This window comes from Labrus mixtus, chromosome 1 (genome assembly GCF_963584025.1).
Source record: "Labrus mixtus chromosome 1, fLabMix1.1, whole genome shotgun sequence".
Lineage (NCBI taxonomy): Eukaryota > Metazoa > Chordata > Actinopteri > Labriformes > Labridae > Labrus > Labrus mixtus.
In genome coordinates, this window is record NC_083612.1 from 8,384,736 (window position 1) to 8,645,750 (window position 261,015).

The 261,015-nt window shown below is 42.1% G+C and overlaps 11 protein-coding genes and 1 non-coding gene across 22 annotated transcripts; 7 read left to right on the plus strand and 5 right to left on the minus strand.

Annotated features, from left to right (window-relative positions):
- The first annotated feature begins 428 nt into the window (after positions 1-428).
- Positions 429-13,473, plus strand: gpatch1 (G patch domain containing 1). 3 transcript variants are annotated; one of them, XM_061051626.1, is made up of 20 exons: positions 429-525; positions 3,366-3,500; positions 3,941-4,026; positions 4,425-4,585; positions 4,673-4,770; positions 5,617-5,675; positions 5,959-6,213; positions 6,311-6,461; positions 7,282-7,361; positions 7,444-7,660; positions 7,953-8,294; positions 9,074-9,252; positions 9,740-9,867; positions 10,025-10,113; positions 10,902-11,101; positions 11,184-11,481; positions 12,457-12,534; positions 12,654-12,769; positions 12,857-12,990; positions 13,287-13,473. In XM_061051626.1, the coding sequence occupies exons 1-20, from the start codon at positions 456-458 to the stop codon at positions 13,318-13,320; spliced, it is 2,910 nt and encodes a 969-aa protein (XP_060907609.1). In that variant the 5' UTR covers positions 429-455; the 3' UTR covers positions 13,321-13,473. The 3 variants fall into 3 exon arrangements, with proteins under 3 accessions (XP_060907609.1, XP_060907779.1, XP_060907691.1); XM_061051796.1 differs by having other exon boundaries at positions 12,460-12,534; XM_061051708.1 differs by having other exon boundaries at positions 5,962-6,213.
- Positions 13,474-13,479: 6 nt separating this feature from the next.
- LOC132984868 (WD repeat-containing protein 88-like) lies at positions 13,480-19,454 on the plus strand. The gene is made up of 11 exons (XM_061051919.1): positions 13,480-13,860; positions 14,908-15,018; positions 15,257-15,345; positions 15,931-15,994; positions 16,365-16,503; positions 16,584-16,713; positions 17,659-17,843; positions 17,957-18,039; positions 18,140-18,208; positions 19,048-19,146; positions 19,268-19,454. The coding sequence occupies exons 1-11, from the start codon at positions 13,738-13,740 to the stop codon at positions 19,391-19,393; spliced, it is 1,218 nt and encodes a 405-aa protein (XP_060907902.1). The 5' UTR covers positions 13,480-13,737; the 3' UTR covers positions 19,394-19,454.
- Positions 19,455-19,502: 48 nt separating this feature from the next.
- wdr59 (WD repeat domain 59) lies at positions 19,503-35,940 on the minus strand. Of its 2 annotated transcripts, XM_061051437.1 has the most exons (27): positions 35,827-35,940; positions 34,165-34,214; positions 33,624-33,759; positions 33,424-33,509; positions 33,149-33,229; positions 32,994-33,031; positions 32,076-32,164; positions 31,864-31,980; positions 31,575-31,652; positions 31,019-31,175; positions 30,540-30,619; positions 30,310-30,436; positions 29,116-29,225; positions 28,805-28,969; positions 28,572-28,667; positions 27,815-27,919; positions 27,561-27,682; positions 27,267-27,420; positions 25,829-25,885; positions 24,067-24,200; positions 23,566-23,647; positions 23,231-23,343; positions 22,863-23,013; positions 21,994-22,075; positions 21,772-21,892; positions 21,545-21,687; positions 19,503-20,935 (listed from the first exon to the last, which is right to left on the minus strand). In XM_061051437.1, exons 1-27 carry the CDS (start codon positions 35,878-35,880, stop codon positions 20,700-20,702), a joined length of 2,964 nt encoding a protein of 987 aa, XP_060907420.1. In that variant the 5' UTR covers positions 35,881-35,940; the 3' UTR covers positions 19,503-20,699. The 2 variants fall into 2 exon arrangements, with proteins under 2 accessions (XP_060907420.1, XP_060907495.1); XM_061051512.1 differs by lacking the exon at positions 25,829-25,885.
- Positions 35,941-36,584: 644 nt separating this feature from the next.
- nob1 (NIN1 (RPN12) binding protein 1 homolog) lies at positions 36,585-42,387 on the plus strand. Its single transcript, XM_061052045.1, has 10 exons — positions 36,585-36,682; positions 37,477-37,609; positions 37,808-37,941; positions 38,443-38,514; positions 38,606-38,746; positions 39,840-40,004; positions 40,091-40,318; positions 41,330-41,427; positions 41,632-41,776; positions 41,920-42,387. The coding sequence occupies exons 1-10, from the start codon at positions 36,614-36,616 to the stop codon at positions 42,187-42,189; spliced, it is 1,455 nt and encodes a 484-aa protein (XP_060908028.1). The 5' UTR covers positions 36,585-36,613; the 3' UTR covers positions 42,190-42,387.
- Positions 42,388-43,230: 843 nt separating this feature from the next.
- On the minus strand, positions 43,231-50,691 carry cog8 (component of oligomeric golgi complex 8). Of its 2 annotated transcripts, none has more exons than XM_061052169.1 (5): positions 50,162-50,691; positions 47,714-47,921; positions 46,774-47,598; positions 45,799-45,967; positions 43,231-44,981 (listed from the first exon to the last, which is right to left on the minus strand). In XM_061052169.1, the coding sequence occupies exons 1-5, from the start codon at positions 50,488-50,490 to the stop codon at positions 44,656-44,658; spliced, it is 1,857 nt and encodes a 618-aa protein (XP_060908152.1). In that variant the 5' UTR covers positions 50,491-50,691; the 3' UTR covers positions 43,231-44,655. The 2 variants fall into 2 exon arrangements, with proteins under 2 accessions (XP_060908152.1, XP_060908238.1); XM_061052255.1 differs by lacking the exon at positions 50,162-50,691 and adding an exon at positions 48,616-49,126 and having other exon boundaries at positions 47,714-48,557.
- Positions 50,692-51,484: 793 nt separating this feature from the next.
- katnb1 (katanin p80 (WD repeat containing) subunit B 1) lies at positions 51,485-62,259 on the plus strand. Its single transcript, XM_061052928.1, has 19 exons — positions 51,485-51,626; positions 54,267-54,435; positions 54,699-54,829; positions 54,968-55,085; positions 55,273-55,373; positions 55,562-55,603; positions 55,801-55,884; positions 55,991-56,106; positions 56,754-56,976; positions 57,075-57,265; positions 57,875-58,023; positions 58,310-58,360; positions 58,881-58,945; positions 59,037-59,270; positions 59,356-59,505; positions 59,586-59,662; positions 60,160-60,234; positions 60,657-60,773; positions 60,989-62,259. The coding sequence occupies exons 2-19, from the start codon at positions 54,396-54,398 to the stop codon at positions 61,128-61,130; spliced, it is 2,106 nt and encodes a 701-aa protein (XP_060908911.1). The 5' UTR covers positions 51,485-51,626; positions 54,267-54,395; the 3' UTR covers positions 61,131-62,259.
- A 1,483-nt stretch (positions 62,260-63,742) lies between these two features.
- kifc3 (kinesin family member C3) lies at positions 63,743-117,610 on the minus strand. Of its 7 annotated transcripts, XM_061052593.1 has the most exons (25): positions 99,823-100,793; positions 96,079-96,129; positions 88,400-88,520; positions 82,984-83,126; positions 82,261-82,296; positions 81,842-81,992; positions 81,425-81,513; positions 80,830-80,895; positions 80,094-80,243; positions 79,243-79,524; positions 78,965-79,138; positions 78,495-78,581; positions 76,207-76,354; positions 75,997-76,127; positions 74,467-74,578; positions 74,023-74,204; positions 73,145-73,249; positions 72,906-73,036; positions 71,407-71,530; positions 70,847-70,976; positions 69,733-69,962; positions 69,458-69,610; positions 68,949-69,078; positions 67,609-67,655; positions 63,743-64,926 (listed from the first exon to the last, which is right to left on the minus strand). In XM_061052593.1, the coding sequence occupies exons 1-25, from the start codon at positions 100,093-100,095 to the stop codon at positions 64,918-64,920; spliced, it is 3,255 nt and encodes a 1,084-aa protein (XP_060908576.1). In that variant the 5' UTR covers positions 100,096-100,793; the 3' UTR covers positions 63,743-64,917. The 7 variants fall into 7 exon arrangements, with proteins under 7 accessions (XP_060908576.1, XP_060908898.1, XP_060908806.1 ...); XM_061052915.1 differs by lacking the exons at positions 96,079-96,129; positions 99,823-100,793 and adding an exon at positions 117,351-117,610; XM_061052823.1 differs by lacking the exon at positions 96,079-96,129 and having other exon boundaries at positions 99,823-100,791.
- Positions 117,611-123,242: 5,632 nt separating this feature from the next.
- Positions 123,243-151,424, minus strand: cngb1a (cyclic nucleotide gated channel subunit beta 1a). The gene is made up of 38 exons (XM_061052950.1): positions 151,293-151,424; positions 148,081-148,186; positions 147,364-147,400; positions 147,224-147,275; positions 146,594-146,699; positions 146,451-146,470; positions 146,067-146,081; positions 145,412-145,565; positions 144,942-144,966; positions 144,791-144,863; positions 144,489-144,601; positions 144,309-144,360; positions 143,665-143,694; positions 143,267-143,327; positions 143,140-143,167; positions 140,401-140,516; positions 138,197-138,294; positions 137,761-137,898; positions 137,620-137,661; positions 136,092-136,254; positions 135,833-135,872; positions 134,545-134,707; positions 134,346-134,447; positions 134,102-134,250; positions 132,772-133,023; positions 131,563-131,771; positions 131,431-131,481; positions 130,835-130,921; positions 130,645-130,709; positions 130,004-130,126; positions 129,721-129,862; positions 129,403-129,562; positions 127,917-128,014; positions 127,688-127,771; positions 127,421-127,539; positions 127,054-127,200; positions 125,124-125,313; positions 123,243-123,835 (listed from the first exon to the last, which is right to left on the minus strand). The coding sequence occupies exons 2-38, from the start codon at positions 148,183-148,185 to the stop codon at positions 123,632-123,634; spliced, it is 3,813 nt and encodes a 1,270-aa protein (XP_060908933.1). The 5' UTR covers position 148,186; positions 151,293-151,424; the 3' UTR covers positions 123,243-123,631.
- A 7,363-nt stretch (positions 151,425-158,787) lies between these two features.
- Positions 158,788-168,665, plus strand: LOC132987118 (annexin A2-A-like). Its single transcript, XM_061053994.1, has 13 exons — positions 158,788-158,932; positions 161,452-161,513; positions 162,210-162,303; positions 164,542-164,636; positions 164,769-164,882; positions 165,213-165,303; positions 165,968-166,047; positions 166,811-166,870; positions 166,993-167,086; positions 167,172-167,267; positions 167,919-167,977; positions 168,225-168,347; positions 168,433-168,665. Exons 2-13 carry the CDS (start codon positions 161,463-161,465, stop codon positions 168,490-168,492), a joined length of 1,017 nt encoding a protein of 338 aa, XP_060909977.1. The 5' UTR covers positions 158,788-158,932; positions 161,452-161,462; the 3' UTR covers positions 168,493-168,665.
- Positions 168,666-178,831: 10,166 nt separating this feature from the next.
- On the plus strand, positions 178,832-228,574 carry adamtsl5 (ADAMTS like 5). The gene is made up of 13 exons (XM_061053492.1): positions 178,832-179,519; positions 192,125-192,200; positions 199,083-199,252; positions 199,499-199,559; positions 200,521-200,626; positions 201,905-202,032; positions 213,155-213,278; positions 218,405-218,491; positions 220,101-220,264; positions 222,295-222,508; positions 224,973-225,104; positions 225,737-225,808; positions 225,906-228,574. Exons 1-13 carry the CDS (start codon positions 179,500-179,502, stop codon positions 226,238-226,240), a joined length of 1,689 nt encoding a protein of 562 aa, XP_060909475.1. The 5' UTR covers positions 178,832-179,499; the 3' UTR covers positions 226,241-228,574.
- Positions 228,575-233,267: 4,693 nt separating this feature from the next.
- serinc4 (serine incorporator 4) lies at positions 233,268-256,614 on the minus strand. The gene is made up of 11 exons (XM_061053614.1): positions 255,780-256,614; positions 247,130-247,297; positions 245,924-246,102; positions 244,420-244,499; positions 243,551-243,644; positions 240,802-241,013; positions 240,257-240,352; positions 235,936-236,062; positions 235,702-235,814; positions 234,919-235,072; positions 233,268-233,507 (listed from the first exon to the last, which is right to left on the minus strand). Exons 1-11 carry the CDS (start codon positions 255,906-255,908, stop codon positions 233,300-233,302), a joined length of 1,560 nt encoding a protein of 519 aa, XP_060909597.1. The 5' UTR covers positions 255,909-256,614; the 3' UTR covers positions 233,268-233,299.
- On the plus strand, positions 233,973-234,045 carry trnar-ccg (transfer RNA arginine (anticodon CCG)). Its single transcript has one exon. It is a non-coding gene; the product is annotated as a tRNA-Arg (tRNA).
- Positions 256,615-261,015: the final 4,401 nt, after the last annotated feature.

Genomic DNA, 261,015 nt, shown 5'->3' on the forward strand with positions numbered 1-261,015 from the left:
ACAACTAAGTTCATCAGGTAACTGAGAATGTCTAAAAACATACATAAAACCAGAATATAAACCCATTATCAGTCATCAGGGTCATCATTGGAATTCAGAAACTTGATGGCCTGAATAATACAATAATTTTATAACCTTTTGGATTTGGCTTTTGACAATCTGTTTCTCCTGCCTGAATGCAGAACCTCAAACCCACCAAAGTACAAATACTTTGAAATGAATCCTTTGGTATACGTGTAAATATAATATAATATTACAAACATATTTACGGTCTATGGTGTAAACCAGCAGTAAAATTTAACTACCTAAGAAAAGTACCAATAACTCACAGTGCAGCGTCACCGCCACAGGATGTCGCCTTTTCTCTTCCTGCTGTTCAATCCAACTAAAACAAAAACATTCGCTTTCCATTTCGACGTTTTATCTTCAGCGGCCACCGTAGTTAGAGTATCAACATGGCGTCCGACAGTGACAGCGACGAGGATTTTGTGACTTATGGGACTCCGTTGGAGCCCCTTGAAGAAGGTTAAGATCATTTTAAGCCCTCCTTTTTATCTGCCCCCTTTCCCTTTAACCACCCAGTTGTTTCTTGGGGTGAATAAAAACCAAAACGGTCGATTTAGGCTGCTTAGCTAACGAGCAGCTAGGTAGCTATCATCAACCCTCCAGCTTTTAAACCAGACTTCATTTAACATTTTGTGTTTTATATTTATTCTGCACAGCGACTGAGGAGAAGTCTTCGTATGTTTCTTTTTCAGAGCTGTAATGAAGCTTCACTTTGCACTTGATAATCCGGCTACAGAGAGATTCTCAAACCAGTTTATGATTTAATTCAAATTGTCTTTTTTTCTGCATCTAAATGTTTAAGTTAGATATTTATATTAGATGTTTGTGTCCACGCTGACATCCTGTACCTCAGGATCATGGGCGGTTCTAGGCAGGGGCCAACAGGGGTCAGTGCCCCTGTAACACTGAGCTTGGTCCCCCCCTGTGGCCCCCCCTCCAAAAGGAAGAGCCCCCCTAATAACACATACACAGTATTTGACTCACAGTCTATCATTAAATACTGTTACTGAAACAAATATAAATCATGGTATTTAATGATGGGCGCTATAATTTGGCATAATATATATTTATATATATATTTTAAAGCGATCATCTTTGTCTATTTTTCTCCTGGGTTTAATGTTCCCCTCTGACAGAACAACTGGCCCCAGTTTGACCCCCTCAGTGAAAGTGGTCTAGAACCGCCACTGCTCAGGATACTCTCCAATACGGCCTGATAAAATTAAAACATTATTATCTGATCCACCACAAACACCCTGAGACTACATAAAAAACAGTCTTTGCTGTAAACGAGAACGCAAATGATCAACATGGGTTTCCTAGTTTAACAGGTTATATAAGTGTATACTAAACCTGTAGGAGCTGAACAGGTTATATAAGTGTATACTAAACCTGTAGGAGCTGAACAGGTTATATAAGTGTATACTAATTAACCTGTAGGAGCTGAACAGGTTATTTAAGTGTATACTAAACCTGTAGGAGCTGAACAGGTTATTTAAGTGTATACTAAACCTGTAGGAGCTGAACAGGTTATTTAAGTGTATACTAATTAACCTGTAGGAGCTGAACAGGTTATGTAAGTGTATACTAAATCTGTAGGAGCTGAACATGTTATATAAGTGTATACTAAATCTGTAGGAGCTGAACATGTTATATAAGTGTATACTAAACATGTAGGAGCTGAACAGGTTATATAAGTGTATACTAAACCTGTAGGAGCTGAACAGGTTATATAAGTGTATACTAAACCTGTAGGAGCTGAACAGGTTATATAAGTGTATACTAAACCTGTAGGAGCTGAACAGGTTATATAAGTGTATACTAAACCTGTAGGAGCTGAACAGGTTATATAAGTGTATACTAAACATGTAGGAGCTGAACAGGTTATATAAGTGTATACTAAACCTGTAGGAGCTGAACAGGTTATATAAGTGTATACTAAACCTGTAGGAGCTGAACAGGTTATATAAGTGTATACTAAACCTGTAGGAGCTGAACAGGTTATATAAGTCTATACTAAACCTGTAGCTGAACAGGTTATATAAGTGTATACTAAACATGTAGGAGCTGAACAGGTTATATAAGTGTATACTAAACCTGTAGGAGCTGAACAGGTTATATAAGTGTATACTAAACCTGTAGGAGCTGAACAGGTTATATAAGTCTATACTAAACCTGTAGCTGAACAGGTTATATAAGTGTATACTAAACCTGTAGGAGCTGAACAGGTTATATAAGTGTATACTAAACCTGTAGGAGCTGAACAGGTTATATAAGTGTATACTAAACCTGTAGGAGCTGAACAGGTTATATAAGTGTATACTAAACCTGTAGGAGCTGAGCAGGTTATATAAGTGTATTCTAAACCTGTAGGAGTTGAACAGGTTATATAAGTGTATACTAAACCTGTAGGAGTTGAACAGGTTGTATAAGTGTATACTAAACCTGTAGGAGTTGAACAGGTTGTATAAGTGTATACTAAACCTGTAGGAGTTGAACAGGTTGTATAAGTGTATACTAAACCTGTAGGAGTTGAACAGGTTGTATAAGTGTATACTAAACCTGTAGGAGCTGAACAGGTTAATTTTTTTTGTCATGGAGTGTGATCCCTCACAGACTAAGGATTCATCACCATCTCCTCATGTTTACATTTATAAGAAGGTGGTAAGCTTACCAATACATATTCTTCAAATGCAGATCCTTTAACAAACTATTTTCTCATGTATGATTACTGTTTCTAATTTGTTCTGCAGTGAAAATGTGAAATAGTATGTGTAGGAGCCAATTTAGTGTGTGTGTTTATGTATTGTATTTCAATAGCTTTTGTTTATATGTTTATTTATTTACTCAATTTGGACACTAGGTAGGGATAATTGATCATTTGGGTTAATTGGTCAGGTGGTTGGTTGAGTGTTTATATGTCACAGGTGAACAGGAAACGAGGGCATAGGTGGTGGGAACATACGGTTCTTACTGTAACACAACATAAGGCAAGTAGGCTATTTAACATAACAAAAGAACGACAACAAACAGTATAATCTCGGAAATAACAACTCATCATATCATCATCACGGTTTGTCTCTGCTTCATATGTGACAATAAACTGGAACATCAGAAAGTACTTTAATTTTGGACATTTGTTTATTTTTTACGCGTCAAGAACTTTCCATACGCCTATGCAAGTGACTAAAGGCAAGATAAGAAATTTGGACATTAGATAGTCACTATAGTCACTACAGTATGTGTACTGAACATGTGGATCTTTATTTGTGTATTTCTTTCATTTGTGTTTGTTGTAGACGAGCCGCTGAAGAAACCCGTCCCACTGCACGAGCAGACGGTGAAGGATGAGAAGGGACGGTATCAGAGGTTCCACGGCGCGTTCACTGGAGGGTTCTCAGCCGGTTATTTTAACACAGTCGGCACTAAAGAAGGTCAGTACCGACAAATCATCACACGGTACCTGCTCACCTGCTCACCTATTCTGGCTGGATCAGTGGTGATCCAACGCTCTTATGTACTTTAAACAACTCCTGGAAAGGAGACACATTTTAGAGACTTGCCATTTAAAACTAACCTTTATTTTAGAGTCAGGTCAGAGGATAGAGTCGGAAACAGGGGAGAGAGAGAGTGGGGAATGACATGCAGGAACGGAGCCACAGGTCGGATTTGAACCCATGACTACAGCCTCTGTACATAACCATTAGGCTACCAGCGCCCCACTTTGTTTAGTGTTTTTATTGTAGATGTGTTTGTATCATCTAGCTTTGACTCAGAACCAGCCCAGCATTCAGCTCATACTGTTCTTCTTATATAAATTGTACAGACACCGACTTTCATCCTGTGATTGTTGTGTTGTTGTGTCCGTCTTCAGGCTGGGCCCCATCGACTTTTGTTTCCTCACGACAACAGAAAGCTGAGAAACAACATGTCCGACCAGAAGATTTCATGGATGATGAGGTAAAGTTGCCCCTATCAGAACAAAATTTCTTGAAACTTTTCATGTAGTGCATGTTTAAATTACTCTTTGCTTTATAAATTACATCGAAAACACTGAATGATGCTCTGTGTTTGTCAGAGTTCTACGTCTGTTTATCTGAGTTTTATGAAAGTTTTGAATATTTCGGCTGCTCCAGTTCTCTCGAAACTCAAATGAGTCTTGCCAATTCTTTAACATTTATTTTACCCCTGAGAGGCGGACTTTGTTTTCCAGCTAAAGTTTGAGTTTACATGATGTCATCAGAGCCTCTAAGGCCCCGTGTTGATTAGCTTCACTGATCTGCAGTAACGTTAATGTACTTTGTGAGTCTGTACTGTTCCTGAGTGTTGATGATTTTTTTTTTAAATGTGTGCATCAGGACTTCAGTGAGCACGGCATCGCTCCCCGAGAGATCACCACAAGTCAGGAGTTCTCATCCGGTCGCAAAGACGCCGTCAGAGAGAAGGCGCGAGCAGTCAACGCTCAGGCGGCGCTGATCCCCGGAGACACTCTGCTGGAGGAGCTAATCTCACCTGCCAGGTAACTGCAGACACCCCACACTGAATCGATCCAGAGTCCGAGCACCTCGCCGAGTCTCTTCTGAGGTGTCTTTGTTTTGCGTCTCAGGTTGTCCATCGGGGTGGAGCTGCTGAGGAAGATGGGCTGGAAGGAGGGTCAGGGTGTCGGGCCTCGTGTGAAGAGAAAAGCTCGCCGACAACAGACCAGTACGTCTTTGACTTCCCTTCACAGTTTGACTCCCTGCAGATTTATAAGGGGCTGTAAAATATATGTTGTGTTATCATCTTCCACTACCTCTGTGTTTATCTGTCATTTTAAATGAGTCTGAAAAGATTTTGCACCTTTAATTATAATTTAATCATGAGAATTTGTTGGTGTCTATAAAGGGCAATTTTAAAGCGAGGAGTTTTAGGCTTCCAGATTTCAGATTCTCGTTATTGTCCTACAAGGGGAAATGAGTGTTGCAGCAGGAGCAAACACAAGGCAGCAAATACAAAGGCGACATCACCAATCAAATCAGACTCGATGAAAGCTCAATTTAAAGTCAGACACATAGAGATGACACAATATAAAATCAGTTAGGAGCTTATACCAAAGTGGAAAAACTTCTCCCATGTAAAGTGCAATGTGGGGGTTGTGCAAATGTGCAATAATAGTGCAAATCTGTTATGAAGCAGACTTAATATAAAAACCTCTTTAATAAACCATAAGCAACAAGTTTGCATTTATATAGTCTTTTTTATGTCTGAATCCTTTGCTGTAAGGAATAATTACTATTAACACAAGTACAGAACATGTGTGTGCAAGATCAGCAAATTGATAAGAGCTCCCGTTTAATCCACAGGAGTCATCCAAGTTTAAAACCAAACTGAAAAGGGTTTGGAGCTAAAACTGTATTTTGAATTTCTGTAAAAACAAATGTCTTCAATTTGTTTCCCCTCTCTCTGTCAATTAATTGAAACACATTTTAAAATACATTGACAGAGATGCTTTCTTCTTGTATCACGAGTCCTGTAACTTTGCAACATTCGTTTTCTCTCTCCTCCTGACAGAAGGAAGTTCCAGAGTTCACGGCGTTGTGCTGCCCCCTGCAGGATCGGAGGACTCAGAGGTCAGTGGACCATCTTGTCACCAGTCGTTGGCTAAAATGATTTCAGGGCTTTTGGTGTAGCGAGATGAAAACTTGACCATCAACATATGGTTTCTGGTTCCAAGACTTCCTCCTCCATGTGCTGGTCATCATTTTGTCTGACTCAGATCTTTAGAGGGAAGTTGAGAGATGAGGAGAGACATTTTTTTTAAATAGTCAAAAACAATCATTCATGCAAACTTTGAAGACGTATGAAGCTTCTTCTTAAGATAAAGTCATGTTACTCTCTTTCTCTGCCCACCAGCAGGAGGAGGATGATGATGATGAAGAGTTTGCTCCAGAGAACGTCACCTTTGCACCAAAGGACGTGACTCCGGTGGACTTCAACCCTAAGGTGGGGGTTCAGGGTCTGGGGTACCGCGGTCTGGACCCGGGCCTGGCTCTGCTGGGCGGAGGAGCTGCCGAACACATCGACCTGTTCAGACCGCAGTCTGACACGAGGAGTCGGCTGTTTGGAGGAGCACAGCGGGGCTCGCGGAGAGGAGGTGTGGCCGGGCAGGTGGGCTTGAATCTGTTTTAAATCCAAGTTTTGATGAAAGAAGAAGAAAAGTTTCTGTTGTAATTTTCTGTTGCTGCTGGATTTCTTTAACCTGCAGGCGTTTGGAGTAGGGGCTCTGGAGGATGACGATGATGAAGAGGTTTACCACAGAGACTCCATGTCTCGATACGACACGGTGCTGGGAGGAGAGGAGCCTGGAGACGGCCTGTACGGCTGGACGGCTCCACAGCAGTACAAGAAGAAAGCAGGTAACAGAGCCTGGGGAAAGAGTTCTGGAAAGTCGATTTCAGAACAACAGCAGAACAAAAAACGTTCTGATTATTCAAACGACACAGTGGACCGTCGCTCCCAGCGCCTCTCCCTAAACAAACTAATAAAGAAAACTAATCTTGTAAACAAAGTAATGAAAACTGGACAGCGATCTTTAAGGTTAAGAACACTTGCTCAAATACCACAAAAAGTTTTAATTGATCACAACATTTCGATCAGAGGTATAAGAGGAAACACAGAAAAGAACAATGTGGAGCTGCAGAGGATGAAAAATGAGCTTACAGGAGACATTCTTCTTGAGGCAGTCTTGGCTTTATTTTTAGACAAAATATGTTTTTAATTTTTAAGGCATTTATCCTTAAAGTCTTCATGAAATGAGAAATTCATTGTCTTGGTTTTAATCCAGCGTGTTTAATGTTCATGTATCTGTCTTATATATATCAATAAAGCATGATCTGAGTATTTTTACATCAGAATAACTTTTATTTTCTCCTCATGTGAAACATCTCAAATGTCTCATTACTCATCCTGCACTCTGAAGCGTTTACTCATTTTCAACCAATTGTAAAGCTTTGTCTAAGCAAATGATCCAATAATATTCACCTCAACGTTATGTCCCGCCCTCTATCTTGTGATTGGTTTCGTTTCAGTCACACAAATGTCACAACACAGAAGCTTCATGCTGGACTTTAAATACAACTCAATGTTGTTGCTCTTTCAGGGGAAACTTCTTTTCATTCACCTTTTTAAAAATGTTCTGAAGAAGAGAATACTCACTTTGATTGTTTCTGTTCACAGAGAAAAGTAAAGATGCATCGTATCTCGGCAAAATCCTGGAGGGTTTCACTCTGGCCCAGAAATCAGTCAGGGACAAAACTGTGAGCGACTTCAAATATCTACTCATCCTCCTCTGACAAATTCACTGAACTGTGTTACTGACGTTATTCTCTCCGTCTGTAGATCTTCCCTCCCCCTGATCTGCCCCGAGACTATCGCCCTGTCCATCGTTTTCGACCGGCAGTCGACGTTAAGAGTCTGTCGGGGGTCAGTCCCGCTCTGGCCGAGGCTCTGAAGACCTCCAGGGGCCACATGGTCAAAGAGGAGCCTGAACAAGGAGGGCGTCACCAGCTGGACTCTGGCCAGAGGAGGGCGCTGCTGGGAGAAGACACACTGCAAGGTAGTGTCACAGTCAGCAAGTAAATGGATGATAAAAATATGGACAGACTTCAGTTTAAGAGTTGTAGAAGTTGATGTCGATAAGACCAAGACTAGAAAAACAACAATTTTCTCTACTTTGTTGGAAGAAGAAAAATATTTAGTTGTGCAGTAACTCTAACTTGATATGAAGTCTAGTGAGGCAGAAATACTGGGAGTCTATATCCTAAATAAATCTATACTGATGTTTGTATTTGTTTCAAAGAAGCCAAAATCAGATCAACTTTGTCCTCTTTATCCTAAATCTGGATCAGGTCCCAGTTCAGTCATGGAGCTGCTGAGGCCTGAAGACAGAGAGCGACTGAAAAACCTCCGCAACTCCTCCAACGTTCCCACCACCAAAGCAGCCCCGACCCCACTCTCCCAGGACGCCTTGAAGTCGGCAGTGACATTGGCGGGGTCACTGGCAGCGAGGGCAGCTGGCTCCGCCGACCGCGGTCGCGACCACGGTCACGACCACGGGCGGCAGCAGGAGGCTCTGGCAGCGTGGAGGGGAATCCCGACCACTTCACAGACCTTCAGACCGTTTGAGAAGAACCCCAGTAAACAGGCGCGCTATGAGATGTACCTGAACCGCCTGAAACAGGGAGACAAAGGTCAGAAACTGGGTCTCACATCCCACATTCTGCAGTCTGCAGTCTGCAGTCTGTTCTTCAGACAATTTCCTTCAGAGTTTAGACTTTCAAAAACAGGGGAAATAACTTTTACACTCTGTTATTGAGACATGCTACACACACATGCACAAACAGGATCCTGTGGACATGCACTCATGGAGATATGTCAGAGAGAGGGGCTGCTCATGAAAGAGCGCCCAAGCAGTTGGGGGTTCGGCGCCCTGCTCAAGGGTACCTTGGCAGTGCTCAGGAAGGGAACCGGTACCTCTCCAGCTACTAGATCAATTTAAAATTTTTGAACTAGTGACCCTCCGGTTTCCAACCCAAGTCCCTACAGACTCCTGCAGGCTGCTGCTGCATCAATATTTGGACCCTGTATTGATGTTGATATTGTTGATATTGATATTTAGATGTTGAAATCTTACTAGTTGAACATATACCTCACCAGGTTGCTCACAAAGGATTGTTTTTAAGCATAAACCTGTTAAAATGTATTTTATATAAAAACTATTAAAGCTACATCCACTGTTCCTTTGGCAGCTGAAAGATGAGACATCCATTTTTGCTTTATGAAGTCGTACGCTCCTCTATGATGTCATTGGATTACATTTGATGTAAAACAAAAACAAAACAAAAAACTGTATTTTTCTTTTAAGATGTTGAAAAGTTAGAAACACATTCTTAAACTCTGTCATTGACACACTTCATGTGAGACGCCACTGGATCCAGATTTAAACCCCTCCTCTGTCTGTGTTCTTAAGACGCCCTGGAGCAGAGTCTGGACTCGGGGGTGACAGAGTGGGAGCGAAGCCGGGAGAGGGATGAGTTTGTGCGGGCCTCCATCCTGTACAGACCCAGCTCGTCTTCGCTCTCCTCCCGCTTCACCCGGGCCAAAAAAGAGGAGGACGACAACAGCGTGGAGGTCAGCCGGGACGAGGAGGTAAGACAGGGATACTTTGAGTTTTTACACAAGGAGATATTTAAAGGGATGGTTCACCATTCGACTTCTCTTTTGTAAAGAAGTTGGTAGAATGGTCTAAATCATAAAAAAGCAGAGGTTGAGATATCCCTTCCCATAATGCACCTGAATAAAGTATTTAATTAGAGCCTATCTGCAGTTCAAACAGGTGCATGTAAAAATAAACAACACAGCACAAAAGAGGAAGCACAGAGGAAAATTAAACAGCGTTTCACAAGAACTTCAGAATGAACATGATTTCTGACATACTTCATTAGATTTCTTCAGGAGTTTCTCAGCTTGAAAGGTCAAGTTATGTTCAGAGTCTGAGTTTCTTATTTTGTGTGTGTGTGTGTGTGTGTGTGTGTGTGTGTGTGTGTGTGTGTGTGTGTGTGTGTGTGTGTGTGTGTGTGTGTGTGTGTGTGTGTGTGTGTGTGTGTGTGTGTGTGTGTGTGTGTGTGTGTGTCAGGGCGACGTGGACGACAAACAGGCTGCAGTAAACATGAAGATGTTTGGAAAACTGACCAGAGAGACGTTCGAGTGGTATCCTGACAAACTGCTCTGCAAGAGGTTCAACGTCCCCGACCCGTATCCTGGGTAAATCTCACAGACATCAGATATCAGACTCCTTTCAGTGAATGCTGTGATCAAACAGAAACTCTGATCCCGACTGGGAGACTTTTTTATGTTCATCTGAATGTATGAGACTTGTTAGAAGTCTGAAAGGAGTAACCGACTGTTGTTGGTCCCACAGGTGCGGTATTGTCGGTCTGCCAAAGGTGAAGAGAGACAAGTTTTCAGTCTTCAACTTTCTCACTGTGACCGAGAGCAGAGAGCCTCCGGGTAACTTTTTTCTAACTTCAAGGTTCACCAAATAATCTGTTTTGTAAATGTCCCTTTCTGACGTGATTTATGTTTTTAGACATTGGAGTTATGCTGCCTTCAGAAAGTTAATGACTCTGATGTCAATTGAAGAGACTCTGAGCTAACACATTAGTCAGGCAGCGCGTACACTTCAAAGATCCTCAAAATGACATTTCAGTACTCATAATTACCTGACTGACAAATGTCTGTCATATTTTAGCCTTTCATTGAAATGTGGCATAATTATTTCAGTCTGGTTGACATTCTGTCTGTACTCACATCGTCCTCTTCCTCCTCTCCTCCTCTTCCTCTTCCTCTTCCTCCTCCTCCCCTCTCCTCCTCTCCTCTCCTCTCCTCTTCCTCCTCCTCCCCTCTCCTCCTCCTCTCCTCTCCTCCCCCTCTCCTCTCCTCCTCTTCCTCTTCCTCCTCCTCTCTTCCTCTCCTCCTCCTCTCCTCTCCTCTCCTCTCCTCCCCCTCTCCTCTTCCTCTTCTCCTCTCCCCTCCTCTCCTCTCCTCTCCTCCCCCTCTCCTCCCCTCCTCTTCCTCTTCCTCCTCCTCTCCTCTCTTCCTCTCCTCTCCTCCTCCTCTCCTCTCCTCTCCTCCCCCTCTCCTCTTCCTCTTCTCCTCTCCTCTCCCCTCCTCTCCTCCTCTTCCTCTTCCTCCTCTCCTCTCCTCCTCTTCCTCTTCCTCCTCCTCCTCCTCCTCCTCCTCATCTCCTCTTCCTCCTCTCCTCTCCTCTCCTCTTCTCTCATCCTCCTTCTCCTCAGCTCCTCCAAAGCCTCCAGAGTCTGGGAAGAGATCTCGATGGGACGTCTCGGGCCAAAAAGCAGAAGAGAAGAAGGAGGAGGAGGACCCACTGAGTGAGCTCCTCAGTGCTGCACGAAACCAAACTGAGACCAAACCTGAAAACACCTCACCCGCCTCCACCAGCACCAACCATCAAACTCCAGACAGCAGAACAAAGGAGGTGAGTCCTGAACCTTGTGACCAAACTCACTGTGAAGCTGAAGGACATGTTGGAAATCTGAGCTTGTGTTCTCTTCCTGCAGACAAAGTCGGCCGATCAGGAGAAGGGGAACAAAGATGATCAAGAAGAAGAGGAGGTGGAAGACGAGGAGAGCAGGCCTCCCATGGATCTGTTCAAGGCTATCTTTGCCGGCTCCTCTGATGAGAAATCATCGTCTTCATCAGAGGGAGAGAGTGAGGAGGAGAAGGAGGAGGTAGGAGACACAAAGAAGGAAGAGGTCCAGGGGGAGCCACAGCTGATTAACCTCTTCAAAGTCCCCTCTTCCTCCTCCGTCACCTCCTCCACAACCACACCCAACACTACGTCTAGCCGGCACACAGGTAGGAACAGACAAACGATACAGAAACACATCTCAGTTAAGCTAAATTAAATCAGAGGTCTAAAAGATATGTTCAGGAGTTTTCAACCACAACCGAACCAACAGATGCAGGAGGAATCGTTCTGAATGTTTCAGGAACTCTCATATAATATGTTTGCATGTTATTGTCTCCTTAAGGTCTTAAAGGTCTTGATGTTTGGAAAGTGTTTAGTTGTAAAGGTTTTTTTTAGGTTGGGGTTTTGCTTGAATATGAACATAATCTGCTGTTTCATCTACACGCTCACTTATGTAAACCTCAAAAATTTAAAAATCCAGTGGTTCTATTTGATTTTCAAGTGGCAGATTTGGTCAAAGCTTCAGCATCATTCCTGCAACAAACTACCAGGCTGATGTTTTAAGGAAAACTGTCTGTTTTTTGGAAAGATATTAAATCATTCCCAAATGTTTAAGAACTGATCCAGTAGATTTCCTCTGCAGGCAGCTCTATAACAGGTTGTAATGGTTGCAGGATAATCCTCTGGAGCAGGTATTCTAACACTACAACATAACATTTTTTGTGGCTGCAGCATGGGTGAAGAGCCCAAGACAAATGTCTCACTTTTTGAGACAATAAAGTTAATCTTGAACCTTGAATCTGGAATTACAGAAAGGATCGCGAAAGAGAACACTTTTTATGTTACCTGTAAATTGGCCTGTTTGCATAAAAAAAACAGCCAAAACAAACTGTTTCTTCAAAGCCACTGGAATCCATTGAATCTCAGAATTTACCCTGAAAACCACAGGAGTTTCTGGTGTATTGCCTTTTAGTTTGTTGTTGTCTTTATGGGTCTGCTCCTTGACACGCTTGGAAAGCAAAAGCATTCAGACTGACTGGCTGTTGTCCTTTTTATTTCTGCTGCGTGATAGGCTGTTAGATTAATCCACATCAAATTCCATTTCCATTCTAACTTTTCTTGTTGTTTGTGTTTCTTTAAAGCAGTGGTTTCAACTCAGAACTCGACACAAGTAGAAGAGGAGTTTGGTCCGAAGCTGCCGCCTCCTTCAGCTGCTCTTTGTGAGTCCAGCGACATCTAAACATCCAAAGATATATATATATATATATATATTTATAATGAGAGTATAATGCAAAACTAACTATGTTGACTCAGCTGTGCCTGTTGTTCCCTTGTTCAGCCAGAGGAGGCGCCACCTCTATCCGCTCCCCAGCTGAGGAGGAGAAACCCAGCAAGAGGAGCAAAGACAAGAAACACAAGAACAAGAAGCAACACAAACACAAAAAGGAGAAAAAGGTAGAAAAACCAAACAAAAATAGAGTGACTCTTCCTCCTGACTGCTTGTTTTTTTTCTCTGCTGAATTTACCATCATTTATTTGCAGAAGAAACACAAGAAGCACAAACACAAAGGGAAGCAGCAAAAGAAGAGCAAGAAGGAGACGTCGGACAGCAGCTCAGAGGAGGACAGTGACGGTGGAGAACCAGAGCAGGTTTCCACAGAAGAGCTGCTCAAAAGGTAATAGAGTTTTCAAACATCGACGTTATATTAAAACTCATGAGAGAGGTGAAGTGTTTTTACCACTCATGCTGCTGCAGTTTGTGGGTTCCTTGAATAAACAGTAATTAATTGAATGCAGAGAAATAGTTCATAATGACTGTTGTCAGCTAACAAAGGATTAGTTTAGAGAAAGTTATCCGATTATAAATTCCCTGCCTCCAAAAACACAGCTCAACTGTTGTGTGTTTAAAATGAATACACCTCAGAGTGTCTACATGTCTTAATATCTCTTTGTGTGTGTCCTCTCGTTCCAGACTGAAAAGCATGAAGTCACATGAGACCTGGTGAACGAGCTGGAAGAGTGTCCTCCACGAGGACGACCAACATAAAGAAGAAACGCCTCAGAGTTCACCTCCGTCTTCCCTGCATTCAGCTCATTTGACACAACAGATTTTCTGTTGTTTTTTGTTTTAAATAATAAAATGATTTACTGTTAATTTTTTGTTTGTTTCTGTTGACTATTTTACTGATCTGTCGAGTTATATGTTATTTTTTACAGTCTATGTATTTGACTCGTTGGAGCATGTAGGAGGAACCATATTTCGTTTGTATCAGAGAACCATCCGATGACGCGTTTAGATTGTCTGTTGTCCCACATGACCCGAAGGCACCATAACGGGGTGTGTGTTGCTATGGTAACTGTCGCGACGGAGACCTGAAAAGTTTCTTCATCGGCTAACAAACTTTTTACTATTAATTTCTGAAATGACGACCAAGAAACTCGACCCTTTGTCAGTGGAGAAACCTACACATGGAGGAGAAGAGGCGGAGAAGCCTGAGGAGGAGAAAAGAGCCGCAGGTGGAGGAGAGTGGAGCCAGGAGTCCCAGGTAAATAAAGTCAGGAGTACGGTTAGCTCATAGGTTAGCTCGGTGGCTAAAGTTCACGGTCTGTCTTTAATATTCAAGTTCCTCTTAGAAAAAATACTGACACCAAAACTCTAAAAGTAGCTAATCCATTACAAGTATGCGTCCAAACATTTTAATTTAATTAAGACATCATGTAGCATCAGAAAAAATTGTCAAATTGTCAATTAACTACGAATAACAAACACACAACAGTCTGTTACATAAGTAATGTTGTCAAATTAATGCAGTGAAGGAAGAAGTACAACATTTCACACTGAAGTTTAATGCTTCAAATATGAAATTAAATACAGTTGCTACCATATAGAGCAGGGATGGGCAACAGCAAGGGCCACATTCATTTAATTCTCACTGCCAGAGGGCCAAATTGTAGAATACAAAAACGATTACAGTCAATTGTTTCTCCAATTAACTCAACATATACCAGTGATCAAATATTATTATGGACATACTTCTGGTTTTCATGATTTCATGACAGATTTAGTCATGTTTTTCTTCATGTTCCCAATTAATTGATATGTAAAAATTGACCTGAGGGCCACTTTGAGGGTTGATGGGGGCCGCATGTGGCCCCCGGGCTGCCAGTTGCCCACCCCTGATATAGACTGTTAATATTAGTGCTACATAAGCAAAAGTACTTTGAGAATTCCCTCACTACGGTGGCCCTGACATTTAATGATTGCAAAAACATTTTACTAAATGCAAAAATATTTATATATATATATTATGAAACATCAAAAACATCTAACTTACTGCAGAAAAGAAAACTACAGCAAATGATATTTCACCTGCAAATAACATTTCACCTGCAAAAATAAGTGTCAACTGCAATAAGATATTTAGCCCCTTCCTTTACTGGTACTTTTCAAGCTTTATGTATTTGTAATATTATTTTGACTATTCAAATAATTAAAAATCTGATCGGTGTTCACAATGCTAACACAAAGTGTTGCATTTTTATTCTGTAATATTCCCCCTCCTCTCCTTGTTGTTGTTTTCATGTGTGTGCAGGTTCCAGTAAAGATGTTACGAGGTCACAGCGACACTGTCACCGCAGCTCGACTCTGCTTCGACAACAGCCGCGTCCTGAGCTGCTCCTCAGACCGCAGTGCCATCCTCTGGGTAAACTACTCTTACTATGGATTCATACTTTGTCTCTGCAGTCCTCTAGTCTGAAAACGCTGTCTCAATCCTCTCTGGCTGTGTTAAGTAGGTGATTAAATAACAGCTCTTTAACACCTCAGTAGTTATCTGTTCTCCATGTGGATGAGTTCAGCAGATGTTGGTTGCAAAGTGATTATAAAATATTTTAATGACAGTAAGCTGTAGCATGTCCTGTTGACATCTTTGACCTGTGCAGGATGTTGAGAGCTGCAGACCTCTGAAGGTTTTCGATGGACTTCATGGTAGGACAATCTCTGAGTGCACTCTCATCCCAAACAGCAACAGGTGGGTCCTGTAAGACAAAAACAATAACCAAATCAATACAAAAAGTTCAATCTTGACACTCTACTGTACATAACATTTCTAAAGTAAACTCATTTTACTATCATTGATAGACATAACTAAATCCAACATGAGAAATTAAATCTTCAAGAGAACATATTATCCCCCTTGTCCATCTTTTCAAACAGTCTCCTGTGGTCTAAATGAAACATCTGTGCTGTGCTTTGGTCAAAATATAACATGAATCAAGCACCAGAGGAGGTTTGTGACCCTGTAAAAACCAGCTCTCTCAGAACACTCCATTTTGGTGTGTGTGTCTCTTTAAATGCAATGAGCCCCCCCTGAGTTTTCCCGGTAGACATCACTCCTCTGTAGCAAGAATAAAAATAACGGACCTGCGCAAAGTTTTGCTCTAGGCTGGGGGTGGAGTCCATGAGTGGAGATACCAGGGGAGGGGAGGGGAGGGGATTGTTTTCTGCCAATGATTGAATTGGCAGTTTGGAGGAGAAAGAATAATGATGTTGAAGATAATCAATTGTTGTGTTTGGTCAGACAGTAAAGTGACCGTACTGTGTGTGTGTCTGTCAGGATGGTTACAGTCTCCTGGGATAAAAAGATGGTGGTCACAGATCTGGAGACTGGGCAGACTCTGGTAACTCTTCTTCTTCCTCTTCTTCTTCTTTTGTATCGCACGCATCTTCCTTAAAGCTCCTGAGAGGATATTTTTGTGTTGACTTTGGCGCCCTCCTGTGGACAAACCGGTCCTTGTGTAAGCAGTTTTTTAACCATATCTCATCCTGCTCTTTTTTTAAGACTCAAGTAAAACACTCAAAAAGAACCTTTCAGAAGTGTCTTTTTTATCACTTCCCCTGACACATTTACCCCACCGCAGAAGTTTAAGATATTTAAAGTCCTCTTAAGTCCTCAGACATTTAAATTAACTCCTCACAGGAGCTTTAAGTAAAAGTATTTGTACCTTTGGGTAAATGTACTCTTCTACATGTGAACAATTTGATTTGCAGTGGAAGTGCAAACTAGGCGGTCTGCTGACCTCCTGCAGCTCTTCGTCTGACGGCCGGCTGCTCGTCTGTACAGCAGAGCCAAAGAGCAGCGTTTACATCATCGACTCAGAGGACGGAAAGACACTGCACCACATCAGCGGTGCGACACCACACAGCCTGGTAACACATTGTCTGGATTCTTAACACTGTTTTTAAGCTGCGTTTGTTTTGCTCTCGCAGATCATCACCGCTCTACCATCACACGGTGTCGGTTTGACCCTCAGAGCCAACGGGTGGCCACAGTGTCTGCAGACCGGGGCATCAAACTGTGGGACATGAAGACCCGGGGAACCACCGTTTCAATCAACAGGTGACCAACACTCCAGACTCAAAGAACCTCCACCAAACTCTTTTATCTTCTGTTATTACCGCCTGCTTCTGTTGGTCACAGTCAACATTAAAATTGAGTCAATCACTGCGATCTGGGTAACTTTAGCACACCAGAGGACCCCTGGAACCCACTGAACCCCAATGACACTGATAATTCTGTACAGACACCTGGTAAATCTTGATTTAAGAAATTAGCATATTCACTTTATCTCTGAGAGTTCAAACCAGCCCCACTCTCTTTTCTATTTGCTGAATGAGAAGCTCCAGCGAGCACCTTCTTAGCTTAGCTTAGTTTAGCTTAGCATTAAGGCTAGGGAAAGGGGAAAACAGAAAGCCCACCTCTGTCCAAAGTTTAAAATGCACCTTGAGCTGATTGTTCAATATGTTCATACTGTAGTTTGTTCTGTTACCAAACTGTTAAACTGTCTATTTGTTTATTTGGGGTGTTAGATGTGGCATCTTGTCGGTCAGGTAAAAAATCTTTCTTGAGGAAAATGTACCTGTTCAAGAAACTGTAACAAACTAAAGGTTATTACTATATTTCTCTAAATGTTGGAACTACTTAAAGCAGAAACAAACTCAGTGAAGTGCACAATGTAAACACAAGATGATAAAGGTTATTTTTACTCAGCAGGTCATACGGTCTTCATCATTGTTTTTATTGATGTAATTATCAATCAATCTTTATTTATAAAAACAAATATTATCTCGATACACTTTACAAACAGCAGGTCTAGACCGTTACTGACAGACGTGTGGGTATTTGGTGATCATGCTTGATGATCATAAGAATGAAGATAAGGAAGATGATGATGATTGAGTATCTGAGAAAAAGATTTAAAAAAAGCTAAATCATCATTTGATTGTTTTTCTCATTCTGTTTTCATGTGTTGATATTTTGTCTTTGTTTTCCCGTCTCTCTCAGTAACCACAACAACGTTGTTTCTGACTGCTGCTTCACCAACAACGGACACTTTCTGTGCACTGCATCATGGGATAAAAGCTTGAAGCTGTGGGACCTCCAAGCGGGAGGATTTCGCTCTCACGGCGGGACTCTGCTGCAGAGCGGCCACGAAGGCAGCGTGAGCTCCTGCAGCTTCTCTGTTGACGGTGAGCAGGGCAGCTGCTGTGACGTTTGGGTTGACTGTGTGAGCGGCTTTATTATTAACTCTTACATTTATAAACTGATCATCTCTGAACATGATGTACACGTTTATCCACAGCACGCCTGCTTGTGTCTGGCTCCTACGACCGGACTGTTGCACTCTGGGATATGTCCACCCTCTGCCAGACTCTCATTCTGAAGGTGTTTAAACACTATGAGCTGTACTCACTGTGTTTTTAATCTTTCTTAAATTGAAGGCTTCTTGTTTATTTTTGTATTGTGTTTGTTGCCTTCATCACAGGGCCATAGTGATTGGGTAACAGACGTGTCGGTCTCGGCTGACAGGAAGTTGGTGGCCTCTGCCTCCAAGGTACCTCATTTTTATAATCAAATATATATCATGTTAAAGTCAGCTACTCTGCTGTGATGATTCAACTGTTTTCATTTTAAGTTTAAAAACATTTTCAGTTGTTTCTGTGTTGGTTCTTCTCATGCTAACCTGTTCAACTTTCTGTAGGGTTTTCACATCCTCTTGTGGGGCTGACATTTAGCTATGGGATCTATTTAGGACCAGGAAATATCCCTTGTCCTGACATCTGTGCTCCTGAAAAGTGTCTCTGTAACATGTCAATCTGACAAGTTAGAGCATATTTGGGATGAACTTCCTCTCGGCTTTAGTCTCCGACATTGTTCGGTTTGTTCTCAGTTATGCTTATTTTGATAAACAGTGTTTCTGGCTCTGAAAGAGGGAGGAGGCCCAGAGAAACTTGGGGTTTGTTGAAGAAAACATGCTCCTGACCAGGTAAGGTTCACAGACTCAGTTACAATAGTAACTGACTTGGAGCTAAAGTTACCTCTCTCTCTGGAACAGGCTTGAGTTACCCTTCTTTCTCGGGTTTGAGTGACCTCTCTTTCTGAAACAGAAAACCCCACAGTTTCCTGGCTTATTCAAACCAGGTCTTCTCTGGATTTGTTGGACAGTTTTTCAATCAAGTCAATCTTTAAAGACTAATATATGTTTTCAGATCAAGTCTCTGCCTGGTTATGACATCACTTAGGTGTCATCACAGAGGCTTACATCTTTAAACATCTTTACCTGGAGTTAGCTTGTTTTGAAAGTTTCCTCTGTAGGCTCTACAGTCCTACGTGCCTCTACATGCAGCTTCTCAAAAACTCTGTTCCTCTGTCTGCCTTTTTTGTTCTCTGCAGGACAAAACTGTCAGATTGTGGAACTTAGAGAACATGGAGGAAATCCCAGAAGTCCTGGAGAAGATTGCAGCTGAGGGAACAGGAGTTCAAATCCTCAAAGTGAGAAAATATCTCAACATCATGTGTTTCTTTTGGTTCCACTTTTGTTTAATTGTATCAGATACTAAAACTCTAAGATTCATAAGACGCTCAGACTTTTACTTTAAGTACTTTTTTACAGTGTGCGCAGTGTGGAAAGCCGTTTCCTGTGTCCAGACTACAGACCTCAGATCTGTTGACACAGTGCGTCTTCTGCCGACTGAAATCCCCCTCCAGATATCGACCACAGCCTCCACCTCTCCTGTGACTCCTGCCAGGGAAGACGGTCGTCAGCCACAGAGCAGCAGCTGGTAGGGATGCAACATCTTGCCAAAGACGGTTGTAACAATTACGTCCATATAATACTGAAAAAGACATTTGAATTCAAACTTAATTTTATTTCTATTTTACATCAAGTACATTTGTTAACTTTTCACACATTCTTCATTCAGAGTTTCACATAAAAAAAAAAAACAGTCTAGATTGAGTCAGCATTGAGTCCTGTAAGGCCTCTGTGAATATGGAGGGACAGTGAACTAAGCACAGACTCACCTGATTTCATAACAAACACTGAATTAACTGACTGCACAGACACTGCCCTATCCCACGCTCCCCTGTGCTGGGCGATATGACCTGAGATTCACATCACTGTTTTTTTTTGCTTTTTGCAGTAACTGTATTATGTCGAGGTGTTACAGCATTAAAAAGGATTGTTCATATGAACACATTATTCAGGCACTAAACCCCCCCCCCTTCTCCCCCTCAAAGAAGCCTGTTGGGAAAGCTGGGAAAAAGGTGTTCAACAAGGTTTTCATTTCTTTGCTCATGCATGACATCAGCAGATTCTCTTGGTCAAGCTTCTCAAATGTGAGGATTGTTGGTTTTATCTGATTTGTATCGTGACCTGCTCCGTCTGACAGAAAGTCACTTTGGCAGTTTTTCCCTATCTTAGACACTCAATGATTAAACAATCAAAAAAGATGGATTATTTGTAAGTAAAATGATTGTTAGTGTTGGTTAAATTCGGTGTCAGATTTGAGCTGGAGTCCTTACAGACTGCTGGAAATTTTAACCTGAGCAGTGATGAAAATATGTCGACACCACTGACAGTTGAAACACACCACTGTTTACAGACCTGCTTATTGTTCAGTGATAACTACGTCCTGCCTGAGAGACACAGTTACACACCCTGCAGCCTTTACATTTAGGATGGTGCTAGATGAAAGGAAAAAGTCTCTACAACAGATTAAGTTCTTCATGAAGGCAGCATCACAACTATCTAGCCTTTGGGTTTTGGCATTTCTAGTGTCCTAGTTTAAATGCAGTCCAGAGGACAGAGTCTGGAGGTTTTAGCCTCAAGGGACCATGATTGTCCTTCAGTCCAAGCAGTGTTTTGTGTTGTGGGGCAAACTGTTGGAAGGACTCTGTTGTCCTGTCACCATCTGTCAGTGGAGCTGATCCTCTGCGACCACGAGGAGTCCGAGCTGTGCATCAGCCCCCTTAGATCTTGCTGATCAGACCCCTCCGTTCTCTGGAGATGCCTAGGTTTTATTCAGCATGGGGCCTACGCTGCATCAGAAGGTGCTCTGCAGCAGACAGTGGCAGCCGCAGCCAGCCGGACACTCGTCCTGTCGGCGGAACCAGTCCATCATGTGACTGGTGTGTCCTCCGTGACCACAGCTCAGGCAGAAGTTGGAGGAGCCGCGCACAGCCACGTGACAGATGGCGCACTGGAAAGTGAGACGCTTGCAGACGGCACACTGAGTTCCCCTGGCCTGACTGCGACAGTGACAGCAGTACACCCCAAACTCTGCAGACAGGCAGAGAGAAACAGGGTTAGCATTAGCAACACAGGTGTGTGTGTATTAGAACATTCATTGACACTCAGGTTGATCTGTTGGCTGATAGTTATCTTTAAGTGAACTAACTAAGACAGGCAGCGGAGCATTTCTTCAATGTGTGAAATGTTTTGGATGTTTTGGTGGCAGAAACAAACAAACACAGGGGGCTTGAGATACATCTAGGAGTATATGGTCTGCAGCTGCCTGGTTTAGTTACATGATTGTACAAAAACACAAAGATGCAAACATAGAGTCCAAGATAAAAAATAGAGGAATATCCCCTTTTCAGTTAAAGTATTAACTATTCTTTAAAGAAGATAGAGGGCGAGAGAGTGGGGATTACATGCACCAAACAAGGTCAGGATAGGGGGTCAAACCTGTGACCAGTGCAACTGTAGCCTGTACTTGGGGCGCCTGCTTTTAGCTGCTCTTTATAAAGTGTCTCGAGATAACATTTGTAATAAAGCTGGATAAAAAGAAGCTTCCTTATTGGCTAAAAACTCAGCTAAACAGACAGGTATGTATTAGAACATCCTGACATCAAACAGGAGGGAATGTTTGGAGATAAACGTACGTACCGATGCCTTTGTGAGGTTCAGGCGGGCAGGAGGCAAACTTGAGAACATCGGCTCTTTTCTCCCTCAGTCCCCAGCGGTACAGAATTTCACCGTAACATATCTTAAAGTCATCAAACTGCAGCATGTTGGCCGGGTCCAGCAGCCTGCAGGGGGGAGGGGGGTTGTGTTATAGAAACAGAAAGCATGTCACAACATCCTACCAACGGTCATCTGTCCTTCCACATCACCTCTTGTTCATATCGTGCTGCTCCCGCTCCCGTTCCCGTGGATCACTGTAACCCTGGTTACTATAGCGATAATCATCAGGGGAGGACTCACCCCAGGGGTTAGGGTGTTCAGGCTCTCTACCTGTTAACAACAAGAAAACAAATGCATGTATAAATCTATAGAAGGTAAAGAGAGTGATGTAGTACAGCAGCTGGCCTGTAGGCGGCGCTGTGGAGTCTCACCTGTGTTCCAGTTGGTGGTTGTGATGGAGTCAGAGGTGCTGGAGCATGAGCCCGAGGTGACAGAGCTGGATGTGAAGCTGGGCTGAAACATTAATACATCACTTTATTATGACATCACTTCCTGCAGCCTAAAGGCCCCTTAGCATGCCTTTATTAAAATATCACAACATTACTTTTCATTACACCTTAAACAGAATCAAGAGAACTGAAGGCAGCATGGATGCTTTGGTGAAACTGTATCTCAGATTTCTTCTTTTGTGATTGTGTATGTATAAATAACAAAATGATTACTTTTTTTAGACTTAAACTGTTCTATTATAATATTTGTCTAAATTTACTGACTACATATTTTCTACTTTTTATAGGTCCTGTTTATTTCTCTTGTCCTTTTGGTTCATTTGCTGCTTTGTTCTTGAAAAACTGACAACATGAGAATACAGACTTATAGCTGCATGTTAGAAAAATAGCTAAGCAAAGAAAAATAATTCATAGAAAGAGTGAATACATTTGAATTAGATTGACTTATTGAAGCTGGACTCTGAAATACACCAAGTGTACTGAAGTCAGAATGAACTCTGAACCAATCAGGCAACAAGCCAGAAAGTAATTTTATCAGAGCTGCACTTGACAATATGTTTCAATAATTAATATTTGAGTAGTCAGTTGATGGTCTAAATGTATACAAGATTCATGAGAAATCACAATTACCAAACATTAGATTGTAAAAAATCTTGTGTTGTTCGACCAACAGTTCATGACTACAGAATTAATACAAAAATGAAGCTGAGTACTTCCATTGGAATAATTGCTACTTAAGAAAGTTTGTGAAATGTGTATTTTTTTGGTATTTTGGGTGAGCAGGGACTTACATATCTTGAGTGGTGTGGGGGGAACATGGAGGAGCGTGATGGGTGGTGTCCGTACAGAGAGTAAGAGTCTGCAGGAGCAGCCTGAGCTCTGAACACGCTGCACAGCATGGCCAGAGTCTGAACGTCGCTCATCTGACTGTAGTGATCCAAACTGTCGGATGTTTCATCAAACACAAACATACGCAGCTTTTAGTCACACATGGACCCTCAGTTTGATCCTGTTCTCCCACATTGATTTTTCTGTCCAGACATTTCTATCCTGCCTCGGCTAACATCGTCCCTCCTTACACTATTCTCTTCTCTACAAAGCAAAACTTTAGAGCTTTGTTCCTGATAAAACTTTGACTGGAGGAAACAAATAAACTCACAGGGTCTCCAGCAGCTGGCGTCCAAACGGGTGTCTGGCCCAGGGGGTCTCTGTGTCGGGGTCTGAGTCTGGACTCAGATCCTGATTGGTTGCTGCAGATGCAAGAGCCCACACCTGCAAAATCACACACACAAACAAATATGACAGAGTTACTGGTTATCAGACACAGGACAACTGAGAAGACTCAGCCTGAGCATTTAGAAAAAAGTCATGTAAATATGTGTTCTTGCTATAGCTGCCATGGTTTGAGTGCATGCTGCTGTAAGAACTGTTTTCTTTAAGGAAAGGAAGGTAACTTCAAAAGAAAACATACATTTAATCAGCTACACTTTTTACCTTTGCTACGTCTCTGCGTCCAACTGTCAGCGCCGCTGCTGCATTCTTCTGACACGTTTCCTGGATGTCATTCATGTTCAGACTGAACGAGACAGAAAAAAACAGCAGTCATTAAACTGACTTCATTTAAATGCTGTACAAAAAAAGTATATACAACTGACTTTAGAGCACTATCCAAGAAAACAAAGTCTTAAGGTTAAATCACTAATGGATTGTTTTTTCTGCATTAGGAAGCAGCTGAATGTTCACACAGGGAACTAAAGATAGATTAATGATTCAGTATTTACCCTAATTCAGACTGCTAAAATGTCATTTTACAATATCTTTTCCCAGATTCCCCCTTTTTTGGGAAAAAAAAGTCCCCCTTATGCAATCAATTAACTTGCAACGTTTTTTGAGATCTAACAGTTTTTTGTGGAAACATTCTGCAAAGTTCAGAACCCTCCTTTGACCCTCCCATTCCAAGGTGAGGTTTTTATAAAGATAGTTTGGTGTTCTCACATGTAGCTCTCTCCCAGAGCCTTGTGGACGGGCAGCAGACAGGAGATCTCCTGGATGATGACCTTTCCTGCCAGTTTGATGGGACGGTTCCCGTAGTCTGTCCCCTCTCGCTTCGTCTTGAACCGCCGAGATTTCTGACAGACGGACAAACAGACAGACAGACAGACAGACACAGACGGGAGGAGGGGGGAGACGGCAAACCCAGAGGAGACAAAAAAAGCACCACTTAATTAAAAGTGGTCTCGATGACAAATTACTGTTAGAGACGGTTCACACTGCGAGACACTGACTGATGGTGGACGAGGCCTTAGAGCCGACTGTTTCTGCAACATGGGGCTGCTGTTACTGTCCCTTTAAGAGGGTCAGAGACTTCATGGAGTTATCAAATGTGTGTTGTGTATGTCTGTTAGTCAAAGAATAGGCATGTTTGGGATTTCTTTGACCGATCGAAGATTCTTCAGTGAGATATTTCAGACGCCCCTCTCCTATGAAGGGATACAGAGGCGCTCTCAGGACAGATACCTGAAGAGTTCTGGATCTCATACTAGTTGGGGTTCCAGAAAACCTCCACTTGACTCTGTGTCTCGCAGAGTGAACACACAGTTAGTGTACAGATTATTATGAACTAACTCATATGTAGCCTGAAAAGCCAAATTACGTCACAAATAGTTTAAATTAAGGGTAAAAACACAGACATGAGTTCTTCTGGTGATCACAGATCCTGTTGTTGTTATCGTTAAATGTTAGTGAACGTTAAAAGCTTTAGACTCAGTTAAAGAGCAGACAAGATGTCAAAAAGCGTGGTTATATGTTCTGAGTTTGAATTTTGCCTCCACTGGTCGACACTTTGTCGGCTTTAAGGTGCTATGCTAATCAGCTGTGCTAAATGCTGCGGCGCTAACAGCTTCAATGGTCGACTGGAGACGGGTGGGAAATGTACGGCTTTCTGCAAACACTCTGAGTTAATGGTACAACGGGACCTGTTTTGTTTCTTTATTCACAGTTGAAGAGAGAATACAGATTTTTGATTGATTGATTTATCTACAGAGCTGCAGTCAGGATGAAGTTAGCTCAGTGTAGCACTATTTAGAAGCGGCTGTGGCTCAGTGGTAGAGTCAGATGTCACCCAACTGGAAGGTCGGGGATTTGATCCCCAGCTCCTGAAGACACATGTCGGGCAAGAGACTGAACCCCAAGTTGCTGTTGTTGCTGCATCAGTTGGGTGTGAATGTGCATAAATGGGATTAATTAATACTGATGGACACTTTACATAGCAGCCTCTACCATCAGTGTGTGAATGTGTTGTGAGTAAATGTAAGGGTGAGCTGCGTGGGTAAAATGCGCGTCGAGTAGTCAGAAGACTTGAAAAGTGTTGTACAAGCTCAAGTCCATTTAGCATTTCCATTCATCATTATCACTAGAAGAGATGTGTTTTAAGGTTTGTTTAATCTAACACATACAGAGATGAGGAAATGTTTCCAGTTCCAGTTTGCTTCAATTGACTTCCTTGTTACCGTCTTTTGACTTGTTACCGTTGCTGACAGACTTGCATCAAAATTCAAATTTGGAACAAACAACGTTATTTCACTTTGTCAGTGGCTCAGCTGTAAGGACGTTAGCAGCGATGTGCAAAGAAAAGGTTAACATTTCATAATGGGAAACTGAGAAGAGACGGGGAACAACTGAGGAGCGAGAGAGAGAGAGAGAGAGAGAGGAAACGAAGGAGGTGATGGATGGTTTCATGAAGGACAGAGCTCAATACCGGCCAATCATGAAGGGTTTGGACAGACCAGCGACGGGAGGCAGAGATTGGGAGCTTCTGATTGGAGGAGAATAGGAAGAAGGCGTGGCCCACAGCAGCATAGGGGCAGGTGATTGGCCAGAGAAAATAAATAAAGGGAAAATAACGAAAACAAAACACATAGTAACCCATCAGGGAGACAGCCAGATAGAGAGAGAGGGGGGGGGGCTGACTTGGTTTGAAAAAAGTAACAAAAGTGAAGTCCTCAGATGTAAGCCTCTGCTGCAACCTCATTGGCTGCTGAAACAATACCCACAGGCTCAGTGTATTTGCAGAGACTGTGGTCAGTAACGAGGCAAAACCACCAAGTAGAATGCAAGCATGTTGAAGTCATAAGAGGTGTTTGTTCATTTGACCTGGACTCCTCCAGGTCAAATCAAACTTCATTCATGACAAAAATACAAGCCAAGGACAAGATTGACCCAAATTATCTCTGACTCAATATTCAGAACTGTTCAGGCCAAGTTCACATAAATACATTTGTGTTGTGCAACATGTCTTTAACCATACAAAGCCCCCACACTACTCTGGTATTTTAGAGCCAAAGACTTTGAGATATTTTAGAGAGACTTGTGACCCTTTTTCAGTTTGAAAACTCCCGGGGTCTTTGTTGTACATTCAGGCAGTAACCATCACACTATGAGTCAAGCTAGCATGCTAATATGGCAACGGTTTCCTTCCACATCCCATGAATTATGACTGATCTGGGGTCAGGTCTGTTTTGTGCTGATTCAACAGATTTGGCTTGAATAAACTTTCATAGAAACATCTCTTTATATGTAGAGAAGGGGTTAATAAGACTGTAGTGGCAATTTCTTCTTGTGTGTCATATAAAAATTGTCACTTGTGTCATAGGAGCCAACCTGTTCGTTCCTGATGCCTGTCCACTTAAATATACTCACAGATCCGTTGTTTCACTTGATTTCTTATTTTATTCGTAATTCCACTTGTTTCCAGAACAGATCCAAAACGAATATATCAAAACTCATAACAAAAGGTCACGATCAAAAAACATTTGCTGCGTGGCTCCTATACCTCCACCACAGTCCACAAACAAAACGATCTACTTTTTTGTCTCACCACCTGTGCATCGCACCCAAATTAATTAACTGGGCTCCACCCATAACACAAAATACCTGCCAAAATAAATCCATCATTCACCATAAAGATTTCCATGTCAAATCAAGTACTTCTCATAAAGTAATACTTATTTCTAACAACACAAAAAATATACTCTATTAACACAAACTTAAACCATACTTCTGAAACTACAGTTACCATGATTAAAATGGCCTCTACAAAGACAATGCTCACAAAAAAAACATCTTTAGTGCCCATTAATTTAGACAGACACACAACTTCAGCTGAGCATTTGTGTGTCATCGAGTGTGTGTCTTACCCGTTCTTTGTAGTAGAAGGAGGAGATGGAGACGGTGTCTTTGTCGGAGCGGGTCGGGCTGCCGCTGTACAAGCGCAGAGTGCTCTGAGACTCTGAACGCATCTTCATCGGAGTCAGCACTCCACTGTGATAGGCCGACAGAGCTGACAGGGACCTGAACACACAAACACACATCAACACACACACAGGCAATGTCAATTCATTATTTATCAAATAGGAAAGCTACAATGGCGTTTTCCCTCCCCCTTTTTTGTGACATCCATGTAAAAGGCAAACACCTGTGTGTGTTTTTACCTGGGAGTGGGTTCAGTGGGTGGGACAGAGCGGTGCATCGTGATTGGTCGGGTGAAGTAAACAAGGCAGCCGGTACCACAGAAACGAGCTCCAGAGGTCCGAGGGAACGGGATGTTTGCATCCTGGAAAGAAGAGGATTATTCTCTGAATGCACAGTTTGATTGAGATAAAACTTCTCTCCGGGGGGGGGGGGGGGGGTGGTCTGTTTTCTGTAAAACGTCCCAACGTGCAGCAGAGTCGATGTGTTTTGTTACCTGATAGGAGCCGTATGTGTTGGTGACTCGGGGGAACGCCTGCAGGGCCGGAGTGACGGGGTTGGACAGCACGAAGGGGCTGGAGGTCGGACCATCCTCCTGAGTCTGTGGGAGAAAATACACATCATGAGGACGGACCTGTAAGAGTAAACTTTGACCTCTGGTCCTACAGCAATGAAGTCAATGAAAGTAGCATTAAAAAATCATAAAAAAGAGAATTAGAATAAATGTTAGCATGAGGCCTGCTTGTTTCCTTAAAAGCTGGCAAACTTCATTACAGACACAGTATTAAATGTTGAACAAAACCAACAACAATCTTCCATTGTTCCATCTGTCCTGACGCACAAATCTGACAGTCAGCCTTTGACAGGGAAAGAGCTTTGTTTTGTATTATGTGTTTCAAGCCTTTGGAAATAGTTGGCCCAATAGGCATGCATCAGCGATATCAGCTGCATCACTCTTTGAATGATGAATTCAGACTACTGCCACCTGTTGTTGTTGAGAGTTACTCACTTGCACACAGGAGCAGAACAAACGTGCTAATTTCACTGGGTGATCATGGAGGAAACAATGGGTTATTTCCACACAGATTGTGCGACTTAATAAAAAAAAACAAAAGCTGCAGCAATAAAACAATTTCTTAAGAGTTGGGAAATATTGAAAAGTTTTGTTTGGTCTCTAACTTTGAAAAGGAGAAGAAGAGGCAGCAGCTGAGAAGTGGGAGAAGAAGATAGGGAGGGGAAAAGGAGTGACCCACCATGTCCGACTCCAGACAAGAAACCAGCTGTCGTACGCACGGCTCTAGACAGTTCTGGTTCCTTTTCACTTTCTGCAGGGATGTGTCAGTCAGAATCTGAATGCAAAGAAAAAACACCCCTTTATTTTGAGAAGATAAAAAGATCATGTATAGTTGTTCTTCAAAGTTTAAATTACAGGTAAAAACTAGATGAACTAAACAGGGTGTTGTGGTGCGTTCGGGAGCATCCGTACCTTCTGGATCTTTATCTTCATGACAGACGGGATGGTTGTTGGTGAGACAAACTGGAAGGTTGGCGCGGCGTTGTTGGGATACTGAGCAGGAAACTTCACAACCAGGTGAACCTGATGGCTGCCGAAGTGAGCTGACACCACACAGCTGCGGTTCACTGCGTCCATCTGCACAGAAAACATCTCAGTCTGATGTCGCCTCATTAAGAAAGATACACACACTGACTGCTGAATATTTAAATGAGGTCTCTTTATAATAAATCATTATATTATAGATACAAAGGTTAAATTGACAGTAAATGTCATATTCTCACCTCCACGTTGACGTTTCTGATCTGCAGGTTGACCAAAGAAAACTCCTGCTGCAGAGTCTGAGGGACACCTGAACCCCCCGCTGAGTCCTGACGACCTCCAGAGTCCGGATCTGAAAGATGACAGAGCAGGAAACAACAGGTGCAGCTTTAACCAGGAGGAGAAACATGATGGAAGGGATCCACCTGACAACGTTCATTTAATTGTTCAAACTGACAGTAATATGGTTGTCTATCTGTCGGAGAGTTGGTCTGCTTCCTGTTTAACACCAACGGTTAGATTGTGCTAGCACGCTGTAGCTTGCAGTGTAGGTATAGCAGGAAACATACACACTATGTCCTGCAGTGAGTGTTCACCTCTAGGAGCGTTGTGCCCAGGAGGAGAGGCCCAGATTGAATGTAGTGTTCAAAAGCTGCAGAAAACATTTCTACTGACTCCACCTTTAAGGTACCGTCATTACCCAATAAGGTTTAAGAAAAGACAGTGGCTTGGGTTAAAAAAATAGTTAATTGTGAACTAAACATAAAAAGGTCTCACATATTCCTGGGTGAAAAAGCCTTCAAGTACAAAGAGGTCAACATTTAGGCCAGGAATAATTCTGCATATCAGGACAGTAATGCAAGATGAGGGTTTGAACCCCTTGTAACACATTTTAAACAGTCAGAGAACTGTATGCTTGTAAGGTTCAAACTCAAAAACACACTGCATTCACGAGATGTTTAACAACGTGACATGAGGGTTATCCTGCCACATGGATGTAGAAAATGAAGTAAAAATCTTCATATTTATCATTTAGCTTGGGAACAAGTTGCAAAACATTGTTAACAAAGACTTTTGACCGCATCCTTTTCCTATGGTCTCTAAATTTAGTGCAGGCTAAATAAGTAGCCAGTATACTTTATTTTGAAAAGTGAACAGTTAGCTTCACTGGAAGTATTTAACGGTTTTCCTTTAACAGTAAGGAGGAGACACCGGTACAGCCAATTAGATTCAAGTTCTCATCAAGTGAAAACTTTCAATTCATGTTATAATAATAAAATGGAGTATTCTAGTTTTCCACAACCAACATTGGAGACTATCACCTCTCAGTTTGTCTTATTGTGTTTCTTTTATTATAAATAATCAACAGAAGATCTAAAAATAAAAGTTTGTAAAGTTTAATTTGTGACTGAACGTCTCGTTGACACTTTTCTCACCGTGCAGGTTTTCAGCGGCGAGGCCGACGCCGTGCTGGCTCTCCGGCTCCTGAGATGTCAGAGACTTCTCCGACTCGACGGTGAGCGACATCCCCTCCATCAGGTCGTCCACGTCACTGACACACAGCTACACAACGACAGCAACACACAGACATCAAGATCAGGCTGGACCAGAGGAAGGCGGACAAACAACAAGAGGCATCTCTCTCTCTCTGAGGTTTCACACTGACCTTCTGCAGCTGAGGATCCACCCTCCAGATCCTCAGAGTCTGGTCTCTGGACCAGGTGACCAGCTGGTAATCCTTTGAGCCTATAGAGTCCACAAACAACATGAAAACACAGTAAACAACAACAACAACACTTTACATGTGTTTACAAAATAATTAAAGTGATTATGTACAACGTTTGAGCTAGAGAGATCAGGAAACAGAATACATCATTACTAGTTACACTGAATATGTTTGTGTGATATAAATTGTGTGATAAGAGTCTCTGACAGTCAGTCTGAAACGTGGTCTTTGTGGATATTGTTAGAAATGACACCGTCAGCAAGTACAGACAAGTATGATGGGGATTCAAACCATTTGGACGATCGGACGACCACTTTTTTTTTTATTGTTTTCTGGGACTTTTAACTGAAGCTGCTTGAGGGGATTTAAAAGTTACTTGAAGAATAAGTGTGTGAACTTCTCAACGTGTCACTGGTCACCTTCTTTCTGCGGCCTCCACTGGAACTCCAGCACCACGTCATCGTGTCCGACAAAGGCGTGGACGGGATTGTTGAGGTCGAGCGTGCTCCAAAGTAACAGACTGTTCTCTCTCCTCAGCTGAGGAACCATCACTGTGACCAGACCGTTTGAGAACGGCTGACACACACACACACACACACACACACACACACACACACACACACACACACACACACACACACACACACACACACACACACACACACACACACACACACACACACACACACACACACACACACACACACACACACATCTGACATTAGAAGATAATCTGTGTGTCGGGTGTTCTTTTCATAATCAACTCAGGAAAATGAAAAATTATTTGTGTAATTTTTCAACGTTGTCGTATGTATATTAACCAAAAAAAGGGAAATAGCAAATCATGGTTAGTTTTTGTTACATGTATTTAATCCCAGTGAATATTCTTCTCTGTTCAGACATGCTCTTGTGTCAGTGTAAACTTTAAATTCCCTCTCAGGATAAATTAAGTTTAATAAGATCTTTGATACTCACCGTGTACCGGGCCTTCCACACCGGCACCTGGCAGGACAGGATGTTCAGATACTTCCTGGGCTGTCTGTAATCCCAGAACTAAACACACACACACACACTTTTTATTTAAGGATATTCCTAAGCGGAGGGTTTCAAGTGATATTCCTGTATTTTGTGTGATCAGTCGTAGTCAGACGACCTCTTTCCTTTTTCTCTTTGTGGATTCTGGTTGGATCTTTGACTCCCTGATTTAAACTGTTAGAATAATTCCACTATAACTGTTGTGTTTGAGGCTGCTTGTTTCGCTCACCCTCACTGAGTTGTCCTGGCTCGACGTGGCAAAGATGAACTCGTTTTCCGGATGCCAGTCGAGGCCGTGGATCTTTGACAGGTGAGCCGCCACGTACTCCACCGCCGTGTTTGGCTTCTGCTCAGAGAGAATCAGAGGGTACACTTGTACTCCGCTCAGAGACACAAACAGCTCACTGTGCATCTAAGGTACCACACATGGACTCTGCTTACTCTTTTATCCCAGATTCGAACGTCTCCATCATGACTGGACGCCAGCAGGTACTGGTTCTTCCTGTTCCACTTCACCTGAGACGCTCCGGCTGGAGACGAGAGACGAGATGTGTAAAGGGGTGAGGACGCTGGTTATTAGTTAAGTTGTTAAGTTAAGTTATTATTTACTATTTAGTTATGTTCATCCTGAAAAAACACAAGTCTTCATTTTATTTTTATAAAATTTCCTCAGGCAGACACATTTAACCAAAACCAAAAACACATTTACTATGAAGAAACAACACTTCATCGCGGTGCATTCAAGGACCCTCCAACTAACAAGCTCTGTTTGATGGACACTAAAGTAGGCATGCATGTTGCATTTCTTAGTGATTCTCTTTGGGTATACTTCCAAATAGACTCTTAAATTCAAGTCATTCATCTTGTGTGCATTAAGTTTTTTACTTTATAAATTATTATCAAATGGAGGAAACTCGGGTGCGCCAGCAGCCCATGTACGGAGGCTGAAGTCCTTTAAGCAGTGACCTGTGGCTCCTTTCCTGCATGTCTATTTCCACTCTCTCTCCCCCCCAATTTCCGACTCTATCCACTGACCTATCTCTACAATAAAGGCAGAAAAATACTTGAATGTAGGAAACTCTAAAAAACATACAGATACATGTTCTTTGATGGACTGACACAGAAGCACACAGACATGTGGTGAAGTTAAAATGATTGAAGTTTCCTGCATCATTTAAAACCCTTTATCCCAACGGCCACAAAGCACAACATCACTGTAAATCTGATTTTAAAACAAAGCTCAACAGTAACGGTTAAACTCTGAATTTAAGTCTCTTTAATTTGATTTTCATAGAAATAAAATGACACTCAGAGAAAGAAGATCAACCAACAAACGGAGAAACGCCTTTAAACACTCACCGACAGCAGACAGCGCCACTGTGGGTTTCCGAGTGTCTCTGTGGAGTCGAACACAGAAACACTGATGATGAGTTCAAATGTCAAACTGAACGACATCCCAAAGATTATTCAGAACGAGCTGCTGATGAGACTTAAAGATAACTGTCTCCTCTCACCTGGTGTCCCAGATGTAGATGTAAGTGTCCACTGAGCTGGTGACCAGGAACTCAGGTTCAAACCAGGACCAGTCCAGATCACTGGGGACAAAACCAGATCAAACACAGAGTCCTTGAACACATCACAGAGTCCGAGTCAATATCACAAGTCTTTAAATGCACCACATTCGGACCAGGAACACCTCACAGAGAGTCCAGGAACACCTCACAGAGAGTCCAGGAACACATCACAGAAAGTTCACATGAACACGTCCCGGCGGGTCGTCTGCTGTTACCTGATGACTCGGGTGTGAGCCTGCAGGGAGGTGTGAACTTCTCCACAGCCTTCCTTCCACGAGTACAGATCCACACGCTGGTTACTCTGCAGACGACACAAACTCTCAGTGACACAGGTGGGTTTGTTTATTTCCAGAGCAGATTTTCTTCATACATGTTTTTTCTTTAGAAATAAATATTAAATAAATAAAGAACTCACCGAGGCAGCGAAGATGTGAGACTCTGAGCGGTGAGGATTCCACTGGACCGTTCCCACGTCCCATTTACTCTGACGACCAATTTTCCTCGGAGGCTCGGACGGAGCCTCGAGGTTCACCATGTAGAGGAAACGTCTCCTGGAAAACATTTAAGGAAGAAAACAGTTTGTGATGTTTTACATCTTAGTCATCTGATGACGATTAGCTGACAGACTGACAGCCTGATGAAGAAGACCAACGAGACATAATGAATCAAACAACATCGTCTCTGCCACTTGATGCTCATGAACGTGGGCCTGCATAGTGTAAATATTCAGCCAGTGTGTGCAGCGTGTCTCAGTAACAGAGTGCAAATGTAATTTCCCCTCGTGGGAATCATAAAGGATATCATCATCTTCTTCTTCTTTAGAGAGCTCAAAATCTCCTACTTCAACTCAAAGAACTTCACTGTGGCCAAATGATTTTTGTTCTTAACTCAAATTAAAAACTGTATTTCTGTCCCGCTGTGAAGAACTGCGGTGAGTTCAGGGGATTTGAACTTACCCGGACAGCACGGCGTGTGAGCCCAGACAGTCCACTGACATGGCGGTGGCCTGAAAGGAGAAGGAGAAGGACAGGTTGATAATCTAACAGGTGACCGTATCTTTCTAGCTTTTTTTAAGAGTCTATAGTCTGACAAAAACTGGACTTTGTGATATCAGTAATACTAATAATAATAGTTTTAGGAGTTTGAAAGTGATTTATTAGAGAAACTGTTTTGAACATGATCATTTTGGGGCGCAGATGGTCTAGCGGCTAGGTCGTGCCCCATGTACGGAGGTTGTAGTCCTCCAGGCAAGCGACCCGAGTTCGAGTCCGACCTGTGGCTCTTCTTCCGCACGTCATTCCCCACTCTCACTCTACCCGGTTTCCTACTCTTTCCACTGTCCAATCAGATAAAGGCAAATAGCCCAAAAATAAATCTCTAAAAAAAAAGATAATTTTAAAGAGCATCTTTGCGATACAATACTACGAAACTTCAATTTAATTAATCCTCACTTAGCTCATACATACAATGAAAGGCACCAATGACTTCAGGAATAACCATTTAATTATTTTATTTTCAACCCACCAGAAAGGACAAACTATGTTCGACATAATAACATTTCAAGGATACTTTTACTGGGATTTGAATATTTCCTGTAAAAGTTTTTGTCTATGATTGAAAATATTTCCCTCTACTCTGTATGTGATGCCTCAAAGGATATACGCTGCCTCTATTTGATTATTACTCACTAGAAGTTTAACACTGCTTTGCAATTCAATAAAAAAATTGATAGAAATATGGACAATTTAAAACGATTTGACGGAAAGATATGTTGCAATACTCTTTTTAAACCAGCAGAGGGCGCCATCTTCTGGCTTCTCTCGTTCAAGGTCAGTAGCATGGATAAAGAAATATTTTAATCATCAGATCATTTAAATAATAGAATCTTATTTAACTATGAATCTAATTTCTTTGTTAAAATGTATAATTCATGATAAAATCGTATCGTAAACTAAGTATCTTGGCATGTATTGTGAATTGGGTGTTTCATTACGCTCGCTGTAGCTACATATTTACAACCCATAAAATAATCTAATTTTTTAAGCCTTATTTAACAGCAATATTTATAAGTACTCCAATTTTATGAACTTAACTAAGAATGAATTAAGAAACTAATTAAGAATTTAACTTTTTCAAAGACAAAAAAAAAGTGATTTATCAATTTGAAGAGCTAATCTACAGTAACTGTCCTGTTTTATAAATAGCCTTTATATTTTCCATATTTACACCTCTTTTAAAGTCATGTTTGTCTGACCAACAGTCAAAAACTGAAAACTTTTTAGTTTGTCAACAAAGAAAAGTTAAAGTCAACCAGATGATTGTTGGAGGTTTGAGCAATTTATTAACTTCTTTTGTCTGACTTAATGATTTTAAGACGCTGAATCTTTGTAGAAAATGTTACTGATGTGGGAATCCTTTATAAAGCAGCTGTAAACTCCATTTATTCAGCTTATCGCAGAAATTAAAGAAAGTCAATTGAAGATTTTTTGTGTTAAATTTGACTGTGTGTTTCTTTTCCTGTCGCTGTTTCCCTCCGTTCAACTTTTCCTGAAAGTTTTTATCCGTCCACCTGAGCTGACGGCCTCTCAGTTCACACCTGAGCTGTCTCACTGTCTCACCTGAGCATCCCGAAACTCAACCACCACATTCTCACTGCTCCAGCGGGCCGCCATCTTTGTCCGTCTCCTACCGTCAACAAAACATCACGTGACCCGAATGTGACGACGCTGCGTTCATGACTACTGAAACGGTGGGAGAACACAGAGATCCCCGAGGCTTCTGTATCAATCACTACTACAGCTACATTATGGTCCAAACTAAAATGCTTTCTTGGCATTTAGACATTTGTATTTATGTTTACTTTATGTCTTATCTCTGTATTTCTTTTGGATCTTATTTATCTATTTATTTTTTTAAATATATTTTCTCTGATTATAATTCTAATACGACTTTTAACTATAACTCTGCACTGTAAATATTTTAACTTCTGATTTAACTACCTTTTTTCCTATTTTATTTACATTTATTTTGATGAATTATTATAACAAATTCTAGGCATTGATTATTGTTTTTTAAAGGATTTTTAAGTTTTCTATTTTATGTTCCTCTTGTTGTGATGCGTTTAATGTCCTGTGTGCAGCACTATGAAATGCGATGTTGCTTAAATGTGTTATATAAATAAACTTGCTTTGCCTTTACAGAGTGAACACATTTCTATCTTTAATGTTTATCCCTTTTTTTGTTCAACATTAAACAAAATGCTCAAGGTCTGTAGCCAGTTAAAGGCATCTTATTTAATTGTTTTTAATGTGAAGTTTTCATATTTCCGACTACAAAAAAAGATGTCGCGAGACTTTTTACCCAGTCCTCTGATTGGTCGCTCCACATGTTGGTCTCCAATCCAACATGGCGCCTACCATAGTGGAGCATGTCGTCGCAGATGCAGGAGCGTTTATAAAGAAAGCCCCTCTCCAGGTGAGATTTTATTCTAGTTTGAAGGACGCACAGGCTTTCAGGAAAACCTAATAACAGACAGTCCTCGTGTTGCCTTCAGGGTCGTCCGTTAATCAGAGTATAGGGAGATTTCATCACACTCTCAGGCCCGTAGCTGCGCACATAGAAAACCAGCCCAGAGACGTGATGCGCAACTAAAACTGAAAATAGTCTTTTTATATTGAGACTAACAGAGCTGTCTTTTATATTATATTCCAAGTTTACATTTTAGTCAGTGATGGTACATTTTCTCTATTTACTCTGTCTGCGATGTGAAGTTTTACATTTTACACAATCAATTCTTTAAAATCAATATTGTTTTTATTTCTCTGTTTGGAGTCCTTTGATGAGTGTGACAATTATACTAACATCATTAATCAATTTTCTCATTTTCTTTTCCAGTTCTGTCCATTTTGTGCATTTTACGAAGGGATTTAAATAATAAATAATCTGACTGCATTGTGGGTCTTAAATTAAGAGAATACGACTAGATGACTCTACAGAGGAGAAGAGGGATGTAACCACACACTCAGCTCACATATGATACAGAATAGATACGATTTTCATCTTTTTTATGAGGACTTGAGGCTGTAGACAAATGAATTCCCTGACAGACTGGGACACCGATAGTTCACCTTTGAGGAGTCAATGAATGTCTTGATGGAGGAGCTTCATTCTTGAGCAGAATAGCAGTCTGAAAAGGAGCTATAGAGACAAACAAAAAGGTTCTTTACTGATCTTAACTTGGTCGTTCTGACACTTTGTTTGTGTTGCAGGATATCGGTAAGACCATCTACACACTGAAAGATGTGGTGGATGAGATCAGAGACAAACCCACCAGGAGGAGTCTGTCCTTCCTGCCGTACCAGCTGAACTTTAAAGAGCCACATCCTGAACACATCAGACTGGGTAAACTACACCTAACCTTAAATCCATCAGTCCGGTCGGGGTTTGATAGCATTCATAAGTGTTGAGTTATATTTCCACTTGATCACGTGACCTGCATCTTACCTGACATGTTGGCAGCTCGGTTCACGCATCAGTCGTGAGGTTTGTTGTGTCCAACGTGTGGATTTCCTCTGAAGAAACTTTTGTCTCTCGTCTCAGTGACCGAGTTCTCCAAGAAGACCGGAGATTACCCGAGTCTGTCAGCCACCGACATCAAAGTCCTGGCTCTGACCTACCAGCTGGAACTGGAGCACGTCGGCTCCCAGCACCTGAAGAAAGAGCCGGAGATCAAGGTAACCTGAGAAACACCGGATCACTACTTTTAAGTGTGTGACCCCCAAAGACTGGAGAATAAGCTTTACCTGCTGTTATCTCAAACAGCCAATCAAATCAATAAATCTACAACAAGAGGGAAGGGAGAGCAGCAGCAGTAACATGTTCTTTGAATAATTGTTTTTTTAGGAATTCAATTCAAATTTCAACTAAATTGAAAACTTTGACATTTTGATTCTTCAGGGTGAATACGTCCAATATAGATATTTGTTGTTGGTGTGTGTTTTTTTTTCTTCTTTTTGTTCATATTAAAGGTTAAAGGTTAAAGGTGTTTATCAAAGTACAATGTAAAGAGAAACAACTTAACCCTTTATCACCTAGGTGACAGTAAACACACTTCTTTAGCAAAGTGAACTGAGAGGCTAACGACAAGATGAACTTTCAAAACACTTTGACACATTATTCAGCTTGTTGACTGTCATGTCAGCACAGAGTAAGAGCTGAATGGTTTCTGATTTCAGGTGAATATTCAGAGCACACAGCGCCACCCAGAGACTCCAATCAATGTTGCAGGATTCCACTTCCCCTCCAAGGTAAAACACTTTCTGATAATATCTCCCCGGAGAGTAAAACACCAACAAGTGTCCAGATGTGCAGTGAGTCTTTAAACATCTTGATTTCCAGTCAAACAGTTTGAACGTCAAAGAGACTCCAAGAGAAACGAGAACAGAGAGGCCCAAACCTGCCGACGGCGACGAGTACAACGCCTTTCACTTCTGGAGAACGCCACTGCAGTCCATCGACAGCGAGCTGCTGGAGTTACTGGTGAGTCTTCACTCAGATCAAACAACCAGGAGCTTCACGTGTGGCTTCCGTCCCTGCAGTTTGTGCAGGAGAAAGTGTCCGAGGCAGAAATGGTTTTGTTGTAGTGCCGGAGAAGGTTTGTACATAAAGAAGCAGTTTGCACTCTGCGTACATGTGAGCAGAAATCCCTTTTCACATTTTCTTGTTCACAGAGATAGAAAGTCTCAGACATTCTTTTCAACAACATCAGCCTGACTGTTTATCATTGTTTGAAAATGTGCCTGATGAATATTAAAAAAGAAAACAGGAGGACACCCCCCCCCCTCCTCTAACTGATAATCCTAATGATTAAATGGCAGTGTTTCCTGAAGGTCAAATAAAAAAATAAAAATTTAAGATTTATTTTTGGGCTTTTTGTGCCTTTATTGTAGAGATAGGATAGTGGATAGAGTCGGAAATCAGGGAAAGAAGTCATTTAAGGATACCTTTCCGATAGAAAAGGACAGCTGTCATTAAAAGTAACACATGAACACCAAGATTCCTTCAAGTGTCGTCGTGTCGGCTTGTCCCCCCAACGCTGTAAACCTAGGGGAAACACTGAATGGCATTATCCAACAAGTTGTTGCCCTAGGAAATGTAATCTTTTTAGGGCAGAGTATTTGTTCCTTTAAACACTTAATAGTTTTTGACTTTTTGTTAATCTGTGACGTGCGTGTGTGTTGGGAGGTATTTTTCCTGTTTCTTGATCTTTTTCATCACATCTCAGAAAGTTTTCACTAATAACGATAATGATGGGCTAAAAGATAATGATGGGCTAAATCCTTTTCTGTTTACAATTTACAGGCAAAGCCATTATCAAGAAAGGAGATTAACATAAAATACAAAATTAAATTTAAAAAAAAGTTATTTGTCAAATGTTTATGGTATAACAGTGATGTCAATGTATAAATTAAATACGCAAATTAAAAAACAAAATAACAAGTTTTCTGCTGCACACACCACATTTACAAAATAAAACAGGATAAAGAAATGTGTGTGACACAACCTCCCTCATACCAGGTCTTTAAAGTTCATGACTTCCTGTTAATGTTCCTGTTTTCCGTGTATTTTTCAGGATAACGTCGATGCTTTGAATTCAAACAACATACAGAAACAGACTGAAACACAAACAGAACAACAAACAGACACACAGACGTCTTCTGACAGCGACACGTTCAACAGCTTCCACTTCTGGAGGGAGCCGCTGCAGTCCATCGAGGACAGTCTGCTGGACTTACTGGTGAGTTTAAAAAACAACTTTCAGACTCACTGACTGGTGTGTCGTTGTTTTGAGCCTGTGATGAAGTTTTTCTGTTTATTTGGCAGAAAGTGGACCGTGTGTCCACATCAGGGAGCGGGTCACTGCAGACAGACGTGCAGGAGGACCAATCAGACGACGAGGATGGAGATGAAGAGGAGGAGGAGGATGATGATGATGATGGAGGTGGTTGGATCACTCCCAGTAACATCAAACAGCTGAAGATGGAGTCTGGTGATTGGACGGCTCCTGCTGATGTCAAAGTCGGATGTCTGACCACCGACTTCGCCATGCAGGTAACAGAACACCTCTCAGGAAGTTCACCTGGACCTGATGGAGCACACGCACCCTGAAGACGACTTCTGGTCTCTTTAAACATGGGCCGTGTTTTTAGTTATTCTAGGATCTAAATGACGGAGAGGTACAAACAGCTTTGAAGTTCCTGCAGTAGGAAACCTCAGACAGCAAACAGGACAGAGGCAGTGGTGGATGCTACATAATCCTGTGGTGTACACCCACCTGATCAAAGTTTGACCAATCAGAGAATCAGGGAACTTTCAGTTGTTTTGAGTTTGGCGCCAACTGTGGACAAAGTCGTGCTTCTCATCTCTCTGATGATCTTGTCCTGTACATGTGTAGGTAGTGTTCTCCCACTGCTCTTTATCGACATTCAGATGCTCCACTCATTGTTAATATTTACTCTGGAAATTTAAAGAAAGGCCGTTTCTTCAGCGTGCTGTAAATCTACTCATCTGACACCTGTGAAAAAAAAGAACTTTATAGAAATCATCAATCTTTTCTCTTACCCGCTTCCATCACTGCTACCTCTGTTTGTTTGACCTGATAACTGCTCTCATATCTGGCAAACCGAGGGGCGTCCAAAACAGCCGTGTGGGGTCGCCTTAAAACCGTCTACCTTCTCTGGTCCAAACAAATCCAGAGCATTCAGGACCAGAATCTAAAGTTAGAAGGAGGACATACTGGCTGCTGCATTGTTGTCAGAGAAGCCAGCACTTCAACACAGCATGTTTCCTTAATGTCTGATCATATAGTACGGTCACTTAATCATTTAGTAGATATCTTACATATCGCTGAAACATGAAGTCTTTAAAATATAACGGTAACGGTATAATCTTAATTTTTGTGTTTTCTCAGTTTAAAGATGATGTCATAACCTTTAAAAATGCTGTGAAATAGATTCTAACTATCAGGGCGGATATCAGAATATGTGCTGATTATGTTTCTGTAAATCGGCACCTAAATGATCTATTGATTGATTTGAATGTTTTGGTTTATTGTCCTCGCAGAACGTTCTCATTCAGATCGGACTCCATGTTCTCTCGGTGAACGGGATGCTGATCAAACAGGCGAGGAACTACATCCTGAGGTGTCACGCCTGCTTCAAGTGAGTTACGTCAGTCTGTGAATACAAACACATCGAGCCCTGATATACTGCCCTCTACACAACCAAAGAACGCTAGCTTTGTACTTTCAGTGACGATCTGGAGATACAGATAGAGAGGGTTTTTTTTTTTGGTTTTTTTTAAAAGTGGTTCAATTAAATGAGTTTAATTAGCTGTTTTTAAAATTGAGTGTTTTGAACTTTCAGGACGTCGAGCAACATGACCAGAGTGTTCTGTCCTCACTGTGGAAACAAAACTCTGAAGAAGGTGGCGGTGACCATCAACGAGGACGGCAGCAAGCAGATGCACTTCTCCAAAAACCCCAAAGTGCTGAACTCAAAGGGACTGAGGGTGAGACACACACACACACACACACACACACACACACACACACACACACACACACACACAGGAAAGGTGGAGTGTAACTATGAGGGGATGTATTCACATGATTATTAGTGACCCCCCCCCCCCCCGTGTGTGTTTTGTTCCAGCACTCGCTGCCTCTGCCTCAGGGAGGGAAACACGGAAACAACCCCCAGCTGGTGGAGGATCAGCGTTTCCCCCAGCAGAGACTCTCACGCAAAGCTCGCCAGAAAACCGACGTCTTCAACCCGGACTACGTGGCTGGATCTTCGCCCTTCAGTGAGAACGACATCTACAGCCGATCCGCCAACCTGCACATCAAGGACGGCCAGTGTGGCGGGGGCCGGAGACGAGCCAACCCCAACGCCGTCCACAAGAAGTTTGTGAAGAAGAAGTGAAGGGGGACATCACGTCAGTGGACTTTTTTGGACATTAAATTAAACGACCATATAGCAGGAGTGTAGTGGTGGAGTCTTGGTCCTTCAAATACAAAACCAGCACCCCCCCCCCCCCCCCCGCCCCCCCTGCCCCCCCCCCAGCTGTCACGTTAATCTGACTCTTCAACGTAATGTATCACAATAAATTTTTAAACCTAATCTGCAGAATCAATGACTTAATTTTCTTCCACTTTGTTTGAATATAAAGATGCACATTTATGATTCTCTCACCATCCCTTCATTCAGATCCTCTAAAGAAATACATCATACTAATCACTCAGGCTGTTTTCTAAACCGCCTACTACACTTATTTGGATTTGGCCAAAATGCCAAATGCATCGAGATACTGCGAGATCGGCAGTATACCAAAAAACCTGGACGTCCGATTGATTCAGGAAAAATCTGCAGTATGTATTACGACTGTGCTCAAAAATTCAATGTGGTAATATGTCTTCATTTTCTCCTTGCTATAATACATGTATCGATGAGGATGTTACAGAATCGAGCCACTAGGCTACTGGAAGCCCAGGAGTGATTTATATCTTATTTAAAGCGATAACATTTCTGCACATTAGTGTCTCCCATGCTGAACAATGAAAAGGTGTTACACCTGTTCAGTCAGCCAGCATCGGGTGCAGACTCACTGTTGGAGGGTTTAATAACCCACGTTACCCTCAGAGGTTTTGGACGGCACTCAATGTTGTGAACCGTCCTCCAAATGAGCGTGCAAACGCAGTGGGGGTGTTTATGTAGGGAGAGGGTGAAATGGAGAGTGGTCTGAGAAAGGCACTTTGACTAGTTGGAAGTTGGAGGCTTGCAGTTTCCTCCTGCGCTAAATCCTTGCGCTAAGCTAGGCAGCAGCTCCTTCACAAAGTTTGTCCAAGCTTGAAGGATTCTCCCTGCAGAGATGAAACAAGTCTGTCACAGCCGTCGATTAATCCACAGCTGAAGTATTTACATCCTGTGTGTGTGTGTGCTGAACAAACAACTGACACTTCAGACTGAATCCTCCTTCAGACGTCAGTCTTTACTGCATTATATTTAATATTCAACATACATGTTAGGACTACAACTCCCAGCTGTATCCATGAAGGCACTTGAAAAGATAAGAATGAAAGATTGAGGAAAAATGTATACAGTTATACATTAAAAAGAAGTTTAGAGGTCAAAGATGCAAATTGTTTAGTTTGCTGTAAAGACTGTTTAATACCTTATCTTCATTCACCTGATACACCTGGATCATTTTACTGACGTCATATTTTCAACACAGGTCACTTACTTACACTGCAGTGTCTGTGCACACTGTAATTAATTACCGTAAAACTTCTTTTAATAGCCCGGGCGGCCTTTATTTGTGACAGGCATCAATACGAGACGGTAGGGATGGGACTCTGAGTGTCTCACGATTAAATTTGAGTACATAGTTCAGGATCTCCTCCAGTCATCTGTGAGACTGGCTGAATTTCTTGCTGCTCCATTTAACATTCTACTGAGTTAAAGAGCTAGCCTTAGCACTTAGCAGGGAGTGACTGATAAGCCAAAATAAAAATACATTTTTTGGAAGTTATGAATCTATTTAAAATCTCAGAAGAAAAGAATCTTGATTTTTACATAAATAGATATTTTTTCCCACCTCTACGAGACGGGTCTTTAATTATTTTTAATCAAAACTCGTGCACGGCAAAGATGGTAAAGACTATGAAATTGTAGATAAAAACCAGGAAGAATATTCAACGGTGTACAAAATTAGGATTTCAATAAACAAAATGAATATCACTGATGCGTTTTGCCTTTGTAAAGCAGCATGCAAACCTGCTTCACAGCCTCCATACGAGCACAATTCTGTCTCTCTTGGACAGATGCAGTAGTTCATCTTTATTTTCTGTACAACTATTTCAACACTAAATGCACAGGCACCTCAGAGACCCGCCTTTATTTGTCAAAACATACGTCAACACCAGGCTAGTAAAATGGACTGGGCCTTAAATTAGGATGTGCTTTTATTTGGAGTTTTACGGTATTTTACTGTAGTAAAGGACGTAAATACTTCCTCTGAGTAAACACAGGCTCATCTTTCCAAACAGCGTTGTGTTTTTATTACTTTGAGTTCTCGACTCTTTTCAGACAGAGGTTGAAATATGTGACAGTGAAACATCTGGTCATTGTTTCCTAATCGACTCAGGGCTGCTTTGGTTTGATCCATTTCATTCATTTTGAAGATTCAGTTAGAGAAAGTTTACCGTCATCCTGTACCTTGAAGCATAAAGTTTATTATTTAAATGTCGCCAAAATATATAATCCTGTCCCAAGAGCCCAAAATAATCCTTCAAACTTCTCATTCAGTTCCACAAAACCCCCCAAAAAAACAGCAGTGGAACCTGAAACTGCAGAAACAAGTCAATAAATCTCCACCAGCTCTTCATCCCATCACTCCAAAGAAAACTCCTCGTCCAGCATCGCCTCTTCATCTTGTTCCTCGGACTTCGTCTCTGTCAGTTCAGACTCTACAGATCCGCTCGGTGCTGGGTCGGGAGGTCCCGCCTCTACTCTGAGGTCAGGGTCCGTTACTGTGTCTGTTGGCTGGGTCTCAAACGACAGGCTGCCCAGTTCTGAGGAGATGTCGAACTCTGGCGCGGGTGCTGCATCCGGTAACGTTATCCTCTCAGGGAGCACAAAGTCCAGCGGCTCGAGGACGGCGGGGAGGTCGATGCAGCCCAGACCATCGTACTTGTGCAGCTGAGTCACAGGAACACCTGCAGGAGCAGCAAGGAACCAAATCAGAGATTGTTTCACCTCCAAGTACAAACCTAACAATTAGATATAAACAAAACATTTTGAAACTGCTCCAGGAGATCTGTTTTTGCTGACAAATGTGAAAGAGGCTTTTAATGGTCGCAATGTCATCGTTACAGCTGCCTGTGCCATACTGACTTTCCACTGACAGGCTCATATTGTACTTGTGAGTGTCGGACACGATTCTTACATTGATAAAGGTTTTTGTCCACACGTAAAATGTTTCTCTAAACCTAAAATAAATCAATAATCCGTGGCACACTGAAAATCACTTTAATGTATCTTTAGTGTGAGTGAACAACTATAGAAGCTATAGTTCATCGTTTGAGGCTGTGACCTGGAATAATGTTTGTTGTGATGATTGGTCATCACTCTGCCTGTCTGAAACTCAATGTGAAGTCAGAGACACTAATATTACACAATCTCTGAATCAATATGAGTAAGACGTGACGACGGCTGAGCTTAGTGAAGACACTTTAGAGGAGAAGGACTTCTGACCCTAAACAGCTGTTACTCATCTTTCTACAAAGCCAGGACGCTCCACTCACTAACAGGGTCATTTAACCTCGCACAACAAACAGCTGCCTCAACTGCTTAGTTTGTGCTACAGTGTGACTTTGTGTTTTTCCTCTTCTGATCTAAAAAATGTATATGTGACACACAATATAACATGAATACTCTAAATTGACCCCTCTCAACACGTGGGAGTCTACTGCTGCCTCGATTTTTAATGAATAGAAAAAGCAAAGAGAAAGAAGAAGAAGAAGTCGTCCTCACCCAGAATGAGAGCCAGCTGAGCCGGAGGAAACAGGACCTGCAGACAGCGGTTGAGGAACGGCAGCAGGTCTTCAGCGTACCCACAGCAGAACTGGACAAACAGCTCCTTCTCTCTGCTGCTGAAGGCCGACTCCTCCGCCCGGTGAAACACCAGAATGTTACGGGTCACCTAACGGGGGAACAAGACCAAAAGGAGTCAATACGCCTGCCGACACAGACTGAATCGTGTCGTTACTCGTGGATTTAACACGCTCACTCCTGGGCAGTCCGAGAAATCTACAGTTCTCTGAGCCTGCGTTCAAACAGACTGTGCACGGATTTACAGCATTTGAACTTCCCACCCTGAAGGAGACAGCCACATCACAATCAGAGTGGTAAATAAAAATCATGACTGGACCAGAGTCAAGAGATTTTTTCCTAATATTAAAATTAGATGTGTACTTGTTTAGTCTAGATACATTTAAAGGTCACATATTCTCTCCTCCTCTTCAACCAGTTTAAATAAGTCTCTGAGCTCCTCAAAACATGTGTGTGAAGTTTCTTGTTCTAAATCCACTCTGATCCTGTATTTGATCATGTCTATAAACCCCTCTATTTCAGCCCTGCTCAGAACAGGCTGTTTCTGCGTCTGTACCTTTAAATATGTAAATGAGCTGTGTCTGACCACGCCCCCTCTCTGGAAGGGCTTGGGTGTCTCGGTGCTTTCTCGCTCCATGTCCTATTGTTTACGGTGAGAAGGCAGACTCAGAGGGCAGAACAAACACCTAGCTGTGGGAGTGTCACCCACCTGGGGGAGGGGCTACTGCCCTTTGTGATGTCATGAAGAGAAAATGAGTGAATATTATATGTGACCTTTAATGTGCTTCAATAATTTGTTTTAAAAAGATATTTGTTTCTTAATTCCGATGTAGAAAAAATACTAATTTGGATTCAATTATTTGACAACTGATAGAAACCATTTGAACAGCGGCGTACCAGCTTGAGTGCGTCTTCGAGGCATTTGGTGACGTCCTGAGCCAGTCCCACGGGGCAGCAGAGCCGGAGGTCATTGAAGGCGGTCAGGATGTTGTTGAGGAAGCACGCCAGCGGCTGAAAGTCCAGCAGGGACATGGGAGGCTGCAGGGATCCGGGCTGGGTGCTGGGGGCCACAGGGGGGATTGTACCTCCCAGCACTGACGGCAGAGAGATGAGCGTGTACCGGTTCATGTCCTCCTGAAACTTCTCCACCGCCTCCTTCACGGCAACGCGAAACGTCTCCGCCGCCACCCGCTGGAACATGGGCGCCAGCTGCCCGCGGAAGTCCGCCCCCACCCTGCTGAAGGAGAGGCCAAAGTACATGCACTGACCCAGCAGGGAGTCCAAGCGGCCGCCCACACCTCGCTGCAGGTCCCTGTCTAGAGTATCCAGGAACTCAGCCACCTTCTGCACCACCCAGCCGTGAAAGATGGCCGCCTCGTTCACCGCCACCTGCCCACCTGCAGGGGGCAGCAGAGGGTCCTCATCGGAGAAGATGGCTCTGTACTGGGTGATGATGTCGAACAGATGGACTCTGCAGGCCTCGATGGTTTTGGTGATGTGGAAGTAGGGGTCGTCTTCGGGGATGGCGGCGAGGATGGAGTTCAGCCAGGTGCCGCGGGCCTGCAGGAACTTCACCCGCAGCTCCGCCTCCGTGAACACGTCCATCCTGCGCAGGTAGCCGATGACTCGCAGGCAGACGGGAAGCTGCGAGTTGCTGCGCAGCTGCTGCAGGAGCTGGTTGAGCATCAGCTGAGTGGACTGACGTACTTCACGTACAATACCCTGAAGGCACAGACGTAGAAGACGATTATTTGATTAAATCGACATGCAGTGGTTGGTTTTCAGGTGAAAAAGAAAAAAAAAGGTTAATAACATTTTCCGGTTGACCTGGACTCACCTGGATGACCGGCAGTGACGAGTGCTTCCTCTCCAGCCTCTTGACGTAAGCTGCCAGCTCCAGAGCTTCCTCGTAGTATCCGTTTCGGACGCAGGTATCCATGAGCTGAGGTATCTCCAGGATCTCCAGGATTTCTGTGTGACGGTTCAATGTGAGGCTGTTCATCCGTCGGCTGGCCCCGATCTCCTCCGCCTCCTTCATGAACCCCCTATGAACAAAAACACACACACATAATGAATGACAGCTTATCCAGTGACCTGATCAGGGATTTTAGTATTTAGAAGATGTCGGGGAACGTTTAGTCTCAAGTGTTTTAAAAAAAAGGCCACAATTGTCTCTCTGTTACATGTGGCCCTGTTCCTCTCCCTCTCTGGTTCTCTGGTCTCCCTCCTCCCTCTATACCTGCCCACTCAGGGAGGAGGAGGGGGATTTAGAGGAGCAGGGAGGAGAGACTTTGAGAAACACTTTGGTCAGCTTGTGGTGAGGAGCTTTGTTTCTCTATTTTCATCTTTTAGTGTATTTAAGTATTTGTTCCCCCTATGTATGTTTAGATTGCTTTGTTTTTTTGTTATTGCAGTTTGGTGCTGGAGATCATTGGTCGTCCTGTTTTCCGATCTTTTGTTTTTTCTTTGGTAGTTTTTAGAGGAGGTTCTGAGAGCGGAGGTCCATTACATCATTGGCTCAGCAACTTCCAATCTCTTGTTCTTTTTAGTACGGGTCTGCAGTCCCTTTTGCTTTCTTTGGTTTATTCTTTATCTTTTGAGTATTTTGGGGTGAAATGCATGTTCAGTAAAGCTCTGGATTTTATTTTCAAACTTGTGTGGCGTCCCTATATGTTTTCAGTCTTTGTGCAGTCTTCATATTTTGATCCTTGATTTAATTAATTTGGTTAGAGACGCCACAACAGCCTCCAACACTTTACATACTTCAATACAAAATCTATCATCATAATATGTTGCAAAATGTCATCAATGGACAGACAATCTTTTAGCATTGATACTGTCACAGTTATATTGCAAATTATACAACTCAAATATTGGAATACTTTATCATGATACTCAGGAAAACTAAAAGTTGTTATAATATGGTGTTGTTCTTCATGGACAATAAAGGTTTGTTTTGATTTTCAATGTCTGTAGGAGTTCAAATTAAGTTTTTGAGAGCTGATATAAATGAAACTCAGTCTACATGAGACTTTGGATATGGTCTCATGTCGATCCCAGGCTGCTGAATTCAACGGACAATGATAATCTGAATTCTGTGCTTCTTTGTGAATCAGAAAATATCACAGAAATCAAATGATCGTGATTTAATCCTCTATTCTGCCCTACAAAGGCAAAAGGCAGTAACTTCAATTGTTTCAAAAATTAGTTTGTCATTTTTGGAACATTACAGATGTGCTTTATTATGAGGACAAATATCTTGAGTCAATTGTGTTGTTTGTTGTTTTGAGAAAATAGTAGGTAGTATTTGCCTTAACTTCCAAAAGCCCTGGAGAAACCAAGGCAGAGTCCAGTAACTTCACTCATCAGGGTCTTTGTCTTTGAACTGCAGCATTCAGGAATACTCAAACTGAGTTAAGGTCTTCTGTCTTTGTTTTACTGCGGATCAAAGTGAAGTTACTGTTTCACTGCAGTGGAGTTAAGGTGTTATAACTTTGTTTTAATATCTGTCATCAAGCACTTCTGACACACACAGCAGCTTGACTAAAGTGTGATGTGGATTCCCTTGTTGTTGATGTGTTTGATGATGAAGAAATTCGCCGTTGAGACTGTCTTGCTTTCAAAAAGGATTATTTATTAACAAGAACAGCATCTCCAGGCTCGCCATGGTTCGACCTGGGAGAGACCCAGCCAAAAGTGATCTCCCCCGAACATACAATGAGAGTGCTGTTTATACAAAATGTCACAGGACACATGAGGACATCTGTTTCCTGTTCTTGGGTATCTCTCTGGACACAGGGGTCCCCTTGTTTACCTTCCACTGTGGGGGATCCTGTTTTAGATTTAGGTGTTTCCTGGCAACTCATAGAACAACACCTCAGATACAAATACTTTCCAGATGTGTGTTATAAAACTTAAAGTAGCAGTATAATATCTCTGTACTAGATATTTAAGACACTTTAAGTGTAGCAAATAAATAGTGTTGGTTGTGTTATTTTAACAATGCAACCAAGTGAAATACAGTAACAAATGGAAGTTACTGCCCTTTGCCTTGGCATGACCTCTTATTATTGTACAGGCAATGCAAAGGCAGAGTACCTTAACTTCCAAATAAGGGTCAAAGGTCATGTTTGACCTCAAGATTTTTATGTACATTAATAACCTCATTAAAAAGACAAAGAATTGCCACATTTCCAATATTCTGCCTGCAACTCATTTGGCTGGACAACAAAAAGACTGGAACCTGTGGGGTCTTGTGAACCCTCTCTCACTCAGCAGCACTCACCTGCATCTTTCCCCGAAGCTGGGCAGCTTGTCCAGCAGCCGGGACACGCTGCTCTCCACGCGGCCGAAGTCCCGGTAGATGTGCTCGGTGCAGTCGGCGGTCCGGATGAAGGTCTGGTAGTTGGAGAAGGCCAGCTCCCGGGTCTGCTGCAGGATCTGAGCCCGCTCCTCCGACAGCCTCTCCGGCTCCCGGCTCAGCTTCTCCACCCCAAAGGAGCTCAGCTCGGACAGGTAGGCGGTGAAGTCCGGGTTGTCCCTCCAGCTGTCCGGGAAGCTGTCCTTAAAGATCGACGCCAGGATACTCTCGTCCTCCACGTCTACCGCCGCCATGTTGGACCGCTGCGATTTAAAATGTAAACACTGCTTCTGCTGGCGATGTGTCAGCGGTATGCTCTCATTTAAAACATTAAAAATAAGATTGTTAATGCATAAGCTGCTTTAATAAAGTCAACCGGGTTCTCAAAACGAATTCAAGCTTGACAGTTTAGTGTTGACAACCACTTCTGGCATCTTCTTCTTCTCTCACACTTTGCGGATTTGAAGTGATGAATCATAAAGTTCATACCGCCACCTAGTGTGAGTTTGTAGAGTTTCAATTATCAATCTTCATAACAAATGTTATCTCAAGACACTTTACAAAAGAGCAGGTAAAAGACATTACTCTTATATGTTACTAAAGAGCAGATAAAAGACATTACTCTTAGTTATATGTTACTAAAGAGCAGATAAAAGACATTACTCCTAGTCAGGGATGGGCAACTTTGGTCACAGCAAGGGCCACATTCATTTAATTCTCACTGCCAGGGGGTCGATTATGTCTCAAATTTAACTTAGCTAAACTCTTTTACACAGTATTAAGATAAGATAAGATAAGATAATCCTTTATTTATCCCACAATGAGGAAATTTACAAAAAATATATTAAAGAGAAGACGCGAATTTTAAATATGATTAACATTTTAAATTTGTATAATTATTTATATTAAAACAATTAAAAGGATGTGTATTTGTAATTTTCCTATTTGTTGTTTTCTATTATTATTTTTGTATTTAATTAGGATAGTGAACATTAATCAACATATCAACAAATAGCATCCATGTAAATATGCCGGAATTGGATATATATATTAATAATATTATATATAATATATATATGTATAATATAATATAATTAATCATATAATATATCAGTCTATGGAATTAGCACAAAAGCTAAATTTCATCCGCAGTTATAAAGCAGGGACTAACAAAAATAAATAAAGTTGTTTTGAAAAAATAGTGGGTCGATGACGTCAGCGGAAGTCCGCGGTTTGTCACTCAGTTGCTAAGCTGCAGCTGAGAAGAGACCAGACTGTCAACAAGTTGTCATAATGAGCTGCTAAAACAGCTTAGCCGCCGACGGTTACACGTTTAAACTTTGACCCACCCCCCCCCCTCGTTCAGATGATTACCGGCGGACAGACCAAGGTAACCGGACAGCGACGTGTTTGTTGTTGTTTTGTTTTGTTTTGCACCGAAACCGCTCAGATTACAACTAGCATTAATTAGCTAACCCTCTACTTACGCTGCTAGCTCACGTTAGCTGTCGGCCCCAAACAAGAGGGCTGAAGAAATACTTTTAAGTGTCCAGGGAACCTTAATATTTATATATATGTTGATATCTTATTCAAAGTGAGCTGTCTTCAATGTCTTTTCAGTCACTTTAGTCTTTTAGTGTCTTCTCTTTAGCTCATCTTTAGTGTGTTTGTTTATCAGAGGAGGTTTGGTAAACTAGTTAAGATGTGTATTTTAATAAGATTACTAAACTTTAACTTAGCATTAACAAAGCTGAAGTTAGATACCTGATTATGGTGTTTCCCCCCCTGTGGTAGAGATGTGACCCGGGTGGGAGTTTTGATTGAACTGTTTCTTGATTTAAAGTTGTGACTGTATATAATGATAATAATAATAATAATAATAATACATAACATTTATAAGTGTTTTTCTAAACTCAAAGACACTTTACATGTGTTAGAAAAGACAGAAGGAACAGAACAGTAAGGACAAACTAACAGACATTACACACAAATCATAAAAACAACAACATATAAGATAAAGCTACAGATAAACACAATCATACATTAAAAGCTTGTTTGTCTTGATCAGTGATTTGAATGTAATAAGCATTTTATTTATACAACACCTTTAAAAACAGGTGATCACAAAGTGCTTTGACGGACAAAGAAATCTAACAAATTAAACAAACAGGCTATTATTGTTATCGATTATGGGAAAAAAATCATACATACATTGTTTTAATTGATATTGAGATCATGATATTTAAAAATGATGAGATAAAAAAAGTGAACTGAAGTCAAAAAATATAAATATATAAGAGTAACCCCCCCATCCCTCTAAAACATTTACCACACATGATAAAACCTTTGAACCAAATGAGCACATCAGCACAGCATGCTGCACTGTCGTAATTTAATCTCAATTATCTTTTGTTTTCAAAATGTCGGGGCTTTTGTCTGTATTAGATAGGACAGTGCATAGAGAAGGAAACTGCGGAGATGGATAGAGTGGAGAATTACATTAGAGAAGGTAAGTCAGTAGCCACATGTTGGACTTGAACCCGCTTGCAGGACTACAGCTTCCAAGCGTGACCTAACCTGTAGGTCAAGTACATTTTAAGATATCAGTCATCTACTGAAATGCTCTGGAAGTATAAAATATTGAACATTTAAAATAAACTCTGCTAAACACAATGTTCACTTGATTAGCTGTTTCCTGACCTTTTGGCCGTATCCCCCAAGTCTCCTTGAGAAGGTGAAACCTGCTGAGGTGTATCCTTTGACATCATATCATTATTAACTTCTTTAACCTGCACTGACTTAAAAAGATGAAGAGCAGAAAAGTTTTTATTGTTTTAAAAATACCAGTCAATAAAAATCTAACCGTTAATAGGCAGATTCTCCCCAGTTTAGAACCAACAATAAAACAAAAAAAGACTTCATACAAAAGACACTGTAAAGATGTTAAACACGAGGTAGCCGTCATTAAAATGCTGTTATTGAGATGGGATATAAAGTGCTTCTTTGTAAAGTTCAGTCTCCAGGAATGCAATGTAAAAGCTAAAATAATCAGCTTTAGTATTGGAGTACGACCTCAAGCCCAACATGTTATAGAGCCCCTCTTTATCTTCTTAAAGGCACCACACTGAGACCATTCACATCCCCCTTCCTCCACTGTGGACTTTACTGAAGTGCTGTTGTCCTAGCTTTGTGTTGGTGCTTTTATATGCATTTGTTGTTGGGTTTATACTGCATGTGTTGTTGGGTTTATACAGCATGTGTTGTTGTTTATATTGCATGTGTTGAGTTTATTTTGCATGTGTTGTTGCATTTTCACAGAATCACGAATACACCTTTCTACAAACCTGCTGTGTTTGACAACTTGTCTCTTGTTGTAGTACTTCACTTTACATTAAGAGGTACCTGTAATACTGCAGTCCAATAATTAGGACCCAGAAGACCAATCAGAGTTAATTATAATAGATTTGGAGAGTACACAGCTACCCAAGGCCAACAGGCCAGTGAGAAACTCTGTGACACGGCGTATTTGCCTCTCTTCTATTAAACACTTCTTAATATGAGATTTTCTCACACTGTAGATTAGTGAAAACAGAAAACTGTTCATTATCATGCATACCTGATATATATCAATTCTTACAGCATGGAAATTATTACATTACATCTACTTTTTTGTGAGTCTGAGTTTGTAACCTGATATTTAGACATCAGTGATTTGTTCAAGTTTAAGTTGATATCAAGGCTTGTCAAATAATATGATATAATATGAGAGTCAAAATTGGTAGCAAAGCAAATTTTTTTCTTCCTATTTCCTACTTCACTGTTCCAACAAGGGTAAAAGTCTGGCCAGTAACTTTTTATACTATTACTGTAATTTTAGTGGTTGTTGATTTTGGGAACATTCTCTGGGACGGCACTCAGGTGGTATCAAAACAACCACAGATCCTGATTCAGAACCTGATTTAACAGACGATGCTAAATGGACAGTTGGCAGATCACTGAGTGACAACAGGCTTATGTACTTGTGTTGCAGGACGCTCGGCGCAGAGGGTGATTGAGAAGCTGATGTCTGTCCTCGGCGGTCTTGACTCAACTTGATGAATTAACCTCAGAGTGGTCGAGGATTTCAAACAAAGCAGCCTGGTGTCCCAGTGTGACCAGTATGGCTGCTGCCAACACCACCAAGATCTCATGGAGACTACGTGAGTCAAACCTTTAAATGTTTTCTTTGTAATTGATTGAAAAAACGGATGGAACTTCACGTGCATCAGTGCAACACTAATACAGATTCTTTAAACCTGACATTCTTTGTTAATTTGTGATTACTATTTGCTGCCACTCGTCTTCATGAATCGACTTCGACTTTGAAGGGCCATTAAGCCCTGAGTCGGCTCCTCCAGCGTCACCAGCAGCCTCTTTACAAACAGAACCAAACTTAATTTGTCCCTCCTGTATTGTTGTACAGAGGAGTTCGAGGCTCACTCCCGCAGTGTCTCCTGTTTGGCTCTGGCCAAAAGCTCCGGCCGACTGCTGGCCACAGGAGGAGAGGACTGCACCGTCAACATCTGGGCTGTCAGCAAGGCCAACTGCATCATGGTGAGACATCCTCACTGCAACATCAGCTGCCTGATCACCTGCACATACCTGTTACTGCTCTACTTTGACAACAATCTGTCTGTTTCCTGACCTTTTGTGTGTGTGTGTGTGTGTGTGTGTTTTTTTATTGTCTCTCAGAGTTTGACTGGTCACAAGAACCCAGTGGAGTGTGTCCTGTTCAACATGTCAGAAGAGCAGGTCGTCGCCGGGTCCAGGTCTGGTTCGGTGCGAATCTGGGACCTGGAGGCTGCCAAGAGTGAGATCTAGTTTGTTCTCTTTTTGTGTGTGTGTGTGTGTGTGTGGTGAAAATAACTTCTTCTGTAATCTCAGACTTCTGCTCACATGGCTTTAAGTGAAATGATAGAAATATGTTTGTAACTCTCAGAAGTTAATTTATGTTCCCCCAAGTTGTAAGTGAGCAATCATGATCCTGTCGTTTTCAGGTTTAAGGACTCTGATGGGACACAAAGCCAACATCACCAGTTTGGGCTTCCATCCGTTTGGAGACTTTCTTGCCTCAAGCTCTATGGACACAAACATCAAGGTAAGTGTGGAGGTTTATTGGTATCCAATTTTTTAAGGATGAAAACTGAGTTTTATTTTTTCCACATTGTGAGGACTTCTGCATTCTTAGTAAAACCATGTACTTGAGAATATGGCTGTGTATACTCACTATCTGCATTAACAACATGATTTCTCTTATTTGAATGTCTCTGTGGGTCCCTCTATCAGCTGTGGGACGTGAGGAGGAAAGGATACGTGTTCAGATACAAGGTGAGATCTGTTTGTGTGTGATTATTTTTAGTAAAATTAGAGTGGTGTCTTCTGTCTCACAAAGAAATCACATCTTTTAGTGGATTCTCTTCATATCTAAAGTTAACTTCATGTGCAACACAAGGGTCTAGTGTGTGTTTTAGGATGCATTTTGCACAGTGCCTTTTTAATACCTGAAATACCTGTTTGTGTTGCAGGGTCACACTCAGGCAGTGAGGAGTCTGGCCTTCAGTCCAGATGGGAAGTGGTTGGCCTCAGCCAGTGACGACTGCACAGTCAAGGTAACAAACTGACCTCATAGAGCTGATACATTAAAACCACGTGGTTTTAAAAGTTACTCTGTTTTTCATTGACAAACGTGTTTCTCCTCTTCCCCTTTTCTTTCAGCTGTGGGACCTCACTCAGGGGAAGACAATCACAGAGTTTAAGTCTCACACTGCAGCCGTCAACATCGTTCAGTTTCACCCTAATGAGTACCTGTTGGCTTCAGGCAGCTCTGACAGGTACGACACCACAACCTGAGGGGGGATTGTTGTCATTGTTGAGTCAGGTCTTTGTTTCAGCTACAGTCCACTCTGCTACTGTCAGTCACAAGTCAGTTAGAAAAGAACTTAGTGGTTGACATGTTGACTGGAAAATGAATTATAGCACAGAAAGTTAATCAGTTTGTGGTAGAATTTACTGGCTCGGGAAATAATGTTGCATGAACCAATGTCAGCAGCTGATGTTTGTCTCTTGAGTTTTATCAACTTAATGCTGGAGTCTAGTACACCTAAGTACTTATTCAGAAAATAGAATAGAAAATAGGCAGAAGAAATCACCTGTTGGACACACTCTGACTTGTTTTTATGTTCAAACATGAGAGATAATGTCGGCATTGTAGGAGTCTTACACCAAACAAGAATAGTTATTATAAACAAAGGATTTTTACAGTCGCTGCATCACTATTTATCCCCTTGTTGAAGCTGTGTAATTATAAGTTCTGACTAAACATGTACTGTTACTGTATGCGACCATCCCAGTGTTTTAAGCTGCATTATTTTTAAGCTTGTCCCGGATCTTAACGTATGTGTATATACAGTATGTATGATCGGAGTGTGTTTTTTTTTTAAATCTTTCTTGTTTCTGTGTTTGTGCATGCTGTACACAGGACTATCAAGCTGTGGGATCTGGAGAAGTTCCGAATGATCGGCTCGTTGGAGGGGGACACGACCCCCGTCAGGTCTATATTTTTCAGCCCGGACGGCAGCTGTCTGTACAGCGGCGCCACAGACTCTCTGCGAGTTTTCGGCTGGGAGCCTGACCGCTGCTTTGATGTGGTGCCAGTGGGCTGGGGAAAAGTGGCTGACCTGGCGGTCTGCAACCAGCAGCTGGTGTGTAGCTCCTCCTACAGGTTCTTTATTTAAAAAAACAAACTAACATGAAAACTGTCCACTCAAAAATATCACCTCAAACCTCTTTGTCTGGTTAGATCGGTGTGTCTCATGAGCTCTCCAGTGTGTCCTCCTACGTTGTGGATCTGAAGCGGGTGAAGAAGAGCGGCGGCTCTGTGATCCAGGGAATCATTAAGGATAACCAGCCGCTCGCAGAGCCGAATGATCCCAAAGGAGCTGCACTGCGCAAGAACTACGAGAGACCCACGACCACCTGCAGCTCACAGAGGTTTGACCCGCCATCACATTTACTTTATACAGCTTACCTGCTACGATGAGACACAGAGAGACGGTGCTATTTATAGTCAGTTTTACCCGACGATTACCAACCTGTTAATCATGTCAACAAGAAGTTACAGACATTTCTCATTGTAGTTGAAGTGTCCTGTAGAATAAACGATCGCTAGATGTCAATTTGTTTTTCAATATAACTGTAACATAAATGTATTCTGGATCATTTCATAACATCATGACTTACTTATTGTATGAATCTGACTCAGCTGGTGCTGGCTGAACCTCCTGTGTGCAGGAAAAAACAAACAGACTACACAGACCATAACACTGAATCAGTGGCTCAGGCCTCATTTCCCCACCAACCTTTACGTCATGCAGGCTCCCATTTGGGCCCCTGGAGACAGCAGTGTTTGGTCACGTCAGTAGCTTTAACTGTAAAAGGGGCTTTCAAAAAAGAGGGGGGGGGGGGGTGCAGTACGGGATAACTTTGCCTAGTGTGAGTGCGTCCTAAATGTCTGCTCCTCAACAACGTTGCTTCAGTAAAAACTGTCTTCTCAGTCATGCTGTGATGTCACTCGGTTAAATGTTGTGGTGATGTCATCAGGTTAAAGCAGAGTTCAGATGCTGATAGGCGGAGCCCTGAAGGTGAGAGGCGGAGCCTCAGTGAGGACGAGGCGGAAGAGAAATTGTCATCAGCCGAAATCCACAATGCAGAAGATTACAAAGAGATCTTCCAGCCAAAGACCGCCATCTGTAGGTCAACCAACAGCTGATCCATCAATGAATTACCTGGGTTTAAATTAGGACAATGATCTGTTGTATACATGTCAAAATTATAACTTCCATTTGTGTTTCTTTGATTTTTGGTTAAAAAAAATAAAGATATTTGGTGGACTTAAAAACAACTTTAAATATCTGACATGTTGTAGTGATTGATTAGTCTTACATGATTTAAAAAAAAAATTAATTTCACTAACGGTCTGCTGAATTGTTAGATTATCTCAGTTTGATTTACTGACTCAGTTTTCTTCACTTCCAGCACGTACTCCTCCCAAAATGTCCGAGCCCTTCCCCGCTCCTCCAGAGGACGGTGAGTCCATCAGAGGTTCATCACAAGCAGGATCTCACACTGAAGGTTTCTATTGTGTCGCTGTAAAACACAAACACCAGCAGGAATTAGTCACGATAACACAACACCACATGAAGGATCATGTCGTATGTAACACCTTTATGAGATTATAACGAACATGTTCACAGCTTGTTCTACTTCCCCAAAGATGCTAAAACAGTGCTTAGGGTGGGTAGGATAATGTGATTGCACTACTCAAAGTATGAATTACCATTTGGTAATACTACATTTATTCATAGTGTGTGAGTATTCTTCCACCTGCTGGTCTGTTGAGGTTCTCTGATGTCTTTAGTTTTCAACAGACTGTGAATGTTATCTCCAGGCTCAGTTTTAAAGCTCTGTTGTGGGGACAGAATTTAACATCTTAAAGGGAAGTAAGGCGTTTAAAAGGTACAGTTTGGTAAACTCTGTGAAATAATACTTAATGTGTCATGTAATAATTGGAGGATACTGATGAATGTTTGATTGTCCTCCTTCTTAGAGACAATATTAGCGATCGGCCGTCAGCTGAAGGACATGATATCTCCTTTACCTGACAAGCAGCAGGTCAGTGAACGCAGCAGCTTCAGTTCTTCTCAGTGGGATCATTTGATATATTTTGTGATAGTTGTTACATAAAGGTGTTGATGTGTTGCAGGCTGCTCCACTGGCCTCCTCCACACCGGTCCAGAGGGTGGAGCCTACAGTGGTCTCCTGTGCTAAACGCCCCGTCCCCTCAGCCGTTGTCCCAATACCCTCAAACCCCCCCTCTTTAGGCCCGCCTCCTCCCTCTCAGCCTCCAATCATCACAGCGAAGTCTAAACAGCAACCTAAAATCATCCTCAGCACCAGGAACGAGCCGATCGGACTCAACGTGGCTGACTTCCTGCCGGTAAAAACGTCAAACATTTTATATCTAAACTTTTTGGACTTAACTCATGACTTAAATACTGATGTCCTCTTTACATTTACCTCAGTCTCCTCCAAACAACCGAGCCGTCTCTCTGAGCGATGAGGAGGCGCTGTCTCAGATCAAGAAGGGTCACGACACTATGTGTGTGATGCTGAGCAGCCGACACAAGAACCTGCAGACGGTCCGAGCCGTGTGGGCCCGAGAGGACATCAAGGTGAGATCTGAGACTCTACGCACTACTCTATAAACCAATGAAAAAGCAGCTGTGATATGTGCTGCTCTTCCTCTCTGCAGAGCGCTCTGGATGCTGCCGTCTCCATGAATGACCTGTCGATTGTGGTGGACATCCTCAACATTATTAACCTCCAACCGTGAGTGACACAAATGTACCACTAAACATTTCACGATGATGACATCACACACTAGAGCCGTCTTTATGACACTTGATTTATTTCATGATATAATGAAACACTTGATATGGGCTGCACAGTGGCGCTGCTGCCTCTGAGCGAGGAGGTTCCTGGTCCCGTCTGACAGGAGCCTCTGTGTGTGGAGTTTGCATGTTCTCCCCGTGCATGTGTGAGTTCTCTCTGGCTTCCTCCCACAGTCCAAAGACATACTGGTTAGGTTAACTGTTGACTCTAAATTGTCCGTAGGTGTGAATGTGAGTGTGGCTGGTTGTCTGTCTCTATATGTCAGCTCTGTGATTGGCTGGTGAACAGTCCAGGGTGTACCAAGCCTCTTGCCCAATTACAGCTGTTGGGGTCGTTAGGGGAGCTTATTAATTGTAATGGAAAAACACAGTATGTGAATAATAAACTCTTTGACCTCATGTTTGAGATGATGTTTCAAACAATTCATGTTTCAGGTCTCTGTGGAAGCTGGACCTGTGTACAACCATTCTTCCTCAGATTGACAAACTGCTGCAGAGTAAATATGAGAGGTGAGTGTTCCTGATCACACTCCACTCGTTTTACTCTTCTTTAGACTCAACAATTAATTGACTTGATTTAAATTTAATCTGGGAAATGTCAGAAAGGTCAACTACTTGGTAAACAACTAACAACTTTTAGTTTTAGCCATAAAAGTTTTAAAGGAATATGTAACTCTGACACTTTTAAAATACTGCAGTCCATATTCTAAACATTGTAGAGAGCTGTCTCCCCCCGCCCCCTCCTCTCTAGGGTCGATGCTCACACAGGTTGCCATGTGGTGGACACTGAAGCTTCAGTGTTTAGCCAGCTCTGCATTAATGTATTTTTCAAAAGCATCAACAATATTGATCCTAGTTTGACAAATGTGTAGCTTAAACATTTAAAAGAGAAGTGTGTCTGAATGTGTGCGTTTGTGTATTTGTGTGATCAGCTACATGCAGACCGGCTGCACGTCTCTGAAGCTGGTCATGAAACACTTCTGGATGCTGATCTCCGACACGCTGAAGGCGACGCCGTCTGTGGGGGTCGACATCACACGAGAAGAGCGGTGAGTCCCAGCAGTCAGAGGATCTGTGTCATCCTGTTGGCCAGGGTGAAGATACTTCACTTCACACAATAAAAGACTCAGGAGACTCAGATGGCTCGAGTTGAAGTCGTTCATATTTGACTCGTCTAGAGAAATGACATTAACAGCACACATTGAATAGTTCAGCTGATCTCCCTGTTGACCACACACTGAACTGATGATGTGTTGTGTTTCAGACACCAGAAGTGCCGAGCGTGCTGCAGGCAGCTGAAGAACCTGAGCAACGTGGTGAAGAACAAAGCGGCGCAGGTCGGTCGTCACGGCAGCGCCTTCAAAGAGCTGCAGCTGCTCATGGCGCCGCTCGACGACGCTCTCTGAGAGTGACTGAACTCAACCCTCCGTTTTCCCAGACTGCGTATCTGACTGAGATAACAAGGAGTCAGCTTACACTTCAGGAGCTCATCAACAGCTTCACCTGGTTGAACATTTCTGCACTTTGAGTCTCAACGGGGTCCTGGGACACCGACCCTCCAGAAGCCTCTGTCACGCCCGGTGTAGGGAGAAGAACTATGTGGATGAAAAGTGTTAATTAATCCTCTTCAACTCAAAGGAACACACCGACAGTTTGAGCTACATCTCACTCACAATCAGAGACGAAGACGAGCTGCAGTTTGCTGAGCAGCCTGCAGGCTACAGTCTGAATCTCTCTGACCGTAGAGCAGACACTTCTCCACAGAGTCGGCATCTCCTACAGGTTGAAGAGCTCCAAACACAAAGGCAGCATGAACACCTGAGCTCCCAACAAGCTGATAGAGCTCAGTGTCAGTCAGCTCTCCTCCCTGAGAAAAAATGACAATCAGAAACATTTGAGTGTGAACAACATTTATTCCTGAAAAAAATCCAAATTTAATCGAAATAAATTTTCCTACAATAATTGATCGATACAAAACTTTTCTGAGGTGTCTGTCCGGTCAACAGAAGTTACAGCCAGCTGTCGGTTAGCTTAGCCTAGCATTATGACTGGAAACGGGATTATCTAGCGGACCAAAATCTGTCTTTACCCCCGCACTTTTCACTAATGAACACGTTCCGTTGTTGAACACTAGTGTCATCATCGCGAGGTCATTCAGACTTCTGCTCACAGCTTAGAAATAGATCGACACTCAGAATCACTGAACGTGGATTTGTTGTTTTTACACTTTGAGCTCTAACACTCAGATCACTTTGTTCCACCTGATGTGGATTTGTTTTGTTTTTTTTACACGGACTGTCTGAGAGGACGGTTGTGGTTCTCAGGTTCTGAAGATAATCGACTTTCATAACAAACTGAGAAGTTCACCTGAGGGGAGAACCGAACAGAACCACGTTCATAAACACTGAAGATGTTCAAATGTTTCCACGGTCCTTTTCTACTTTCTCGACTTTTCTCACTGTTAGAGCCACTCTTGACTGTTTTAAATGTACAGTTGTGTTTATTTAAATAAAGTGTTCATGTTGGGAAGAAGAATGAAGAGAATTCACTTTCTGAGACAAACCAAAATGATCTTCATGAACGGATCATTTGTCTAATCTTTTCTGATAATAATTGTTAAAGTGGACTTATTATCCCTTTTCCACCTTTTCAAACAGTATATCAAAATATAACATGAATCAAACACCAGAGGAGGTTTGTGACCCTGTATAAAGCAGCTCTCTCAGAACGCTCCGTTTTGGTGTGTGTGTCTCTTTAAATGCAATGAGCCCCCCCTGAGTTTTCCTGGTAGACATCACTCCTCTGTAGCGAGAATAAAAATGGCAGACCTGCACAAAAGTTTTGCACTAGGCTGGGGATGGAGTCCATGGGTGGAGATACCAGGGGAGGGGAGGGTATTTTTTTTTTACCAGAATCCCACTGTGACATCACAAGGAGAGCACATTTGAAACGGAGCATTTTTCTCTGTGTTTTAAGACTTATGCAGACCACAAACAAAGGACTGGATGAGTTTATTTCATATTTTGTGGTTCAGTAGACACTCAGGTTACCCAAATATATGTTCAACAACACTGTCAAAGTGGATTTTTATAATATGTCCCCTTTAAGTTAGTTAAACCATCCTCTGAACAGGATATAAAACTGTTAAATTACGGTGTGCTGACCTAAAGTGCCTTTCTTTACATTTGAACAGTTAGTGGTATGTTTGACTCTTTAAATTCCAGAGGACTTTTTACATGAACTACAGGATCAGCAGAGAGATGAGTTTTAGCGCTTCGTCCACAGGAGGTCACTCACCGACATCAACACCAGATTCTCCCAGGTCTAAATGACCCAGAACAGTGAGATCACTGATCATTTAAAGTCTTAAAAATGATTTCTATAACGATGTTATAAATGATACAAACTACTAATCTATATTTGACTAAATCATGTTATTATAAACAGTAAGATTTATGATATATGTATGATCTGAACTAGCACAAAATATATTGTCTATATTGATAAAAAACATTTTAATTTTTTAAATATATGCAAACCTTAAAGTATGATACAAAATATTTATGTTGATTCAAACTTTAAAATCTGCAATGATATAAACAATGACCTATAATGAAAAAAAAAATAGTCTACAATTAACATACTTTATAGAAGTTTTTTTTATAACCAAATACACTTAATAAAAAATCCTCTTTTTGGAGTTCATAATCTAAACTGAGGGGAAGTCTAAGATGTAAATTGAAATAAACCAACATATAAATAGCTATTAAGTTGATAAATTCCACCACCTCATGCCCAGCCTCCATCTTTTTATTTCAGGGTTGTTGTCCCGACTTGAGCAGGCGTTCATGTGTATTTTACAACTTGGAAAGTCGTTTTCCCGAGGTGTCTGAAAGCACTTGAATGCACCTTTAACTGGGAGATGGTATTAGTTTCAACCTGGCTTTCTTAAACTACGTTGATGGAATACCCAATATTTTAGATTCTCCTGAGTGAAACATGGACACACAGTAACACGTTTTTATTTTTCAGATTGTTTATTAAAAAGGGAATACAAAAAAAACTAACTGTAGAAATCTACAGCGACACGAAGCAAGCAGACGATTTGATCATCAGGTCAACAACACACAGCAGCTCATCGCCTTTTAAGCATTCCTGTTACTACGACTACAGCTAACTATCAGCTCCACCTGCTTCACGTCACACTCAGCACCAGGTCATCAGCTACAGGTCGTCGCTTCTGTCAGAGGTCACCTGTGGTGTATTTTTAAAGCAGTTTTTTTAATTCTTCACAGAGGTGACTGGACGACAGCAGGAGAAACACCGAGGAGAAGATACGAGCGTCTCTGGAGAAAAGACGACGCTCTATCAGCATCGGAAAAAACAAACAATCCACAGGAAGAGGAGAGGAAAACAACAATCATGTACACGGGAGGTCTCCTCGTATTGCTCGCGTCTCATTGGACAGCTTGGTATCAAGTGGCGTACCCTGATTGGTTCAAGGGGGAACGCGAGGACATGGACAGCCTCGGCTGGAAAATGACACAACATGAGGGGGTAGAATGAATTTAATCTGAAGCTACCGAGATTTCAGCGAGAAATCATCCAATTAAACGTCAGAAGAAATGTTCAGGTGATGTGCATCCTCGACAAAAAAAAAGTAAACTCTAAATAAAACGAGCTACAAAGTTAAAGCATGTCAAACATAAATATAGAACCATTTTATGCATATATTAGAATCGACCACATCTGGAGCTGTGGGTTAGAAAATAATCTAGAAGGTTAAAGTGCAACTTTACAAAGAAACAATAAAAAGAAATACTGTGATTGGAAAGCGTATACTGTTAGGAGACTCTGCGAGGAGGATTTCTGTCCAGGTGGGAGGAGCTTGTGAACGTTTGGGCTTCAGCGGTGGAGTCTTTTAAAAGTCCCGTCATCGGCCTCAGAAAGAAAGCTTCAGAAATCAGAATGTTTGGCCACTCCGCAGAGATAAGAGTCTGATATTCGCCTGTTAAGTTCCCATGAGTCTTTGCTTCTTCTTCTTCTTCTTCTTCATCCTGCTCCTGTCGGAGGTCGAGGAGCGGGATGAATCCAGTGAGGGCAGATTGCAGTCGTTGATGTCCCAGCAGGAAGATGCCTCAGGGTGTTGGCAGACACCCTGTGGGCGTCTCCGTCTCTCTCAGGCTGTCAGCTTCAGTCGTCCTGCAGAAAGAAAAAAAAAAACAAAAAAAACATCCCATCAGTCAGCCGCCATGTGAGCCGTCACGCCATGTCCACACTGCTGCTCATAAATGTGAAAACTCTCTCTATCAACACTGAGACCGATCAGCATCAAAGTTTGTTCAGACGTTCATGCTCCATGAAGGAATCGTCCAGCAAACTTTGGGGATCCTCTGACTTTATCTTTCCTGATTCAGCTCAACATAGTTCTTAATATGTCTTAAAGAACACCTGTAACAAAGCTACTCTCCTGCCTCACCTGTTTTCTACCTGTGGTGTGAAATGTATGAGCATCACAGAGCCTTAACCCAGCAGCATGCATGAACTAAAGTCTGTAAAAGCTCCTGATTGGCTCTCCAATGTCCCGATGATACATGAACTTTGAGAGTATCTGCCGTGTTGTGATGTATTTCTGACTGATATCGGGATTCAAGCAATCGCAAGACAGGAGGCGGGACATAACGTTGGGATGAATTTGATTGGTAGAAAAGTGAGCGAGCTCTCCTGAGTGCAGGACGAGTCATCAGACATTTGAAACTCTTCACAGGAAGAGGAAATAAAGTTATTTAGATGTAAAATACTCAGATCATGCTTTATTTAAATATATTTGGAAGATTAATGAACGTTTAAAAAGCTGGATTAAAACCTGGAGAGTGTATTTTCCTCTTCGTGGAGACTTGAACACATCGTAGAGGAATGAAGAAGGCGTGGTTCACGTGTTTCCTTTCACAGACTATTAGGAGTTATCTGATCATGGAAAGCAAATTAACACTGACTGAAGGAGTTCAACATCAAAAACAAGGGCTCGTTTTTAAGAGCTTGTATTCAGGTTAGGATTCCTTCTGTTTTCAATTTGTCAAGTTTTTTTCTGTGATCTGTAGAATGACCCTCCTCTCTAAATGAAACAACATCTGTTATTTAAACAGATAAAAACACTTTAAAATGAAGTGTAAGGTTGATATTCTTCTTTCTTGCTGCCCCTCGACGAGTTAAAACAGACACTTTAAGTTTAACCTCACTGGGTTGAATTAGTTTTTATTCTTATATTTGGTTGTTGTAAGATGTATCTGATATATTTTGATGTTGAAGACCTATTCTCTTACAGAAGAACACATGAACTGATGTAATAATAATAATCACTAGTTGATCTACAGCGCCCTCCTCCGGCCACCTCTATGTTTACATATCTGAAGCGTCAGTGCTGTTGTCATGGTTACCTGCAGTTTAACTCACTCTGTGTTCGACATTAGACGAGCAGTTAAACCGACTTTGTCCCGTTAAAACTATTCAAACAAAGACCAGCAGATGTTTTCAGATTTATCAGTGTGGACATGGAGCCATATATCCCACAATCCTCAGCTCATCAGCAGGTCGCCCAGGCCACAGAGCAGCAGCAATGAGAGAGGAGGGAGAGGGGGGGGGGGGGGGGGGGACGGGGGGGGGGGGGGGGGGGACACACACCAAAGGACACCAACTCACTCGTAACACCCGCACACACTGAAGTCACAAGGAACAGACTCGTGGTTTCAATAAGAAGTTACATTAAAGCACCGGCACAGTTTAAACCTGTGTGTCCCATACAGAGGTCCAGGCTTTGATTAGCATAGCTTAGCATAAAGAATGGAAGCAGAGGGAAACTGCTAGCCTAGCTACACTTAAAGCCAAAAATAAGACAAAAAATGTAAAACTCCAACTCTTTTCAATTGTAATGTTTGTTGTGTATTCAACAGGTTTAGGAACAGGAGCATAACAAGAACATCAGAGCTGACTAGTGTAATAAAAAAAAATAATATATATATATATATATAGAGACTTAGACAAAGGCCTGAGACATTTTAACAAGCCGTTAATGCTGCAAAATCATTGTGGAAATGCTCCTTTTCATTCAAGCTCAAAAGGCAACAAAATAAATCACTACATTTGTTTCAATATTGATCATTTGTACACTTTTCTGTTTCAATAATCTGTTCCATAATGGGCCCCTGGAATTACTACAACAAATTAATTGGAAGCTGAGCTGTGGTTGGCCTAATAGGACACTCTAAAAACTACAGATTTGTCAAATTAACTTAAACAAAAAAGAGCTTGAACACATTGTGAGTTTTCATTGATCTGCAGTTAGCTCTGGAGCTGATAAACACTCTGCTGTCAGCGGTCATTGAACGCAGCATCTGAACTGGTACAGTGCTCCAAACAGCTTCAGACAGATTTAAGCTCTAGCATCCCCCCTGCTTCCATTCTCTGAGTTTCTCTTGATTAACGACGTCCTCTGTCTCTCTCGATTTAGGACACACAGATTAAACTGTTATTTTAAAACTTTACAAAAAAGGTCCCACTGTTTTCTTTAAGGCTGTGATCTTAAGACAATGAATTAGTTTCCTTGTGACATGAACTCAAATCTGCACAGAAGTTTAGATTCAACGAGATTAAGACTCCAGCATTCAAACAGGCGACACAAACAACACGATCCGCTGCACACAGGAGGCCTGTGGGCTGCGTGGGCCCTGCTCACGGCCCAGCAGGCGCACAGACAGAAGCCAAGTGGAGCTCTGTGGTTAGAGGCGGGGGTGTGTTAGATGGATGTGGGGAGGGGGGGGGGCACCATGCCATGCTGAGCGCTTCCATGCCAAGCTATCCACCAATCAGCATACTCCCCCAACCTACCTGCCCACCGTCCCCAACCAATGGGCTGGCTCTGTCTACCTGTCTGTCTGTAAACCAACCAATGAGATCACAGAATGAGGAGACAGAAGAGGAAGAAGAAGGTCTGTAAAAAGTCCTGCCTCACTCTCATAGTTCACACGTGTGATTTTCAGGAGCTTGAATTTGTCTGCTTTAGTGTCAGCTACTTGTTTCCTACATTTCCCAGAATGCTGTTGGTTTGTCTCCAGTGGAATTTGGGTGTTTTTGCATCCTAATTTTACAAACATTTGCTGTCAAAATACAAAAATGGCTCAACAGTGCTGAAATCTCTTCGAGAAAATCCCTTGAGCCAGCAGCAGCAGAACACGCTGCAATGTTGTACCTGGAAAAAAAATGGTGTCAAAAATTCCAGAAGTGCTTTTTCAACAGGTTTTCCTGTTCTGTATTTTAGTTCTGTCACATGTTTCTGAATGCCTGAGGTCCAAACGGCACCATCTTTCATTAAATGAATCTGACTGCTTGAAAAATGTCAGAAATTAAAATTAGGGTCGAGATTTTTCATGGAGGAGTTGGTGGTGGGTCCAGAGGCTAGACATGTTGAGAACCACTGCTCTAAAGATATATAAGATCTATTACTTTTAAGAAATGCGTCTTAATCTTTAACAAATGTGTCGTTCTGAGGGGATCTGTTCAGTAATATTTAAAAGACATAAAACAGTTAAATAATAGTTAATGTAAACAATTGTTTGGCCAATGTAGTCACACATATTCTGGTGTTCTTCGTCTTATGTGGGTGAGATAACAGAAACAGTTATAAGTTGCTGTTCCATGTGTAATCACCTAAAATGAAACTAGTCAAGCTACAGTCCACACACCATAACTAACTCTGTAGTCCTGCAGGTGTGTCGCTTTACAAACCCAGAGCGTTAACGGGAGTTTAAAACTAAAACCAGCGAAGAGGAGAGGAGGCAGAGAAACTCTGAGAGTCAAAACAGTGATCGTTAACTCGAGAAAGATGAGATGTCTCTGTTGATGGAGTCAAGGCTGCTGGAAAAGATCAGTATTACACACACAAACACAAACACACACTCACACACACTGAGGTAAACATGGAGTTTGTTTGTAACAGTTAATTAAAAAGGGAGATCAGAAATGTTGTTCTCTAATATCATACTACAACCTGCTTCTCTATGCAGTTTACTGGAGGCCCCTGAAGGCATCATATCTGTATATGTTGTGCATGATTATGTTATAAATTATTTTAGTGAATTAAAGCTTCATAACTATATTCTTGTTCATTTTGAGGGTATTTCAGGATTATGATAAAACACATCAGATAAAATAAATCATACTGTATATACCTGTGGAGAGCTGGGACTGGGACCTCCTCCGGGATATACTGGGAGTTCTGGAGGCGGAGGAGAGGGTGGAGCCCGCGCTGCTTGCGCGAGAGATGGGGAGGGGGACGGGGGTCACCGGGGGGGAGTCCAGCTGAGCAGAGGACACATTTTGAAAAGTCTTAGAGATCACTGACACGAAAGGTTAAAGTCTCGTTACATTTCTGTTTTTAGTGTTGGATGTGAGTTTCTGTACAATTTCAAACTTTATTTGAATATAATACAATAATATAAATAAATGAAACTTTATTGTACATAGTTTAAATTAGACGTGATACTTGTGTATGGTATACTTTTTTTTGTTAATTTCATTATAATGTAATATCACTATTTCATATTCTAATCAAAATAAAAAATAAACAGTTTATGAAAGACTAATGATGTAGCGGACTCATGCTTCAGTGACTGTGCTGTGTGTGTGTGTGTGTGTGTGTGTGTGTGTGTGTGTGTGTGTGTGTGTGTGTGTGTGTTACCTCGACGCTATCGTGTGTTGGCGAGGACGAAGTGGACGAGTTCTCGTGTCTTCTAGAGAACGAGGAGGAGAGACTCAACTCGACGCTTCGAACACGCTGAGCAAACTTGAGCGAGCAGACCGACTCGCTCATGTTGTTAGGAAGGGGAGACACCTGAACACAACACAAGTATTATTTTACATTATTTCATGTTTGATCAAAAGTCTGTTCTTGTTGTTTGTTTAAGCTAACATTGAAAAAATCAGAGTCATTAATAATGTCTGATCTGGTCTCACCTGCACCATCATGAGGGTCTTGCTGTCTCCGTTCAGAGAGTCTTGCAGCAGGTAGGTGAGGCGGGAGTTTCTAAACGGGACATGGGAGTGTTTGCCCCGCAGCGCGTTGATGACATCACCAAGGGCCGACAGAGATTTGTTGATGCACTGGGCTTCTCTGAGGCGACTGCCCTCCGCCCCTGATTTAGCGATCCTCTCTGAGCCTGCCAGGTCCACCAGGTTCAACTTACCTGCAACCAAAAGAGACCAAAAACCTCAGTACTGAGTCCTCTGAGACTTAGGTAAGGTCAAAATACCTGAGTCAGGGTTACACAATTTTTGCATTGAACTCATATCAAGGTCTTAGTTTTGAAGATAGTGATTTGCAGTGGTTTAATGTTTAACATCACATCATTTATGTTTAATAAAGGAAGTTGATTTCTGGCAATGAGGAAGTACCAAAAGTGTCTGCGCTGGGTCCTGATACTCTACACAGAATTATAATTACACTTATGCACCCTGCAAAAAAACCCTTATTGACAATTTATATTGTAAACATTTTATCACTCATACATAGTTAAAATGTATCCTTTTATGCAAACGTCTATTCAATGAAGATAATGCAATCTTATTTTTGATGATTCCGCCACACAATTGATACAATCTTGTTTGTGAAATACTCCTTTATGCAGATAATACAATGTTGTATGTGAAATACTCCTCTATGCAGATGATACAATGTTGTATTTAAAATACTCCTCTATGCAGATAATACAATGTTGTATGTGTAATACTCCTCTATGCAGATGATACTATGTTGTATGTGAAATACTCCTCTATGCAGATGATACTATGTTGTATGTGAAATACTCCTCTATGCAGATGATACAATGTTGTATGCCAATATTCATAGTTTAAAGCTACTATCATGCATACAGGCTAACAATAACAGTGATAAATTGCTTTAGTGTAGCCGATATAATTTTACCATGGTTAGAGTAGCTTGTGATGGCACTGTGATAAAATGTAATTAGTTTTGCAGGTCATTTGTCAAGAACCAAAGTAGTGTGCACATTCAAATGTTGACCATGAATATCTGAACCACAAATCATCGAAATACATTTGTTGTTGGTACCTTGTGTGCGGTTTCCAGTCGAAGCATTGAATCCAGACACGGTGATGATGAGCAGAGCGTGAGAGCGAGAGCTGTGCTCGTTTAGGTTGGTGCACGCTGTTGCTCTGTTCATATGACCCAACTCAAACACCTGAGGGCAGGTTACACACAAAAACACACGATCAAAATCAGAGGTCAATGTAGAGTACCATTTGTTTTCATTTAAATACTTTCTGTTGAGCTGTAACAAACTATTATTTACATCATCATGACATCTGAAACGTTAATCCATCATTTTTATTTATTATAATTATTTATTTATTATAATTATTTTCTTTTTTAACCAAAAGGTTCAAAGATTTCCAGTTTTCTCATTTAAGGAAAACAAAGCCAGCAAATAGTCACATAAGAAACACAAGCCATTATTTCATCCACTTATTGTTTCAGCTGATTCCCTCAAAATCTTAAGAAAAACAGGAGATTGACAAACATCTAGGACCTTCTTTTCTGATATTTCAGGGTTTATAGGCCAGGAAGAGGTTATTATCTGTAAATAAATGAATGCAGCAGGAAATCCTCACCTTATTGATGTCCTCCGGACTCTGCACAACGAACTCAGTCAGTCCGGGGACGTAGAGCTGTCCGCTGCCGTCAGGGTTCATCTTAATGTCCAGCTTGTCGGTGGGATTCTCTCCCAGCAGGTTCCTGATTAACAACAGATGTGTTTACAACCTGCAGACTACGACTCAGGGCTCACAGAACACATCACAACACAAACTAGAGAGAGCGATAGTTAACTAAGCCCCTCCCCTCACGCAGTGATATTACAGCATAGGAATGTGTGACAGCAGGTATGTCAGTGTTTTAACCTGGCTCTGTTTATTTTAGCCTCATGCAGGTCGCTTTAACCGTGATTCTGTCAGCTTTAGCCCTGGTTCGTTAGCACATATCATAGTCAGTGTATAACATGGAGATTTTACACTGTTTCAAGACAGAAACAGCACTTTAAAACATCCTGTGAAGCTAACTTTAGTGTAACCTGTTCCCAGTGATGGTTGATATCTCAGTAAATGATGATACTCAGCAGGAGCTGAAGCAGTGAGATTAATTTTCCACATTTGCTGATTTAAAAAAAAAAAACTTTCTGTATAAAAATAAACTGCTTTAAACTGTCCTGATCTGTCTGATAATCTGAGTGTTTAATCCGATACACGTTCTCTGAATTCTGAACCTTTTCGCCAAAAACTGTCCCTCCAGCGCACAGATGTTCTGTTACACAACAGCTGGACCAGCGGAGATAAACAGATGGCATTTAATATGATCCTCTTTATATAACTTCTCAGAAACTGCAGGAAACCTGGCACAGTGTTTCTCAAGTGTCCTCATGGCATCGGGACGTGATGTTCACTACACACGAGGGAGGCATTCATGAAAATACAGAATTTAACTCGTCTTCTATCTTTACCACTGGAGGGGGCTAACGGGGGGATTTTGACCTGATGATGTCATGCCCTCTGTATGAAGGTCTTTCAGGACTCTGCATTTACTGTATCTGCCAAGGTTACATTGATGAGGCTCACCTTTACTTACAATGTCATGCAAACATTTTCAAACCATCATTAGTGCTTATGATCTCCTCACAGGTTTATTATCACACTCCTGCAACAACTAAGAAAAATGATAAATTGATGCTGCCGAACCAAAGATATCCCACTTTTTAACCTTTTTACATGCCAGAAATTAACATGTAGCTCTAACTTTTTAGCGTGCCATTTTAGGTTGTTTTGTGTAAACATTAGCATGCTATGCTAATATTAAAATCAATCATGATAAATAATTCATTTTGGGGATCTACAGTAGTTCATGAATCTTTTCATGGAAGCTCTCCGGTGTGAAAAGGTCAAACCACAGATGGATTTTTTTTGTCTTAATTTAAATCACTTTTATCTAAAGTTCAGATTTTTAACCTTTTCGTCCAAACTCCGAGTTTAAACTGACTAACATCCCTGCAGTCATGAGGACTCCTCCTCTGATCACCATGACAACCAGGATCATCTGTGTGTGTGTGTGTCGGTCTCACCGCAGCGTCTCGTTGTAGATCTCCACCATGCTGACGGTGATCTTGTAGTCCCAGTCTGGAGCTTTCTCCGTCACCTCAGAGAAGAGGAGGCGGAGCGCACGCTGGTTGATGCCGGGGTCGTTCAACACGCCCTGGAAACACAAATATGAATAATCGTTATATTGAACGAGGGATAGGAGACTATGGACACTAAACCAGAGCAGCGTTGTGGAAACGCGTTAAAGTTGTTTTATTGTCACCTCCATGGTGTACGTTTTCCCCGAACCGGTCTGTCCGTAGGCGAAGATGCAGACGTTGAAGCCGTCGATACAGGAAGTGACTAGAGACTGGACCTCTTGAAACACCTGAAGGACCAATCAGAGGACACAGAAGATTTAGTCCCTTTAAAGATATTTAAAACTCCAAGTATGAGCTGGTGACAGGAACAAAAACAAACAAAGCTACGAGTCATTACATTATATTTTCATACGGTGCGCGCATACAAATAATTCCTGCCTCGTAAGGGAAGCAAAAAAACAAACTAAAACTAAAACAAATTAAATAAAAACACCAGCTTGGAGAAAATGTATCAACTCAGTGTCAGGCAGAAGGGAAAGAAAAACTATCTTAAAAATAAATTAGGATTCAAGTAAAATCAGGAGAGGATGATCAAGGTATGATACATACACCACGTTACTTTGAGTTTCATTTCATTTCTATTTTCTTTTCCATTCTCGTTCAATACGATTATTCAACATCCTGACAGCCTTATACTCATCACTTTGAATAAAACTCTCTCACCACAGATTACACGACAAACTTACATCATCTCCTGCAAGTTTGTGTTACATTATGTGCACTGACACGCATCTGTTGCTGTTTTTTAAGTTTTTGTTTCCTTAATTCACTCTCAAAATGAAGCCAAGTGTTGCTTCTGTCCTTCTTTTCCAGGCTGCCATAACAAGCCATCATCGATTAAGAACACATTCAGTGAGCTGTAAATCAAATGCATAGCTTTTCTAAGTTCAATAAAAAACACAGCAAGCTGGGTGTGATTAAGTGATGCAGGTATGAAGAAAAACTAAAAGAGGACAACTGTCTGCACAGTTTTTATCTTTCTTGTGTTTTCTGTTCCCACCTCTTCCTGAGTGGCCTGAGGAGAGAAGACTTTGTCCAGCTCGAATGTCATGGTTTTGCCCTTGTTGGAGAGGTAGAGGATGGCGTCGTCTTCAGAGTCGAAACTCAGCATTGTTTTGGAGTCGGCGGAGTCCTGCTCCTCCTGACTGACCGGCCGGACACGGCAGAAAACACGGATGTTACCTGAGGGACACAGAACTGGTTTTAATGGTTTTCTAGAGTTACGTTTGTTAGGCTAATTTTGACTTTCACAACCTCCGTTTATCTGGTGTGGAGAAGGAGACAGCATGCAGCGCTTCAAAGTGGAAAATAAACTAACACTGAAGTGTGTGGATCGAAGGAATGAATGATCCAAACCTGGCTCTAAGAACACCACAGAGAGCGTGTGAACAAACGAGAACTGGTTTGGAAACATCAGATAAAAAGAGATGAATGTATTTCAGACCTTTGAGTCGCACCAGCTCGTTGTGACACTTCTTCCTCAGGTTCATCTCTCGCTTGTATTTACGCAGAAGCTCCTGGTTAGTGCTGCTCACCTCACTGATCACCTGACAGATCTGACACACACACACACAAACAGAAATATGATCTATGATAAAGGATTCATCTTAATAAAGACCTAAAATTAAGTTAAAACTAAATAAATCTTGTCCATTCTCCAAGACATTTTTTTTCCTTTCATAAAATCTAATATCAAGAGATGCACAATATTAGACTTTATTTCTGATGTGTTGATATTTTTCCACACATTTTGCATATTCACATTGTTTTCCACAGTGAAATTTAAACTCACAGTGATGCAGACAATTAATTCAGTTTTTAAATGTACACGTCCTCTAGGTCAAATAAGAAAACTGTTTCATATAAAAGAAGTCATGTTTATTTTTATGCAGCATTTTTTTGACCGTGCATACACAACATTGGTATCAGGGCATGTCATTAATGGGATTAGATCCTCAGACAGGTTAATAATATCAAAGAGTCATGAACCCAAATCGACATCTACCAGCATGTCATATCTTCAGGAATGCTTTAAATCAACACTCAGAACGTTGCAGCTCGTCTTAACTGTCAAACATGAGCACATCTTGTTTTCACTTCAGCGGCTCCCTGTGCAGTTTAGGATTATAGAAGTGATATCAATCTTTAGACATGCTGGCTCCTTCTTATCTCTCTGACATTTTAAATCCCAATCTGTCATCACCGACGTTCATTTTCACCGATCATTTGCTTCTGACTGTCACAAGGTCGAGGTTGAAAACTCGGCGGCGACTGAGTTGTTTGAGCAGCAGCAGAGATCTGAACAGTCTGCCTCCACACTGCCTGTTTTTAAACTTATCCTTAAAACTCAACTTTATGCCTCAGCTGAGAGTTGTTTTTTATCTTTACCCATGTGTCTGAAGACTTTTTATTGTTTTGTGTCCTGCTCTTTTTCCATTGGTCTGTGTTAGATTGTGTTTCATATTTGAACTGTGCAGCTCTTTGGTCAACCTAAACTGTTTTTAAAATGTGCTTTTTACATAAATGTGGATTGGATACTTTTATCGACCCAATAAGCATCCCTACTTCTACCAGAACCAGTCTGAATTGTAAGTTATTTATCTCTCTCTTTCTTAATATCTCAATAATACATTCAACTACAATTACACAGACGCTGACAGCAGACCATTACAGCTGTGCATGCAACAGAATTATCTCTGTTTGTAAACCTGAAACTTAAAAATCCACACTGAGACACAATCAGATAACTATTAACTCAGCAAGCTATCAAGAAGCATTTCTTTTAGAGACAGGTTGTTTGTTTTTGTCAGAAGATAACTGTTTGTTTGTTTGTATTTTTGAGTTTGGACTCAGACTCTGCAGCAGGTGACTTCTGGGAAAGAGAGTCACACATTGGATCTGGTTTTTCTTGGGACATGTACTTTAGCTCAGGGAGTCATTTATTCATCAAAGTCTTCTGAGCACGCTCACTCACCTCTCGCTTGGCCTCTGTGATCGCTTTGTCCAGCATGAAGGGGAAGTCCTGCACCTGCCTCTTCAGACAGTTGTAGTCGGAGGTGAGAGTCCTGAGGGCCGGCTGCAGGCTCAGCAGGTTCATACGCACTCCTGAAACAACAAACACAAACATTCAGCAGAGTCAAACACTCTCTGACAGAAGTCACCAGAAAGCAAACAAGCGTCTGACCTGCCAGGTTCTCGTGGACCGCCTTCATCTCGCTCTCGGCTCTGATGAACGCCTCCTCGATCACGCGGTTCTTCTCCTCCTCCAGGTTCTGCATCTCGGCCTCCAGCTGACCCTGAGCTCGCTCCATCTCTCCCTCATAGACCAGGATCTGAAGGGGAGCAGAAAGACACGATCAGAGAGGAAGAACTCGAACAGAGACCGGCTGCAACCTGGACTAGAGATCCAGATCTACACTTCAGATGTTAGAGTCTAGAGTTTACTGATCAGATCCACTGTGATAACACACTAACAGGGGATACTTTTTAAAGTCGTTTTTGGGGGTGTTTTTGCCTTTAGTGGATAGGAAAGCTGAAGAGAGATAGGAAATGTTGGGAGGAGAGAGAGTGGAGGGATGACAGGCAGTAAAGAGCAGAGGTCGTATTCAAACCTGCAACCCCTGTGATGAGGACTACAGCCTCTGTTCATGAGGCGCATGAAATAACCACTAGGCTATCAGCGTCCCAACAGGAGATATTTTTACATTATTGTCGTCTTATTTAATAAAAAGTTACAGAATGTTTTGTAGAGCTTGAAAAACAGAAATTTCCCATTTTTATAAAGTTCTTGTTTTTGCTGCTCACAGGCTCAGATTGTTATTCTTAGTGTGAGCAGCAATATACTTTTTTCAAGGATAAGATGGTGTTTTTATTTTTTTATTTTTTTTTATTTAAACCATAAATCCGCCTTTTCATTGCTATCTTCAAAGCCACCAGAGTCAAAAACAGGAAGTCTACCCTGCAGTAAAGGAGCTGCTGGTCAAGATCAGATCGCTCGTCCATTGTTATTATTATATATTTATTTTAAAGATTTATTTTTTATGCCTTTATTCTAGAGACAGGACAGTGGATAGAGTTAGGAATCAGGGAGAGAGAGAGAGCGGGGAATGAAATGCAGGAAAGGAGCCACAGGCTGGATTTGAACCTGGGCCGCCCGCTTAGAGGACTACAGCCTCCGTAAATGGGCCTTGCACACTATCCACTAGGCTACTGACATCCCCCCTGTCCGTGCTTCTTTTGTGATTTTGGAGTGTTAACTGATTCACATAAAGAAACGACTCGAGCTAAGCAGCAGCAAACGAGAAACTCCTGATAAAACATGAATTTAATCTCAGAGATGAAACATCAGAACATTAAGAGAAGTTTGTATCTCGTGTATTTTTACTAAACCTAAAACTTCACTAATGTTCTGATGTGCCATGTTCTTATTAATCTCTACTAAAAACTACAAAACACTCATTAGTTATTTAGAAGGAGGACTACACATCCAGCCTAGAACCTGAGGAAACATCTACATCAGAAGCTCCCAACCTGATCCAACCGGGAACCTCTGATCTACATCACTAACTCATCATGAGCTGTAGCCACAAAACACCAGCTGGTACCACCACACACAGGTAAGCAGGTCACACAGGAGCACAAGGTTTCCTTAATGGTGTTAAGGGACACAGCTGGGTGCACTGGGAGGTTGTTTTTTTTAAACTGGGTTCACATCACAGACTGGGAGATCTGACAGAGTCTCACAGGGTCCAAAGGTCCCAGTAAAACCACATCACCTGGTGCCGACATCATAAAGTTAATCCTGTAAAAAGGTGCCTCACTTGATTCAGAACATTTGGGATTTTTTTTAAAACTGTTCTTTAATTGTTTTATTTAAAATTTCTTTGTAGTCTCTCTGGATCATTTGATAAAGAGAACAACTAGTTTGCGGAATCAAAATGCATACAGGGGCAGGACAAAACAAAAGTTTCCTCTGCAGAAGAAAAAAAGAGAGAAAGGTCGGCACACTGTTCAGCTCCCAATGAGCCACACTGATCTGAAGAATGGTAGCCCTGTTTGAAATAAAGTAGCTCATTGGGAGCTGAACAGTGTGCCGACCTTTCTCTCTTTCTCTGGAGCATTTTGAGATTTTTCTGTCCTATGTCGTTCCTCTCAGGCTTTACCTGCAGACGCTTCTCAGGGCTACAAAACAGCCTATTAAAAATGTTTTCCAGGATCAACTTTTTATTTTTTTTGTCTTTTCCCGACTCAACCCCCTGACCCCGGCCTGAAGTTATACTCACTCCCTCGTATTCAATCAAGGTCTTCTTACGTAACTAGATTTAGCTCTTAAGGAGTTTTAGGAGGTATTTGCGGTTTTATTCGGCAGCTTTGGAGCCTGAACTCTCGGTCAGCAGAGAGGTTTCACTCTGACTGGGAAATCTTTGAATTTCAGTGACGTAAAGAAGAGGGAGGGGGGAGTGCTGCGCCAACCTTGGACAACCTGCGAACCAACTCGCTGTTTCGCCTGCCGAAGGCCTTGGACAGGAGGCCGCACAGACGGCTTTGATCGGTGAGCAGCTGCAGCAGCATGCGTGCAGAGAGAAGAAGGTTAACGGAGGAGGTGGAGGGGGGTGGGTGGGGGGTTTAAAACTAACCTAAGTGTCACTGACACCATCTAACATCCTCACTTTAAACCTCATCGGCTGCTTCAACACACCTGAGGTTTGAATAAAACAACAGAACTATTACAGGATCAAAGGGACAGTTAACATGAATATAATACGTTTCAATGAAAATGGATCTTAGCACACAGAGACGCATTAGCAGTCAGAGCAGCAGACACAGACAGTAGACAGACAATCTCCACACAGAGAGCAGAAAGGTCAACAGACGGATGTGTAGGAGGCAGACACAGCAGCAAACTACCTGCTGGAGCAGACAATCGTCGGTGTTGGCGTTACCTGCGTCCTGAGCTGAGCGCAGCTCCTCTGGGACTCGTGCAGCTGTGTCTCCAGCTCCCTCAGCAGCTGCCTCTGCACAGACAGCTGCTCCTGCAGGCCGGCGTTCTTCACCTGCAGCTCAGCCAGAGATTTCTGAGAGTCGGCCGACTCCACCTCCACCGTCTGAGTGACATACTGAAAAAAACAAAATACACACTAATTAGACGTCATATTCGACTTCAGTCAGATTGTAGATCAATCCGGTTATTAAATCGTTTCTGTGACCAGCTCCTCCTCACCTTGACTCTAGGGGGCGACGCTGCCTGCCTGGCCAGCTGGTCCTCGCACTCCTGCAGCCGGAGGGTGAGTTTATGCTCGGCCTCGCCCTGCCTCCTCCTCGACTCCTCCAGCTGCCTCCTGCTGTCCTCCAGCTGCCGGGTCGACTCGTCCAGCTGCCGGCGGAGACTCTCCACTCTGGAGGTTTTCTCCAGCAGCTCTCGCTCGAGCTCAGCCAGCCGCCGCTCCCTGTGCCGGGCCTGGCCCTCCCACCGAGACACCTCCCTCCGCAGAGACTCTGCATCCTGCACCACACAAGTTAGGTTTCATTCTAATTGAGTATTTTGAACTTTGGCTTTAAAAGATTCACTGATTAGCAAAATGTCAGATTTATTTTGGCCTTGACTTACAGCATGTTCCAAATAAGCTCACATGCACCAATCTTTAAAGTTTAAACATATAATGTGGGAACCTTCAGGTTGCTGTGTTCATGTACCTGATGGTGTGTTCATGTACCTGGTGGTGTGTTCATGTACCTGGTGGTGTGTTCATGTACCTGGTGGTGTGCTCATGTACCTGTCAGTATGTATATATACCTGATGGTGTGTTCATGTACCTGATGGTGTGTTCATGTACCTGGTGGTGTGTTCATGTACCTGTCAGTATGTATATATACCTGATGGTGTGTTCATGTACCTGATGGTGTGTTCATGTACCTGGTGGTGTGTTCATGTACCTGTCTGTATGTATATATACCTGGTGGTGTATTCATGTACCTGGTGTTGTGTTCATGTACCTGGTGGTGTATTCATGTACCTGGTGGGGTGTTCATGTACCTGTCTGTGTTCATGTACCTGTCTGTATGTATATATACCTGACTGTGAGGGCAGTGGCTGCAACTGCAGGTCTCTGCAGCAGCGTCGAGGTTCAGCAGCTCGGAGCTCTTGCATGACTTCAGCTCCTGCTTCAGACGCTGGTTCTCCACCACCAGCAGCTCCAGCTGCTTCTCCAGGTCTGTCGCCCCCTACAGGACACAATGAGGCATGCCATTTTAAATTGAATACTGAAAAATTAAAACGTAAAAGGTAAACAACAGGGCTTTCAAAGGATAGGTAAAAATAATTGTGATGAATCGCCTTATCTTAAAACAGAAAAAGGAACTTATTAGGGATTGAAAGTAGTTAAAGAGAACGTTAATGAAGTCAAATGTTTGATGTCATATGGTGGATATTCGTTTTGACCCATCAAGGAGTCATTCAAAGGTGCACTGGTGTTCTTTTCTATCACCATGACTACAGGGAGAAGCTGCAGTGGCTTACCTACGGCACGCCTAAAGGGACAAAACAGCAGGTGATTTATGAGACTTCATGAGAAATTAATGTGTTAACGCTGACAGCCCGAGTCAATACATTTTACACCAAGGTTACACAACAGAGCGATAACCTGTCTGGTATTATGTAGAATATTTGTCTTAGTGATACTTTATCTCTGCTCCTCTGTGTCACCTCTCTCACACACCTAAACACAGGTATGTGTTCTTAAGTGTGTGTGTGTGTGTGTTTGTGGTTTTTCCCAGGGTTCCTCAGGAATGTGATCCAGCAGATTCTCACCAGTTCAGAGCGGAGTCTCTCCACCTCCTGAGTCTGATCCAACAGCTTCTTCTCCAGCTCCACCACCTGGAAAAAAACACAACACATAAAAAAAAAGAATGACTCACTGAACACGTTTTTCTTATTTTTGGAATTCCATTTGTTTAACCAGGTGGAAAAAAAATCCAAATATCTACAAATAGGTTAAGAAACAAATACATTTACTGATCCTACTGGGTGGGATTTGCTGTTTTTTTACTAATCTAATGTACATGTAGGATTTAATGTGGTAGGAAGCAGCCATTCAACACAGATCTTCTCCTTCAACTCTGCAGAAAAACATGACATCAGACCTGAAGGACGGCAGCAGCTCAGCCTGAAGGATCAGTTTGAATGGTATAATAAATCTGTCAAAGTGGTTTCACAGGTGATGCTGACACATGCAGATCAGACTGACAGATGACGGCTAACGTGTGATTATGCACGTCAGGGAAAGTTTGTCAAAGCTGAGTGTTTGAATACAGACGACTGCGGCCTCTGACGTTTGACAAACTGAGAGATGTGGTGCAAAGACACTGAGTGAGGTTGGAGGTACTGGTGCATGCATGTTACGTACCTGTGTGCGCAGCCGAGTAACGAGCTGCTCTTCTTCTGGACAGCTGAGACGATCTGAAGGCTGCTCACCTGGCTGCAACACCCGCACACCTGTGAACAACACACATGATTAATGACAAGAATAAGGACAAGGACATTTTAGAAATGTTAATGAAGAATATATCAGAAGACTCTAAAAGGCTTAGAAGGAGAGACACACAGAGACGCACCAAAGAGGTGGTGAAGAAGAGGATTAAAAAAACCTACAGTATTTGTAGGAGCTCAGTGTTATGCAGAATGAGTGTTGTTGGTTTCACTTGATATACAGAACTGTATTTCCTGGAGTTTTGACTCTAATGGACGCTACTGGACCATTTCAGAACATGCAGCCTGTTAAAGACTGGCGCCACAGCTGGATGGAAACAGCTGGGTTTCTCACCGTTGGGCACTGCAGACGTCTGAACTCCTCCGACACCGACGCCCGTCTTCTCGTAGACGCTCTGCTGCTGCAGCTGCTGGAGCAGCAGGTGACGGGTGACTTCTTCAGAGCGAAGACGAGCCTGAAACTCGCTCACTTTGTCCTGTAGAGTCTGAACCCACACACAGGTCACATATTGATAGAGTTAGCATAACCCTGTAGTCATCTTGAGCTGATTCAAAGGAGAGAAAGCTGCAGAAACTGAGATTTGTCTTTTACACATCTACAGCTCTAACACAGCCGTCAGGCAGTGAAAGCATGCAGGAAGGGATAGAACAACGAGGAAGCTAAAGGTTAATATGAAGAGGAGGGAAAAGAAAAGCAGTTCTTAGTCAAAACAGAAACTATGAGACATGAGAAGGTCAATGAAGGTTCTTTACGTTAGCAGGTGTCCACAAGTAGGACCAGGTGACATTCTGCAGACATGAACAGCGTGGAAAATGAAGGACAGCACAGCATGAGAGGAGAGGTGAGAACAGAGAGGCTGAGACAAGACAGACAATAAAACATCAGCACAAAGTCACATGCAAAATATTCAACGTTTTTTCCAATGCAGATATCATCATCATCACATACACATACAAGCTTAAAGTACATAAATTAGTCCAGGCAAGTATGCAAGTCAGTGTACCGATCTATTAACGTCATTTGTCAGCTAAATATCAGCTTTATTCCTCTTTCTGAAACCAAATGGTATTATGAAACCTGAAGTTCAACACCAACCGACATCTTCAGGAGGATTTAATTTGAGCTGAATTCAGCAAAAATGTTCCCTTCAATTTTGGTGTGAGCTAAGCAGATGCAGCGTTTGTGTGTGTGTGTGTGTGTGTGTGTGTGTGTGTGTGTGTGTGTGTCTGTGTGTGAGAAGCATCATGCAGAGTGACAAAAACATCAGACTGGATCAACAATGATGTCAGAGATGTGATGAGCGGGTCGACAGGACGTCTCCTCCGAGGTGTAGACAGAGATAGAGTTTGTGCTGAGGTCAGCGATGACTCAGCGCTGTCGTTGTCACTCTCACTGCACAGATTTCAAACACACACACAAACACAAACACACACACACTCTCTCTCTCACAGACACGGCGTCTTTCTGTGTCACACCTGTATGAGCAGCTGCTGGCTGGGTGCGTTTGTTTCGTTCAGCTCTGTGGTCAGAGAGGGGCGCTGTGAGAAGGCGGCGGTTGGCAGAGACAGGAAGGAGCCGTCGTCTTCACCATCACTCATCAGGAAGTCCACTGAGCTCGCTACGGACACACAGGAGGGACAAAAACAGTTTGTCTTCATTTTATTTCTTCTTGAGGTTATAAAGCCGTTTTAGTAGAACAGCTAAACATCTCTTCTATGAAGTAAATGACCAAAATAACTTTGATTAAAACGTGAACAGTTACATTTTGATGTTTCACTGGCGGGCTTTTCTTTTGAGACCGCGCCTGATCAGAGACTGTTCATCCCACTGGATGGGGGGGAAGCATGTGTGGACACTGCATTTGAGGAATCAATGCAATAAATGTATCTATCTGTTCAGGTCGAAGACAGATCTAAAAAAAGATATCATCATATATATCAGTGTCGATATCGGCCCCAAAAATCCCATATCAGTCGGGCCCTAGTTTTCATGTAAATGTAAATAAAAGTTTAATGACTCAACGTCTGAACTGAAGGGTGAACACTACCTCAGCACACACTCACACCTTTGCAGAGTAAACATGAAGCACTAAGTGCAGGTTTCTGCTCACACTCCTGCAGCTCAATGTTGAAACCTTCTTGAGTAAGAACTCCACATACCTTCCCCTGTTTGTGTGCACACGGGAAAAGTCTAAGTCCCTCAGGAGAACAAGGGTTCTCCAAATAAACGGAGTCCATGTAAGCAGATTTGCGATGACTGATTATTGAAGTTTGGCACCAAAAGGAGAAATAACCTGAATTCTTTGTCCTGACTCAGCTCAGACGTTCTCGCTCCGCCTGCTGCCGACTACACCTGCGCTCCTCCTGAAAACCAGGAAACCAGTCCGACCAGATAACAGGTGATAACAGCTCCGATACATTAACCTGCTCGAAACTATGAGTGTAACAGTGTGTGTGTGTGTGTGTGTGTGTGTGTGTGAGCATGTGTGTAGTCACAAGTTTTCTGTAAGGCCTCCAATCTTATCAACCTGAGAACAATCTGCACTCTGTGTGAGAAATCTGAGCATTACACAGACTTACACACACACACACACACACACACACCGAGCTGAACCGACACACTGACTGGATTATAAGAAAACAGGATTATAAACACACACACACACGCGTTCCTGCTGGAAAACCCTGTGTTTGCTTTGCCATGATGACATAGTTAAAGTTGAACACGTAGACTTCTAACAGTTTGTGCTGAAAATGTTGGAAAATAAAGTCGAGATTTCTAGTCTGTGTTCCTATCGCAGCGTTTTTTAAATGTGCATTAGAGAAGATTGAATCAGTGGAAAACAAACATTTATCAACATGTGTAGTTTAAATCAGTAAACATCCTTACATTACTCTCTTTAAAGCCAGTGTCTGTTAAAAAGAAATGCTGTACTGCATGGAAACATCACTCAAACACCCAAAACAAGCAAACTAACCTATGGAGACAACAAGAGATCAGAGTCAGAAATACTTCACTCATCCTCAGGGGGGAAATTCAATTGTCACAGTTAATCTTAAACACAACATAGCTGTAGAAATATTCAGAGAAATTAGTAAAATAAGGAAGGTAAGTAAGGTTTAAAGCAATAAGCACAAGAAATAGTGTTTGAAGAATTTCGCTATGCACAAGGGCTGTGCTCTAAAAAAAAAAAAAAAATCGATATCATCATGTGCTCCTTGTTAATATGTATGGATGCAGATGTTACAGAGTTTAGCTGCAGAGCTGCGATGACAGATTTGAAGGGCAATCGACCGATGGTGCAGTAGCCATAGGATTGACGTGGACATGGGATTCAAATGTTTGAATGTGTTTCTAGGATCTCTGAGGAGCTGAAGTGAAGTGTTTGAAGTTGTAGGATCCTTAATACGCCTCTGCTGTTATTCTCAACAATAAAGAACAGCTGTTGTAGTGGAGTCTGTGTCGGACGTGGTCATTATCCAAAATAAACCTTTATCACGATATCGTACCGTGGCCCCTGCATCGTGATCGTATCGTATCGTGGGGTTGTGGGAAACACCCAGCTCTACTTTGTACGGTACGAAAGATCAGAGTGCACCGGAGCAGCTCGTGTTCTGTGAGGTGAACTTTTTTGGTATTTTTGTCCGTGGAGTTTGTTGGTTTTGTGAGAATCAGAATCAGCTTTATTAGCCAGGTATGCTAACACACACACACACACACAAGGAATTTAACTTCGGTGAGCGACATCATGAATGTTTAAAAAATTAAAAAACAGAGAATCTGACTCCTGAACAAAAAGTTTAATCTCATTTGGATGATGTCTTTCAACAGTAAAAACCAGCACCTACTTTCTTTCCCAATGATTATGTCTCGGCAAAAATAATAATAATATCAGTCTGCTGAAGGAATCTAAAAAAAAGGTACATGATGTTGTGGGATAGCTCCATTATCATCTACAAGCCAGAATGTAAATAAAAAGGGACTGAGTTTAAAAACACAAGCGACCCTTTGACAGTGAGAATAAAGGGTCTCTTCAACAGGTACCTCTCAGAGTCTGTGCAGACGATAACTATCAGCCTGACTTTCACTCAGATTCAAATATCCAGCAGCAGTTTGAGTTTATTGATGTTCGCTTCAATGAGAATCATTTGATTAGTGCACACGCTGAAACTCCGCTAATAGACGTAGTCAAACATCACGGATAGAAAACAACGACCGTTACCATGGCTACTCTGAGGCGATGATGCAGAACTCAGGCATGTTTATAAGGTTGCATAACTTTTCTGTGTGCAGCTGTGAAATTAGTCAGGACAAGGAAAACATTTCATAATTCATAAATCAGCTTTCAGTCGTTAACGCTAATTAGCTGCCAACACACTGATGTTTGTGAGCACGCTCCCTGCATGAACGCAGCAACAAAAGAAAACGAGCGGTGTGAATAAAACGCTGCGTCACTGTTAAAGTTAGATTACATCCTAAAAATAATATTCAGACACGGAAAATTCTGTTCCAACTTTGTTAACGGTGAATACAGAACTTTAAAGGCAGGGTCGGTCATTTCCTCCAGCTCCACTTTTTAAGACTTTGGTTGAAATTGTCTTTAGGTCAGATTAATAAATATCATTAATTAAAATATCCAACAGTCTGGGATATGAAGGAGGTAGTAAAAATGGCAAGTTATGTCTGAATGGTTCTGTGATTGTGAATTGTTTGTTTTAGTGATTTTTTAATTTTCTATTTTAATGTTTTTTTTTTTTTCCTCTGTCATGATGCTTTTGATGTCTTGTGTGAAGCACTTTGAATTACCTTGTTGTTGATATGGGCTATAGAAATAAGCTTGCCTTCCCTTGCCTAGGTCCTGACAGAAATTAAAAACTCTGGTGCTCTGAAAAAGGAACAAAGAAAATCTATCATCTGTATCCGTTTTAAGCCTGAAAAAACTTTGACCACTGTCTGCCACGAGGTACCAATCTGATGAACCAATCACATGCCTCCCTGTCTCCCTGCTCGTTCTCTACCCCTTGTGTGCAATTAAAAAAAATAAAAAAACACCTAGTCCGTACATGTATCATGGTGAGTCAAGTATTTTTCGGCTCACTCCTGAACGTGTAGATGTTGATTTTCTCAAGGAGCCGACAAAAAATCAGAATTAAGTGAACTGTGAAGAGGCTCAAAAGGTTTTATTTCACTTTTATACAGAACTTTATGTTGGTTTTAAAAAGGAGTTTCATTAGTTTGGAATCGTTTTGTTAGCAGCTCTGTTAAATAGGGACAGGCATACGTTGATTTTAAACGAGAGCGTTGTTGTTTTATTAGTTCAAACTGTTTGTTTTGAATAGAGACGGGACAGATCTTATATCGGCTCTGATATTGAAGTTATTCACAAATCAGATATCGTACTGACGGCGCCGATCCACCTCACTGATAAAGAAAGATGGTTGTTCACTTTAAACATCCTCAGCTCGCACAGTCTCACTCTGAAGACGTTCAGACTGAACTGTAAGAAGTGTTCACACATCGTCTCCATGACAACGTCCAGATGAGATGAACAGCTCGTTCTTTATTTTTTATTATCATCATGTTACTTCAGCATCTTTCGCACTATTCACCACTGCACTGTTTCATATTTAGTCATGTAAATATTAGTCTTTTCTTATCATGTTTATTGTTGATATTTAATGTTGTACCTGTACATAAGAGAGCACAGTTCACCAAAGTTACATTCCTTGCGTGTGTGTAAGCATACCAGGCCAATAAATCTGATTCTGAAAAGTCCAACTCTTACACTTCAGTTTAAAAGATTTAATTTGAAAAACCTGACAGCTGTTGCTGCTTCCAGTTTGTATGTAGACAGCACAATGAAATGCCGGGTTTACTACAGCTTTGTGTAGCCTCACAGACAACACCACCACCAACAACAACACTATTAGTTATGTATATATATATAATAAAAATATCGGAATCAGTAGGATTATCGGATCTGAAAATAAGTGGATCTGTGCATCTCTAGTTTTGAATGAATTCATGTGTCATGTAACTCTTGTGCTTCTATAATAGTTTCAATGTAACATAAACTGAGAAAAGACGTGCATCATTCAGCTCATTAAGAACGATTAATCGATTAATGATCGTTAAAGTGTTTGACTATCGGTTCAGAAAAACCATCGAGTACAACGTGTTGGGTGAAAGTTTAAGCTGTCAGCATGCTATTCTCTTTTTAGTTTCATGATGTCAATTAAGTAAACTTACAAAGAAAACATTGCTGGAGATTTTTACCTCTTGAATGTCTTTGATTGAATTTTCAGACGCCCAAAATAAAGTAAAAACCTGATCACAGGAAACGTAGACGCTGATTATTCTGAGCAGCTCTGAACATCAGAAACTTTTTTTTTTAACAGATTAATTAACAAATAAATACGTTTGGATGGAGAGCAGTTTGAAACTGAAGAAGGAAAGTCAAACATGAAGAACAAACTCTGCCTGAGAAGGAAAATAAAGAGAAAATTAAACTCTCTCTCTCTCTCTCTCTGTGTCTGACAAAAGCTCCTGTGTTGTAAACCTGATCCGAGGTCTCTCCGGGGACTCGGACTGTAAACCGATCAGCTGAGAGAAACACTCAATAACATAACAAACATCAATAAATAAATATGTTCAGCTCACCTGTTCGTCCCCCCCACACACACTCGGGTTTCCTCTGCCTCTCACTATCCAGCTCCATTCATTACTAACAGGTCTGACTCACCTCTCTGTCTCTCTGTACACACACACCTACACTCACACACACACACACACACACACACACACACTCTGCTGTCATGCCAAAAAATGCAGCCACACTGCTGGAGGTTTTTTTTTTTTTCTGTTTAAAGCTCCCTCCTCCGTCTGACTCACCGTCCAATGAGATGTCTTTTTTCCAAAGATCCTGCAGGCAGGGGGCGTGGCCGAGGTCCCAGGTCTTTCTTGTGCTGAACATGACCGCCGGGCTGAGCAGAGCGCTGGACCGCTGGACCGGCTGGAGACACAGGGAGGAAGAGTGTTGGAGAAACTCACACAGCTGTCACTTTCCTCTGATATTAGGCTCAGGGTGGAAAGATCGAACGTTGTGATGATTTGTTTATTGTGCAAAGAAAAATCAAAAAACTACAAATCAACTGAGTGAAAATCTGAAGAGATGCTCTGAAATAATTCACTTAAAAAAACAAATCACACTCGCACAAAACTCTTGAAAAAGTCCTGATGTCTTTCAGGTTGAGCTGTATGCGTGAACCAGATTTATCTCTCAGACTTAATCTGGAGTTTCTCCTGACAGCCCCCTGGTATTGTTTCTGCACAAAAAAAAAAACCTCACATATCAGCTATTCGATCTGACACAACATAGAGCAAGGTGTCACTTTGATCAAATCAGGGATGCAGCCTCAGTCGTATTCTTTTCAGCCTTCATTAATTTAGTCAAACTGTCTCTATCGTCAGTGTGCTTTCAGCTTTCAGAAGCCAACACAAGATTCAAAGATTGTTTCCACACTGCCTAAAAGAGATGATTCTTTATTATTTACTGAGCCCATCTAAGCATCAATCAATACACTGATTTTTAAATTTTAAGAAAATAATTTTAAGACGTTTACATTAAAATATCTTCATTAAAAGCAGAGAGGGGGCGCTGGTGGCGCAGTGGTTAGTGCGCGCGCCCCACGTATGGAGGCTGTCGTCTCAAGCGGACGGCCCGGGTTCACATCCCACCTGTGGCTTCCTTCCCGCATGTCATTCCCCACTCTCTCTCTCTGATTTCAGACTCTATCCACTGTCCTATCTCTCTATTAAAGGCACAAAAAGCCCAAAAATAAATCTTTAAAAAAAAAAAAAAAGCAGAGAGTAGCACAGAGAACTCCCATGATTCCCCGCCAGCCTCTCCTGTAAGTCATCTTTTGTTGCAGAATGTACAGATTGTGTTTTCAAGTACGTCAAAAAGATGACTGCGAGTATGCTCGATTCTGTTTCTGATGAATGAAACAAAGTTTAAAGAGGGGGAGTTCTTTTCTCTTTTTGGAATATTCCTGCAGGAACAAGACACCAGAACTCAATCGTACTCGTACACTTACGGTACCTTGGGAAACTTTCTATCACTGCAAAGATATCAAGTCGAAGTCTTGAAGACGGTGATTAAAATACCTTGAGAGGGGGTCAGACTTCAGCCTGTTAAAGTCTTTTCACAGTCTGATAGTCTATGTGAGTGTTTGCTTACTGCATTAAGCCCTCCGTTCAGGACTCTGCACTCTAAGAAGTAAACACAACAGAGAACCAGAACATGTTCATAAACAGAGCCATCAAACTCACCACAGAGACTCAAGAGGATCAGAGGAGACCAAAGACTCCAGACACAGAACAGAGTGTAGAAGTGATTGACTCAGCAGAGCACACAGTCCAGTGACAGACCTCGACTCTTTCTACTTTGACCCTTCACATGCGGCCCGGTCTCGCCCTGGTGAACTCACACACTTTCACACTGCACGCCTGTCCTCAGTTAAGTCTGTAAGGGATTTAACGCTCTGCATGTAGGTTGGAGGTCAGGATCTGGCTTTATGATCTCATGAACATCACTGATGTAGAACTTTCATGGTGCGATTGTTAGCATGCTAACACACTAATGTAACCCAAACCTGCTAAAAAATTAGCATGTTAGCATTTTTATTGTTAGCAAGTTACACTGAACCAGGACGACGAACGTTTTAACCAACAAGTGACATTTGGTTAAAAGAAATTACCTGAATGTTAGCATTGTGATATTGAGCTTGTTAGCATGTGTATGCTAGCTTTTAGCAACAAGTTCCACTGTCATCATGCAGTGCTGCTAGCGAGGCTGATACCGAGCATTTAACTGCACATGAATGCAAAGCAAGTCTGTCCTAAGTTCTAACCTGCGTTTTCAACAATCTTTCATTAAACAAAACAACAATAAATTCAGATTTACACAAAAAAAAATCCTGAGTAAGATAAATCACATGTAGGGACATAAGGTGGCTAAATATGTGCAAACTAAGGTTGTCATTATTTTACTGAGTCTATACTAGCATGTGTTCTAAAATGATACATCTCTGTTATTTTATAAAGCGACAGCATCATATTTCTGATCAACAACTGCGGTGAGCGAAAGAGAGCGAGCACTGTCTAAATTGCAGAAACATATTGCCAACCTATTTGTGCGATTTGAAACAGTGTGCAGGAGTTTGCCTGCAATTTGTGATTACAAAAACCAAGAAGTTACTGGATGCTAACGGCTAATATTTTTGTTGCCCGTTTTGATTTTTACTAGAACTGAATCAAAGTTTAAAAATCTGCTGTGAGTCAACCCTCGTCCCAACACACGGGTATATTTTACACCCTGAGCACTTGAGTGTAAAATATATCTCACAGGCAAAGTTTGACTTCTGAAATGGCCTCATTAGTCTAGTGTCCAGTCTCACCTGTGGGGCGCCGCTAATCCAACAACAGCCTCCCAAACCTGACCCTGACCCCCTCTCTTCTTACCCGTCCATGTCCGCATCGAGGTGTCAGCTCTAACAGGTGAACGTATCGCTCTCTGTCCAGCAGGCTCTTGTTGATCAGAGTTCCCACCCAGCCAAACATGCTGTCGTTCATTCCTCACAACCTCTGAACTGGTCCCATTCAGTCCAGTCACACAGAACCACTGACCGGCCGCTGAGCTAACTCCGTCTAGCCTGGAGTCAGTTAACCTGCCTGCAGTCTCTGTCCTGGATAACGGCGGGATTATCAACATCTGATCTGAGACCAGCTGACGGGAGAGGTTCCTGGTAAAGATGAACTCAGAGCGAGTGTAATCTGTTAATCCGCGGAGCAGATGGTCTGGTTAACCCTTCGACTGACCGCAGGTTCAGACTGAGTTAATGAGTGACTGGAACTCTCACTCTCCTGGTAGTAAAAACAAACACTCTGAGTTGGTATACCTGGGGGAAAATATGGAGTAACAGCAACAGGTGATCCTGACAATGAACAATACAGAGTCAATTTAGACTGTCTGTTTCTGTTTGAATTAAAATACCGATATTTGGCACCAGTGAAACAATAATTCTATCACATCCATCCCAGCCACATCCATATATTGTCAAAGTCTGTGTGGACAGCTAACATCAAAATCTGCCATTATGCAAATCTGCCTTCTTGCAGGTTCACATCTCGGGCTAAATGTGGACACGTATTGCTTTTCTCAATAAGCCAGTTTAACCTGAAACAACCTACATACAACTTCATCTCAGGTTTCTTAGATGAAACTACTGCCAGACACGCTGCTGCTACAAGATGCTAACTGTTCTCTGTACTTGTTTACATCCAGGTAGTAGAGCCAGAAGAATGCCCATTGGTCTACAGCCCGTCTATGTAATGCCACAATGCAATCCTATACCCCATCAACACTCATCTAACAATGATTTAGCATTCATTATTGTCCAAATGTGCAAACAGGCGCAGCCAACAATCTGCTCTTAGACTTCGCCAATCAACACCAACTCCATTCTCACTTCCTACATTGTTAGTCAGTCAGTAAACGACGGCAACGCACAGAAAAAGAAGTGGTTGGAAGGTGTTTATCGCAAACTGCTGGCTGCTCCAGAAATCCTGAAAACCTGGCCGTCACTCCCCGAAAACTATAATCTAATTCCATGAAATGTCTTCTCATGCAATCATCAGGTCTTCTTTTAAACATCTAGTGTGTATTATTCATTTTAGCCCACTGCTAATCATCTACATATTAAAACTTGCAGTCCAAAATATATAAAATAGACTGTGTTTTCTGCTGCAAGCAATATTTCAGCACCAATTCTAACAAGCACATCAGCATTCCTTTGATATTTAAACCCTCAACAGAGGAAGGTCACACACACACACACACACACACACACACCATCTCTCTAGATGCATTGTGAAAGTGGATTAGAGCTTAGAGTATGGAGTAAGATGCTTGAATGACACACACACATATACAGTATATGAGAGTATTATTAATGTTGACAGCTGCTGACACATTTCTCCCTGCAGACTGCAGAGCTCAGGTTAACCATTCAAACTGCCTGTTATCATACACACACAAACAAACACATACACATATTCACACTCTGATTTTACCCTGGTCAGGTAAATGCAGAATACATTATTTGGACAGCTCTGACTGATTTTGTACACGTCTTTAGCAGGACCGGTTGTACGTTGCAGCACTGAGGCTCAGTTCGGTTGATCATTTCTTCCTGCAGTAAACGATGAACACGTGGAAGGCTGTGTTATTTTCCATCTACAGTTTCCATCCAGCAGCTTAAGGTTTCCTGGCTGTAAAAAAAAAGCAGCAGAGAGACATGTGCTGCAGTCTGACACCTTCACAGTCCATATGTCTGTTCACACCAAGCGGCAACCTCCAGTGTTGAAAAATGAAGCCGATGCAGAAGCGCAAAATCCTGCAGTTCATCCGAGTGTCCACTAGAGGCTGGCTGCAGAAGGAGCAGAAGTCACATCCAGCTCTCAGCCTGTCGTTAGGTTGACTGAAAGTTAGGCTGAGACAGCTTTTCCAGCATGGAGACCACCACTGATGGGACTCGAGAGCCCACCACTGTAACAGACGGGTGACGTCACTCAGGCTTTGTCCATTAATATTTACAGTCTATTGTCTACACACACCTCAACACACAGACCCTGGATCAGTCTGACACACAATTTACTGATGGCTCATTACTGCTCACAGGTGGAAGTAAACACTCAGATCTCTACAAAGAAATTAAACATGAAATGTTCCTTTAATTTAGTTTTCTTGTAAAGTAACGTCTCCTTTAACTCGTATGTTCTTCAATGCAAGTCCATCAAAATCACTAAAGGATATAAAATTAATGTCCTGATCCAATCTTAAGTACTGGTATTAAAGATGCTTAAGGCCTTTTTTCTTCATAGCCATATTCAGCATTATTCATTGTGTGAGAGCAGAGACTGAGCCACGCCCATGATGACGACACACCATAAACAAAGTCAACTGCAGAACACAGGAGCTGCTCTTCTCCCGCTGCCTTGACTTTAGAGTGTAAAGTATATTGTGCAGAGTTGGACCTAAAAAAAAATTTGCTTTGCGATGCAACAGTTCTTTTGTTAGTTAAAAAAAAAAAAAAAAAGATCTTAAATGAACAAAAAGGTTCATCTCTGCAGAGATCATTTCTGTAATGCTTTCAGATGTTAAGAGTAAGAGCAGCCTGTGCTTTCAGGAGACGACAATGATCAGGTGCATTTCTCCCCGAGGATTAAATTACAGTCTTTACATCCTGTTTCACATCAGCAGTCTGAAGGTATTCACTGGTGTAATTTAAAAACTTTTGGTTTGGTTAGTGCACGTTCCCCATGTACGGAGGCTTAAGTCCTCCAAGAGGGCAGCCTGGGTTCAAATATCGACCTGTGGCTCCTTTCCCAAGCATTTCATTAATCTCTCTCTCTCTCTCTCTCTCTCTCTCTCTCTCTGATTTTGGACTCTATCCACCGCCCATCTCTGAAAAAAAAAAATGACATAAGAAGCCCAAAATAAATCTTTAAATTTTTTTTGTCATTTTAACGTCAGGGCCCCAGTTTAACAACATTGGAACTAGGGGTGTTCCAGGTGACTTATTTTCTAGCCTGTTAAAAGGAAATTTTAATTCACAATTGAAGCGACTAGTCTAAAGCGAAGACAACACTCAGAAAAAAGTCAAAATTGAGAACGATTTCTTTGAAATGGTCTGCAAGCAAAAAAAATTAGCTACCTAGCAGTGCTAGGAAAACCGGAAGGAGGTCCTCCTTGCCGGTTCAGATCTGCATGCCCGTGCTAAATGTGGTTTACTTATTGCTGTGGTCGATATGCAATAGATCAAAATACTGCCAGAGGGGCTGCACCTACAAGACGCCAGCCTCTGTTCTTGTTTACATCCAGGCAGCAGAGCCAGAAGAATGCAGATTAGCCACGTATGGCTGTGTTTGACCCGCACTGTGGATCAACAAATAAAAAATTAATCATTTTATAGAAGCTTAGTCCAATACTAAAGCTGCCGATGTGTTCTGACTCCCAGGAGTGACCTGGCTGACGCGCTATACCGTTTGCTCTATATGTTGCTTCAGTAACACTTCTGCAGGCGTGCCTTCAGTTTGCAGAAAAACACAATCCATGTTATTGTAGCAACATGTGCAATGTGAATTCAGCGTCCAACAGTTTCCATTCATTGAGCAAACAAACTATACAGCTGTGGTTTCTCAGCTGCCTGCCGCCACAGCGGTCAAAAACCACATGCCCTTCCGGGGTCAAACACACCCAGTTCCTTTGACAAGTCATGTACCTATATACCTGCGCCCTAGAGGGAAAAGGACAGCGACACCCAGTGACACAATAATGAATGAGATTACAGCTTGACCCAAAAACATGAATATGGCTCTTACACGTTTGTTTAAGCGTCATGTAATTCTTCATGCAGAGACGGTGACATTTAACCATTTAATCAGCTAGTTACGCACATCCCTATATGAAACCATCTTAAAATGATGAAGTATTCATAAATATGCAGTCGTCATATTAAAACACACAACACAAAAAAATAACCAAATGTGCAGCACATCCTCTGTTTACCTCCCTCCAAGATACCCCCCCCCTTTCCTCCCCTTCTTCCCTAAAACTGGGTCAAATCATCTCTTTCTGTTTTCTCCATGTGCTCAGAGTCAAACCATGTTGGCTCACACACACACAGCCTTTCTTACAACTGAACCACCACACTACAGCTACTCTGCAGGACAGTTCCGTTATAAAAATGTAATCCAGATACTGAGACATCAATTAGATTAACGATGTGTCTTTCTGCATCAGCGTTTCCAGACACACATGAAACAATTGAAGTCATTGAAAGCAACCGGCTTTGAAGTCACTCACTGAGCTAAAAATATCCTCCTGTAGTTTGGCCTACACGTGCTGTCCGGCACGTTACCTTACAGAGACCCCGATGATTTCATCATTTTAGCGTGCAGACGACCTCCCTTATCCTTTGCTTCCTGATTTTGGGCCCTCACCTGCGGTTGGGTGTGAACACTATCCTGGTGTGAGGCTTGGCAGAGAGCGTTTTTCAGCAGGCTGCTTCGTTTTTAATTTAAATTTTTTTTTTTTTTAAAAAGAGGTCATTTTGTGATTATAAAAGCAAAAATCTGCTTTAGAGAACCACAGGAAAAAAAAAACAATCTACATGTGGGACACGCTGAGGCAGAAAAAAAAAAAAACGTAGGAGAGAGAAAACATTACCAGACAAAAGGAGGATTATCAGGGTGGGCGAGAGAATCCAAACAGATGAAAATAAAAGACAAAATGAAGCTGAAAGCTGCTCTCCTCTGAACATACGGAGAATATATTGAGGTCATCAGAGGGAATACGACACTCTGCATCAGGTTACAGTCAGACCTCCATCTCACTGGATTACCCTCCGTCTCTATTCAACATGTCTGTTCCCTGTGCAGCGTCTCTCCCCTCAGACCTCCGTCCCTCCATCTCTCCATCTTTGTGTCCGTCCGGTCGGTTCTCTTACCTCCCTCCCTGCGGCCTCCAGGTCCCCATCATTGCTGCATCTCGCTCCTTGCTGCAGCCTCACGCCGATACACAGCGACACACACACACACACACACACACACAGCAGGATCAGTGTCAAAGCCACCAGCCGACCCCCTCAGCACACACACCAACAGCTTCCTCCCTCTCTGTTCCCCTAGCAACAGCACAGCAGCATCACACCTCCTGAAGCCCGCCCCCTCTCCCTCCCTCCCTCCATCCCATCCATGGATAAATATTTCAGCCTCAACTGAAGCGTGAGGCGCTGCTCCTCCCCCCGCTGAAATATTAAACAGCCCAATGTGTGTGTGTTCATACATGTGTGTTTTTAGGAAAGTGAAAAATGGAAAAACACAATCACTAGAATGAACTATAGCTTCAGTATGAATTATTTAACCCTCTGTAATACTGTTTATTTTGATTAATTCTGCTCTACAAATGTTTGAAAGTTAACCGTTTCCACAGTTTCAAAATGTGGCTTTTTAAACGGCACCAGTTCCTGTCCTTTCTAAATAACCTTTCATGAATACATGCACAGGACTGTGAACTTAAAGGGGCACCTAACCCCGTTACCATCAGCCGCAACATCACACAGTGTGAGATACACATTAACGGATTAGCACCTTTAGGTTTCTAGAAGCAGCAGACACTGTTGTGACAGTTAGCAGAGGCAGCATGTGGAGGACAGGGAGGGGGGCGTATCTGAATGGCTTTAACATCTTTAAACAATTAGACCCGTTTTTTCACAGCAAACCACTTAGATTTCAGATACAATCAAAAAATTCTCTCAATCCACTTCAATCCCAACAGTTTTTTTTTTTTTTGTTTTTTTTTCCAAAGATTTATTTTTGAGCTTTTTGTGTCTTTAATGGAGTGCTAGGACAGTGGATAGAGCTGGAAATCAGGGAGCGAGAGAGTGGGGAAGGACATGCGGGAAAGGAGCCACAGGCTGGATTCGAACCCGGCAATCCCAACAGTTTGCCGTGAAAGCTGTCACCACTGACGTCACCAAACACCAGCTCAGCCAATCCAATTCAACAGCAGTAGCTGGCTTCAACCAGTAGAGGGCAGTCACTGAGCAAATTTCTAACACAATATGTCAAATTTAAATAGTTTGTACTCAAAAGGCCAACTTTTGGACCAGAATTGATCAACAACTAGAGATGTAAAGATTAATCACGAGGCAGTTAAAAATCGATTCAAAGGTGTCATGGTTCACAGCGGTACTCTGAAAAATAAATCGCAGTAATATCGTGCGAGTGATCAGAGGCTGTTCATGGCAGCTGCGGAGGCCAAACCATGCTAACAAGCGGGTTTGCAGCCCCGCTCGCCCAAACAAGTGCCAGAGCCAAAGAGATTAAGAGGTGCGTTGGTGGCATAATGAGTTAACACAACAGTGATTGAACATGTGGTCCACTGATGCCTTTGTATTAGCAGTTTTCTTTAGTATCACACACCGAGTGTCAAACGGAGAAATCGCAAACCCCATCAGACACCCAAAGTGGTTTCAAAAGCGGTGTAGCTGCTTTTGTCACTGCTGAGTTACCAGTAGTCATTTAAGATGACCTCTAAAAAAACAATACTGAGGAAAACAATCCTGATTTATACTTCAGCGTCCAATCTACACTGTAGCATACACGTAGCCCTGTACATACGGGGTACCTCCTTGCACCTCCTGAAAAATCTAACTACGACGCGACAGCAAGCCCTCTGTGATTGGACCACTGGATAACATCGTATTTCCTGCATTTACAACATTCCCGGCAACACTGCCATTTACAAACTTCTGCAGAAGCAAGAAGGCAACAAGTCAGTATAATCATCTGCTGCTCAGTTTCGGTCGCCATGGTTTCCTGTACACAAACAAGCAGAGAAAGAGGAACTGAAAACTGGCGCTATGACAAGCGTAGAAATCGGACTGCCAACTCTGCTGTGCGAAGTTAAACTTAATTACCGCCTCCATACTCTTCCGTCCTTTCTGCCTCTTTGTTACTTGTCCATTTCAAACATACATCCGGGTTAAAAAGCACAAGAGGAACAGAAGAAATGAAATTGTCACCAATGAGACACCTGAGCTTCACACACAGAGATTGTCAAAGGTGACTGAAGAAAGCTTCTAGGTATCAGTGTTTGTCATTAAACAGAAGAAAAACAAGAAACGGGGGATGCATCATGACAATAAAACCTGCAGGAGGAGAGCCTATATTCTCCCGTCAGCGCTCAGCAGTCAGATTATCGTGATCAGATGATGATAAATCTGTGGTTATATAACTGCTGATCTGACTGACAGAGGCTCGACCCAGAGCGCTGCAACATGTAACAGGATTTCAGCCATTAAAGTTTCCCGTCATGCCTTCAAACGCTTCACACGATAGAAGAATGTCACGCTGAGAACCAGACACGCCAGATTTAACTGGAATGTACCGACACTGACATGTACATAAAGTCCATGAACACAGCACGGAGGTGATGAAGCTTCAGGTGGCGTTCAGAAGGTAGAAAAGTCGGCATTAAAAGACATGAGAGGCTAAAGAGGCTGGTCAGGGTTTGTCCTGCACTCTGAACCAACAAAAAGGCCTCATAAAGGTTTCTTACAAGACCTTTAAAAAGACTCTATAAAGTCCTGAATGACCTGACTGTGGAAGGTCTACCCGTGGTGTTGTGTTTCCTGGGTTCATGACTTCATACACACTGCATTGATTAAATGGGATGTGCACATGAAGGGGCGGTGATAAACACAGTCTGAGTGTATTCAAATGGTAACATTACCTGCTCAGTTTTATTCAGAGTGGAGTCAATCAATCAGTCCATCAATACAACACCGAATCATTACAAAATGCTTTTGACTCCGAGGTGAGGCTGAGACCGATTTGGAGTACTCCAACACTACAAAAGTGATCTCAGGACACAGCCAGAACAAAAATGTGACCTCGAGACTGTAATAATAAATGTATTGATTTAAGAGACCTAACATTAATCCAATGATGTTCCTTATTCCATAGTTAAGTTAATGTTGTTACCTCAGTTCCCATAGTTTCTTCCAAACTATCCAAACAAGTAGTAAGAACCCTTAGCTTAAGATCAAAATAAAAGCATAACTCAAACTTTAAATTCCATTATTTTGCATTTTCAATTAATGTGAATAATTGTGATTACCTATTGGAAGTCGGCGACTAATCATGATTAAAAAAATAAAGTTTGAGAGCCGTACACACAACCCAGTTCCCGTACAGTGATCAGTATCCTTTCTGAAATAATGGACAGATGCTTGCTAGTTTACAGCTTACGGCTACAATTCAATTGTCTGCGTTTGAAAAACAACTGCGGCAGCGGACTTCAATCAGATTTTGGGGGGGGGGGGGGGGCTTTAATGTGCCTTTGTTAAGGAGAGAGGGGAATGACACGCGGAAAATGCGCAACGGGTCGGATTCTAACCCGGGCCGGACGGTAGCCTCAGTACATGGGCCACACAAACTAAACAGTAGTCCATCGGCGCCCATTATTCTTCTCATCCCATCTCTTTAACTCTTCAAGGCTGTTTCATCAAAGGGTCACAACACAAGAAATTAAATGAACAAAAAAAAAAGGAGAAAACCTGAATCCACGCTTAAAGTATTTGAGTGTACTTCAAAGTATTTTCCACTGTAGTACATCTTGTTCTTGTTGTGATTCTTTTTAGTTGGTTGTAACCTCTGCAGCCTGAACCTGATCTCCATCTCCTCACCTGAACTCGTTTCCTGCCGTCTGGGATGTTGCGCACGCCCCCTCCTCGCCTCCGCTTCCCTTCAGCTCTGCAGCCCCTCTGTCCTCCACAGTCCACACTCTTCATCCGACCTCCTCCAACCCCCTTAGACCTGGAAGCCCCCCATCCTCCACCCTCTGGACGACCTTCCTGCCCCGCAGCCTCCGAGCTCCGATCGGAATCCACCGCCTTGTTGGTCCAGCTCTTGACGAGGCTGTGGAGGGTCAAGACCGCCAGAGTGCACAGGACGTACATGACCCAGTCCCGCAGATCCAGCTCAGCTCAGGAGGAAGGAGGTTTTTGGTGGATGTTCTACGTCATCGTCTCTGAATCCAAAACGGTTAAAAAACGAAAGTCCAGTCCTGTTCAGGTGGGAGCCGACGGGTGTCTCGATTACATCCTCAAAGTTTTGTGAGACGAAGGGGCTCTGTGGTCTTCAAAACGTTTCCCCGTCCAGGTGAACGCGGCTCATCAGGTCTGGTTTTATCTATTTAATCCTCCGACTCTCTGTCCTCGCTTTTGTTTCACCTCTGTCCTGAATCCCGCCCCTGTCACAGTCAACACCACATTTCCACAGAAGTGATAAACGCTGGTGGACCTTGTCCCGTCCTCTCTGCTGCCGCCGTCACAGCCACGTTATTATTCATCCGACTGGTAACCAGAGTCTGCAGGCGGCAGCTTCAGTTTCTCAATGTAACTGAAGACACTCGACTCGACACGCTCTCTGTACAAACGCCTTCACAACACCTCAACTATCAGCAGACTCCATGTCAAAATAAAGTCACTAAACTTCTCTAAGGTCCTTTTTTTGGCTTTTAAAGAGAGAGACAATGGACGCTTATTTCATCACCAGCTTTGTGTTTAAAATCTGTCACACAAAGGAACAAATGTAAAGTTTGAATGTGAGCGACTGGGACCAAAAACTTTCAGATAGTAACTTTTTACGGTGAGGATTAAAGCAAACGAGAAATGAAAAAAAGATTACCTATACATCTGAGTTTAAACTCACTCTGCATGGCAGGAAAAAGACGTACTCGTTGGAAAAACAAAACAAAAATCTGCAGAAGTCGTTCAGACTCCAGATGAGTTTGAAGTTGTACCAGAATCTTTAGCCAAATGTTCCAATGGAAACTGAGTCTCTTACAGGAACTTTTCAAAATCTCTACTTGCTGTTCTGTCAACTCAACTTACTTTCTACTCTCTACGACTTGATCCAGAAATCCAACAACAAGGATACGAGACACCGCAGACATTTTGAGGTTCATAATCCAGAGCGACAGGAAACGTAAACGTCCAAACTCCTCTTTAACAGTTCACTTCACTTTCCTTCAGAGCTCCCGGAGTGGAGAGTCGTCTCTTGCCCGTTTTCTGCTTCGTTAGTTCAGTTTGCCTTCCCATTGGACGATCAGCGGGTCCAAGTCGGTCCGGGTGTCGACCCCGCACAGACCGGTCCGACTCATCTCTCCTTCCCATTACCCTCCATAACACTCAAACAGATTAGAGCGGAGGCAGGTCGGGTCTTCACCTCCATCAGGGGATGACAAATCAACAGAGAGAGAGAGAGAGCGCCCTACACTCAGTGTGCACCTCTCTCGCCCATGCCTCCCTCCCTCCCTCCCTCCCTCTCCCTGTCCTGGGGCCATCTGTCGTTGCTGCAGGATAAAACTCGCCGATGATGTAACACATGATGACACTTCATGATGCTTTTATGGAGAAGTTCACCATCAACAGGTCAGACTTCATAAAATTCAAGTTTGCACCAATTTTTCAAGATTTTGTTTTTATTTTAAAAAATGGAAATTGGAGGGTAAGTGGGGAATGACATGCGGGAAAGGAGCTACAGGTCGGACTAGAAGTTTGCCATTTGCTTGGAGGAGTAAAGCCTCCGTACATTAGGCCCAACCTAACCGCTAGGCCATCAGCGACCCTCAGATTTCACCACTTTGCTATCACACATGGGTTTGAACTTGAATACCAGTTTGTTTTGTAGATAGAGATTTTATTCTCGTTGTATTAAAGAGCACAACAAAACTTTCCCGTACAGCAGCAGGACAAACTTTATTGGACTTTGTTTACATTTGAAGCTGTAATTTAGTTTATAGTCTTGGAGAAATGGGAAACTGTCGCTCAGTAATTTAGCAGGACAAACTAAACTTGATATGGTTTCTTACGATGTGAAGTGGACTGTTTGAATCTATCACAGCAGTGGGCTGCTGTCTGCAGAGAGACGAACCTCCCTCATGTAAGTTTGCATCTTCAGATTCGCACCACTGTTTCTTCTGCCACAACTTTACAGTCTTCATTTACTGGAGGTCAAGAGTGCATGCGCTGGCTCAAGTTACGCTCAAACGATTTTGCCTTGATCAAACTGCAGACCTCTTCAGACGATGCCCTGATGGACTGAATATTCTGAATTTGAACGGCTCATCACAGTTTGAACTTTCTCCCCCAGGTTCGAATGAATGCTCGAACTTTGCATAAAAAATGGCCGCCCTAATGCAGACGAGATGAATCTAATAAAATACTTTCCCCTTTGAATATTTCTTCTGCTTGTATATTCTTATTTCTGAGTGAGGACACATTATGATTGTTAAAGGGTAAACGTTGATGCTTGAATTTGAGCACGTTAGCGTAATGGTAGTGCCACTTTTCTCCTCCAGTTGGCGATGTTTTAAACACATGCTGCCTTTCCCTTTGTCTATAAAGTAAACATATGGATCTCTACTTGTGTCTTAACAGAGAAGCTTCAGTTATGTTAAAGTTTTGAACGTTAGAGCAGGACATCAGAAATGTTTTTGACACGGTTCTGGGTCGAGTGGTTTGACTCTTTATCGCCCTCTTCCTCCTCACAATCGCCCTCGTTGCTAACCGTGCTGGAAAACTCTTCCGCTCCGTCTTGAATACAGTGACAGATTCTGGATCGTGGGAACTGGGCTCAGTGGGAGCTGACAGTCTGAATCACAGCCAGTGAATTATGATGCATGTTTCCGTTTATGGACTCGCTGCGTCCAGTAGTGACCCGTCGTCAAACTGGACCGTTTCTGAAAACTGCTCTGGAGGAACAAAAGAGAACGTTTCCAGTCCACCGACCACTTTCAGGGTCCTAATGAGGGGGGGGCGGGCGGGGGGCGGGTCACAGCAGGAAGCTCTCTCAGGATCACAGTTACTAGAAGGGGGACTCTAGATAGTAAACCAAACGTGACATGAAAATACATTTACTTTTCCACAGTCATTCATCAAAATTTTAAAGACATCATTTAAAACAAGGAGCAGCTGTACGTGTAGTGTGTCCCAACTCTCTTTCTTCAATACCTACGCATGTTATTTTAAATGTAATAATGCATTTACAACAATGTCACGTAAGGAAAAATGACTGAGAACATGGAGCTCCATTGAAGAAAACATGTGAATTACTGAAAAATAAACATTCTCCCCTGCAGAAGTCGGGGCCCCATTGGGCAGCTAAAAGATGAAATACATAAAGATGGCCGACTACCACATACTGAGGAGGAAGAAAGGCCTGAACACTCGCTTAAATGCCAAAACAAGTTGTAATTGATGCCAATGTTTCAATCAGAGGTCTTCTTCAGGTGTTCATTTATGTATTTTTTTAATCACCTGAAGAAGACCTCTGGTCAAAACTTGCTTTTGACTACCTCCTTTTTCTTCAACTCTACCACAGAGCCACAGAAGAACAAAGACGGAGGGGAAAGAGGGGGAGAGGAGGAACAACAAGAACATAAACATGATAAAGAAGATTGAATATGTTGACATCATTATTTCAGGTAACTGAAATGGCCATGTTCAATGTAACATAACCACATTAAAATGTAAACAATGTGCAGCTCAGTAGAATCTCAGACACACAGCTGAATGCTGAGACGATGAAAACTATTTAATGCACCAACTTGATTTATTTAGGTTTTTTGGCAGTTGTAATATAGAGCTGAGGCTGATGGCTTAAGTATCTGGTCCTAATCCAAAGAAATGTTCACATTGAAATGTTGATCTCAACTGTTGAAGATTTCTAACTGAGCTGAAAAACTCAACATTTGTCTCTCCACTCTGGATGAAATGTTTCACAGATAGATTTTACTTAGGTTCAACAGTCACCGCTCATAGAAACAAGCTGTGTTGTTTTTCTGCAGGTGACGAGCAAAACTCTACCAAACAATAACCGATCAAAAACAAAACAATAAAATGTTCCAGAGAATAAAATAATCTTTGATGTCTCACAGAGAGATGAAGGTGTGTCAGTTACCAGTCAGAGTCAGACTGCAGGCAGAGAAAGAGGAGGTTCAGGGGAATATAAAACAAACTGGAGGTCATCTGAGGGTCCTGCTGCAGGTGTGTGTGTGTGTTAGTGAAGGGGGGTATCAGGTGTGTTAGCGACAGTAAGAGGCTCACAGGCTCCAGATTAAAGCAGATTAATGGAAACTTGCTCCTCTCTTCATTTAAGGAGCTTTTAATGACTCAGACGCTGCACTCTCTCTGCAGCTGAATACTGAATACATCCCCACAGGTTTAAAGACCTCCACTGTTCATACTGCACCCATTTTATAAAGCTGTAACATCAACGTTAGAGCTTTTCACACAGAGAGCAATATAACCAGAACAGTCTGAGCATCCACACGGTGTGATGAAAACACACGGTGTGTGTGCTCCAGCTGTGTCTCCAGATGTGTCTGCAGCTTCAGATCATGACACAAAGAAGCGACAAGAAAACCAGAAAGCAAAGACGATGTACTGTTTTAATCCTCCATTTGTGCGTCTCTTTCTAAAGCTGAGTAAATGGACTTAAGCTTGTATTTCTTTTCTAGTGTTCCGACTACTCAAAGCACTTTTACACCGCAGGTCACACCTTCACATTCACACACTGATGGTAGAGGCCGCTGTGCAAAGTGTCCATCAGAAGTAACTAATCCCATTCATACACCGCCAACTAAGCAGCAGGAGCAACTTGGGGTTAAGTGTCTTGCCCAAGGACACATCGTACATGTGGCTGCAGGAGCTGGGGATCGAACCCTCGACCTTCCGGTTGAGAGACGACCGACTCTACCAACTGAGCCACAGCTGTCCTAGCCGAGTGTTTCCTAGTCTTATGTAGCGCAAAAGGTAAACTTGTCTGTTATTGTCCCTTCTTCATGAAGAAAAGCTCAAAAAGGGAATTAATTGCAAACATTAAAAAAGTGAAGCAGTCTTTGGACAGAAAATGTTTCAACTCTAAAATCTTTAAACATAAATTACAAAAAGAAGTAACAACGCTGTTTTCAGATTCTCCGACTGCACCTGAACTCACTGCAGCTTTGTTTCAGGAGAGAGGGAGAGAATGAGGCGTTGTTTGGGTTTTAGTGGTTCCCAAAATGCACTGCACACACCCGTCTCAGCTCCACATCTCAGCTATTTCAGGAGGAAATTACAGAGTAAGCAGCAGCAGGGCGGAAACACACACTGAACCATGTAACATGGCTCCAACATGACATCAGTCATCTGGAGACAAAAAAAAGAAAAAGGAGACTAAAAGAGGGAGGAGGAGGACAAAGGAAAAAAGCTGACTGTGAAGGAAAGAACCAGAGGAGGAGAGAGGAGGCCTTCATCTCCTCCTTTTCCTGTCTCTGTTCTGCATCTTTCTTCTCAAAACAAACACGGACTCTCAGTCGATGATTTCCCACACGAGCCAACATGTAGCCTTGTTCAGCACAAAGACCTGCTTCTGGTGTCTCACAAGGAAACAAATGAATCTGTGTGTCTGCGAAGGTTCTTCTTCATTCAGGGTTTGATAGTTTTAAGTTTTCTCCAAAAGAGACGCAAAACCTCCATCATCTTCAAAAACTAAAACAAAGTCCAGTTGACCTTTGAATTGAAATGCAGCTGAATGGCAACAAATAAAAAGGTTAAATTCATGGAGCTATCTGTGCTCACAAAGTAGGAGGAGAGTGATTGCAGGTTTTATGGTGTGTTCAGACTCAAGTTGATAGTTGGACTGTAAACAAGGGCAACACAGAGAACAGGAAGTCCTGGCTGGAAGTCCTTCAGCGCTATAGTTTTGGCTGCACTGGAAGCCTCAAAGGTTTCTGATTGCTCCCAGAGAATATATATTTATCATCGGACGATGGCAGATTTGTTCCAAGACCAGATTGAGGCCAACAAATTCAGGGTTTGGTGGCCTGGGGCAGTTGGGCTGACAATTATTATTCTAAATTTGAACAATGAAGGGGGGGGGGGGGGGAGAATATGTGATGCTAGCAATCAGACTGTCTGAAGCATCCAGCAGAGGGCGCTCTCAGCAGTACCTGAACATTGCATAAACTCTTGATCTCAGCACACGAAGACAGTAATGTTGTGGCAAAACCAACAGGGGGCGCAATTCAGGAAATACAAAACCTACATGAAGGAGACTCCACCCTCTGCTTGTTTTGTGGAGAGACGCAGGCGGTGAGATACCCGCAACTCTCCACGCCAGATGCATCAAATTACTATCATCTTTCAGTTACACGGTTCAACACAAACGATTGGGCTTCGGGGCTGCACCGTGGGGCCATGGTTACCACTGTTCCCTCACAGCGAGGAGGTTCTTTGTTCAAATCCTCGTCTGACAGGAGGCCCCTCTGTGAGGAGTTTGCATGTTCTCACTGTGCATGCGTGGGTACTCCCGCTTCCTCCCACAGTCCAAACACATGCTCGTTAGGTTCATTGATGACTCTAAATTGCCCGTAGCTGTGACTCAATCAATAAATCAAACTTTATTTATTCTCGAAGGGACATTGAGGTTTCCCTTATTTTCCAATGCTGTCGAGATTAAAAGCTCAGTAAAACAAACAAAAACAACAACAAACACTTAAAGTGAATTACAAAAACCACTGAGATCCATTTGAAACAGTTACAATTCAAACAAAGTGGCTAGAAATAAAATTCCTAAACTCTGCAAGAAAGGGAAGAACTCTAATGTTTAGAGTTTGCTGGGGGGGTGGGGGGGGGCGCACCAGTCCAGGGTGTAACCCGCCTCTCACCCAATGACAGCTGGGATCGACTCCAGCTGTCATGTTTCTGGAAAAACTCAGAATCTCTCTCCTCTGCAGATGTTTGCAGCGACATCGATATATGTATTTTCTGGCTAAAAAGACAACAAAAAGAAATGTACCCCTTTAGATGTCGTGTGGTTGTTTTACCGTGGACAGAAATCTTTACTGTACACATATTGTTTTCACTTGATTTGGGGTTTCTAGCTTTAGCCCAAAGAGACCACACAAGTCAAACACACTAACTTTCCAGAAGGATCTCTCACTTATACATCGAGCTGTATTTCCTCGCCTGTTGACACGATTTTGCTAAATCAGCCCTGACTGTAAAGGCCTCACTCCGTCTGGTGGTCTGTGGCTTTATAGAGATCTCTCTGATATAATTACATGACATCATTAATGTGTTTAAAATCGGACTGTTCTCCGGCCAAACAGCTTCTTCCTGTCTCAGAGGGGAAAAAAAAAAATCACAGAGAGTTCTGGAAAACTTTGAGGATCTTTGGGCGTGATGTGCGGTCGTGTGTGGACATTCCTAAAGTAATGACTTCAATAATTAAATATCCTTTCTGGAAAATGTTTGTTATCTTTAATCAAACAGGGGGTCAGCCTCTTAACAGTGAAGTCCCGTCTCTAAAGGAAGAAGCTCATGTTGTGCTTCTGTACAGTAGAGCAGCAAACAAGCAGACGCCCCGCAGCATCATGGGAGATGTGGTTCAACAGCTCCACCTGCTGGACTCCAAGTGAACAGTTCTGACATGTCTGGTTTCAATCAAACACATGTTACATAACATTTCTCACACACACACACACACACACGTTGCATTCAGAGTGTTGATGAAGCGGCTGTGATGTCATCATGTTTTAAAAAAATAAAAAAACGTTACATTTCTCACACCACACCCCAACAGTGCAGATCCTGCAGGCTCACTCAGAGTCCGTCTGACAAGTCAAACAAGTCGATCCTGGACCGCAGACACAGAACATGAACCACATCAAGACAGGCTTTTATACCAGGAGACACTTTGATATCGCCCGACAAAAGCTCCGCTAATATTTGACGTCAGGGATCTGTTTTTTGTTTCACTTTGAAGTCCTGCGTCATTACAGATGTTTCCTTTCTCAAAAACACATTCCAGAGTCAAACCAACAATGTGCTACGTCATGAGCACCAAGCTCAATCCTACCCCCCAAAAAGGACTTGTTACATTACAAATAAACACTGGTCAAAGCTGTGCTGCAGCGTGTCGAGATGAAACAACCAGAAGAAGAACACAGTGCGGCATTGTGTATGTTAGCCACATAAGAAACTCCACAAATACAGAGCTGAAGCCAATAGATCTGACAGACAGATTTTCACTAACATTTACCAGATATAACCACAAACATTTTTTTTAGCTCAAGAAAATGACTAAAACAGGTAAACAATGAATCATCGAAATTGGTCCACGTTGGTTTCCTGGAAACTCTACCAGTTCTTGTAATATTCATTAAGACCATTTGATGTGATGTAACAGTTCATGAGGACAAGTTCCCAATAAGTTTGTCACAATACAATAAGAGTTTTAATCTCATGTTACCATACTAGTCAATTTAAACCAAGAATCTTCTCACTGTCAGGCAACAGCGCTAACCACTGGACCACTGTGCAGCACCAAATTAATAATAATTTCTTTGAATGTTAAGCCCTTCACACATTGCACAGATTTCCAATTATGTAATTGTGCAATGTGGACAAGAGTTTTCTGTCTTTCTCTACCTGCAAGATTTTCAAAGTGGACTTTGCTAATGATGATAGCATGTTGACACCATTTTTGTAAGCAGCCATGTCAGAAATCTCTCGTTCAAAAATCACTTGATCTAATCAGACCGTTTTTTTTTTTTTGGGGAACAACGCTTATCTTTCATAAAATCAAAACGGATGACTTAGGAAATAATTCACTCCTGTACAGTGTGTGCCACTGAGCTAATCAAATTTTGTGTTTTGAATCAGGCTGTAAACATGTTCATTACTGCTGTAAAAAAAAAAAAAGACTTTTTGAATGGGGTGAGACTTCTGCTGCTTCTGCAGCCAGCCTCAAGTGGACACTTGAGGAACTGTAGGAGTTTGCACATTTTTCAACATCGGATGTTACCGCCCTGGTTCCAACTTTGACCTGCAGTTTATTCCCTCATCGTCCCTCTATCTATCTAAACAGAGGCCTCAAAGCCCAAAAATATATGAATGAAGATCTGTACTTTTTCTTTAAAGCCTACCTACCGATCATTAAACACATGGTATCCAAAATGCTGCTATCTTTAGTTCCTTGGTTCTTAGAAACATCCATTATTTACAGACTGTTAGGACTCCTGATAGAAGATATGTACTCTCTATGAGTGAGTTAAGGTTTATTTTTAAATAAGCAGAGGTCAGACAAAATGCTACAGCTTACACTAAAAGCAATAAAAGTATTTCTAAGAATAAAAATAATTATTCGTCCTGTTTCATTCAGACAAACTCTTATCTCACACCAAATCTTCACGCTGCTCAAACTGAAGCTTTTCCCACAACCTCACAGGCGTCTGAAACACGACAAACTGAAGAGTGAAATCTGATAAAGACACAGTAAATCACATTTCCTCAAATAAGACTAAACCTCGTGCTGCTGCTTTGGGGTCAAATCAGATCTTCTCTACATCGTACAAACATCTTATAGACCCTGACGGGTACAAAAAAAAAGAAAAAGAAAACAGTGGCTCGATTCAGAACCGCTTCCTACGCTCTACCAACAACAACTCTGTATGTAGAGCTTTACATGGAAGTATGCAGCAGTGTGAAATGTTACATGTTGGATGCTAGTATGTATGCTGTAGTGGGCCAGGCTCTTCCAGTTCAAACTTTTGCAGAGAGGAAGTAAACAAACATGGCTAGTCTTACTGTGTAGTAGGGCTGGAAGATTAATCAACTTTATCAGTACATCAGGTTTGAGGAAAATCTTGATTTTCATTTTCTTCAATTTAATCCGCAGCTCCCCTTGGGTTCCTGTAGTTCACCTCATCCCCCCTTGTTTACTTCCTGTGGCTGGACCGCCCCAGGTATGTGGAAACCAGCCAAAACTATTCTGCTTAAGTTGCTCTGCCTCATCTGTACTTTTATTGTACCCTGAAACTGCCTCTCAAACCTTTTTTTAAAGGTTTAATTTTTTACTTTACTTAAAGGCTTGATATGAGATTTTTCACACTTAAATATAATAGAAATCAAGTATATCCTCTGAAAATAACTCTGAGTCATGACTGTCTACAATGGGTGTAACACCCGAGTCCCACTGTCTGTAATGTTTTCAGAGTCCTATCTTCACTTTGTTTACATCGCCCGGACGGCCGGCTGACTCCTCCCCTCGCGTATAAAAGTTGTTTAATTGAGGGACTAGAGAAAAGAAGAATAACATACTGTACTCACTGCTTAACTGTGTTTCTAGATCACGCTCATTTCAGGTAAATTTACATGCAGTGTGAAGATACGAGCATAATAAAGATCACTAGCATTAGCATGCTAACACAACAATGCAGCGCGAGTTGTTTTGGTTTCATGCTGGTGCTCAAGGGCGACATCTGCTGGATCAAAAAATGGCATATAAAGCCTTTAAGGGTTGGACAGTTGAGTGAGAAATCAGGGAGGGAGAGAGCGAGCAACGACCCATACCACCCGTCCGGCAGCCTCCGCACATGGGGCACGCTGTGCGTACCAACCACTAGGCCACCGGCGCCCTGCATCGTGCACTTTTAATATCAAGTTTACAGCTTGCACTTAAAACACTAAAGAGACATTCATGTTCCTTTATTAATCACAAACGCATTTGTCTGAAATCATCACGTGACGCCAATCAGCCAATTAAACCCTTGACTCTGACCAGGCACAGCGAGTGAACATGACAGATAATGCAGGACGGCACGGAGGAGTCAGCGGAGAGAAGTCTCTCTGATATCAGAAGCCCCGCCCCTTCTTGATTTTGATTAGTTGATGAGGGACATTAATGAGTGTGGTGCTGTTCTTGAAGTTGAACTTCTTTCAACCGAGTGCTGTGAGCACAGCAACAAAAAACATTAGACGCAGAGGGTGATTTAGCACTCAGGGCGATGAGCGCTGAAAACGCTTAACAACATCAGTTTGGTATTGAAAACGGGCGCTGCCAGCTCAAAGTAACGCCGTCTGCTGGCCTTACAGCTTAACTATTGTGGTTTGTAATTGGATTGGTTGGCAGTTCAAAATAATCTCAATTATGCTTTGATCATTTGTTCAGAGTACAGAGCTTTTTGTCCTTGCACGGTCCTATCTTTGCAAAAACACACAAACAAAAGTCTGTTTTTATTTCAAGTTGAAAGTTGACTTTAACATGAAGGACTAATTTGACTCCCATAACATTGAAATCATATCAGTTTAAAGAATCCTCTCTGGTCAGGCTCTAATCAGTACAACATCTGGGTGTTTTAGAAACACAATAGCTTTTCCTTTTGTTTGCAAACGGCACACAGCATGATACGAGCAGTTCTTTCTCCAAAAGGCTCCTCGCTCGTCTGGAAGTGATTCTGTTTTGCAGCATCTGGCCTCGAGCGACACACTTTCCGCTGTTAAGTTTCGTCTCGAGTCAGAGGCAACCAAAAGCAACACGGCAGCACGACTCATTTATTCCAGCGACTCAAACGGTGACACACTGCCTCACGCTTCTCCCACTCAGCTGTGCGAGTTACACAACACTGTGGTGGGATAATTACAACAGTTAATGGGATGTGGTGGTGAAGAATAAAAGGTTTGGTAAGGCAACAACTAGCACTAACTGCTTGTTTAAAGGGAGTTAGAAAAAGAACCTAATAGAAATAGAACCTGCAGTTTTAGCACAAATCCCCCTTTGTTTATTAACACACACTTTAGCATTTTTAACCTTGAACTCAGCAAACACTCGGTTAATGTTGAATGATCTCTGAGAGTCTGCAGCTCAGTGAAGCAGTGGGAGTGAATGGAGCTGGTCTCTGTGAGGACAGACCGACTGTTTCTGGTATGTGTTTGTCCTTTTACGATGTCGAGCAGAAAGATGTGCAGCACAGGAAACACAGCCAAACAGAGTGAGAGGCAGATTATCCACTTCAATGAAATACCAGAGAGCGCATCATGTGATAAGGGTTACTGTATGAATCATATCTTCTCCAAAATAAATCCAAACTATTTAAACACGACTGGCATCAGTAAAAATGTCACAAAGAGAGGCACTCATGAGGACGTGACAGTAACTCAGTAATTAGCCTTGTAGCTTCTACCAGCTGGACAGTTTCTGTTAGAGCCTGACCGATATGGGATTCTTGAGCCTGATACCGATATTAGCTGTTTAGTAGATTATTTCTTTGTTGTAACAATGCTTCTTGGCAAAAAAATCTTATACCGCTGGAAAGCCTGTTTATTTCCCTTTTAAATGGTGCCACATTTGTAAGGAACATGCATTTTGTGGGATAAGCAGCAGAGCCGAGTATGTGGGTTGTGCCTGTGAAAAACTTCTCTGCCAATGCCAAATATAATTAAGACAGGGTGGTCACTCACATGGAAAGTAACTACGCATGTACATGCATCAAAACTTGACACTCTGGAGAGTGATGATGCTCGTCGTCATCCATAAAGCGCCCTCTGCTGGAGAAAGAGAACTGCTAGTTTAATACAATGAAACGCTATTCGACTGGTGAATAAATCTTGTAATTTCGTCGCATATCTGCGATAAAATGACCCGATACTGATTGTTACTTAATATGCAAATGTTGGCCGCTATTATCGGCTGGCCGTTTAATTTTAAACGACTCTACAACGGGCTGTAGCGATTGTCAATCGACGTTGGTCTTTAGTTTTTAACAACACCTCAACTCTTCTTTTTAACAAATGCATGTTGTCTTTGAGAGGGAGGCGTTTACAGCACTATGTGTGTTTTATGTGCAGTTGCACTCAGAGACCTTTAGTGGGCGCCAGAATGCACCAAACCACATTTCTTCATAATATTGCTTTAATTATCTGGCTTTACTTTGAATAATTCAGTACTTTTCAATGTTTTACAAAACAAACAGTAAGTTTTCTCTTAGCTTCACTTGTTGGTACTTCTCTCTTATTTAAATGAGTTAAAGAACCAGATAAGGGAATTAAGTTTGAGCTGCTTCCACGTCAGTAGAGAATCAGATCAGTGATGTGGCTGCAGCTCGGCCTCTGGACAAAAACCTGCAGACAAAACCCAGATTTATTTATAGAAACTCCTCTGCTGCAGCGGTCAGTCTCTGCGGACACACCCTGCAAGACAGCCGCCTCCTCAACCAAACACACTGACGTTACTGTCATCATCACTGCAGTGATTTAACTCCACAATACAGAGCTCACACACACACTGAGACACGCGCGCACACACACAGCATGAACAGGAAACTGGGGAGAGTGTCTGTGTCCCAAACGTTCTCATGAAGACCGGAAAAACACATAAATCCTGCAGACTGGGAACGTCGAGCAGCTTCTTTCTGTGTGTTAAAAAATTAATCCCAAGTTTAGGAGTTTAAGCCCAGGCTTAAAATAAGGAGTGGGTTTTTAATCTTGTACACAATTAAAGGAATTAAAGGAGCTCCTGGAAAGTCTTCACATGTTGAACATCTGCTTGATGTTGACGTGTTTTTCCACTAAACAGGATCTGACAGTTTAGTTACAAGCCAATCCCTTCGCTGTAGTGAGAGAACCACAAATCTCATGAAAACAGAGAGGAGCTGTGTTGTGAAACAAGACAAGCTAAAAGAGGCTAAAAGGCTCCTTGGAGCTACAAAGACTGATAATAATTCTGTGTGGGTGGTCTCTGCAAAATAAGAGGGCTGCTTTATGAAGCGTCAGCATCAAACTGTCTTTTTTTACAGCTTTCCACTGTGAGAATTTGCATTTTTGTTTTTTAGTTCTAGACGAGCGGCAACCTCCGGTGTTGGAAAATGAAGCCGATGTGGAAGTGCAAAATCCTGCAGTTCATCGAGAGTCCACTAGAGGCTGGCTGCAGAAGCACCGGAGGTCACATACACACCCATTCAAAAAAAAGACTGTTTTTACTGCAGAAATTAACATGTTCACAGCCTGGTACAAAACACAAAATTCAATTCGCTGATGTCTCGATCAGCACAAACTGTACGGGGGTGGATTTTTTTAATAACTCATCCGTTTTGATTCATGAAAGATAAGCATTGTTCCCAATAAGAAACATAGCTGACATGATTGACAGGAGGGCGCGGTGTAGCCGTTAGTCAAGAGGATTAAAACCCGCCTCAGCTCCAGCTCTCAGTCTGTCATTAGGTTGACTGAAAGTTAGTGTGAGACAGTATTTCCAGCATGGCGACCGCCATCTATGGGCCTTTTAAAGCCCCCTGCAGTAACAGATGGGTGACGTCACTCAGGCTTCGTCCATTAATATTTGCAGTCTGTCGTTTTGGATCAGGGATTATCTGATGAAAAAAGGACATTTGAAAATGTAGCACTGGACTGGAAAGTGACTAACAGCTAAATCATCTGATAGACTAACAAACGAGTGTCATCAGTGCAGCAATAGATTTATGAATCACACAGCAGAAATAAACGCTTCAACAGCTGATCAGTTTGCAGTTTTGAGTCTGCATGTCAACATACGTGCTCATTTTTCTACCAAAAAGCATTGTTTGAGCTACCAGTGAAAAAGTGGATGTTCTTATGTAAAAGGTACAAGAGGGAGGAACCAAGAGGCATGAAAGATGATCAAAGTATTAGTCTTAATTCTCATTTAGCAGACGGTTTTATCCAAAGCGACATATGTACAACACAAGCAAAGATCAAATAAAGAGGAAATATCAGTAAGTGCAAACAAACATTTTAAGTCTGATCGGACACACACGCGCTGACAGGAAGTGACCAGGGTCAAAGCACAACATCGGCCGCTGTTCTTGAGACTTCTAATCAGCATTGAAACCATCCTAAATAAGTTAACATTGTCATTATCAAACAAGACCATCATCATCAATATCATTAAGGTCGTAGGTAATCATGAAAGAGCTGGGTCCTAAGCTTTTTCTTAAAGGGACTCTGCAGATCAAATGGAGTTTGGTAGTTCGTCCCACCACTGGGGGGGGCGACAAAGTAGAAGAGTCTATACTAAGCTTAAGGTCTGCAAGTCAAACCATTTCCTGCGGACTACTTTTTGTTTTTCGAGTTACATCACTGTCACGTAAGATCCTCATTGGTTTTTAACTTTTACTGATACATCCTTTTAGACATTTGGAACTTCAAGAAACACGCTTTATGTTTGCAGCTCAGCTCACAGCCCCCCCTAATGTTTGGTGTCTGCAGTGTATTGACTTTTACGATTTCAATACAGTGTAGGTTGTGGTTTTGTAATTTATTTCAAGGATAGCCCCTTGAGATGCATCATCTCATTTTCGAGGGGGTCCTTTACAAAACATAAATATAATCATCAGTAATACAAAATCAAAATGAAAGGTAAATCCAAAACATAATACCAAACATTTAAACACAGAGACACCCACACCACACACACTCACACTTAATGCTCCCCCAAGCCTAGCCACCCACCAACCAGCCAATATTACACAATCAGAAAAAAAAAGGAAAAGAAAACCTCTGCAATAACATACATGTAAAAGGTAGAGGTAGAGCTGTGTACACCCATTACAGCTCAGCTCACAGCCCCCCTAATGTTTGGTGTCTACAGTGTATTGACTTTTACGATTTCAATACAGTGCAGATTGTGGTTGTAATCATGGTTCCTGTTGTTTAGGACTGGGGTCAACACCTCTGAAGACAACACTGAAGGAATCTTGGCTAAAAAGGAGCAAATGTTACTTAAATTGCAGCGCAGCTCACATCCCGAATTGGCTTCTAGTTTCTGATAAAGAGCACCAGAGGGACAATGACTTCAATACTAAACTGTTTAACTTGGAACAAATGTTATATTTTTTTTTAGGAAAATCTGAATGCCACCTGAAAAATGTGTGGAAGGCAATAAACTTTAGTGCACGTAAATAAACTACATTGATTTTAACCAGTGAACCCTCAGGCTTACATCATTAAAGGGATATTCTCAGGATACTCTACAAAATGGCAAAAAAAATTATTAGAGTCCGACCGATTAATCGACCAGCCAATTCTATCGGCCAGGATTAGAAATCTAAGTGACTATCGTATCGGCTAATTTTATCGCAGATATTACTAGATTTATTCACCAGTCAAATAACATTTAATTCGGGTTTCATTATATAACCAAGCAGTTCTCTTTCACCAGCAGAGGGCGCTAAATGGATTATCGTCACTCAAGCGTTGATGCGCGTTCATGCACAGCTACTTTCCAGTTGAGTGATCATCAAATCTTGGTTTTATATCTTTTCCACAAGTGTTTGATAACTGCATGTGAGGAATCAAAGCAATTCATGTTTATATCTATCTCTACAGATTGAACAACATATCGGCATCTGATTTTTTTTCTCCCCAATATCGGTCCAAAACATCCCATATCGGTCGGACACTAAGATTTTATCCTGGTTATATTTCTCCCATTCATGCATGAATAATTTTTAAGGACTGGTGGGTACTATTTTGTAGCCTATAAATAATCTGAATCTGTAACTTTCAGATATGTAGGCCTATGCACATCACTTGTGTAGTTGCTGGGTCGAAAAAAAAATCAATATGCAAACAAAGACTGGCAACACTATGGCTCCCAAAGATATACTTGTTAATTTTCTATGTGCATTAAGGAACAATAATGCACATAGAAAATAAATACGTTTGGGAGCCATAGTGTTGAGAGTCTTTGTTTGCATCATAACTATTGTAAGTATACAATTGAGAAATGGTGAGCTGGAAGTTTACAGCATCATAGAATATAAATAGCCCAATTTAGCAAAGTAAGTAATACTTTAGTAGGATATGAGTAAATTAACTTGGTTGCATACATTTAAAAAAAATAAAAAATGTAATATTCTTTCTGCTTTTTAGTGACTTGTTTAACAAATGTAATTTTATTGGGTTTTACTGGACAGACTGGAGCATACGTCATTACTTTAATCAATTGTTCAATGAATATAGATATTTTCCAGCCCTGCAGTCATAACTATCAGAGGCACAAACACGTGTGTGTGTGTTTGTGTGTGTGTGTGTGTGTGAGTGTGTGTTTGTGTGTGGCGGCCAGGTGAGGCCTCTTTTGTCACCGAGAGAAAAGAGCTTTGAAGCGCTGGAAACTGCTGGACGTGCTGCATGAAAAGAGCCACAGGGTCACACACACAGTGAAGTGAATCAGATCTGCACTGTGTGACACTTTTTAAATGCTGGTTCATATAAAGGACAACAGCTAAACAACACAACGGGGACAGCTGGGCCATCTGTGAAACCCGCGTACCCGTAAACCACCAACCAAGTCAGAACCAAAGAGTCGAGAGGACTACGAAAAAGTTTCAAGACACCAAACTTTTCCTTACCTCTGGTCCCAAGCAGCGAGTCCTCTCCCTCCTCTTCCTTCACTTCTTTTCGCCTTTTCCTCGCAGTTAATTCCCTCCACTGTCACTCAGAAAGTGTCGAAGTGTTGAATTTGAATGAAAACTTTAAACTCGCTTGTTACTCTCTGTAGTTTCCAGTTTTCCAGCGGTGTAGGCTCCTCCGTGTGTCGCTCCGCTGCTCAGCTGCTGCCCGCCGCTAAAAAGTCAAGACTGCTGCTGGATCGTCTGTGCTGCCTTCACGGACTGTCGGACATGTGTCAGTTCAGTGGGTTGAGCGCGCATGGGCAATAGAGAAATAGAGAAAAGGGCGGGCGGGATTTGTGGGATCGTCAAAAATATTCTTCAAGGATTCAAATGAAGGAATATTTGTTGACATTTCTCTTGCATGACTTTCATAATTCGATTACTCAATATCTAGATTGTCGTGGTAAAATAGATATCTCTGTCTGTTTTACACTGCTATTCTAAAATGTTGGCATACTGCATTTTGTCTTTTTAATTAAATTGGCATCTATATACTCTGAAAAATAGAAAGTTTAAGGAGGTAATTTTACAGTTTGGCCAGTTTATATAATTTGTTTTATATTACTGCATCAAAATGTTATAAAACCCAGTGTTGAGCATAACCTTTAAAATGATTTGTTTGAATTCAAATGCCCTGGAAAAATATGCAGATGCAGGACTATAACAGGACCATAGATTTTAATCAAACAGAATATTGTGAATCGGTGGCTCGCTGACTCTCTACCTTCATACCTGTGCACACTATACCTGTGCACTCATTGCACATGTGCAGAGACTTCTACAACCTTAAGATAGAAAGCTAGTCCTACAAAATGTGTTGAGAAAGGTAGTCGGATGCAGTTAGTGATGACAACAATCCAAAGTGTTGTCATCCTGCATGAGCGGCAACATTCAAAGCTAAGGTGCAGAGGTGCCAAAAGGTGTAGTTCCTCACATGGCCACTCGAGGCAGGATCCAAAAATGAGTCCATACCTGTGGAGCCACATGTTGAATTAAACAGGAGATTTAAAAACATTTCAGAATAATGGGTGTGGTCTCTATAGCTCATTTCACGATGACAACTGTCAGTTGTTTACATTTTTATTTAGGTTGGGCTATAGGCCAGAGGTGTTCACAATGGATGTATTATAGAATAAATACCCCGTTCATTCCTATAAAAGCTGCTCAATGGCGCATGAATCAAAAGAAGTCGGACTTTGCCTTGTAAAAGTACTCTGACCTTTCGTGTTACTGGGCCCATACACTTGGAGTCACAGTCCCGTGGTTCTGATCTGCGTTCATTATGTCTGCAAAATTATCTCTGAATTCAGCTTTAATTTCATTTTATAACTTTCTACAACTGATTTAAAAAAAAAGTTATTTAAGTGTTTGTATTGGGAAGTTTATGCATCTCAAAAAAATGTTATCCTCTGCTTTATAGACATCTCTTTCCCAATGTCAGCTCATGGAAATGTCTTTTTGGGCTCAATGACATCAGGTGACGCTGCAATACCAGGTTCGTCCACCAGGAAAGATAGGCATCAACGGTCAACGCACTTCCTGGGATTTTGTGTGTACACTTAGTGATCGATGGGTGCTGCCAGCTGTCTGCTATGCATGGACTTTACTAATTTCAGTCACTGAAAAAAAAAAAATCCCAATATGATGTACCTGTGTAAAGAGCTAGCCAGGCTTTGTTCTTCCCCCTAAAGACCACACAAACACCTTATAGGCTATTGTTTGTTTTATTACAACACAATGACATATGTCAGAAACAGGGTTTTTTAAACGTGTGAAATCTTTGTAATTGTAGTGGTTCAATTGCAGCAACAGACAGACTCCTTGAGCTATATTTAGTGTTTGAAAAATCTTCCCTTGCTGCTCTTGGCAATCAGCAGTGGTGATAAAGCTTCCTGTATTCAGCAGCAGCTCGGCATTGTTCCGGCTTTCCCGCCTTTTTCTTGTTTTCTGCCTTTCCTCTTCTGCTCAGGCCGACACAATGAGAGCTTCCTCTGCTTCCTGAACATTTCCCTGACTTTCTTACACATGGGAAGCTCAGCAGAATGTCTCTGAAGTACAGACCTGTTGCAGCTTTTTATGTCTTGATAAAGTAGCTTAGCTAACCAGCGCCCTCCAGCAGCAGGTAGTGTAAAAAGACCAGAGTGTGGGAGACTATGTGGCTTGAGTGACAATTAGGTCGATAATTAGACTTCTTTTTTAACAAATGTTTTACAAATGGAGGTTTTTATATTTTTAAGAACGCTCCTCTAGAAAAAAAAACTGTATTTTAAAACTTATGATGTCATCACCATGTCAAATTTATGAAGCAATACATGAAACATTTCTTATTGGAGTGATAAGGTTTGGTCGACATTCCTCAACTACTTTAAATAAAGTGAGTAGCTGCTGCTGGTGTGTTTCCTCCAGCCAATAACAGCGTGCAAGTGAGTTAAGGAATGGATAGGCTACAATTCAGCAATTGGACTTGTTCCAAATTGGCAAAAATGAGGGATGTGGATGTCCTGAAGAGAAAATATCATCATAGTGAGGCAAAATGCCAAAAAGATAAAGCTCATACCCAAACAAGGGTAGGTACCATACACCGGTGGTTAGCTTGTGCTAGCGTGTGATAGCTTGCAGTGTATGAACAAGCAGTAAAGGTACACACTACATCCTGCAGTGAGTGTACACTTCTGGGGGCGATGAGCCCACGAGGAGGAGCCCAGTTTGAATACAAGCTGCTTACTCCACCTTTAATGTTTAGCTAGCACTACTAAGCTAACGGGCATTATCTGTGTTTGAAGCTCATTTGTGTCTGCAGATGTGGATATCCTGTGAATGAAAGCCTGAGCTGCATCTGACCCTAAAAATAAACCCGGCTCAGAACGGAGGTCTACAGCTAAACCTGAATCTTTACACAAACATTGGATCCTGAGTGCCCTGGAAACCAGTGGAGTAAAATCATTAAAGCCATCAGAGTTTAGCAGACGGAGTTATTGAGTGGTGAACAGCGGATACAAATAACAGACACACAGCTGGATGAAGCAGAAACACACAGTCATATTTATACAGAGAACAGCTTATTTATCATTACACATAGCTGCACGTTCATTTCCCAAACTCCTACACATGACAAAGGTACACATTTGTCTTTTTACAGCTTTGAAAATAAACATAAAATCAACTTAAACATCACACATCTACCTAGAGATGACATGAAGACGGTTTAAAAACAGCGTTAGCTCAGTGAAGGACACAGGAAATGTACTTTACAGCAAGCTTTTAAGCTATCATTTGAATTCCCAATTGTTCATTGAGTTTCCTTAAAACAGTGAAACAGCGCCCCCCTGTGTTCACACAGACAGTCTATGTGGTCAGAGAAGGTACTGCACTCGAACTGTAAAGACATGAAATAAAAGATTCCTACGTCTGATTTCGAGGCCTATTCTTGTTCATAGGTTCAGTATTCAAATTTGTACAATTCACAAAGTAAGGTAGCTAAAAAGACAACATAAGAATAAAGTCAATTAAAAAGAAGGAAGAAAGACAGAAGTTCATTCAGGCTAGAATGTATGTCTAAACACTTTGGGAGGATAGTGTCATTATGATCTTATTTATAACATAATAAACTCAAAGTGACAATAAAATAAAACTAAGAAACATATTATTTATTCATAACAGAATCTGGCTCATCCTGCAATTTTAATTATAGCTAATTGTGCATGTGTGTGATTCAGGCCTGTGTGTGTGAGAAGCATGTCTCTAAATAACAGAGTGTAAACCAGAATCAAATTTATAATAAAAAAATGTTCTTCTGTATTGTTACGGCTGTATGTTTCCCTGTGCTATTTGTCCCTTCTCCCTTTCTGTTGTCTCCAGCCGCCCAGGTGAAGTCACTAATTGCACAACGAGGCACACCTGGCCTCAGTGTTGAAGAGCCCAATGCTGGCTTCAGGAAGAGAGGCATTTGGAGTTGGGACTGCTGTGCCGCGCTCTCGCCAGGGATTGTGTGTTGTGTGTTGTGTGTTGTGTGTTGTGTGTTATGTGTTGTGTGTTGTGTTTGGTTACATTAGTTTGGAGTTGATCTTTGTTTAATTAATTAGTTTGTCTGTTAATAAATCCATTGGTTTGACTTTTTTCAAGGTGTTCAGTGTGTTTTACTGGGTCAAGTTGTGGATTGTTGTTAGCCCCATAGGGCCGCCTTATGGTTGGGTATAACAGTATGATGTTATGAAGCCTGTCCTTTGAGGTGACCTGTGATTGTAAATTTGTTTTTGATGTTTTTTTTCCTTTGTACCTGCCTTCAGGACTACGGATGAAATTTAGCTTTTGTGCTAATTCCGGCACATGGAAGTTATTTGCTGCTATGTTGGTTAATGTGCACTGTCCTAATTCAATAAATAAAACATGTTTGTTTTGTAAAGGATGATAAAGTTACATTGCTCAAAATATACTATAGTTCATATAGATAAGATGATCTGCAGGTCACATGATCTATGTTGGAAATGTGATAATCTATATTCTGCAGTTTCAGAAACGACCTGGCACTTTATTATTCCTCTGCCTCTCACTGTATTCTAGTCTTCTCTATAGAAAACACAGTAAGGTGTTTCTCCTGATTAACCCTTTAATGACTAACTACAACATGTAGTATGTTGATATTATGTGTATGCAAGTCCAACTAAAAAAACTGTTCTGTTGGCGGTAGACACAAAACAACGTCAAGCTTTTGATGTCACATAATTAACATAAAATAACGACCCTAAAGAACATCACATTGTGATAGAAAACATTTGGAATCCATTGAGACCAAGTAGACATTTAAAGCTGTTTCTGTTACATGTCATTTTTAGTTGATTGATACGGGGATACTCAGGATTTTTTATTTATTCAAAGGAGCGATATGTAAGATATTTACTAAATGATAAAGTGACCTTACTATATGATCAGACATTAAGGAAACATGCTATGTTGAAGTGCTGGCTTCTCTGACAACAATGCAGCAGCCAGTATGTCCTCCTTCTAACTTTAGATTCTGGTCCTGAATGCTCTGGATTTGTTTGGACCAGAGAAGGTAGGCGGTTTTAAGGCTCCCCCCACACTACCGTTTAGCATGCCCCCTCGGTTTGCCAGATATGAGAGCAGTTATCAGGTCAAACCAACAGGTGTTGCAGCGATGGAAGCGGGCAAGAGAAGTGGTTCAGATAGAAGTGATTGTACCCGACCTAAAAAGCCTCTGCATGTTTCTAATAAGCTCCACGAGCAGAAACGTGCTCAAACTAGGATCAATATCGGAGATGCTTTTGAAAAATGAAGAGAGGTTAGAACACAGAAAGGTTTACAGACCGATGCAGAGCTGGATAAACACTGAAGCTTCAGTGTCCACCACATGGCAACCTGCGTGAGCACCAACTCTAGAGAGGAGGGGGCGGGGGGAGACAGCTCTCTCCAATGTTTTCAATTTGGACTGCAGTACCTGTTTTAAACACTAGGTGTCAGAGTTACATATTGCTCCTTTAAAAAAAAAAATTAATCTAGATTGTACGAGTGCGTACATAGTTTTTAATGTTGAATTATGAAGTTTGACTATCCCATCCAATTGTTGGGGGTGAAACAATTTCAAAAACTCGTATGACTAACAACTCCAAATAGTAGCTTACATTGCATCCTCAAACTTTTAACAATTTCAAAATGTATACAGATCTGTTCTGAGCTCAGCTGGTTCTATAAGTGCCGTGAAGGAAAATCCAGTGTGGACATGAATGGGTTAAAACAGTGATGAGCTCATAACTAAGTATCCTGTGTGTCGTTGTAGTTCTTCGACCGATCCAGGCGGTATCACGTTGTCTCGTGCTGTATGTGCACGCTTCAAAGAAGGTCCACAAAACGATGGGTAATGTTACAGTTGACTTGGAGAAACAGTGCGCTCATAACTGTTGTTATACAGTTGTACATTTCTACATCCTACTTTCTTCCCTCAAACAGCAGCTCAAGTTCATCTTGAGAATCATGATGTTGAATGTGATTAGATTCTGGTTGTGTTCTCTCCTCATCAGTCGGAGGGGTGGGGGGGGGGGGGGATATTTGTGAGGTAAACATCGAGACAAATGAAGGGTTAATGGAAAGCCCTTATTAAAAGCCGAGAGAAAATCCAGCAGAGAAAAAGCACTTTGCACAAAGATGGTAAACCTGAAACCCACATTCCTCCTCTGGACGTTACTGAAAGGCATTCTGGGAAGCCGAGTTTTTTTCCGGTGGGATCAATCCTTCCCTGTCTTTTTCTTCTTCTTCACCTCCACAGTGAGCAGCTCCTCTCCTTCCTTCCGTGGCGTCATCCTGATGACCACAGAGCTGTCGGCGGTCTCCGACACGGCGTCGTCGTCATCTTTAGCCTGAGCGTGGGGGATCGGCGAGCGGCGGTGCATCGGAGACGGAGGGGGGACCGGAGAGGCGGAGGGAGGAGCCTGGGAGGGACAAAAAGATGGAAGCACATGTCAGTCTTACTCTTTCCTTCTTCCTTTTCTCTTTTTTTCCTCTTTGAACAACCCTGTGTCATAATGACAATAACGCTGAGTCACTTCTTTCCTTCCTTCCTCTCTTTGTTCCCTTCCTTTAAGCTCCTCTTTCTTTTACCTTTAAAATAATGTCGCCTGCCCAGGAACATAAACGCTCTACATTTTTAACAGCAAATTGGTGAGGAGGTCCTGAGAGGCAAGCGAAATAAGATGGTGATTCATTTTCTAATTCTAATCTTAACAGTTTTCTCTCCTGGGTTTTTTATTTTAGAGTAGATGGAAAAAGTTTTCCCCTGGGGTGCCGGTGGCCTAGTGGTTAGGTTGCGCGCCTCATGTACAGAGGCTTAGCTTCTCCAAGTGGACCAACCTGTGGCTGCTTTCCTGCATGTCATCCCCCACTCTCTCTCTACCTGATTTCCAACTCTGATGGCTAACAAGAAGCTCGTTTGTTACTAATTAGCATGCTAATAAACAACTTGTGAATGGTGAATATTGTGACCTTAATTTAAAGTGTTACCTAAAAACTGTTTCTAAAAATAAGCTTTAGGTTATGAGCTCAAGAACGAAAAATATTTAAATCAACCTCAGAAAATGAGTCACCAGAATTACATTTTTTTCCCTGAGCTTCATTACAACTCACATTTTATGAAATATGTTTATAAGAACGACTGTCTGTCTATTGTCCAAAAACTCTTTGAAAAATCCCCAAAATGTAGACAAATCTTTTGTTCCATCTTTATGTTTAGTTTTCCTTGTATTTCTTTTCATTATTCAAAAGTACAGAGAAAAAAAACTGTAAATGTGAGACTGTCATTTTAGGATACAGCCCTTAATGGGATGATTTAAAACCACCTTATTTAACAAATAAATACACAAGTATTCAGACATGAGAACACGAGGTAGATCACTTCTTTGTTGAGTTACACAAAATCAACATTTTAATTTAGAGATTTATATAAATATAGTTATTGTTATTACTCTACAAAAAGTCACCTGCTGCTGAGTAAATCCTCTAAATCTAACCGACTGCATCTCCCTCCTCATTAAACATCTACAAATAAATATTTACATGATTGTTGGAGCCTGCAGAGCTCGTATACATCACACCCCCTCTTTGTTTTTTTTCCAGCAGCATGGCTTTGTTTTTTTTGCATGTTAGCCCCCCCTACTGTCCATCTGTGGAGTTGCATGAAGCCCTCAGCTGGCACGTGACAGCTGAGGGCTGCAGGTGTCTCACCTCTGCCATGCTCTCTGACGATTTGTAGGCTCTCTTCAGTTTGGTGAAGGTTCCCTCGATTCCCGCCTGCTCCGTCACTCTCAGCGCCGCCTTGAACATTTTAGGGGTGTCCGGTCTGGGCGGGATGACCTCCACCGCTGTTTTACCCCCAACCTTCTCATCCGGCTTTTTGTCCTTTGTCAGCATCGTCCTGCACAGGCACAGAGACACAACAACAGGTTAAATATTGACAAAAAGATAGAGACTCACACCCGGGACAAACACACAAACTGCTGCTGCCCTGAACGAGATAACATGTGAGGAGCTGATTCATAACATGTTCTTCTTTTTCAACACAAAATAAAAGACAAAAACAAGAATCTGAGAAACTATAAAACTGTGGATGTCTCGTACCAACACCTACAGCACATCCATGCACTCTGCTGCAGCACCATGATCAGACTGAGGAGGAGATACACTAAGAGCGTGAAGATCAGCTGGATGGTCGCTCTACTGGTCTGACCCCGTTCTCTGAGTGTCTGAACCAGAAGGATTAGCGCCTCATCTAATCCTGTTCAGGCCACATGAGACAGATCAGTCGAAAGGCCAGGACGGACAGGTGAGCACAACAGGAAACAAACTGAGAAGGCTTTTAAATAGCTTGTTTATTTTAGGATCAAACACAAAATGTCTACTTTTATTATGTTAAGATTGTTTGACCTGTGTACACACAAGAGGCCGCTTCTACAAAGGTGGTTAACTTTTTACAAATTTTAGACTTTGATGTTAACTCATGATGTACACATATCCTGTTCCTGAAAAGGTGATGTTCACAATTATTCTTCCTGCTGACCAATCAGCTCTCTTAATCCCGGGGTCCATGGACTCTCAGATTGTAAGGAGGGACAAGAAAAGTGTGCAAAAATTCTGACAAAACACCCACAATTCCCACAATAATGTTTTTTATCAGTGTTTCTTTTGGCTATTTGTCAGAAAAAAAGAAAAAAAACCCACACTTCTCCAGCAGGCAGTAAGACATTCACTTACAGTCAAGTTGTAGTCAAGTACTTTTGGTTAATTTGATTCAGATCAAGCAAACAAACATTTCATGCCCGACTCTCATTAACATGGTTAAAAAAAAACTTCCTGGTGCCTCTCCATGTTCCTTTAAATAGATGCCTGCTGATACCTAAGGTGCTTAACGCCCCCTGGTGTTCACAAAGAAAACGCCCCCAGATGTCTTGCACATGCTGAAATCGTTCTATAGTAAAAGCCTTTTGAGACGACTTTTTGGTTATCTTGATTCTAAGTTAATGATTCATGATAAACAGTTATGCAGATGATTAAGATTATATATTTATTATGTTTTATTTACATCAAGCGTATGTTAATCTAATGGTAAATGGACTTGAGCTTGTATAACTCTTTCTCGTCTTCTGACTACTCAAAGCGCTTTTACACCGCAGGTCACACCTACACATTCACACACTGATGGCAGTGGTTGCTAAGTGACCATCAGAAGTAACTAATCCCATTCATAAACATTCATACACCTCCGCAGAAGCAGCGAGAGCACTTTCAGGTCTTAAGTGTCTTGACCAAGGACACATTGAACATGTTGCTGCAGGAGCTGGGGATCGAACCCTTGACCTTCTGGTTGAGCGATGACCAACTTGATATGGTTTATGACTGTCCTGTCTTGAGTTGTTTTATTGTATGTAAGCTTCACATATCTGTATGTTTTCTCTGCACTTTTGTCCCAAGTAATATTTCCCTCTGGAGATAGTGAAGTATATCTAATTCAGTCTGATCTAATCTAAGATCAGCAGGCATGTTGAGGCCTTCCCTCCTCTGAGCGGTGCGTGTCAGTGTCAGTAAGAGGACCACACAACCACTAGACCACAGCCTGGGTTTCAGGCAGCACTTCAGGGACAGAACAGAACTGTCTTACTTTGCCTTCTTGCGGAGGAGTTTCTGCGACTCTGGGTAATGAACCAAGATCTCGGCCAGGTCCTTTTTATCCAGGATGAAGAGGTTGGCGAATCCGTGCGCCTTCACGTTGGCTGTACGTCGGTTTCCTCCGCCCCCCGCTAGCAAACTGACCAATAACAGAGAGTACAGAAGTCAGACTTCTTAGAGAAACAGAAACAACTCTGATTTAAAATCATCTGGAAATTATTACAAACTTTTGCGGGGAAAACTAAATTTGAATTTGAAATCCATCATATTTGATTTTTCACAGTGAACTCAGGGACCCCCGCTCTGGCCCACATATAGCTTATAAACGGGTTAATAGGATAACAGGAAGCAGCTCTGACCTGATCTCTCCAAACACCGAGCCGGCTCTGATGGTGACAAACACCGTCTGCAGGTCAGGACCGCCCACCACCTGGACCTCCCCCTGTTTGATGATGTACATCTCCCTGCCGATCTCCCCCTGTGACACAGCAACACACACACACACACACACACACACACACACACACACACACACACACACACACACACACACACAGAACGGGTTAACACACAACTGCTGCAGTGGTCTTTAACAGGATTAACAGTTCAGAGAGGTGGGCGATCACCTTTTTACAGACAAAGTCTCCGGGCAGATAGACGACAGATTTGAGCCTCGTCAACATGTCGAACACCATCTGTCTGTCACAGCCCTGAGAGACGGAGACACAGGCATTCTGAACTTTTCAGCTCTTCTTTTCACAAAAGGTTTCAAGAAGAAAAAAAAAAGAGTATTTGATTGCTTTTAAATGTGGCACAGATCAAGTTAAAAAACAGGTTAATTTTTCTCCTCCTGACCTGAAACAAGGCGACTTTACTGACGATGGCGTAGTTTACGTCCACAGCCATGTCCAGCCTCATTTTAGTGGGAAGTTGAACCAGCAGCTCCTGTTCATCTGCAGAGAAAACAATCACAATGTTATCTATTTATTTACCATGCTTCAAATGCAAACAAAGTTTAAACACACGACCAAATAAACTAACCAAAAGGTGCATTTAGTCGCTGATCTGGAGCCTTCGATCATATCACACAATCCTTACCCATGTTTAGTTTCATTTGATTTATTTGTTTTGTGATATACTGTAAGGTGTTAAGAAGCTCAGAAATTGAGAACATTTTTTTTACTTACACATCTAAGAATCAAACTGTGATTCTATCAAAGCTCAAGATCAGTAATTCTTCTCAATTTATATTGTTTTTGTGAATGTATTATCTTATTGTAATTCCTTTTCTTATTTGGTTTCGTCCAGAAATAATGTTCCAATTCATCACATTTTGTTTGCACACTGAAGTTGCCTCTGCCTTCTAGAGCGACTGTGGATCAGTGGTAGAGACGGTCAAGCCCCAGCTCCTGCAGCTACATGTCCGATGTGTCCTTAGGCAAGACACTTAACCCCAAGTTGCCCTCGCTGCTTGGTGTGTTAATGCTTATGGCACCTTACACAGCAGCCTCTGCCATCAGTGTGTGAATGTGTAGGTTTGACCTGTGGTGTTAAAGTGCTTAGAGAAGTCAGGAGACTAGAAAAGCTCTATACAAGCTCATTTACCATTTAGAGTTGACATGTAAATCTGAAGTAAACTTTCTGTTTCTGATGTCAAGAATAAGCTTTTAATCTAATCTGTTTTGCATATTTCAGATCATGAGAGGCACTTCACCGTGTTTCTCTAACACTAATATGTGTCCCTAGTTTGTCTACAAACCCCCCAATTATGAGAAAAGTCCATCCTCTCCGTCTTTTGCCTGCTCCACTTTTCAGAAAATGTGTGCTCAAACAGGCCGTTTAGAGATTTTCCCTTCATGACATCACAAAGGGCAGTAGCCCCTCCCCCAGGTGGGTGACACTCCCACAGCTAGGTGTTTGTTCTGCCCTCTGAGTCTGCCTTCTCACCGTAAACAATAAGGTGTGATGAAAGCCCAAGGTACCAAACCCTTCCAAAAAAGGGGCGTGGTCAGACACAGCTCATTTACATTTAAAGCTACAAACACAGAAACAGCCTGTTCTGTGCAGGGCTGAAATAGAGGGGTTTATAGTCATGATCAAATACAGGATCAGAGTGGATTTAGAACAAGAAACTTCACAGACATGTTTTGAGGAGCTCTGAGACTTATTTACACTGGTTGAAGAGGAGGAGAATATGGGACCTTTAAATACTTTTATACAGTCAGAGTTTAATTAAAGTGCCTCTCTTTTTTATTCCACCTCTATTGTCCCCTTGAGAAAGTGCATTATCACTTTTTTGACAAACCTTGATTTAATGACACAATATATTGTTGTTGCTTACCAAGCATGCCCTGGATCTTCCAGGTGTAGTCGTACCAGGTCTTGATGCGGTTCTGGACCTCTCGGGGGATGTTGTAGGAGTTCATGTATTTGATGGTGCTGTCCATGCAGGCTCGGTAGTAGTTTTCTCTGGCGGTTGCTGCTCCGACCACATCTCTCATCTGAGAAACAAAACATGTTTATTCAACAAAGTTATTTCTATCACACTATCTCTTTTTCTCTTAAAAAATGTGACCTAATGTTTCTCTGTGTTTGTTAATTATGCCATCAAAGTCAGAGAAACTTAAGTGGAATAAAAGTGGTTTGATGGTGAACTGACCTGACCAATCATGATGGAGAAAGCAAAGACGCCGACAAAGTAGTTGATGAGTTGGAAGCAGATCTCAAACACGGTGGTGGGGTCTGGCAGTCCTCCGATGGTGATCAGCGTCTTCACAGCAAAATAGTAACACCGAATGTAACTGTAGGGGGAAAAAGAGAGAATTTCATCATAATGTGGTTCAAAAAGTAACTCCTTATAACCTTTATTGCAGTTTGTATGGTGAATGTGGAACGAAGACGAAGCAGATTAACAGCCTCCGCTTCATTTGGGTTCTTCTTACGCGTTTCCTTTTCCATTGTAGACCCACTTGGTTGATCCCAGGCCTTCATAGTCGGAGCCCCAGTAAAAGAGACAGGCGTTGATGTGCAGAGAGTAGAGCAGGTAGGTGGAGGTTCGAATCACCCTGAAACAAAACACCATCATAAAAGATTGAACGTTTGAAGAGTTGATGCACATCACATCATTGCATGTGCTGTATGGTTCTTCAATATTCATACGCTTCATACGCAGACGACACACTGTTGTACACTGGTGTGATGGAGGCCACTCTTAAATTGTTTTTTTAATACCTCGTTCTGTTTTTAAAGATCGAGTCAGTAGCTTTTCCCCAAAAATAAAATACACACTTAAGAAAATAAATGTCTCTCAATCACCACTAATGGGCCTCCATACATACGTGTTGACTGCCTGCAGAGACTCTGTCCTCTGCCTGGATTTTGACGTTTTTTTTTTGGTTGACTCGGGATGTTTCTGGGCTGGGAGCTGGTCTTTTTCCTCCAGCCAATGACAGGGTGCAGATGAGTTTAAAAGTGGATACCATTTAGCAATTGGACGCGATTCAAACTGGTAAATATGACGGACGTGGATGAAGTGGCAAAGAAGAGAAAATACAATCATAGTGAGGTGAAAAACTTTTCTCACCTGTAGATATAGGCTTTCTTCATCACTGCTTCCATTCTGTCGTTGAACTCAAAGAAGGCCATGTACTGAGAGAAAGAGTAGTGTTCAAATCTGCAGTTCATATCAGTCACATGCTACTGATCTTTGTTTACAAAAACATCTAATCAAATATACTGTACGTGTGAACCAAGAATGTGAAATACATCCGGACCTTCAGCAGGCGAGGAAATCTCAGCAGAGAGTTCACTCCGGTGAAATAGTAAAATATCTCCATGGGAAACAGACTGATGACATCCATCTGTAAAACACACGGGAAACACATGCTCAGACACAAAACCAAATCTCTCCTGTTTCATATAAAACATGCTTCAATCAGAAAATACTAATTAGAAACAAACTCAGTTAATAATGCCTTTAAGTCATAGGTCCATATAACATCTCTTTGTCCAAGGATGCCAAACATTTCCAGATATTTCATTCATTTGGAGGACCGTGTACATGATCCAGAAATTGGATGGGACAGCTGAAGAGGGACAGGAAATATTGGGAGGAGAGAGTAGGGGATGAGATGCAGCAAAGGGTCAAGGTCGGATTCAAACCCACAGATGCTGTGTGAGGACTTTAGGCTATCGGCGCTCCCTATCTTGCATATTTTTAAATTAATACAGAATGCTTGTGTAATAACTTAGAGAAAACAAACACAGAAAAACAGATGAGCACTATAAATCCTTCACTTTAATAATCCTAACAGCAGACAAGATGCCTCGTTCCTTTCTGACTAATCCAAGGCACAGGTTCTAGTCCCACCTTAAATCTCTCAGTGGTCATGTAGTTTTCTCTCATGTCCTTTTTTTCAGACTGAAATGAAAAAGCAAGAAAAGGTTAGACAAGAAGTCGTTTGTCCTGAACTCAGTGTCACATTCTCTCGATGCCACTGACCACGATGTCTCCTCCGCGGACAAACTGCAGTCTGGGCTGGAAGACGAGGATGTCGGTGATGTAGATGAGGTCGCAGGTGTAGTCCATCAGCAGCCACAGGTGGATGTTTTCAGGGGTTTGGTAGGGAAACGCCCAGCGGACGGGGATCAACCACACGTTCCAGTTCCACGCCGCCACGACGAAGAAGAGCCAGATCACGTAGATCAGATCTGTGGACAAGAAGTGCTCATCAGACCAGTCATAATATTACTGCTGCACTTCTGCAGCAGAAAGGCCAAACATGTGTCAAGTTCACTGCATCCAAAAGATCGTTTTTCATAAGAAGAAATTCTGTACAGCATAATAAAAATGGCTTAAAATCACAACATTTTTTTTTAAATTAAATTTGCATATTATTTTTTTATAAGTCAAGTATCATGTCATTTAGTCAGGGGTGTGTCCAGAGGGGTGGTCAGGGGAGGCATGGGCCCCCCAGGTGCCAGCCCTAAATCCTAAACTATGATTAGCTATTTGCCTTTCCAGAGGTGGGGCTTATGTCCCACCTCTTATGAAACACTTAAGAAATCCACTTTTCAGGATTTGTTCATAGTTTTCCATGTCCAGAAGTTTGTTTACAATATTTTAAATACTTTAAATTGTGACATAATGCTTTAAGTCCTTGCAGAATTAAGCCTAGAAGTTATATCTGTTGCCATTATCTTTTGTTACTTAAACATCGATGTGATTCGTGCAGTCAATAAATGCTCTTCATTCATGTTTGAGCACACAAATATCAGGCCACCCCTACACAAGTCAGTGCCCCAGTAGGGCCACTCCGGTTGTGCCACCACAGTCCAAAAAGTTTGGACACGCCCCTGCATTCAGTGGCAATACATCTGTCCTCTACTCTACATTGTAAACAGATGGAAGCCAAGATGAAGAATGAGAAAAGCCTTTATGTGAGAATACATGTGTTACAATGTGTTTTTAATATGTTGATTTCACATATGTTCTTCAATTGATACTATAAAGACAAAATATTCACATTTTGCTGCAATAAGAGACAAATATTATCTGCTGAAATATAAACAGAAAACAGGTGAGACCCAGGATTCATAACAAATGAGTCTCAAAATGGACGCTAACTAGGCCAGCTTTCTGCAAATGTTGAATATAGATCTATCTGACTACTAGCCTGATGTCAGACAAAAGAAAACGATCACAGCTCACCGGTGAAGGGGTCGATGCTGGAGGGGAAGCGATACTGGATGATGGCTCTCAGCCAGTCGGGCAGCTGGGGAAGTTTGGGAAGTCGTGGCAGTCTGGGAAATTTAACCGGTAGTCCGAGAACTTTGAAGGGGAGCTCCCACTCCTTTTCTTCTTTTTCTTCTTCTTCTGCTTCTTCTTCTGCTGCTGCAGGTGCATCGTCCTTCTTCTCTTCCCCTGGAGGAGGTGGAGGAGGAGGGGGGGCTTTGCTAGGCGCTGCAGAGATCAAACAGAAAATATTTGATTGCACGGTTTCATCAGGTTTTATAGTTTGAACATTTCAGTTTAATATCAATTCATACCTGACTTTGGAAACAGCTGCTACTCTCAGGCTTTATACGATTTAATAGTCCTAATGAATAGAGAGTTTTCTTAGTTGTCATTGAAAATAAGATGATAGTACTTTTCCATTAGTTGAGTATATACATCTAAGAATTTCCATTCATGATTTTAAGGTGCATGTTTTTAACTGCCATTGGCATCTATTTGGACAAACAGTTACCCAAACAGTCCACATCTGTGAATTAAATTCTCAGCCAGCATGCAGCCAGACTCCTAGTTTTGAATAACTTTCAGCCTTAGCATACCTGATGAGGTAAATAATAATTCAAAACCCTGTACATTTATCATTACAAAAAATGTTAAAGGAGCAATATGTAACTCTGACACCTAGGCTTTAAAATGGGTACTGCAGTCCAAATTCAAAACATATTTGTGAGAGCTGCCTCCACCCTAACCCCTCCTCCCCCCCCTAGAGTCGATGCTCACGCAGGTTGCCATGTGGTGGACACTGAAGCTTCAGTGTTTATCCAGCTCTGCATCGGTCTGTAAACCTTTCTGCGTTCTAACCTCTCTCCATTTTTCAAAAACATCTCCAATATTGATCCTAGTTTGAGCTCGTTTCTGCTCGTGGAGCTTATTAGAAACATGCAGAGGCTTTTTAGGTCGGGTACAATCACTTCTATCTGAACCACTTCTCTTGCCCGCTTCCATCGCTGCAACACCTGTTGGTTTGCCATTTGCCTGGCAAAACAAGGGGTGTCCAAAACGGTTGTGTGGGGGTGCCTTAAAATTGTCTCCCTTCTTTGGTCAAAACAAAATCAAACCACTCAGGACCAGAATCTAAACTTAGAAGGAGCGAATAATCCAGGGACCGCAGTTTTCTGGCACCTACAGGTCGGTTTCATTTTTCAGGAGAGATTGCCTCCTGTGCGGGACTAACGATTGAGCATAACTGATTAACCCTGTGCAAGAACAAGAACGTTTAAACATGCAAATTTAAGTTATTACATACAGGCTGAGGGACTCTCTTCCTCAGACTCGTCCGGGTCCAACAGCCTCTCTTTCTGACGCTCTGTACGACCTTTAAACAGCCTGACAAGCTCGCTCAGACGGTCCTGGACCACCACGCTGCCCGCGCTTACTGCTGACAGAGGACGTGTCCTACAGAACAACCACAGAAGGACAGTTACAGGTCCAGAACAGAAACAGGTGATAGAGATTGAGGAAGGAGTATGTTTGTGAAAGGTTCCTCTCACTCTTCATCTGCAGAAAGCCGGTCACCCTGATTGGACCAGGTCTTCAGACCGAGCCTCATCAGCTCGTCCTCATCCTCGTCTGCAGACAGATCACCTGCAGGACTGAAAAAAAAGATGGAGCAAAGAAATTAGAATATTCTACAAGTGGTATTTCAGTGTGATAATAATTGTAACACTTCCATAAGGAAAGGACTGTCACCTATGAATGAGCAGGGGAATGTTGGACATGTTCAAAGTGCTTTCCTCTGGTCCCGGGGTTGTGATAATTTGAGGGATGTTAAGGCCTTTTTCAAGCCACACATCTTGATCCACATCATCCACCCTGACTTCAGGAACTTCTTCTAAACCTGCACCACAGCTTCCTGATGAACAGATCAGAAAACAATGGTTGGACTTCAGGTAACGTCTTTTATTAGCGGTGACGGAACATGAGAAAACAGCGACCCTTGTAGATATAGAACAGCACAGCACAGCACAGCACGGCACAGCACAAACATCAACTGTCTGTAAGTTCACCTGTTGTGATGTTGGCTGGCAGCTTGTGGTGAAGCAGTGCAGAGCAGCAGAGCATGATGGGAGGGATGATGAGGTGGATGTGGGCTGTTATGGGTATGTAGGGGTTTGTTTGGCACCTTAAGGTTTTTTTTTTTTTAAATCTACAAAAACGACAGATCTAAAAGGATTTCTATAAGGAGCTGCTGGAGGATTAAGGCTGCGGAGGAAATCTGGGCTTGAAGTTAAGGTTTTCTGAAGAGGTTGACGATGCTCATGCAGCACTGTTGGGCCTGCTTTGGGAGCTGCGTTAGCTGCGTGGTCAGCTGGGACAGTTCCTGCGGCGGGGTCGGCATGGACAGTTTGGGAGGGGTGAGGTTATGTTGATGCATCAGCTTCCTGCAGCTCTCCAGACGCCCGGCAGCATGTGGGAATTGAAGCAGAAGGCGCTTTATCGGGGAGCGACTGCGGGGAACTGGACGGAGAAACGTTCAGAGTCAACGATAAGAAGAGGACTGTGACATCTTTGATCGACTGAAAGTAGAAAACTAAGGGAAAGAAACTTAACCTGAACAATATGTCGCAGCAGAAAAATGATGGACCAAGCCACAAAGTGAGACTGAACCCACATGTTGAAAGATGTCTATCATTTAAGACGGCAAATCAGATGTTATATCTGATGTCAAATCAATCAAAACGTCTCTTATCATGTGGTTGTTGAGACTCTTAACGTAGCTACTGTTTTCAAGAAATTAATAAATTTGATCCAATCAAAAAGCTTTTTGACCCACTTGTCACCAAACTACGACGTCCTAATTTCAGTAAGAACTCCAGGATTCATTTATCATATTTACAGTTGACATCAGTTCACTAAGATAAAGTCTGGTGGGGATCTGTAACAGTAAGACATGATGTATTTGTTTTTAAAACATGAAATAAAGGCCTTATTGGTTTTGTCGTACAACCATTACCAACCACAACCAACCTGCTCTCACCTTTACATCCACCTCCTTCTACTGTTGAGGCTGCATTCTCCTGATGAAAGCACAAAACACACAAAAAAAGATTTACACTCATTAAAAAAAGACAAATGAGAATACTTAAGTAAGGTGACATGAAATGACATACGATATGTTAGATGGATATGATACAATGCAAAAGATAAGATACGATACACTATGATGCAATATGATATACGTAATAGATACAATACATCACCTTGGACATTAGTCATGCACTCAAGTTCTGTCACACCTGATCTGTGGGGCCGGTCTGATCTTCTGAAGCTTGTTGCTCTAGTTGTCCACTGATCTGTTGAGAGACTGGAGTCTCCAGGTCTCTCCTCTCTGATGCAGGCTCAACTTCTGTTGATGAAGGAGTGCCGTCACCTTCAGCAACAGAGACTTCCAAATGGCTCCTGAGGGAAGACGTAAAATGTCATGTAAGCCAAAACAGCAGAATAAACTGTTAGCTCAATAATTACCACAAAGACTGTTCATGATCATGTACTTTACTGGAACTCTTGTTTGACACATAGTACAGTGATAACCATCACTTACAGCACCATAGTGCGCCCCCTGTCCCCCATCACCAGTGTAGGACATAACACTTAACATAAACCACCTGAAAAACTGCAATACTGATGGTTCTACTCAGACGCTCTGTGTTCATTAAACATTTAGAGACTATCTGTATGTTAAGTTGTGATTGCGAACAATAAACCACAAATCCTGCTGCTGCTCGTCAACAGGCATGGCAGACAACTGCTGAGGGCTGACAAACTTTAAACCCCAGCAGTGGCTCAAAATGTGCAAATTTTGCAATGACAGTAGGAAACCTCCCTAAGGGGACCCCATCTGACAGCTCTCTTGTTGAGTGTTGCAGCCGTTATTCCTGTGAAAACCAAAGTTTGTCCATGAAAGTCACCAAAGGATAATGAAGAAGAAATATCTGTCTGAGAGTTAAAAAATAAAGTAAGTTAGCGGTAAGTGGAACAGATAATGATATAAAGAGAATAAATGAGCGCATGCTGCTAGTCTAGCTTTAACTATGGAGGAGACATTCAAATAACAAAACTTCCTCTGAAGTTAAAGAACACAAATAAGCCAGTAGTTACAGTGTTTATACTTTCTAACCAGTCAACTTGGCCTTGGGCGATGTTGCCAAAATAAACATGGTCCCTGCTAATGCCATTTTTAGAGTAGCTAATGCTTACCATGTCTGTTAATTTATAACATACAGGTAATGAACAGTGCTTGGAGAGGCCCCCTGTGAAATTTATGCCAAAAAGATTCTAGCATTGCTACTGATCCTGTGCATCAAAGGCATGTCGATAATGCCAAATTTGGCCAACTCCCAAGACCCAAGAGAACCAAATGTGTGCAATCTCTGGACCCATTGTTGCTGCCATGTTTTGTGGATTTCATTTCCAGCAAGCAAAACTTTGGATCTGTTTCTGGATTCCAATCTTGGATCTGCACCACTACACTCGATGAACACTACACTGGTGTCTTTCAATAGCAGGTATCATGGGTTAGGCAACATCAAAACGAGATACATATTTAGATTCTCCCTCCCTTTTTGATGTTATATAGTCATATACCAAATTAATGCTTTGACACAACATACATTTAGTAACCCTGTTGTTCATCTACAAGAACAATCAATCAGTAGAAACACATGAATCTGACATGCCTGAGACCTTTGCTAGGATTTACTCAACAGAGCAGTAGTATAAGAGAGAAACCGGGGTTTAGTTTGGGTTTCAGAAAGATGGACTTACTCTGGGTCATCCTCGTTCTCCTCTTCCAGGATGTTGGGTAGTCTTTGAGAACAAACAGAAGGACAGTTGTTGAATAATGTATCAGCTAAAGGACCGAATACGTAATTGGGCCAATGATGTGTGAACATCCGTGTGACTTACTGCTCGTTGGACTCTGGCTGCGTTTCAATGACAATCTTAGCTGAATGCTCCTCCTCCAGCTGTCGGACTGCCTCCTCTGCTGCCCTTCTGGCCATGTCCTCTGCTACGCGGGCCGCCTCCAGGCACTCCTGCTGCAATCTATACAGCAAGGAAGAGCTCAGTTTATCACCCAAATTCAAGGAAATGGAATTTCTGAATGAAAACTAAAACAGAAGAAAGAAAGATACAACGTAAGCCCTGATCTGTCCCCATTAATGCTTCAATTTCTATGAGATGCTGCAATTCTTAAGAAGCCAAGATATCTTAGTGTAGATTAAATCATCGTGCAAACAGAACAACTGGCAGACATTTTCATTCATGGTTCAGTAATGAAAAGAATGAACAGAATAAGAATGACAAGAAAACAATCAAATATGCAGAGAGATTGGTTGCAAACCTTTCCTCCATGTGAGCCAAAACTTCCACTTCTGCCTCCTTCATGGTTTTGTTCATCACTGGAGTACATTGATCCATGTGTGCATCTATATCCTTTCCCTGCAAACAACCAGAAAAAGAGATCATTCCTTGAATCTGTAGCTTATATTGTCCAGGGCTTCTCTCACTTCAAGGATAGATTGTACCTATTTACTTTAGAAAAACTAAAGATGCCCCAGTTGAGAAAACTAACCACACATACCACAGCTTTTCATTACTTATTTATAACTTCTGTTTTTCCAATTAGCTGCGTTCACTTGAAATGTCACTGGAACATGTCGCACAAACTGCATGTTGCTGATCTTTCAGAGAGACTGAGCGTCCAAATGGTGACTTTCTCCTCCCAATAAAAACCATTTCCTCTGAATCAACAGTTAGGCATACTAGCATGCCAGCATTAAATTGATGCAACACAACAAATACACGTCGGCTACTGACAGTGGTGCTTGCCACATTGTCTTGCTGGCGCCCGATATCTTAGATCAGGGATGATTTCGTCTGATACCAATATTCAACTGATGCATTCCCTAAACATCACATATGAGGAAGTCATGAGAATTAGCCGGCCCCTTAAACGTTCACCTGCAAAGGATGTGTTTGGGATGTAAACAGCTATGACCAACGACTTTGGTTCAGCACTAGTTAATCCAATTACTTCTATCTTTAGCCTCTCAACATCCCTGCACTACTTAAATTCTTGGAAATCTTCTACTGCTACTACTCACTCCCGTCTTCAAATCTTGCAACCCAATTACCAAATGTAAAAATAAGCCCAATCAGCATTCTCCCGACAGCATACATGGTTGCTGAGAAACTGGAAGTTGAACGTAAAACTTCTCATCTCAATAACAGTGCACTACTCTCACTACTCTTTGAATTCAATCAGAAAGTTCTCCTAGTCAAGCTCTCTAAATATAATGTCTCTAACCTTGCAGTGAGAACCACTGGACCATTATAGTAATTTAAAGTTTAATGCAAGTTTCCATATCTTATCACTGATCCAAATCATTGCTGTTGCCCACTGGGGATCCCACAAGGATCTATTATTGGCCCACTCCATTTTGTTAATGGTACTCCATCTGGTTGTCCTGAAGTTGAAACTCTTATGTTTGCGGATGACACTGAGAACTAAAGCAGCTGTTGCAGCAAAGCTCAGCGGTTCAAAGGCCGAGGTCACCACATGGTGCTGCATCAAACTTAATGCGTCTTAAACAGTCAGCATCTGGGTGAACACATTCTTGTAAATTAAAAGATATACAAGTGATCCTTATAGACTTGGGGCTGATGTGGCTCAGTTGGTAGAGACGGTCGTCTCTCAAACGGAAGGTTTGGGGTTTGATCCCCAGCTCCTGCTGCCACATGTCTGATGTGTCCTTGTGCAAGACACTTTGCTGGCCGCGTATGCATGTGTGTGAACGGGATAAGTTACTTCTGATGTCTGACTTTAAATAGCAGACTCTGCCATCAGTATGTGAATGTGTAGGTGTGACCTGCGGTGTAAAAGCCCTTTAAGCGCTATATAAGCTCAAGTCCATTAACCATTTACTTGTAGCAGGTTGAACAATTACACAGCGAGTAGCCTAAATTAAATTTGATGAATTAGCAAAGAATGCCTTTCTCTGCCCAATTAAAAAAAATGAAATATACAAATTTGTGCTTGCAATACAAAGCCAAATACAAAGTTGCCTATGATTGCCTCCATCCTGTAGCCTAAATCAACAGAGGGACTGATACCAATAGTATGACAAGGGGGTTCATAAGAGGAGACTGCACAAATTTTCTGTCTTCATGTCTGTAAAAAGCATCCCCTGTTTTTGACTCTCTTCTTCTGTCTCATCTGTTCTCACCACCAGGGACTACAAATAAAAATAGCCCATTAGCCAAATCTCACATATTTTCTAATAATAAAAACATTTGCACTGTTCAAATATAAATCATGACTTTCTGTCTGCTGACTATAAATGACTAAGTCATCAGAGATGCACTTTCCAAATAATCATAACAGAAGTTATGGGGACGACGTTGTCCAGGTCATGATTCAACTTTTACACAATAAAAGAAATGCACAAAAATCTATCGTTGGCCTCAAATATTTCATTTTCAGTCTGACAGTAATCATCTTAGTAATTCCTCCTTGTCTTACTGGATGATCAGAATCTCACTGACCTCTTTTTCCATCGGTTGCAGATTGCAGTCATTTATCTGCTCCTCCTGCTGCTTGGCCTCCTTGTCCTGTTCCACATCCTCCAGGACCAGATCTGTCTTCTCCTGTATGATGCTGACTGAACACCACATGGCAGGAAGAAGACAGCTGAGGAATATCTGGCTATGTACGGTATGTTTCCGGTATACTGTTTATCATCTATGTGAAACTATATATTTATGTCAGGGGGGAAAAACAATTATTGATGATGGTTATTTTGATAGTACTCTAATGTGAGTGTGTATCTGATCATCTACTGGCTGAATGAAATAAAGACGTCGCTGACAAAAAACATGACATCTTCCGGGCAAACACTTTAGATCTTAACCTTAGACACAGACCTATAACACGTTTCAGAACATAATTGTTGTTAGACTCATTGATGGATTGATTCATTGGTTGATTATTTTTCTTTGCACTTCAGGCTGACTAATCAACTCTGCAAAAACACTCAAAAAGCACTGATTTCTTTACAAATGAATGTCTTTATTTTTCTAATGTACAGCAATATGCATCGTGCGTTGATAGATCCTTTTTGTAAAATCAGCAAAAATGTAAAAAAAATGTTTTAATGGGAGTCGAGAACTGCAACTAAAAGCTTGTGCCAGTTTGCAATAAAAATAGAAACAAAAGGAGATTCATTACAAATGATGCTGAGATGTGACCATAGTTTATAGATTGATCTTTAAGTTACAGATGATTTTTTTTTTGTCATGATTAAACACTCACATTGTATTTTCCTTATTTAAAAAAAACATTATTGAAACGTAGGAGATACTGAGGCTTAGTCCACACATGTAGGCGAGTATTTTTCAAAATAGAGGTTTTCCTCCAGAATCCCGTCCACACTCTAAATTCTGAAAAACATCTACACCCATGTTAAAATGCAAAATGCACTGTTACAGCTGTCATGAGCATGCCAAGTCAAAAACGATGTCATGCCAATCCTCCAGTGATTTACATAGTAGTCCACTGAGGCGCCTCTGCTCGTCAACATAGTGGGAGAGTATGAGAGTATGTATGTGCGCGCATGTAAAAAGTCCAGTTAGCACCGTTAGCACCAGCACTAGCTTGGTTACGTCTGCCATCGCACTAATCTCATGAGAACAAAAGTGACAGCGTCGCTGAGGAGAAACCGGCGCACAGCATGACATTACAAGAGCAAAACTGTTTTCCCCGTCTACACATTAAAACACCTTCAACTGAGTTCCTGAAAATCTTCACTCTGGAAGGAGTTTTACAAAAGGTGCATTATCACTGAACTACATGTGGACGAGGCCTGAGTCTATTAAATCTCATTCATTTATCCTACATGTTGTAAACAAGTTTAAACGCATGTAAAGAAGTTTAAACGCATGTAAACAGACATCTTATAGTAAAAAAAACCTCTGATTTGTTTATATTTTTCATTTTGTTTATAAAATGTTTATAGTGCATCATGACTAAAACTAAATGCACTGCAGCTTTGCAAAGCAGTTTTGAAACAGAGCAGCACTCGATTATCGCGTCACTGTTTTAAAAACAGCTCCGTCTGTGCCTCCTTCTTCAGTTAGTTTAAAGAGTTTAGGCGGCTCTCAGTGTCAGTGCGAGCGACTCTCTCCGTGTCCTCCTCCTTCTCCTTTTATTTAAAGGGGCTCGCCGCCTTTCCCCCCTGAAACAGAAGGAGAGGGGGAGCTCGGTTAGAGTCGGCCTCGTCACTGACACCTGCCAATGAATACACAGCAGGCAGAAACAGCTCAACCAATGAATCAAGCTTTTAAATCAAGACCGGTCAAGACCAGACCGGTTAGGTTATTTTTCCACGTCATTACTGCGATTAGAAGGAAAACGCCCCTTCCTAGAATAAGAAATAACTTAGATTTTTTTCCCCTGGTTACAGTCGCAGTGAGTGACACGCCCCCTGCAGACAGGTTGATGATTTTTCAGTGATATTTATGGTCTTGGTCTTCACTCGGTCTCAATCCCTAAATGTCTTGGTCTCGTCTCGGTCTCCGAGACTCTGGTCTTGGGTAAGACCTAGTGTGGTCTTGACTACAACACTAGACATATCCCCTCGGCTATCCGTCGCCCCTACAGTTGTTTTTTAAATAATCTATAAAAAGGGACAAGTCTCTATTCTCTGAAACCTCTGCACTTCTTGTCTACATTTTACTCTGTGGTATTAGTCCATAAAGTACATAGATATCCGGGCAATGATTCGACTGTATATTAGCTCTGATCAATTAATTGCGATTTTATCGTTACCTCGAGTTGAGACTTCACAATAAAGACATTACAAAAGTCTCTATTAATCGCAGTTAAAAAAATTACTGTTAAAGTAATAAATCACTGCTTTCAACCTCAGCATGTGTACATTACACCGATGCTTTCACAGCATTTTGATGCGGTCAGATGAAGCTCAAGCTAGCTGTTAGCTACTCTCAGATTAATTAGTGCCAATTATGAGGTGAAAAAGCCAACTTTTTTCTTCATCTTTTGGACTCAGCAGCGACATGTTGCAAACACAGATGCTGTGTAAAATATGAGGAACAGCGGGTCGACATGAACTGTAAGTTAAAGCTAGTTTGCACTCCTTCTTTTTGGTCATTTATCCCAATTTATCGCAATATTGAACAATGTGATCGACGCACAGCACACATATTTGTTCATAACGTGCAGGCCTGCTGTATCTGTTAGTGTAAGCTGTGGAAGGTCTTACTCACTTTTCTGCACCTCGTCTCTGACGCTGTCCTGCAGGAGGAGAAAAAAGGTGACGTTTAATGATGCCTCGCTGTCTGAAACTTCGATGTATGATTGTGCATGAGGAGAAAACGTCCTGCAGTGACTCACCTGCTTGTGTACAGGCTGAGGCAATATGCGGCCAATCCCGTCAACGATCCAGCCCATCATTCTGTCAATGAAGCACAAAGTTTAAGTCCAGATAAATACTATGTTTCTCCACAAAATGTGTCATAAACTAACATATACTCTCTTGCATTCTTCACATATTAGATAGTTTATGGGATGTATGTATGTATAGAGCCAAGACAAAAGTTTATAACATATGATTTGATGCTGTAACTATTCAATATCTAATAAACGGATGTGATTTTTGGCAGCTAGGATTAAATAAACTAGTGTTTGGGATTTGAGGCAGTTTGTGGCTTGCATTGCATTGACTAATCATATAATCCGTTTCACTTTCCTCTGGACCTGTGATGTTTAAAAAAAACCCAGTTTGTTCTTACTTTGGCTGCTGCTCTGCTTCCTTTGAAGACCTGCGAGGACAAAAGAAATGTTTGCTGTCTAGTCGTTAACTCATCAACATCTTAACTTAGTGGTTGAGGAGGCATCTACTGTAGATCCTGTTTAGGACTAAAATACCTGAAATACAAACGAGAGGTGTGACTTCTAAACGTTTAAACACAAAATGTTTGGTAAAATCGCAAACCGTTTAAACAATAATTCGTTTTTGTTTTTTTTAAACATGTGGTAACGTGCACATGTCACTGCACAAAGCACAGAGCAACAGCGATGCTTTTACAAGAGGGGTGTACGGACAGCGGACCTCGGAAAAATACTGGGGCGGCCCGCCCAGGTATCGTCCATGTGTGGGGAAACACTAGAAGCTGGCAGCCGTTTAAACGTTTTTTTGGCATGTGTAAACATTTAGTTATTTGGTAACTTTTGCACACCACTAATACAAACTGTAAACATAATTTTACAATAACTAAAACCTGTATTGAAAATGTTCCTTCAGTTAAAGATGGAGGATAATGTACAGTATATATATTAGTACCTGTCCCCCCCCCTTAGCACCAAAGAGAATCCTTTAAACCCTTGCTGTGCTACTCAAACATTTGTATATTGTGTTGTGTTGATTCAGACTCACTTCTCAGTGTCAGTGGCTGGTTTTGGAGCTGGTGGAGGTTCTGGTGCCTTTGCTGTTTCAAGCAGAAAACACTCAGGTTAGCAATACTCATACTTCAACACCCAAAACATAACCCGCTTATAAAATCATAACCACGAGTTATGAAATACATCTGCAGTGAGGATTTGAGGCTGAAGTTACCTTTAGTGGAAGCAGAAGGCTCCGGCTTCTCTTTGGCGTCTGTGATTGAACGGACATGAAACTCTGGCTGAGGAACAACCTTCTCTATACCCTGCTTTATCCAGTCGATCATCCTGTGAGTCACACAAACACACATACATACATATAAATATCACACATTAGAACACAAGTCAACTCTGTAACTTAAAACCTCTACATGCAACAAGGCCCTCTCTCCATTTCCATCAATCCTTTTTATATATTTGTATATCTTTTATTGATCGTGACATATCAGACGCACGCACACAGACACACACACATACCTGGGTGGGTGAGGCTTATTTTCAGTCTTTTCCTCTCTGCCTGTGTCCTTCACAGTCGTCTTAGGCACTGCAACTAAAATATCCAAATTATCAGTTACATTTCCAGTCTGAATCTCTGCTGTATCTGTGGAGGTATTTAAACTGTTCTCACCTGGTGCAGCTGCTTTCTGACACACCTGAGGAGAGACAAACAGAGGAGTTCACATGACCAGCTGACCAGACTGTTTCTCTGAGGGTGAACATCAAATGAAGGTTTTCTGGGGCAGCGGTGGCCGAGGGATAAGTTCGTACGCCCCATGAACAGAGGTTGTTGTGCTAAAATCAGGCAGCTCAGGTTCAAATCCGACCTGTGGTTCCTTTCCTGCATGCCATTCCCCACTCTCTCACTCTCCCTGATTTCCAACTCCACTGTCCAGTCCCTCAAATAAAGGCATAAACAGCCCAAAAATAAATCTTCAATAAAGATAATTGTATTAATCCTGAAGGAAATTGTTGTGCAGCAGTTGCAGTACGTAACCCTAAAATCCAGATTTATTTTTTATTACAGGGTTTTCTGTGGCCTTTCGGAATTACTCCAGACTCTTCAGGGTAACACCAGACATTTGAAGTTTGAGAGTTTACCTCGTTGGGCGGCTCGGCTGTGGGCCGCTTGGCTGTTGGCGGCTCGGCTGGTGGCGGCGGCGGCGGTGGCGGCGGCGGCGGCTCTTTGCTCTTCAGCTCGGGCTGAGGAACAACTTTCTCCAAACCCTGAGTGATCCAAGCTATCATCCCTTTTCTGTGGACAGAAACGAAAACACAGATTGTGTAGATATAAAGCAAGTTTCTATTTGGCATTCAGATTGTTGAGAGACTCAAACAGATTTGGTATCCTGTGTATTGATTGGTTTAAATAACAGCTCACTATTTGGCATCCTGTGTTCTTATTCGTTCATATTACCACTCACTCTTGGGCAGTCAACGAGTGGATTGGCTCATTGATTATCTTTAAGTTTCCAATCCTAGGTACTCAAGATTTGGCATCCCGCTTAATGATTAGTTCATATGGCAGATAACTATTTGGTGTTTTGATTGGCTCATAGAACAGCTGACTTATAACTGCTATTGATTAGTTCTTAGAGCGGGTCACTGTTTGGCATTTTATTTTTGGGTTAGGGTTAGCTTCTAATGGGCATCCTGGTTGTTCATCGGTTTCTAAAAACATTATTTGGCATCCTGCAAGCTGATTGGTTCAAAAAGCAGCTCACTATTTGGCATGCAGTTATTCATTGATACTCACTTGTCTTCAGGATTACTGTTGCCCACAGAGAAGAAAGAACAGAGAGGAAACATCAAAACACTACTTTCACTTTGACACATTGACTTAGTACAAACAAGTGGTTCATAGTGAGAGTTCAACCAGGAACTTGTTTTTTCATCATACTTATGTTGTCTGTCAGCAATCTGTGACATGGAAAATCACTTTGATGTTGAGACACGAGTCAGACTCTTTAGTCAAAGACTTGAGATGTGATGTGGACTTACATCTTATCAATGCTAGACTGAATTACACAGCTCCCCCTACTGGTAAGCTGCACAATCCATTAGGATTTAAACGTATTTTCTTTTACATTTTCTGGTTGAACAAATTCCCACATCACTCACACACATGCGCACTGTTTACCCGGTTGTTGTGTTTTCGTCCTGTGTAAAGAGGCGTGAAGGAGGAAGGAGACATGGAGGAGCAGAAGATGATGGAAATATTAAAAGGTCATCGGCATATAACTGAACTTATGAGGATATGCCATTGTAAAATCTGATCCTAACCTTGGAGGTGGTGGAGTTGGTTCGACTCAGCTTTGGTGAAACTGCAGGTTGAGGTAGAGCGCTGCTTATCCACCCAAACACACCCGACGGAGAACCAGGAGCTGGACTGTAAACATAAACATAGATGTTCTTGCTAAGATGGGTACCTCAAAATCCTGAATATGAATCAAACATTTTAGTTTACTGTGTCACATTGTTACCAGATGTTTTTTTTTAGGTTCAACACATTCAGTAGTGCTGGAATAGCTGCTAAAATTAGTTTTATCTAACAGGCCAACATACTTTAAGGCATAGCTAGCAAACAGTATAGTTGCTAATAAAATTGGTTAATGTATGACGTGAAGCATTGCTGTTATTTTGAGGGAAAGGCAGTTTAATTAACATTTTTTATGTTAAGTAGAACTGATAAAGCCTTTAAAAGCTAAGTTAGCATTTCTAAAAGCTATTGATGAATTAGCTCTCAGACAGCTAGCATAGGCGTATGATTTTGCAGATTAGCTTACAGTAGCATGTTCTTTCTAGCATGTTGCGAGTCAGGCTTTGTGTCATTACATCACCAAGCAGCCAATAAAATCTATTATTTTTTTGTGATAACTAGAGTGATGTTATATAAATGACGGAATAACTCACCTGTTTCCCTCTTCTGGCTGTGTTTCTTGCTTAGATTTGTCAGCTTTTGTAGCTTTAAAAGAAAAGAAGAAGTCTTAGTGTAGGCTACTATCAACAAGAATAAAATCAAACAAATTAATGTTCATTGAGAGGGAACTTACCTTCAGCGTTGCAATCATCTTTAAAAGTAACTTTCTTCTGTCAAAAACAAACAAAAATTAAGGTTAATGTAAGTACAAGAGTAAAAGACTAAAATGTACATTTATTTACATTACATACAGGTTTATACTCAAATATAAGGTTTTCAAAGTCAGTAAAAACTCTGCTGAATGGCAATAAGAAATTCTGACACTTAATATTTACATACAGTGAAAGCCGGTGCTCCGTCGAAATGTGCTGCCATGGCGCAAAACCATAAAAGAGGCTATCTTTTTTCCCCCTACAAATAATGCTAACATGACATGGTACTCTATTATTTAAGATTTCTGGGGAGGCGTATCTCAATGGAACAGTCTCCTTTAATGCTCCCAGTACACAATCACTTTCACACTCAACTACACCCTGCATTTGCACTTTGAGGAAATGGGAAGCACGTTTTTCTTCTCTATAATAAAAGCTTCATTTAAGATTTTAGAGGAAGCATTTCGATAGACGGACAGCTCATATCAAATAATGCTCTTTGGACTTCACAGACGGGTCGCACTATCCGATAAAACACAGACAACAAAAATCAACATTGTGAATCTTGCTGAATTAATTTGTATTTAAGGTCAGAAGGAGCACATTTTAATTTTGAGTCCCTTAATAGTAGTGGGGGAAAAAACATTGTTAAACAGTCTGCCAATTAATACATGCATTAATAGGGAGGCGTGGCTTACAGGTCCGGGGGTAGTGGCGGATGCTTTCTCCTCCTTCTGCACTTCAATTTTTCTGGGCGGTGGTTCAGGCAGCTGGGGACCAATTTTGACCACCCAGCTAAACATCCTGGATGAGCAAAAAACACAGAAACAGTGGTTGTTACTGCTGGGAAAAAGTTACATTTAATCGTCCAATTATCTAGTCTAATTGTTTAATTATGAAGAACTTTATTGCCTTTGCTTTTGGCATTGCAAAGAAGGACCTTTAAGGATGTAGGCTTTGTTACAGTGCAACCTTCTGTGATAAACAAGACCTTATAAAGGGATCTAGTAATGATTACAATGTTGACATCCCAAAAATAAAAAAAGATTGCTTATTCTTCAGAAAAAGAAAAGTTAGTTAGCCTGTTTCTGTGTACTGTGCTTAATGGTCTTTAGATCAGGTGTAGCTGAGTGTCAACCTCAATTATAGCTGACTAGTCATGACCCTAATCCACCACAGGCAGTCTGGCAGAGGAGAACAGCGATGTGTCGCTCTGCTTTTGGACATCCATTTATTGGACTGGTTGCTCACTTGCACTTTCCAGTAAGCCCTCCCGCCATGTTAACACTCTCCAGTTAGTGTACCAATAATCAAGGGTAAACAACTAACCAGTGTGGTTGTAATTATACAGCCTACGAGGTTATCAGCCAAGCCAATAATTTGCCAGTCATGAAAAGTGCAAGTTTAGCCAATCAACCAATTATGTAACCAGTTCAGTAGTTATACAATCTCTGCAAATCAGGTAATAAGACGTCTAAGTCAGCCAATTCCCAATGTCGTTTACCCAGGTAAACATTTGGATAATGAATACATTGGTTAGGGTTAGACAAAGAAAAAAGGTAGAAGTGAGTGCTGCACTGGTTCAAACAAATGTAGAGGAATACAGGTGCTCTCCAAGAACAAGGGACAGGGACATGCCCTGCCCTGGGACATGCCCTGATGATGACTCAGACACATCCCTGTTTCATAAAGGATTTTTATACGACATCAGAGTGCCTCAGACTTTCAGTTTAGACTGCCTTTCCACACTTGTCATCAGGACATCCACCTTTTTTACTGGCTATTTGACCAGTAAACAAGTTGATTATTTGGACAGAGAGCTAACCAGTTAAAACAACAATATGTATATCCATACACATAAACAAAGTTGACTCAAATGAGAAGATCACCGCACACAATATGGCTGAAATACTTCTTGTTAGTTAATTGGCTTGCCATGAGACGAAACCAGTTGTTTGTTTGAGTATGTAATTAAATAAAAAGAAGACCTAATTCAGCCATCTTGTGTGCGGTGAATCTTTTAATTTGCAGTCAAAAGGGACTAACAGTGCTGTGCACAGGGCGTCCATGTTTGTATGACAGTAGTTTTCAAAGTTGATCTAATAGTACAACAACTTTCCACAGGAAGAATAGCGTCTCTCCGTGGCAACAGATCGCCCCGCGCTGAGGATCTCTCGCATGAAGTGTGTACGTCTTCACTGCACTAGCCAGTTAGCCCGTCTTGGTACTGTTTGATACAATGGCTGTGAGAACGAAGAGGACGGAGAATTACGGATGACGTTATGAAGAGAAAACAAGAGAGTGACTGAGCAAGACACGGAGTCTACATCCCTGTTGATTTTATTCATGACAGATTGCGGCGTAACGTTAGGCTGCGTCGTTAACAGTGTCGTTGTTGCCTCATGTTTCGCAGCTTTAACGGGTGCAGAAGGTGTCTTCGGCATCTTACACCAAAAGTCTGAAATAATGTTACTTTAAGTCAATAACAATCAGCCAGTTATTGGTATTTACTAGCTAGCAAATTCAGAAGACAGACACAGACTCATGTAGGCAGGTAACAATTTCATCAGAAGACTAGTCCGAAGGAGAGTTAGCTAATTCGTTAGCAAGTTAGCCAGACAGACCCTTGGCAAGCTAACGGAAAAGCCATTGGGCAGAGATATTGGGTCAGGCTGATTGAATGACGCTATCATGTGTTCCAATACAAAATGACTCACAGGGCCCTTTTCTCGTGTTATATCTTGAAATAAGATGTTTATCAGGACAAATTCCCAACATCGTCTCATTGTAGCGGGAAAGAGCCAACCGGAAGTCAAGTACGAGTACTAATCAAACAAACCTGTTTGCTGAAATTGAAACCTTTGTCACTGATGACGTAAATTTCCTTTACAATGTGAGCAAACGTCCCTGATACTTGAGGTATTCAGAATGTTTTGGAGACTTGGTTTGTAGATCTTCAGTTGGACCATTAAGAGAACTACAGAATGAAATGTGATGATTGTCAATACAGGGTTGGCAAATACTCCATTAAGACGCTGAGTCACAGGATAATATTGAAAGACTTCACTGTTATCTGTCATAGGTTTAATGGAAGTTGCCACATTCTCTTGTGGCGTTTTCAATATGGTAAATGGTAAATGGACTTTAGCTTGTATAGCAATGTCCTAGTGTTCTGACTACTCAAAGCGCTTTTACACCGCATGTCACACCTACACATTCACACACTGATGGCAGGTGTTGCTATCTAAAGAGACCATCAGAAGTAACTTATCCCATTCATACGCTATTCATACACGATGAAGCAGCGGGAGTGTTTTGCCCAAGGACACATCGAACATGTTGCTGCAGGACCTGGATCAACCCCCAACCTTCTGGGTTGAGAGACGACGACACTGTCAACTGAGCCACAGCCACAAAATATACTAGAAATTTAACCTCTATATGATACTGGTAAATGCCAAACATTATCAATACCTGTTTGGTTACCTCGGCAACAGAAATAACAAAAATGTAAGTCCTAGACACCAAGTATTGGGTAAGTTCCTGTTTTCAGTTATCAAAAATTGCAGGCAAACTCTCAAGACACTGTCTGTCTAAGTTCCATACAAAAATTGGCAGCTTGGGGAAACCGAAGTTTGCCTGCAGTTTTGAAAGCTTTTATGTTCCTACTTACCTCTCTTATGAAATACTATCGATCATCAACATAACAGAGATTATCGTTTTAAAATCCCGAAAAAGTATTGAACGTTATTCTCTTGTCGGCCCTTCTTTTAAACTAGAAAAATGTAGCTAAACAACATGAGAATCAAATTACATGACAAGTTACTATGCATGCTTTCATTTCTATTTTTTTAAGCAAAGCAATTCAAAGACCAGCCATGCACATTTCAAATAAACCAAATGAAATTACCAAACACAACAACGACTCTTCTCTGCAGTAATTCCAAAGCAGCACTGTTCTGTCCATAAAGGTGTGTATTTGATGATGTCGTGTAGAGGTGTAAGTGGGAGTGGGAGTGGGAGTGGTCTGTCTGTTTGGGGTCTTGTGTCCTACCTGAGTTGTTCAGTCAGGGTCTGTCAGCATTTCAACGAGCGGCCTTGAAAGTGCTGTCAACACCAGGAGGGAGCGAATCACTGTGGGAGGATTATGCAGGAGGTCCACTAACAGGATTAGTGACGAAATAAAGGGCAGAGCGGGACAGACCGAGGTGGGACAGGGGGCTCAGATTAGAATCCACAAAGGCTGAAACATGAAGGGAACCCCATCACAACCAAACAGCAGAAGGGTCCAAAGCTCAACAATACCACTTTTCTCCTGAGAAAGATGAGACAATGAACTTCACTTTAATCCCCTTTAGCTTCAGTTAAGAGGAAGATGATGTTCCTCGGACAAGTTTAGACGAGCTTAGCGCTAAGTGGTAGTGGGGTGTGTTATAAGCAGGTAATCCTTAGACAGGGTATGCAAAAACAAGGTAATACAACACCTTTGGATCAAGCTTGGAAGGTAATACAAGATGAGATATTGAAGAAAAACAACAAAGTATAATAACAGACACATTAGCTTAAAGATGCCTAAAATGCTAACAAGAATGTATGACCAAAAGCTTCCTGTATTTATCAAAAGAACGGTCAGTAACAAACCAAAAAAAATCTTAAAGTTTGGCCTATAGGTTTATTCATTTTGAGATCAATCTGTAGAAAAATAACTGATCCTACAGTTCTCTGTGAGTACGCAGTAGAAGAAGTGTACGAGTGGAAGAAATGAGGTATGCTGACCTGGCAGCTGAGGCTGGAAAGAATAGAGGTCCGACTAGTCCAAGTAGGATGCAGATGGTTTACAGCCACATCAACATCCAGGCTACTGCGGGAGACGAGCAGGCAGTCAAAGACCTCTGCAGAGCTTCTGAAAAGGGGAGTCAGTGGCTGTGGCTGAGGATAAATGACTCCACCTGGGCCTTCAGGTGAGCAGACAGCAACCAGGGAGTGAGCTCAAGAAGGCCAGGATTCACTGCTGAACCCTCCGGAGGTGTCGTGGGCCTATCAGTGAAACACTTGAGAACCCACAGGATGCCATCTCTCACTAGAGTATCCCACAGAGTGTCTCAAGTGTGCATGTAAGGGAAATTAACACCTCGTCCTAATCAACAGTCTTTTTTAGATCATGATTTAAGATTTAGATGACATGCAGGAAAGGAGCCACAGATTGGCTTCCAGGACTACACAGCCTCTGTACATGGGGCACCCAACCCACCACTAGTCCACCGGTGCCCCACATGTCACCCTTTAAACAAATAATTGTATTATTTCTTTAGTTATGTTTCTTCTTATTATTATTATCATTATTATAATTATTTAATGATCTTTTTCTCTTCGTACCTTCCCTCAGTTTTTTTCTTTTTCTTTTCTGTTCTTTCATGATGTATGTATTTCTTGTATGTTTAAAAAAATATATAAAAATTTGCCAGGATGAACAAAATATGTGATGAAATTTGACAACTTGTATTGTAGAAAAACTTTTTTTTTTTTTAAAAGTTATGTTTCTTTGATGTTTATTTTCAATTGGTTCTAAAACAAAGTCCAATATGTTTGCCTATATAAAGCAGTTGTAATAGCTTCATGTGTTTGAAATGGGCTTCTATATAAAGTCACCCAGAATTGTATGAATTAATTTTTTTTAATGATTTTTAAAATTAGTTTGAGGTGCTCTGAATCTGTCCCTGTGAGTGCAGAGCTCTTTGTTAGTGCTCCGGCTGCTCCCGGATCAACAGATGAACTGAGCAGCTGCTGCTGATCCGCATGTTGTTAAATGTTAAAATTGGTTTGCAGCTTGTCCTGAAGGTGTGACGAATGACAGATGGAGCTCCACGTCTAAATTTAAGAAGGCAACTGTGCAAGTCAAAGAACTTCTTTGTGGAAGTGGATTTTTCATAATATGTCCCCTTTAAATAACATCAGAGCCTGTCAGTTCTTCCTCTATAAATGCGGCTGTATTCTGGGAACAGGTATCCACACCTCATGGTGTTTTGTTTTCAATGTTTGTTTGATAGCAGCTCAGCAGGGAACATATTGCAGTGGCCTCAGCTTAAACTGTTAATTTGGCCCTGAGGAGGATGAGCTGATAATGAGGTTAAGTCCAGCGTCAGCAAAACAGAGGATTTGAGCTCAGGTGCTCCAGGTACCTGTGCCAGATCACAGATCCGGCAATACTTCAGATTTTGGTCTGGCACACTCCGCACTGCCAGAGGGGAAATATAGAAAGGTGTTACGTTGCTATTTAGATTGTGTTGCATAAGCTTTTTTTTCTGTTCACACACTTTGGAAGAAGTCCGAAACGATATCAAAAATGACCGAGAATCACATCGACTTGCAGATGTTAGAAATGTTTTGATGCCATTTATCAGATACAAACCTCCCCCTTCACTCTATCGACAGCCTTCTAGTTCTGACAAAGTGATCAGACCTGCCTCTTCACGTGTTTGGATAAGAACTTGGTAAATAGATTTTTTTTTCTCTAGATTTAGCTTCTTTACCGTAGCTCCCTCTAAAATCTAAAATTGAAATCTGTTGTCTTATCTCCATAACCCCGAATGGTCAGGCACCAAAATATGTTCAAAAGGTATCTTTAAAAAAGAAGAAACAACAACTTGGAAGCTTTAACTATTTTCCTCCAAGGATTTAGAAACATTTGAATCCTGCATTCACTTAATGAAATGTTTGATTCAGGCTAGTTTGATAAAACTGTCCTGGTCATCATGAAGGGACTTAACTAAGACCTGAGAGTCACAGTCAGCAGCATGTGTGAGGGGAACCAGCTCAGACTGCCCTCCTGTGGACAAGATAAGAACTGCAAAATGAAAGCAACTGCCAAACAAAATGTCAAACAAAAACCCTAAGTGAGTCAGGGGTTATTTGTTTGAGACTTTTAAAGGTTACAGCTTTTTCTTAATGCTCATCATAGAAGAGGTACCAATACTTCTTAGTTCAGAGTGAGTATTAATATCATTTAAAGGATCTGCATCACAAGTATAAATACTCATTCAACACAAACAACTGGAAAGATTCGCTCCACAGGTAGATGAAGAAGTTAACAGACTGCATGTTTTACAATGTTACATCGATAAATAGTGCATATTTTACTGCAAGTTAATTCCCCTCCACACCACTAGGAGACACCATACAGTGGTTAGGTGTACTTGGTAGCACATCCATCCTTATAAATAGAGGTCAGGAGAAAGCCTTCCTCCCTTTGTTTCCAAACATTCCCATGATGGACTGTTACGCCCCTCCATACAGTGGCCCTTTATAATCATCACACTAACTAAATGATAACAAAGATTAACTGAGAAACTAATGTAAGAAAACACAACAGACACTGAGCAGAACAGCAGTCCCAACTCCAAAAGGCCTCTCTCTCTCTTCCTGAAGCACTGGGCTTTAGCACTGATACCAGGTGTACCTGGTCAAGTGATCAGTAGCTTCACCTGCAGAGCGGAAGACAACACAAATTACTGTTATTTTCTGACATGCTAATTATTCTTTAAATAATTACAGAACTGTAACCTTAAAGGTGCATAACACTTGATTTAAAGATTGTAAATGTGATTTGTTTGGACGGATATTGTAATCTATTGTTTCTTTCTTTAGAACCATGGCAATAATCAGAGCATCAATAAATCTTTATTTACGTTAAAACAAAGTGGATTGATCTGATTCCATCCTCGTTTCCTGTTTGTCTGTGGCTCCAGTTAGAACTGTCACTAACCTACAAAATGAATCTTAAGATGGAGTATAGTTTTCTTATGTGCCAAGACTCCATTTGACTTGTTGTATGTGAAAGGTGTGTGTATTTTGGCATTTTAATCATCCATGAAAAGAGTCAAAAAATGGTTAAATTGAAATTCAGGAAAAAAAATAGAAGTATAGCGAGACAAGAAATTATGAATTTCTTGAAAATGAAATGACAGAACTGAAATTAAAATGTGAAATGTAAGGAATAAAGTGAAGTTATGTATCCTCTCTCTTAGTAACTTCATGAGGACGTCATGTTCTCTCCAGTGGTGTGTCTCTGAATGCTCCTCTGGCTTTGTTACACTATAAGTTACAACTTTTTTGTATGTATAAACTTGATCATCACTTTATATGAATTGTGCAGATATTAACTGCTGTATGACTGTATATCACCCTTATACCTTCTGTTTCCAGGATATGATTAACCATCATATTCCACTATTTTAACTTGTTCAAACTGTTTTCTTTGTAACTGACCATATATCATATTACTTTATTTAAATGTAAGTTTCCCCTGAGCATGAAAAAAATAACATATATTTGGGATAACCTGAGTGTCTAGCGACCCACAAAATGTGAAATGAACCCATCCAGTCCTTTAAAATAAAAAAAGTGAAGTTAAAGAGAGACAAAGAGAGACTTTTAGGAGAGAATAACAGAACCGTGGAAGAGATTGAAAGTACAAAAACAGCAGGATGGAAAGTGAAAAAACAGACCACAGAGAGAGGATTTCAGAAAAGAGTGTTCAGTAAAACACGCAGAAACATCCAAACTGATTCAGTGGTGTTCAAAAAAACATCACATTAAACACACAGATGTTTTTATTTGAACCTTTTTTTCTTTTCACAGAGCAGAAAATATTCTCCACATCTGTTTCCAAATCATCTCTCTACAACGAAGAAACACGCTCACACAGACATGACTCACACACACTGTGACTCTGTCTGTGTCTCCATGGTAACCATGCCAACAATAACTGCATTAACTTCAGACCTGAACTTGACCCGTAAAGGCTGTCTGAGTGGAGCCTCAGGCAAGAAAATATGAACTTCTACATGTTCCATCCTTCCTCTTTTTTTATGGTTACTACTTTGCTTAGCATTGTGGGTATTATTTTTTAGTGTCCACAGCTTTCCTTGGCTTATTATCTCATCCAATCAAACGGCCTCCCTGTCCTATGTCCCTCCTTCACTTCCAGTCTCAAATGAACTTCTTCAGAAAGCCTCTTCACTTGAAACTGTCCTGGTTTTTTTATTTTCCTCTTCATTGCATACTTTACGTTTCTGTGTTAAAACATGCAGCTTCTGATTGGGTACAAATTGCAACACAGTCTGAGTGTGAGTTTAGTATTTCCCTGTGGGGGTAGCATGAACTCTAGATCACATTCCTCTGGATTACTCCACTTGATGAACTTCTTCAGACAGAAACCTCTCCACTTTTCTCCTCTCCTCTAAAGCAGGTAGAGTTCTGCGCCGTGTCTTTCTTGCTGCTGGAGGTTAAAACAAACCCATCCAGTTAAGAAAACAATAGATTTCCACTTTGCATTAACACAACAGGAGTTTCCTCAGTAAGTGGAGCGTTATATGTTGCACACCAGACTCCAGCTGATGGAGGTCGAACACACAGACAACATACTGAACACTGAACGTGATTCTGACAGTGAAGCCAGGATTTTGATCAGCTGACTGTCAGCTCTTGTTCATCTTTATCTGTGTCTTTTATGGTCGAAAAACATTCTGTAAAATGCTCAAACCATTGCAACTATAAAGGCCATCTCAAAAAGCAGAAATCCAGACAAGAGCATTTTAGTTTTGCAAGGGTAGGAGACGGGTCAAGGGAGTTTGACTATCCAGACTACATGCTTTGTAGTCTTTGGCAAAGCTCATGACTTTGTCCACAAAGAGTTGTTCTGGGAGTGGAGGAAGAACTGCAGATGGGGCAGCTGGACCCAGCTGGAATGAATGTTTTTAACACTGAGACATCAGTTACATGTGTATTATTAAATGTTCCATATCGTATATGTGTATGCAGCAACCTCTACTCGACTCAGGAATCATGACTACAGAGCGGATTTGGGGAAATTGTATCTAATTTCCTAACATCGAGATGTTGTATGCGCTTGTTTGCAGATGATGCCATTCTGTTGGCCTAAGACCATTACCTTGCTGTTCATCTTCCTTAGGCATGGTACAAATTGCCTAGTGTGAATGCGCCCTAAGTCTCCTCTACTGTGTGGCCCCCTGGTGGTGGAACAAACTACCAAACTCAATTTGATCCACAGACTCCCTTTGCACCTTTAAGAAAAAACTCAAGACCCAGCTCTTTCATGAACACCTACCCACACGATTTTTTTTTATAATGATGATGACCATATTTAGGATGGTTTTGATGCTGATTAGAATTCTTAAGAACAGCTGTCGATGATGTGCTTTGCCTCTGGGCACTTCCTGTCAGCACCTTTGTGTCCGATCAGACTTAAGGCTGTTTGTTTGCACTTCTTCCTAGATCCTTGCTTGTTTTGTATTTGCCCCCTGATGTACGGCGCTTTGGATAAAACCATCCGTTAAGTGAATTGTATTATTTTTTGACTGGCTCAAATGAGTTTCCCCGTAACAGAAAATCCCAACAGCATGTCTCTTTAAAAGCTCTACACTTGCAGCTTTAACAGGGAAGCCTCCCGTGTATCTCTGAAACGCTGCCAAAGGTGTCTTTAACACCTTCCTGTTTTTGTTCTGATTTGCACCAAAGTTCATCAAGAGTTTCACTTTCCTTCCAGCTAGCATTCACTGTCTCAGGCTTGATTTTGTCTTACAGTTACTCTTTCTTTAGATACAAAAATGGTTTAAAGTAAAAAATCTGCTGTTAACAACAGATACAGTTAAATCAGTGGGAGGGGAAGTTGGACCAGAGTGGTGTTTAGATTACAGGTCAACCAGCTCTGCTAATGTTTATCTACATAGTGAGTGATAAAGTGGGTGTGGTAGGGTGTTGGAGACAGGATTTTATCGATATGATAAAGGTCGTTAAGTGACAGGAATGTAAGGTGAACAAGCCCCACCACACCTTACAAACACATGTAAGGTGTGTCTCTCTGCAGTAAGTGACCTCACTGACAGAGGTGGGGGGTAGCCTAGATGTCTGGGTCAACACATCCTGCTACTTTATGTGCTGAAGGACACATCAAGGAATTGTCTTTTATGCATTGCGGCCTCATCCAATCCATCATTATTCGTTAAGAAAAATGTTTTATATATGTCATCCCACTTCCTTATGTGATGTAGCACATACTGTTTTTCTGCAAGGCATCCACAAGGAGACAATAATCAGAACACCTACTGTAATCTTAATTATCATTACATGAAGATTGAAGTATTATGATGGTTGATATCAATGCAAAGAGTTCACCCGTACCGCTTGTTTATGAAGTCCCTGCATACTAGTTTAATGGAAACCTGACAACCAATCAGAAACCAGCATTGTCTCTGAGCTTACAAATAAGACAGAAAGCAGGCGAGGTGATCAGAACCTAAGTGAGGAATTTATGCCCCTATGTTCAGTTTAATGTGTAAAAGTCCTGTCCACTGAGTCATGGAGAGAGAGAGAGCGTGTGAGTGTGTGTGTGTGTGTGTGTGTGTGTGTGTGTGTGGGAGTGTGTGTGTGTGTGTGAGTCAGCTGGTATTTAAAACCACACCCTGCCCCGTTCTGGATCATAACGGAGCTGCTGCTTCTGCTCGCTGCCTCTCTGCTGCTGCCTCTCTGACGGTAAGGAAACATGAAAAACACACCTCTTACTCTTAGTTTGCACGGAGACTTTCAGCTACCCTCTACTCAAAGCATGCAGGAATGAGAGGTCGGCTTGCCAACACAGAAACTATTTGGCTGTTTGGCACTTTGAAACATCTGTAAAGAAGTCTCAGAGAGCCTTTCTTGAATGCATTAAAGGTTATAATCTTTAGATGTGATAACAGGCTGTTGGTGGGAGGGTGCGCCTGGGTAAAGTTTTCCCCAGAACACCCACTCTGCTCTCTGCCCGCCTGTAATTACCAGAGTATCATGATCGTGTCATTTACTGAAGGGAGGATCACAGAGAGGTGATGGAGCACCGTTATCTGGGAACAGGAGCAGAGAGTTTACGGGGAGCAGCCTGAAGTTTATCTTTGTTTCTTCGTCGCCTGATTCTAGCGTTGGATGAGATTAGAAAAGACATTTGTTACAACTTCTGAGGACTGTTTTTTCTGGAAATGTCTAAATGAAGCTGCAGGAAGAGGATTCATTAAAGTATTCTGCTAGCTGCTTTAATCACACAGTTCAGAGAAAACTGCAAATTTCAGGTCGCATTGCACATGTGTGTCAACAGAAGAACTTCAGCTTAGGCTTCCTGTCTACTTTGAAATAAGTGTCTGATCTCGTTGGTTTCTCCAAAATGCTGGGCAGAAAGAATGAGGACATGAGGGAAATAAAAAGTTGAATGAACCTTTTTTTTTACATACATTTTCCATTCATTACATATTGTACTGTACTGTACTGTACTGTACACAACCTCTTATAGAAACAATGATTAAACTGTGCAGGGATTGTTTGTGGCAGGCGTTGCTAGGTGATGAAACACTGACCCTGACACGCTTCCTGTTAATGTTGTGTGGGATGGTCTAAGAGATTTCCGGTTCTTCTCAATTGTGTTTAATTCACTGTAGAGTTTGATTTCTTTGAGTAAAGTGTGTTTGTGTGTGTGTGTGTGTGTGTGTGTGTGTGTGTGTGTGTGTGTGTGTGTGTTACATAACATGCTCTACACTGTTTGCTCTGCTATCAATGTCCCTTATCTGCAGCCCCGGTTTCTCCTGCAGACACACCCTCAGGGATGCCTCGGTCAATAAAACAAACACACCTATCTGTACTCTTGCTCTGAGGAGTTTATTACCTGCTGGGTTCTGCAGATTCAAACATTAACAGACTATTGATCACTTGCTTATTTCAGCAAATCTGAAATGAAAACCAAAGAGTGTTTTTAGTTTAGGAAAAAGTAGCTGTTACTTTGTATGTTCACAAGTCGTGTATGTTATCTTCTTATGCACATGTATTAGATACATTATTAACAGAGGCACCGCTTGTCAGCAGGCAAGGGCCCCAGCCCAGCCCGGTGGCTGAAAATGTGCAAGTTTTGCAATGACGGTATGAAACCTCCCTAAGGGGGCTCCGTCTGACAGCACTCACTCTGGTTGCCCTGCTGATTGCTGGCTGTTCAAACCCAAACCATGATCTTCTTCTTCTGCCTAAATGTTTGTCAGCAAGCTTAGTTTTAATTGTCTAACTGCACATATCATATTCACAACGGTTTACACAGATGATGCATCTTTGCCAAACCAATTTTGTTTCGATGAACGACCCACATGTCTCAGCTCAGACGGGTTGATGACTGGACCTTGATCGGAGTGCTACCCCCTTCAGACCAGATTGATTCTCACATTTGATGTTTAAGTGGTGAGCCCATTTCTAGCTCATGTATATAAGCCCATGGTGGTCCCAACACCAATCCACTTCCCATCATCACATTTGAAGCTTAGAGCTGCTGAACATCTGACGTTCTGATTACTGGACAATCTTTGTAATTTAATTTGACTTTTATTTAACCAGGTAATTGACAGTGGCGGTTCTAGACCCTGTTGGCCCCTGCCTAGAACCGCCCATGGTAATTGAGATCAAGATCTCTTTCATAAAGGTGACCTGGTTAAGAGGGCAGCAGCTCTTGTCATCATAAACATGACATGAAGAAGATTATTTTGGCAAAGCCTCATTTAATCAAGAATGCTTGAACTCCTTTTTTCTTTAACTCAAGTAAGAATCACACTTACAACTATTTGGCTTAATTGTTAATCCCTTAAGTCACTATTCCAGCAAATATTTGAAACATTTGGAAACCAAAGAGCGCTTTTTAACACAGTTGAAACATTTTCTAGGTAAAGTTTTAAATGAGAAAAATTGTCCATCTCCCTAAGGGTACAGGTCATTTAAATGTTTTTGGGCTGTCAGATGGAAAAGATGTGAACACCCCATGTCTGAGATGTCTTTTTTACTGTGCTCCGTGTTATGAGATGATTGATCACTGAGAAAAGAGAGCAGCACGTCCATGTTAAAAAACCCTCCTGAGTCGTAGCCCTGAATGCATCGTTTCCAATCATCTGTCTTTTGGACATTATTGATAAACCATGAGAACGACAAAAGACAGTTGGTGAATCAGATACCGTATCACAAATGTCTGACCTGTTCGCCCTGACTCTCTGCAGGTCGACTCAACATGGCGCTAGTGTCTGAGTTTCTGGGTCAACTGACGCTGTCCTATGGAGGGGTGAGTATCCTGCTGACACAGGAAACAGGACACCAGTGCTGCAGAAGGATTGTATTGATCAACTGTTGCAACATTAAGTTTGTTGCGACCTCCTACTTCCAGCGTCTGCTTTACTTCATCCTTCTTGAAGACTTTTTTCTTAAGGAAAAGTTGATAGAGTAAGAAACTGGCGGGGAGAGAGAGAGTGGGGGATGACGTGCAGGAAAGGAGCCACAGGTCCAATTTGAAACTGGGCTGCAAGCTTGGAGGACCACAGCCTCCATACATGGAAGTTAATCTTTCTAAATGATATAACTGCACCTATGATCTGATCCTGTATCTTTACTGCCTGAGGCCTCGATAGGATCCATAGTGCTGAGACGCTAAAGCAATTAAAGGTGTGGTTTGTTCTCCACCCAGAGTTCACCTGATAAACTGAACACCAGGTCAGAGACTGCAGGCGGCTCGATGATTACAAAGATTCAGTCAGACACTGTGGGGGGAAATCCTAGAACAATGGAACAATTTAACAGTAAAAGAAAAAAAAACAGTTTGAATGCAGGACGTTAACTTTGATGTATTGTTTTTTTTTTTACTTAAATTAACGACCTGAACAGTTTACCTGTAACTAATGTTGGCCTTACAAACAGACAAAGACTCGACCAGGTGTCATTACTATCTTCTCTTAACATGTCTGTTTGTCTCCGTCCTCTGCAGGATGCAGAGCCCGTATATCCCACCGTGGTGCCAGTACGGGACTTTGACCCGGCTAAAGATGCTGCAAGGCTCGAGACGGCCATCAAGACCAAAGGTGAGAGGGTGCAACGACTCAGGCAACTTACTCTACAGACTGACTTCTAGTTTATTCATCGAAGAACAAACTCATCAGGGATTAAATAATGCAGATAAAACTGCTTTGAAGAAGTACTTGTTACTCTAACTCATTAAACTACTGTTCTGTTACAACTCGATAAAAAAGTAACAGTGTTCTTCAAACGATAAAAGATTGGTTACAGGCGAGAAAACTGCAGACGAGATAGTCTTTAAAAAAAAAACGTGTGCTGTTTAATAACCACCCTGAGTTCACCCAGCTCCTGCAGCTACATGTCCGATGTGTCCTTGGGCAAGACACCTAACCCCAAGTTGCTCCTGCTGCTTTGTCGGCGGTGTATGAATGTGTATAAATGTGATTAGTGACTTCTGATGGACTCTTCACACAGCAGCCTCTTGCCATCAGTGTGTGAATGTGTAGGTGTGACCTGCGGTGTCAAAGTCCGAAGACTAGAAAAGAACTAAACCGGGTCAAGCTCAAGTCCATTTACCATTTACTTTTTAATCGCTGGATGGAAACCTGGGCGCTATGTTCATGATTTCATATAGTTTTGATGCAGTCAGATGAAGTTGAAGCAGATTAAATGGTAACAATTAAAATGTGGGGGGAAAAAAACTGCCTTTGGTTTTTATTTTGGATTCAGAAGAAACACGATGCAAACTTGGGCTACACATGAAAACTGTGAGTTAAAGCTAATATGCACTCTTTAATATTTCTTTATCACACTTTACATCATTATTGGTACACTGGACAATGTTACCGCACATTGCATATTTTCCTCATATTGTGCAGGCCTGCCTTATAGACTGTGGATCACAGGCTTTATGTGGTAATTGTGTTTTTGTCTTGCTCTGTGCAGTTTTCACTTTTCTTTGTGTACAGTGACTCAGACTCTGATTCCATCCTGTTACAGTCTGAAATCAGATTACAAAGTGGCTTCTATCCACCAATGAGCTGTTCAAACCATAACAGCATGTTTTTCTGGTCAGATCAGAGACCATCAAAAGTTTGTGCAGCTTCTCTGAATATGCTTCTGACCCCTCAGCTGTGTGTGTGTGTGTGTGTGTGTGTGTGTGTGTGTGTGTGTGTGTGTGTGTGTGTGTGTGTGTGTGTGGAGGGGGAGAATCTTACAGGTCTGACTCTGCTGTGATTACTTCCTGTATCTGAGCTGCTGCAGTAAAAGCAGGATGTTGTTGAGCAGAGTGAAGTTTTTACTTGTTTTTTAAAGGCTCAGTTTGTTAAACAGAAGCAGCTGATTTTATTAAGAGTATCAGATTGTACACAACTTAAAAAATGAACTCTTTCCCGCACAAACAGCTGAGACTAGTTATCTCTTATGTAAAGCCTTGATTGAATCAAATCCAGGGTTGGTTAGGTTTAGTGAAGGAACATTGAGGGCTGACTTCAGTGCCTTAAGGTTGCCCCGTCTGACTGCACTCACTCTCATTGTCCTGCTTAGCGTGGCATGTGTTATTGCTTTGAAAACCAAAGTTTGTCAATGAAAGTCAACAAAGGGAAATGAAGAGGGATGATCTCTCTGGGAGTGAATAAGAAGACAGAGGAGCAAAAAGGTAGAGGAGTAAGCATCAGGACATTGGCAGGCATAATGGTGATGTTCTCTGGTTGGAGGTGAACCCCAAATATCACATCTGCCTATAGGGCACCAACAGACTGAAGAATCACCACTGATAATGACAATGGGGCGCCGGCTAGCCTAGTGGTTTTGACTCTCGCCCCATGTACAGAGGCTGCAGTCCTGGTCGCAGCGGCTGTGGGTTCTGGCCTCGGTCCTTTGCTGCATGTCGTCCCCTACTCTCTCCTCCCTACATTTCCAGATCCTCTTCAGCTATCCTATCCATTTAAGGCAAAATCGCCCCAAATTATAACTTTAAAATAAGTTACAACAAATAAAAAGTACAGATTTATGCCTTTTTTACGTAATTCCGAAGAGTACTGTAAATTGCCTTATATCCCTAAAATCTCTATAGCCTATTTAAAAAAAGTAATGAAAGTCAATAAACCACTATAGTGGATTAAAATTAAGATGAATAAATAAAAACAGCATACCACTTTTTTCAAATAAAATGATATATATGTATTAAAATGTGACAGACATTAACAAAATGTTTCTCAGCACTTCTTAGAACACTTCAGGCTCTCAAGCTTTTGATGCTGAACCTATGTAATCTAAAATTAAATCTTTATTCAATTCTGCAGGTGTGGATGAACAGACCATCATCGATATCCTGACCAGACGCAGCTACATCCAGCGGAGAGAGATCGCCTTTGAATATGAACGAATCGCCAAGAAGGTTCAAAATGTTTCTTCTGCATAACACAGATTTACCTTTCATATACAGACCTCCACTCAGAGGATGACGCAACTATTTAACTCATTTTTAAGGAATTTTCTTACTAAGTTGTGTGCTACTGTATCGTTTCAGGATCTGAACGCAGCCCTGAAGGGGGCGCTGTCCGGCTCTCTGGAGGCTCTGATGTTGGGTCTGATGAAGAGCACCGCTCAGTACGACGCCACTGAGCTCAAAGCCTCCATGAAGGTCAGAGTCACACCTTTTAGAAAGTAACTACGTACATTAACTCAAAATATCATACTTATAAATGAGGTACTTGTTGTTTTAAGCTGTCTTTGGTTTGATATCACCGTCCTTCACTGAAGAGACATTTCCCCTCTAAACTTCTCACGTGGTTTCATTGCAACGATTGTTTGAGGCTCAAATTGGTTAAATTGATATTTAAGATAAGAACAGCCTAAACTTAAAGCCACTGAAATAGATGGGCTTATTTACTAATTGACGTGCTTGCCTTGGTGTCCTTAAGTCTTCATGTGTAAAATAAGGAGTCTTACCTGCTGGTTTTTGATGTCTCAGGGACTGGGAACAGACGAGGAGACCCTCATTGAGATCGTCTGCTCCAGGAGCAAAGAAGAACTGGTGGATATCAAGAAAGTTTACAAAGACAGTAAGTGAGAAAATCTAGTTTTTTTAAATTATAATCGATAAACCAGCAAGAAAATGTATCAGTTATAAACAATGAAACATAAAACACTTAACAAATGCTACAAAAATCACTCTATGACACCATCTAGTGGCAGCTGTAGGAAACTACAGTACCAAACCCGTATAGCCTAGTTTATGTGTAAATTAAATCTATTCATAAAAACACTTTGATTTACCTTTTTCATCTGCTGGATTGACAGACATTATTGTGAATCATCTGGACATTTTTACATAAAATGTTTCTGGTATATCACATGTCAATATTGAATTACAAAATCACATTTACCAGGAATAAAAAACACGTTTCTATCACCAAATCAAAAAAAAAGTAGGATACCTTGAGTAGAACTATAAAATGCTACCGTTAGCATGCTAACGTTTTTCCTTTTTGCACTTTCTACTGCAAACGCTCTCTCCTTATTGAAAACAATTTTAAAAAAAGACGCTGGCGAGGACAATGAGCCTCAAGCTAGCTGTTACAAGCACTGTAGCATGTTAGCTAACTCCCTTGTGCTAACTATGATCTGGCTAGAAGCTTTTGAAGCACATTAGCTCTAGTACAGTATTACAGGTGTATTCACCTTGGATTGTTTCATAATGTCTGTTTGTTTTATTTCCCTCTGTAGCGTTTAAAAAGGATTTGGACAAAGACGTGGCAGGAGACACATCAGGAGACTTTGCCAAACTGCTGCTGGCTCTGGTACAGGTATGTGAGCTTTCCCAATGCTAAATGCTAACATCCAGAACAACAGCATTTTCACTATATTTTAGTAATTTTACTGTATTTGTAAATATTATTTTATCAACAACATGTGTGCGTAATTGGAGTATACATTTAAAAAGTTTGTATTGTGCAACTTGACAGTTTTTGACCTTTTTCTAAAGGTGTAAGCTGCATGTGATAAAAAGGTGAAATTCCTCTCAGAGAACATAGACATTGTTTGATTATTATTATTATTTCATTAGTTGTCTCTACAGTACATGTAACTACACCAGGGTTAGCTTATTGGCATCTGTTGTTACATAACAGCAAGTAGGCTACATCATCTAAAACAACATCAAATATATAAATATGAACACGAGCCATGAGCGGAGAAGAGCATACTGGCGACAGGAAAAGAAAATGCAGCCGTTTGGTAACGTGCACAGAGATCGTAGTGGTCGCATGTGTTCACTCTATGCACCGTGCAGCAGATACAAACATAACTCCCATTGGCTCGAGGTGAATTCTCCTGAGAATATCCTGCTGCGTTCTCACATCAGCTCACTTGGACTTGCTGCAGTAAAAATACTAGGAGTCTGGCAGGAGAAACTCTGTGTGAAGTCCGAGCGAAAAATTAGTCTGTTTGCGTTCACACTTACAGCTCCTCCTGGAAATATCAAGAGTTTTCTACAAGTGTGAAAGCCGTATACAACACCAGGTTGATTTTAATTTGAACATCGATCAATTTGTTTTTCTTTACTTACAGACAAAGCGAGATGAGCCCTCAAATGTGGTTGACTATGAGAAGATTGATGAGGATGCCAGAGTGAGTCAAACTATTCACTGTATTTAAAAAATGTAAAAAAATGTTCAGTTTCTTCAAGAAGAAAACTGTTGTTTTATGTACTGTAAAAGTGTATCTAATGTTCTCTCATGTGATCCCGTCAGTCTCTGTATGAAGCCGGGGTGAAGAGAAAGGGAACTGACGTGGCGACCTGGATCTCCATCATGTCTCAGAGGAGCGTCCCCCACCTGCAGAAAGGTGAGCTGCTGAAATTTAGATTCAGTGCCGATGTTTTCTACCTTCTACACCGATGACATGCTTTTTTATATGCGTGTTTTTTCAGTGTTCCAGAGGTATAAGAGCTACAGTCCTTACGACATGAAAGAGAGCATCGGGAAGGAGGTGAAGGGAGATCTGGAGAAGTCCTTCCTCACGCTGGGTAAGAAAAAGTGAGATTTTAAAGGACTATTCCACTTTGATTTCAGTTTTCAGTCCAGCATTTAAAGGTCACATATTCTCCTCCTCTTCAACCAGTTTAAATAAGTCTCAGAGCTCCCCAAAACATGTGTGTGAAGTTTCTTGTTCTAAATCCATTCTGATCCTGTATTTGATCATGTCTATAAACCCCTCTATTTCAGCCCTGCTCAGAACAGGCTGTTTCTGTGTCTGTACCTTTAAATATGTAAATGAGCTGTGTCTGACCACGCCCCCTCTCCGGAAGGGCTTGTGTCTCGGTCTTTCTCGCTCCATGTCCTATTGTTTACGGTGAGAAGGCAGACTCAGAGGTCAGAACAAACACCTAGCTGTGGGAGTGTCACCCACCTGGGGGAGGGGCTACTGCCCTTTGTGATGTCATAAAGGGGAAATCTCCTAACGGCCTGTTTGAGCACACATTTTGTGAAAAGTGGAGCAGGCAAAATATGGAGAGGATGGACTTTTCTCATAGTTGGTGTTTTTTTTTCCGTCAGACTAGGGGCGCATACTAGTGTTAGAAAACATGGTGAAGTGGATTTTGCATAATATGTGACCTTTTAACAATAGTGGAATATTTATTTCTTTTTAAACGGACCTGTGTATTCTCTCTTCACAGTGGAGTGCTTTGAAAACAAGCAGCTGTACTTTGCCAACAGACTCAGTGAAGCAATGAAGGTACATTTCATAGTTTTGTACAGTGACAAACACTTACTGTTTGTGGTACCTATACTTTCCTTTTTTCATATCCTGTGTATGTGTTGTTCTTTAATTGTGCAATATAGTATTTATTTAGCAAATGTTTTGAATACTTTTCCACCACTTGGTTTACCCACCTTGTTTTTTTATAATTTAAAAGTTACACTGCAAACACCTGGCTCTAATGTCTGTCAACCTCCATCTTGTTTTCCCTTCATCTCTGCAGGGTAAAGGAGCGAAGGACAAGGTGGTGACCAGGGTCCTCGTCTCTCGCTGTGAAATCGACCTGATGAAGATCAGATCAGAGTTCAAGAAGCAGCACAAAAGATCGCTGTACCAGACCATAACTGTGAGTGATAGTCTGTGTGTTTATTGTTATTATCAAGTTTCAAAGAGGACATCTTCAGGACAATATGTCTTTGTTTGTCTTCCAGGAGCACACTAAAGGAGACTACCAGAACGCTCTGCTGAGCCTGTGTGGAGGAGATGACTGAGGCTTCAAATCTGGCTGGACTCAGTTTCCCAGAAGCCCCGTTGGTTTTCATCTGACTGCAGATCTTCTAACAGTATTAGAGCCTTTTTGTTTTTAAGTCAACATGAAACCGGTGATGTGATCTCCATCTCTCTGAGCAGCTTCCGTTTGTGAAATAAAACCTTTTCACCTGTTTGTGTTTGTTTGCTTTTTGATTATACGGCCAGCAGAGGGCAGCAGAGACTGACTCAGAGTTTACTGAAGCTTTGAGGAGACGCTAATGACTCAGGTCTCTGCTGCACATGCTCACTCCAGTAATGGAAAAAAAAACTCACCTGGTCACTTGTGAGTACTTAACATGTAAGAGACTGTTGGATGTAAGTAACACAAGAAGACCCTTCAAAATAAGAGTTCCCTTTTTGGAAACAGGATTATTCTAGGTTTAGGAAACTGGGGAAAGAGAGAGTGGGGAATCACATGTAGGGAAGGGAGTCAAGAAGTAGTAATCCTGGGTCGCCCGCTTTGAGGACTGCAGCCTCTTAACACGGGGCGCGCAACTCTCGGCAAACCAACGCCCCTGCAGTTCATATACAGTACATACCTTTCAGAAGTGATGGATTGTGTGTATTTGTTGCAGGCTGGAGAAACCGTAAAGACACAGGATGAACTCAGAGGTATTTGTTCAGTAAAGATAGAAAAAGTAATTTTAATACATTATGTTCAACATATCCAATTGCTTTTTCCAAGATCGGAAAATAGTAAATTGCAAATACAGTGTATAAATAATGTACTTTCTATGGAAGGAGATCATGGCTTAAACCAGGGGTGGGAAACCTTGTTCCTATCCACTAAGGGCCATTTGGGTATTTAGAGCATACATTTTCCATCTAAATTAAGTTGCTTTTTATTGGTCGAACTACCCGCTAAGGTCGGCGTCAGAGGGTCACAGACTTGAAGATATCGCTGTCGGACTCCAGGAACCAAAAAGAGTCAAGCCTTTAATAAAGTAAAGGAACACGCTGAAGAATTGAATGTGAATCGATCATGACCTTTTAATTCAAAGCTTGCAGTTTTGTGTTGCTTTACTGGAATTAAGCGATTACTTTAATGTTGTCATGCGTTTGTGACTGAGCCTGATAAACCTGATTGGATCTTTGAGGACCTTATTGTTAAATTTAAAGGGGACATATTATGAAAACTCATATATTTGGGTATCCTGAGTGTCTACTGACCCACAAAATGTGAAATAAACCCAGCCAGTCCTTTGTTTGTGGTCTGTATAAGTCTTACATCACAGAGAAAAATGCTCTGTTTCAAATTTGCTGACCTTGTGATGTCACAGTGGGATTCTGGTAAAAAAAACAAAAAAAACCCTCCACCCATGGACTCAACCCCAAAACTAGATCAAAACTTTTAAGCATGTCCGTCATTTTCGTTCTCGCTACAGAGGAGTGATGTCTACCAGGAAAACTCAGGGGGCGGGGCTCATTTCATTTAAAGAGACACACACACCAAAACGAAGCGTTCTGAGAGAGCTGGTTTATACAGGGTCACAAACCTCTTCTGCTGCTTGATTCATGTTATATTTTGACCAAAGCACAGCACAGATGTTTCATTTAGACCACATGGGACTGTTTGAAAAGCTCTTTAAGATACATTGTGTTTCCAACAGGGTAAACAGGATTAAAAAGAACAGAAGTGAAATCTTAGGAATCACAACTGAACACTGAATTACAAAGCCTCATTATTTCCCTTCATCTCACATTGCCTCATATCTGTTTTCCCTGTTTGAAATGAGAAGCATCCTTGACTTCCACTGACCTGACTCTGAGTTTTAACACGTGTTTGTCTAAATGTTTATGTGGCCGAGCGAGTCCCGCTCTCATTGAGCTGTTCGGCCACCCAGAGCCCAGAGAGAAAATCTGTAAACTGTGACTGAAAGTGCGTCCAGGCTGGATTTCCTCAGGTGGTTGTAATATTGATAAAAGAGGAGACAGAGATGTGTTTTGAACTCTTTGTCCCGTTTTCACTTAGAGTCTTGGCAGATCTCAGAAAAGCGCTGGCATCGAATGAAAGTCAGGGAGCGGCCCACACGTTGTGATGGTCAAAATGCTTATTCAATGCAGAGTGAAAGACTCACAACAGAGCTGCTTCTGAGACACAAAACATACAGTCAGTTAACATTCTTGTCCTCCTCTGGCACCACTGAGCACCACATCAGTGAGCGTGTGTTTGTGGGAGAAAAGAGAGAGAGAGAGAACCGACATGTACTTCCAATTTGATGCTTCAATAATTATAACTCTAAGGGTATCGGCCTACAACTTATAAAAACTACAAGCATCCCTTTTGAATTTTGTTTATTTATATGTTCTTCACACACACACACACACACACACACACACACACACACACACACACACACACACACACTCACACACACACACACACACACACACACACACAAACACACACACACACACACACACACACACAGTGTAACAGCTGTGTTTGGTGGCTTATAGTTGTTTGTACTGAGATGTTGAACTGTGTTTCTTAGACTACCGTTCCACTGACATAAACACAATTTGTGAAGTGCATCAGTGCAACCTCAGCGTGTGAAGGAACATGTCTATAAACGTGATTTATTGTCCTGTGAGTAACATCAGTGTGCAGGACCAGAGGCCTCCTGCACTGAAGCCTTTAAGGTTTACTGGACTTCACATGTGGAGGAGACACTCTGAGGTAACGTCAGCGTGGACGGAGCAGCAGATGTTTCCTGTTCAGACACCTTGTTTAAAGTTACTCTGACAGCTTACAGGTCTGTGTGAAGTTTAATGTGAGAATCCAAACGATTACGGAAACTTTATATTTCGAATGTCTAAGAGGTGTGTATGTGAGTTTTCTTTGGTTTCTAACATGCGAACGATACAACGTGTCACCAACTGTAGCTTGTACTGTAATTCACTTAAAAATTGTTATCTTACCTTTATATTGTTTGATATGAGGCATTAAAGGTCACATAAAAAATACTCTTTCCCATGTTTCTATAGCACTAATATGTGTCCCTAGTCCGTCTACAAAAACCCTCCAGTTATAAGAAAAGTCCATCCTTTCCGTCTTTTGCCTCAGAAAATGTGTGCTCTAACAGGCCGTTTGGAGATTTTCCCTTCATGACATCACAAAGGGCAGTAGCCCCTCCCCCAGGTGGGTGACATTCCCACAGCTAGGTGTTTGTTCTGCCCTCTGAGTCTGCCTTCTCACTTTAAACAACAGGACATGGAGCGAGAAAGCCCGAGACACCCCTTCCAGAGAGGGGGCGTGGTCAGACACAGCTCATTTACATATTTAAAGGTACAGACACAGAAACAGCCTGTTCTGAGCAGGGCTGAAATAGAGGGGTTTATAGACATGATCAAATACAGGATCAGAGTGGATTTAGAACAAGGAACTTCACACACATGTGCAAAGCTCTTTACACATTGAATTTAAAACACTCTAGATGAATAGTTGAAGTTCGTATATATGGCCATTGATGTATGATATTTTATAGTTTAAGTCATATTGTCAAAAGTGGCGGCAGGTGCAGTGTTCGCCAGGTTGGGCACTATTTCTCACAGATGGACCAGTACATATATCTTAGTGTGTTATAGTGTCATAGTGTGTTAGCTTGATGCTAAAACTAAAATTCCATTAACTGGCTAACAGAACTAGAATTGCAACTATTTTAACGTAGAAAACAAACAACAGCGTATGCACTCGTACTTACACACACATGTTTCCTAAACTCTGTGGAGTCAAACTAAAAAAAACTACTGACTCATGCTAGTCTAGTCTGCTGCTCTGATCTGTCTTCATAAACAGTCAATGCTCAGATCCAGTGACTCGGCATGACTCGCTCTTCGTGTCTCTGTTCATCACTGCTGACTTCTAGGGTGGCGGTGTGTAATGGGTTGATGGGCGCATTTTTCCCGTGCACCTCGATGATCCTATCTCTTGTTTTGAAGAAGAGCAAAGGCACATGTGCATCTTATATCAAGAGTTAATTGTTTCATATTATAACGACCAACACAACCCTGTTGTTTTGTTTTCTTCGATGCCAAAAATACTCTCCAAACATGTAAAGATAACTTCTGGGTACATCACAACAACTTCTTCAGCCTGTGAAATCATTTGAATAAGTTTAAGTAGAAATAGAGAAAAAAATAAGATTGATCTTTAAAATGATCCCATGTTTCACATTGCTAATGCAGCTGTGTGCATCTCTTTGCACAAAGTCTTCTGATTTATTCATGCAGCCAGTTGAAAGCAGCATGTGACTGTTTGCTTTCTGTACATAAACAGATGTTGCAGATGTTCAGCCTGCTTTACTGTATTCAAACAGAGCAGTAAATGCAGCGGCTGGTATTTAAAGGAGGTTTTAAAGTGGCCTTTTTTTGACTGTATTATTTTCTCCCATGGGAAAGCGGTTTGTAAAATTACCATGGTGGTTTCTTGTAATGAAAGCTCGTATTATTATGAGTTTGGACAACACATTTCTTCATGACTGACTCAGGTTCTGGGAAGCAGCTTTGTTTTTGAGCATTTTTTAACCTGAGTGTTACTGACTGTGTAATTCTCGCTCATACCTTCCTGGCAGCAGTAAATCAAACGTGTTGTTCTCTTTGTTCCGCCTCTTTTATATTATGAACTTTTATGAACCCCATACGTCAAACCTTCACAGCTTCAATGAGCGCCATTAGGGCAGCGCCACATCCAAAACATGTCATAACATCACATCCGTGTACACGGTGAAGTGTTGCTCAGGTGACGGACGACAGCTTGAGATGAAAGCAGGCAAGCAGCAAGTGTCTGCAGGGTACAAACCTGTCATGTCATCCAATGGGCACATAAACAATACCTGTCCTTCTTATACCACCCATGATGCATGCTGGGGCGGTGCCTAATAACTTACATCTGTCTTCTTTTACCTCATTTACATATGTATTCCTGCAGAACCAAGTATCTGTATACATGAGTTCACCAGTCTCCTCATCTGTCTGTTTAATCTGCCTTAGGGGCATCCTTATAAATGTCTGTCGACTAAATTCACAAATAAGCTGCTCCGGACGATATGTGTAATTTTTCCCCCCGATGCTTAATGATACACTTCCAGGTCTTAATATCCTGCCTGTGTTGCCCAGACCTGCATGTTGTCTTGTTACACACACAGACTATTAGCCTGCTGGGCAAACATGCAGAGAGTAAAATAGTAGTTGAAGAGTGCAGCCTCTGCCAAGGACACTGCAGCATTATTTAATTTTTTTTGGGGGGGGTGTTAATGTTAGCATGTGCTTGGAGGCAGAACATGACATGAAAAGGATGGTGCAAGATGATAGAGGAAGCTGATGCTGTAATGACAGTGTGTGCCTTTTTATCAGCACTTTATGTAAATACAGTAGTTTACAGTGTAATGTATAAGAAGGTAAAAGAACGTATGATCCCACGGGTTTCTCACCAGATGTTTGATGTGAATGTCATCACCTCCGCCCTCTTCATTTCCTGGGTATTACCTGCTGCATTCACACATCGGCTCCCTCCGACTTCTTCTAGAAATTCAACTAAGGGCTAGACCAGATGTAGGCGGACGAAGGTTCCCGAAGGAATCCCGTCCACACACGCTAACTTTTTAAAAACATCTTCGTCCACATGAAAATGCAAGACGCACTTACGGCTGTCATGTGCACGCCAAGTCTAAAACGATGTCATTGTGAAGTGCGGAAATGTCCTCGCCATTCCTCTGCAATCACCATTTTATTTACAAAGTAGTCCATTCAGGCGTCTCTGCTCGTCAACACAGTGGGAGAGTAACTGTGTATGTATGTAGTTAGCATTTAAAAAGTCCGGTTAGCAAAGTTAGCACCAGCGCTAGTTTGGTAACGCCCGCCATCGCACTAATCTCATGTAAACAAAAGTGACAGCGTCGCACGATGACTTCAAACGGAGGACAAACCGGCGCACAGCGTGACGTTACAAGAACAAAACTCAGTTTTCCCCGTCTACACATTTAAACGACTAGTTTCTGAAAATCTTCACCCTGGAAGGAGTTTTCCAAAAAGTACATTTTCAGTGACCATAAACACAGTTAATGTTTTGAACATTTTTAATAACTGTTTTTATTTGTTTCATGTATTGTTTGTGAAGCAATTTCCCAGTATCCGAGACAAATTTCTCCCGAGGGAGACAAATAAAGAAACCTTGACCTTGACCTTGACCTTGCGTACCAAAGGCCAAAAAGCACAGAAAAAGTTATGTTTTCAAAAACGAGTACGGGTGGACTAGGCCTAAGAGGCTGGCAGGAAAGATTCCTGTTAAAATCTCAGTTTTCTTGGTGCAGTGTGAAAGAGGTCTGTGTTTGTGTATTGTGTATTTGTTAAGATATCTGTTTTTATGCCAGCTTTGTGTACTTCTGAACTCTTATAATTTACCTTTCCCTCTTTGGTGATTAAGTTTACCTTGACCTTACTCTGTTTCAGCGTCTCAACATGAAGCTGGGTGTCTTCACGTTTACGTCTGTTTGTTCCAGTCTGATCCACCCTGCTTGTGGAAACACTTTTTAATCCTCCAGGTACACACAAATATTTAAGCTCAGTTTAAATGGTTTAAATGGGGAGGTTTTTCACCAGACAGAAACAAACACATCTAACAGGCTGCAGCACATCAAAAAACCTCCTGAGTCCGGGCTGCAGCTGTGTGAAGGCCACATGTAATATATAGGACTTTTCACACCACCAGCGGCAGTCTTTCATCAGAGCTGCTGTGTGAAACTCTGTCCACCCATCCAGTTTCTCCAGTCATGCTGGCAGGCTGCCAAGCTCAGTAAAAACCTTAAAGGAGAGCGGGGGGAGGTGGATACCCTGCTCAAACCTCCCCCGTAATGTCTTTGAGGAGTGTTAAAGTGCCTCCTCAGCTCTGAAGCCTCTCATTACAGAGCAGCACCCTGCAGACTGCTAAATGCACAGAAAGAGAGAGCGTACGTGCATGAATGTGATGATTACCGTAAACACCGAGGCGATCCGTCTCTTAGTAAACACACAGAGCATTACAAGAGTGAAGAGCATGCAGTGAAGATGGGGGAACCATAGGGAGGGACAAGGAAAATGTCTCTGCAAGCCGGGACAAGCAGAGAGTCCTGAGAGCACTTAACTAATCATTATATACACACACAGGTACGGAGGAGCCACTCGCTGCTGATGGAAACATTTCTATACAATTTATGAACCGCGAGCCAACAAGCAGCACTGTTGTTACAGACTTGACTACATACATTTGTAATAATTACAAACCCTTGTCCATCTGTATGCACTCTGCTTACAGCCTGAATTAGCCTTCAGTACATTCCCCTTCACCCTGATGATGATCAATGTCTAAACAATGAAGGGTGAAAAAGACAGAGCGAACAACCTGATGGTACAAACTCTGATTAATGAAAAAGGAAAAACACGAGAACACTGAAAGTAAAGTCTTTTTGCACAAACTTCTCAAAAACACACACACACACACACACACACACACACACACACACACACTGCACAGCTTTCTAACAAATGTTACCCAACTGGGAACACATTTCCTGCATGCAAAATGAAAGCCTTAAAGGGATAGTTCAGATTTTATGTAATGGGGTTTGACTAGGTTCTGATTAATTTACCTCGCTGCATTAGTTCCCCGTTGATGGTTGACGACATGCTAAGCTAGCTGGTGAGCTATAGCGCTTTCACTCTTGCACAAAACTCCTGAAAAACTCCTGAAGTTTTGGGATGAGGTGCACGTGTGAACAAACACAAACAGCCACATTTGTGTCCTTAAATCTTTATCCGGAAGTTTCTCCCGCCAGCCTCCCAGTCTTTTTTCTGCAGAAGGTCAGAGTGAGCTGATTTGAGAATACTCTCTGTGCATGTAATTAACACGCTGCGTTATGTTTTCTGTTCTCTGGTATGTTCTTCTCTGCTCTTTTGTTGATATGGTGATTCTGTCTAACTACGCGTAGCATTGATGCAAAGGCAAACATTGTCTGTAAAACGCCTTATAGCGGACTTTTTTTCTTCGTCCACCACCACCTCATCGTTCTTATTTCTTGTTGGTCTTATAATGTCCTGTCTCAGGAGAATGCATAACTTAGACAAAGTGTCCAAAACCGTTTTTATTTTGTTTTTAGCCGTAAACATGTTTATGTCTGCGATAAAGGGCATTCTAAAAAAGGGTCTCGATGGTGTTTTGCTCGCATTTGTAGCCAGCTTCAAGTGGCTGATTGAGGAACTACAGTTTAAATCAAAAGTTGTATACACCATTAGACTCTGGGTTGAGTGCAACACACATGCTGGAAATACTGTAATAAAAGATGAGAAGAAATGGACTGAAGTGTAATTATTTTAGCATCTAAGTTATTTCAAGAGGCTTTAGATATCACTCGATAAGCGGATCTAAAACCTGCACCACACTCTGCTGCTGCTGCCTGTCTAATGCTCCTGTGGGTTTATGTCCCTGCAGTTATGACCTCATGTTGTCTGCAAGTCAACATTTGTAGGTTTGTAAATCATTTTCTTGGCATCTGTTGTGGGCTTCAAATGACTGCAACATCACATCCTGTGTAAGCGGTCTTATTCAGGATAATATTTACACTGGAGACATGACCCTGTGTGGTCAAACACAAGCTAACAAGTAGCAACAGAAACGGTTAAGATCCCAGCTGAGGCTCTGACACAGATACTCTGACACCCTGCAGCTCCGTGTGGAGACACTCATGTTGTCCTGTTCCTTGTGTTTTGTCTGCACGGCTCCAGATGATAGTTCAAGGTCGCGTGCTGAAACTGAAGCGCAGCTCAGATGAATTGTCTCCGCCTTGGCCGAGCTTAAAGGAGACTGTGACAGAGCGAGGTAGAGACGCTGCTCCGAGTTCACACGGAGGACATGTGGTCGCTTCAGCAGAACTAAGTCGCCCCAGCGTGTGAAACGACGGATGACCTGCGTGTTACTGCCTCATACTTCACAAAATGTTCTCAAACTGTAAAATAAAACCTGCTACAGGGAGGTACTTCAAATGTGAAGCTCAGCGAGAAACAAAGAAGACCGGTGGATACAGTTACACATGGTTAAAAAAATAAAAAGGTGGAAATGTGAGATGAGAAAAGGGAACGCTGGTACAGAGAGATTAAGACAAGAAAGGTGCCCTGACATGTGGATGGAGATGAATTTGTCTCGGTTATTTCTGGTGAAGCAGCAGGGCAGGTGAGGAGAAGGTGAAAGGATGCAGCGAAGCAGAAGGACAGAGTGAGGAGGACTCAGGAAGGAGAGACTGAGAGGTGATTCTGAAAAGAAGGAATAACTGCAGAAATGTGAAGGCTTTGTGTGTGTGTGATGTAAATAAAAATCTGAAGTTATACTCACAGAAAACACATTTTTGAAGGACTATATATAAGTCCGATATTGAGCTGGAGAAGACTATAATGTCTTTGCCCTCAGTCATCAAGGCAATGGAAATTCTAAACTTAATCCAAAAGGAAAGTGGCTGAAGGGGTCGAAGACTTTTCACGTCTCCTTCAAAGTTCTTGGTTTCTAAACTGACTGTTGAATTACGATGTATACCAAACAATCAATTCTGAATAATAGACCTTCTACACATGCAAACAAACACAAAGGGAAGCATTTATTTCCTGTCAAGGAACAGGAACTGAGAGTAAATGCAAAGACAAAAGTTTCATTGTGAAAAGACAAATGTGTATAATGTAAAAATGTTGACAACAAAGTGGAAATGTGGAGTATTGTTGAAATATCAAAAGTTTGCAAAGCGTTGATGTTGATAATGAATATTACATTTTTTTCCTTTTTCAAATGAAATAAAATATAAAAAATAAATTCTCCCTTCTCTGTTTCTTTCTGACCTGTCACTGCAATAAAAGTTTGACTTCTTTCTGGAAATTAGGAGTTTTCTTTCCTTTGTTGTTTTTTTCTTTGCATGAGCCAAATGTATTTGTTATTTTTATTGTTGTTGCGCCTCCTCCATTTAGGGGATTTACTTTAATCTACTGATGGATTCATCAATCTCCACTTAGTCCTTATCTTCTGTTCAGCACCTGCTAACTTTTCAAGTAATGAATGCATTTAATTTCGATTCTTTAAATCTCCTAATTCAGTTTTTTATTCCTCTTCCTGCCTTGTAAAGCATCTCCTCTTCACCTTCTTGATTTCTGCACTGAGTCACCTCTGATTTAAGAGGAGCTGCTGGGCTCTGATTGGAGGAGGGAGGCGTGTTCACCGGAGGAATGCAGCGCTCAGGTGGAGAGAGAGAGAGAGAGAGAGAGAGAGAGAGAGAGAGAGGCGGGGGGACACACCAAAACACAGACACAACAGCCCGGCACACATACAACCAAGCACGGCTGACTGCTGCAGCTCTGTCGGCGGCTCTCTGGAGATCTTACCGGCCCTGTTCGGACTGAGAGGAAAGTTACAAAGAAAAGCTGCTGGAGATATACCTGCTGCTTCAGGACTGACCACACAGGAATTCACCTGCCCGGAGGCGATAGTTACACTTAATTTCTACCTGGATTAACATGTAGTGCCCACGTGAATGTCGGCGAGTGGTGCGCAACATAATAAGGAAGAAAATAGCAAGTAAACTTCTTCACCTAGTAAGTCCTGAAAATGCGTATTTACGCGCGTACCAGAGGACAAAACTGATGTGATTCTTTTTTTGGAGGAGGGAAATTGGGAAACAGCTTGGATGTATTACCTCTTTCTTTGAGTAAGAGAGAGAGAGAGAGAGAGAGAGAGAGAGAGAGAAAGAAAGAAAGAGAGTTGGTATAAATTTAAATAATTAAAGGAAAAACAGAAAAGAGACATTAGAGGGTATGGGTGTTTTTGGGACTGAAATCCGTTCGTTGGAGTCTGCAGCTGGGATGCACTGCGCATCTGCACCGCGACGTTTCTCACCATGATACTGAAACAAAGCTGCACCTGACAACCAACACCTGAAGCCAGTCCATCAGGATCCACCATGCCCTCTCTACTGACGAGGTAAGGCTTTAAAAATGTCTAGGCCAAGTGTTGCTGTCTGCAGAAAGGATTGAACGAGAGATTAAATGTGATTTGTGAGAAGGGTCCAGTCTTGATGGGAGGTGATAAATTCCAGAGACAGATTCAGTTGTCCTTTTTTTTTTCTTTCTTTCTGAGTGGAAACTGTTTGTCTTTTGATTGCTCCTCAGGAGGAGGGGGACGGGGATGCTTTAAATATTTACCTTGAGTCATTTTGCTTGCAAGGAGCTGCAAAGCCTTGAACATTTTTTTTTGCAGTTCAGTGAAGGATGGGAGGTGATAAATTCCAGGGACAGTCGAGTTTCATTCAAGTTGTTTGTTTTCACTTCACCACAAAGATGGCAGGACAAAGTGTTGGTCTGCAGCAGCGTTTGAGTCATTTTGGGTGCAGACTTTCAGCACTATTTGACTGTTCATCAAAAAGAAAACTTGACTTAAAGCGGTGTAGATAATCCTGTAGCAGCCTGTGCAGTGTTGTGTTTTCTCTGAGGGCAGAAGTCATATCCAGGCTCCTACTTCCTGCCAGCAGGTGAGGTAATCCTCCTAACAGTCATACAGTATCTGTGATATTGCAACTCCTGGCTCTGCATTCCTCCCATCCTGCTGCTGCACCACCTTTATCTCCCAAATGTCACCGGCTAAAAATACGCTGCTCGTATTTGATCTAATCCCAACCCTGCCACACAGAGCACAAACACAGGGGCTGCACAGGGTTTGCTCCAACTCTGCATGAAGTTTAAAAATCTGTCTCTTCAAATCATTAAATTCACCTTCTGCCTGGTCTTTTTCTTTCTACTCTCAAACCCAAACAAGAAACTCAAATCCACAATAACCTATCTGTAATGTCGGGTCTTATGTACAGAATTACAATAAACGAAACATTTAAGCTATTTGATTCGATCCAGATTTGAAATATTGGCTGTTGATGATGTAGCCTCTAAGTGTTGAATGTTGAACCTGGTTGTCATTTTTTCAGGTGCAGGAGTTCAATTTGGACTGCTAATGATCTTTTGTTATTGGCAGGACTTTAGCGTCAGCGGAGGGAGTTTAGCTCCGTAGCTAACAGAATCATTGTTTAGCGTTACTTTTATCCCTTTAAGAACAAATACTGGGATCTCAGATGACGTTTGGTTCTTACATATTGCCAGTTCAGTGCTGGATAATAATGCTCCTGTTAGGCCCTGTCTGCAATGTATGAAGTACTGAGGTAGTAGTAGCCTAGCTAGACGGTTAAACGTCATCCCCCTCATATAGTCGGCTCCAGAATTACTAGTCAGTTAAACAAATTATTAATATTTTGGCCCACAATGCCATTCTGGTCAAACTGCAATGCAGCAACCTCGTCGTTTCCATACACTAGCTGTGGCTCTGGTTAATGGGTCTGCTCTCCTCGCTCTACTACCCGGATGTAAACGAGTGAACGGTTAGCATGTCGGCAGTATTTTGATTTTGATCTACATAATAGAGTTATACCTGTATGTAGGCGGTGTTAGGTTGAACTGACATACCTGTTGGAACAATGAGTATCAACATGTAGCATGGGCACCGAAGGTTAGCAGTGCTTCCCCTCCTCAAATAAATAGTGTTCAAGTGTTTTCTTACCTTTAGACTGCATCTTAATTTCTGTTTAACAGGCTTGAGCATTAGTCACCTAGAGAGAGAGAGAGAAGGGAATTTTTTTTTCAGATAGCCTGGCTTCTGCTTCTTCTGTCTCAGTCAGCAAACGGAGACGTGTATCATCTTCTTCAGTGTTTAAGTCAGGCGGTAGGGGCCCCACACACACAAACAAAATCCTCGACACAACGACTCGAAACCCTCAGCTCTCTGATGCCAATCTTCCCCTTTTTTAATTTCCTGTTTCTCTTCATATGTCCTGTCAACAAAGGGAAAAAAAAGCCCTCCAAAAGTCAGCTAAAAAAAGAAAAGAAAAGAAGGGTTAATGTCACTGCCCGTTGTGTCATCGTCGTGTGCAAAGCCAGGCAATCGAGAATCCAAGCTTGACCTGACACGCCCACACAGAGTATTTGTCTAAACAGCTAATTGAGTTGTTTCTTTATTTTTCAATAGTTGTGATTTTATAAATGCTTTTAAAGTATTTCAAACCATATTTCAGGAGGCTTTAATAAAAAACACATGCTGAGGTCCACGTGTTAAAGTGTGATACCAGTTTTATGGGCTGCATTTGACGTAATGTGTCTGCTGTCAGTCAGATGACGCTGCCTCCTGAAACTAAAAGATGAGTCGGAGATATATATATAGAGAGAAAGGTTTTTGGCTCAGGGTACATTTTCTGTCTCTGTGATAACTCCTCGGAGGAATGTTTGTTTGGGAAGGAGCCACCAGCCCCATGAACTGATTTAATCTACTTACCATGGAACACTGAGCATATAGCTTCAAAACGAGGACTCTAATTTGCTCTTATACGCAGTGATGTCACTCTCTCCTGCGGGGAGGAATTTCAATCCTTTTCTTCCCTGTGGATGTGAAGTCTGAACACTGAAGAGGGACAGAAGTGTCTCGAACAGCGACCACTGGGGAGAAAGTAGACGACACAGAAACAGAGGAAGAACTTTTTTGTACAGGAAAGTTAATTTTTACAGATGAACCAGATGAGCCGCAGATTCACACACAGTTTCTGATACAGTCAGCCTTTATAATAAATCTGGACAGAACAGCTTCTTGCACATTGCCCAAAGTAAAACAATCCAGGGTCAAAACAAGCCCTATGTACACAATGTAATTTTCAAGGCTGGTATCGTTGTTTTCTCTGAAACACTACAATACCCAGCACAAATAAATGTTTCAAAAGGGCAAAGCTACAAGACTGTGTACATGACTTTATCTGGGAGTGAAGGAACTACACATTGTGATTCCAGCGAGACCCAAAAAAACCGATGATTTGGCGCTCTTCTTTCAAAACGTACACAGACCTTCTTTCTTCATTTATCTTTATCGTGTTTATATTGTTAATCATCACGTTGTCATTTATTGTAGTTTGTGTTTATATAGTGTGTTGAACTTACAGGAACATAAGTGGTTGACAGGCTAAGTTCGCAGGGTTGGTAACGTTTCCATGATAACAGCGGGCTCCATCAATCAGGGACCTCGCTGTGACACCCTAGGATTGTGGGTAGTGTAGTTCTAGTCCCCGAGATCACAAATGAACCATGTTTTTCTGAAATGCAAACTTGTGTCTTCTAAAGGAGCAGATAACATCGTTTCTCACTCAGGTAGCTCGTGGTCATTCGACCTCGGAAGGATATGGAAATTATTGCTAATCATCAAATCCGCTATGGAGAAAATGAACCCCAATGTTGAGCTCTGTTTGTAATTTTGAAGTTTTGTTATGAAGTAAACAGGACGATGAGGACGAGCCCTGGAAACATGAGTCATGCATTCACACATTTGAATCTCAGATTTATTGGTGTTGACTGCAGCGTTAGCTCACACGACAGAGACAGGAAATGAAGTTGATCAAGCTCTGTGGTGAAACAGAACGGCACTTAAGTTCTTTTTTAATTGTTTTGTATTTAGTAGAAAACATGAAAAAATACATGTGCTGCATAAAACAGACAGAACAGAAACTGACAAGTTATTGCTAAAATGCACACTTAATCACAAAAAATCAAATAATCATGCAGCACATGGATTTGTCCTAAACATCCTGCAGACGTCATCCAAAATGTTCCATGTTTTCATTTTCATATTTGCACTTCGGTGCCTCTAATTACTGGCTGAGAATCTGTAAGTGAACTAATTCAAACTAAGTGTTTAATCTGTATTTTTAAGATTTATTTTTAAGGCCTTTATTTTAGAGATGGGACAGTGGATAGAGTCGGAAACTAGACAAGCGGGAAAAGAGCCAGATGTTGGATTTTTTGGCTGTGGTGTGTTTGTGACTTCTGACAGATTCAAGCGGACACTGGATGAACTGCGGGATTTTACACGTTACAGAGTCCCACCGTTACGCCTCTCTCTGCAACATTCAGATTGAAGCCGAAACGTCACAGGGGCGTAAAGATGGCGGCTTGAAACGGCAATCTGAACAGGGCTACTGAAATGCTTCATGAAGAACAGGTTTGAACAGTAAAATAATTGTATTTATTTTTTGGGGCTTTTGCCTTAAATGGAGAGATAGGACAGTGGATAGAGTTGGAAATCAGAGAGAGAGAGAGAGTGAGAAATGACATGCGGGAAAGGAGCCACAGGTAGGATTTGAACCTGGGCCGTCCGCTTGGAGGACTACAACCTCCATACATGGGGGGCGCACACTAACCACTGAGCCACCAGCGCTCCTAGTAAAATAATTATAATGGCTGATTTGTGTAGCTCGATCGCTGTACTTTACATACTCTTGCTATTTTGATTTCAAAAGTGTATTCATATCAAAAGTTTTGACACAACTAACTGGATGGTTTGCTGCTGTTTTACAAAAAGAGAAATTTAAGTAAAAGTACGTTTGGGGTGCAATCAGGTACAAACAGCAGGAGTATAAACTTTGGACTTTCTGCTGCACCTTTGTCACATGCTGGAAAGATTCCAGTCAAAGATTGACCAACAAACCACATGAAATCTCGTAATACACGGCACATTAAACATGATGATAAAGCAGCATGTCACTTCTCCACTTTCAAACTAGCAGACGGTTAACACATGAAGTGTGTGCAGCTGCGTCATGTTCCACCACTTCCTGTCGTTTAAATTCAGTCTCCAGGTTGATTTAAAGCAGATCCTGAATTTAATTTACAATTGGGCGACATATTTAGTGTTTTGGATGAAGCCAGGTGAGCGGTTTCTCATGAGACATTAAACCCAGACGGTGATCTTCATGATGGATGCTCAGGTTTCAGAGTTCAGAGAGATAAGAGTTTACTGCTCCCAGTTTGTGTCTCTCTGCACCAACATGACATCAAGTCTGTGATTCACTGTTTGAAGGCTTCCCTTCCAAGCAGGATTAGTGTTGTGGTTTCAATTCAGTAATTGTGTTTCTACGTCTGTCAGCAGGATGTTTTTAAAGAACCCAGTGAAAGAATTTCCATGAGGCATGATGGACACGTCGGCTTCGAGCCAGGGAACCATTGATTTGGTTTTGGAGGCGATCCAGATCTGAGATTTCTGTCTTTGGACCATTAAAGTTTTTTAGCTGTAATTATGAAAGTGATGGAGACGGAAAACATGAGAAACTCCCAATCCTGCGGGTACATTTGTGGCTTCTAGACAACAGTTTTTATTCTAATTCAGCTGCTAAAGCATGCTATTTGTGGTTAAAGATAAGTGGAGGGCCTTTACTCAGACTTATTTTATGAGTTTGTTTGATTTGATTTAACTCTTGAATCATTTGTACATAATATGCCCAGCCCAAAACAAACATAGACACTATTATTTATAAAGAGAGAAAGAAGTAAAGTAGAGGGATAAATACCAATAATATCTCAGAAATAAACCATGCTGAAGTTTTTTGTCCAGGCTCTGTAGAAACATAAGCTACCGCTCGTCTCTGTTGTGGTCGGTGAACATTTCAGGGTTTGAGCAGACGTACTTTTCATTTGTCCTGCAGGGTTTTAACTCAGCGCAGGACAATAAGAAAATGTGATTCATTCTCCAGTTCTGCTAATCCAATAATATCCTGAGAAGGTGCGATAATATCCAAAGCTCCAAAGGTCCTTTCACACTTCAGACTGCACTGAGTTCACTTGTTCTCATTTGAATCTGAATTATAAGTACTCAGGATGTGTGTGGATGAATTCATGCTCTTACTCTTTCCTGTAGTCTGGACATCCAGCATTGTGACACAATAAGAGTGTTTTAAAATCAGGATCAGCTTTAATGACAATAAAAGGCGATCTGTTCTGTTCTACTAAATGTTTTAAATCTGCAGACTTCTCGGGGCGGTTAGGGAAAGGATTCCTCTTCACGTCTTTAAAACTTCAGATCGTATGAAGTACATTTCAGTGATGTCATGATATCCACATTTTAAACTCAGACACGATGCTTGTACAAATCAAATCATATGGATTCCGATTTGGATTCTATGGCAACAAAGAAAAAAAGTCAGATGCACCAAATGTTGATGAGTTTCTCGTTTTTTAATCACCAAATCAAACAGCAGAAAAACATGGAAACGTGGAAACCTTGGAGGAAACTTTGCCGATATTTGTGTGCAATTTAAACACTGTGCATAGTGTTGTACAGTAGTATTTCAAATCGGTCTTGGTCTTAAGACCACCTTTTGAAGGTCTCGGAATCAAAAGCATTTTTTCTCAGTCTTGTCTCGGTCTCAGACTGGATGTACTCCTAATTTAAAATCACTGAAAGGCTATTTTTCCAGGTCATTACTGATTAGAAGGAAAACACCTTTTTCAAAAAGAACAAGAACAATTCATTCATAATTTGATTTTATCCCCTTGTTACGGCCGCAACCTTACAGGTGTTAAGGACTAAGTCAGTGACACGCCTGCTGCAGACAAGATTATGATTTAATGACCTAAATGTCTTGGTCTTGTCTCGGTCTCGATCCCTAAATGTCTTGGTCTTAGAGCACTCTGGTCTCGGGTATGTCTTGGTCTCGGTTAGTGTGGTCTAACACTAAGTGTGCAGGAGTTCACCTGCACTTTCTGATGGACTCATTCCTCACCTGTCTTGTTGAATAGTAAGTTAGAATATTAGAGGTTGTGTGGTTTTAAAAAGTCAACATGTATATTTCAGAAGATTGTGCCTCTGTCCTTTATTGTTCATAATTTACAGTATTTTCTCCTCCACTATCTCCTGCGTGTTCCTCATGTAGTGAGACGAGGACCTGAGAGGCTCTGCTTCAGTCAGAGTGGCTGTGAAAAGATAAGCTCATAATCCCTGAGGTATGACGGTGTACTAAGTTTGTTCTAACTGTCGTGGAAGGAGAGAGTTAGGTGCAGCGAAGCGGAGTGAAGGGACTCGAGTTGAGCAAGAACACGAGTGTAGACATTTTGGCAACAAGGAAACCAAAAACAGGATACCAACGCCTGTCTTTCATTTAGCCGTTTACCACAATGCTCTCTGGGGTTTTTTTGGGGGGGGGAAATGTAATAGTATTTAACTTCTTTTTCTAAAATGTTTTGTTATGTCTCCAAGTGGAGCAGCTGCTGGAGCACAAAGAGCCTGCGCTGTTTGTCTCTGAGAGGCTGACCGAGCCACTGAGCGCTCGATTGTTGTTTCCTCATTCAGAGTGGACGCCAGACGCAGAGGTCAGAGTCTGAACAGAGCCTTCACACCGCACATCTGCTCAGGGTTGTCTCAATCCATTCAGCAGCGGGCTCCATATAACCATCAGACCCTCCACACGGCTCGCCCAAACTCTGGGTGGGTCACAGCTAAATCTCAGCAAGGGTCAAAAGTCAAGACCGGCCCCTGGTTGGAAGAGGTTTTTCTTTTCTAAACTTGGTGGGTGTGCAAAAAAAACGACGCCTGCAGGTCACCCTGACGGAGAGATCACACACGCACGTAAAGTGTCATCAGTCAGGTGTCCGCGGTGTTGATTTGACGCACACCGTCCTGAGGTCAAAGAACACATTCTCACCTGCAGCGCACGACCACCAACGCACCGTAATGGCTCCACTTTTAATCGAACGATAGCAGTGTTGAAGTGTTGTTTATTTGTGCAGGGTGGGAACCCGAGCGCTACCTGTCTGTCAGGGTGTGTTTTTAGCAAAGTTCAGTCGTTACAGAGGAATTATAAACTCAGGCGGAGAGTCTTTGACCTCTCTGCGAGGAGGGTTATGTTGTCTCTCTGTCAGACTGTGAATAAATGCCCGCTCTGTTCAGGTGTCAGGTCAGGAGAGCGTGTTTGTCATTTTCCTCTTGAACTCTCATCATGAGAAGAAGAGACGATTCAGAAAGTGATTTTAAATGATTTAATCATAATTCTTCACTTGATTGAGCTTTTTTTTTTAAAGGGTTAAGAACCTTTGGGTCTTACTCAGGAGAGATCTGGTGGAGACAACTGCAGCAAAAAAATCACAAAAAATGACTCAGGGTCTGGCAGGAGAAACTCAGAGTGGAGTCTGAGCGAGAGTGTGAAAGACGTAAGAGGTCACACACGGACATATAATCAATCCAATGACACAGTGCAGCATAAGACGTGCAAAAGTGGTGATTTCTATGACCAAGAACAAACCCCTGAAATTAGCCGTGGAGACTCAATCTCTGCATTAACTGGGATAAAATAATAATTACACTTCTTTAAATCCAAATGTGCATCAACTAACTTATTAGAATATGAGTTAATGGGAAACATTTGTGATTTATTTTCATCTTAAAGGAGCAATTTGCAAATTTGCAATTGGCAAAATGTTTCTTAATCTGGACCAAAAACCTTTTTGAGCATTTTCCTTCCCGTCAAACGCTCAAAATGTCGCTGATTAATTGTGTCTGTTGTTGTCTTTTTCAAGTATTTGCGGGTTGTTACTTTGATTTGCTGCTTTCTCCGGAGCAATCCTCCTGAAATGATCTCGATATTTTCAGGAGGGCATAATGTGAAAACGGCTTTTGTGATGTTTGGCTGCAGTTGTCTCCAGAAAGGCTACTGTGATGATCTGTGGCGTGAGCATCGGCTGTATGTTTCTTACCCTGCAGACATAGGAGATCACTTTTTAGTCTACATCTTGAAACGTCGACATTTGCAAAGTAACAATATGAACGTGGAGATCAAGTGTGAAAACTTAAAAATTGAGGTGATTGAGCCTCGATCACTTTTTCTTTTTTAAATTCAGAAGAACGTAAGTACATTCATGTCTCTCTGAGCGCTCGTTGTGTCTTGATGGTTTTGTTTTTTTTCTGGAACTTATTTGCTGATAATTAAAGTAGTTGAGTGTTGAGCGTGTCGGGCGGGGCCGGTGTTGTTTCTTCTCCGTCGGTCATGAGTGCGACTGATGTCAGTCAAAATAAACAACAAGTCTCGTATTGATTAAAGCCGTTTCCCTCCCTGCCCCGGAGCTATGCACTAATGTGCTGCTATAGGCTTAATGAGAGCAGGAGGAGGCGGCCTGACCCCTGCTCACCTCTGGAGGGCCCCTGCAGGGAGGGGGCCAATCAGTCAGTGACCGGAGCTGCTGTCTTTTCATGTGCAAGAAGTGAAGCCAAAGATCAAGTGAAACTGAGAGAAACGGCTTCGTCCCTGTGAGAGAACGCATTTTTTTTGGTCACACTTCAGCAGCAAAGTGAACATAACCCCGGGCACATTCTCCTCTGTTTGTTTCAGCGAAGCAGTGAGCAGAACGTTTCTTTCTTTATAGTCAACAGTGTCACACAAAACTATTTACATTTGTTTCTGTAGTTTTGTTGTTCTCCTCCACCACCAGCTCCCCGGGGTGATTATCTGGCTCTTTAGCTGCCAAACGCTCCACCGTTGCCTAAAGTACGGTGGCCGGTAGGGGTCACACGCTCAGCAACTGATGAATTGACAAACACTTAGAAAAACGCGCAGCATATTCAGAAACGCTGCACATTCAAACTCATAAGAACAATTGCAAAGGCTGAAACGCGCCGCGAGTACAGAAACGAAACTTAAGTCAAAAACATATACGTGAACATACTCAGAAAACAACAGCAAATACAGAAACGCTGCAGGGTCCAACGTTTACAGTGGCGTCGCAAATGTGGGTTCCCGGTGTGTGCGGTGTAGTGATGGGGGAGTTTTGTTATCGCTCTGTTCTCTTTTAATGTAAAAAAAGGGCTAAAAAGAGGAACGATGCTTGAGACAGATTTTGAGAGAAACTGTGGTCTGATGATAATATTCAGTCATGATGTAATGCAGCTCAGACTTCACAGATCAATTTGAGCTCAAATATAATCCCCTCTTGGGGAAAGAGCATCTTCTTATTTTTCTTTTTTCTTCGAAAACTCAATGCTTCAGTTCACTGCAACACAACCTAAACACAGTCATACTCTGTAGACTCGGTAGAATTTAAGGTTTTGATCAAAAATGAAGGACAATCTAAAGTAATTGATTTAAATGTTAGGGGGGGGGTTTACCCTCAGGAACACAGTGACCCGGTCGTCATGCGGCTGAGACGTTTGAAGTGAGACAAAGTCTGTGAGAAAGAAAAAGAGGGTCTCTTTCTTCCATCGTGATTTATGAGCCTGATCTCTGTTCCGGTCGGATCGACCTTCCTTGTTCCACTGATATGAATTCCCCCATGTAAGGCCCGTGTGGGAGCCGAGGTCGCCGAAGGGAAGGGCTGCTCAGCCGAGTGTGAGGCAGAGATATGTATCATCTAATTGGACAGGGCAACTACTGACCTGGGACCGAGCCAAACATTTTTTTTTTTTTTTTGATTAAAAACTCCAAAAGCATCGGAGCAGCTCTCTGTGTTTAAAGCCGCCGCGGAGATAAAAGAGACGGAGCAGACAGAGAGGGATAAATGATAGACTGGAGGGAGACAAGGTCAGGGAAAAAATGAAATGGAGAAGATTAGGATGCTGCTACTTCTCAAACGGAACACGTCTGTATGTTTTCCTCAATGAAAAGGACACGTCCCATCACGATCAGAGTCTTAAACGTCAAATGACACAGTGCTGCTGTCAGCGGAGCGGTGCCAGGAAGCAGTCAAAGAGAGGGGCTTTCCACGAATCACAGGCACTTCTCAGAAAAAAGCACTTGTGCTTTGATGAATCAGAGGCAGAAAAGACGATGAGTCCACGTCTAACCGTTTCTCCCCCCGAGGTGAAAACGGAGATGAAGTAGCTTGTAAAGCAAACAACAGATTGATCTGGTAGCACCTCAGAAGGGTTCACTGTGGTGGTACAACTGTTGCCTTTAGTCGCTTTTGAGTCAGCTTTGTGATAGATAAAGATGCTGACACTTTTTATTTTCATGAAGTAAAGTATATAAACATGAGGCTTTCATCAGGTCTCACAACCAAAACTGTCAAACTTGCAGGCTGGTAGCTGAACTTCGGCTTTTAAAAACCTAAACTAAAAATGTCCTCGCCTTTAAAACTGGGAGGAAATGTCTCATTGCATTGGCTCATGGACACTCTCAGAAGCCACTGACGCTACATCCACATACGCTGTCTGATACTCCACCATGCAGACGAAGCCATAGACAAACCAGATTTAGAAACGTAGCCGCCTTTCTGTCCAGAGCTCATGTGAAACGGACGTAGGCTCAGGAGAAAACTATCCTGAGGGCTTAAGAGAGAACATTTGACTTTCTGTTTGAAAATAATGGACGCCTTCTTTCTTGAGCTGTTGTAATGAAAACATTTCCCCCATGGGGGATCAATAAAGTTTATCTTTATCTTTCTCTTTCTCTGGGCTTCAGAGGAAAGGGACCAACTGGCTTGTTAGGAGTGCTCATTTCGTGCCCAGCATCCCTGGTAGTACGGCAGTGCATTAGTAAACATGGCACTGACCTGCACATTTGTTAAGTTGGCACCATATATGTATTTGTATTGAACCATATACACAGATTTTGTAGGAACATGTGCTGACCAGAAGACAACTTCTTTCTAGGGGAGGTTTGCTTATTTCAGCAAAGCAGTGCTGAACCTCATTTTGCATGTATTACAACATCCTATCCTCTGCATGAGTCTGGATGATAAACTGACCTCGAGACCCTGAACTGTTTAACAGCTGAAGTCATAAGCATGGGACAACATTAGTTCTCATTAGTCTCTTTAGTTTTATTTTTTAATTTTTTATACTTTATTAATCCCTGAGGTTGACCTGGTTTATTGGGAGACATGCTTCTCACACACACAGGCCCGAATCATACACATGTACAAAAAGGACCTGTGGACACGCATTAGTGGAGAGATGTCAGAGAGGTGCTGCTACACACTGCTACGGGGGCTTAACCAGGGTGGTTTGGGGTTTGGTACCTTGCTCAAGCAGTACTTTGGTAGTTGCACTTCTTTAACTTATGGTCCGCATCGCTGCTTGAAGTCCCTACGCACTGAGCTGCTTGGAGGAAAAGAAAAAGGGAAATGCTAGTTCCTGAATTCCTGAGTGTTAATAGAAGAGGAGATGCTGCAGAGTTGTTTAATGTGTCGCTGGCGTGAAAGGAAGAATTGGCACAGTGTCCTACCTTTTTTGGAAACAAGGTTGTATAATTTAAACGACCCTGAATGAACGACCTCTGGTGCTATTGGCCTTTTTTTTACGCTCTTAATCAAATTGTCTTGAAATTAAAAAAATGCATGTAAACACAGCAGGTTGGTTATCCTTCCTTTTATGTAACTAAAGTCAACAGCGATGCGGGGGGAAAGTGACAGGGGAGATGTCATTGCTCAGCATTGGGGTTCAGGCCCCTCCCTCTCTGGCTGTGAGAGAGTTAATAAGACACTGTTGGGGGGGGGGGGGGGGTACTCACTGGATGGGGGGGCATTCCTGAACTTGGCTCCTCACCACAGGGGTTCACAGCAGCCCGGCAGCTTATTTGTGGATGTTATCAATGACCTAAAGGCCTCTGCTGTTTCCTCTCTTGTCTCGTCTTCTTCTTCTTCTTCTTCACAGCTCAAACCCTGTTCAGATGCATCTTCACTTTTAGGATCCATCGGGGCGGACGATACAAACACACTAACAGTTTGTGTTTCTCTCTGTGTGTCTTCCAGGAAGCTGAGTCTGTTCCCGGCCCTGACCTTTGTCCTGCTGCTGGTCGCTCCTGTATGCCTGTCGTCCCCGCAGAGTGTAAGTCCAACCTGCCCGCCTCGACACAAGTCACCACAGGGCCTCCGACACACAAAAATGCCTCTGCTCTGTGTCAACGCTGCTTTTTTTTATTGACACTGATGGATCGATTGTCAAACACACCTTCTGATTTCAGAAGGGTTCTGGTCTCCTTCTGCTGAACAAGACATGTTGTCCACTAATGTTTTAGAAGGCATTGGCTATACGAGGGAGAACAGTCCACGTGGAGAGCAAGAAGGGCAGAACTTAATCTGCCATGATGCAATCATGGAAACAATCAGCAATCATCTAACAATGATTCAGCTTTGATTTAGGTCCATAAATGGATATGTGGATGCATGTACAGCTGATATCTGATTCATTCTCGCTTCTCTGTTAGTCAGACTGGAACCAAAGGAAAAGAAAAAAGGAAGTCTTGGATGGAAGTGTTTTTTTGCCAAGTGTTGGCTACTCCCCGATAAATTGTCTGTCGCTCTCTGCGGCTTTTATCAATGTACGACGAGAGCTGACAGGTTCCAAGATTTAAAGAAGGAATCCTACACAATTTAAGATGTATAACCAATGAATCAAAACTGAGAATAGATTAATTAAAACCAAAGCAAAGTGATGAAACTGATCATTGTTTTGATTTTTAGTGCTGCTAACTTCTTTTAAACAAGGATGCAATTATTTTGTGTTATATAGGCGAGGCTGATGACTGAAAATGTTCATCTGACCACAAAAACCGGAGTGAAACAAGTCAAAGAGAGGTGGCAAAATGATTCACGTCTTTTACATTTATTTATAATCAGAAGAGTTTTAGATTCTGGGATCAAGTTATTTATTAATTACTCTTTCTCTGACCAAAACCACTTAAAGCAGCCGTAATTATTTTTGGGCATAAAATCCACAAACATATATCAGACCAATAATATCGACATATTGTAGAGTTTTAATATGATGCCGATAGTTGTCCTTTTTTTTTTTACACATTAAACGGACATAAAACAAAACGAGCATCAGGGTTGAAAATAACGTTTTATTTTCACCTTCAGTTTATGTCGATGATTATTGTTTTGATGTTTAGTCCATCAAATATCAAAACAAACTGACACAAGGTCAAAACTGTTTCCTCAAGTCCAAAGATGACATCATCAAATGTTTCTCAGTTGTTTCTCAGTTGGAGGGGGGGAGGGGGGGGGCGGTCTCTTTGACCGAACATGTCAGTTGGCAGCCATCATGTCAGCTCCTGTGTTGTGTTGTGCAAATATACAAAGCTAATAGCTGAGCGACAGAGTTCACCGTGCTGAATTTACACACAGGAGCCTGTCGGGGCCCCGAGGCCGTGTTTCCCACAGCCTCCTGCCTCTATGTCTTATTTTTCTTACTTCTGACAGAGTTAAACGCAGCGATTACGCTAATTAGCTCAGAGAAAAAAACCCTGCACTCCGGTTACAAAGAGGAAAATCCAGCTCATTTAGATAATAAACGGAGCTCGGCCCTTTGACCAGCGTCAGATGTGAGCAGGTCGCCGAGGTCTGCGAGCGTGCTGATTGGATTGTTTTCGCAGTGTGTTTGTCTTCCGATTGTATTTTTGTCTCGGAGGTTGTAATGTTCCTGAAGGCTGCCATCCGCTCACTTTCTCCCCGCTCTGATTGCTGCTGCTTCACCTTTTCTCCTCTGACTGCAGAGTCCATCTTCATCACTGTTTGTCTTGTTGTCAGGCAGACGACACCCCCCCTTGACCTCCCTTGAATGCCGGCTGCAGTGAGCTGACACAGACAGAGAGATAGGCTACCCCAAACATCAAACACTGGAATGTAGTGGAGGGTCGACACACTTCAGATCAGTTTTCCATTGTCTGTTGGAAAACCACTAAGTCAGGACTGCAGTGAGGACATGTCACTGCCCAAAAGCTGTTTAGATGTTTGACATTGCTGAGACTTTTTCTGCAGTGAGTCATAAACACAGCTGCAGTGACAGAGTCGCTGATGTCCACATCTGGACAACAACAGAAAAAAAAACAAGACTAATAGACAAATCGGATCGAGACATGAAATACAAGACTGAGAGCTGGTTTTCTGGAGCCCCTTTCACACACGTCCTGCACTCCTGATAATGAACACAATGAATCAGCAATTTCTGCTGATGTTATCGCCTTTAAGAAACTGCCAAGTTGCGTCAGATGGAGCCAGCTTTTATTGATAAAGGACGCCTGACTTCCTTTTCCACACAGTGCCTTTGGTTACACTCCGAAGCAAGCTTAAAGGGGACATCTGATGAAAAATCCACTTATAGTGTTTTTCAATATATATAACCTGAGTGTCTACTGACCCACAAAATGTGAAATAACCCCATCCAGTCCTTTGTTTGTGGTCTGTGTAAGTTTTACAACACGGAGAAAAATGCTCCGTTTCAAATTTGCTCTCCTTGTGATGTCACAGTGGGATTCTGGTAAAATAAAAAATCCCCTCCCCTCCCCTGGTATCTCCACCCATGGACTCCATCACCAGCCTAGAACAAAATTTTGCACAGGTCCGCCATTTTTATTCTCGCTACAGAGGAGTGATGTCTACCAGGAAAACTCAGGGGGGGCTCATTGGATTTAAAGAGACACACACACCAAAACGGAGCGTTCTGAGAGAGCTGGTTTATACAGGGTCATAAAACTCCTCTGGTGCTTGATTCATGTTATATTTTGACCAAAGCACAGATGTTTCATTTAGACCACAGGGGACTGTTTGAAAAGGGGGACAAGGGGGATAATACGTCCTCTTTAAGTAGAGAGAATGGATTTGGAGTTGAGAGACAACGGGAGGAGTGGATATTTAGCTGCAGTCACATGTAGAAATATGTTTATAGAAGCTAAATGGTCAAAGGATGATTGCTGATGGATTCTGGTGTTACATTACAGTCATCAACACATCAACGTTCTCCACACGGACTGTTTCCCCGAATATATGACCGGCGTCATTTCAAATCCACTAATGTGGAAAAAGATGAAGTCTCTTCATGCAAGGCAAGGAAAGAACATTTCTCTAGCACATTTCAGCAACAAGGCAATTCAAAGTTCTTCTCACAAGACATGAACAGCATCACGACAAACAGAAAAAGAAAGATTAAATCATAAAAAAGCGTTTAGTCTTAATAAGAAACATGTCAGAAATTATCTTTCCTCTGCATATTCTGGATTTTGCGCTTACTTTTTCAAATTAACAAGTATCTATAATTGTGTGTCGAGGCTGTCAATACTAGTGAACGATCACTATGAGTAATCAGCTCTGCGCTCACACAGACTGAGTTTCTGCTGCCCCGTGTGAGCTAAGCTACAGAATATGTTGTAGACTGAAATAGCGTCATTTCTTAGAGAAAAAGGCGGAGCTGATTATTTTGACTTTCTGTCTTCAGCTGTTGTCCTCATGTTTACTTCATGGCGGAACGTTTTCCCGTTTGTCTGTCAGCTCCAGCCTCTCTGCTGACTGGGAGAGCTGGTCTGCTGACAGACGAGGAATCTGTTCACTTGAGTTCAGGTTTATCAAACAATGTGTGGACAGTTGCTCTTCACCCGGTCGTTCCATTTCATGTGATATCTCACCTCAGTGTTTGATTTCAGCTTTTCAAATACAGGAGTAAAAAGGAGTTTTTTTTCCTGCTCGTGGGCTGCTTGGGGGGGGAGGGGGAGGGTGTGTTGTGAAGGTCAAAAGTCAGTTTCATTAATCTTGAATGTCGGCCTGCCACATCTCCAACTGTTATCAACGCTAATTTGGAGCAAAGGTAACGCTAATGAGGGCAACCTCAGGTGACCCTGCCATGGAAAATGATGGAGAGTCAAAACACGGGACACTCTCAGCTGAGAGAGAGAGAGAGAGAGAGAGAGAGAGAGAGAGAGAGAGAGAGAGAGAGAGAGAGAGAGAGAGAGAGAGAGAGAGAGAGAGAGAGAGAGAGAGAGAGAGAGAGAGAGAGAGAGAGAGAGAGAGAGAGAGAGAGAGAGAGAGAGAGAGAGAGAGAGAGAGTGTGTGAGTGTGTGTGTGTGTGTGTGTGTGAGAATGTCTGACCAGTTCTATTCAATGTCTTACAAGGTCAGAAAGCCTCAGATAAGAAGAGGCTATAATCCTACAGAAGCATACATACATAGATATATATACTTACATAGTACATGTGGAGATGTGCCTATACATGATTTAAAGCAAAGCCAGAATATGACTTCAAATGTACAAATTTTAAATACCTAAAAAAAGTAGATTAGGTTTATTTGGAGTATGGAAACTATAGGAATATGTATCAGAGAAAGAAGGAAGAGCAGAAGGGCAATTGTTTGCTTGATCTTGATTTTCAGTAGAGCCCGACTGATCAATCGGCCAGCTGATAACATCGGTCGATATTAGCGTATCCAGTGACAATCGGTATCGGCTCATTTTATTTATTTCCGACTTGTGCCGATGTTAGAAGATCTATTCACCAGTCAAATAGCATTTGAGACAGGTTGTGTTTTTTTGGTTTGCATCGGTTTTGGTGGACTTGTAGATCTTTTGATGGGTCTTGTTGGATTCGCAATGGATTGTGGGATATGTAGTTATTTAAGATTTATTTTGGGGGCTTTTCATGCTCTGACTGTCGAGACAGGACGGTGGATAGAGTCTGAAATCAGGTACTGACAGAGAGTGAGGAATAACATGCGGGAAAGAAGCCAGAGGTTCGGATTTGAACCCGCTGTGAGGACTACTACAGCGTCTGTACCCTAACGACTCGGCCACCGGCGCCCCGGTTGATTCTTTTTTAAAGCATGTGCCAAGAATTTCATCTTGTTCGAGCTCTGTGATGATTTTCTGCTCGTCCGGTTTAGTTTTTTTTTTAGTTTAACTGACAGAACAAATTATGCAAAAGGTGGAGAAGAGAGAGGGTGAAAAAATGAAATGTATACATTTGTACAAGCTGTTTGGTCCTTTGCCATCAACATAATAAATCAAGTATAAAACAAGACTGAAACATCAAACTTACACACTCTTCTCCTGCTGTACAGTGTTTCTGATGATAAAGATATCACTGTTGTTCTGCAGCAGAGAGCTTTAAGTCATGTGTTGTATTTCTTTTTCTATACATCTGGATTGAGTGTTAGTTGTTGCTTGTACATCAGATTCTCCAGATGACTCCAGCCCGTCCTGTGAGAAAGGTGGTCAAAGCAGTCGTTCAACGTGTGTCTAAAGAGTTAAACGTGTGTGTGAGCCAGCTGCTGTGTGAGAAACTGTTCGGGAACGCTGCCAGCTTCAGTCCTCCTCCCTCCAAGGAATCAAAAAAAAAACCTAAAAAAAAAAACCTCAGGAATGTGTTTGAGGAGCGCCATTGAGATTTCTCTAATCACTTTTTATTGTCTCTGATGATCCTGATCCAGCAGCAGGCTCACAAGTTTTGTTTTTTTAAAACCATCTACGCTGAATAGATTTATCAGCCTGTTGGATTCTTGGCTATAAATAATGTGGGTGTTGTTAGCCGTCACGGATAACTCCCCTCTGAACACACTTTTTTTTCCTTTCACAAATGACATCCCATCATCCTGCCAACACTGTTGTCTTCTCTCCGTCGTCTCTCTCTCTCTCTCCTGCACACACACACACACACACACATGCAGGGATTGTGAGTCTCTGACAGTTGCCTGTTGATGCCTGACAGCTCTGAACATGCAGGCCAACACTGCAGAGCGATGCTGCAGAGTGGCGGATAGCAGAGAGTCGAGAGGCCATGATGATGCATCCAAGAGACTCAGAAAAAAAGCCCAGCAGTGCAGGAAAGAAACTGAAGTGACTGCTTTTTTTTTTTTTTTTTAACTGCTGTGTCATTGTGTACACGGCAAAGCTGGAACAACAGGTTGTAAACTTACAAAGAGTCTCAAAGTGACCCTTCAGTATTCATTGTGGTTTTTGCTCGCCCTGTCGTTCTCTCCAAAACACACGGACCCAATTCCTAAAACTCGTAAAAAGTGAATTAAGCAGTATCTTATTAAAAATGTTGTTCTTGTGGCACCGGTATAGATCAGTTGGGAGAGAAGGCGCTTCAAGTACAGAGGCTACAATCGTCATCGCTGAGTCTCATGTTGACTCCAGATTCTGATGCTGATTGGAGCATGTCATTCCAAACTCACTCGCCCCATTTCCTGTCTCTCTAAATCTACCCTTAAAAATAAATTAATGCCAAAAAAATAAATAAAAATTCCTGATGCTCTTTGGCTTTTGCAAGATGTCAAGACACATCTGTGAGTGGAGCTGTTTTTGTGAACTCCTCTGATTCAAACAGACATACTCAGTAGATTCAGTCATGAAAACTGGAAAAAGAACCGAGCATGATAGTTCACGTGACAAATCTGAGTCTTACCCTTGAGCCTTGTGGGGCCTTCGGGGGCTGTGAGCTGAGTCGCTGCTTGTTGCTCTGTTTTTACCAACATGAGGTGACTAAAATCCTTTACTTTGGTATCATGACGTCAAATAAAATGATATCTAATCGTGTCTAAATCCGAGTCTCGTCGACGTGACATGACATGATTCATTCAGAAAAGACGTTTCTCTGAAAAGTCTGGTAGATGTCAGTCTTCAGTCAGAACATGAATGAGGCTGATTAAGAAGTTTGATGAGACACTGAACTAAAAAAAAAAGAGGAAGAGATAGGCAAAGATTAGAGTCTAAAAGCCAAACCCTTTTGAATGATACATTTACGAGGTAGTTCTTGATTCCCTAAATATTAAATTGGTTTAATACGATGAGCGTAACTCTGTCTGTTGCAGGAAAAAGCCAGTCAGTCCTTTTTCCCCTGAGAAGATTTTCAGATTTGAAGGAATGTATAAGCGAGTTCCCCAGCAGGTGTTTGTGTTAAATATCAGTATTGAAGTTTCTCTCTGTGTCTTGTGTGTCTCAGTCCTGGATTTCTGCCTGGGGTCCCTCCGGTGAGGTCTCATCAGGTCGTCCGACTCGAGCCCGGCGGCAGCTGCACTACAGGAACGAGTGGGCCACATGGAGCGTCTGGTCCGTGTGCTCACGTAGCTGTGGCAGCGGAGCCTCTGTGAGGACACGCACCTGTATCACCAGGTGAATACACTGAGCCAAAACCATACACTGTATAGAAGAGGTGAACAAGATGTATTTATTGTTTTATGAAGTGGAGCAAATGTGGAAAAAGCCGTAAATCTTTCTGCCAGCAGGGGGCGACTCCAATGGTTGTAAAAAGTAGTCCTCTGGTGTGAAACCAAAGGTGGAACCTACTACTACTGATAAAACATGTCCCCATGTGTTGCTGACTCATCCCTCATGAAGGTCTTGTTCTCTGTGTCACAGGAACCCAGTGGGTGGACCATGTGCAGGAGATCCCCGGCAATACAAGATCTGCAACACCAAGGTCATTTCAGCCGAACATGAAATCTTCACACTGCATGAAAAATATCAGAACAATGGCCCGTGTTTGCATTAGAAGTTGGTCTTTAAGGTGTGTTCGTGGGAAGGTGCAGCAGACGGCTTTCAGGGCGTGAGCTGGAATTTCACTGACATATTAACCTGTGTCCTCGCTGCACTGCTTTGCGCTGAACTCAGGGAGTAAAACAGCCAGTTATCAGAACCTGCCACTGAGATAGAAAAGGTCAGCGGCTGTGTTTGTTCTGGACAGGCGGTCAACTGTCGACTGTAGTAACAAAGAAGAAACACACAGACGTGTTGCAAATTGTTCAAAGGAAGAATGTGCGACTTTTTGATCCAGTAGATGTCGCTCTTGAGCACCAGAATGAAACCAAAACAAAGCCAGCTGGCCACACCTCTGCTAATCTGAAGCCTCCGCTCTCCTCCAATGACACGCCTCCAACCCCTTTCCACTCGCGTTCACACAAAGGAGTTATCAATTAAACGCACCATAATTAAGCACCATTAAGCTCAAATGGGCAGATACAAACATACAAACAGACACATGACATCCAAATAATCAGTGAGTATGTTCTTCTTCTTCTTCTCTCTAGTCCTTGACTAAAACAGCTTTTATAAACAAGGGGAGGAGCCGGCCGTCCCGTCCATTTAAACACTGCTCTGACAACAACACAGCCAGCGGGACTCGAGCTTCTCCCTCATTGTAGACAGTCATGACTCAGAGACACATTTACACAGGATAGACTTGATTTCTGCTTTATTTATGTGTAAATTGTTGCACATTCTTTTCCATAAAAATAGAGTTATGCCAGATTTAAGGTTCGGGTTCATATTATTTTTTGGGAGGGGTTTGGTCGAATTTGAGATAAACGTCCAGGGAATGAATGCAGAATACCCACAATGCAATTTATTATCCTAACATGATGTATGTGTGTGTGTGCATGCAGGTGTGTCCGCCCAACTCGGAGGACTTCAGAGAGATGCAGTGTGCTGCCTTCAATGACCGCCCGCTGGTGGCTGGAACCTCCTTTAAATGGACGACCTTTCATGGAGGTCAGTGAGTCTATTCACAGTTTTTTTTACAAGGTTTTCTCAGCAGTGGTTTGTTTACAAAGTAGTGAATCCTCACCGTTTATTGGCAGCAGATAGATTTGGATTAAACCAGTCGTGTCAAAGAAGAAAAGGTGGAACTAAGTCCACTGTTGTTGCTGCTGAAGAACAACTGAAGGAATCTTGGGAGTGTTTTCACACCTAGCCTTTCTGCTTTGGTTAAAATGAACCTGATTCTGTTTGCCAAGTTAGTGCAGTTAGTTTGTTCTGGTGTGAAAGCTGACAATCTAACCCCGGTGCCGACCAAAGAGCCGTACAGAGGCCGCTTGAAAAATGTTGGTCTTGGTCTGCTTTTTTTTTCAGACTCTGGTGCAGTTTGTTTGTAGTAAGGAAAGGAAAGCAAAAAACAAGATCCACACACCAAGAAGCTCCCATTAGAAGGATTTATTAAGTGACATTTTGAGCAAACATGCTCTTCCTCAGACTTCATCCAGCACCCGCTGAGGGATGTGCGTTTCTTTTTCCGATTTTTCCTTTTGATGAAACGACGAGCACAATCCGATAACGGCAGGAAGCATTGCACTTTTTTGGATTATACAAGCCACCATAGACACGGCCCGTTCTATTAATCACTGCTGAACATGCATGAAAGACCACAGACAGACCTCTCAGATGGATCTTCAGAAACAGTTTGGGGGGGGATGAGCAGGTCATGGTTCAGGAGGATTAAAGTGCTCCTTCTCCTGAACTGTCTTGATTAAGTGCCTTTGACTCCAGGACATCCAATGTATTCATTTCAAGACACGGTTGCATCTCATTTTCAAACTGTATCATTTAGCTACAGTGATTAAAAAAAAAAAACTACATAAAAACCGCTGAGCAGATCCAACATCAATCCCTGTAGTGTGTCGGTCTATAACATGTAAAGTGTCTTTGGAGCAGCCACAGCCAGGCAGGAGTCGACTTTGGTGGTGAAGTATCATTTGTTTGTTTCTGCCTGTGCCTATGTTTAATTTTAGTAACTGTGTCGTTGTCAGTCATGTGGTTAAGGTTTCCTGCTGCCTCTGCTCTCGTGTCCCCTCAGAGTCCTGCAGGGTGTTAATCCTCATGAGACTGTTGATGTTTTGAAGTTTTCTCTTTGACATCTGTTTAGCTTCCTGCCTCCTCTCCCGGGCTCACTTATTTATCTCCCCCCGTCACTCTGTTTCTGCCTCCCTGCCTGTCCTTTTATTTCCCATAATAATAAATGAATGAGCCACTGACTGGAGATCTTCCCTGCAGGCTCTAACCCGTGTGAGCTGAGCTGCCTGGCCCTGGGTCACAACTTCTACTACAACTTTGGCCGAGTGCTCGACGGCACAGCCTGCGACAAGGAGCCCGGAGCCGTGTGTGTGAACGGACACTGCCTGGTGAGTAGGAACAACAGTGTGTGTGTGTGTGTGTTTCATTCATGTGCTTATTTTAAAATTACTTTTAAGATTAAACCTGCAGAAAAACAACTCCACAACTCACACTCCTGATGAAACACAGCAGTCCTCCAAGCCGACTCCTTTTCCTGAAAAGTTTTTTTTTAAACTGGCCTCACTGGGTGATTCAACTATGATAACTGGTAAACTGTTAAATTATTCCACATTGTGATGGCTCTACACATGACAGATCTGCACACTGCTTCAGTCCTGTGGTTTTTGCGGTTGTTAAAAACACACAGGACGTGTTAACTCAAACATGCTTTCAAAGACAAAAAGGATAAATCTATAAAATATATTCAATAAAGACCCTCACATGGATATTAACTTGCTCTCTTCCTGTTTTCAACATTTTCCTTACACGGCTTTCAGACCAGGGTGTGAGTGTTAGTATGTGATGTGGTTTCTCAAATTGAAGCTCCACGCTGCTTTTTTTTTTTTTATTTATTTTTGGGCTTTTTGTGCCTTTTAATGGAGAGATAGGACAGTGGATAGAGTCGGAAATCAGGGAGAGAGAGAGTGGGAACGACATGCGGGAAAGACGCCACAGGTGAGATGTGAACCCTGGCCGCCCGCTTGAGACGACAGCCTCCATACATGGGGCGCGCGCACTAACCACTGCACCACCAGCGCCCCAACACGTTGCTCTTAAACATGAAGCTACTTTACTCACATTCATTTTACTGGTTTTAATTAAAGGGTCTGTTTTTGAGAGAAGGAGACCTCTATGGATATTTCATGTGTTGGGGTTGTATCAAGTCAACTTTGGTTATATTCTTTAATAATTATTTCTAATTATTAATAATATAAATAAAATATCATTAAACTATGTTTAATCTCGTTTTGGGGCACCACCCTGTACTCAGGGAAATATAACCAAAATATCACTCAAATCAGTCTCAGATTAGTTATTTAATTACTAATATTATTAATAATTAATAACTATATTTAATAAATTGAAGGCGTGAAATCCGTACACAAAGCCTTCGCACCCAGCTTATATCACAATGCAAATACACCAGTAATCACAAACAACTGCTCTCTTAAATTATAACAGAATTTATTTAAACAAAGCAACATCAATCCAAAATCAATGAACTTAATCCAACAAATAACTATTATAAACTAATCTAAGCAAACAAACATTACCAAGCAAGGCTTGTGGAAGGGGTGTGAATGTGTGTGTGTGTGTGTGTGAGAGAGAGAGAGAGAGGGGGGAAGAAGAAAAGGAGGAGATCACTTCGTCCCACGTGGTCGCTCACGATGGCGCACTTAACAAAGGCCTGGGTATATGCGTGCGTGTGCGTAAGAGAGAGGGGGGGGAGGTTACTCCGTCCCGCGTGGTCACCTTTCCGATGGCGCACGCCTAACAAAGACCTAATGTGGCCTTAATGTCTGCAAGGGACCGAGTTCGGCCCTACACGATATGTGTCTCTGAGGCGTCTGGATAGCCTTGAGTGTATAAATCTCTCTCTTTGTGTGTGCGCACGTATGGCCTATGTGCGTAATGGCGCGGTGGGGGAGTTAGTCTCCCGATATACGTCTACCCGAGAATATGTGTGTGAAAGAAAGAGGGGAGAAAATGGGAGGAAAAGAGGAGCGTAGAGGAAGAGAGAAATGCGTGCCTGAAGAGGCCGGATCACAGTCTAACTCCCGCGTCACAACTCGGAGTAATTCCCTTCATTCACAGAAACAAACCAGTGGCCGAATTCAAGTTAATACGGCTTACACTGGTCTTTCTGATCAGAAGAATAATACCCGGTTATAACGCTGTTACGCTGAACACATATAGGACGCAGCGGTCCGAAACAACAACAAGAGTTTTAAGTCGGTAAAACTCAGGACGCAGCGGTCCAACAAAGATAAAAATGACAGTTTCTGCACAAATCAAACAATTGTTAAAAACACTCTCTAAAGCTAATTCTGCCCAGACCTAATTAAGCCTCACTTGTGGATCGCTTTGCCTGCGATTGGTGAAGGAAAAGGGAGTCCGGCGATAAAAACAGATCTTCTGTCCGTCCTGGTGTAGAGGCGTCTGATGGCGGCGAGGGTTCCTTACGGCAAGAGCGGCTTCGTTGGTTCTCCGTCGAGGGGAAAGATGTCCGTTTATGTCCTTTCGTGCAGGACGGAATAAGGCCGTTATCTTTCTGATTAACTGTTATAGCCTAACACTCTCCGAGAAACTGAGATGCGTTCACTGGACAATCCGAGCTCGGAATTTGGAACACTGCCGGCCGCGGATTACCTGCGCGCCAAAAACTTTAAAACAAAGGAAGTTTGTTGCAGGAAACAGGAGGTGAGCTTGTATCTCCGAGCACTTTAAGTCGGCGCGTGGAAAGAGGATGAACGAGGGGAGTCTCAGAGTTTTATCACCTGGCCGCCTTCCTGTGGGGTCTCCCTCAGGTTCCGGTCCCCCCTTTACGTCACACGTAGGTGTGAAGTGCCGCAGGGAATTCTGGGATAAAGAGTTCTTTTAGGCCATCTCAGTAAATAACTCAAAGTCCATGGTTTGACTGTCCTAAGCCTGCGTGGCCCAACATCCCCCCTTTGTCCTGAAGAATGGGATTGCGGGTCACAGTCTTTAGGGCAAATAGGGCCAACAGTCCATGTGTTAGGAGACAAACGTTCAAATAGTTAGTGAGCAACAGTCCATACATTTTGAGAGGCATTCGGTCTGGGCAGACACTGAGGCAAAGTCTGGGCAGACTGTCTAATTATGTCTAAAGCTAGGCATACAACATAACCAGGCATTAGCAAAGCTTTGCTACTCAAGGTGCATTCTTTAACAAAACAAATGAAACAAACAGACAAGAGGAGGAGAGAAAGAGAAGAGTATCAGGTGTAGATTTGTGAACTCCTAGCCTGGGCAGGAGTAAGCCTGTGGGAAGGTGTTTGTGGCATGTATGTGTGTAAATGTACATGTACATTATGTGTCTCCCTACCAATGTCAAAACACAAAAACAGGGACTAGGAAACATTCATGTCGGGAGAGTGACATTGTTGTGTTTCCAGAATGGAGGCTATACCCCACTCCTATGTGGAGTCAGAATCGGGTTCTCTGTAAGCGAGGGAGGCCCCCTGACCTACCACCTCTTTCATGCGCTCCAACTCCCTGGCAGAACTTGCTTCCTTAGGGAGCTCGTAGGAACTCCGGTTATACCTACCCTTCTGTCTCAGGCTACGGCCATCCCGAGAGTTCCGTTTGGATCTGGTAGTTCTCAGTTCTCCAGGCTGGAACCTACTCTGTGGTTGAGTCCCACGTTCACCCCCCTGGCTCTGTTCTCTATTCTGCCAGTGATGTGGTCTCTTGTTGCCCTCACGTGTCACGTGACATAAGCGTGTCTGCCAAACCACCTGTGCGAATTTCTTGATCTCTTTCATACTAAGCTGATGTGTACGACTATGCAGGGTGACATCTGACCGCACGCAGCCATGCAGATTGTGCATGAAGATGGACTTGAAAGTTTGGTTCTCTTCCAAACCTGGAGCCTCACGTCCCTGGAAATATGCAGATCTTAGGCGCCAGTAATAATCTTTGGGGGCCTCGTGCTTCTGGTGCAGGACACTGAAAGCACTAAGAAGGGCAGATGCAGGGTCAATGTAGGTGGAGTATTCCTGGCGCAAAGCATTGCAGAGCGCAGAGTACTGGTATCTGATCTCAGGCTGAAGGGTAGTCGTGAAGTTACGGACACTCTTGGAAGTTGTCTTCCAGATCAGCCTGAGTTTTTCTCTTGTGGATGCATCAGGTACATCACTGAGACACAGGTTAATCGCTCTGAGGTAATCATCGATGCAGCGGTCTGAGTTATCTGGGTCAAACCGCTCTACATCCTGTGCCATAGATTCAATGAGCCTTATGCGCATTCTTTGATCTCTGGGTAAAAGGGAGCCATCCGAGTCATCTGAGGTTTGGATATTCCTCAGCTGTAAATCCTGCGATGGGAACCTACAGGTAGCAGGAGGGGGCTGGGTGTTATCTCTGCCTCTGGGGGCTGAGAAGTCACCCCCCTTCCTATGTGGTGATTCCAACCTGTGAAGGTGTGAAAGGGTGTCACAGCTGTCAGGGAACTGGGGTGTTTCCCCAAGGAGGGGGGCTCCACAGTCAAAATCAGGGAAAAATAGACTTATTTCCTCAGTCCTTTGGTTGTCCTGGCTGCTCGGTTCTTTACTGAGCTTTTTCAGCAGGGTTGTTTGATCTCTTGAGGGGCTTGGTCCAGGATCGGAGTCATATCCTGACGATATGTCTTGCTCCATGCTTACCTGTACTCCCTGAATTAATTCAAACATGTCCAACACTTTCTGCTTGGCAGTTTGTAAGTGCTGACTAACAGATTTGTTTCCTTTCTGCAAGGATCGGACCTTTGGTGGGAGTGTCCCCATGAAAGCACGGACACTCCTAGCCGTAGTCTTCCAGATCCGTTTCAGTTTTTCCTGTGAGGATGCATGAGGCAGGTCAAGGAGACAATGGTCGACTTCTCTAAGGTAGTCGTTAATACTTGAATCTGGGCTATCTGGGTCAAAACGCTTCAGATCTTTGGCCTGAGGTTCTATCTGCCTGGTTCGCAGACCCTGACCTGAAGGCTGGCGAGGGCCGTCCGAGTCGTCTGACGAATCGTAAGCCCTGTGGTTGTCACGGTAGTACGGTTGCAACCGTGGCGGGGTTTGTGTTCGGCTCAGACGTGGCCGTCTATCGTGGGACAGGTAATATTCGGTGCCCGATTGGACCCGTGCCTCCTCCCTGTCTCTAGGGGGCGTGAAGTCCCTCTTCCTGCGGGGTGAGGGTTCTCTTGGCTCAAAGCGTATTGCAGAACGCGGGGGCCTTGGGGCATTTCCCCATGACGGTGCTTCATGGTCTGGGGAGGCGTGGCACCCTTCATCTTTACTCACCCAGCTCTTTACCGGGTAGTCTGAGGACGTGTGCGCTTTTGTGCCTGGGTCGACCCGGCGGTATCTTCCCCTCTCCTCCAGATCCTTCAACATGTCTGTCTCCCTCCTCCATGTGCTTGGTTCAGTCTCCCATCCTTCGTCTGAGGTTTCCTCAGCTGACATGGGGGCTGCAGTACTTATCTGCCTATCCTGAAATCTGGGTACCGTGTCACTTCGTTTCTTCTGTTCGGCCATTTTGCTGCTTTCATGCAGTGTTTTATTCTCCTCCTGCAGGGCCTTGCAATTTTCCTGCAAGGTCTTTAGTTTATCCTGCAATCTTTCGAAGTCATCCCGCAGGATCTGTCCTTCTTCTTGTACCCGGGCTAGCTGTGCCCGGTGTATCTCATTTTGCACATTTGATTTGCGCTGATAAAGGAGGAGAATTTTGCCTAGAACATCTGAAGTTGTGCGTGTTGGCTTCCCAGTTGGTTGATTTGCATATTCAACCAAGCCCTTTAGTTTCTCTTCACATGTGCTGAGGGTGTAGGAGTTCAGACTGTCGAGCTGCCCTATAGGGAGGTGGATAAGATTAGCAACTACGTCTTGAAGGGGTGGATCGTCTGATCCACAGCGAGCCTTGGCCCATGGTTGATGTATGTCTTCTGCATACATTCTGTCTTTATTAGGGGTGATCCTGGCTCTGTGGTTGACAAGATCAACTAGCTCCTCTAATTTCTTATCCCTAATGCTAATTGAATAGCTATATAGGTTGGCACTCTCCTCTGAGGAGAGGTTCGTCAGACCGGCAGCAGTTTTTTGCAGTGCTCCGTCGTCTGATCCAAAAGGAGTCTCAGCTCCCGGCTCACCTAGGGTCTTGGTACACATTTTCGTGATAAAATGGAACCACAGTGGATTACTGTTAAGAAAGCCGCTAAGCTAAACAAAGCTAGATCATCACCAGAGCAAATCTTATCTAGGTTTCCCAACTGATCACTGCAGTCTATCCTGGAAGCTAGGAGAGGGGATTCACACCTCAAGTCCTCAAAGGAAGGGAGGAACTCACACCTCTCGGACAGCTGGCTATGCGACAATGATGAGGTTACACTCTCATCTGGCCAAATGGCTCTCAAACAACAAGGAGCACCACAATCCTTTAGTAGAATACTTCAGGATCAAAATCTGGATTAATGCAACAAATCAAGTTCATTGAGAAAGTCACACTAGCTGCATCCTTATGTCCAATTGTTGTATGGACACAAAGGGGACAACAGTTATTGCTTTAACCGTTAACCAACAACATACAACACAACTAAGCCACAGCTTGATGTGTGCGTTGGTTAAACAACAAAAATTTAAAGAAAATATAATTTTCTTCAGAAAGATCCCTTTTGGGATTTAAGTTCGGATTACTGTGCATTTACAGTGCAATAAAGCTGGTTTATTGAAGGCCTCACACGGGGCACCATTTGTTGGGGTTGTATCAAGTCAACTTTGGTTATATTCTTTAATAATTATTTCTAATTATTAATAATATAAATAAAATATCATTAAACTATGTTTAATCTCGTTTTGGGGCACCACCCTGTACTCAGGGAAATATAACCAAAATATCACTCAAATCAGTCTCAGATTAGTTATTTAATTACTAATATTATTAATAATTAATAACTATATTTAATAAATTGAAGGCGTGAAATCCGTACACAAAGCCTTCGCACCCAGCTTATATCACAATGCAAATACACCAGTAATCACAAACAACTGCTCTCTTAAATTATAACAGAATTTATTTAAACAAAGCAACATCAATCCAAAATCAATGAACTTAATCCAACAAATAACTATTATAAACTAATCTAAGCAAACAAACATTACCAAGCAAGGCTTGTGGAAGGGGTGTGAATGTGTGTGTGTGTGTGTGTGAGAGAGAGAGAGAGAGGGGGGAAGAAGAAAAGGAGGAGATCACTTCGTCCCACGTGGTCGCTCACGATGGCGCACTTAACAAAGGCCTGGGTATATGCGTGCGTGTGCGTAAGAGAGAGGGGGGGGAGGTTACTCCGTCCCGCGTGGTCACCTTTCCGATGGCGCACGCCTAACAAAGACCTAATGTGGCCTTAATGTCTGCAAGGGACCGAGTTCGGCCCTACACGATATGTGTCTCTGAGGCGTCTGGATAGCCTTGAGTGTATAAATCTCTCTCTTTGTGTGTGCGCACGTATGGCCTATGTGCGTAATGGCGCGGTGGGGGAGTTAGTCTCCCGATATACGTCTACCCGAGAATATGTGTGTGAAAGAAAGAGGGGAGAAAATGGGAGGAAAAGAGGAGCGTAGAGGAAGAGAGAAATGCGTGCCTGAAGAGGCCGGATCACAGTCTAACTCCCGCGTCACAACTCGGAGTAATTCCCTTCATTCACAGAAACAAACCAGTGGCCGAATTCAAGTTAATACGGCTTACACTGGTCTTTCTGATCAGAAGAATAATACCCGGTTATAACGCTGTTACGCTGAACACATATAGGACGCAGCGGTCCGAAACAACAACAAGAGTTTTAAGTCGGTAAAACTCAGGACGCAGCGGTCCAACAAAGATAAAAATGACAGTTTCTGCACAAATCAAACAATTGTTAAAAACACTCTCTAAAGCTAATTCTGCCCAGACCTAATTAAGCCTCACTTGTGGATCGCTTTGCCTGCGATTGGTGAAGGAAAAGGGAGTCCGGCGATAAAAACAGATCTTCTGTCCGTCCTGGTGTAGAGGCGTCTGATGGCGGCGAGGGTTCCTTACGGCAAGAGCGGCTTCGTTGGTTCTCCGTCGAGGGGAAAGATGTCCGTTTATGTCCTTTCGTGCAGGACGGAATAAGGCCGTTATCTTTCTGATTAACTGTTATAGCCTAACACTCTCCGAGAAACTGAGATGCGTTCACTGGACAATCCGAGCTCGGAATTTGGAACACTGCCGGCCGCGGATTACCTGCGCGCCAAAAACTTTAAAACAAAGGAAGTTTGTTGCAGGAAACAGGAGGTGAGCTTGTATCTCCGAGCACTTTAAGTCGGCGCGTGGAAAGAGGATGAACGAGGGGAGTCTCAGAGTTTTATCACCTGGCCGCCTTCCTGTGGGGTCTCCCTCAGGTTCCGGTCCCCCCTTTACGTCACACGTAGGTGTGAAGTGCCGCAGGGAATTCTGGGATAAAGAGTTCTTTTAGGCCATCTCAGTAAATAACTCAAAGTCCATGGTTTGACTGTCCTAAGCCTGCGTGGCCCAACACATGTCTCATTAAAAATCCTTACTATGAACACTGAAGGGTCATTTTCAGACACTTTTTGTACAGTCCTACAGCCTGACATGTTACATCTTCTCCAGCATCGCAGATTAGATTTGTGAGTTTATTCCAGTTCCTTACAACCAATGTTTCAGATCAAACTCGAAGGGGGCGGTTTTAGTACTTTCTTCTACTCTTGTTCTTTTTTTGTACTAAAGAGGAAGCCGTCAGAGTCGTCTTGGAAGTGATTGGTCAGTCAGAGAAAGAAAGGGAATAACTTCCAGAACCACATCCGTCTGAAATAACTCCTCTTACTTCCGTCCTGATTCTGATTTGAACGTGAGGCTGTGTTAAGCTGAAGTTCCTCTCTCTCTCTCTCTCGCTCTCGCTCTTCATTCCCACCCTGTTGTGTTGTAAATGATGTTGACCACTCTGACTGCAGCTCTCTGGAGAAGTGAGCTCCATGCTGCGCGTTAGGGCCAAGGTGCACTCATCAGTGTGGACTGCAGCCTTCAGTTAGCATTACAGCTCTGCTCAGCACACAGTCCACAGTCCTGCTCCCCTCATCCAGGCCGTCCCTGCTCACCTCCTCCTCACCCAGATGGGGAAGGTTGGAAGTGAACTTGTGTCCCTCTGGACCTGCAGGACATTCAGATTAACAACATGCATGTGTAATACTCAGCGGCCACATCTGCTACATGAGCTACACTTAGAAGAGGAGGTTATTTTTACACCACTTAGAAAGGGATTAATGTGCGTCTGTGTTTACATATGTCTATATATTATGTTTGTATGTGTGTGTGTGTGTGTGTGTGTGTGTGTGTGAGAGTGTGTGCTAACGCGTGGTGTAAATAAGTGGATTTATGGACTCAGACTGAGGTCAGAGGAGCACAGGGCCTGAAACAGGAAGCAGATGCAGCGTGCAGCTGGTGTGGGGAGCTGCAGGTCACAAGCTGAGATCAGACTGCACAACGCATGGCCGCTGTGGAGAGTGCACACGTGTGTGTTTGTTTGTAGATATTTGCTTTTTCTCAATGATGGTGCAGGGATTTTGCTCAATCAAGCAGCTGTTTCATTCTGCCCTCTGACCACATAGCTGTCAGAAAAAACTCTTTAAAAATATGGCATCCATGAAAAAGCGGAGAAAATTGAGATGTCTCAATATTATTTCATCAGGCAAACACTCCAAAACCCCTTTGTATGGTTTTAGTTTTTGCTTAGTTTAGTATCAAACTTTATTGTCATTGCACCACTCATACTACGAACGCAGCCCAAAGTTCTTTATGATTAGGAATATACATCCACCAAGAGCTTCACATGAAATGAAACATGTAGACTGTGAGATAGAGATCAAACTAAATATTATTCAACCGTTTACAGCCTGGTTACCAGTTCTGTGAGGCTGTACTCTACTGAATGGTAATGTTGGCATGAAAACATATTCATGATGACAGTACCTGCATGCTGGTGTCAGCAGAAAAAAGTTTGACCAAGAATATTCTGTTAGCATGTCAATATTTTATAAGTAGCACCACTGAGAATTTAATTTCTTGAGTTATTTTTTGTAGGATTTTATTTGGGAGCTTTATTTAGTTAGGACAGTGGATAGAGAAGGAAATCAGGTGGAGAGAGAGAGAGGGGGGCGGGGAATTACATGCTGGTCTAGACTAGATCTGCAGGTTTGACTCGAACCCGGGCAGCTCACTTGAAGGACTACAGCCTCTGTACGCTGGCCACAACCTTGTACCGCTAGGCCAGGTGTTTTATTATCGACAAATGAATGAAACACATTGAAATTGTTAAGCACTGCTGACGGAGGAAATGTCAGAGGATCAGGAGGTCATACTGATGATCAAGGGAGCTTCATTTTACTGCAATCCCCCCAAAAGCTGTCAAGATATTTCTGAAGATGTCAACCTCTGACGTTATAAGAATTCCTCCTTTACTTTCCTTGATGGACGACTTAAACAGCAAAAAAATGATCATATCTTCTGTAACTTAAACATTAATCTCACTGACAAATAAATACATTTCACTTCAGGATTAGTGAAATACCTGAAATTGACAGTCAGTAGCTGCTCCAAACAAACTAGAATGAGTCAGTGAAAAAGGTTTGGGACTAAACCGGTCAGATGCACCAACCTGTAGTTTTAAAGCCTTATTAACTCTGATGGTTTTTCTTGCATTGCTTGAGTGTTTTTCGATGTTTCGCAGCACCGGGGTTCTTTCCCTCAGTGGGGCCCTCGTGCACATGGCTCCTCTGTCACAGAGGATTCATTTCCTGTTGTGCGCTCACAGATGCTGGGAGTGTTTTTGTGTTTTTTAAGGGGCTTAGGGGGCCGATGATTACAGGGTCCCTAGATTGCTGCTTTCTTTGCCGGGGGAACCTCCCACTTGATTGGTTTGCTCCGCAGAGGGAGTGATGAAGGCTGGAGAAGAGAAAAACAAGCCACCGTAATCTATCGCGACAAGATTCTCCTCGCACCATAAACCACAGAGCTCGTCCTGCGTGCTCTTTGCGTTGGCATTTTAACGTTTACTGAGGCAACTCTCGTCCTCTTTTTTTGGGCCCTGCACTGGCTTTATATCCCCGCAGAGTCAATGTTTGTGAGAAGGAGAACATGACGCAGATAAGCAAATAGTAGAAGAAGAGGCAGAGTGGACTGAGTTGAGTTATGGCAGAAGATTTAAGGAGACTTCTGAGAAGAAACACAACAGAAGGAAAGGTTAGAGGTTGCCGGGACGCTGTCAGAAAATGTGTGAAAGTTGGACTCAAGTAGGATCAACAAGTCTCAACTGAGACTTTCAACCAGAGGGATGTAGTGTGTTACACGTGGCTAAAAAAAAACCATTAAACCTCCTGGCCAAAATCTGTTCAAATGATTTTACCCTTTAATCCTGATTCCTAACTTTTGTGTGTTTGTTTGTGTGTCGTACAGAGGCCGGGCTGTGACTCCATCTTGGGTTCGAAGCAGCAGGAGGACGCCTGCATGGTGTGTGGAGGACAAAACACCACCTGTCTGCACCACAAGAGTGTGTACCAGAGCAACGGGCTGGAAGCAGGTAGGACACACACACACACACACACACACACACACACACACACACACACACACACACACACACACACACACACACACACACACACACACACACACACACACACACAATCATCACACTGTCTCCACAAGGAATCAATTGCTGCAGTTTCAGACCAACACGATCCAGGTATAAATCCCTTTTTGTGGTTTCTCTCCAAAGCGTCATTAGTCGGTCCAGTTCATTGAGGAGCTCATTGTTCTCTGATAAACCGAGCGTTCGCCATGGTTACAGTTTTTTGCCAAACAAAACCTGCTGGCTGTCGTCCAGGAACACATTCAGCAAACAACAGGTCCTCCAAAATTACAGTGGTTAAAGAGAGTTCTTCAGGCTCCAAATGACACTCTGGCTCAATGCCACAAAAACATTTTCCCTCTTCTATTAGTACCTGTAGTTCAGAGGTTAACGCACACAGTCTGATTGTTCACAGCAAACATGTCAGGAGGAGGGTTTTCTCTCTGCACAGATCAAAGGAAAGAAACATTACAGGCAAATGGCATATGAAGGCAGCATATCTGCAAATAGGTAAAAAAAAAAATCATAATTGGATTACAGTCCAATCAAATAAGCTGGTTCTCAAAATGAAACAAAACGAACATTTGCTTTTCAGGCTGTAGAGACACGGTGAAAAAAAACGGAAAAAAAGTAAAGCAAAATAATGTTACTGGGATTGTTTTCATTTTTGCTAAAAATAAAGAAACCTTAGGCCTTGTTGAATAGACAACAATATGTTTAGTGTTTCCTTCTGTCACTGCTTTAATGTTGTACACTTCTATCTAAATGTGTATCATTGGATCATCGTCAAAAAGCTCTCACCACCATTTTAAAAACCATCTGCATCAGGGTTCTGTGTGGTTCATTGTATCGTCTTCTTCACTCCACTTAGGCAAACTCAAGACTCACCAGTTTAAAGTTTGGAATCGATTATTTCATGTAAATCCGTGCAAAATGTTTCTGCCAACTCTGCAGAGGTTTGCCTAAAGACTGAGAAAGAAAGAGATGCAGTGGTGGAACCAAACGTTGTCATTGTACAGCCTTCAGCTTTGTGTGTAGACGGACGTCCGTGCAGCAGAATGTCATGATTGTAGCTCAGGAGCTGAGTGCACCGGCTGGGCTTTAAAGAAGTCGTTCTTATCTCCAATGTCCAACTAAGCTAAGACCGACATCACTCTCACAGCTTTAAGGATCTCAGAAATGTCTTTAAAAGAAACACATTTTCTTTGTGCTAATGAAAATGTACACAACTGAAAGTATAATAACTTCAAGTTTGAATATCTTCTGGAATGAAACACTATGTTTTTACGTTCAGAATGTGCTTGTATTAATTTGTTTCCTGCGTTTATACACCAGAATGATCAAAAAGAAAGTATGATTTTTGTATTTCGCCAGTCAGGAGGACACAATTTTAATACTTTTTCTGTATATGTACTGCTTATTAACCTTCAAGTTTAGGCTGAAATGATCTTAGGGATGTGCAGAATTTAAAAGATGCTCCAAGAAATGAAATCAAAATCAGACTCATTTTTACAGCAGACTTTGGAGTTCAACTTTGGTTGAACTTTTACGCTCGTGTTAATCGTGGAGCTACTTTGTTTTTGTGACCGTCAACATGAATAAATAATCGGTTGAATGGTGAAAATTCAGTGGAATTCAGAGAGTCAACACATGCAGAAAGTACAAACACCTGTGTGACTTGGCTCAGGTCTCTGTTATGTGTGCTTCCTCTCCTCGCTCTGTGCTTTTGGCAAAGCAAAGAGTCGGCCATTACGGCTCAGATTGAGCAAGAAGCAAACATGCTGATAATGGTTGCTTTGTTTGGGCGATGTCATCAGCCTTGGGAGGTTTTCTCTCCTCCTGCAGCTGTTTTTGAAAAAAAATACAGGGCGAGAACCCATGAAGCGGCTGCATGGACTTCGCTCCCCAGGCGGTGAGATGCAGCCGGCCTTGAACGCTGCATCGCTGTGACTTTGACATTCTCTCTTGTCACTGGATCTTCATGAAGCTAATGAAGCAGACGAAGCCTGTGCATAGTTACTCTTTAGAGCAGGTAAACAGGGGCAACCAAAGCGCTTCAGAGGCCGTTATAAATGGAGTTCATCCTGCGGACACTTGTCACCCATGAACAGCGGGAGAACCACAGAGCTGTCGCAGCCTCACAAAGGTGAAATATGGCTCTGTAATGAATGCTCCTGGTTTCTGCTCATTCATAAATGATCCCTCTATCTGCTCATTAACCCATCCTATAAAACATTAATCAAAGTGAATCATAAGTGACATCATAAATACAGATTGTTTTATAATGACAAGCAATAAAGACTCTAACAGCAGCTGACAGTGTTGAACAATATCCACTCAAAAGAACATTATTATCTGATTATTTGTGATTACATATCTGTTTCTGTTGGCAGATGATGATTCAGTGTGCTATTTAAAGATTAACCCCCAATAAGAAGGGCAGAGTACAAAGTGAGAGCCTGCAGCAAACTGTTAAATAATGCGACCACACTTCTCAAACCAGCCAAGGTTTAATCTTACTGTTGAATGTCAGAGACGTGCAGCTGTTGTTGGAATGCATCCACAACTTCCTGAATATACAAGAGCCTATTAATGAACTTCTTATTTAACAACACGCTTCAGGTTGTTCTGATTTGAGCTGCATATTTACATCTATTGTATGAGCAGCTTTATTAAATATTCAATGATAACCTCACATGTTCATCCACTCAAAGATTTATAGAACTTAAAGGTCCCATATTCTCCTCCTCTTCAGCCAGTTTAAATAAGTCTCAGAGCTCCCCAAAACATGTGTGTGAAGTTTCTTGTTCTAATTCCACTCTGATCCTGTATTTGATCATGCCTATAAACCCCTCTATTTCAGCCCTGCTCAGAACAGGCTGTTTCTGTGTCTGTACCTTTAAATATGTAAATGAGCTGTGTCTGACCACGCCCCCCCCCCCCCCCCCCATGGAAGGGCTTGGATGGGTAGGGCTTTCTCGCTCAATGCCCGATTGTTTGCGTTGAAAAGGCAGGCTCAGAGGGCAGAACAAACACCTAGCTGTGGGAGTGTCACCCACCTGGGGGAGGAGTTACTGCCCTTTGTGATGTCATAAAGGGAATATCTCCAAACGGCCTGTTTGAGCACACATTTTCTGAAAGGTGGAGCAGGCAAAAGAAGGAGAGGATGGACTTTTCTCATCATTGGGGGGTTTGTAGACCGACTAGGGACACATATTAGTGTTCGAAAAACACGGTGAAGTGGATTTTGTATAATATGTGACCTTTAAAGCATCGCCTTGTGAATGTATTTCAATCAATCAATCTTTATTTATATAGCATCAATTCATAACTAGTGTTATCTGGAGACACTGTCTCTGTTAATATGCAAACCTGGAGAGAAGTCCCAGCTTTGAGCTTTGAATAAAGATTGCACGATTCTTCTGCATGTGGCTTATATTTAAAGTTTTGTGTGATTCTCATACGAGTGGCTTCGATCAAAGGGAAAGAGCAAGTCGTCAACTTCAGATCAGCGAAGGATCCGCTCTTTCACTCTGCATGTTGAGGTGTACTTGGGTAGAAACGGGAGAACCGCACCATCTGTGTGCGCTCTGCATGTCTCTGTGTGTGAATGAGCTTTAGATTAGATCCTGATGAGTAGGTTGGCACCTTGCACGGCAGCCTCTGCCATCAGTGTCTGAGCATGTGTGAATGTTGGCGTGTAGTGTGGACTGCTTGAATAATCAGAAGACGAGATAAATGCAGTCTGTTGACCATTTTCTACCACTCTTTACATCTTTACATTGTTAGCTTAACCCGCAGTCATTATAGAGGTATCTGAAACTGTCATTGAAATTAAATACAAGTTTAATTGAACGCAGCGAAAGTCAGAGGTCTCTACTTTCAGTTCATATCAAGCTTCACTTCCCATCATGCAGCTTGATAGCATATTTTGGCAGAAGCTTCAGTCCTCCTGAAACCTAACACACAATTTCTGCAGTTACTTGTACCAAACAAAACTGCCTTTTTGAATGCATTTAGAGTGTGTAGCGTAAGTGAGATATGAGCACTGCCTGTTCAGACCGATGCATATCCGCTGGTTATGACTTCAGCCTCTTTTGCTTTCCACTTTCCTGCGTATCACCAACGCCCGCTGAAATGCAAGTGGACGATGCATCTTGTTCTACAAATGGAAACCAGAACATATCTAATACCAATATCCAGTCCTGTGCATGCATTCTACATTTTTAGAATCGGAAAATAGAGCTCCACAGTGTTAAACTCCCATTCATTTTCTCCATGGTGGATTTTATTATTGGCCATGATGCTAGACTGACCACGAGCATCCTCAGTGTGAAACAATGGTGCTCCTGTAGAAGACATAAGTTTGTATGATGTAAAGAAAAATATTGTTTATTTCATCCTTGGGGAAAAGAACTACTCTACCAACAATCCACTGGACGTCTATGATTGGTGGAGCCTCATTTCATTCTAGCGCAAAAGTTACAGTGAATGTTCCCCTTGAAAACCCTTCATCTATCAGGCTCTGCTGTTTAGGATCACAACAAGGGATGTACCTTCTCTCAGTCTCTACAAAACTCCTCCAGAGATACAGGAGACACGTTACAGCTGTTTTGTGACAGGCCGTGTTGTACTCCCTGACATGTAGAGTTTGATAAAAGGAGATGAACGAGCACCTCTTTAACAACAAAGACGAGATATGGCGGACTGTGTACATAACTTCTCATTTGCTTGTCTCACATCTGAGTCCTGCAGGGTAAACTAAACTCTGGGAGGCATCTGTGTACTTTGAAGATGAACCCGCTATTATCTCTGCAAAACTTTTTATGGGATTCATTTTACAAACTCAATGTTCACCTACATTTAGATTCATATCAAGCACAAAAACAGGACTTAAAGTGCCACATTTGTATTTTCTCTTCCTCACCTTGTTTCCTTTTGTTGTAAAAATGCACTTAGTGCAGCGTGTGTGTCCCAGGTTGTATAAAATGTCCTTTAATGATGTGAAGCATTTAAAAAAAAAAAGGAAATAAATGAACAAGTTAATCCTCTAACCGAGTATTCCTGTCTGCCAGCCGGACCTTTTGGATACAATGAAGTGACAATGATCCCGGCTGGAGCCACTCACATCCGAGTCACAGATAACAGCAGGAACTATCTCGGTAAGATTCAGCTTCTTACACACACACACACACACACACACACACACACACACACACACTAACACAGCTACAGTCTAGCATGTGTATCAGTTTGTGATGACTCACTTTGCGTCACTGTCTCCATAGCTGCCGAGTACATAAGACATTTTTAACTTAAATTCTAGACTTGCTATCACTTCCTAGCCCCAGAGACAAGACGGGGATCAGCGGTCCCATCTGGTCTCTGGATCAGCTGTGTGTTTACCAGGCAACAAAATAACCAAGGGCATCTATTCTCATCCTTGTTCATGAGATCAAAATAAAACCGGACCCTGAAATGGGGCACGCTGCGGTCTTGAAAGTGAAGCTCGTAAAGCTGGTGGGGCGAGGCAGGTGAAGGTGCTTCTTGTTTCCATTTCATGTCATGGAAAATCCCTCTCCCCGTGCACTGAGGAGAGACAGCTGCCTTATATAGATTTCTGTTTCAGAAAGCCTGCTTTTACCTCAGCGTGACCCACTGATAGGGAGCGCTCACTGCTGGAAATTACTTAAAGTTGAATTGATCAGTATCTGAAATGCCTCTAAAACTGCTTTAAATTCAGTGTTATCCCAAAGTTTGCCAGTCAAATGCAGCAATCTGATTTTATCACTATTAGGTCCCCAGAAGAAGACTTTTTTTCTTCAATACAGTAGCTATGGTTTCAACAATATGGCAGCAGCTTGCAAGCAGCTAAGCTCAACAATACACTGCTACCGTAAATGTCATCATGAGTTTTTCACCATACATTTTAAGGATGTAGTTTGAGATTGAAAGTAAGGCCAACATAAAACAGTAAAAACACAAAATAAAGCATTTTAATTGTGAAAATCATTGTTGATCTGTCACACTAAAACATGGGACTGCTAGTCAATAATTTAGCTAGTTTCTATTTGGTCAGACAACAGTTCAAGTATTTATAATTTGTGGTAAACACAGAAATGTTTTCATGGTCAATATCAGGGTTTCTCAAACACTCGAACACATCAGGAGAGGCAAAATTTCTTGCTAACATTAGCATTAGCTTGTTTCTCTGCGTTGCGCCAGATTGCTGAATTAAAAGATGCTATAAATTAAACCCATAAAAACACAAAATAAACCAGTTACATGATATGAAACCAGGGTTTCTCTGAAGCTCTGTGAAAAACACAGGACGCCAGGAGGGGCTGCTAGCCAAACTGTAGGCTAACTATCATTAGCTTACCTCATTTCCAGGGGTTTAGCCTGTTGAATCAAAAGCTGCGATAAATAAAACCCATAAAAACAAAATAAAGCAGTTTTATGTGGACATCAGTGTTTCTCTGACGCTCTTAGGCTGACACAAGCTGCAGGAAAGTCTTGAGCTGCTGATAATGTTAACTAGATTGTTCTGAGCCAGGCCGTACAACAATGATAGCCATCATGTCACGTCCACACTGGTTTATAACAATGATAATAGTAGCATATGTACAGTGTATATATATTATTTTTAGATTATTATATGTTTGCCTCATATTATCAGCTCTGAAGTCACTGAACTTTCTTCTCTCCCCTTTCCTTCAATCCTCCCTCGTGTCCTTTTCCTTCTTCCCTTTGCCGTCTTCCCTCCTCCAGCCCTCCAGAACGGTCGCTCTCAGTTTGTCATTAACGGTAACTGGAAGATCAGCATTCCAGGGGAGTACAACATAGCCGGGACGAAGCTGCTGTACCGGCGCTCGGCTGACACCTGGGAGAGCTTCGAGGTACCAGGACCGACCCAGGAGGACCTCCATCTGATGGTGAGACACTGGACCCTGACATTTTGATCAATGTGAATCTATAGGCATAACGTATATTTTTGTGTTTTATTGATCATCATTGTGAAACCTTTATAAAGTTTTACTTGTTTGAACTCAACTCTGTATTTAATTTGAAAACCGTTCTCTTTTATTGAGAGCATTCTGGTAGGTCTGTCAAACCATTTTTGAGCCCAGCAGGCAGGAAAACCAATAAAATAAAAACACGTTCTGCTCTCCCTCTTATACTCTTGCAACATACGGTTAAATTAAAGCTAATCAGCTTATAGTTAACATTGCACAGGCTGATAGAAACATAAGGTTTGCATGAATAATTGATTGTTTCCATTCAACCCATTTCACAAACAGACCTGGCTCAGCTAGCAAACATATGTGAGCTGCTGCCTCCTCGTAAGACACGGTTAGAAAGTGAGTCTGCTGTTGGATGTTTAGTGAAACGTTTGTTGGTTGAAAGTAACTTCTGAACACTGTGATCGATGTGTCGTCTGAGGAGTCCTGCATAGCAAGTATAAGAACAACAACAGCACTCTGGCGTCTGGTGTTTGTGTGTATTACCAATGACTGTTCTAATACTGGTGTGAACTCACTTATTAAGCTATGACTCCAAAACTATTTGTTGGATAACTTACTAAAGATTGATTTTTGTATCTAAGGTCATACAAGCTGTTGCAATCTAAAGCCCCGTTTCCACCAAGCGGTCTAGTTCAGTTCGGTTCGGTAAACATTTATTGGAGTTTCCACTGTCAAAAGTTGGGAAGGGTCCCAAAAATACTGATCTGTAGCCTACCGTCCTACTTTTTTGGTACTCTTCTGTTGGGGTGCCAAGCGTACCAATCCGACCCTTAAGGCTGGAGCTAGATGCACTGCAGTCTGTTGATTGGTTGAAATAATCTTCACTTCACAGCGGTAATAAAGGACAAACACAAAACGCACCATGCTTAAATACTTTGTGGATTTGGAGAGAGTCATTTCAAGGCTGTTTTTGTTTTTTTGCAACTATTGTGATTGAGTAGCACCGCCCCATGGACGACCTCAGACATGCAGACCTTCCTAGGAATCATTGATCTTTGTTCACTATGTCATGTTCTTCTTCTTTGTTGAATTTATTGGCTGTCTACACTATGTCGCAACTCTGTGATTTAGTGATGTGTAAGGATATGGTTGGCTGTGGAAATACAAGTGAAATCAGGTACCAAACTGTACTGAGCTGAACATGACCACTTGGTGGAAATGGGGCTTAACATTAATTCAGTTAGAGAGCTGACCCTGAATCTGTCGGTGTGCTTTGATGAGGTAAATGAGATAAATAAAATAAGTAAATTCAAACATCCAATAGCAAACAGAGTGTTTCATCTTCTCTCTTGCTGATCCTGAAATCTGTTGTTCATATCGTATCAATGAGCTGAGAAAATGAATTCAGGGGATTGTTTGATAATTGGTTGAATGGCGGTCAAGTGGTCGGCGCTGTCGCCTCACAGCAAAAAGGTTTGAATCCCCGGTTTGGACAGGAGCCTTTCTCTGAGACGTTTGTATATTCTCCTTGTGCATTGGCAGGTTTTCTCTGGGTACTCTAGATCTGTCCCACAGTCCAAAGACATGCTCCATATGTGAATTGGTGTGTCTAAATGTCCTATATGTGTGAGTGAGAGTGCTAATGGTCAACACTGCGATTGAGTGGCAATCTGTCCTGGTTGTACCTCGCCATGATAGCTGGGATTGGCTTCAGCCCTCTGCAACCCTGAACTGGATTGGCATTATAGATAATGGATGGATTGATGGATGTTTGATGATAGCTCTTCTATGTCTATCTAGGTTAGGTTTATTTTGTCAAAAAAAAAAAAACTGCAGTTGTTGCAGATCTTCTCAGAGTCTCGAGGGGGCTGCTCAGCCCAGCTGCTAAATCTGTTGTTCCTCCAGGACCAGTGTTGTTATTACCATAGTTTTAGTATGATTAAAAATGTATCAAAACCTTTCCAAACCAGTCTAAAACTTTCCATGCTGCTTTTGTGCAGGTGCTGGCCACGGACAGAAACACGGGGATCGAGTACGAGTACTGGCTGCCACCAGACCAGTACGCTCTGTACCACAGGAGTCCACTGCGTGAAGCTCACCACACGGCTAACTACCTCCCCTGGGATCAACCCATCACTACAACCACCACCACCACCAACCCCCCTAGTACAACCAGCACCCGACCTCCTCCTGTCACCACCCGAGCCCCCTGGTGTAAGTCCTGCTTCTACAAAATAATATGTACACTCCTGTGATCCAAACTTGTGTGTTTGGCTTTAATGCATTTGTCACTTTATTAAAGGTATCAGCTCATTACTGGGACAGAGAGGCGTGAAAAATCATGACAGTGCTCGTCTCCTTACTCTAGTTTCCTGATTGACTAAGATTTGATTTTAAAAGCTCTGCCCATAAGACCTGCTCATGGAGCCCTGGGGGTTTCTCTCCGGTGACAGTTATCAGACTTTTGCCACCACATTCCAGATGATTGCTGACACACTAAGTCTCTAGCTTTTGTATAAATCCTCTCTTAAGATTTGACTCTTGTTGAAAGCTTTTGGAAATGTTTGACATGTGTTTTTTATTATTTTTTACCTTCTCCACGTTATGCTCTCGACCTCCTCTGGGCTCTTGGCTTTCATTTCTCATTTCATCTGCCTCGTCTGGTTTGATTTATTTCTTTTAGTGCAGCAGATTTTAACACTGTTGAGTGCTCTGTAAATAAAATGATTATTGTTATTACTAATAATCATGGAGCATCAGTTTATGAAGAATGAACTTCTGTTCAGTGTGTTTTTTAAATTTCTGTTAGAGTGACATATTAAACCAGGATCAGCAGTGAGTACATTTTATCACCTGAATACAAGAAGATTTTGTCTTCAGTTTGCTGCAGCGCTGATAATGTGGAGAAAGTTTGAGACTTCATTCATGACTGTGTTTTAGATACGTTTTTAAAGATTTATTTTTGGGCTTTTTGTGCCTTTAATGGAGAGATAGGTTCAGTGGATAGAGCTGGAAATCAGGGAGAGAGAGAGAGTGGGGAATGACATGCGGGAAAGGTGCCACAGGTTGGATTTGAACCTGGACCGCCCGCTTGGACGACCAAAGCCTCCACTGCTCCACCACCTCCCCGCTCTTGCTGATATTAAAATGCTTGGCAGGTCTTATCTGTCCGGCACTGATAAAAACGTTTTTTTTAAACCAACTGGTACAGAAAATAGAAGCAGTTTTTTGCCGTCGGCACGGACGGTTTTTCCTGCATACACAGAAGCATGCTGTTATGTGATTGGTCGATCCAGCTCGGACGACAAACTGAAACCAGATCACTTCCCGTGCTGAACATCCAGACCCCCTTGTACAGATTCTTCTTCTTTCTTATGTAGAATCTGTAAATAGAGATTACTGAAGCTGAGGAATGTGACTGGTGTACCTCTGGTGATAAACCTGCAGTACACGTGCTGAATCTCTCCTCGAGCGCTCACATTCACATGGGAATCTCCACACCGCCTGCAGTCCTGCGCCTTCTGTCGGAGTCCGTCCAGAGCTGTAATGAATCTCAGTAGCCTATCTGGAAGTGTTTCCAGCTGATGGATTAGTGCCAAACAGAGTCACGTTGTTGCCAGAAACTGTGATGATGATGATGATTGTTTGTTAGGTAACACTCAGGTTGGTGAGTTTAGTCAGGAATGTTCATGTTGACCCCTCTGTAATGAAATCCTTAACGGGTTATTTATTTACTTTTGGATACTAAATTTCCAAAAGTTTGTTTGTGACGCCATTTCATGTGAGACTGAACCATTTGCACATCACAGTCTGCTGTTTTTATTACCCTCAGACCAAAATATCCAAACAAAAAATTCCTCTTTTTTTTTTCAGATTTTGAAAAATGCGGATGTGTGCTCATGATTTCTTCAGTTTTATGTCTTTACAAAGGTGGTCTGAGTTAAACTTTGGCACCAGTGCTGATGCTTGGACCTCAACTGAATCCAGGAGTCTTAAAACTGCAGATCTTTATTTAACATTTTTATGGATTTTATCTGTTTGGATTGAACTATTTTGGCTCGTGTTTTTGTGGAAAACTATTCATTTTTTTATGTGCATGCTGTCCCAACCACATTATTGATTCATTGGATTTATAAACCATAAAGTGTAATAGCAGACATTTTACAAGAAGATCTGAGTCTTCTCATTTGTGTATGCCTAGTGAGTCCACATGAGGAAATTACAAAAATGTCATGTTTGGAAACGATTACTAGTAATCCTTAATGTTTTTGATTTTTTTAAAACAAACTGTCATTTCTAATAAGCTCCACGAGCAGAAACGTGCTCAAACTAGGATCATTATTGGAGATGCTTTTGAAAAATGGAGAGAGGTTAGAACACAGAAAGGTTTACAGACCGAGGCAGAGCTGGATAAACACTGAAGCTTCAGGGTCTGCTACATGGCAACCTGTGTGAGCATCGACTCTAGAGAGGAGGGGGCGGGGGGAGACAGCTCTCTATAATGTTTTGAATTTGGACTGCAGTACCCATTTTAAACACTAGGTGTCAGAGTTACATATTGCTCCTTTAAGTTATGTCTTAAGATCATGTGAGCTCAGTTTGGAGACGCTGCTCAGTTTGATCTAGACAAGTTGTTTGAATCATGACTGACTCAGAATTCTGTGATTGTGTTCACTAGACATAAGACCTGTGAAGCCTCCACGCAGAGCTCCTCATCACAGCCGCCATCCACGCCCCAGCCAGCCCATCCTGCCCCGCCTGGAGCGCGAGGACAACCACAGAAACCTGCTGCCTCAGCCCGCACCTGGAAGTATGTTCACCTGTTCACTTTCTCAACTCACCTAATGCCCGAACAAGCTGCGTCTGGCTAACATACCGTCGGACTAGGTTTGGGAATCTGTCAGTATCTCACAATTTGATTTTGTTTCTCGGGGTCACCGTTCGTTTCAAAAATGATTTTCGATTCAAACCGATTCCTGGTGGTTGGGCTGGTTTTTGCATATTCATCGAATCGACCCCCATCTGCATTACCTAGTTAGTCCAACTTTGAGATATGTGACTTAGTAGGATTTCAGATCGGACTAACATGTTTATGTGTATTTTTAAACGTCCGAACTAACACAATACATCGACTTTTTTCAACATCATGTAAACGTCCTGAAACAACAGAAACAGGCAGCAAAGGGAGAAGCCCCTGTTGCTCCTGTCGGCCACTGTGTACACGTTTTTTATTTTATTTTCTATCATGCATTTAACTGCTGGAATAAATTAGCAGCAAAGTTAAGAAGTTGAGCGGCTTTCTGATCTTTAAATCCATCCGGGGCGAGAAGTTTTTCACCAGCCTTATTGACATTTACCTTTATTACAATGAGAAAGACAGCAAGCAGAAGGTGTTTTTTTCTTATTATAACAGATCTTGTTTGTGTTTTGTTTGTTGATCAGAGCATTGTGGGAAATGTCCGCGAGTCAAAGGTCGAAGGGAACGTCAGAGGCAGTATTGCCAGAAGGACTTTGGTGAGTCCTTACATTTTGTAGCGTTGCCGTTTTTGAACAGCTTCTGACAGAACTTCAACATGTTTGAATTGAAATGTAATTTTCTGTTTCCTGTTAGTTTTCCGGGGCAGAGTCATGGGGAAGCTTTACAGAGGCGAGGAGACGCGTTACGACGTCCAGATCATCCACACGTACAGGAACGGCTACCGCCTGGAGCACCGGGAGTTCTTGTGGGTCCCGAACGTGTGTGACTGCCCCCACCTGGAGGAAGGGAGGCAGTACATTCTGATGGTGCGTCGTCACATCAACCACGAGCACACGTTAAACCGCATCCTGCTGGAGGAGGACAGCTACGTGGTGCCGTACAGACCCAGAGAGGACGAGCTGCTGCGACCGCTCGAAAGACTCTGCAGCAACAGAGGACGCAAACAGCCTGAGGACCTGAGGGGCTGAGAAACAAACCGTGTGTGTGTGTGTGTGTGTGTGTGTGTGTGTGTGTGTGTGTGTGTGTGTGCGTCATAGACTGAAGCTCACACTACAGCTACATTTACTCCCAGTGTTTCTGTTCTGATGAATTCCAGTGAGGCACGACTCCAGGAAGAAGACATCTGGACCATAGAGAGACGGTTTCAGCCTCATTTTGAACCAAAAAGACTCGACTCGTAATTTAAAAAGCCTGAGCAGCTTACTGTACCTTATAGAGCACTTTAGGTGGAGCTTCTGCTCACCTTTAAACACATACCAAAGAGAAGAACATTGACTGAAATGGCCTTTTTGTTGTTGTTTTTTCCCCCCACTGTTGCCATGTTATGTTTTGTATTAGTGTATTTTCTGTGTCTGTGTGTTTAAAGACTAAAAGGAAAAATCCATCTCAAATAGTACACTAAGGCCCTTTGACCACCTGGCGTTTTTTGCCGAGCAGAAAAGCGCTGGCTGCACGCTCGAGAGTCTCTGCATGAAGCGTTCGTGCTCTGAGAAGAAAAGCGCTGCGCGTCCGTCCTGTCTCTATGACAACAGTCGCTGTATGACCAACACAGCTCAGTTACTTTTCACTGCATGTTTTATATTTGAGATCGTTTTTTTACCCCACCAGACACGGAGCAAACAGGATGTGAGTACAAGATACGATCCGCAGGACGCTAAATTACAGGGAATATCATACATTTTGAAAAGAGCGCCCGTGACATCAAAAGCGACTTTCTGAAAAGTTGAAACATTTTCAACTTGAGCGCTCGGAGCGGCACGCACAAAAACGACAGAGCACTTGTAAAAAAAAAGACGGGGTGGGCGCTGCGCTTTTCATCCAGGCGGCTGCTTTCTGCTGCATTGAAACCCACTGAAAAAAGACCCTGGCGCTGAGGAAAAAACGCGAAGTGGACACGGGGGTCTTAGATGCACAACTAAGTCGAGTTGCAGTTATAGCTTGATCCCCGTAAACAAGCAGAGGGGCGATTATATTTAATGACTAAAGTATGTCAGACTCTACTACAGTAGGTGGCGATTTGCTCCTGTTCAGCTAGCAGCTGTTTGACCTTCTTCCGGTTGATCTATTACGTCACATACACCAAACAATCGACCAACATGTTAATAAGCTGCAAACTGTTTTCCGTCCATCCATGATCTTCAACATGCTTAAGTCATTGAGCTGAAAACATAAACGACATAAACTGTGTCTCCTTGTATGTCGAGAAAGGCGTGATTCTCGCTGTAGCACTCACCATGTTTTCCCCTCCATCTTGTTTTCTTCTACGTATTTATGCTGTACGACTTCTGAGTCAAAGCTCGATGTGGGAGCTGTCGAGCAGGCTCAGAAAGCCTCGGCCAGTTCGGGGTCGATTAAGGCGTATACGGAGGTGTGCATCAACCTCCAATCACATTATGGAGGTGTGTTAGTCCGACTTAAAGAAATTTGACTCCTCGACTTTTCTCTGACTGCATGTAAAAGTACTGATTCTAAATCAGTACTCGCCACCTGCTGACTGTCGACTGCTACATAGCTACCGTTTGACTCTTACTGCCAATTTCCACAAAGTGCGTTCCCTCAGCGCCACGGTTTTGCTCTGTCGGACAGCGAGCACCCTGTCCCAATGGAGCCGTTTCTGGAGCGTGAGCGCAGTGTTGATGTCTAGAAATATCCATGCCAGATTCAAATCAATTCCAGTAAATTGTAAAATAAACTTTCATCACAAAAAAATCACATTTAGATTGTTTAAAACCTTTTTGGCGCTACTATTGTAATTTCATGATGCAGGGTTTACTACGTCAACATTATAATAAATAAACATCTTGATTACTTTTACACTTTCAGTAAATAGACCAAAATATGAGTACGATCCTCAAACAGCAGCCACACACACTGAGTCAGGATTAAGAGGTGGATTTGTCTTTTTAACTCTAGATATAGTAACGACATATTGCTCCACAATGTAATTATCTTATCAAATAATTAAGCTTAAACCACGACACATAACTTGTGTGTGTGTGGGTCACTTATTTAACAATTTTCAGTGTCTGTATTTGTGCTGTTATTATTTTTTTTTATAGTGTCTTAAATCTGGTCTGCTTTGTGATACTTTATTTGAGAGAGATCTACAGTATTTTATTGTGTGGCACTGATTAGCTACAAATATACTGAACTATAATTTGAATATAATTGTTATAAGAAAAGGTTGTTGTCAATAATAAGTTACCTTCTGTGCCTTGTGTTCTGTATTTGAAATATCACATTTTACTCTCAAACCTCGTGTACGTGTGCCAAAATAAAGCCTTTGTACATTTGTGCCTAGATTGTGCGACCCACTTTTCTTTATATGATGTTTATATGAGTTGAATTAAAGCCAATTAAACATTTATTAATTCCACTTCACCATGTTCCTCTAACACTAATATGTGTCTCTAGTCCGTCTACAAACCCCCAAAATTATGAGAAAAGTCCGTCCTCTCTGTTTTCTGCCTGCTCCACTTTTCAGAAAATGTGTGCTCAAACAGGCCGTTTGGAGATTTTCCCTTCATGACATCACAAAGGGCAGTAACCCCTCCCCCAGGTGGGTGACACTCCCACAGCTAGGTGTTTGTTCTGCCCTGAGTCTGCCTTCTCAACATAAACAATAGGACATGGAGCGAGAAAGCCCGAGACACCCAAGCCCTTCCAGAGAGGGGGCGTGGTCAGACACAGCTCATTTACATATTTAAAGGTACAGACACAGAAACAGCCTGTTCTGAGCAGGGCTGAAATAGAGGGGTTTATAGACATGATCAAATACAGGATCAGAGTGGATTTAGAACAAGAAACTTCACACACATGTTTTGAGGAGCTCTGAGACTTATTTAAACTTGTTGAAGAGGAGGAGGAGAATATGTCACCTTTAAGGTGATTTTTGCTTTAAACACACAGTAAACAGTTAAACACAGGGGCTCCAAAACTTCTCAATGCCAAGGACCTCCATATTGCCTTAGCCTCTGGTCGGGACCCCCCTCTTACTAAATTTTGTGAGTGTCATGTGTTATTTTTAAATAGAAAAATTGGCACAGAAAAAATAAATGATCATTCTTGTTCCATTTGACCCCTACTTTCCTCCAAGTTTCTGAGATCCCCCTTGTGCCCCCTGGCGACCCCCTGGAGGGTCAGGACCTCCACCTTGAAAAACACAGATTTAACAAAGCAGACATGACAACAGCAATGTTTGTAAGAAAACAATGTAATTACAAAAGAAGCGTCACATCTATAACAAACAGAACCACTACACCAACCTGCAGATAATATAACTCTATTCATATTTTATTTTGCTGAGCCAGTTTCCTGCTCATTAACTGTGAGGAAGTCATCACAGACCCTCGGCTCAGTGTCCCATCAGGAGAAGGGGGGGAGTAGAAAACAGTCCCAAGTCCACATACAAACATAAACATGAACATAAGAGGGAATAAAGGGGAAATCTTAGATTATCAACACAGTTCCCCTCAGCGTCTTGCAGACACGACGTCTTCATCTGAAGGCATGAGACAGAAGCTGCTTCTATCTCTTCTGGACGTGAGAGCTATTTCTTTTTTTTTTAAGCACCCTCGGTTTCAATCTTTTAAAGTTTTAAAAAATTTAGTCAAAAAATGTGTAACAAAATGTAAACAAGAAAGAATCCCACAGAGACGAGACTGATGTCCTGTAAAGCAACATAACACGACTGTATGTTTCTCAAAGAGTGAACCGGTAGCTTTTCGGCCCCATGATAACCCCTCAAGATATCTTGGTGCAGGTGACATTATTGCTCTATGCTTAGAAATAAAAAAGAAATAGACTGCAGCAGTGCAATGCCCACTGAATGATTTTAAAATGGTGTCGTCACATAGTTTTAGACTCCATAGTTTTCAGTCCTCTCAGCACTTTCTGCAGCACGCAGCAGAGCAATCATTGGTCTGCTATAGAATTAGTTTACAATGTGTAATAATCAGGGCAGTCAAACAATCACAATTTCAAATCGAGATTAATCGATACATTTCAATATGCCGTTAATCACATTTTTAATCGCATGTTTGAAATTCCTTTGATTGGCATTGAAAAATGTTAGTTTTAAGACTTTTATTTTTTAATGTTTATACTGTATTAAGCTGATAGTACTCAACTTCCTGTTTGAATTCAACCCTGCTTTTATTTTGAACGGAGTACGGACCTTCTGGTAGATCGAATGTCACCACATTAGCTTAACTGAGGAAACAGGAAGTGGTTAGGGATCACAAACTGAGGTCAAACAGCTCAAAGGAACGGTAACAAAGGTCAATGTGTGATGTGATAGGTCAATGTGTGATGTCATAGGTCAATGTGTGATGTCATAAGGAGGATATTACTTTGGACTCGTCAGCTGAGCTGTCTGAGAGTTTGTTAAAATGAAATGAGACATTCAAAGATGCATCAGTGTCCTTCTTTTACATCACTGAGACTACAGGGAGACACTGAGGACGACTATCTACGGTGAGCCTGAAGGGACAAACTAGCATGAGATTAATCGTGGTTAAAAACATGTATTCATTCATTTCAGACCCTAATTCATCACGATTAACTAGTTAATGCTGACAGCCGGAGTATTAATGTTACATTTAATTATGAAGTTACTTCAGAAAGCAGCTTTTTTGGAGTATGTTTGCAAAGTCATGTTGTAGAAAAAATCTGTTTAATACCAGTTAAATAACTTAAGCTGCGGTAAGATCAGAGTAACCCAGCGCACACCAGGAGTGTTCAGGTTTAATGCATATTAAACACTGAACACAAACACAGGGGCGGCTGTGGCTTAGTGGTAGAGTCGGTCGTCTCTCAACCTGAAGGTCAGGGTTCAATCCCCGTAAAATCCTGCAGCAAAATGTTTGATGTGTCTTTGGGCAAGACACTTAACCCTGAATTTATCCCAGAATCATCAGCAGAATGTGAATGAATTAATGGGATTAGTTACTTCTGATGGTCACTTGACATAGCAACCTCTACCATCAGCGTGTGAATAGGTGTGAATGGGTGGGTATGTGACATGCAGTGTGAAACAACCATTTATAATGACCTGCGCTGGATTACTCTGGTCTTGAAAGCTGTCTGGTCCTGCTCTAGCTGCACCCTGGATGAGTAGCACGGCTGTACACGGGGCACCCATCGACCCTCAAATCAGCTGCCTTATCTTTTTCTACTGAGTTATCTTACAATCAAACAACATCGGCCTCCTCTTAAACCAGTATTGGGCACAAATATCAGTCTTCAATATCAGTGGAGTTCCTCATTAAGAGTGAAGATCAAAAATATTTCTGTCCCAGTTGAACACATATTTTATGTTGAACTTTTGAGAACATCATATATTTCTGTGTAGCTGCCTTTCAGTCGCTCAGTCACTCCTTCTGTCACTGAGCATTTAATAAGCAATACTTGTAAAAAAAAAATTATACACAGAGAAACATCTGCTATTCTAAAGACCCTGGACGCTTCAGGTTTCACTTTAGAGACATGAACAAATCTTTCTTTGGCTTTGGATGGGAAAAAAGAACCAATCCTGAAGCTCTCCCGCTCCGAGGTAAAAGAAGATAAAACATTTATGAGTGAATGAAAATATTTAAAGAATTATTTTATTTGTCTCCTTGTTTTCTGGTTTGTTATTGCATCAATTAAAATATCACTCTAGCTTTAAGTTCGGTCAGGAAGACTATGTTTTGCTTTCCCGGTTGTTGATTATTTCTCATTCATCCCTTTCATTACGTGCTAACGGCTAAATCAGTCGTCTCATCAGCTGATCTCATTCGACCAATAGGGTGGTGTCTCAGCCTCATCGTCTTTCTCCTTCATACCCCTGTTGTGCAGCTCACCCCTCCACCTCCCCATCTCCGCCCAGTCTTCACAGGACCGTCCATCTGGTCTCAGCAAGTCCTCAAGCCCCCACCAGCAGCACCACCAGTGTCCGGACTCCACAGGGAGATGTATCCTGCTTCAGCTCTACGCAGTCCTCCAAACATCACAAATTCTCTTTAATAGTGTTGGGTTTAAAAGTAGTACTTCACTTATGGATGGCTGTGGATCAGTGGTAGTCAGTCGTCGCTCAACATGAAGGTTGGGGGTTCGATCCCCAGCTCCTGCAGCCACATGTCCGATGTGTCCTTGGGCAAGACACTGAACCCCAAGTTGTTTTGAGTCATCAGAAGACTAGAAAAGCCCTATACAAGCTCAAGTCCATTTACCTTTTTCATAATTTGATGTATTACTATTTTATTACTGAAACTATTTACTGCAATAAGTTTTATTACATCATATTTTGTATGTCTGTCATATTTATTCATATTTACTCTTTTGAATGGAGCCAAACGTTTATACCCACGCTCGGAGAGACAATAAACATTTTGAACATTTGTTCTTTTGAATGTCGGGATCACCTCTTGTTTTAAATGTTTGATTTGAGACTTAAACTTTGGGTTCAATAAACCAAAGTTTTCTGTTTCCAAGCAGAAAGATTTGTTCATGTTCTCACCACGACCTGCCCCGCCTCGGATCAGAGGAACAACAGAACTGTCAAATGTTTGCCTCTGGAGCAAATATTACAAATCAAATATTTTAGAATTCCTCTTCTGGTATATTATAAAAAAAAAAAAAAAAATCTAAACATGCATTTCAAATAATACTACAATAAGAGTAAAAATGTATAAACGTTTCCATTTGTTCACCCACTTACTGTAATCCACATCATAAAGAGAGAGAGTCCACTTCTTCTGATCCCTTTGGCAATTCATACTGTAAGTGTGTTTCCAAACAACATCCAGTCTTTGTTTGTGGTTTATGTTCATGTTTGTTCCTCCTGTGACATCAGGTCTGTATTCAGGTCTTCTTTGTTTATTAGGACACGGAGCTTTAAGCCCTCTGATTGGTCCTTCTCGCTGCTCTGCGAGCTCTGTGGGATCCATTCCTGAAAACCCCCTCTCACAGGGGGGTCAGAGTCACCTGACCTCTCGTCCACATAGCGCCCTGTCGGCCTCCGACCTGCCGGACCCTCCCAGAGAGTGTCAGACGCTGACAGTTACGTGACGGGAGGACGCCGCGCGGCGTTTGATGCGCGAGCGTCGAGGTCTGGATTCAGTCTGACAGCTGCACAGGGGGCCGAGCAGCAGCCACAGGTAGAGGATCACACAGGCCCAACACGACGACATCTTCACCCAGAACGTAGACCAGCTGCCGTGGGTGAAGGTGGTCTCCAACACTGCTGACTCATAACTGCAGGAGGTAGAGCACAGATTAAATTCACCTCCTGCACAACAACACGGCTCCAACATAAGGACGAGGAGGGAACATGATCATATGTTTTCAGGAATTCAAACTTTCTGCTTAAGACAAATAAAAATCATAACTCCGAGGCGGATCTGTTGTTTCCTCCTCTTTGTTTGTGGCTTCAGGCTCGGTGGGAAAAAAAGTTTCCAGCATCGTTTTAATCTCACTTTCCTTTGTTGGTTTTTTCTGCAAAACCAACAAAGGAAGGACGTTTTTATCATGTGTGAAAATGATTGTTTTGTGATGTGCTCCTTTCTAAACCTGAAGGCAATTTTTATTATTTTTTACAATCCTGCAAACTTTTATTGCTACCTGCAAAACTTGTTTCAATACTTGAACAAAAGTTATTTGGAAAAATGTTAAAGTAAATCTGTTTCCTTTAAGTCTTGAAGTGGTTTCTGCCACATGTAGGGCCCAGCGGCCTAATGGACAAGGCATCAGCCTCCGGAGCTGGGGATTGTGGGTTCAAGTCCCACCTGGGTCAATGTGCTTAAATACTACATCTATACAGTCACCTGACTTACGTCGTCCCTACAGCCCCAGAAGGCTTTCAATAATAATGATAAATTCAAACATCATTCACCAATGGAAATGATTTGGATAAAGTAAGACGATGCTAGCTGAAGTGTGTCTGTATCGGTTGTTGAGCTTAACTCACATCTGACTTAATGAACATTTTCTGTGCCATGCTGAGCTTCCACACATTACAGAGGCAGGATTTCTAAATCATGCACTTTTCCCGCTGTACGTTTCTCTGTTCTCTTTGTCTGTTGCCTCTCTAGCTCGTCAGGTGATACTGATTATAAACAGGGTGCACATAAGGGTGAACAAACTCTGAGCTGACATCAGAAGACAGAAGACAGAACCTGTTGGAGTGAAGACCACCGGTGGTTTGTGACTCCAGGATGGGGATTATGTGTTGTTCTGTTCTGTTCATTTATTCCTCAGTTGATCTTTTTTTATGTTTAAGTGATTTGTGTGCCAATTAATAGTAAATACCACAGATTCAGTAGTTTGAAGGTGTGTTTTTTTGTTTAGTATGGGTCAGTTTGGGGGTAAATGTTCACCCCATAGGACCACTTTGCAGAGGGGTGTAACATGGGCTTTACACTTTTAATGGAATATCTTCTTACTTAATTTATTTCCTAATTTGTAGCTGTTAAACTGCAGAATGAAGTGAAGTTGGGAAAGACTAAATGACACCCTCTCCTACTTTTCCCTTTAAGCAAACATAAAAAACACAACGCCTCCCCACCTTCCCTGATCCCTCAGTGCTCTAGAAGTATTCACTCAATCCCTGAGGAATCACATAAAATGGTTAAAAGACTGAGGTTTGCTGTAAAAAAAACCAACTAACCTGAACCAGTTAGTGAGGGTCATCATGACGTAGAGCGAGGCCAAGAAGAAGACGAAATGGAAGAAGAAGTAGCTGTAAGCCACTCTCTGGGTCTCATTATGAATGACCTTCTGACATCCTTTGTTCTCGTCGTCAATCACAAACTCCTCGTCAGCTGAAAGAGACATGTTGATAAAAGTCAGGATGTCTCTCATCGCAACAGCAAAACGTTTCAAACCGGCTCAAACTAAACTGAGAGGACGTGCAGATATTCCCAACAAAGACGCAGAAAACTGTTGTAGTCATCAAACTTAAAAGAAGCAATAAAACATCGGTGACAGTATTATGGACCTGAGACTGTCAACACATTTACAAACCTGAGCACATTGGCCAAAGTCAAATATGACATTTACTTTAAAGGAAGAATGAGCGACATTTTACACATAAATACAGCAGAAATCAAAACTCTGTAGATGTCTCTCATGACTGTCTACAATGAGTGAGAAGCTTGAGGGCTCAAGGGCGACAGCTACTAGATCAAAAAGTCGCACATTCTTCCTTTAAGTCATAAAACCAGATATTTGATGTAGATATCATAGTCTGTATAAAAAGATGGACAACGTGACAGCTCCTCATCATTGAAGCCAAAATATAGAAAGCTCCCCAAAAGCCTGGTTCCTCCATGTTAACAGATGGGACATTAAGCGTTTTCTTAACCATGTTTTCTGTCATTATCGTTAGTTCTTATCGTGCAGAAAACACACATTAAAAAGATGACGTATTAATAAATGCATCAGTACAGACCGTCCTCTTCCTCAGGGCAGCAGAAGCAGCAGGTTGCTTTCTGGAACTCGTAGCGGTAAACTTTGATCATCCAAAACGGACCGAACATCTCAGCCAGGTACGACGCTTCATTACTGAGGACGGAGGAAGTTAGATTTAAACACACTTGTTCCCACATACCTTCTCCTTTAAGGGATGTGAAAAGTAAACATGTATTAGTTGACTTGTTGTTAAAAAATTGAAGAGTGTACTCGCCATGCAAAGAGGACGCAGCAGTACATGATGAACGCTCCGATTATTGCCACAGCGTTGCCTTCCTTCTGGATGCCTTCTTGCCCCGTGCTGGGATAGCAGACGGTCATGTTCATGCCCTGATACACGACTGACACAGAGAGGAAAACAGCACGTTTAGTTTCATGCTGCCACATCGATATCATCATCATCATGAATATTCTAATCAACATTCGATGTTCACACAGGTCGCCATGTGGTGGACACTGAAGCTTCAGTGTTTATCCAGCTCTGCATCGGTCTGTAAACCTTTCTGCGTTCTAACCTCTCTCCATTTTTCTTCAAAAAGCATCTCCAATATTGATCCTAGTTTGAGCACGTTTCTGCTCGTGGAGCTTATTAGAAACATGCAGAGGCTTTTTAGGTCGGGTACAATCACTTCTATCTGAACCGGTTCTCTCGCCTGCTTCCATCGCTGCAACACCTGCTGGTTTGCCGTTTGCCTGGCAAACCGAGGGGCATCCAAAATGTCCGTGTGGGGGTGCCTTAAGACTGCCTACCTTCTGTGGTTAAAATAAATACAGACCATTCAGGACCATCACATAAGTCTCTGTCTTTTGAAAATATTTTGCACCTGTCACTTATGGAGACCTCTGGAGTGAGAAATGTATACAGTGCACTTAAGTCCACTCTGGACTAAATCTTGTTTTTCTCCTATCCATCCACAGCAGGTGTTTTGCAAAAACATGAATTATTCTCTTTGACTGTAGATATATTTTTTCAAGCAGGCACGACGGATTAAAAGTGTCACATGAAGGTCAAGTGTTGAGTCACTTGATTCGTTTCATTTCCTGGGAAATTCTTTCCTTTCCTGTCAAAGGGGGTCTCAGCTGCACTCAGTCCTTCTGGGAATCTTCCTCGTGGACTCGGCCTCTGGACAATCTCTCAGGCAAACACACAGCGCTCGCAGAAATGAACTTGAACTTGGTTTCACGTGCATGTGCACAAGCTCTAACACCAAAACACACACAAATAAGCCCGACCTCTAAAGAGCTGTTTCAGACGACTGTGGATTCCTGAGAAGTTTTATGTTGGTGTTTTGTGAGGCGGGAAAGGGACCTGAGCTCCATGAAAACACTGGCTAATTACAGGACTCATATGGTGCACACACACACACACACACACACACACACACACACACACACACACACACACACACACACACACACACACACACACACACACACACACACACACACACACACACACACACACACACACGGGTCAAGAGTCGCCAAGGGAGAGAGAACATATCCTGCTCTTGAGTTGTTTTTTTTCAATTCCACTCTGAGCTAATTGTTTCTCTCAGAAATGTGTGTGTGTGTGTATGTGTGTGTGTGTGTGTATGTGTGTGTGTGTGTGTGTGTGTTTGTCATGGTGAGGTCATCAAGCAGAATAAGCCTTCCGGGACAGACTCGGCCTAAGAAGATAGTAAGGAGGATGGATTTCTTTGCCTAAAACACACACACACTCACACACACTCACACACACACACACACACACACACATACACACACACACACACACACACACACACCCACACACACACATTCCCCGTGGCAATGTAACCATGACAGGTGTGGCACCCGTGAATTAAGGCAGCTGAAAAAGGAAACTCAGCAACAGTAGGTGGAAATTAAATATTGCAGAGCAGTGGAAGTGGAGTGTGCCAGGATGTGTGACTGTGTGTGTGTGTGTGTGTGTGTGTGTGTGTGTGTGACTGTGTGTGTGTGTGTGCGCGCGCGTGTGTGCGTGTGTGTGTGATGGTTCACGGTCTGAAAAGTGAAAAGGTGTTTTTATGACAGACTCAGAGTGCATATTTTCTCAACAAGTTGCTACAATGTCCTGCGCTGCCCCAGGACTCACACACACACACACACACACACACACACACACACACACACATACACACACACACATACACACATACACTTACTGTACATCTGCAGGTTTAATACAAAGACAAGAAATGACAAAGCTGACTAGACCTAGATGGACCGTCAAGATATTAAAGTTCCAGAGAGGGCCGCTAAAGGCCAGTGGATCTCTGTAGGCCTGTGAGGTGGATTCATAACAGAACAGGCATATGCGGGGACCCCTGGGCCAAAAGGGGGCTTCAGAAGGCTGCTCACTAACTGCCTCATCTTATGTGGGTGAGAAGATTTCTTGTCTGAAAGTCATTGAAACAATATCAGACAACTCTTAAAACATGCAACAGTAACATAGAAAGGTATCAAAAAAACATCTACAAAGAGAAAAGAATAGTGTTGGAGTCAAGACCACACAAACCAAGATCAAGACAAATATCACAGAAAAATCATCATCTTGGGTGTCTGGCGTGTCACTCACTTAGACCGTAACACCGGAAAGTTTACGGCCATAACCGGGGGATAAAAATCAAAACTACAAATGAATTGAAGTTATTTGGTTTTTTTTTTTAGAAAGAGGCGTTTTCCTTCTAATCAAAGTAATGATGTGGAAAAATAGTCAATCAGTGGTGGTCTTTATTTAAAATCCAGTCCACCCAGTCTGATACTGAGAAAAGACCGAGTAAAAATGTTTTCCATTCAGAGATAAGATCTTCAAAAAATTGTCTCGAGACCGGACCAAGAATGAATTGAGTACACTAATAAAGAATGACCAGAAAGAAACACAAACAACTACAAAGAGATGGATATTAATAATAAGAGGCACGAGATTGTCAAGTGTTCAGTGAAGGTCTGTTGTTCTCCTTGTGGGGAGTGTTTGGACGGTGCCCTAGCGCCCTCTATTGACCGGCCGCCTCTTACTGGGCCAATCTTAAACAAACTGATTTTTAACCCTGTGTTTTGTGCGTTTGTCCTTTAACCTCTTGTGTTGTCTGACTTTTCCTCGGCTGCATACAACAGACCAATAAACAACGGAGGAGTTTCCTGTCAGTTCAGAGCAATATATATCGCACTTTATCTGTTCATCACCGTGAGGACATGTGTAACGACGCTGCCAGGTTTTGTGTTCCTGTGTTATTATGTTGTCAATGGATCCATGAGGAATGTGAAACAAATATCCTTCAGTCTGCCCTCACCACAGGCCACCAGCTCAGCAGGCTGCATGTCAGAGCACATCTCATCCCAGATTATCTGTGTCTGTATGCTGCGTGTGTGTGTGTGTGTGTGTGTGTGTGTTATGTTTGCATGCGTGCCATTAAGATGTAAACCCAGGATAAGACGGGGGCCCTCTGACAAGCCGCTGCACTAATGTCTCAGTAATGTGGAGGCTCTTTGTCTTACCTGAAGCCAACAGGTGAGTCATTATGTGGAAATTAAAGGTAAATTATGGAGGATTTTAAAATAAGAGTGTGTGTCTATTGGTGTGTGTGTGTGTGGGCTCTTCAGTAGTAAGTCATATGGGACACGATAAGAAGGTAACACAGAAGATATTTTTATACATTTTGATTCAAGAGGCTGCTGAAAATAAAGAAGAGGTTCAGATTCCCACAATTTTACACATGAAAATACAAGTTTGTGGTCACCAGTCTAAGCTCATTTGAAGCTTCTTTGCATAAGTCATCATTTGAATTTAAAGATCCTATATCATTCTCATTTTCATCTTTCATGTTGTCAGTCTGTGAAACCTGTAGAGTAGCTTTGCATGATTTGCAGTAAAAAAAACAAAAAACTTCTTATTTATCTTACACTGGTGTCAGTAAAAACCTCTGCCTGAAACGGTTAATTTAAGCTGCTGTCTCTTGTCCCCATGTGCCCACTTTTTTCTGATTGGCCAGCTCTTTAGAAGTCAGAACGCTGCAGGGCTGCCATGGGAGGGCCACTCTCTAGAGCTGGTTTCAGCGGCTGAAGGCCATGAGACACTGAGTCACTTTCTTTTGGGATCCATAATCCAAAAAAAGACATTACAGGGGCGGCTGTGGTTCAGTTGGTGTAGTCGTCGCCTTTCAACCAGAAGGTTGATGGTTCAGTCCCCAGCTGAGCAACATGTCTGATGTGTCCTAGGGCAATGCGGGGTTAAGTGTATTGCCCTAGGACACATCATAACCCCACATTGCTCCTGCTGCTTTGGTGGTGGTGTATGAATGGATTAGTTTTGTATTTACTCTCTGATGTACGTCGCTTTGGATAAAAGTGTCTGCTAAGTGAATTGTAACATTGTAAAACACAGACACATGGCAAACAGAGTCTGGTTTGTGTGTCAGTGTTAACACTGAACAGAGACCTGAGTCCAGTGTCTCAGCGGAGCTCTGCAGATCTGTTTCTGTGTTTTCTGCTCTGTGTCTGGTTTGTTGTCTTACTTTTCTCCGGCGGGCGGCTGGACATCGCAGAGAAAGTGAGGTACATGACGTAACAGCTGATGATGGAGGCTTGGAGGAGTCCGGACCGAGGCTGCTCTGCAGAGACAGAGCGAGAGAGAGAGAGAGAGAGAGAGAGAGTGTGTCAGGTCAGTATACTCAAAAATCCAAACTCAAATCCTTTACCATCACCCTCAAAAATAACAACACTGCAGTGACTAATATGTGCTCTTCAATTAGTTCATTTAAAAGTAAACACTTAAGTGAAGTCCCAAAACCTCAAGAACACTTAAATTAAGGGACTTAGTTATTCCACCTCTGCAGCAGCTGTAAGTTTCAATCATAAAAAACAACAAACATGTGCAGACAAAGCAGGTCTGCAGTCTGAGAGAAACAGGTGATATTATCTTACATCTAATTATTATTATCTGCAGCAGCTCTGGTTTCAACGGGGGGGGGGGGGGGGGGGGGGGATGTTTTGCACTAAGTGTTATTTCACCGCCGAGCGTTGATGACAGACAGTGTGGTGTGTGTTTTCATCGACTCACTCTGCTTCACGCACGGTGTGACGGCTATGAAGGACATGAGGCCGCAGAGCCCCAGGTTGACCCACAGCAGGGCCTTGTTGAACTGACAGGCGATGGGGTGCGTGTAGTACTTGTACATGAAGGTGAAGGCCATGGTGGCGATTGTGTAGAAGAAGAGGGTGGCACACGTCACCGCCAGATACCAACGCTTGTTCTCTTCTGCTCCGGTCAACCTGCGAGCAAAAAAAATAAGAATACAAAGAAACATTTAACAGAGGACATTTCTATTCATATTGTGTTTGCACTTTGCCTTTAAGGTTGCTCATGGTTACGGTTGGATCATTGATGTCTTTGTTCGGTCTGTGTATCAAAGGTCAAATGTATCTTTATTGTCCCCACAGGGAAATTTGTTTGCAGCTAGAGGCATACAAATACATAAACAACACTAATAAATAAATTTAAAAAATTAAAAAAATTAAAAAATAAAATAAAAATAAAAATAAAAATAAAAATAAAAATAAAAATAAAAATAAAAATAAAAATAAATAAAAATAAAATAAAATAAAATAAAATAAAATAAAATAAAAAATATGTATGTCATCAGAGGCGCTGCTTTACCACAGTCAAGGCAGGCAACTGCTTGGAGCCCCAGGCTAGTAGGGCGCCCCAAGGGGATGACAAACGTTAAACGTTAAAGTGGATCAACATGTTATGTCAGGGGTGCAGGTTGGAAGGGCCCCATAGGAATTTTTTGCCTTGGGCACCGCAGCAGACCCCAAAAAAATCTAGATCCTGTTGGGGCCCTAGGCAAAAATCAATTGAAAGGCCCTCCAATCTCCGTTCAGCATGCCAACAAGAATGAGTGCAGTCAGATGGCGCCTTCTTATGGAGGTTTTCCTACCGTCATTGCAAAATTTGTACATACACGCCCGCTGCTTTGGGGCCCCCCTACTGGTCTGGGGCCCCAAGCAATTGCCTGTCTTGCCTGTTGACAAGCAGCACCTCTGACTGTATATCAGGCTATTCTACAAGACTGATATTAAAAGTGTACCAGACGGACTGCAGAAGATGTCCTCCTGCTCTTGCTAACCCACACCTGAAGGTATATTTCATTAAGTCTATTGAGTGATAACGGCAAGACAACAAAGAGTTAAACTTACAATCACCCAAAGAAACGCTGCTACAATACAATAAGTCGTTTCAGCTCTACACTGAATGTGCATGTAATGGAGATTTGCTGAGAGCTTCTTCCACATCTGTCTATATAACCACTTTGCTATAAATATTTATCTTCTATTGAATATGTTTTACGACTGAAGTGATTTAGAAGATAAAATGTAGAGGAGCAGAATCAGAAGAAGAGATTGTCCACTGTCGGGTACCAAACAGAGCCAAGCTGCAATCATGTGAACAGAAATTGAATCCACCAATGACAAAAAATGTGAAGGAGAAATTTTAGGTTCCAGATGTTTGGGTGGATGATACAGATGTTGCTGAAGTCAATCTGTGTGATTTACAAAGTTATGTTAGACAGAAGATGAATCCATCATCACCACAGTGTGGAGGACGGACTGTTTTCTCCAGATGTGATCCGGTCTGCAGGCAGTATGTGTTTGTAAGTGTAAGGATCGCATGTTGCAAAAAGTCTATGAGGCTTTTTATACAAGTTCGGGTCGTTCTGTCTCTTTGCTGCGTTATGTTTGGTTCCGTCTGAGGTCCAAACTGAACCCTGAGTGGTTGAAAAAATTCACAAAATGATTTCTAATTACGGAGGAGGTGGTGGATCCTGAGGATAGACAAGTTGAGGACCACCGGATCAGAGTAAAGTCAGCAAACATAACTGACATTTTTGTGAAGTAAATGTATTTTTTCCTGCTTGTCACCCCAAAATGATTCAAAGAGATGTCTTTATGGCAGGACTTGATTTAGATTTTTGCATCAAATGATTGAAGTCAGGCATAGGGAAAGAGCATCAGTCGGGAAGTCAGGCAGTGAAGCTGAGGGACGAGGTCTGACTTCCAGATCATCCAAACATCTCAGGCCTTATTTGTTTGTGTTGTAATATCTCAGAATAAGATGTTTATCAGGACTTTTCAGGTTGATTTGGCTTTTAAAAAGTGTGAGGAAATATTTTTGGGGGCTTTTTTGTGTGTGCCTTTATGGTAGAGATAGGACAGCGGATAGAGTCGGAAATCAGGAGCAACAGGTCGGATTCGAACCCAAGCTGCCCGCTTAGAGGACTATAGCCTCCGTACAAGGGGTGCACGCACTAACCACTACGCTTCCTGCGCCCCTGTAATGAAATATTTTTGACTAGATATTAGATAAATACTCTTGCTTTTGAGTTTTTTCCATGTGTAAACCTTTGAAAGCAATGTTTCACTTTTTGTCCTGTGGGTCCTGGGGGGGGGGGGGGGGGGGGGGGGGGAGCTTTTCTTTGATGTAAGGGTGGGGCTCCAAGGAAAAAAGGTTGGGAACACTGGTCTAATACAGAATATAATATAATAATGTCTGCAGTCATATTAGGATCTCTTTGGCCGTTAAAGTGCGGAGACCAAACCCAGGATTAACATAAAGACACACAAAAGTATCTCAACAGCTGCGTCCATCCTCTTCCTGCCAAACATTGGAATACTCATATGGAAGTTTTATCCATTATCAGATTGTTGTACATTTTCCCAAATGCTTTCTGTGTCAGGATGTATTCCACTATCACACAACTTAAGTAAACCTACAAATAATATCTCACTTTCTGGACTCTGTGACTCACCAGTTCTTGTTCCAGGTGTGTGCAAAAGCTGTGATGAGGATGAGTTGGATGAGGATGAAGGCAAATCCTCCCACCACACCAACGTAATGCCAAGCTGAGAGGAGAGAGAGAGAGAGAGAGAGAGCGAGAGAGAGAGAGAGAGAGAGAGAGAGAGAGAGAGACGAGCAAAAGACAAGTGTGATTTATTTCAGGGAAGTGAGAGAGGGATCAGAGAGAAAGAGAGAGATCCGTAAATCACATCAGTGCTTTGATATCAGACTTGAATCACCAACAGATTTATTGTTCCTAAACAAAGTGAAATCTGGCTGCACAGATTTATGATCCAATAACTCACGGACCTGAGGAGATTAATTTCGGGCGGGAGTGGCTCTCTGCCGCCCTCTAGCAGGACACAGAAGGAGGTGCACTCACACTATCATCATATTAATTCTAAATTTGAGTTTATAATCAAATCCAAACAGAAATCATTGCCATCAGTGGGATAAATTAACACATGACCTTCCATCTGAAGATGATAAAATAATGACTTCATGTGTAAAGTAACTAAAATTATTTCTGAATCTCTTAAAATATTGAACAATGTTCTCAAAATTAAATGTTTACATTTTAAAATGAGACAATATCTACACGTGATGACCAACGAGCTCAGAATAAAAATTTTGTATCATAAAATGTAATGAAGTCTGCTTTAAAAATTGTGACTTTTATGATGCAAAATAATGAACAAATTCCTAAAATGATGATTAATTGCCTGAAAATAATGACTCATAAGTTCCTCTAAATAACGAGGATGGGCTTCAATGTCCTGAGATATTATCTCTAAAATCTGATGCAGGGACTCTAATATAAAAGCTAAGTATCATGCTCACCATGTAAGAAAGACTCTGTTGGGATGAAGAAGGCAGCGGTGCACGTCCCCAGCAGGGTGATGAACTTCAGGAACCAGAAGCTGAAGGTCAACATGTGGAGAGACATCACAGGTACATTTGAACGAGTTTAAAACTGAAGACAGTAATTATTCTGTAAATAAAGCTTTGCGTTAGTTCATCATGCAGGACACAGAAGTCAAACGCCCCGGCTGTGATCAGCTGACAGCCAGCTGATCAAATCACTTTTTCCATCTTACTCATGCACCAATCACAGCTCATCATCACAGGAAACCTATGGCATGCTGCTCAGGGAGCATCCTTATAGCAGAGCCTTCAACGCCACAACAGTATGTCCATTCTGCAATAAAATAGAGAGTGGTCCTGACTGAATTATCATTTTTTTGTGCCAGAATGATTTAGTTTCGCTGGTTCTTTCCAAAAATGTCTCAGTGGGCAGCCGAATGTAAAGTAAGTGTGAAAACTTTGATCAGGTTTATATTCAAACAGTTCTTTTTCATGTTTAAAGCAATAACACTATATGGTCAAATGATGTCAGTTCAGGAATAATCTCTTAGCTATCATTCATTTCTTGTTTTAGATCAAATCCTTACCGTAAAACTTCAAATAAAAGCCCATCCCAATTTAAGACCTGGTCCCTTTTGGACAGATAAAGGGCAGGTCTCAACTAGAGGCCCCCGATGCATTTAGTGTCGATTAGGACAAATATTCTGCAAATGTTTTGTTGTTTAAAAAAGTACTCTCAAGCTTTGTGTATTACTGTGTTTGTTCTTCATTGTAATACTGCAAAGCTCTAAATATTCAGTAAAAAGTACAAACCCGAGCTCTGTTATATTTTCTACTTGTATGAAAAAGGTTTACATTAACATGGAGGCTTATTCTTCGACGACATAGCTCTGCAGTTTACTGGATTAAAGCAGCAGTCTCTGCGGTGAGAGAATTACAGATCGAGTCTTTAATAAAATCCCTCCACGTCCCTGTGGGCTGTGTGCTCTTAAAGAGGACATGCCTCCTTCAGTGGGGCACTGGGTCACCCTCTGACCTCCCGCCCCCCACCCTCCTCCCCCCACAGAGCAGGCCGAGCTGTAACCTCTGCCAAAGACCCTGAAACCTTTTTCTCCCCGAGGCTCTGATAAGCGTTAAGTGAGTAGACTTAACGCAGAGAGGACCAGTGTTACAAATCCTAATCCCAGCTCGACGTCAGCTCTCTAATCGACAGCTCTGGAAAGTGTGACAACAACGAGCTTTAAATAGAGCAGCAGGTGAGCCCAGAGTGAGAACACTTTCTCTGCACAGGAAGTATTTAAAGACGGGCAGGTTGAACAACCCTGGATTTCTGAAGATAAACATTCAGAAATCTATTTCTATCTATTTCAGTCTGTAAGTGAAATCTTGTGTTTGTAATGACATCCATAATCTGCACCATCAAAGTCTTGAAAAATCTGTTCATGATTTGTCTCAGAGAAAGAAACCCTGCAGCACTGACCCGTTGTTAATGAGCGCTCTGAAGTCCTGACTCGACTTCACGTCTATGAGGAAGATCGCCATCATCAGGTAGAAGCAGGAAGTGCCGAAGCAGACTCTGTAGACGGCTGAGTAGCCGACCAGCATCTCACAGTGCCCCCCGCCGTGCGCCTGGTCACACACCACGTTAAAGAAAGGCACCTGGAACACACAAGGTGGAGGGGTGGGGAGGAGGGGGGTTAGTTTTAAGAGTAGATCCTTGTTGTCTGTACTAAGGCTCCCAAACGATTACATTTTAAGAAAAGTCTAAACTAAAATAAAGACATTCACAAAAAGATCAAAGTGAGATATAACTGTAAGCAAAGTAAGATCTGCTATTTCCCAGATTTAAGAAGAATCAGGATATGTTTGGTTGGTTGACGCTGGAATTGAACCTAACTGTCCCATTTGGCTTTTTTTTTTAGACTTCATGACTTTAACTTGCCACTTGTTGCACAACATGCCTGAATGTCCTGTATAGTTTATAGTTTGGATTTTAATTGGCTGCAAAGTAAAGACATTTATGTTGATATTGATTTATGAAACACTTTCTGAATAGTAATAAAGGGAGTTCCTGTTTATCTGACTGCTTGTCTTCATTCATGGAAACGTTACCATGTGCAGAAAATTGAGGATGCAACCCGCCGTGCAGCATCGAGTCAAATCAAATCATGGATCGTTATCCAATCAAATCGGGAGGCCAGTGACGATGCACAGCCCTAGTCTGCATGCTCTCTGACTTTCTCCAAACTTATTCATTTCATTTATCGGATCTTTTTCTTTTTGCATCTTTGACTACATTCACATGATCTCATGTCATTAATAAACATGTCACAGATGTCTTCTCAATCTATCCCCCCTGCAGCTGATCACTAACCCTGTTAGGGCTCGATACAGACTGCAGAGCTGAACTCCAGGGTCTCATCTATTCCTCTACAGCTCAACAATTAAGGGATGAATGTCTTCAAGTGGATAATCAGTTGACATTAAGCTTGATATACCGACAACAATTAACAACAAAAAAATACAATCAGTGGAATTCAATGATCTAATTTCTGATTAAATATTGTTAATGATGTTCTCAAACACTGACTTACATTAAGAGGGCAGAATTAAGTGTTCTTGTGCTTGTATTTGACTTTTATAAAGGCTGGGGGGGTGGGGGGGATAAGATCCAGTAACCACTCACGTTTTCCCTCACGAGCTCAGAGACGGTCTGGGACAGCATGAGGCAGGAGACGGCACAGCTCATGATGTGGAACAGAGTGTACATGATCCGCGTGCTGGTGGACGACTTGACCGGAGGACAGAAGGCACAGCAGAGCGAGCAGGGAGCCGGGCCACAGCAGCAGCAGATCTGAGGAAGAAGAGAAGGGAGGAGGAGGACGGAGGGAGATCAGCATCCAAATAATCACAAAACACACACGTCGAACAACACAATACTAAAACTCATCGTGCAGGTTAATTGACTTCATAGCCGGGGGGGGTCGTCTCCTCGGTAACTCACAGGAAATTAACCGAGTGTGGTCCTACAGAAAGCCGTGTGAAGGTCACATGAAACTGTAGAAGTGAAGGTTTCTGTGCTGAGCTACAGTGGAAGGACAAGGAGCCACAAAGAGACGTTTCAATTTGACTAATATCTTGATTCTTGTAGCGGAGACTCACATTAGTGTCAGCTGATTTCTGGAGTTTATTTTATACTCAGTGTTAGGTGCCGTAGTGTTGTGTATGTGTCATTGTGTTTTCTCTCCGTCTCTCTCTCTCTCCTGTGTGCTCCTCAGGCGCTGCTTCTCAGCCTCACCTGTGGCAACTTAGCAATCACGGGCTGAGCTTTGAAGAGCAGGAGAGAGGAGGCCATTTGGCTGCGTGTGTGTTCAGGTGTCGTGACAGTAAGCAAATTTCAAGACGCCTGACACCTTCAGCGTACTCGTTCTGTGGAAGGAAGTGTCTTTTTGAGTCCTCATGCTGCATCCATGTGGTGTCGGACACATCGGAAAAACGAGTTTCCGAGTTGTAAAATGCACATGACCACCTGCTCAACCCGGAACAACAACTCGGAAACTTGGAAAAGAATTAGTTGCCTGACTGCGGCTTCTCTTTTTGTTTGTGTTTTGTGGAAGAAGCTTCTTTTGTGTTGTACATGTTTTATTTAGTTTGTAATAAATCCTTTAAACGTTTGCTTGTATTTAGTTCCTCCTTCTTTTCCCTTGGTTTTATTACATCGTTACTCCGCTCATCCCCTAGGCGTCTCAGGGAATGTAACCACAGAAAGAAAACTAAATGACTCTGAGGATGCACATCGTTGAGGCCAGTTAGGAAACTAAATCTTTGTTCATGTAGATGTCGACACGTTGAAGACAGTCTTGAGATATTCTGTTGACTCTGCACTGTTGACGGTCACATGAGGGGAAAATGCTGAGAAAAAGAAATCAAAATTCCAGCCAGTCGTCTGTACCGTAGCTCTGAGAGAGACTAAATGACAGTTCAGGTTTGAGACAACACAGCGCAACTCAAATGTGAGCAGTTTGTGACGGGTGAGCCAGGACCCCGAACTCAAGCTGTCTGAAGAAGTTTGGAGGTCAGACAATCAGACAACTTGACACAGATGGGAGCGTTTGGCAGAGCAGCAGTTAGCAGCAGATTAATCTTACGAGTCCATCAGCATCTGGCTGGTTCTGATTCTGACGACTGGATGTGAGCCCATCCCTGCTGATCCTGAACTAAATCTTAGGAGGCAAAAAAAAACAAAAAAAAAAAAACCTGCACGCACATCTGTCTGATGCTGCAGCAAACTCAGCAGATTACAGTCTGCAGGTCTGTCTGAAAGATCAGGGACGAAGGATGGAGAGACGCAGTGTCAGCTGTTCTAATGTAGCTGTCTCGATCTGTCACTTCCAATACCAAGCTATTCAACATGAATGCATGAAGTCAGATGCAACACGTGCAGCCTGAGAAATATTTTTTCCCACACTGCAATATTATTATTTTTTTTATGAATGCTGTTGCAGTGAATCCAGAATTATTAGTAATCATCACGCGCATGTGTTAATCTGATGGATAACTCGGAGGGAGATTATCCGACATCTTCTCATTGAATGGAGGACTGAATAAAAATAAGAGCTTCAATCGTGTACAGTAGAGAGCTCAAAATGATTCGACCCTGAGGGAGATGAATCATGATTAAAGGGACAGTTCACTGCTCAGTGCTTCACATCCGACAACGTCCTCATCAACTATTTCTGACTTCATCTATATATAAATCCAGGGATATGTGTGTGTGTGTGTGTGTGTGTGTGTGTGTGTGTGTGTGTCTGTTGGTCGAGTTTCTACGCCACCATTCCTCCGATGAAGATCAGACTTGCCGGTTGTATTGCTGTGGACCCCAGGAAGTGCAGTGCTGCTTGTGAACTTTAGATGAGCTCATATTGTTGCTAAAACATTTTAAATAGTTTTTTTCTGTGGCGCAATATAACGGAATAAAAACCTAGCAGAAACACGAGACGAGATGGAGGCTCTCTTTAGTAACAAAAGTCTCACTCGGCCAATGTTGTGCAACTTAGTTAGCTAGCTAACGTTACTCCGTACTCGGCATGTGATGTCATTTTGTGTGATTAACGTTCGCTTAGCTGTTATTTAACGTTAGCTAGCCATGCTGACTTGGTACCCTGGAAAATGACTTCACTGTCACTTCATTGTGAGTAACGTGTTTCACCTGTAGCTTCGTCAGGTTCGCCCTGCATCATCACAGCGCACACACAGGTGTGTTAAATAATGACCCATTATCACAATAAACATTATTCCTGGTCACGACCTCAAACGAGAACTATAGCGTGCGTCAAAACAACATGACATATTCATCATATATAACCTACTTTAGTGAAAAGCTGCTGCAGACCTCACGCAGCATGCAGGACTTACAAAAAGATTAAATACATGAGATTTTGCTGGCTGCATAACAGGCTGGTGGCTTTCCTGTGTTCGTAAACTATAACCAATGCAAAAAAAAAAAATCACTTAGAAGTTTGTATATCTAATCCAGCAGTCCGTCAAATTCTATTAAATCTCCCATTTATAAACCCCGTGGCTCAATGTGCGCTCCAAGACATGAGAGGTCAATAATGTGATTTTTGCAAACTCATCAAACTGTCAGTCCCCCCCCCAAAAAAATATATTTTAGCTGAAATGTAGGAATGAAGACAAAATCAGAAAGTAAGCTCCCTTCCGTGCAGGCGGCCAGGTGTTCAGTGAGCGTCCTCACCGCTGCTCACGGCGTCCTCTGGCCTACTTTAAAGTTTATAATACAGGATTAATAATGAGAGGCCTCCATCTAATACAGTGACTCATACTGTATACATAAAGGCCAAACAGTGACCAGTCTGAGCATACTTTATTCATGCACAGAGAAACAAAGTCGTAATGAAAGCTCATGTGCAGGTTTGAAAACATTCAAATAAATCAACTGTCTTTTTTTCCAGAAACAGAGCAGAATGAAATCCAGGTTGTTTGATTGCGAATGATTAAAGAAGCAGTACGTGAGATATCTAGTGACTGAAATGATGATCAGACATTAAGGAAACATGCTGTGTTGAAGTGCTGGCTTCTCTGACAACAATGCAGCAGCCAGTATGTCCTCCTTCTAACTTTAGATTCTGGTCCTGAATGCTCTGGATTTGTTTGGACCAGAGAAGGTAGGCGGTTTTAAGACCCCACCACACGGCCGTTTTGGACGCCCCCTCGGTTTGCCAGAGATGAGACCAGTTATCAGGTCAAACCAACAGGTGTTGCAGCGATGGAGATGCAAGAGAAGTGGTTCAGATAGAAGTGATTGTACCCGACCTAAAAAGCCTCTGCATGTTTCTAATAAGCTCCACGAGCAGAAACGTGCTCAAACTAGGATCAATATTGGAGATGCTTTTTGAAAAATGGAGAGAGGTTAGAACGCAGAAAGGTTTACAGACCGATGCAGAGCTGGATAAACACTGAAGCTTCAGTGTCCACCATATGGCAACCTGCGTGAGCATCGACTCTAGAGAGGAGGGGGCGGGGGGAGACAGCTCTCTATAATGTTTTGAATTTAGACTGCAGTACCCATTTTAAACACCAGGTGTCAGAGTTACATATTGCTCCTTTAAATATTGTATTAATTCCTTAGAGTATGTGGATGTATCTCTCATGCCAAAATTGCTTTTATATTGCTTTCTGTTGCTTAGTTGTATCAGTAAATCACAGGAGATAATCCTCTTTATTCACAAGTGATTGATAACTTGTTTTCACTGTAAATAAAAGTGGTGAATTATAAGAAAACTGCACATTATATATTCTTTCATTTCTTGATATTTCTTGATTGTCTTCACTCAGCTTTACAGATGGGCTCTGCCTTCCAGACCAGCTTAATGTTTTTGGTAGTACAATATTTTACAGCCACACCTACAAAGTTTATAGTTTGGGGGTGCTGATGACCCAGCCCTAGCGGTTAGGTCACCCCCCATGTACAGAGGCTGTAGTCCACCAAGTGGGTGGCCCGGGTTTATCCCCCACTCTCTCCTAATGTCCTACTCTATCCACTGTTCTATTTAAATCAAGGCTAAAGCCAAAAAATAAATCGAAAAAATAAGTGTTTACTTTGCATCTAGCATCCTTGCAACTGAGACATAATACTTTGTCATAATATTAGCTGTGGACATTTACTAACCATACATCCATTGCAGTCAGTACTGCCGCTGTCTTTGCTGTCTGTGCTGTTCAGTGGATGTGACGTCATGCACAGAGGACTGTTAGTTCACAGCAGCTAGAAGCACGTCGGTTCAATGTGGCAAAGTGTGACCAGGTGAAGTTGGACGCTCCTGGTATATTTGGTATGCTGCAGTTGACATGCATGGGTTGGGTCTTACTTAAACTCTTTCTAACATATTGGAAGTGGAAGTATGGACACTGGTATGCAGCTGTCACCATTGTTTCACCAGACGGAGCGTGGGAGGAATGAGGTCACACAGGCAGGAAACAATACTTTACCCAGAGAGGTATGGGGTTCATCTAGCTTTTCATTTGGGATAAAGCCATTGAGCGTTTCATCTAATGTGACTAGAATATTCTGTTACAATGGCCGAAATACATCAACATCTTACAAACAGTATGAAGATATGATTTCAAAGATTAAAGCTGTTTACGCTCTGTCAATAAATCCCACTGAAACTCAGTGAACAGTGATGCATCTTTGACACTTTGAAAAAGGCACAGCAGCAGCAGCACAGGAACAAAAATGTTGAAATCAGCATGCTAACATGTTCACTGTGACAAATGTATAATTTTACAATCATTAGCTTCGCATAGTATCATGCTTTATTTTCTTATTTACAGCCTTGACCTTTTAAAGATGTATTAATAATATTAAATTTACGAGCTTCATTAAACTTCCATAAAAATCAGAATGGCCATTAACCTTCAAAAACAGCTTGTTTTGCTCTAAATCAAGTAGCAACGTCCCATGCAGAAGTGTATACATGCAGTTCCTCGAGTGTCCACTAGAGGCTGGCTGCAGAAGCCCCGGAAGTCACATACACACCAATTCAAAGAGGCCAGTTTTTAAAGCAGAAATAAACCTGTTTACAGCCTGGTACAAAAAAAACAATTGGTCTGAATAGTTCATGTCTTTATCGGCGCACTTCATATATACAGGGGGTGAATTTCTTGATAAGTCATTTGTTTTGATTTCATGGAGGATACAAGTTATTCACAATACGGTGCGTAACGGACCTGGTTTACAGACACTGTAGTTTGTTTAGCAGAAGAAGAAATAAATTATTCTAATCCAAAAACCCCTTTCCAGATGAATATTTTGTTTGCATTTTGAAGCCCCGTTATTTGCAGATTTATGGTCAAATCTAAAATATACGCTATTGGATGAAACTACAACTTTAAACCTAATGATTCATACATCCATTTTCTATATCAGACCTTCAAATTTTACAGCTGCACTGCTAACATTGCTAACAGGCACTTTTTGAATCTCCAAAACCTGATGTATCTTCTCCCTCTGAATAGAGCTCCCTTGTTTGTCTAATATCTACATCAACGAGCCACTCTGTTGCACTGTCTGACCTGTAACTCAATTACCTCTGACACCTTCACTACAGTTTATTCTGACTCACCGTCCTGCTGCCCCAAATACTCACCAGAGCACCAAATGTGGATTAATCCACCGCTCAAAATAGTCCCCAACAAATACACTAGGCTACCTCCTCCTCCTCCTCCTCCTGTGTGACGTTTGCTAAAAGCTTCGGTTCTTAGCTGTTCTGAGAATGATGCTAAATGTGTAACTCTTGTGTAAAGTTTGAGTCTTCACGTGGAACCAGTGTTCTTCCAGACGAAAGTCTCAGACAGGTCAGAACATACTCAGAGATGATGTAACACATGTTGGTATACGTTGTTTTTTCCATCTTCCCACTCAGTGTTGTCATCATTAGAAGTAAGTTTAACACACTCGACATGCTTTTTCCAACAACACTCGTTACATATGTGACTGGAAACACAACTCTCTGACAATGAAAAAGCTTGAGCACAACTGAACCTGCTACCTGATAATGATACTGACACTGTGAGTCCAAACACTGTGCAGTCACACATATCAGATGATTGCTTCACATTCTAACATTTCAGTTTCTGACCTTGTGTTTTCTTCTCCTCCTGTAGTTCTGGGAGCTTTACTTACCTGCAAATGCAAATAAATAACCTAATTGGCAGATCATCACTCGGCCATTTCCATGAGCAACAATCAACTGATAACTTAAAGTCTATCTGTGGTCAGAAAGCCGAGACTGCAGACATTTTGCAGAAATAAGTTGGAAGAGAGAAGTATGTTCTGTTGGTGTTCAAAACTACATAAACAACAGACAAGATGACCTGATGCGCTTCAGCAAATGACTCCTTAAACACAACTCAGCAGATTGTTAAAACAGCTGCAACTGAGACCATCACAAGCTCCATGAAGTATCATTTCATTATGAACCAAAGTGTGCAGATGTTCCTGATGTTTGACTCAGAGTGTGTATGATTCCTTATATAAAGGAACATGTCGTTCAAAGTGATCTGTGTTCAAATAAATTACTGACATAGTGGTTTAAATCCTGAACAAAACTCTTAAAATCGCTCCAAAATGACAAAGCTACATATCACAGGGGCGTCGTATAGCTTAATGGTTATGTCGCACGCCCAATGAACAGAGGCTGTAGTGCTTATCACAGCGGTCGTGGGTTCAATTCTGACCTCGGTCCTTTGCTGCATTGTCATCCCCAACTTTCTCTCCTCCCAAATTTCCTGTCTCTCTTCAGCTGTTCGATCCATTAAAGGCAAAAATGGCCCAAAAAAATAAAGCTTCAATATCAGAATGGTGTATCCATTTTAAAGATTTAAAAATAATAATCCAAAATCTCATATAGTGGTTCTCAACTGGTGGGTCAGGACCCAAAAGTGGTTCGCGGAAGTGTCATCAGCGGGTCGCGAGCATGTGCCCTGAAAAGTCTGTCTTTTTTAAACGTGTTTCTGTTCAGTTTCTTGCTTCTGTCTGAGGTACACAACCTTTGACAGAAGCAAACTGCACCATTTTGAATTAAATAAAATCTGATCGGTTGAAAAATATCAGAAATTTAGGTCGCTATTTTTCATAGAGGAGCTGGTGGAGGGTCCAGAGGCTTGACAAGTTGAGAACCACTGCTCTAATATGTTGAATAAAATATAACACTGAAAATGTTCGATCTATATAACACAAGTACCTTTGATAGATTTATATACTCAAACTAATTAAAGGAGCAGAGTGCTAACCTATGATATCCTATTATTCATATATATTAGTTAAAATAATTTAAAAAATATATTTTAATATGGGTGATATCAGCTGATCACAATCTATACAAAAACATCTCCAATTACAAAATCCCGAAATTATGGAAGAAAACATGTCTGGTTATAACGATGAAGACATGTTCCTTTAAAGATACAATATGTAGATTCCACCACCAGGGGGCTTTCGATCAATACTACAATGACAAAAGATGACGTCGAGGCTAGCGGGGAATCACGGGAGTTCTTTCTGCTACTGAACTCCGCGTTGACGTAGTGAAGACGAGCTGTTGAAACCGACCTGAGAAAGAGAATACGTTTACCGACGATGTATCCGAGTATAAATGACGTGACGTTTTTATCACAGCAGCGCATACAGCAACAGTACGGCAGCTTTCAGTAGCAGCTCACGCTTCCTTATGCAGCCGTCTTTGAAGTAACATCTGGTGTTTCCACGGCAACGATAAACGTTTCGTTTCAATCATGGCGGCTCATCATGGCGGACGCCTCGACAAGACACGTCCCGTTACAACTATAAAATTACAGATTTCTCTGGTTTTGATAACTGTCGGAAATATTTGAGGTAATGAAAGCAAATTAATGTTTAATTAATTTACAAAGTTGAATGTAAACTTTGTCATAAAATTCTACATATTGTGCCTTTAAATGTTTGAGTAGGCTTTCTGATGAGGCTTATGGTCTAAAGGAACGAGATATATTTCTCTTGTACATGTATTTAACATCACAGACATATTTCTGAGGGAGTAATTCAACAATGTTTTATTGCCACGACTAAATGTCTCAAAAGGAAAAATGTCTGAATGCTTCAGCAGTATTTTAAAGAAGTAATACCCTGGACCAGTATTGATAAAAATAAATAAAAAAACACTCAAGAGTTCATAAATAATCATAATAATCATCCAATAAGATCAAATACTCCACTCTCCCGAACGTGTTAAAGTGACTCTTCAAACTTTCACCACCTACTGCTCCTCAGCTCTCACCTGATAGGCCACCATGTTGAGGAAGTAGTTGTACACGCCGCTGCCGTTCATCCCCTGATGAGCGGCTGACATCGTGCCGTTACACTGCTTTTCATCGGCCGCTCTCACTCTACATTTGGCCATGAACATCCAGCTCTCGCAGGTTGTATTCAGCGAGCCGTCAAAGATGGCATCCTCACATCCTCAGAGAGCACAAACAGAACACAAAGTCTTCAACAGGCCAGGCGGAAAAATGAAAAGAAAAAGTAAAGCTCCAGAGTCCAGCAGCTTGTCCCCGCACGCTCCTTCTGATGGATTAACAGTAAATCTAGTCCTGCTGGGATCCCCGCTGCAGCCGAGAGCCTCAGCATGAGCGCCGCTTCAGCTGCTCCTCTTCCAGCCTCACAGGGGGAGAACTTGTTTTTCTGCCCACATCCTGCGTGCTTTGGCTCTGAGGGCTGAGGTGGGTGCTGCCAGAAAAGAGGGAGAGATGGAGGCGAATGCCCGGTGCTTTCACCCACAGTCTCCCCCCCCCCCCCCAGTGCTCAGATTAGGCAGAGAGGAGGGGGTGAGGAGGAGGAGGAGGAGGAGGAGGATGATGATGACAGGGACCATGTGTCCGTCCCATCTGTCCCTCCCTTCCCCTCCCCCAGCGGCCGCCGCACAAATGCAACAGTTGAATGGGATTGGGAAATACTGGAGTTAAATCCAGCTTTACATAATTAAACAATTACCTCATGAGACTTTGAGATGCTTGACATCTCACTACAGACCCCAACCTACAGACCCCCACCGACCCAGACCAAGACCCCGTCCAAGCCTGAGAGTGTGTGTCAGTCACAGAAAGAGGCCACGTTTATAATCCTGACAAAGTTATCAGGACCGCAGAACGACCTGGAAAGCCTGAAGTGGGGCGGACTGAGAGGGTGCATTAGTAGGATTGCGCACAGATTAACAATAAAACAGACCGATGGTTTATTTGTGGATCTCATGGAAGTTCACAGAGGTATCAAATGTAATATTACAGCTTTAAAAAGTCACTCTTAGTTCACTATCACCATACAACATCGCCTCGTAGTAATCAGAGGCCCACCTTTTGGAATAAATTATGTGAAAACAATCAGGGAGAAATGACTGCATTTGGTTTCATGCTGCTCTGGAATGCAGACAAATTTAATTTTCTCTACTTTCCCACAGACTCACTTGAGGCTCACGTGTTTCTCTTTCTTAATGTCCTTCAAAATCTGATATTAATCTGATATTTGATCCGACCTAACAAACATCATAAGTTTAATTTTGCACATTTTGACAGCATGTCTTGCCGTACAGTGCATACAATCTGAAGACTTTGTTGCAGGGCTTGGAGAAATATCAAGTTTTTAAAGGGGACATTTTATGAAAAATCCACTTTGACAGTGTTTTTGAACATATATTTGGGTAACCTGAGTGTCTACAGACCCACAAAATGTGAAATAAACCCATCCAGTCCTTTGTTTTTGGTCTGCATAAGTCTTACAACACAGAGAAAAATGCTCTGTTTCAAATGTGCTCTCCTTGTGATGTCACAGTGGGATTCTGGTCAAAACAAATCCCCTCCACTCCCCTCCCCTGGTATCTCCACCCATGGACTCCACCCCCAGCCTAGAACAAAACTTGTGCGCAGGTCTGCTATTTTTATTCTCGCTAGCGAAGGAGTGATGTCTACCAGGAAAACTCAGGTGGGGCTCATTGCATTTAAAGAGACACACACACCAAAACGGAGCGTTCTGAGAGAGCTGGTTTATACAGGGTCACAAACCTCCTCTGGTGCTTGATTCATGTTATATTTTGACCAAAGCACAGCACAGATGTTTCATTTAGACCACAGGGGGACTGTTTGAAAAGGTGGAAACAGGGGATAATGTGTCCTCTTTAAGATATATCAATATATTTTCAAACAAGATATAGGGAGAGACAATATTGTTTATATCGATATAGTTTATGTTGCATTAAAATATCATTATACGTGTCTTAGTAGAGCTGCCAGTTCACCTAATCTAGTTTATTTTTGTCATTTTTCATGTCCATGTTGTCATGGTCCTTATCGTCCAGCCCTACCTTGTTTTATTTATCTTAGTGCATCCTGCTTTTGAGCATCTTCTGTGCTAAATAAATTAACATTTTTAAAAACTCTTACAAACATGTTTGTTTTGCCTTCATGTCAAATATGAGAACTCTGTTCAAAGCAGATCATAATGAAGTCTTAAGGTTCAACGACTGACCACATTTTAGATTTGTCTCCTGTTTGATTATCTTCTTATTCTGTGAATCTTTTGTTGATGCTGAATGCACGACTTAATGCAGAGTTATAAATCATATTCCTTTGACATGTGCTTGTTAGACACTAAATTACTTCATTTTTTTCTTCAGAGAAGGACCTGATAGTTGGTCAGAGTCCACAAGCTGTTTGTTGCTGGATATGCTGACAGTAGAAACACTCATGCTGCGTCCTGTTTGATCCCAGCAGCAGTGGAATGAAACGCCGTGTCTGGTGGCCGTAATAAGCGCTGAGTGCAGAGGAGAGAGTCGGAGCAGATTTGGGTTAGTGTGCAGTGCGGAGCGCCGGATAATCCCGTGGTTGTTCAGCCGTCCTCTCAGTCAGGATGACCTTCATCAGCTCAGACGAGCCATCAGCTGCGTCCTTTAACTCTCTCTGGGTCAACAACAATACAGACCATCCTCGCTGAGACGGAGACCGACCAATCAGACTGCAGCTCACCTGTTAACACACTTTATAACTCACACTGTTTCTGCAGATCAAAGCAGCCTCTGTCCTCTGAATCACAGTCGCTCTCTCTGTCTGACCTGTTGGATTTAAATCACTCTCTTCCAGAGGTAGAATGTAAATAAGTAACATTTGAGGTGCTTTCACTTTACCAGAGACGTTCTACTTTTACCTCACAACCTTTCATAGAGAAACATGTCACTCCGCTGTTCATCTCTCTCCACGGGCTCCCAGTTACTGCTCGCATCAAATTAAAACTCTGCTGCTCGTTTACAAAACAGTCACAACTACGACTCCTCCTTACCTAAACGCTCTCATCCAGGTTTACACTCTCTCCTGTCCACTACGCTCTGCCAATGAAAGGCGTCTGATCCAACCTTCACAACAGAGCCTTAAGGCCACACTCACGCTAGGCAATCCGTACTGTGCCCAAGCACGCTTCACCCCTAAAGTCCAGTTTGTTTGACTAGTGTGAGTGCTCTGATCCGTGCTCAAGCTCGGGAAAACTTCCTGGGCCCTGGCACGCTTCAAAGAGGTGTGCTTCAGCTTGGTACAGTTCATGCACGAGCACAAGCACGGGTACAAAACGTGGACAGCCTTTATTCAGTCCCTCCAGGAAGTTGCGATGTTGCAATCGCAACAATTAACGCAAATTCAATCAATCCCTGTGAATTCTGGGTGACCTTGCAATTTTGTCCAATCACCGCAAAATCCTGAAGAAATCCTGGAGTGTTCTGGCTGAATCTAAGGACTCAAGCTAAGATACAAAGTCAGTAAAGTAGCTGTCATGTTCTCTGATGTGCGGACGCGGACCTGACAGCCTGTCTCGTAAACTAAACTTAGTTCTCTTCATGATAAAGTAATTAGTAAAGCCATGCATGTGTTGTATTACCACATTATGTACAAGAGGTAACCGTGCTCAGGCCCGGTTAGTTCTGGAGCAGTGTGAGTGCAGGCCCGCAGGAGAATGGGGAGGGGGGGCAATCGTGCTTAAGCAAGGTACGGGACCACTTTGCCGAGTGTGAGTGCTAGTTAGTCTCTATCTAGACTCTTCTCCTCTGTCGCCCACGGGTGGTGGAACAAACTACCCAACTCCATTCAATCTGCAGAGTCCCTTTGCACCTTTAAGAAAAAGCTAAAGACCCAGCTCTTTCATGAACACCTACGACCTTAATGAAGATGTTTTGATGCTGATTAGAACTCTCCAGAACAGCTGTCGATGTCCTGCTTGTCTGGTCACTTCCTGTCAGCACCTGTGTGTCCGATCGGACTTAAAGCTGATCGTTTGCACTTACTGACATTGTTTCCTCTTTTCTAGATCCTTGCTTGTGTTGTTCTTACTCTCTGAAATACGTCTCTTTGGATAAGAGCATCTGCTAAGTGAATTGTAGCAAAGGATAATTTGTTCAGCAGTTTGCACTTAATGGTGTTTAATTATCTTATTCATAACTCCTTGAGTTTGTTTTGGTTTAATGCAGGTGCTGAAGGTCGACATCTACTGGATCAAAAAGTCACACATTCTTCCTTTAAAGCCATCACTTATCATTACGCTAACGGCTGCAAATAGTTACCATTCTTCATGTTTGTCGTCAGCCTTACAGATTAGCAGATTGAGTTATTCTTAGGAACCGTCTGTCTTCAAAGAAAAACAGCAGTCAAAACAAACTCCAGACTGTCCAACGGGTTCACTTTCAGGGAACTGAGTACCAAACAGCCTGGTTATCTCTCAGCTAAGAGGCTTGGACTTACAAACACAGTGAATGAAGAGTCTCTGAACCGTGCGGTAAAGCAACAGTTGTAAGATCATTAGTGAGCGGAGCTAATGGACAAAGAGGAGCAGCTAAGAGGCACAAGTGCAAAAGCCAACAAAGACTAAACAGCAGATACAAAACATTGAAACACGATGTCACATGAGATTTTAAAGTCATTTACTGACTCGCACAAGCAAACTTTCCTTCACCTAGGCTGCTCGAGTTACGTCATGTTATGTTTAGTAATGCCCTCCTCACGAGCAAAACTAATGAGTCTCTGTGATACAGAAGTGTGCTATTTACAACTTCTTAAAACAAAGTGGAAGAAGAAGAATAAAAACAAGACGAATAATGGAATCTGAACGATGCGTTTAGAGATTTGGCAAACTCCTGTGTGACACATTTAAGGACCAAGAGCGTCACCACAAGCTTAATAAACGACTATTCTGGTCAGATCCCATCCTTAATCTCACGGTTGTTTATTCCAGCGTGAGCGGCTGTAAACCAGTACGTCCCAGTGACAAACACGTGTTGCTGTGAGCGGTCCAGGCAGGGGCATTCCTGGGGGCCCCTTTCTCTCTCTCTCGGATAATTACTGGCTGCCTTGTGGGAGAGGAGGAAGTGCCAGAGAGGACAAACAAAAGCCAATAAGCGGATGCAAATCGCCGCTTGAGTGAAAGCGCTCAATCTATGGTTTCAGGGGGGATGGCGCAATAACAAGTTGGCTGCAGTCCAAACTGGT

Excerpts from the sequence above, each read along its gene's own strand:
- LOC132987118 (XM_061053994.1), top strand. The coding sequence starts at position 161,463 with ATGGCGCTAGTGTCTGAGTTTCTGGGTCAACTGACGCTGTCCTATGGA. Across the intron at positions 165,304-165,967 it reads CAAGAAAGTTTACAAAGACA|CGTTTAAAAAGGATTTGGAC; the intron begins GTAAGTGAGAAA and ends TTCCCTCTGTAG. Across the intron at positions 166,871-166,992 it reads AGATTGATGAGGATGCCAGA|TCTCTGTATGAAGCCGGGGT; the intron begins GTGAGTCAAACT and ends TGATCCCGTCAG.
- wdr59 (XM_061051437.1), bottom strand. The coding sequence starts at position 35,880 with ATGGCGGCCCGCTGGAGCAGTGAGAATGTGGTGGTTGAGTTTCGGGAT. Across the intron at positions 34,215-35,826 it reads TTGAGTTTCGGGATGCTCAG|GCCACCGCCATGTCAGTGGA; the intron begins GTGAGACAGTGA and ends TTCTCCTTTCAG. Across the intron at positions 31,981-32,075 it reads TTCGAATCTGGGATAAAAGA|AAGCCAAACACGGCGGTGGA; the intron begins GTAAGCAGAGTC and ends CTCTCTGAGCAG.
- adamtsl5 (XM_061053492.1), top strand. The coding sequence starts at position 179,500 with ATGCCCTCTCTACTGACGAG. Across the intron at positions 213,279-218,404 it reads GAGCAACGGGCTGGAAGCAG|CCGGACCTTTTGGATACAAT; the intron begins GTAGGACACACA and ends CCTGTCTGCCAG. Across the intron at positions 225,809-225,905 it reads GTATTGCCAGAAGGACTTTG|TTTTCCGGGGCAGAGTCATG; the intron begins GTGAGTCCTTAC and ends GTTTCCTGTTAG.
- cog8 (XM_061052169.1), bottom strand. The coding sequence starts at position 50,490 with ATGGCGGCGGTAGACGTGGAGGACGAGAGTATCCTGGCGTCGATCTTT. Across the intron at positions 45,968-46,773 it reads TCGAAGACGCACTCAAGCTG|GTGACCCGTAACATTCTGGT; the intron begins GTACGCCGCTGT and ends TTCCCCCGTTAG. Across the intron at positions 44,982-45,798 it reads TCAGCTGGCTCTCATTCTGG|GTGTTCCTGTGACTCAGCTG; the intron begins GTGAGGACGACT and ends CTGCTCCTGCAG.
- katnb1 (XM_061052928.1), top strand. The coding sequence starts at position 54,396 with ATGGCTGCTGCCAACACCACCAAGATCTCATGGAGACTAC. Across the intron at positions 57,266-57,874 it reads ACCACCTGCAGCTCACAGAG|GTTAAAGCAGAGTTCAGATG; the intron begins GTTTGACCCGCC and ends TGATGTCATCAG. Across the intron at positions 60,235-60,656 it reads CTGCAGAGTAAATATGAGAG|CTACATGCAGACCGGCTGCA; the intron begins GTGAGTGTTCCT and ends TTGTGTGATCAG.
- serinc4 (XM_061053614.1), bottom strand. The coding sequence starts at position 255,908 with ATGTTCATGGCCAAATGTAGAGTGAGAGCGGCCGATGAAAAGCAGTGT. Across the intron at positions 246,103-247,129 it reads CTGAGCTCGTGAGGGAAAAC|GTGCCTTTCTTTAACGTGGT; the intron begins GTGAGTGGTTAC and ends TGTGTGTTCCAG. Across the intron at positions 235,073-235,701 it reads CTGCCCTGAGGAAGAGGACG|CTGACGAGGAGTTTGTGATT; the intron begins GTCTGTACTGAT and ends TGTCTCTTTCAG.
- nob1 (XM_061052045.1), top strand. The coding sequence starts at position 36,614 with ATGGCGCCTACCATAGTGGAGCATGTCGTCGCAGATGCAGGAGCGTTT. Across the intron at positions 36,683-37,476 it reads TAAAGAAAGCCCCTCTCCAG|GATATCGGTAAGACCATCTA; the intron begins GTGAGATTTTAT and ends TTTGTGTTGCAG. Across the intron at positions 38,747-39,839 it reads GCGAGCTGCTGGAGTTACTG|GATAACGTCGATGCTTTGAA; the intron begins GTGAGTCTTCAC and ends TGTATTTTTCAG.
- kifc3 (XM_061052593.1), bottom strand. The coding sequence starts at position 100,095 with ATGTACGTCCTGTGCACTCTGGCGGTCTTGACCCTCCACAGCCTCGTC. Across the intron at positions 82,297-82,983 it reads GCCAGCAGCTGCTCATACAG|AATGTCACCTGGTCCTACTT; the intron begins GTGTGACACAGA and ends TCATGTCTGCAG. Across the intron at positions 70,977-71,406 it reads GTCCGGAGGACATCAATAAG|GTGTTTGAGTTGGGTCATAT; the intron begins GTGAGGATTTCC and ends ACCTGCCCTCAG.
- cngb1a (XM_061052950.1), bottom strand. The coding sequence starts at position 148,185 with ATGTTTAGCTGGGTGGTCAAAATTGGTCCCCAGCTGCCTGAACCACCG. Across the intron at positions 146,700-147,223 it reads CAGCCAGAAGAGGGAAACAG|TCCAGCTCCTGGTTCTCCGT; the intron begins GTGAGTTATTCC and ends TTATGTTTACAG. Across the intron at positions 127,772-127,916 it reads GTAAAGTCGCCTTGTTTCAG|GGCTGTGACAGACAGATGGT; the intron begins GTCAGGAGGAGA and ends TCCGTCTCTCAG.
- LOC132984868 (XM_061051919.1), top strand. The coding sequence starts at position 13,738 with ATGACGACCAAGAAACTCGACCCTTTGTCAGTGGAGAAACCTACACAT. Across the intron at positions 15,346-15,930 it reads CTCATCCCAAACAGCAACAG|GATGGTTACAGTCTCCTGGG; the intron begins GTGGGTCCTGTA and ends TGTGTCTGTCAG. Across the intron at positions 17,844-17,956 it reads CTGCAGCTTCTCTGTTGACG|CACGCCTGCTTGTGTCTGGC; the intron begins GTGAGCAGGGCA and ends GTTTATCCACAG.
- gpatch1 (XM_061051626.1), top strand. The coding sequence starts at position 456 with ATGGCGTCCGACAGTGACAGCGACGAGGATTTTGTGACTTATGGGACT. Across the intron at positions 9,868-10,024 it reads GTCCCCGACCCGTATCCTGG|GTGCGGTATTGTCGGTCTGC; the intron begins GTAAATCTCACA and ends TTGGTCCCACAG. Across the intron at positions 12,991-13,286 it reads ACAGAAGAGCTGCTCAAAAG|ACTGAAAAGCATGAAGTCAC; the intron begins GTAATAGAGTTT and ends CTCTCGTTCCAG.